The 241921-nt window shown below is 40.1% G+C and overlaps 1 protein-coding gene across 3 annotated transcripts; it reads left to right on the top strand.

The window, feature by feature from the left end:
- Positions 1–4708: 4708 nt before the first annotated feature.
- Positions 4709–151505, top strand: TTC7B (tetratricopeptide repeat domain 7B). Of its 3 annotated transcripts, XM_086612887.1 has the most exons (23): positions 4709–4829; positions 25544–25698; positions 27146–27314; positions 40080–40210; positions 41948–42069; positions 57947–58025; positions 60206–60378; positions 65909–65972; positions 71074–71211; positions 76490–76573; positions 77789–77893; positions 79198–79315; positions 79514–79571; positions 84860–84932; positions 86223–86384; positions 86779–86780; positions 99256–99372; positions 103195–103292; positions 106804–106968; positions 108768–108818; positions 114526–114666; positions 120088–120290; positions 150898–151505. In XM_086612887.1, the coding sequence occupies exons 1-23, from the start codon at positions 4709–4711 to the stop codon at positions 151117–151119; spliced, it is 2751 nt and encodes a 916-aa protein (XP_086469013.1). In that variant the 3' UTR covers positions 151120–151505. The 3 variants fall into 3 exon arrangements, with proteins under 3 accessions (XP_086469013.1, XP_086469014.1, XP_086469015.1); XM_086612888.1 differs by lacking the exon at positions 106804–106968; XM_086612889.1 differs by lacking the exons at positions 106804–106968; positions 108768–108818.
- The last annotated feature ends 90416 nt before the right edge of the window (positions 151506–241921 follow it).

The raw sequence follows: 241921 nt of genomic DNA, 5'->3' as shown, positions 1-241921 counted from the left end.
TGTAACTATTTTAAGAAAATCTGCTAACCTAAGTACAAAACCTCAAGATGTTGAAATACTTTGATAAAGCATACTTTACTTCTTGTATGACTGTATTCCTTGCTATAAGGCAGGGGTGGCAGGTTTTATGATGTGTATGTCATCAAAATGTTGATTTTGCAGATGCTGTCCAGTTTCACTTTACTTCCCTTTAAATTGCATTTTGATACTCTCAAAAAGGAACCAAGTGACACTGTCAAATTATTTTCTCCAGCAATTTTCCTATGGTCTGTCTTAAATGTTATAGAGATTACTGTCTTCAGTAGGAATGGAGAACTCTGTAGTTACCTCATTTTGCTGACAATGTTATGCTAACTAAAAAAAAAAGACTTAGATTCCAGTAAAATTTTTGCTTCTATAATGCTAGAGTTATGCTCTTTACTATAGAGAAATTACTTCTCACATTAATGCATTTTTGCCTGAAAGTTTTTGCACTTCACGCTTAAGAAAATGGCAGACGGCAGTAGGAGTTGAGTATGGTTGCTTTAAAATATGAATAATATTTGAATTGCATCTCTGGTCACTTGCAAGAGAATACATTTAACATCTTAATAGACATTAAAATGTTGATTTGAATTGAAAGATAAGAAATTGGCCAGAGTAATAGGTAAACTTGCATATTAAACACTTTTTCTGTAAATGTTGAAACAACACTTGCCATCGAGCATTGATAGTCTTTGACACAAATTGGATGTTAAGCTTTGACTAATCTATTCTCTCAAGGGCCTCCATACCAGTGAGCTGATTTCAGTCAAGCTGTCATAAAAATAATAAAAATATTGTTCTATACTTGTTTTTTGTGTTTTTGTGGTGGTGGTTGGGTTTTTTTTAGAATAAAGGAAAGCTAGAACAAAGGTGAGGTTTGGTTCCTCCCCTGCCACTTCATCAGTGAATATTATTTGCCTAAGAAGTCAGAAACAGTCTAGAATACAACCCAGTGATCTCGTAAGTTTGCTTGCATTTTTTTTTTGCTCCTGTGAGTTCCTGGCGTTGTATTTGAATATGCTGCCTTTAAAAATGCAAATACTTTTTGAATTGGGTTTTCTGATTCATTGTTATAGAATGTTTACTGTCTTAGTAAAGATTAAAATGTTACTTTAAGTCAGTTTATATTCTCTATAACTTTTACATTTTTACCAGTGTAAACCTACATCACTTCTGTTTCTCAAAGTTCTGCATGGAGTACTAGTGCAGAAAACTTCTTTATTGGGTTTTCAGGTTACCAGAAGTATGGGACTGCCATATCAATGTATTCCTTTGTACTGAAAGTTCCTGTTTCTTCATACCAAGCTCATGAAATTGCACTGAACAATTCATTATTTTTCTTATTGCCCTGTGTTTGGGGAGATTGGAGTGGGAGAGGTGGCATAAGGCAAAGTGGTTGACCCATACATCTTAATTTTCCCACATTTTAATATTGCATCCTTTTGAGAAACCAACTGTCTATCTTCCAGCTAGCCAGCTACCTCACCTTACAAGCAGCCTTCCTATTTCTAGTAAAGTGCATGTGTGCTTCAGTCTCTGCTAACAGTTTACTAAATAGTCCATTTCTAGAAACCAACACTTTGTTTCAGTTTGAAAAAATAAGTGGCAATTGACAAAATATGCAGGATCAGACTTCTTTTCTGTAACACTTTTATGCTCTTCATTCCAGATCTGTTATTGTATATGATTGAGTCATCTACAATGGAATCTTCACAGAGCAGTCTAAGGTATATGAAAGTTTCATTAATATTAAAGCTGATTTCCTAACTGTTCCAATGCATTTCAAAATATACTAATTCCTTTTGCATAGATATCTCACTTCATAAATAGTAGCTGTTGAGATAATAAGCCTGATGAACCGTTATGTAAATATTTTAATACTATTCTTTTGCTGGTAGCGTTTACTGAAATGATGTGATCAGTGCTAACAAAATGTGTTAAAATTGTTCTGAATAAATATGAATAATCTTCATAAGCAAATTAACTCTTTTCAAAAGTTGAAACTTTGGTTTTCATAGTTTTTATGTTGAAAAGAACTAGTAGTTATGGTATCAAAGATTTTGACTTTTCATTCCTTTCCTGCCTCATTTTTAATTTAATCATCTTCTCTCTCCAGTAAAACACTGTACTATCATCAGTTTAATGTTCTCTGGATCTTCTGGAACCTCATGTAAGCAAAAAATGCTCCATCACTTATTTCTCATTTTGCTTTTGTTACAGTATTAAAACTTCCTTCCACTCCTGCAGTACACCATTGTATTTCTTAAACACTTTTATGTTCTGCTACTGTTTATATTTCACCTTCTAAAATCCAAAGTATACTTTGTTTGAAACCAGACTGTAACCTGAAAGTACTGTAACAGCAACTTGATAAAAAGGCAGGTTACGGTATCTGATTTTTGTGCTATTATGCTTTCAGTAGCACTGGGAATGAAAAGTAAGCTAGTTGAAACACTGAGAAAGACATCTGATGCCTGTCATGGAGTTACGATAGCTATGATGATCTAAGGCTAGAAGCGCAAAGCAAGGTTTGTAGGAAGTGGTTATTTATTACATTGAGGGTACAGCTGAGGGACACATGGACAAGCTTTTAGTCACACAAGCTTGGGTTCGTTCCTGATCAAGTAATGATTTGATGGCAATTGTTGATTTCCTGTCTTTAAAAAGATGCATCCTTTTCCTGATCTTTCAGTTGATGACCAAAACAAAGCAACATCTCAGAAAGTGCCTGTCCCTGGTATGTTTGACACACACAAACTAAAAAATTGTTTAGAAATTCTGTTATGTGGATGATGATTCTACCAATGCCTACAGGCATGTCATGTTTACATTTGGGGAATAAAATACATTGTTCTTAACAGTTATGAAACTTGTCTCAGGCTGAGTTTGCCCAAATTTTACGCCTGAGTTTTTGATCTCGACATTTCTAAAGACTAAAATGCACTAGATTCAGAGAAGTGCAATGTGTGTAACAGCAGTAATAGCATCCATCCTGCATTTTGAATCTTCAAACTAGCAGACAGATAGTCATCCTCACAAACTCAATCAAATATCTCTTTGCCTCACTGATTTCTCCTTTCTGAAGATAAGGAGTATGAATTGTACAAGTTGTACAAGTAACGCGAGGATGTAGAGCAAGACATTTAAATTATTTAAATTTGCATTTTGTCTAATGTAGCAGATTACACTGCATCTGTACAAAACCTGTTCTTTCTGTCAATGGGCCGTATCCTTATTTTGGGAAAACTAAATACCAATTTGTGCGATTTTGCTTCAATGCAATCTTAGTTGTTTTACTATGTTTTTTCAGTGAAAAATCAGTCATGGTAGTTGTTTTCTGAGTTTGTGGAACTGGTGTGTCACATACATGTGACATAGCATTTGACAAAGATAGGTAATATTTATTGGAGTTGTTTCAGCTTGTGTTTTTATTCCATCTGAATGTTGGAAATGCATTTATAGGGAATAATATATGTATAGTGCAGATCTTTGTTACATACATGCTGCTCAACCTTCTGCTGTTTAACTGAGGAGCAGGTGAGTACTGAGATGGCATGCCATGCTGAGGTCAACCTTTCTATCTTGACAAGATCATACAATCATGGAATGGTTTGGATTGGAAGGGACCTTAAAGATCATCTAGTTCCAACCCCCTTGCCACCAGCAGGGACACCTTCCCCTAGATCAGGTTGCTCAAAGCTTCATCCAGCCTGGCCTTGAACACCTCCAGGGATGGGGCATCCACAACATCTCTGGGCAACCTGTTCCAGTACCTCACCACCCTCATTGTAAAAAATTTCTTCCTTGTATCTCATCTAAATCTCCCCTCTTTCAGTTTAAAGCCATTGCCCCTTGTCCTATCACTACACGCCCTTGTCAAAAGCCCCTCTTCAGCTTTCTTACAGGCCCCTTTTAGGTACTGGAAGGCTGCTGTAAGGTCACCCTGGATGTGCAAGATTGTGCAAGATGTGCGAGAGTATTGGTTAAACGAGACGGCAGAGAAAGCGTGCTGAGGCGGGTGGGTGGAGAAGACAAAAAGGAGATTGTCTTTAAACGGATTGAAAACCCTTGAGCGAGTGCGGATGAAAGGGGGGGGGGGAGGGAGAGGCGAACGTTAATGGACAGAAACTAATTTTGTATTATATGTTGTGTAAATGGAAAAGCACAGCAGACAGGGCAATAGCGTATTTTTATCATTAGCCTAGGGAAGAACGAGAGTAGATTAATTTTCCATTTTATTTTTCTTCCCATCTGTAATTGGGCAAATCGTTTCAAAGGAGCAGTTCCTGCCGCCGGAGCCCGGCTGTACGGCTCTGCTGCCAGCGGCACCCTCGGCAGCGCGGGTCTCGGATCCCTCCCTCTCCCCTTCCAGGCGGGGCATTCGCAGCAGCTCCCCGGCCCTTCCCGGGCGGGAGGCGGGCTCGGCCGCTCCTGAAGCCGCGCCCCCCGGACCCGGCCCGGCCCCGCCCCGCGCTGCCCCACCGCTGCCCGGCAGGTGGCGCCGCTCCCGCCGCTCGGCCGCCAGCGCGGCGCGGGCCGCAGCCTCCAAGTTCCGCCGCTCCAGCCGCTGCCGCCGTCGCCGCCCAGGCGCCCGGTGCCGCCGCCGTCCCTTCCCCGCCGCCCCGAACCCTTCCCCCGCCGGGGCTCATCGGCCTGGCCCGGCCCGGCCCAGCCCGGCCAGGCCATGGCCACCAAGAAGGCGGGCTCGCGGCTGGAGACGGAGATCGAGCGATGCCGCTCGGAGTGCCAGTGGGAGCGGATCCCCGAGCTCGTCAAGCAGCTCTCGGCCAAGCTCATCGCTAACGGTGCGGGGCCGGGCGGCGCAGGGCGGGAGGCGGCAGGCCGCGGCAGAGGGCCCCTCGGGGCTCCCCGGCGCCGGGCCCGGCAGGTGCAGCCAGGCGGGCCGGCGTGGGGGGCCTGCGGGCCGCCCCGCGGTGCCCGGGCAGGCGGCGAGGCGTGGGGTTCGCTGGAGGGGCGGGCAGCGGCTCGGGGCGGCCCGGCCTGCGCGGCCCCGCGGAGCGGGGGCCCCGAGGAGGGCGGTGGGCAGGCGGGTGGCGCCGAGGGCCTGACCCCGGCGTGCGGGCGGTGAGCCGGGGGCGCGGCCCCTGCTCGGGCACCCCTCTGGAGCACGGGGGTGGCCGCGTCTCGTCTCGCTTGTAGCCTGGCCCTGTGGATTTACGTGCAGAGCTGCCGAGCAGTCTGGTGGTTTATCCCGCGTGTTGTAATTCTTCAGGCGGGCACGCTGGTAGCGTGCGTGAAGCCCTGAATGTCCTCTGCCTTCTGTGCGCAAAGGCTTCTGTCCTTTTGCTTAAACACATGCCTCAGCCATATAGTGCAGCTTCATTTATTTGCTTATAACAACGATGAGTGGTTTGCTTGGTCTCTTATTTCTTGAATCACAAACTTTTAAACGTTTGGCTAAAACAGGTGAAAAGCCACGCTTCATTCTGTGGTATGGAAGTGCCTAACCAACAAGGGAAATGCAGGGAAGTTCTTCTCTTTGGTGTGGATTCCTGGTTTGGTTTCATTCTGCCTGTGAGAAAAGACATGGGGATAGTGTCTACCTCTCTGGCCTCATTCATCTGCTTGAGGTGGAGCTGGAGGTGTTTTTAGAGAGAAATCAAGTCTGCAGAGACAGAACTCGGGGTGAATTCAGAGGCGTAAGTAAACACAGAGACAGGATGAGGCGTAAGGTTGAAGTGACTGAGAGTATATTGTGAAGGCAGCAATAGCTTTGCACATTTAGGCAGAGAAGAAAACGGAATGATTCAGGTCTATAGAAATACAAATAAAAGAGGAGAAACCTGAATCAAAGTAAAGAGAAGAGAGAGAATTTAAGAACAGATGGATGGGTAGCAGATAACCTTACGTGTGTTGGCCTTAAAAATAACTGAGTGATGATCCTGAAACACACTGGTATTATACTAACTAAAAATAAACACAAGTGAAAAGGTGGAAGGTATTATGTTTAGTTTAAGGGTATGTTTCATTGAATTATAGACTATGGACTAGTTAGAGATCAGTTCGAGCATAGGCAAATGTTTTTTGACTGTCTGGTTGAGAAGAACGATGTTCATAGTTTTAAGACGTGCTAAGGTATTTCATATAGGTGGAGAGAGGTAGGCAGAAAATGTTACTGACAGTTTGGCTGGGTACTTTTTACCTAGTTAGAGCCTATCAAGAGAAAATTATGCAATCTGCATAGCTTTACACTTCACCGATTTTCCTATTATGGTATCTTCTAGACGATCTACCAGTTGAAATACAAATTATTGGAGCGTTTCCTGTTCTTTAGAACATGGGAAAGTATCATATGTAGATTTTTGTCTCTTTCTGACAGCACAGGAATGATTAAATCAGTGTCCGTGGCTTCCAAGTTCTAGCTAACTGAGAACATCAGCAGTCAGTAAGCTAAGTGATTGTAAGGGACTCTCCTTTTGTAGTGGAGTAACACAGGAAGAGAGTAATTTATTTAATAAAACACATGCCCCTGCTGTTGATAGTGTCTTAAACTGTAAGTTTGTGTTCTAGTTCTTGGTGTACCTAACAGGTTGCAAGCCAAGGTTATCAGCTAGTGACACTGTGAAGGAGAGGCGGTGCCTTTGTTTCACCTGTGATGACAGATATGAACTGAAAGGCGCTCTGATGCATATCCCTGCATCGGAGCCAGTTAATCTGAAGCAGTTAATTTAAGAAGACATGCTCAGAACTTCACTGCTTCCTTCTACAGTAATGTTCAGCTTTACAAATCAGCAAGGGAATGGATAACAAAAGTTCTGTTTTTTGGCTAAATGTGGAACAGTATGTCATAGGAATGATTTAAAAGCATGAGGGAGGAAAAAGAAGGGGGAAGATCTTCATTCTGTCCATATATTGGTGTGTAGGTAATTGGCTCTGACTCTTGAATGCTGGAGCAGTTTGACTGAGGATATCAACATTGCTAGAAACAGGGTTTGTTGCTCTTTGAACACAAATGGGAAAGGATACTTTGGAGAAGTCCTCTTGTAATCTCTTCTATCTTGCACTGTTGCAAAATAGTAGACTGTTACTTCACCAGGGCTTAATTATACCTCCTGTTTGGAAATGGGGATTAGAGAACTTGATAGAAATTTTAATAGGCTGGATTATTATTTGAGATGTCTTGCATTGACATAGTATTTCCTGTTATCGAGTTCCGATCCCTTGAAGCTTAAAATCCAAATTAGATGAAGAAAGATACAGCAATAACAACTCCCAGGGTGAAGGTTTGTGTGGATGCATAAGGCGATAATATATACTTCTGGAGAAGTGCAGTATTGTGAGTGGGCTTGATTATTGTGGTGTTTATTCTGTTTTGTTCTGCTGATGGATCCTATCTACTCCCTCATAGAATTAGGAGTCTGTAAAAAAAAACTGACAGTGAATCAAATATTAATGACAGTTTATGTAGGATTTTGCATGTACAAAAATGGCACTTACTAGAACTAATTTCTGTAGCTGATGGATTGTATTTGAAAGGCTTTGTGAGCTTATTAAGCTTTAAGATAAAGAGGGAAGAGACACGTTGGTCACTGCCTTTGCTGTTCTATAAGTAATAGCCACAATTTGGATCATGGAAAAATGTGTGCTCTGTGTCAAGCCTGTGATTCGCATTGTTTTTCACAAGGGACAGATATATGAAAGAAGGGTATTTAACCTAACTCAGAATTGTTAGGCACTTACCCAGTTTGTATTACGTTTCTCTCCTTCAGAACCAGGACTTGGCAGCAGCAATAAGATTCATGCCATGTAACACAAATCTCTGTTTGAGCTCTTGCTCCATCAACACTCCCATAAAAGAATGGGTCAAAACTGTTACGTGTGGGTGTGGTGGGTTAGCCTTGGCCAACCGCAAGTGCCCACCCAGCTGCTCAGTCTTCCTTAGTGGGGCAGGGGCAGAAAACAGGATGAGAAGACTCATAGCTTGAGATAAAGACAGAGAGATCGCTTACTAATTACTGTCGTGGGCAAAGCAGGCTGGACTTGGCGAAAACTAATTTAACTTGTTGCCAGTTAAAATAGATTCAGACAGTAAGAAACAGAAAGACGGGCATGGACGCAACTCTTTTCCTCCCCTGTTTCCCAGGCTCAAATTCACTCCTGTGCCTCTCCCCGCATGGCGCAGGGGGCAGAGGGGTTACAGTCGGTGCAAGATGGTTTCTTTCAGCTGCTTCTTCGTTCTCACATTATTCCTCTGTTCTGGCATGGGCTCTCCACTGGCTGCAGTCCTTCAGGAGAAAAATCTGCTCTGGCACAGGCTCTCCATGTGCCGCAGTTGCTTCAGGGCATATCCACCTGCTCCAGCTTGGGTCCTTCCCAGGCTGCGGTGGTGGCTATCTGCCCTGGCACCTGGAGCACCTCCTCCCCCTCTTTCTCTGACCTTGGTGTTCCCTCTGCTGTTTTTCACTCCTTTTGTTCCCTCCTCCTCTCTGTGACATTTTCTGCCCTTTCTTAAATACGCTTTCCCAGAGGTGCTGCCAGCTTGGCTGAGGGGCTCAGCTGGGTCCTGTTGTGGGTCTGTAGGAGCCAGCTGGGCCTGGGACAGGGCAGCCTCTGACCTCTTCCCACAAGGGCACCCCTGCAGCCCCCCCACTGCCTGCACCTTGCTGTTTACACCCAGTACAGCAGGATTTACAGAAACTGTAGCAGCTGGCATAGAAATCATCGTGCTACTCTGAGGTTTACAGAGATGTGGTCCTTGGCTAGTCTGTAGGCTGTTTGGTTGCAAGAAAGGTGCCGTCCTCAAGTGTTCACATCCTGAGTATTGCTTGTCAAGTGGAAGTGAGACAAACCCCAGGTTGTTAGAAGTAAAATCTTAAAGCAGTTTTCACTAGTGAAGCTTTGCGAGTGTTCCCAACTAGCTTAACTAACTGAAAAAGGTTCCTTCTAAGAAAATGATCTGAAGAAATTTTGAGTCCGTTTGTTGAATTTTGTCTAACATTGCAAATGAACAGCATGGTGGTGCATTACGCTTGTGAGAGTTACCAAGGCTCCAAGTACAAAATTACTTGCTCACGGATTATTGGAAGAGGTAAAATAGTAAGTGTTGAATATCTGAAATTAATAAGAATGTGTTTTAAGGTGCACTCAGAATTGGGAAACATTGATTATAGGATTCTTTTCTATTTTAAGCTAGTCTGAATGGGCTACTTTATTTAATAAAGGCCTTAATCTGTAGGAGAACCATGTAAAGCTTGGTTGGCATCAAAAACACAGTGGTATGAATGAAATGCAGCATGCCATAAGAGGGAGGCTTTCTCTAAGATAACAGTTTAGTGTAGCAGTCCCCAAAATAACTAGTGAGGACCACAACACTTTGATGTTAATGATCACATATATTTGAAATCCTCGTTATTTTTTTTTAATTAAAAGCTTTGTTTTTTTAAGAGATCCGTAAAGTTGCTCTTCTCAAATATTGAAAAATAAGACTTATGAAATACCAGTGGTGATTCTTTTCAGTGAGTTTATCATAACATGTTGGTCTTAACAGATGACTCATGTATTTTATTGACATGTTCAGGTTTATGAGGATTGTGTTTTAAAACCTCTCTGCAACAGTTTTAATGAGACTATCATGTCATTCATAGCTTTGGAAATTGGGATTCTTAGGGTGCCTGGAATTTTGTGGTGTTTGAGTGATAATTTTGGAAGGTAGCAATCACATTTCAAAGCCGATTGCAAGTCCCTCATGAATTTTTGATCGAACAGTAGCATCTCAAAGGAAGCGGCTACAATGAACGTCAGTATGAAGGTTGTGTCTGCTCAGAGCATTCTCAGGACGTCAGTGCTCTAATGATTTCTTTCCTTCCTTTGGAAACACAGTGAGGAAACCTGAGGTCAGTTCAGTGACAAGCTGAATAAAGGATCTATGAATTTCCATGGGTATTTCCGGCCATTCATTGTTGCTGCAATTGGAATGTGACCTTGCTCAAGTTCAGTGAGATGTATGGCTCTGTCTGGAAAAGCACTGAGGAGGCAAATTTTTATAGTTCAAATGAGGTAGAATGATGTAGTTCTGTAGAAACCTTAGCTGGTGTGAAATATTGCATTACAGTGGGGAAAGAATGCATGCCCTGGAAGTTTGTGGATCTATATACTACCAAGAGCATTGTGACATTGTCAAGAAAATAGAACATTACCTACAGGTAGATATCAAGTTTGCTGGTGGAAATACACCAGCCCTTCAACACACTGCTTGCTAACCTATTTATTTTTTTGCTAGTATTACTAACCCATTCCTGTTTGGTGGTGTGTTGTTTTGTGTGTGATCTTTGCTCTGCCTGCCTTTCCTCTCAACACCTTGTTTCTATAGTTTCTTATTGCATCTTTCCTCACATTTAGCCTTGCAGAATAAGGGAGCAGAGAGGAGTTAGGAGCAGAGTAGCAAAACCAAAGGATCAGGAAGTATTTTATGTATCTTTTTTGTTTGTTTGTTTGTCACTTTCTATGCTACTTCTTTATCTGGATATAAGTAGGAGGTAAAAATAGAAACATCTTATCAGTTTTCATTTGTTTTGCTCCCTTGTGAAATACAAGACCTCAGATGTATGGTTGAAGCTTATCCTTAGAGTAAACCAGGGATTTCTAAACCTCTTAGGACTCATGCCCTACTTAGAAGGCATTTATCAAATTTGCTTGGTTTTCATACATGCAGCTTGTAATGCCCTTTATGTATGCAAGGCTTTCCAAAGAGATCTACATCTCTACAAGAAGAGTTTGCAGACCGTGATGTGACATACCTTTTTGCATTTCCACGAAAGTGGAAATGAAGCGCTCTCTTCATTTGTTATCTTTTTTGTTTTCCTTCTGTTGTGTTCACTGTCAGATTTACAGAACAAATGTACTAAGGACACACGCTTTTCTGAATGAAAACCAAAGACGGTGACAGTACTAAGATTTGTTTTCTTATTTTTGACTGACAGCTTTGTTTCTTCAAATAGCCAGGGGTGTTACAACAGTGTAAGTGATGATGTAGATCTGCTGCTTGCATTCCAACTGACTTATCATCTGCAAGAAAATGCTAGTGTAGTCAGTATGATTTCACAAGTAGACATACTGGTCTAACGCCTTGCTGCTATTGTGTGGAGGAGCTCATTCTTCCTACCTTTACTCAAGCTGCTCCTTCTTTATGCAGTTTCTCCCAGTTACGTGTTCCTGGTCTCTCCCTCGTGCTGATGAACACGAGGGGTGGGACTTACTGTGCTGGGCCAGCAGAGAACTCTATGCTCCTCTTTCTGGCATTTGTTTCTGCTGGCTTACTGAACTTATTTGCATCCCACAGGGTCTGAAGAGTAGTATAACAGCTGGTGGAGAATGAATAGTGACAGCAGCCAGTGAAGGGCAAAAGCGAGGGAAATTTTCTCTCCTCCCACTGTGAGGAAGCATTTAGTTGGTCTGAGTGGAATGTACTAAGTGCTTCTGGGTATTTGGAGCTTAGAGCTGCTTACATTTATAAGGATACTGCCATATATTACAAATGGAATTATTTTAGACATTAAACATCTCATATTAGTGTTGGGTTCGTTGCACTCTGTTTCTTTGTTTAAAATCATAGAATTGTTTAGGTTGGAAAAGACCTTTAAGACTATTAAATCCAATTGTTAACCTAGCACTGCCAAGTCCACTGCTAAACTGCGTCCCTAAGTGCCATATCTACATGTCTTTTAAATACCTCCAGGGATGGTGACTCAACCACTTCCCTGGGCAGCATCTTCCTATGCTTGACAACCCTGTTGGTGAAGTTGTAAGAAGAAATAGTATCCTGAAATACCAGTGTGTGTATACAGGTATATGTCTGTATTATAGCTGCTCTAGGTTCCTTTAACCAAACTTAAAGGGTTAAAAGTTAGCATTAACTTTTCTGTAGGGAAATAAGTTCATTAGCATAAACTCAGGACCATTGAGTTTGAATTTCGTTTGAATTTGATTTGCATGGTAGTAAAGACTATGGCAAGAAGGTCCTTGATCATGCCAAATGTGGGCCATTCCCCCTCCCTGAAAATCTGTCTTGTAAATAATCAGATTTTAGAATTTGATGGTTTAATTCTCTGCAGTTTTCTCTGCGCTGAACACAGTTTAATTGGCGATCTGATAAAGAGTGACTGAAAACAATAACTTTGTAAAAAGCAAAGTGGTAGGATGCTGAGATAAATGGGAGGGAGTGAGGATGTCTGGCTGATAGTGCTGTGTTTGTCGGTAGCAAGACCTTTAGTCATTGGAGAGCGTTTGATCTCTGCTCTGGAGGAAGAGTGCTGAATCTGTGCATTTCCCTGGTGTCAGCAAATGTGTGGCAGAATGCATAGTGGCAGTTATTAGTAAGCTGCTCTGATCAGAGGCGTTATCAGTTGCTCTGTTGCTTCAGGAGATGTTACTTGAGTTTCTGCAAGTTCCCACCCAGCTGATGGTCTGTGTGTGATTGATATGATTCCACTCAAAACATGTATGCATAAACAGAAATCCTTTACTGTAATCTCACATTATCTTCAAGAGAAAGGAATGCATGAAAGGTGGTGGGTTTTTTTAATGTAGTTGTAAAGTAATTTTAAATCTTTTTACAGATTTTCCTACAGCTTTATAGTGTGTATGCTGTTTTTCCCCAACAGGATCTGGGTTCATTCAGTTCACAGAGTAGACCGGCCTCTGGAGATGGAGCCATAAATCTCAAGGCCAGAATCAAATATTTTGTAAAATCATTCATTCTGTCTTTAGAATTATCTTGATCACTGCCTGTGGAATTATAAGAAATTTGTAATACTGTAGTAGGAAGAAAGCTGCACTTAAGCACTCTGTAACTAAGTTTGTCACCCATATTAGTATTTTGTAGGGATGCCGTATTAACAATGATTAATCAACAACTCAAGTTTTGATACAGCTGCTCTACAGCTGATGTTTCTGATGTGTAACATGTAAAGGGCGATAAAGCAAAGGAAGGACTTTGAAACGTGTGCTTGTATTGTCTGGAGAAAAAGAGAGGATCAGGATCTGGCCCTAGCAGATATTTAGGAGTTGTTTCTTTGATAATGAAAGTAGATCCCAAATGTTTAATCTCTACTCAAAGAAAAGAGGAAATAAAAGAGGACTGGTGTTAGAGTATTTGTCAAATGCTGCTCTTCCTCTGTGAAGTTCCCTGTTTAAGTGTTTAATCTGAAATTGTGTATTGTTGTTCTGTTTTGGTTACTTCCTTGGCAATATGAATTAGAGCTTCCCTTTTATTAGAATAAAGGAGTAGTCTTTTCAGCCTTGAGCTTGCTAGGTGCTGCAGCTCTGGTGCAGATGGCTCCTTGGGGAACTGACACCTATTAAGTAGTTATGTATCATCACAAGGTGGATGGTGTTGCCAGGTTTCACTGAAGACTTATCCTTCGTCTTCCCAAAAGGAGGCCTAAACTGTGCTGCTTTCACAAACAGTGGGTGGGAAACCAGTTTTAGCTCTAGATAAATCCTGAATGTAGCTCATCTAGGCCCAGTAACTTGTTTTATCTCCATAAAACTTTTGGAAATGCAACCAAGGTGTGAAAACACCAACAGCTTCCAGGCCCTCTCCTATTTTTAATAGTTAATTATGTGAACAAGTTGTTGCTTGTCTTTCAAGTGTGCCTTATTTCAAATTCAGGTTTGCTTGGGCTCAGCTTCCAGCCACGCTTCTGTTTTTCTTTTTACCATTTAATTAGTCTCTTTGCCTTAATGGAGAGAAAACACTGTGCCTTAATCAAGGCTCTAATGGGATTGCTTTAGAGCTGAGTTTAAGGAGAGGCAGAAGTAGGGGACCTACTGCTTTTAGAACAGCTGATAGACCTATATTCTATTTCTTGGTTTTACATTGCATTTGACTGAATGGGCCAAGTTTAATTCAAACATAAGTTTATCGATAATCTAGATAATAGATCGTAGCTGTCCGGCTTGATTACTTACTGTACTGATGGTCTTAACATTTCACAAAATTTGAGAGCTTGAGTATTAAAAAAAAAAAGCCATAAAACCAATATAATTTGAAACAATTACTGCCGTTTTCTGTTATTCTTAATATGTGCCCTCATAAAATAAATTTCTGTATTAATGGTACTTTGGAAGTAAATTTGCATATGCATAAATAGTCTAGAAAGCCTGTTTTTCTTCAAAGTGAGTTTTGGCTGTCAAGCAGGAAAATTGCCTAGATTCTGCATCGCTGCACAGTAAAAGGGTGCCATGCCCTCTGTGCGCTGAAGAGGCAGAGGAGTGAATGACCGTGTATAATTAAAGATGTTAATAAGTAGAATTAAGTTTCTTTGAGCAGCTGACTCTGTATATTCTACTTCTGGTTTTACATGTGTATCATCTGCATCAGTCTGCAGCCTTTGAGCTAGTGGTGCCTGTTGGTCTGCACATGTTCTCTAGCTATTCCTCTGCTGTCCCCAGAGACCTGACTGGACAAGATCCTGGGCAACCTGCTCTAGTTGATCTTGCTTGGAGCAGGGGTCTTGGACTAGATGATCTCCAGAAGTCCTTCCTCCAACCTCAGCCATCCTGTGATGCTGTGAATTCTTGCTACTCAGGAGTCAGTGATGGAATCATAAGTGACATCCATTTTTCTTTTCTTTAATGTAAATCTTTTATAAATCATTTTAATTTAAGTAACTTCTAGTCAGAGTTACTTGGATGAATAGTTGGAGACTTCTGCTAATATTCCTGTTTAGGTACAGCTGTTGCTCTTAATGACTCTTACATTCATCATGAACAAAGCAAATGTATTTGTTATGTGTATGGTCAACTTGTTCCCAGTTAGAAAACACGTTTCATGCTGTTTCTACTAGATGAATATGAAATCAGCTCTGAATCCAGGATTTCTAAAGCCTTCTCTGGAAGAAACTTTCTTTTCAAAATGACCTTCTTAATAAATGTTCTGTGGGATGCTATAGGATTTTTCTTCTCTTCAGCTTTCTTTGCAGAAACTTTACTCTGGAGTTTTTGTCTGGGTACTGTATGGAACAATTGATGCGTTTTAGATCCTTCTTGCTCCATCCTATTCCTGGATAAAAATTCTCCAGTTTTTTTTTTTTTTTTAGATTTAGGCATAACGATAATCTAACATGTTTTAGGAAGTCTGAGGAAAAGTCCTCTCAAAATAATGCAACATGCATCTCTTCAGGTACTGTGAACCTTCAGTTTTACCTTCAGAGAGAGTACAAGTTTTAGGGATTGATGAGGAAGAGTTTAATTTCTCGCTCCCAAGTTAGTTTCCCTCAGGGAAGATTTGAGACTTGCCTTGTAATATCTGTTCTGGTGCTTCAATTTGCTGGAATCCTGCATGTCAACTTATGGTCCCATTGGAACACTGGAAATCTCATACTCTTCCTCTTTACCCCTTAACCCTTTCCTTCCTTGCTTTTTAATATTTTTTTTTATTTTTAGTCCTGAGTTAAGACTTGAGTTTTTAATTTATTTCTCTCTCTGGAATCCAGTCCAGGGCAGGTGAAGCAGCAGTGTCTTCTGTTCTTACAACTCCATGCTTCATCTAATTGTTCTCACCTCATCCAGTATCTTTGTTTGGAACTAACGATAACTATGATCTTTTGATTTCAGTGCATTCGGACAATTGTGCTTTTTAAGAGTCTGAAATATGTTACCTGAAATACTGAAAATCTTGGTGGAGAGTGGGTGGACAGATCCAGCATGCTTCTAGATTTGTTATCTGCTTGCAAGGAAAGATTAAAGTTTGTTTGGCCAGTCACCTCGGATTCTGTAGCTAGTTAGCTCTATATTTCCTATTCCTAAATACTTCCTATTCAAAATCAGATCCTCAGGGCTTGCGTCTGAGGTTGAGCCTCTTTACTTAAATCTTTGTGGTAGGAGATTTTGTCCTAATTCTGCACATTTTTCTTGCAGCTGTATAATTCAGAAAAGAGTGGAAGGAAATACTAAAAATACTTTTTTAATCCATGCCATTTGGCATATAAGGAAGAAAACACTGGTTTTCCCCATACTCTTTCTGCCTTTAGATATTGACCTGTTGAGGCTCCATAATGTGTAACTATCTCTGTTAGCACAGGATCACGGATGTTTGTGGCAGTGTACCGCAGCAGTATGACATGGATGTTTCATTGCAGAGGAAAATATTGGAGCCTTGATAGCAGGAACAAGGTTGTTGATGATTGTTGCCACAGAGGTGATAGCAACTGTGTTACCTACCTGAGGGATGTGTTTGCATTGTACTTTTCAAGTATTTCCTTGTGATGTTAAGAATACAACTGAAATAGATAATTATCAGGCCCTTTTAAAAATATTACATTTTCTGAATTAATATTAGGAACACTTGAGAAACCACATAGATAGTAGTTGTGGCCTAGATAACCTTCAGTGTTTCGCTTTGGTTTTTATCCAAGACTGTTGAACCACCATGGGAAAAGTAATACTTTAATGAAGCAGCTATTTGGTACCTCACAGAACAACAGGTAGCAGGTTCATTAGTTATGTTGAGAACACTTAAATCATTCACTCCGAATGTGTTGTGGTGTGCTCTGCAATTGAATGAACTTTTAAAAGTCACCTCTTGGAGCCGGATTCCGAAGGCCAGAGACACAGCTCCTAATCTGTATTCAGTTAGGGCTTTTATTCTTTTTTTGAGCTGTGTGCAGTGTTGCCATTCTTTTTCTCCCCTTCTCCCTAAACATACTTTAAAAAAGGAATTTAGAGCTAGATATTCCTGTGACCTAGCCTGCTAACAGCCCCAGGGTTCTTCGACAAATGCATGGAGGTTGTGGTAGCATTCATCAGAAAATTGATTATTTTGTGTTTTAGCATGTGATTCAGGGGATGATTCAAGATGGACTATGTTTTTAAGCTGATAGTAATAAGTATTCTTCATCATTCTTGACCCAGGATAAATGAAGATTAATCCTCTGGTTTAATTCTCTGATTTTCTGTGAGTAACTGCTTTGGATCCTGATAGTGTGGTAACAATTCTACTTCAAAAAGCGGATGTTAAAAATCAAGTAGCAAAGCAGCTGTCATATTTTTAGACACTGTTTTACGAAGACATGTCATCATGTGCAGTTTTCCCCCCACACTGTATTTATGACAGCTTTATTCTCATTTTGAAGATGGTTAGGGCTGATCCATATTGCAAAGAGGGGTAGCTATGTCTGCACAAGGTTATTCTCAAGGCATTTTGTATGAGTGTGTCTAAGCTTTCTCTAAGCTGAAAGAAAACAGCTTACATGCGTAGAAGTGTCTGGGTTTCTTTGCTTTTGCTTTCAGAGCTAACAGAAATGGGTATTTCGCCTAAAGCGTCCTTCAGTTTGTCTTTCAGTTCCAAGGTGCTCAGACTTGTTTTTGATTATAGGCAGAAGACATCCTATTAGGCAGGTGGATTATTTCAGTGATACTGTGATGTTGCAGAAACAGATGGGCAAGATAGGCTGTCCTCCAATTAGGAGTGGTTCTACAATGTAGTTGTGATATCAGTCATCAAATATCCCCTTACTCTACTAAGTAATTGTTGATGACCTTTTCAGCGGAGGAATGGATGAGTAAGAGGGAGTCTTTCCTTTGATGAAGGATTTTATGTCGATCCATAACTATCTCAATTTTCTGAAAGTGGGAAACTGGTTTTCATGGTATTGGGACTGTTTACTAACAGGTTATTTTTCTTCTGAAACATCTATTTAGACAAATTGAAAGAACGCTAGACCTCTAGGTATCTGAAAACTTTATGCAGTTTAATTCTGTCTTTATAAAATGTCTCACAGAAGAGTATAATCTGGATCACTCATACTATGCTGGAAGAAAAAGAAAAGCAATTTCTTCTCAAACATTATTTCAGGATGTCTTAAGGGATAGCTAAAACTGATTAAAAACTCTGCTAGAGCTATGGTTTCATAAATGGTTTCTTTAAGAAATGTTTACGTAATTGGAATTTTGTTATAAGCACCACTGAGGCTCGATCCTGCTGGCACAGAATGGTTGGCATGCCTTGAGCCAATGCTTTGTTAATAAAGCACTCTCTCAGTCATAATTTGATTTAAAACTTGTTGCCAATGTCTGGCCCTGACCGGCTGATTTGGCAGGTGAGTGACTCGGTAAATAAGAAAATCCTGCTTTGCCGTAACTTTTATGGTTTGTGTTCTGTGACTTCTTGTCTTCTGATCTTGGTCATCAGCAGCTGAGCGAGTGCAGCACTTCCATGGTGAAAGCCAGTCTGACAGTAACTGTTTCTCTTACGGTGCTGCGCTGTGACCGTCCCTAGCTGGTGCATAGATGGTTAACTTCTCTAACTTGCATCAATGTTGGGAACAAAATAATCTGTTGTATACGCTACTTTGATTCTCATCTTAAGGTGTCTGGATAGTTTCAGAGTATGTGCCAAGCATGAACTTAAGGCTTTGTTTGCTTGTGTCCTGTCTTTAGAAATGATATCATATTTTTTCAAGTCATCGTCAGAGAGAAAAAACTTATCTGGGATTGGAGGGGGGAGGATGAGAGAGAGGAGAGAGAGATACTAAATTTAATTTTTCAGAGACGATGACTTGTTTCTCTCTTACTTTCCCCAGTGTGAGAAATTCTGCTGTGTACAAGAGAGGAATGATCTCACAGACTTTCTGCAGAGTGCTAGATGTGTGTCTATGCCCGTCTTGTTCTACTGTGACCCTACAAATGGGCAACAATTGGAGCTTTGAGAGCTGGTTTTCCTCTTTCTGTGGTGCAACTGTTGAGCAACTGGAGCATGGAGGGGAGCATGGCTACGCTCTACTCTTGCATGTGCCAGTGCTGTTCTTTGGTTACAGGCAAAATGATTGTTTTCCCCTTTAGTAATAGGGATGGTTTCCACACTTCTTTTTAAGAATCCTCGTGCCTCAGGGGAATGCCTTTTCACACAGAATAGTGCAAGCTTTATTTTCTTTTTCCTTACTGCCTAACCTGTTCTTCAAGATAGACACTAATCTATTGTAACCATCCAAACTAATTGTTTCACATGCTTCCATGGCAATTTTGCAGTTTATATAAATAAAACATCTCTGGCAGCTGGTGCACAGTCTAGCTGTGTTTTTTACCTGTCTCTCCATAAAGATAGATCTACTGTATTTAACTTAAAAGAAATACTTGTTACAGGAGTGTGGGCCAGAAGAATTTTTGAGACCTGCATAAAGGAATGCATATGAGAGGGAAGGCATGTGTGATACTTTCTTCTTTGGCACATTTGAAGTTCTGCTATTTGAAGTATTGAAGAATGTTAATGATAGACCTCACTCTTTTCGTTGCAAACAGCCTTGGTGATATTTCAGCTCCTGAACTAAAGCACAGGATTTAGAGTGTCATTTGGAATCCTTGCTATGTTTGACATTCATGTTTCCTCAAGCCTCTTTGGAAATGAGGTTTACTTAGCAAAGCATTAAACTGAATAAAACAAAAGAGGAATGTTGCTTGTTAAATTAAATACTTTGGTTTTGATAAGTATGGATCAGGGAGGGAAGATCTACTGACACATCCCATAAAACTTAGTGTTTGACATACTTTTACCTGTTTTTAAGGTACCACCACTTAGCTTTAAAAATACAATTAGCAAAATTAATCTTTATTGTTCATCTGCCAAGTAGGACATTACTATGCTGACCTCAAGTGTTATTTTCAAGGCCCGCTTTTTTTTGATCACCTTTTTAAGGAGGCTCATAAGCAAAAATCATGTACTCGGAACACTCTCTGGAGTCTTCTGAATATTATTAGTAAAATGCCTGTGCTGAAAGGACCCCTTAGTGGCCTATTCTTTGCAAGGCAAATAATTGCATCCTGCAAATATGTTTTGAGGTACAATTTTGTGAGTTTGGAGTGAGCCTTTGATCTCTCAGACATTTTTAAACAGCACATGTTAAACTCTTTACACTAAAGACTAACCTGTCTTGTGCTGGTGTACAAAACCATCTGTCTTTTCTGTGCATGCAGTTTAAACTCTTTGATTTCGAGAGAGATGGAACAGTTGCAGAAAGTGCAGTTCTACAGAATGCTGTGTTAAAGCTGTCTTTGAGCAGGGTAAGGTTGGTTGTAATATCTGACTTTACTATTTGTTCATAATAGTACTGTGACTATGCTAATGAAATATGGAATTTGGAATAAGGCTGTAACAAAGGGGATTTGGTCTGAAAGACCAGATTTAGATTTGGTCAGTTTAATGTCTTGTTCAGTTTGCAGCTTGAAACTGAAGCTATGCAAGCTGTTGATTTTTATCAATTACGCTAAGATTTCTGTTTGAAGGAAAAGAAAGAACATGCAGGAAATAAACTGTAATAAAATAGATGCTGAGTATCCTTAAAGATAAAAAAAATTTCATTTTAGCATGTTGCTTCACTTGGAAAATTTGCTTTATTGCAGCAAGTGACAGTTGTCTGTACCATTTATACTTCTTAGTATATGTATCAGTGCTTGAAGAAAATCTGTTGATATTGATGGAAAATTACTCCATTTGATGGAGAGGTCTCGTGAAGTGAAGTATTATGCCCTGACAGAGGATGACTGCGTTGGGCAAAAGTGGCATGTGCAAGTCGCTGATACCCAGGTGGGTTCTATCAGAGTGCTGAAAGAGCTGACCAATGTCATTGCAAGGACACTGTCATTTTTTAAAGATCTTGGTGATTGAAAGTGATTTCTGGTGACTGGAAAAAAGCAAATGTGGCCATTTGCAAGAAAGACAAGAAGGAGGATCCAGGGACTGCAGGTTGATCAGCCTAACCTCAAGCCTTGGGAAGATTAGGAAGCATGTCCTGGAAACTGGTTGGAAGGATAAGGAGGTGACTGAGATCAGTCAACATGGATTTATCAAGAACTAACCAATCAGATAGCTTTTGATGAGAAGTGACTGACTGTAGGGATAAAGTGGGAAGAGTGGATATTGTTGGCTTCAACTTTGTCTAGACTTTGGACACAGTTCCCTATAGTATATCTTGTAGTTCAATTGAAAAGACGGGTGTTAGGTGGAAAACTGGCTGGACTCAGAGGTTTGATGACAGGTTAAAAAGAAAAAAAAAAAAATCCAGTCTGTGACATATTAGAAGTGGGGCCTCTCAGGGGCTGGTACTGCAGTCAATACTGTGTACTATTTTTCTTGGTGATGTAGACACTGAGAATGCACCCTCAGTGGTTTTGTGGATGATAAAAAATTGGAGGGGAGTATGTGACTGCTATTTAGAGAGATCTCAACAGGCTGCAGAAAGAGACTAATGGCAAAACCCATGAAGTTCAGCAGATGCAAATGCCAGGGTCCTGTACTTGAGAGAGGATAAAGAATAACTGTAACAGTATAGTCTGGGGATCAACTGGCTAAAAAGCAGCTTTGCGGAAAATGATCTGAAGGTCCTGGTGAATGAGAAGGGGAGTGTGAGTTGGCAGCAAGCCCTTGCAGCAATGAAGACCAACTGCACACTGCCCGGTATGAACAAGAATGTAGTCATCAGTTTGAGAGAAATTATTATTCCCTATGGTTTGTCACTTGTGAGACAGTGTCTGGAATATTGTATCTAGGTTTGGGCTCCCCAGCATGAGAAGGATATTGCTATAGTAGAGTTAGTCCCATGCAGGGTTGCCAAGATGATAAGGAGACGAAAGCATGTGACTGAAGAGAACCAGCTGAGACCTGTGTTTGTTAAATCTCAGAAAGGGAAGGCTAAGCCGGGATCTTACTGCTGCCATCCCGCACCCCCCTTGAGTATGAAGGTGGCTGCTTTTCAGAAATGCCCAGTGAGAGTATCAGAAGCAATGGACAAAAATTGCAGAAAGGGAAATGTTGAATGGGTAGCAAGGAAACACTTTCCACAATGAGAACAGTCGAATGTTGGAAAAGATTATCTGGAGGGGTTTTGTAATCTGTGGAAATGCTCAAAACTCAGCTGAGTGTGATCCTGAGTTGCCCTAATGCTGAAGAATATTTCTTATTTCTTTTGCTTCACTTAGTACATTGAAATACCTTTTATTTTTCGTTTTTGCTGAACAGACTTCAATGAAAGAGTAGCAAAATTAGTGTAAACTCCTTCAAAAATTCCTGGAATTATACCAATAACATTGTGAATGTATGGGTACTGGGTCCTCCTCTACTCTTATTTCATAGAATGGATTGGGTTGGAAGGGACCTCAAAGATCGCCTAGTTCCAACTCCCCTGCCATGGGTAGGGACACCTTCTGCTAGACCAGGTTGTTCCAGGTTGACCAGGTTCCACAACTCCTCTGGGCAACCTGTTCCAGTGCCTCACCACCCTCATTGTAAAAAATTTCTCCCTTATATCCAATCTAAATCTGCCCTCTTTCAGTTTAAATCCATTGCCCCTTGTCCTATCACTACATACCCTTGTAAACAAGTCCCTCTCCAGCCTTCCTGTAGGACCCTTTTAGGTAGTGGAAGACCGCTGTAAGGTCACCCCGGAGCCTTCTCTTCTCCAGGCTGAACAACCGCAACTCTCTCAGTCTGTCTTCATAGCAGAGGTGCTCCAGCCCTCAGATCATCTTTGTGGCCCTCCTCTGGACCCACTCCAGCAGCTCCATGTCCTTCTTGTGTTGGGGGCCCCGGAGCTGAATCCTCAGAGGATTTAAAATTTCAACTATAATATATTAGAAGAAACTTCAAATGATAGGAGTTTTGAGAGCCTATGAAATTAAAAATGGCGATTGTGCAAATTTCAGATGAGTGGTGGCTAGAACGATGAGTGGGGTTCAATAAAAGGGGAGGTTTCTAGCCAACTCTCTTGCTTTTCTTCAGAGGGCAAAGTGTAGTTGTTTGCCTTTGGCCAACCTCAACCCAGTCTTCAGTCAGGTTCCGAGCCTGCCAGAGTCCCGGCCTGTGGCCGTGGGTGGGAGGCAGTCTGGGATCTCTTGCTTGGCCCTTTCCTAAGAGAGTGCAGATGGCCATGACTCTCAGAGCTGGTGGCTGCTGCTGCTACAAGGTGGTAGAGCAGTGGAGACTGCGGACAAAGGATTTCAAAGCCTGGTGTTTGTCCCTCCAGCTGGTTATGCTGAGAGCATCTACTACCCCTTTCCCTGCTTTCTACTGTACTCTGATATAATGTATGAGTAAAACTCATGCTGTGGTAAAGAATTATTTTCGAAACACAGGAAAGACTCTGTAAGCCATATTAAGTCATAGATGTGCCCAGTCCTAATAGACTAAATGCTAAAGTCCCCTTTAACTCACTTATTTCCTGCTGCAGCTAACAATGGGTTTCTTGTGCATTACCAAAATAATTCTCATTTACTGTAGAAGCTTCTTGTTTTAGTTCTGTTCAGAAACGTTACATTTCCAGTACGCAAGGCAATTAGCTAACCCTCAATGCAGCAGACGCTAAGCTGTATCTAAAATACTGCAGCGTACAAACTTTGAGCCTTTATATTTGTCAGAACTGAAGTTTAACTTCTCTTTGTTTTGTTGATCTGTACATCAGATGTTTGAGATGAAAACATTTCAGTCAAACTTTATAAACTGTTCGACTTCTTTGTTAAGGGATACACAAATGGTATGATGGACTTACTGGTGCATGTCAAACTCCACCATTTGCCATATGATCATTGAAGAGGTAAATACAAGCATTTTTTTTGTTGGCAATTAGTGGGTAATAAGATTTCATTGTTATACTGTGGCTGTATTATTGAGTGGTAGTAACTTATTTTTTTCAACTGGGAATCGTATGCCTTAAATATGTATTTGAAAGATGCCGAGTGTCATTATTTTTTCAAATGTCTTTAAAGTAGTGGTGCACCAGGGAGATAACTTTGTTTTTCCCTTCCTTATCTTTCAAGGAACCAATGTTTTGTGCTTGCAAGGATGAGATAAATTGGAGGGGGATAAATTGAGCAGAATGTGCACAGTTCAGGCAAAACAAAACGCATGTGGAGAGGCATAAAGGTGCTCTTCAAAGAAGGAAGTGCATGTAGAAAGTGGCCCTTCAGGTTATTTGGTGCTGTGTGATCTAGAGATGAGATGAGTATAGCTGAAGTATCAGGAGAAACTTTGGTGGGAAAGGAATGGAAATGTTACTGCAGATTTGAGATTGATGAATTTGACAACTGTGATCTGAAAGCCAGAAAATTAAGCAGGCTGGTAACCAGACTGCATCTGTGGTGTGGCTTGTCTTCGTCTGGATGCTGAGATCTTTCCCTTCTGCAGTAGTGTTTAAACAGTAAAATATGAGTGAATGGTAGTTGAGAACAAATAAATGTCCAGTTTACCACGGATATCTTTCCCAGAACACCAAATAAAAAACATAAATGGAAAAATAAGCACTCCCTTGATGCTTTTGCTATTTGTCTGGTCTCTTAAACTCTCTCTTGAAGAAATGGTGGTTTGAGAATCAGCCGTTAGCTGGAGGTTTTAAGGAAGAAAATTTCTAGGTTTTTGTCTTTCAACTTGATACAATATATTACAGGACAGCACTGGTCCTTATAGCTTACTGTATAATGGTATTGTTCATGGGTCGTATGCTAGTCCAACTGACATGAGACTGAAATTAAATGCATCAGCATTATCTCGCCTTTTATACTTCCTGAGGGAAAGCTTTTCCTCTACAGTAACACTGAGTTCTGCATGTCCTGGTCTTTCTGTCCATTCATATAACCTCTAAGGACAATGCTAAAGGTTATAGGGCAGTGAGTGCTTTTCTGACTTAGCTTTTTGCCTTTCCTCTTTTTAAAATGTTTTATTTATTATTAGTTCAAATTTGAGTTATTCAGACGTCATTTGCAAGGCATGACCTGGTCTTTTCAAGTCCCAGATAGTGAGGTGATGACTTCTAGAGCTCTCCTCTCAATAGAGGAACTACTCAACATAGTAGTTTCAGTAAAAGAGTTTAGTGGTCCTGGATAAGGGCAAGGTGGAGGATGACTAGTTTCTTGAATTTCAGCAAATGTGGAGCTGCAGCTTTGCTGAACAACCTGGTATTATGTTCTACCTTCGTGTCTGAGAAGTGGTGTCATGCCTAAGACATGGGGAGAATGATGAGAAATGGACTTCCATGCTGAAGACTTGGGATGGCTGGAGCCTTAACAAGGCCTGAGTGATATCTGCATTTTTACAGCTGAGATACAGATGGTGATCAAGGACATCCTGAGGGACATGTAGCTCAAAACTAGTTGCATAAATCAATCCAATGTCTCTCAGTATTCATATTTGAAACTACAGTAGGCATTTTGTGAAACATACCTTTTTTTTTTGTGAAGTGAATATCAGAAATGTATCTCATCATGTTCAGAAAGCTACATAAAGCTTTTGAATCAAATGTTGCTTTTTAAAGGGGGAGGGGAGAATAATGACTTCAGGTTAATGTTCTGATTCATTATAGCTTAGAACACAGGAAGATTGATTGTACAATGAATCAGGTAGGTAAAAGATAAATCGAAAAGTAAAACGAAGTACCACATGACTTGTGTTAAATCTGAATACTTGACTGTGTGTGTTTTATTTAGTTTGTATTTAAAATTCAAGCAACGGCTGCCTCCACTGAAATGTTAGTGAAGTAAAATGATTTCTAATATTTAATGTGTTTGCTTTTATTTACAGATGACATGGCAGAACTTCTTCTTGGGGAGTCCAAACTAGAACAATTTTTGAAGGAAAATGCTCTTAAACAGAGTAGTAGTCCACGAGGCCCCCGGCCAAAGCTGACTGAGGTCAGGAAACATCTCACAGCAGCACTTGACAGGGGAAACCTAAAGGTATGTAAGTCAGTCTGAGCAAGCATTAGAAAAGCTGACATTGAATAGAGTACTCTGCTGATCATGGAAAAGAATGTGGAAAGTGCTTGTGTGGTGCTTTATTATCATTGCTATTCCCAGAACATCATCAGCACTGTGCTGCATCATGGCTTTTTGATTCTTCGTGGATTTTTGTTCAGATAAATTTCTCAAATGTTCTTTCATTAGAAGAATTAAGAAAACTCTCATTGACTTCTGGGATGCTTAAGTGAAGTACTTACAACCTGTTTTGTGGAAGTTTTTCTTGGAGCATGTAACTGTATTGTTCTTTGTAGTGCATTAAATAGAAATGTTAGAAAAATGCAAAATACTTCTCAAATTTCTGTAATAGTCTCGTAAGTATTCAGGAAAGATTCCTTAAGTTATGTTTGCAGGGGCGTAAAGTGAGATTGATACTTGAGAGTGATTTTTTTTTTTTTTTGTCATAACCTTTTCATAGAATCATAGAATGGTTAGGGTTGGAAGGGACCTCAAAGATCATCTAGTTCCAACCCCCCTGCCATGGGCAGAGACACCCTTCACTACACCAGGTTGCCCAAAGCCTCATCCAACTTAGCCTTGAACACTTCCAGGGATGGGGCATCTACAACTTCTCTGGGCAAACCTGTTCCAGTGCCTCACCACCCTCATTGTAAAAAATTTCTTCCTTAGATCTAATCGAAATCTCTTCTCTTTCAGTTTAAAGCCATTGCCCCTTGTCCTATCACTGCATGCCCTTTTGATGTCCTTAACCATTCTGACCTGTTCTTCCTCAACTATTACTGTTGCTACTACATCAGCTTATCTTTTCTGTACTCAATGTCCGTCTTTTGAGAGATCAAAAGAACCTTGTTTTACAGTCGTCTGTAAGGTTTTGTTTCATGTGATTTCTGGGAGTATTAATTTCTCTTCCTTTTCTTTCTTCATTCTTCCATGAATCCTTTTTTTCAAGACATTTATTCTGCCCTGATACTTTGAAATTGTGCGAATTAAATATATAGACTGTGCAACATAAATCATTAAGTTTTGATGCTATGTTATTTTCAGCTATGCTTGCGGTGTTAGAAAAAAACCATTGGAGGGGTTGTAATGATAGGCTGCCTTTGAATAGTTTTGTCACCTGGCAAAGCTGGATCCTCACTGAGAGGTGTTTCTGGTGCATCTGTAAATAAATATGTGAATATATAAAATGATTGCTAATGCTTTTCAGTAGCTTGGTGGAGTGAGATTTTGTGGATTCACCCCCTACTGCAAGCTTCCTGAATATTACATGAAGGCAGAAGTTTTTTTGGTTTGTTGCTCCGTTACAAGAAATATCCTCAGGGTTTCTACAGTGTATATATATGCATAAAACAGACCAAATAATTATCAGAAAGAATTTGGTGTGTTTTCTCAGGAAAAAACACTTTCTTATTCCTCTTCCTTCTAGCCAGAATTCTTACAAGAAGCTAACCTAATTATGGCCAAGTTAAACTATGTGGAATGTGATTACAAAGAAGCTCTGAACATATATGCCAGAGTTGGAGTTGATGATTTGCAGCTAGTTGCAGTGCCACCGTATAGGCTACGGATGATTGCTGAAGCATATTCTACTAAAGGTAAGATTGTTCTTTCCAGTATAATAATGTGGAAATAGTTTAATTCACATCTTCTCCAAAGTTAAAGAGATTTTTGGAGTGCATATCATCAACACAGTGGTGGAGTACCACATTTGTAGATAAGGCTTGGCTCCTTTAAATTATTTAGAGTTTCTGCTAGGTTGACAAGACTATTACCTTAATTAATATTCTCACTGTGCTGTTACCCAATCAAATTTTTGTTGATGTATTTATTTAGAAGTCTTTCAATATGTCAATGTCACAATAACTGTGGCTAGATACTAAAAGTATATGACTACTGCTGAAAGTTAAGAGTTACAAAAGTAGTGCAGTTTTGCAGTTACTGTGGATAGAATTGGAGAACCTTAATTCACCATGATGCCTTTTTCTGAATATTAAAATGCTCAACCTAAGCTAAATTGCTTAACTAAATTGCTACTTAATTGAAAAAAATAGTAATAACATGATAAAATCACTTAAAGCAGTGCATTTCTTGCACAGTTTTATTTTTGAACTTTTCCTACCTGAATATATTTAAAAAAAATCCAGAAGGTGAAGTTAATTTAAAAAAAATAAATATTTTTTTTTTTACTGTCTAGTGAAAGTTGCAATGCTGGCCTCATGTCTTAAGGTGGCAGTGCCACTTCAGTTTAGAAAACTCATTAAATAGGCTGTAAGCTGGGTCAGTGTGTTGAGGAAAGCGGCAGTTTGTATGCTGTAGGTTTATTAGAATTTACTGGTGTCTAAATGTTTGCTTTAGTCTGCTGTGTTTAAGCTTGGGTTTGATATGCATATATGCTTTTTGTTATGGCAGGAGGAGTGTCAAAGTCAACAAGCACAATTTAGGAGAGACTTTGATAGCATTCACTGACAGCTGGTCAAGGGTTGTTTCTAACATTAGTTTTGGAAGGGAGTGACTGTTTTCCACCAACATGGTCCTCTAGTAAATGTTAGACAAGCCCGAATCGTTCTCTATAGAGATGTCAAGGAAATAGAGGACTAACTGGTAGCAGAGACAAGAGAATGCTTCCTAAATCTGGACAATATTTGGATTAAAGTGCGAAGGGAGTACATGGGAAGTTCTTATATAAAGAATATATATCTGAACCAGGCAGATATAAATCTGCCTGGTTCTCCCATACAGCATCTTTGTGGGGTTTTTGGCAATGTCTGTTATGGTAGACTTCCTCTCAGCTTTGTGGTTTTTTGGTTGTGTTTTTTGTTTTGGTTTGGTTTTTAAATCTATGAGGATGTCTGTTGAATTTGTTGTGCTCTTTCCATGAAAATGCAATCTTGGACTTGATCGACTTTAAGTACCTGAATTTGTTTATATCTCCAAGGAATACCAGTAATTTAATTGAATCTTTTGCCAGAGCTTAACTCTGTTTTATTTGACCTCATAAGGATCTATAACAGTTGAAGCATAAAGGCATCGATTTTGCAGAAAGGATTAGTGTTATTAATTTTACTTAATCTAAAAATAGTTTATTAGAAAATAATAAAATATATGTCCTTATGTCCTTTCTGCCCTGGAATGTCTTGTGGGTTCAGCTTATCTAAAAAAAACCAAACAAGAAAACCTAGAGAGAGAGAGAAGAAAACCAGCCTGTCTTCTGCCAGACATCGTGGGTTTTTTTGTTTCTGATTTCAAATTTTATACTTAAACATTGAAATCTGTCATATCAAGCCTAATCTAATCTTGATCAGACTTCATTAGTTTGGTCACTTCTACTGGGTGGCTGGATAGCAGTTTACCTGAGAAAACTAATGTTTTGGGGTTTTTTTGTTCTGTTGATGTTCAGGTTTTTGTAGTGGGGTTTTTTGCTACTATGTTTCCATTTTCAATGGAAGATGAATAAAACTTAATATCTCTTCTTCCTATGGTAGCAGGTTGCAAGAATATTGTCTTCTGTGTGTTCTAGAATGAGATAGAAGTCAAAGAGCAGTCTTAAATTTAGTATTCCAAGTCTAGATAAGTTTAGTAGCATATATTTCTACTCAGTAGTGTATAGTTAATTCTCCTCTTCCCCCCTTCCCTTGGAATTTCTTCTTTCTCCTTGTAAGAGTGGACTGTGTAAAACTTTTTGGTCTGAATTCAGAGTCTCTTCAGAGGTGATTGAGGCTTGTAGGTATTACCCAGCTAAATACAAGTTATTCTTACATGGATTTTGTGCTTCACTAGGATTTGTATTTCTGCTTGTATGTTCAAGGATAGCCTGATTATATAAACATAAAGCTCTTCCAAGTATTTTATTTCTTTGGCAGCCATGAACATAGCACCGTGTTACTAAGCAGTGAGGGACTGTCTGTGCTGCCTGTTTGCAAGCATCAGCCCGGCCGCACTGTTCATTGCAGCAACCTGCACAAAGGCAGTTTGATACCTGTTTTGTTTGCTCTATTTCAATCCAGTTTGAGGCAAATCTAGTTCCAGTGCATTTACAGTCTTGCATCCTATTGTGCATTGGTCTGTTACTGGTGTACTTACCTCTGACAAAGGCATAGGGTAGATAACTAATGATAGTTTCTAATTGCCTTAAAATTTTTTTCCTTATTTAAGGGAAGACCATCTCCAAGTGCTTACCTTCTCACTCTTGAGGTTTCATTCTGTAACCTCAGAGGTGATAGATTGAGTGAGAGTGAGATGCTTGAGTTGACATGTTTCTTCTTCTACACTTGTTGCAGGGTACTTAAATTAGCATGTTACGCTGTAACCCTAGACAGTTAACAGCTCACAGCAAGCCCTTAGAAATGACCTGCTTTCCGTATGCCCCATCTTACTGTTGCTTGTGGAAGATAGAATGTACGTCTTTCTGTTCTTTGCAGCAAAGGAGGATTCAGCATGTGTGTATGGGTGCAATGAGGTGCAAAAATGGGTCCAAGGTTGGGTTCAAGCTAAATTTTACTGGCGTTTTTAGTACTGACGGCTAGAAAGAAGGGGAGGAGGAACAGCAGTAGTGACAATTGTGGGGAGAGGAAATGGGATTGGAACATGACAGAGGAAGTGAGATCCTTAAATGCTTGCTCAACTGTGGAGGGCGTGTGTGTGTGTATTTGTGTGTGTGTATGTGTGTGTATACGCACATATATAAATATAGGTATGTATATATATTTATGTTGTTAGAAAGTAACATGTGACAAAAATTGAGAGGAATGTTCTTACTGCTTCTTCAGACTCTCCACACTGTGTCTGAATGCATTATCTATCAAGTTGGTTGTTTGTCAATCTCACTGCAAAATCTGCATTAAATTCATTACAGTAGTCCAGAACATGAAATTTACTGTCTTTGCACCCCTGCAGTCTTCAACTTGGAATAATTCTGTCATTAAACCAAAGAACTAAAGCCGTCTGCTGCCTGCAGTGTGCTCACAAAGAGGAACCTCAAATTTTTTTAGGTGAATGAATTAAATGCGTATATATCTGTAAAAGAATGCTTCTTTTAAGTCTCTGCTGCTGCTCATAGATTTAGTTGAGGACAGTATATTTAGAAGAACATAAGCATAATATGGAATGATAATAAGTCAAGCAAAGGATTCAAAGGTTTTCAAATCCAGCAAGGAAGAGTAAATGATTTTTATTCTTTTCTTGGAAATGTCTAGTTAGTGAAATGCCGCTTCAAATCTTCCAAAGAAAGTTTCTCAATAGATGTGTCAAAATGCAACATTGTAAAATTTCAACAAAATTCTGAGAAAAACCCTATCAAATTATCTTTGAAATCTTTTCTGATTCCTTTATATGCAGCTCTTTGCCAGTCTGTGATGTGTGGGGAATCACAGGGCCTCAGTGCCCAAGCAGTGCTGGAAAGTGGTTCTTGTCTGTCACTCCTCCTAGGGAAAATGTTTAAAATTGTTAGTGTTGTGATAAAGGAGCTGCTGTATTTCATCAGATCAAAAAGCTCATGGGCAGTTATTTGTAATGGTGACTGTCATGGGTTAGGCCACTCCGGCAACTAAACCCTACACTAATCCCTACCCACCCCAGGGATGAGGGTGAGAATCAAAGAGGAAAAAAAAGAAGAGAGACCCGTGGGTTGAGATAAGAACAATATACTACTACCGCTACCAATATATATATGGATATGTACAAGGATAAACATATACAAATGAGTGATGTACAGTGTAATTGCTCACCATCCCTTGACCAAGGCCCATCTCATTCCAAAGCTGCAATCCCGAAATGGATAAAACTCGATACCGTGATCCCGGATGAACAGGAAGGGCGGGGGGTGGGGGCGGGGGAGAAGAGAGAAAGAGAGCACCCCGAGAGTCCGAAAGTGCGAGTACCGGAAGGCCAAAAGCCCTTCTTTCTGGCTGACCCTCACTTTTATACTGGGCATGACGCTGCATGATATGGAATACTAATTGGCCAGTTCGGCCCTCAATCTTAAATTCAGGTACAAATCGTAGGGAGAGTTGTGGCCCCCTTGTCCCAGCTATGCCTCCCTCCTTATCCTGTTGTGCTCCCGCACACTGGCAAGAACACAGCAGCTGAAAAGTCCTTGAGACCTCAGTGCCAACTACAAACATCAGTGCGCTATCAGCGTTCTTTTCAGAGCGAGCCTTTGAGTAAAACCAAAACACGAAGCTCTTCTAGCTGCTAAAAAGAAGAGCTAACTCTGTCCCAGCTAAAACCAGGACAGTTGTTGCTCACCGACTTGGGCTGCGGCTCCAAGGATGTCGTTGCATCTTCTGCAGCCGGGAGGAAATGGCCTGCCTTTTGTAGGCAGGGTCTAAACCTTAGTTAATTAGTTACAAGCCAGCCGGGTAATAATAATTGGATGCCATAATTCCCCCTTTTTGTTTTACAGTTTTTTGTTTTCAAGAAGGCTATACAGTGAGCAGAGACTCAGTTCATTCATTCCAACTCCAGCTCGCTTCCCTCTTTTGGGGTTGTGGCTTTACCTTCTTTACCAAAGGACTCTCGCTCCGGCGAGGGAGTCAGGGTCGCGGTCTTCAGGGTCTCTCATGTTCGTATCACGGCAGGGTCACCAGTTGTTGCTCACCGACCTGGGCTGCGGCTCCAAGGATGTCGTTGCATCTTCCACAGCCAGGAGGAAATGGCCCGCCTTTTGTAGGCAGGGTCTAAACCTTAGTTAATTAGTTAATTACATTCAATTCAATTCAAGCCAACTGGGTAATAATAATTGGATGCCATAGACAGTGACCAAAAAAAGTGCTTTGGAAAGACATTCAAGGAATAGCACAAGTTGTTTGGTAGCCACCGCTAGTACTGATATCTTATGATTTGTCTTAATTAGAAGATGCAAGAGTGATCTGATGAAAAGTTATCTGCTGCTATGTCCATCAAACAACAGAGTGTACTAGCCGTGTGAATACGCATGAGGGAGAGCCTCAGAAACTTGATTAGCATAGGTCAGGACTCAGCACTGTTTAGGTATCTCCCATGCAGAAGTTGTGAGGAGGTAACTACAACACAGTACCCTGAATGTAGTGCAATTCTGGTATTTTCATGCCTTTCTTCACCGTGTCCTCAAATTCACAGTTTTAAAATGGAGGTGTAGTGGAGGGCAATCTTCTTTTATGTGGTTAACTTCGTGGACAGGCATACTTTTTTGACTTTACACTGATTATTTTTGTGTGTGTGTGCGTACCCATAGAATCCAGTTCTGGATTAGATCTAGTGTTTTCTTTACTTTAAGGAAAAAGCTGATTTTGATGCTGTACATCTGAATAATGACTCTCTATGTGTATGTAGAAGGTGTTGTGTGGGATAGTTGAACTATTAATAAAATCATAATTTTGATATTAAATACAGAATTTTCTTCGATTCAAAGACTTACTTGAAGAAATTGAATAAGGTAGTTTTTAAATGTCATATAAAACATGGAAATGAAAAGATGGAGCCTTTCAAATCAATGAGCCACTTAGTACTTGCAAAAGCATGAGAATACTTATTTGGATCTGTTGTTTAGTGTTTTTTCCCCCTGTCTGCTTGTAATTACACTTAACATGAAAGCCAAGGAGAAGCATCCAATAAAACAGTTTTCTATAGCGAAGTGTCTATGGTTGGAAGTACCAGCTTATTTCAAAAGGATGTGATGAGGGAAAGAGAAATGGGCATAGAAGGGAGGACATTGTTGAGAGATAAGCAGGTTCCGATGACTGTTGTGGCAAAGTGTTTGCCTGAAAGCAAGTGTATGAATGTTGCTGGAGCCAGCTCCCTGAAGCTGTTGCCTTTCCTTCTTTGTAGTAGCATTTAAGAGAGTAAATCATAGGAGTGGGTCATACCTTTAATATGAAGTTTTAAAAAGCAGTACAGAAAAAAGCAGATTTGTTTCCTTTTGCCACAAATGTAGCTTAAACATCGGTATCTGTTATTAGAGCTGTCACACGCAGCAAGGGCAAAGCTAAGAAATGAGACTGGACAGGGGCAGGAGGAGTGAAGGACAGTCTTGAGACTGTGGTGGCAAGTCTGGGCTCAAAGTAAAATGTAGAGGGGTTTTGCACATTTCTGGCTCTATTACATATTTGATATTTAAGTATCTGCTTAGGAATAGCTACCTTCTGATAAGTAGAGCAGGTTTCCTTCTTATAAGCGGTTAATTTTTGTATCTTTAGTATCCATTTGTTTATTTTCTTTACTAGCTCAGTTTAATTCACAATGCTCAATTCTGAGACTGAGGAAAATCTTTATTTATGTAGAACTGAAATAAGACAAGTTATGAATCCATACAGAAGTAATTAAAGACTGTGTATGTATGATTTTTTTCAAGTTAGGCTTGTGTATTTAGCTCCAACTTTTCCTACTCCCTTCTCTTACAAAACCAAACAGAAAAAAAATCTGTATATGCTGTTACCATATAGAAGTGTATATTTAGAATCTGTTTTAATAATGGCTGAAGCTAATATTCTCCTAGGGATATGGCCTCTGGGAACAGGGCAATTAAGTTTCTGCAAATTCTCAGCAGTATATGAATGAGGTAATATACTGGAAAGCACACATAGGCATTATTCAAATACTGTGCATGGCAGTATCTCCTATGTTTCTAAGCAATTTTTGTTTGCTTATGGAAGCAGAGATGAGATGCATGCACAGTGGGATGTCGAGGTGTTAATTTGGGGAGGTGCAACTTGTCAGTAACTAGGAATGAAGCTTATTGAAATCTCAGGTAACATGATTCTGATACTGCTGCATAAGTCAAAAGACATGATTGAAAAATGAATTTATAGTACAAAATTGGTTACAAATTACGTTACAAATTAGTGAATCTTTCTACAAACACTTATAGGTGAACGTAGCAATTTACAGGTCTGACATTTCTTAAAGTCTGCAAATGTGTAAACTTGATTTTAGTAAATAAATTGTGTTTATATTTACTGTAGTGTAATGGATTAGGAGACTACTGCAGGTGTCTATCAAGATGGCTGTGTGGTATTGCAGTAACAAGTTCTTGTTAAGTATGTGAGGGATGTTGTATGTAAGTTAGACTGTGACACTACGGGATTGTAGCCTTATTGCTGCGGGCCGTTTTACGTCTCGTATTGCCTGTTCAAATAACTGTGTTTATATTTAGATGATGTATGTTGAGTAAGGTGAGACTGTCTTTACTGCTGCTGACCCATATTCAAATTTAATGTTGCATTTACCAAGTTAAATGATTGGCTATTAATTAGTTCTATTTACAGAAACATGGAAATACTCATTAGGTTCAGTGGAAGTGTCAGGTGCATGCGAGTTGCTGTTTTGCACTTCCTGAAAGATGCTGCGCTTAACTTTAATCATATACGATTGTAATGAGATCTTGTGCACTGCTAGCTGGTGCCAGCAGACACTAAGCAGCTCTTCATGGAAGAATGCTAAATGAAAGCTGTTTCGGTAATTATGGGGGGGATCTCTAGCCTCATTAGGCAATGGGTCAAGAATTCAACTTCCTTAAGTTCCCTCCTCCTATATGGCTGTGCAAGTGTTGTAGCCCCTCAGCAAGCAGTTTGCAGACCACAGCTAGAAAGCCTGTGCCATAGGTACTTCAAACTTTGTTTAAAGCTTGTCTTTTCCCTGTCTATTTCTGTGACTTCTGCCCTGCTGGAGCAGGGACTAGGGGGGGACCCAGGGGTTTGTCCTGCTTTCCTCAGTGCTGCTCTTAGCTCCGATATTTGAAATCCTAACACTGAATGAAAATAATTTACTTCTTATTAAAATAGATTTCTGTAGGACTTGAGCATTTTGACGCTGCGTTTTTCTTGTTCTTAGTTTCTTGTAAATCTTTAGAATTTCTTCAGAATCTTGCCTTTGGCAGAGCAAGGAGAAGGAGAAAATGTTGGACCAAAATTAAAGTTAGTGATTCTAGCCTTTTTTTCTCATGCCACAGGAAGAACCGGTGTCACAGTGGAGCCTGATCTTTTTTCCTCAGAGGTGCTTGTAGGAGCATTCCTGACAACTTACAGCAAAACAGTACAAATTACATAGTTAAACTGCCTCCTTTCTCCTGAGCGAACAGCTTCCTTGATGACCACTCCATATACTGGTGTGTAGCTCTTCTGCTTTGGGGAGGGTTTGTCAGGGAGAGATTCACTCACTCCAGGATCTGCAACAACTATCAGTCCTTTTCCCAGCTTTTATCTCTAGTTTGAACTTTTTCAGCCCCTCTACAAGGTGCTTGTCTGTCAAAGGACTGTTCCGTAAAGCAAGAATTGACTGGCATGTGGTTCTTAAGAAACAAACGCATATGTGAAAATACTGATCTCTTCTGTTTAAAAATATTGCCAAAGTCTATTTTGTATTCTTAAGAAAATACAAAGATTTGAATGTCATTACATTTAGAGGAAAAGTGTGACCAATTTTTTCACAACAGTTATGTCAGATGGTACTACAAGAAATCTCAATATATTGTTAACAGTTTTATTTACTGCTTGGATTAATAAGTAGGTGTTCACTTCAGAGAAGAGATGTACGTTCTTGTGTTTTTTTTCTTGTCTCTTTAACTTCAGGAAACTTCAAGATGCTTAGAAACACTATTGTAACTATAGCATTAGGAAAGCTGTAGTAATGAAATGACATTGCAGTATGGGCATATGTGATAAAATGCTGTCTTCAACTTGGGAAAGTTGTGCTTATGTTGCCCTGGGTGTCGTCTAAAGAAATAAATTGTGCTTCTCTTAGATTGTCTGAAGAAATAGGCAATTCCTACTATGACAGTGTATGAGCAGTAACTGTGAAAGTAAGAGGTAGTTCATTATAAATATATTTCCCTACTCTTTTTTCTTACTTTTCTTCCTTTCTTTTATAATAATTACTTTATAAGTACTGGTAGGGAATTGAAGAGGAAAAGAATTTCATGCTTTGCTTCTAAAAAAATTCTCTACAATCAAGTCACAATCTTTGTTTGTGAAGTTCTAGAAATAAGGCCTTCCCTTAAGTGAGATTAACAGTGTTTGTTCTAAGCTCAGAAATAAACTGTGGGAGTTCCTTGATAGCAGTAGCTCAGATTGTTTCAGTTCCTCTTTTAAAAATAATAATAAGTGATCGCCATAGTCTATGTAATTGTTTGTTCTAAATATGTAAGTTAAATGTGAAGTGTCTTTAAAAGGAGATTAAAGGAGGATATTTTTGTGTTTGCTGCATTTGGAACACTTACCAGTGTTGCTTTGTATATCATATAGGGAAGCATAAGTGCCGTATACTCAAAACAGTATATGGATTTCATGTGTCTGTTTAAGGAAAACAGGAAGCAAACCCAGAAATCTTTCTCTAGTGATGCAATTCCTTCTCTCTTGCAAAAGCATGCCTATTTACTTAGGTATAAAATAGTCTTTCACTTGTTTTCTGCTGTCCTTTGACTTGTCTACTAAAACAGTAGATAAACCATGGGGTCCATTATTATTTGTGGTCTCTAAAATCTGTACAGACAAAGGTGCTGTCTGGCATCATAGAAAATTCTCAGGTATTCAATGCAGTAAATGTGATAGACTTTTCTCAGCCTTGTGTTTTTGGGAGTTTTTTTAATGGTCTTATTAGTGGTCTGGGTGGTAGGAGTACTTGGTAAAGATCTGAACTGTGCTGTGGATTCCCTTTTGACCTTAAGAGTTTACTCTATGTAATGAAATGGGAGTGTTAGTTAATCAGTTTTCCTAGAGAACTTACAAGTCTGCTTTTTGGGGTTTGGTGTTTTTTTGTTTTTTTTTTTTTTCCCAGAGTGACTTGTATAAAAATGATTGGTTATCTAAGAATAAGCAAATCTATTATATGAGGACTTCTTAAAAATTGTTAGTTTTACTTGTTCTTGCTGAGGAGTCCTGGTTTTTGGATAGTGGTCAATGTATGCATATGTGATGGTAGGGCTGGTCTGCTGTTGTATTTGTAAAAAATGAAATAATTTACTTAGCATAACCTTGGCCACTGATTTGAGACCATAGACACAAAAATGCCACATGGAATAAGTGATAAAACTGTCTACTGTTTGCTTTCTTAATCTTTTACAAAATACGAATAATTTATAAAGTTTTTGAAGATTTATAGAAAACCTTTGCAAGTTATCATGTAAGTTAAATATCAGGTATACTATTTTCTTGTCCAAATACTGTTTGTTGCTGTTCTGCTCTTTTGACAAGCAATTTTAGAGTTACTTTGCAAACGTAAGCTTAACCAGTACGGAGTAGTATTCATTTCACTGCTTCTCACTTTCTTTTCCCTCAGGAGTCATCTTGCTTGATATCGGGACTAGATATGTATGAGATAAGTGTCTTCCCAAAATAGAACTGACCCAGTTTGTTGGAAGCTTTTACCTGAAGGTGATTTTGACTGGAAGAGCTTAAACTTAAAAGCTATGAATATCAAAGCCAACTTGTGATACCAATTGACATGATATTCTTAAACATGGAATAAAACAAATAACCAATAAAATTAAACAGACAGATAGCTATGACCTTTACAACAAATGCAACAATATTTAGTGGCAGTAACATGTACTACTTTTCTGAATATCTCAACGCAGTTTATAAACAGTTAAAGAAATTCCTGCCCTTTTGAGGTAGAATGACAGAGATTCCTGCCTGGCAGCTGTGGGAACAAGCTCAAAGGGGAGAACTGACCTGTCTGAATATATGCAAAAGTCTTCAGTAGATAACTTAGGGCGATATGTATTTCTTTGAAATTCATGTGTTTCGCAATTCTGTATGTTACCACTTGCTTGTTCTTTTTTCAAGGGCTTTATATAATAATCTCTATTTTAATTAACATTTTATCATCTCTCGGTATTCTTAAAGAAGTGGGTAGTGTATTATGTGATGGTTATTGCTGTGTTGCTATTTATCTCTATTTAAATAATACTTTTATGTATTTTAATACATTATTTCTTAAACTCCATCTGTATTTGAGAAAAATTATGGTAGTAGTCTGGAGGGACGCTGATTTTAATCAGTTACAGAAATGGTAATTTATTCAGAGTTTTTCTTCTAGTTGATATGTTTTAATTTTTAATACAATATTGAATTGTAATTGTTGCTTTTGTCATCAAAACAAATAAAGTGTCCAAACCATCCTGATAAGTGGTCATTTCAGGATAGTTCTCCAAATGAAATTCCTGCTCCAAGGCATTGCATGCTTAAAATATACCTACTTTCCTGGGTTGTAATAAGCATACCAGGAAAAATACAGTGAATGCTAGTTGTATAATAAAGTCACTCTAACAAATACTATTATATACTTCATCAAAGAACACTTAGAATTTTGTACTTCCCTTTTGCGTTACTTAAAGTTTCTGGCAGAGAACTGAGGTGCCTTCATATCTTAAAGAAAATTCTCAGCTAAAATGAGAGAATGTTCTTAGAGTGAGTTTTTCAGATTAAAAAGATTATAGTTGTGTCCAGGAAGTATAAAAATAGAAATAATAAATCCAAGTCAAATCTACAAATAGCCAGTTGAGTAATATGTTTCATGTATTGGAGGATTATTGTTGGGCACTAGCTGTTCATGTCATGGGAGAGGAGGGGTGGGGAGGAGTGATCCGCTTACCAACTATCTAGTACTTTCAGTCATTTGACATTTTTGTTACAGTTCATTTATTGTATTTTATGGTCACTTATAAGTAAATAACTGTAATAGAAATAAATATTTAATATTTTAATATTTTAAATAAATATATTTACTTATATTTACCTATAAGTAAATAACTGTAATAGAAGTGGCTTGTGTAGGAGATAGCATTGATTAGTAAGAGTTGTTGGACAAGCAAAGACTTTTTCTTCCTTCAAAGCACCAGATAATCTATTTGATCGATAAGTCCTGAGAGGAAAAGATTTCTGTGCCTTGATGAGTGAGCTACCTCCTACCAAATTTAAATACAAAAATTGCACATCCTAACCCTTTATTTTTTGAAAATGTGTTTGTTTTTATAGGTACTTCTGCCTTGCACAGTTGCTAAGTTTAGTATTGCCTTGACTGCCTTTCTTCACCCTGCTTTGGTTTCTATGATCACTCCAGAAAAATGAAGATGCGTTCAGTAATTTAAAACTGGTGTAGAAGGACACTAGGCACTTTTGTAGTAGACTGTCATAATATCTTTTAAATCAAAATTACATTCAAAAAATTACTGCGTCTGGTTTTATAATTATTAAGGAGGAGTCACTGTTATTTATATATTTATTAGTGTCTATATCAGAGGATCATACTTTGATAAGTTTTTGGTACTATTTTATTTTCTTTATTTTTTCTCCTGACTAAAGGGGCTTAGGTTGGAATATTTTTTAGGTATAGCATTATATGACATTAGTTTTTAATGCTTCATTTGAACATTTTTTATTTTTTCCTAGGTCTCTGCCTTGAGAAGTTGCCAATTTCTTCTTCCGCTAGCAACCTCCATGTGGACCGTGAACAAGAAATTGTTACGTGCTACGAGAAGGCTGGGGATATTGCTCTTCTGTACCTTCAGGACATAGAAAGGGTAAGCTGGGATGATTTGCTTAACGGAGGAATTGCGTGGCACATCTTTCATTGACATGATGTTACCAGCATTTTGTTGACTCAACTAAAAGATACCTAGTGTTTGTTTTCTTGGGGCTTCAATGCACACTTACAACTGAGCAATAAATTAATGTGCCTTAATGCCTTTATAAAACTACTTGAAGGTAAAATTCTGAAATAACATTGTACCTGTGAGCGAGACACTTGACATATCAGCGGGGTGTCCAGAATAGTAACTGGAAGTGTGTTTGCTTCAGCTAATAGGCACAATCCTGGGACAATCATCAGATATGATAGCCAAGTACACATATGTTTTTATCTGAAGTCCATTCATCTGAATGAATAGTTCTATAAATAGGATCAGGACAATGTTCTCGGACTTGATAGCCCGTTTGTCATTTTATCTCATTAATAAGTTACTCACTGTATGTATGAAACTATAGTTACTGTTAAAATCTGAGGTACTGGATATGTAGCAGACCTGGTTTTCATTGATGAAAGCTGATATATCTGAGGTTCTTAATGTTAGACAAAATATAACCTACAAACAGCTCTGCAGAATATTAGGCAAGTTACTGTGGGGTTTTCTTTCACCCCTGTTTTATAAGTTGCAGGTTATGAATTATGGAAAGTTAGGCTCAAGTGTAACACTTGATGATTTAAAAGCTTCAGGCTTTATCTGAATTTGAAGGGATACATAGGCTCTTTTATTTCCTCCCCTTGTTTTCATTTACACTATTAACCTTGTCTTCTGTTTCTTACCACTTAGCAGAAACCTTTCAAGTGTTATAAGTACCTTCTTTTTTTTTTTTAAAGAAAAGAAAATTTGTGCTACCTTTTGTTGCTAGGAGTTACACACTACTGCATTTTATTTAGATTTTGAGATGTCTGGACAAAACACAATGCACTTGAGGCTCTATTCTTTGGCTTGTCAGTACTATTAGAATGAAACAAGCCAGCAATATCAATCTGATCCTCTTTTTCAGACCTGTTGCTTGCAAGCCTCAGGCCTGTCATTTGACAGTTGTCTTTGAAGGGATTATTAGATACAGCTAGGGTCATACAAGCGAAAAGAAGGGGAAAGAAAACTTTGATGTGATGGGGGAAAGAAGAAGAATTTGCACTTTTTTAAATACAGGCACATCTTTGTTTTCTGAGGTTTTTTTTGCTTTGAGTTGTTTGTTTAGTTATTGTCTTTTAGTGGCTGGTAGACTGTGTGGTGAACATGAATGCAAATGAAAACTGATAGCTCTCCATGTTGAGAGAGAATGTTTAATGTTGATATAATACAAATGAAGTTATTTCTAAATTGTTTTTTGGAAATCACTCTGGAAATAACTTTCGATCTCACTGCTTTCCTGACCTAACAGGGCTTTAAATTCTGAATACCTGTTACTGAATAAGGTTGCAAATATGCTTTTTCATATATTTCTCTTTTGTATGCCATTATTCACAAAAATTTCTGAAGAAGTATTAAAAAATTTTTCTTAGTGGCATTTCTGCTTGGTGGAGAAATCGCCTTTAAGGGTATAGCCAAGAGCAAAAGTATTTGTATTTAGGTGGAAATGGAGGCAAGGATAGATATATTCTGCTAGCTACCACCTACAAATGAAAAAGATTTCTCCAACATTAAGTATTGGCTTCTGTGTAAAAGTCCTCAAAACTTCATTTTTTTTTTTCTAAATACATTTTTTTCCTTTTTCTTTCGTTCCCTTAGGTAATTAATGCCAATATACAAAACAGAAGCCCTAAGCCAGGGCCCACTGCACATGAACAAGAACTTGGTTTTTTCCTGGAAACAGGACTTCAAAGAGCACATGTTTTGTATTTCAAGAACGGGTAAGACTTGATTCTCCTTTTTTTGTGTTTGCTTTTTCATTTAGGTTTTGTATTTGTGATCTAACTGGGCATCATCATTTTTAGCAATTGAGGATTGTAGAATCATGAGACCTCTTTATTAATAAAGTAGTAACGTTTTGATTGAAATAGTAAGGCTGCCCATATTGTATTTATTTGTATCTTGTAAAATTGTTTAATCAAAGTATATTAAACAGAAAGCATTTAATGTTTTTACTTATTAAGGGTGAGAACTTAAAATACCTTTAACTATTGGTGATTTCTTTTACTTTATTACTAGACACTGTTTAAAGTGATTGACGACATATTGAAACTTTTGATTTTTATAATTTTGATTTTGTAATTTTTTTCCAAATCTCTTCAGTTATCACTTATTTTAACATTATGCTGCAGGATAAATGTGCATGAAGATCAACAGTATGTATACAATCTCCATTGTACCTGCTCTGTAGATCCTTTTAGATTCTGCATGGGAGATCCTTTATAATTTATTTTAAATAAGGCTTCCATTAAAAGCCTAAAAATATCACAGAAAATGAAATAAAGAGTACAACTTCCCATTTTTTAGAGCTTCAAAACTTGGCACAAATGGTTTTTAAGTACATTTCTGACATTTGTTGTTGAAATCACGTAGTTTAAAAAATTGTTTGCAAGGCTTCTTGTTTCACTCGGAAAATGTGGTTTGATTGAAATATTGCAACTCTTGTTAGGACCATTTTTGTACCAAAAGTGTTTCTTGTTCTTTCAAATATATAAACAGGAGATGAATGGAAATCATGCAGTGTCTGTAAAGAGTTCGAGATTTTAATGTACTGATGGTAGGGTGACAAAAGGCTATCCAAGTTTTCAAACCATTCAGGGATTTCAGCATGGAAATGATCGCTAAGCTTTTGATATCTCATTCTTTAAAGTTATGAAGTAGTGCTGCAATAACACATGATCTGAGAGGTACATTTTGGTTCTTATTTTGTCGTTCAGTTGCAGAAGGAATGGGATGTTCTGAAAGTGTTGGGGTGTTTTTCATTTACCAGAGCTAAAAATAAAATTTCTGTTTTCATGCATGCACAAAAGACAAATAAAATATACATATTGAAAGAATCCCAGTAGCAATCGTGGTAAAGAATAAGCCAAACATTTTACATTTTGAAGAATTTTGATTGAAGGCCAGGAATGGAAATGATCCTTTTAATCTGCCATGTTGTGCCTAAAAGCAATCAGCAATAGACATAGCAGTTAAGATTAATTAAGAAAGCAAGAAACAACCCCACAAAAAAGTTAAGTAACATCCAGCCCATAGAAGTGTTTTTCCTGGACTGTATCTGTTGGCCTGGTGTGAACTTTGAAAAGTTGATTGTATTCCACGTACACTTTAGTCCTTCGTAGTGAAGCTGTTGCCGTTCTTGTTACCTCCTACGTAAGCATATTAGCTTTTTGCAGCCTTTAGTACAATGGTCACTTGCAGTTGACGAGCTACTTAAATATTATATGTTTACTTTTAAATTTGTGCTTCTGATTTCATTGGCCAGTCTTACTTTTTCTTTGTGGTACGAGAGGAAGCAAGGTGTTAGGAAAAATAGCTCTGTGCTAGTCTTTATTTTACATAATCCTGCCATTATATCCTTTAGTTTCCTTTCTTAATTTAGAGCCAATCCAAATTCTTTTGAGATTTCCTAATATGGTCATTGTTCCAGGCTGCTAGTTATGTTACTGCTTTTATGGGTCCCTTTTTTTTTTTTCTGTTTTTTAACTTGAGTTTACCAGAGCTGAACAGAACTTTAAATATATACTTTTATAATAGTGACACATGTATAGCATGCTTTTTAATACATTTATTTTGAGGAAGCTTTGCTTGGTTTTTAAAGTTATCTCTCCTAATGTTATGTTTATAGAGATTAGATTCAAGATCTTTCCATTAAACTTTGCAACATACTTCAAGTTTGAATTTAATCTAAAATTGTAAAGATTACATGGACATTGTCCAGGAGAGGAAATGTATATATTTTTAATATATGTGGTTTAGAAACTAAAATATTTCTTTTAAATGAATGTTCTTTGCAATTGGAGCTGTAGATGTTAAAAGGACAGGAAATCACCAGAGCTTAACTGCTTGTGAGTGATGGTGGAGGAAAAGAGGAAAAGTGTGCCTGGTTTTTTTTTACAGGCAGGCTAAATCTGCTATTCATATTGCAATGCAGTGGAATCTCATATTTGTGTGTGTCCATGAAGTGAGGCTGACACTCAGAAGAGTTGGATATGAAATAAAAGTTCCTTTGACCAAACTATAACTTGGCATTGGTTTGAGAAAGTTCAAATGTTATCCTGTTGCCAGCTTAGTGGCTATAGTAATCTATGTGTTAGAGGATGCTTAAACATCTCAGTAGATGTTTATAGATAAATGATAAGGATTTTTTTGTGGGTTTTTTAAACTTCAATTCCACTTTGGTAAGTACTAATAACATCTCTCAATCTGCTGGAGAACTGAATTTAGAATCATAGAATCATAGAATGGTTCGGGTTGGAAGGGACCTCAAAGATCATCTAGTTCCAACCCTCCTGCCATGGGCAGGGAAACCCTCCACTACACCAGGTTGCTCAAAGTCTCCTCCAACCTGGCCTTGAACACTTCCAGGGATGGGGCATCTACAGCTTCTCTGGGCAATCTGTTCCAGTGCCTCACCACCCTCTGAGTGAAAAATTTCTTCCTTAGATCTAATCGAAATCTTCCCTCTTTGAGTTTAAAGCCATTGCCCCTTGTCCTATCACTACACACCCTTGTAAAAAGTCCCTCTCCAGCTTTCCTGTAGGACCGCTTTAGGTACTGGAAGGCTACAATAAGATCACCCTGGAGCCTTCTCTTCTCCAGGCTGAACAGCCCCAACTCTCTCAGCCTGTCTTCATAGCAGAGGTGCTCCAGCCCTCGGATCGTCTTTGAGGCCCTTCTCTGGACTCGCTCCAGCAGTTCCATGTCCTTCTTGTGCTGGGGACTCCAGAGCTGAATGCAGTATTCCAGGTGGAGTCTGATGAGAGCAGAGTAGAGGGGGAGAATCACCTCCCTCAACCTGCTGGCCACGCTTCCTTTGATACAGCCCAGAATACGGTTGGCTTTCTGGGCTGCAAGTGCACATTGCCGACTCATGTTGAGCTTCTTATCGACCAGCACTCCCAAGTCCTTTTCTTCAGGGCTGCTCTCAATCCATTCTCTGCCCAGCCTGTACTTGTGCTTCAGATTGTCCCAGCCCACATGCAGGACCTTGCACTTTGCCTTATTGAACTTCATGAGGTTCACATGGGCCCACCTCTCCAGCCTGTCAAGGTCCCTCTGGATGGCATCCCTTCCCTCCAGCGTGTCCACAACACCACACAGATTGATGTCATCTGCAAACTTGCTGAGGGTGCACTTGATCCCACTGTCCATGTCTCCAACAAAGATGTTAAATAGCACTGGTCCCAGTACTGACCCCTGAGGAACACCACTCGTCATTGGCCTCCACGTGGACTTTGAACCGTGGACCACAACTCTTTTGAGTGCGACCATCCAGCCAATTCCTTATCCACCTTATCCATCAAAACCACATCTTTCCAGTTGAGAGACAAGGATGTCGTGTGGGACAGTATCAAATGCTTTAGATAAGTCCAGGTAGATGATGTCAGTTGCTCTTCCCCTATCCATCGGTGCTGTAGCCTCATCTTAGAAGGTCACCAAATTAGTCAGGCAGGATTTGCCCTTAGTGAAGCCATGTTGGCTGTCACCAATTACCTCCTTATTTTCCATGTGCCTTAGCATAGTCGCCAGGAGGATCTGCTCCATGATCTTGCCGGGCACAGAGGTGAGACTGACGAGCCTGTAGTTCCTTGAGTCTTCTTTTTTTCCCTTTTTAAAGATGGGGGCTATGTTTCCCCTTTTCCGGTCAGTGGGAACTTCACCAGACTGCCACGACTTCTGAAATACGATGGATAGTGGCTTAGCAACTTCATCTGCCAGTTCCCTCAGGACCTGTGGATGCACCTCATCAGGTCTCATGGACTTGTGTACCTTCAGGTTCTTTAGATGGTCTCGGACCTGATCTTCTCCTACAGTGGGCGGTTCTTCATTCTTCCAGTCCCTGCCTTTGCCTTCTGTGACTTGGGCTGTGCAGCTGAAGCTAATTTGTCTGAAGTCTTTTTGCTCTGGAGTGGCTTTTTGTTGTATATCTAGGGATCAGTTGGCTAATCACTGCTTTTAATTACACTTCTTCCACTAGAAGTAGAATCATCATTTTTGTGCATGTGTCAGTTGCAAACTAGAAAATAAATAGGATAACTTTTATACTAACTGGAAGAAGCATATATGCTGGAAAAGCATAATTTTAGCAGTAACGTAGGGCGTATTGTTGTCTACTCAGAATGCCAGTTGATCCACTTTGAATTTCTCCTTTGTTCACTAACTGTACAAAGATTTTCTTTTAAGTCAAGAAGCCAAGTTTTTGTAGAGGATTAAGTGACTGTTTCAGGTGTGTGTTATCTTGTATGAAAAACTAGAAAGTGTTTGAAACCTAACTGCTAAGTGCTGGCGTTTTGAAAATACATGAAAAAGCCATTATCTTAAAAAGGAAAAAAAAAAAATGAGTGGCATTAGCCTGAACTGAAGAATGTTATTTTAGTGCTCTGTTAAGACACTAATATGAAATTAATGTTTTCTTTCAAAATGTGCAGAATTTTAGTAAAGAATCAAACTACATGCCCATTTTTCACTTGGGGAGCAGAGGAGTATTTCAGCTTGGAAATGAGTAACAAAGAAGTTGAGGAAGCTGTTCTAAAACTTTACTTAAAGTTTATGGGATTTTTAAAAAATATTCTGAAATACATAACTTTAAACGTCTTTCAGCCTGATTGTGCAGCTTCCATTTAGTCTAGTAGTTGCTTTGTAATTTCAGTTCCAGGAGTTTGAAGTCCTGATGTTGTTCCAAGAAAAGCTATGAGCACAGGAACTTTGACATTAGTACTTTAATATAGCTATTTTCAAGTAAAATGCCCCTGAGAGAGAAAGGACAGTAGTTTATTTACCCAGTAAGTCTTCTCTCCTAGTATTTGCTTTGTATTCATCTTATGAGATAAACAAGGCAAACTTAAATTGTAAATGTTTTTTATTTTTGAGATAGTAATATTCAGAAATATACTGGAAGTGTATGCTTTTAAAGCAAAAGAGCTTTCTGGTTGAAGTCTAAAATCAGGTGACCGTCATGTGAAAACCAGACTTTCAGAGGTCTTTTTTTGTGGCTTTTCTTGGATTTCACACCCTCTCCAATGATACTGCTCTGTATGAGCCCAGGATCCAGACTGCAGTTTGGTCTAATCTCCATCATGGTTCATATGCTGAATCAAAGCCTGAGGTACCTGGGCCAGATCTGTACTCCTCATGGTGCCATTACTTGTGCAGGCACGGCTGTAATGATACAAGACCTTCCCAGTCTTCTCCATGAAGTTGTTTCTCAGAGACTGGCTTTTTCTTAACAGAAAGTTAACCCCTCCAAACCAAAGCAAAAAAACCTCAACCATTTTTTTTGCATATAACTGATTTTTGTTGGCTTCTGAAATGTATGACAGGCACAACAGAAAGAAATCCTCCTTAGAGTTACTCAGGTATAGACTTGTCTATGTAGAAGTTGTTTCTTCTATTTTGCTTTTCCACGGTAGCATAAATAGGAATATGCGGTAGCATAAATAGGAACGTAGCTCTCATGTTACTAAGTGCGGGACAGTGAATGGAAGCCAATCCGTAAGTGCTTCTGTTGCACATATATACCTATACAGTGCTCACAGCTGGAAATTTTGCAGTGATGAAATCTGTAAGAGAAGGATTTATGTAAATGCTTGATATAAATGTACATCAAGACGCTGTATGAGCAGCTGTTCTCTGTGTTAGAATACAGCACTAGCTACCCATCGCTCTTAATCTGTTGAGATCTCATTGCATATCTTACATCAGTCTCAAAACATTTTGGTCATTAAGTAAAGAATAGAAAGTGAGATGAAATCAAAAAACACTGAAATCCTGTTAAGTAAGGATATAAGTTCTTTATATGTGAGATATCACTGCTGTGTTGGAAATTAAACTGGAAATTACTTCTGTTGCAGTTTTCAAATCATCTTGTCCTGGAGATAAATGCTTTCATGTTTGTCTAGTTAGGAAACTAAGGCAGAATATATTCAAGAGAGACAAAAAAATCACAGTTTTGTGATTGCTAACAAGAAAGAGTTTTCAAAGGATATTTCAATATCTGTCATATCAGATTCTTTCCTCATCCTTATTTAAGATACTGTTCTTACTCTGTTAATTTTCATTGAAAAAACAGAATATGTTTGAATATGAGGGGAAATTGTTATTCCCTTGGATACTCAGATAAAATCATCTGTCAAGAATGCTTTCACTTTCCATCCTTGTTCTGTGTTTACTGCTCAGAATTGTGTCTTAAATTCAAGAGTTTAAAATAAGATTCCATTGTGAAGTTATAGGTAGAAGATCTGGCCGTTTTACGTGGAGGACTAAGGTGGCTATAAACATGAAGAAATGACTTTTATTCAAAATCAACTTTTGTAATAATTAGTTATACAAAGCACACTGAAAGAGTAATTTTAGTATCTGAGTTGGTTTTGAATTTTGATAATTTTAATGATTTTAATAATTTGTAATTGGAATTCTGACTCTAGCTCACTTTTTCCAAGAAGATACTTAACGATTTTTAGTCCATGTACTACAAAGTCTTGCTGACTGTGGCTGTTGCTCTCATTCGCAAACATCAAATTCAAGGTTTCAGTTTTATGTTGTGATGTGCTGGGGAGCAAACAACGGTATTGGCGTTGTAAATTGGGGAGGGAATACTTAGTGCACGTCCCTTGCTCCCCTTGCAAATGCTTGGTTTACTGCTCTATTTAATGTTCTTGTTTTCATTCCTTCTCTGGTTTTGATAGTGTTCTGAAGGTATCACATGGCATGACGATGCCAGAAGTTTGTGTGTGTGGTTGTGGTTTTTTTTTCTTCTTTTTGTTACTTCACTTGCGTCTTGTGAGATCAGGATTCATACAGGATCATACAGGTTGAAAGGGACTCTGAGGGGCCATCTGGCCCAAACCCCTACTCAAAACATGGCCAGTGTAGGTGTAGAGCAGCTTGCTCAGGGCCTTGGCCAGTTGTTCTGCATGTCACCAAAGATCAAGGTTCAAATTCTGATGAAGTTTGGGGCTTAGGTGTTTTGTGAACACTATTCAAGAGATATGTCCTCTGAATATGAGCTGTAGTAACCTACAACTAATTAAGTCTTCAGAGTATCTTTCTGTTAATACTGGTTTTTCTCTAAAGGATAGTTAGTTGCTGTACCTGGATGATAGTTATTTTCACCAAGAGAAAGATTTTGCTCTACAAATGTAGCATTTAGCCATTTCTGTTAAAACTTTTAGTAGTAGTTTAACATGGAGCTTTTCAGTATTTGGAATTACTGGTTTCTAATTAGATCGGTTCTTTTTTCATATTGAAATCATGTTTTTGAACTGATGAAAAATGATGGAAGCTTTTGCAGCTTTACCTGCAAAATGTTAATTGACCCTGTTAACTTCAAAATAAGGAAATTAGCAAGTAGAAGGACTAATTGTTTCTAGATTTCTTTATGATAGTAGTATAAAGTGATTTGCTGAGCATTAAGGTAAGTTTTCTAAGGAAAGAGTGCATGTATTTTAGTCACAGTGGTGATAAAGGGAATTGGCTCTTAGAAGAATTAGGAGACTAATTATGTAAAGAGCTTTTTTTATTTAAAAAAAAAAGTCTAGTATTAAAGGACAGTCCATCTTTGCTTTAAATGGTAGTAAGTATTCATAAGCTATTTTTGCAAAGAGTTACTGAATTACGTTATGTGACTCTTCAACACTGTCCTCTTAAGCTGCAGGCAGTGCTGTATCAATCAAATTCTACCAACATGTTTATATTCAAAAATCAGTGAACAGAAGACTGGTACAGTGCTAAGAGAAGCTGAATGCTGTGCAGGTGTTTGAGTCTGTGTGTGTCTGGTTTCATTTATTACTGACATTAAAGGCATTTGAAAAGTCATCAATTCTTTCAAAGTGTCCATTACTGAAATTATTTCCTTCTTATTGACCAAACAATTTACAAAATTGTTTCTAATTTTTGAAGATAAAAAGCAGTATTAGACTGACCATTATTAACCTCTGTGAATACCTTGGAGACATAATATGTGTTACAGATATGCTAGTCCTCAGCCGAAGCTTGAAAGGCAGGTGAGCTTTACTTTTATGTATTCAGATGAATGCTGAAAAATTGCCCTTCCCACGTTCCGATTTCCACATTGTTTCCTTTTGAGATAGGTAACTGCCAGGATAATGTGTAACCCACTGTATGCTTGTAATTTATTTTTTTCGTTGTTGACATGCAGGCATTTTGGTGTTTATACTTGAAATAGTTTTGTTTGCGTTTGGTACACCTCTTAGATCTGACCTTTTCTGCCTCCCAAATTCTCCTTCCAGTGCTGGCCCACTGTCCCAAATGACCTTTTTCTGAATTCCCCTTTGATACAGTGTATTTTAAGCACCAGAAGGTGAAAGTAACACTTCCTTCTCTGGAGGTACAGTGATGCCCTTGTGCATTTTATTGCTCTCCTGTGCATAAACATAGTGCGTATACAGAAATAATTTTGACAAAGTTTTTGTGCCTTTTATTTACCAAATCCCCACCTTACTGCAGTGTGGATATTTTAAAAGAGAGTTCCTTTGAAGACAAGTTGCTCCTCAGAGATTACATTCAAACAGACGTGTGTCTGGTAAACAACTCAGCAGTGAAGTAATCTCATTTACTTCACTGTGATATTTTTATAAGACTATTGGCAGGGTGTTTTACAGAGGTGGTGTTATGTTCTCCTTCATGAAAGAAGTGTTGCTGTAAGCCTCATGCTTAGGAATGCTGCACGAATTCTTACCCACAATGAATGAACAGAGGAGGCGTATCAAGAAACGGGATACTGGTAAATATATCCTTGTATGTTTTGAAGTATTTGCACAGGCTTTTCTTTCCAGAAAGTGTTGTCCCTGTTTGTAGATACAACTCACACTTGTGTATTCTCTGTAGTGTGAATTTGGAGAGTTTTGGCTGTCTTTCCTTGCCTTTCCCCAAGTTAACGCATTCAATTGCATTGAACACTGTTCTGTGATTAATTTGGAGAGTATAAAAATAAAAGACAGCTTAGTAGGCATTTTCAGAATGCCATTGTGTGCAAAACACGGAAGGACATCTTGTCCTTCATTCTACTTTGTTTTAGTATAACAGCCTGATAGCAAATACAAGAGTTGGCAATGAAAGGACAAAACTCAATTAACTGTACTGATGAATAAATGGCATATAAACAACTTAAAGTAGTGGAAAACTGTGTGTTCTTCTGATTTTAACATCTCTAGCTAACCAGAAGCAGTAGCTTCAAAACGAAACGTCTCCAGGGGTTACCAAGAGAGTTAGAAAATCAACAGAGGTTTGATAACCTCTTGTTTTGGTTTGGTTTTTTTGTCGTCTTTTTTGTTTCTCTTCTTCCTCCCTGATTCATTCTCACTATATTTTTCACACTTGACATATTGCTGTTTTCACACTGCTGTCCAATATATTATTCTTTGGCTTTCATGTTGGACAGGCATACAGTGACAGTGAATCCCCTCTTCACAACTCAGTGTAATTCTTCATAGGTGTTGCCCCTAGTTCATTGCAAAGATGGCTCTATGTTCCTCTCACCATTTCTCCTCTTTGGTGTCACCACTGGGAGGGCTGAGCCCCACACAATGCTCAGAGTTTGGCCTTGTTTGTTGTTGCTCAGCACTGTCTCTGATTAAATATTTGATCTGTCACTTCAGATTGGCTTTTTGGGTTCTATCAAATGTTACACTTCTGTTGATGCATCCCAGCTGTTTTGTTGCTGCTTAAATCTTATCTTATCAGAGTATACTTCCTTTATGGTTTCTGCTGCTGATTTCTGACCTTTGAATCTTTAAGACAGATTGTAAAACCATGCCCGTGTTGGTCACTCTGCTAAAGTTCTGCATGCTTTTATCATGCTTGATATTAAACTTAGTGGCCTCCTAGGTCTTCAGATTGGTATTCTAAACAAAATCACTGTTGGTGCTGCACATTCTTCCTTCTAGTTCTGTAGGAGTTTTTATATTTTCTTATAAATATAAATAAAATGGCTCTATAAACTTTAGAGACCAAGCATATTGACTAATGTGTAATGCAACATTAAATATTTACCAGAGTAAATTCCATTGACTTTATTCCCTCTGTTAACTTATTTCCTTAGTAAAACTTTCTGCTATGTTTAGCACTTTTTTCTTGTGAATTCAAGAATGGGCTTTTTTTGTTCATGATTTCTTTGGCACCTTCTCAATCCACCTGCATTTCTTCCTCTAACTAGATCTCTGCTGGAAAGGAGAAACTTGTGAAATAGTAGGAGATAAAGGGCAAGACTTCTAATACAGTCTCCAGTAGCTGGAGAGGTCCTTTTGTGAATCCTGTCTTTGCGCCTTAATAATTGAATCTGGTGCTTCTTTTATACCCATATATTACATGTATATAGTGTGTTGTATATATACGCTTATATGAAACAACATTCAGAGGAGGAGTTGAGGTGGTGGTGTCAAGAGTAGTAGTAAACAAAACATGTAGCGTCCTAATGGTGTAAAGTGGAGTTAACCTGCTCTCAGCTTCCCCATACCTACACTCCTGGCATGCATTTTTCTTGTTTGCTTTTTGCTGGTTCAGATAGTTGTTAGGCTCTTCTGCGGAAGAAGAGAATTCTTCATTTTGGTCTCCAAAACAGCAGAAAACAAACAGCAAAGAAGTGATAGCTTTCCGTCATTTTAGTGAGACAAATTTATTCACTGGAAGGTGTGATAATGGCTGGTATAGTTGTGAGAAAAGAGATAGGACTGTGCAAGTGAGAGTAGGAAGAGGGGGGAGAATGTGACCTTCCTCATTCACTAGTGAACCATTAGGTAAACTTAGTTACCAATGGAACTACGGTGTAGGCAGTAGGTGTTCTCATTTTAAATGCATGAATGCAAGATTTGCTGCTCGATTGGACTGTTTCAAATACTTAGGCTGGTGTAGCTGTAATGGCACACTGAAGTTGTTTCATTTGTAAGCCAAACATCAGTCAAGAACCTTCAAGCATCAATCAAGCATGATCTTCTGTAGTGAATTTGAGATAAGTGGGATTTTTCTTTCTGCATGCGTTAACAATGGGTAAAACAAGAAGTTATCAGGATGCCTTTTTAGTAGTTTAGATTCTGGCAGGAAATAAAGGATTTTCTATATGTAATTCAGAAAGTAATACCTGGTGGTAATCAATGTTTTGTGGAAATTATACAGTATTGTGAGAATATTCAATGTATAAGTATGAAAGGAAAACAGAACTGTCTGAAGTTGCAACTGTGTTGCCTTTTGGAGATAGATATCTAAACCTTACCAGGATGTTTGCTTGAGGTGACTTGGTTTGCATTAGATCCATCATTTTTCTAATTCTGGATAAATTATGCTTTCCCCCCTCCCCTCTTTAAACCTGAGGGAACACAGACACAGGCATTGGTCACAACCATCTTAAGCATCATCAGTTGTGCATAAGACTTAGCATTGTCCATTTGGTCAGACCTTTAATAAAGTCATTGCAGAAAGCCATAGAACTTCAGTCCTTCTATTTTTTTTTTTTTAATTTTCGTTTGACTCGTCTTTGTAGAAGCATATAAAGCATATGCTCTAGTATGGTAAATGGTATACCTCAGTGTTAGGATGTTCTGTTACTGCTAAAAAGTTAATCTCTTGATTTGTCACATTTCTTGTTTTTTGCTTATATAGTAACTTGATTTAATGTAAAATAATTTCAGATCTTAATACTCTTAATTGACTGAAAGTTGTTAGCTAGATTTTATGGATTTAAATCATTGTTATGGGTTTTTTGTAAACATGTCAGTCATACCAAAGTTACTGAAATGCTGGATGTGAAGCTTCTTGGGACCACTAGTCCACTAGTGCCAAAGCACTGTGTTATCTGATGCCAGACATGGTTTTTAAAACCATGAGACTTCTTAGTAGTTATGGTGACAAATATGTTTGTGTCAAAAGTTTGCTACTGCTGGCCTACATGCTTATATTCAGGTCTTCTGATCCTGCATTGAAAGTTTCTCCTTACTGTCTCTTATTTTTCTTCCTGCACTTTCCTTGCATCATATCTGCAGTTATTGATCTCTCTCTCTGTTTAGGAGTGAGCACTTCTGCATAGATGCAGTTAAACTATTTTCGTTATTCTAAACAGAAATGCTGCCTGAAGTTTTGAAAGGGAGCAGAAAAGTTGATCTTGCATCAGAACAATTAATTAGGTTCTAACGTAAATTGTTGGAGTTTAGCGTGCAAATACATAGACACAAGGATGCAAATTAGCCCTAAGGGCACCAATCTGTAAAGACTTTCAGTGCTAGATTGTACCTTTAAATCCTGGTTTTCAGTCTTTAGCTGGTATAGTGCTACTTAAAGAGACAAAGTAATTTTTTTTCTTGAAGATTTAAAGCAGCAAACATTTTAATTAGTCTTTAAAAACTAGGAAGATGCAATTCAAAGGGCTTGACTCCATGTTCTGATGGGAGGCAGTTGTATAAACACACATGTGCATAACTAGCAGTGTCTGTCTATGGGCTGTCTTTGTCTTATCTGAAATTTCTGAAAATGTGTCAGCTCTAAGTGCGTGTTAATGTATCTTAAAATTCCTTGTTTGGAGAATGGAAGGGATCTCAAAGTCATTTACAGACACTGTGGGACGTTGTTCTCTAAGTTAACCTGCCCTTTTGCTCTGGCACTCGATCAGCACAGGCGGAACTGCTAACATGAAGGCACATTGTAGTGAAAAGCAGGTAAAAGTTGTGTTCTTCCTAGGCTAGGCAGGAAAAGTATGTGCCAGAATAACCGCCATCCTCGTCTTCCCAATGTTACAAAGTGTTAACAAATACAGGAAATGTACTTTCCTAAAAGCAGTGCAGCATGGAGGTCTACCATATTGTTCATGGTATATTTTGCTTCATTACTTGTCCCTCAAAGCATTTAACTCAATTTTTGGGTGATTTAGATTGTAGTTTTGAAGTGACTTCATGTAGAAGATGCTCGCCAAATCTGTATTGTGTTTGTGTTCTCTTGTGCAGTGGATCAATGTTAAATGCTTTATGAAGCAAAAACTAATTCTGTATTTTAAGTTTTGAGGTTTTTTTCTTGTACAATCTTAACTGCTTTTTCCATGGTACAGTAGAACTTCAGTCACAAGTTTCAGTCCCTTGCAGATGCTTATAAAAATGCAATAAGTAAACTAATAACAACCTGCCATAAGTTCTTAAGGACTTTTAAAACTTGCATACTTTTTTATAGAGTGTTTTTTTTGTTCTTGTAACACATCAAAAGACATAGACTTCATATGGAAAAAACCTCTAATTCCTAATTTTCATAAAGATTAAATTATTGTGATTTTGAAGTTCTACTACGTAGTATATGTTTTATCTGTACTGGGAAATTAGTGTTTCAAGCTGACAAATCCTTGCTCTTTTTTGACAATTTTGCAGGGAACGTTTCAGGGTTTTGGCAAGTCTGTGTTTTTTAAATCTTGTTATGAGGACACATCTGTGACTTTGCAATAAAGTTCTTGAGAGAAAGCTCCATTCATGGGAAATATGCACTTAGAGCAGAGGACCTTAAAGCTGGATTCCAGTGGTCTGGTTTTGGGCTTTCTAAAATATTTGGCATGTGGTATTACTGAATGGTATGTGTTTTGGCTTTCCAAAGGTGCTGCAGGTATAGAATCATAGAATGGTTAGGGTTGGAAGGGCCTCAAAGATCATCTAGATCTAGATCACTTAGGTATCTAGCTTCCATTGAGTTCAGAGGTTTTCTTAAAATTTGGCCTACTGACTTTCTCTGATTACTTCATTAGTATGAAGTTGGTATAATATTCATTAGCTATTAAGAGGCCTGCCTGTGCAAAATATATAAATAAATCTGTTTTTCATGCAGTTATTTCCATGTTAGATGTATACACAAGATTAATTTTCTTTAATGTGTATAAAACTGATTACTCTATGATCAAGCTCTGCTGTGACGTGGACTTTTTACAAACTATCATTAATTCTTATGTGACTCATGATTATTTCTTTTTTTACCCACTGGTGGCTCACTTCGACATAACTTTCAGCCTGTTCATACAGGTTCGTTATTTGGAAATGCTACTTTTTAAATGAGCTTTTATGTCAAACTATTTGAGAAGATGAACTTGTGCTAGTGCCTATGCTGGAGACCAAAGTTTCTAAAATATACTGAGAATACTTATTGTATAAAACAGAAAAGAGGTGACCTCTATCATCTGAACTGAAGAGTAAATAAATGAGAAGGTCTCTAGAAAAAGTGATAAGAGTTCTACAGTTCTATAGCAAGATCTCTTACATCAAATGCTCTGGGTTCAGTTATTCTGCAACTAAGTTTAAATAAAGTATCTGTGTAAAAATGCTGGCTTTTTTTGAATTTGTACAAAGTTGCAGTTCAAAAAATCAGTATTTTAAATATATTTGTAAATAAAGATGTCAGAGTAAGGAAGGCAATTTCAACATCAGCTTTATAATGCAGTGCAATAGTGCTTTTACTTACGAAAAATCTTATCAATATGTAATATTTTGTTTCTCTTTTGAGTCTGTATTAGGTAAATGTTATGCTACTTGCACGTAAAATCACATCTTAGATAATACAACTATATGACATAACAGCAATGATTTAACACAAAACTTGCTTTTGATCAAATCATTTGTTTGGCAACTAAACTTCAAATAGTGAAATGGCTGTCCTCTGTTATGTGTTGAGGTTGCAGTATTCAGTGGTTCAGCTCAGCCAAAAGCCAGCCCAGTCCTTAACCAGTCCAAAGACAAACTGTATTAATATAAAATATATTCTTAATTGCTTTTAAGTGCAATTAAAAAACCCAGATAGCTCAGATAACTGATAGAGAGATGAGAAAAAGGGAACGCTGTAAGACCATTCAAAATAATCTATTGTTTGAGAAGAAAGTTCATCTGCTGAAAGCATTAGTATGAGTGATGCCTCCTCTCTGAGGCTCTGGAATCTCTTTGCAAGAGCTGTTTAGGCAGCAGAAATGGAAGAAGGGTAGATGAAGAAATTTAAGTTGTAGAAGCCACACCAAAAGCTAGCTGGAGTCAAGAGCTGAACACTGGTCCCCTAGTCCTCTTCTGGCCACACAGTGGGCCTTGCTGTGTTTGTGCTCTTTCCTCTCTGAAAAGGAGTTTAAAATTTTATCTTATTTTCACTGAGGGCTGCAAGTTTTGCTCCTTTTTTTTATTCCCTTATTTATTGTGTCAAGAGGCAGCTAAAATTGAATGTTTGGGGTTTTTTTTTTTTTTTCAAAATTTATTCTTTAAAGCCTGACATAATAGAAAATTAAACCATCGTAGTAGCAAGGACCAACTTCAATTTTGTTTTTTTCCCTTTTGGGGTGATCACTTCTTACAGTTTTCCTTGCTTTCCTCTTAAACTATCTACTGATCATGAAAATGTTTCTTTTTTCAATAAACTGGCAGAGATGTTGTTATAGTAATCAGTGGTGGAGTTCCCAGATGACTATATATCTCTCTTTCTATATAAATATATATAGAAAGATAAATATATGGATCTCACAGAAAGGTGATGATGATATGCAGGAAAAAAAATTATAGCATGGATTTTAACAACTTTATCGAGTAATATATTAAGATGTTACTATATCCAAGTTGGAATACTGTCAAATTCTATGTTTATATACAGGAACTTGACGAGAGGAGTTGGTAGATTTAGAGAGTTACTAAGAGCTGTTGAAACAAGAACCACACAAAATCTGCGAATGGTAAGTTATATTAAACCACATTCCTATTGCAGCATTTATATTTTAGTAGGCAAGTTAAACATAAATATAGTGGATGAGTTAGCAACAAATAATCAGATAACACAACGTATTGATCAGGATCTGTTCTCCATCACTGTATAAGGTTACATTTCCTGGCTTAAGTGAATGATTACAATAAGAAGGAATGTTTGATGCCCAGTTTCTCCCCTATTTCTCTTTCCTGTTTGTTGTTACGATTAAAACTTGATTGTTCTCTGATTGACTGTACTTTCAACCTTAATCATAATTGCCCTAATTATGCTTTACGATAGTTTCATAACAGTAGCGTTTCATGTTTTTGTAATGTAATGGGAGTGAGGACAGAGTACAGCGTCTTTGTGTGTCCTATCAAGTTGAAAGTTATAATTTCTTTTTTTTTGTGATAAAGCCTCTTAAAGGAAAACAATAAAAGCAAAATCATGAAGACTTGTTATTTATATTTTGAGAAAATAAACCTTTGCTGAAAGTAATGTATCCTTTTTGCATTTTTTATATAATAAAAGGCCAAGGCTTATATCTTTTACTCTAATGTAATGATTTTCAAAGTGTCCAAGATTATTTTCCTAATACTATGCCTTTAAAACTTCCAAAGTAGTAATAAGGAAAGTAATTCGTTTCTTGATTCATTTAATAGCTGATTCCTAGTAAGGATATTAGAATTATTAAATAATAAACTTTCAATGGAGAAGGATAATAATGCGAACTTTAATAGAATATGATGGGCTTCTTACGGTATAGGAATTGAGGTGGAAGATGCAGATCGTATGATGCTGTTTGTGGCTTAAACATTACACATCTGTTGCTGGGAAATGTTCCTGGGAAATGCTGCCAAGTCTGATGCAAATGTAGGTCTTGCCTTCATGCTGCTGCCCTGGTACTAATCTCTGAGTTTTCATCGTCGTGATATATAGTCATGCAGCTTGTATGCATATATATTAAACATGAAAGAGGAGATTAACCTTTCTATGGAAAGGTTATGGATTATAGGATGACTTCAAAGCTTTAAATTAATATTATTTACTTAAATAATATTTATATAAGTATTTCTACATTTAAATATATAGTGCCAAGAACAGTTGGATAAAATAAACTTTTCATGCGGATCTACAATGTCATTTCACTCTTGCTGAGCCTTATCAACAGTGGCAAACACCAGCACCTTTAAGTACAAGTTTTCAGGAGCCCCAGTCAGAGGAGGTTGGAACTATAACTGTTTGTGGTGGGTTGACCTTGGCTGGCTGCCAGATGCCCACCCAGCTGCTCTCTCACTCCACTTCCTTCACACGACTGGGAGAAAATAAGAGAAAAGCTTAGGGGTCGAGGTAAAGACAGGGAATTTGCTTACCAGTTACTGTCATGGGCAAAACAGACTTGACTTGGAGGAAATTAACTTACTTTATTCTCAATTAAAAGAAAGTGGGACGGTGAGAAACAAAGAAAAAAACTGAAACACCTTCCCTCCCACCCCTTTCCCCAAGTTCAACTTCAGTCCTGCATTCCTGAGTCTTCTACCTGTTCTCCCTACCCTCCCACTCCCTGAATGGTGCATGGGGAGTAGGGGGTTGTGGTGAGTCCATAACAGTTCCTCTCTGCTGCTCCTTACTCCTCACACTTTTCCCCTGCTCCAGCATGGGGTCCCTCCCATGGGCTGCAGTTCCTTCAGGGAATATCAGCATGCTCCACTGTGGTCCTCTCAGCAGGCTGCAGTGTAGACATCTGCTCCGCTGTAATTCTCTCCACAGATCACAGGGAAGTATCTGCTCCACTGTGGTCTTTCCATGGAAACATCTGCTCGAGGCCTGGAGAGGTGGTAGAGGTTACTGAGCACAAGATACCTGAAAATATACCTACTTTGCTCCACTTTTAGGAGCAACAATTGGTATGGCTGATACTTCAGAAGTATCTGGATTTAACTGATAAAAATGAAAAATTGTTTATTGTTGTTTATCTTTTCTTTGTGTTCAGAGACTTGAACTGGGTACTTGTACCTTTCAAACAGCTGTATGCATGTTTTTTTGGATGTTTTAAAATAACAGAAAACGTATTCTACATCACTAGTCTTCATTAGAAATAACCCAAGCATTTTTGAAGAGTTCGTATTCGGCTTTTCTAAGGAAAATATTTATCTATCACTTTTACAGACAATAGCAAGACAACTGGCTGAAATTTTGTTACGAGGCATGTGCGAACAGAGTTATTGGAATCCACTGGAAGATCCTCCTCACCAATCACCTCTAGATGATCCACTTAGAAAAGGTTCAAATACTAAGAATTACACGCTCAGTAGAAGACCGCGGGTATACACTGGAGAAAAGTATGGCTGAGTTTATACCTCTCATTTCTATAATTGCAATTGTTACCCGGTGCACTGGGTAATTTAGTTTGTATTTTTTAAAATGTAGAAGGAATTGGGCGATGTGAATGGTAGTGTTTCCCATGCTCTGTGTGTGTGTGTATATATATATATATATGTTCTCTGAAGAGAACTAGGGAAGCAACATGCTTCTCCGAGCAGAAGTTCGTACTGTATGCACAAGACCTTTTGTTCTCAATTCTCAAAAATATTTTTTTTTTTGTTCCATGCTGGAATATATGGTAGAGTCAATATCTCTTATTACAGCTGGGATACAAAAGAAAACATGAACTCGGTGGCGAATCTGAGATGGCACATTTTAAAAGTTGTATGCTGTTTCTAGACCTCTATTCTGCTTAATCATAGAAAGGAAAGAATTAGCAATATGGAGATTCAAATTAATCTCTGAAACATTATAAAAACCCAAATCTAGCAATTTATCTAGGACTTTCAACAGTAGTTTGTTTCCCAAGGCAGCTACCTTTTAGTCATCGTAGGTTAGTTTTGGCATTTCTTTATGATGCCACATTTTTGTAGAGTTTTATTCTGTCACTGGTTCAGATAAGTGCTATGCTATGGATCATTTTTGTGTAGCATATCCCATGGTTAAATCTAGAGTAGCTTTGGTGTGTATCCTTTTCCTCTTGAAAATGTGTGGCTTTTTTCAAAACTGATCACCATTAGTATTAAATGTAGATAGCCATTTCCTTGAATTTGAACTTAAAAGTTAATAGCTTGTTGTTTGTTTATATCTGATCAAATGAAAAATGATTTCTAAGATACAGTTGATTTCCTTGGACACACTCTGACAGTGCCAAGAAGATATATTGACTAAATTTTGCACTTTATTACAGTTCTTGGGTGTAACTTACTGCCTGAAAGTAATGTGCTTGTGTCAGAGCATGCTGGTGAAATCTTAACTGTTTGGTGCTGTCTCTTTTAATTTATTTTTTTATGTCACTGATACTAAGTTTGATCTGGTGAAACTTTGTTGCATTCTTGCTTTACATAATCTGCAACCTTTTCGCTGCTCTACTTGTATTCTACACATAAGTCCTTGTGGGATCCTGTATGTGTTTATTTAATGCAGTCAACAACTGTTGCTTGCTTATTTTGATACAGGCTAGAAAGCACTATGAGCCAGAGAACTGAGAAGTACATTGTAACAGTGGAGATAATGATCTAGGGACGACTGTGATTCGCTGTTGTAGGACAGTGCTACATAATGCAGATAGAGAAGATTGAAATTCCATTTAAACTGCAGAAAAAAAAACATTACAGAAGAGGTTGTGGAGTCTGGAGAATATCACTGGAGATATTCAAAATCCAACTAGACAATGGTCCTGAGCAACCTTCCAGCCAACCCTGCTCGAGTGGAGGGGCTGTACTAGACGATCACCAGACACCCCCTCTAACCAGAACTATTCTGTGTCATCAGTGCAATCTGAAAATCTCTTTTGAGGAGACTGTTGTCTGTTCCATATGAAATTTTTGATGCTTTTTCTCTGAAGAATTTATTATTAATTTATATTTTGTCCAGCTGGATTAAAACCTAGGTGTTGTGAGTTTTTTAATTCCAGTCTCGTCGGACTATGTCTAGGATGTGAAGTCATTAAAAAGCAGTCTCTTGAGCTTTGAGAAAAGAGGCAAGTGTAGAGTTGAACATTCAGTTTGCCAAAACAACTACCATGTTTCTCTGCAAGTACATAGTTAACAAACTGTACATGCAGGCAACCTTTTTGGTAAAAAGGAAATAACTGGTTTGTGTGGTGATCGCTGCACTTAAAAAGTATGCATTTATTTCCCAAACACTCTCTTACGCAGAGTCACACATTTTCTATATTCAAACTACTTGGTTTCACACAGCAAATCCTAAGGAACGATCTGTTCCTCTCTCACCATAGGTATGCCTTATTAGTTAATATGAAAGTTTTTTCCATAATGTGACCTTATGTGCAAAGGAGTCCGTTTCTACTGTAGATTGCTCATAGAAGTAGTCCTACCTTAAATTCTGAAGAGATGTTGTGTTTTAGTGTTCACAGTATCTTTATCTTATAACATAAAATACTGCGATACTGCAGGCATTTGAGTTGTTTAGCTGCATTTATTGCAGATTTCCGTTTATGAATACTTTATACAGCAGCGAGCCCACATAATTATGGTGTCATTATTACTAGCAAGTAGAATGGCCTTTGTCTTCGAAGATTTCTAGCAATTCTCCTTCCTTGATCCAGAATACTTATAGCAGAGTTCTCAGACTCAGTCTTTCAAAGTTATGTTCTTCATTCTCAACTCGTCCTTTCATAGAAACATGCCTCCTGGCAAAAGTGAGGCTTTGTTCAGTGTAGTTTTCTTGTGCAAGTGAGGAGTTCCATGATTCCAACAGAGCATGTAATTAAGTCCTTTCTTTCGTCACATTAGAGTGATTAATACCAGATCAGATAAAACATGTCTAGCCAAGTATCTCATCTCCAGCAGTGATTGAAAGTAAACTTAAGACAATGAATAACAAGACAGACATGTAAGAAACTTCTTCCTAGGTATCCATCTGACCACCAACTATGAGTCTGAGATATACTATTTTTTTCTAAAGATGTTGCCTTATATATTAAGTAACTGCATAGTGTTCTTCTGAGGATGATGAATGTGATTTGACTAATGCAATTTATGATTTTGTAGATCTCTGTTACTACCTTTTCAGTTTTTCTCAATCCTCAGTTGAAGAACCATTAAACTTCTTGGTTTGCCTTTGGTTGGTAACTGTTTCATGCTTTCAGTTGCCTCTTTTGCGCTGCCCTGTTACCTTGGAATTACTTATATGCCTGCATCTGTCAGGAGACACAGAAAATGGCTGAGTGCAGTCAACTAAATTGATCTTTTTGCATACATAAGTAAAAGAAATTTCCCAGTAATTTCTGCATGAAGAGAATCTTCACTGTTTGAGACAAATATCAACGTATTTACCAAAATATATTCAAAGTTGTAGGAGAAAATAACGTTTGCTTTCATTTTGAAAAGTAACTTTTTAGTAGTTTTCTTTAGGGCAACTTCCCTTTTTTCTCTGAGAAAGTAATTTCTCCAGCAACTATTTTCAATCTTTATTCTGCTTTCTGGGAACCATTGCCAGTAGTTCAGGTTAAACCTACTACTTCCAGGGTGCTAAATTCTGCACTGAAGATGGATAAGTAAATGGGGAACACTCTGATGCTTCCCGTTTACTCCTCATTCCCTGTCCAGAGTGGTTCTTATTCACGAGTAACTGTGTTTTGAATTTCTTTCTTATGTAAAAATAGCAATGTCTTCTAAGGTTTAGAATACTCTTCAAAATTTGGTGAGCAACTTACATTGATTAAAAAATAAAAATCCAACAACAAAACAACTGCCCTCAGGTCTTAGCTGCTGTATATTACCACGATATGTTCGCAATGTTGCTTTCAAACTGCTTGGAGTTCAGATGTGGTTCAGTTTCCTTTTCCTTTCAGGCGTTTAATGACTGCTTAAATTTCTAGTGCATTTTAAAAAACCCAAAAGATGTTTTAATCTCAGACAAGTTTTGTTTCCCATCTGTAATTTTTGTAGTTTAAGTACCTTTGGGACTATAGGAATTGATTATTAGCAACAAGAAATTATTTTCTACATTTAAACAGTTAATTGTGAAACTATTGGTCTGAATGTCCAAGTGGAGGCCAGTGACGAGTGGTGTTCCTGAGGAGTCAGTACTGGGGCCAGTGCTATTTAACGTCTTTGTTGGAGACATGGACAGTGGGATCGAGTGCACCCTCAGCAAGTTTGTAGATGACACCAAGCTGTGTGGTGTTGTGGACACGCTGGAGGGAAGGGATGCCATCCAGAGAGACCTCGACAGGCTGGAGAGGTGGGCCTGTGAGAACCTCATGAAGTTCAACAGGGCCAAGTGCAAGGTCCTGCAAGTGGGTCAGGGCAATCCCAAGCACAAGTACAGGCTGGGCAGAGAATGGATTGAGAGCAGCCCTGAGGAAAAGGCCTTGGGAGTGCTGGTGGATGAGAAGCTCAACATGAGCCGGCAATGTGCACTGGCAGCCCAGAAAGCCAACCGTATCCTGGGCTGCATCAAAGGAAGCATGGCCAGCAGGTTGAGGGAGGTGATTCTGCCCCTCTACTCAGGTCTCCTGAGACCCCACCTGGAATACTGCATTCAGCTCTGGAATCCCCACCACAAGAAGGACATGGAACTGCTGGAGCGAGTCCAGAGGAGGGCCACGAAGATGATCTGAGGGCTGGAACACCTCTGCTATGAAGACAGGCTGAGAGAGTTGGGGCTGTTCAGCCTGGAGAAGAGAAGGCTCCAGGGTGATCTTATTGCAGCCTTCTAGTATTTAAAGGGGGCCTACAGGAAAGCTGGAGGGGGGACTTTTTACAAGGGCATATAGCGATAGGACAAGGGGCAATGGCTTTAAATTGAAAGAGGGGAGATTTAGATTAGATCTAAGGAAGAAATTTTTTACTCTGAGGGCAGTGAGGCACTGGAACAGGTTGCCCAGAGAAGTTGTAGATGCCCCATCCCTGAAAGTGTTCAGGGCCAGGTTGGATGCGGCTTTGGGCAACTTGGTGTAGTGGAGGGTTTCCCTGCCCATGGCAGGGGGGTTGGAACTAGATGATCTTTGAGGTCCCTTCCAACCCTAACCATTCTATGAATGATCAGGAAATGTACTTGTGCTAATTCAGAAACAGTTTAGTGGAAGAAATTTGAGGAGTTAACACAGCCAGTGGTTGGGGTTTTTTTGTGTGTGTGTGAGAGAAAGAATGAATGAAATCCTACCAGCCATGTACCCAGTGCGGATTACTGTTGTCTGTCCAGCAGCATAGAAAAGTATTCAGAAAGCATCCAGTGTTCAGAGAACGTCTGCAAACTGGTCTTATGCAAAATTTCAGCATTAAGTCATAAGGAAGTGTACTTCATTAAAAACAAATATTATAACTACTTGGAAGGAACAGTGGTTATGGCAAGCAGGCAGAGGTTGCCATGGCTCTATTTAAAAACATTCACAGCTTGTGAATGCACCAGGAAAATGATTCTCAAGCATATCTGATGAAAGACTAATAGATGCCTAAAATACAGAGGTTATCTTGTTCTTATGAGTTTCTTGTGGCCGATCTTTAAATCAGTGATATAGATTCAGCTCGGATAGATTAGGTGTCAGAGGCTAGTTAAACTACGGGTACAGTTTTTACACTTGTCAAATTACATGTAATTTTAGGATATTTGAATGTGTTCAACTCTGACAGCTGTGATGGTTTTGTTCTCTCACTGTGTTTGGCCAGTTTCTCTGAAATGCAAATTTAGAGCATTGCAAAGAAATGCATTTTAACTAATCATTTTTTCTATGCAAGTTACTCTCTGTTCTCTTTTCTGGAAATCTTCCAATTTTTGCAGTACTCTTATTACTTTTAGGAGCAGCTTCTACTAATATATTATGTTCTGCTTAAATAATTAAATTCTCATTTTCAACAGCATCTTTTGTCCTCAAGAAAACACAGAAGAAGCCTTACTGTTGCTGCTTATTAGTGAATCTATGGTAGGTAAAATAGAGTGAATGTGTGTGTGCTGTGTGTGTTTTGTTGTTTGTTTTTTTTTTAATGAAAATAGAAATTTTTTTAATCATGCCTTTATGACTTGTGTTTCATTTTCTGTTAGGAAAGCAGGCAGTTACTTCTGAAACTCAAGCTTCTGTTCCTCTGAGCCAATGAGATGAGGTCTTCAAGTGTTATGAATAGGAGTTTTTCTCCTTTAGAGTGTCTGAACTCTAGCCTCCTCCTAACCATAGGCAGGTGAACACAAAGCCAGGTCTTTCATTTGGCATCAGTTGTCAGTATGAACCACTGTTACACCAGCTGGTTACCGTTCAGACTCAAAATGTAAGTTACTTTTGTTGTAAAAAACAAATTGAAGACTATTAGATGATCATAATAAATATAGCCGAAAAGTATTTTATGTTGTGCATTAAACCTCAGGTGTCACCCAAATTTGTAAATTATTTTTAAGGATACTGGCATTTGGCCTTTGCTACTGGATTATTATTTTAATGTCCTCATTTCCTCAGTTTGTAATTCCTTTCAGTGGCCTACTTGTGCCTTTTATCAGCCCCATATATTTTCCTCTGGTATGATTTTACTAGTCATCTATCAATTGATAGATTGACATTCTAATACCGGGTCAGTTATATGTTCTCAAATAGCAGAAGTGAAAAGGTGAAGCTGGAATTTTCACTATTTTTCTAAATAAGTGGAACCTCTAGCATCTGAGGCATCATATAGTAGTCTGTCTCACAGCTTTCATGCTCTGGTATAGTTTCTGTTTTGATAGAGTTAAATAGGATCAGAACATTTTAGTGAATGTTCTCCTATTTGAACTATTATAAAATGGCAAACAAGTTACATTGTAGTGTGAACTACTTTCTTCATTCCTAGTGATCTGCCTTGCAATGTTCATGACAGAATCTGTCACCACAAAACTAGACTAAGCAAACATGTCCATATATCATATGCTGGTTTTGCTGCAATGTAAACTGTCCACTGACAGGGGCTGCCTGTGCCTCTATAAGGTGCCTGAGCAGCTTCTGGGGATATATAGAATTCTGATGTGAGCTGTGGTCATGGTGTGAAGTGAAAGCAGTCCCAGTTCTGCAGGATTTGACTACTGATTACTGTAATTGCGTGTGTACTTCCTTGCATATAAGCATTAAGAAGCAAAAAAAAACCAAATTAAAAGTACTGCCCTGTTCAGTCTCGTTTCAGGTTACTTACACCTTTTCCTTTGTGAATTGGATCTGCCTAATTATATCAAATGCTTGTCACTGTAGAGCATATTCCCTTAGCAAGCTTTCAGTATTGTTTTTCTTCACAAGAAGTTGCAGGTTATCTGAGGCAAAAGAGTCTGTTGCAGGGGAGTATAAAATCTTTCATATGATTGACTTACTTCGGCTAAGTCATTTGTTCAGAGTCGTTTTGGAGGGGGCAAAGGGGAAGATTGTAGTGATGAATATTTTTATGCTCAAACTTAGCTTTCTGGTAGTTGAGAGCTGTTACTTCACGTTCAGTGCATGCTAACTTTCTAGCTGTAGTATTTATGAAGTAGCATGTGATTTATGATTTTGAAAATGGTATTTGGGAAAGAAATAAGAGCAGTTACAGAAGACAGTGTAATCATTGGTGTTTTGAGATGGTATTGTGTTACTAAAGTAGTATGATCCCTTCCTTCCATTGTCTGTGAATTAGTAAAAACACAGATAAGGTGTCAAGACTTATGTCCTTCAAGAACTTATTCAAATAAATGTTGGAAAACAGAATGAAAATCTGACGTATAAGTAGCATTTTGTGTAAGTAAAAGTAATCAAATCACTGTGTATATACGAGCCCTAAATGATACTGCTGGTTTCAGGGAAGTAGTGCACTCTAACATCATAACTTTCTCTTACTTAAATTAGATCTAGTGCAACATATATCCAGAAAATTGAATCTTGCTAGTGGATTGCAGTGCTACTTTGTGTGACCTTGAGTTCCCTTAATTTCCAAATTCAGAAAAGATGCTTTGATTAAGATTTAAATTGTAGTATTTATGAAAGAAATGCTCTGGGAAAGATAGTGCTGGGCTTTTCAAGTGTTCTAATTCTCTTATAGGGTTCAAACTAGACTACAAAATGACTCTTTTAGCCACATGACTGCTGCTACAGTGTATTGTCAGGCTTAATGAGGGAAGTCAGCTGCAACTCTGCCATCATTCTTACTGTAAGACATCCTTGTGTTCTAGCTGTTACAGTTGCAAAGTATAGACCAACCTTTCCTTATCCAGGCAGGAATGGGTAGAAAGGTGGGATCTGAAGGACTGACATCTTCACATTACAGTGCGTGTACATGTTGCTGCATATTGGTTGAGCTGTAGTAACAGTCACAGAATAATTGAGGTCAGAACTGATGTCTGGAAGTTATTCTGTCCAACCCCCCTGCTCAATCAGGGCCACCTAGAGCAGGCTGCATCTGTGTTGAGATGGCTTTTGAATATCTACAAGGAGGGAGATTCCACAACTTTGCTGGGCAACCTGTGCCGGTGCTCAGTCACCCTCACAGTAATAAAAGTGTTTCCTGATGTTGAGGGAATCTCCTGTGTTTCAGTTTGTGCCCACTGCCTGTGATACTGTCACTGAGCAGCACTGAAAACAGCCTGACTCCCCCTTCTTTGTGGCCTCGCTTAAGGTATTTTTACATATTGATAAGGGTCCTCCCCAAGCATTCTCTTCTCCAGGCTGAAAAGTCCCAGCTCTCTCAGCCTTTGCTTGTAGAAGAGATACTCCAGTCCCTTATTCATCCTAGTGGTCATTTGTTGGACTGTCTCCAGTAGCTCCATATCTCTCTTGTACTAATGAGCCCAGAATTAGAACCAGTGCTGCAGGTGTGGCCTTAGCAGTGCTGAATAGAGGGGGAAGATTGCCTCCCTCGACCTGCTGGAAACACTCCTGCTCATGCAGCCAGGGATGCCACAAGCTGTCTTTCCAGCAAGGCCACATTGTTGGCTGCTATTCAACTTGGTGCCTGCTAGGACCCCCAGGTCCTTTTCTGCCAAGCTGTTTTCCATCAGGGTAGCCCCAGCATTTACTGGTGCATGGGGTTGTTCCCCCCCAGGTGCAGGACTTTGCACTTCCAAGTCTTTGTTGAAGCCTTTGATGAGGTTCCTGTCAGCCCATTTCTCCAGCATGTTGAGATCCCTCTGGATGGCAGCACAGCCCTTTGGCATATCAGTTTTTCCTCCTAGTTCTGTATCATCAGCAAACTTCCTGAGGGTATGCTCTGCCCCATCATGCAGATCATTAATGAAGGTTTGAACAGTATCGGACTCAGGATCTGTCTCTGGGGTACAGTGCTAGTTACTGGCCTCCAACTTCATTTCCCTGATCACCGCCTCCTTATGTGTTATTCTTTGCTAATGGTAAAATGGCTGAGCATATCCTTTCTTCCAGTGTGAGTGAACTAAGTTACACTCTTCACATTTGCCTCGGGCTTAAAGTGTGTATAGGGTAAGTGTGGCCAGCTGACACATTGCAGTTTAACTAATCATCATTTTATTGTGTCTGAGACCATGGCAGTTCTGAAACACTGAGCACTTAAGTTTGTACATACATTCTGTCTTGTTATTTATGTTCAAATATAGAAGATATCTTTAATACTTACAAAGCATCCTCTCGTAGGATACTGCTTTGGCATTGTCACTCATTTTTTCACAAGAAGTGCTAGTTCATAGATTGTTCTGTACTTGCAAGAAATTGAGTCAGAGTGTGATTAAATGTCGGGAAGAAGCTCTTGAAGCTGACTAAATATTTATGAAGCGTAGAAAGAAAAAGCCAAAAACTTCTTGATCAAAAGAAAGCAAAAATGTCTGTTTTGGGGTGGGCGTGCAGGGGTGTGTGTTTTCAAACCAAGCTGTGGATTATTCAGTTGGTAATTCCTGAAATGTCTGTGCATTTTACGCTCCATGTTTCTCTTTGAAAATTTCTTTCAATATTTAATTATTCTATTTTAAACATTGAGTATGTTTAGAGCTTAAAATCTTATCCTTTTAAAGCAGAGAAACAATTTATTATCCCTTAATGTGTGTCTTTCCTTGCCTATGAAAAAGAGGGAAGTGAGCTGACCATTAAAATTTAGTGTATTTAAGTAAATGTATTAAGGGGGCAATGCTCTGTGTAATTAAAAAAAAAAAAAAAGAGAGAGAGGAGTCAGACAGAGAAAGATTGTTCACTTCTGACTTCAAACTACCGGATATACTAGCATCATTTGTACCAATGGGAATACTAAATATCAATAAATCTAGAAAAAGATAAGATATCGAGATGAGGTATTTTCAGAGGCTTGATGGTATAGTGGGAGAAGTACTGAGTAGTTCAATAGAGGCAGCCTTAGCTACCAGGAGACCTGAATTTTATCCTTTGCTCTTTAAAAAAATTTCTTTGTGAACATGGTCAATTATTTTAATCTAGTTCTAGGTCAGCTTTCTTCCTTCTTGAGAGGAAGAGTTTAATTAAGGAATTAGGTTTGCAACGTGCCTTTCACAAAATGGGATTGAAAGTACAAAGCCTTACTGCAAACATGGTCCTGTTCCAAACCCTTGCTCAGAAACAGGGACAGTTTTCACTTCTTGCTAGTAACTCCTGAAGGTGGTTGTGTGGTTGTCATGGGCATGTTACCACTCACAAGTGAGCGGATAGTGTTGCAATGTTATGAAGAGTAAAAAAATTGATTGCCTTATTTTACAAAAGCTGGAATAGAGGATTTCAAGATCCTTCTAGTATGTTTTACTAGCATACAGAAAATAAAATAAGAGAGGAATATACATTATTAAAATTCTAAAAAAGTATTTGATTTCTGAGAAGTCTTCAATGATTTTAAATACATTACCTATGTAATTAGAATAAAGTAATTAAAAATACATTCATATAGAAACATAAATTTTACCCCTAATGTATAAAATTTGTGATTCTTGCTATTTGTAAATTAGTAGCAGATACTATCTGTATCACCTGTATCAACTGCTGACTGTCAGTCTGAATAGAACAGTAGTTACTTGAGCAAAAATACAGATTGGATTACAATGGCTGACTTTGTTTCTTTTTTCATGGTATGTTTCAGGCTAACCGTGATGCTGTACTGAGCAGAATACCAGAACACAAAAATGATCGTATTATCAGTTTGCAAAGTGCATCTGTAGTCTACGATTTACTTACTATAGCCTTGGGAAGAAGAGGCCAATATGAAATGCTCTCAGAGGTTTGTTGATAATAGTGAATATTCAAGTGTGTCTTTGTTTGTTAATTCTATTAATCATATTAATTGTGGTAGTACTTAAGGGCTAAACAATTAAAGAGCACTGTCATTCTGACTACTGTATAAATACAACAGGTAGTTTCCACCCCCAAAAATTTACTATCTAAATTTATGCAAATGTCTTGAGGTGATCAAGCACAGAAATTGTGAAAAAGGTGTGGTAAATATTTAATGGAACAGAAATTCACATGATTTTTATTCACGGAGGCATGGATCTGCTTAAAAGGATACACATTAAATGGAAACAGCAGGAAGGAATGGCAAAAGATCAAAGCTGTTGTGGATTTAAATGATAGATATAAATATCTAGAAAAAGAATTTGTGATGTTTTATTTCGAAAGAAAAATTTCTTTTACACCTCATAATATTTGGAGTGCTCCAGAGTCCTTGTAGTTCGTAAAATGGCTTTGAAGTTAATAAAACAGAAATGTATTACTTTTCCAGGTCTGTAGGAAAGTGTGTTCTCTATCTCAAATGTCTCGTGTTTGATTATGCAACTTGAATGTGTTTTGTTAGATTGTGGCGACTTAAATTCTTCAGGAAACTTTTGAGTATCATTAACAGTTTCATACCTGAGAAACAACTACAGTACTTCGGGCAGAGCAGATCTTTCTGCTGCTCAAAACAGTGCTCACCCAGCAGCAGGGTACTGTTGCTGACCATGATTAGTTATTGGTATCCAGAAGGAATACTTTAGCATGTGTGGTAGGAAGGCATATCCAGGGATTGATTTACTGAGAAATGGTTTCTCTCCACCATAATAGAGGACTTTTAAGTTAAAAATGAAAAAATAGCTCCAGTTCTTCTCTGGTATATGTTGATAGTCACCCTTTAATCTACATCTCCTGTGATATTAAGCTCTAAATTCGGGTATTCTTCTTCTTGAAAGTACTTCATAGCTGCAAGTTGTGCATACAAGTCTGTTTTAATCAGTACAATAGAAAGTCTTTCACCAAAACTAAGGAGAGTGAAAGCTCATACAGGACTGTCATCCTACAACATAATCTAATCAGGAATATTTCCATTTACTTGCCACTATAGACACTTTTGCCTTTGTGGAGTTTTAGGTGATTGCACCAAGGCTGCAAGAGATGATTCTCCATATATTTTAGTCTAGAACTTTTTGAAGGATAAATATTGACACATATTTAAAAAAAAAAACAGAACAAACAAAACTAAACCAAACCAAAATATAAAAAACCCACATACAAAAAAAAAAAAAGAATTGAAAAGGTGACTCTGATTTCTTTTTTTCTTTAAGCATCTGGCAACCTTTCCTTTTACATACTTGCCTAGCAACTAGGCAAGCGTAGTGTAGCCTTGGGTTCCGGTTCTGATTCTTTTGTTTTGCTTGTTATGTCGTGGTAGTTTGGGGTCTTTTCTAGTTTTTTGGGGTTTTTTTTAGACATTAAACACATTTTATCCATTTATTAAAAATAATTTATCCTTTTTATTAATGGAACATCACAAGATCCTTAGATTCCTCCGCTATCTCATTTGAGACACCTTGCATAGTATTTGAGTCACAATAGATTCAACTTCTTGTTTGCAATTCTTCCTGCCTTTCTTAATAGAAAAATTTTTTGGCTTCACCAGGAAAGCTAGCAGTGTCTCTGTACTTAGCCATGTGTCTTGAAGTCTAGGATGTTACCCAGAAGGATAGGAGGAATGTTTTATAGTCCCCTCACATAGAGAAGAGCGTAGAGCTTGCTTCCCTCACTGCTTGTGTGATTGGTTTAGCTCCTGTAGCTGGCGGATGAGTACCACTCCCTGTTCCTTTTTCTTCTGTATTTTGAGCACAGTCGAGTGTTCTAACGCGTGGAAGATGTTTTAACTTGACTTAGACCATTGGTTTCAGTGGCTTTTAGAAGTTGCTTGTGCTGCTGGTGATCTTGGTTACAGACAAAAGCAGAATTGTGAGTATCTGGAAAGTTAAAGAGCCTCCATGTTTGACCAGCTGCTTAGTTGAGGGTTTTTAGCCACTGCCTTGGGCTTTGACACCTGAAGTCTGCATAAGGCTGGTTTTAAGGTCTTTTCTTCTTTTTTTTTATTCTAGGTCTAGCATCTTTGTAGTTATATTCCATAAAAAATTGTATGTATATTCTTTTGAAATATTCTCTTTGAAAAATAGAAAATAATTCTTATGTGTTTGAAAAATAACTTTCAATACAGAATAATTAAAATGTATTTATTATATGTCCATGAAGTATCTATTTTGAACATGAAAAAAATAATCTTATGAAGACTCAGTATAATAGACTACTTATTTTAGCATACACATACTCTAGATACACAGTTGCAGCAGGATCTTATCAGGAAATGGTTAGACCATCTCGTTTGTTCCAGTTCTCGTCATCCAAAGCACAGGGGAAGACATAGACTTTAAGAAACTCTTACAGTTTAGTGAGTGGTTAGAGGATATCTGTCCTCAAATCCTGCGGCTTATAGTCTGAAACTTTTATAACTGAAAGTATTACAATAGAAACAAATTCAGAAGTGTAAAAACATTCTCTTCAGTTATGTAATAGGCATATTTTTTTTTGACTTGCTTCATTCGCTGTGAGCTAATTACGATTGCTCTAGTGGAGCTGTTGTAGCTTCAAGTCAGAAAATACCATTATTCTAATGGTGGAAATGGTATTCACCTGCCAGTTCCAACATCTTATTACCATCTCCTGGTTTAGCTATAGCTGATATAGTTAGTTGTGATATAAGAATATTAAATGATCAAAAATGTGTCTCATCCCTGTTAAACTGTTCTAATGCTGAGTCATGTTTTTAACTGAAAAGGTCTCATTTCTTTGTGGAGTTTGTATACAATGGGCTTTCAATTTCATACAGCTTCTTCAACTAGACCAAAAGACTTTCTACTGTCATAATTCTTTCCTAAACAAAAATACTCTGACTGTCATCAAGTTGGTTTTTAAACTTTGTAGGATATGACATATTAAGCTTATCAATGTCCTACTAGGAGAGATGTTTTCCAGACCAGAAATTTTCCTATGTAGTCATCTTTCCACTCTCCAACTTCAGGCATATTCTTTTCAGGAGGCCATAGTGCTAAGCAACAAAATTCAGTAACATGTTCAACATTACCTGTCCATATAGTCATTTGTGATTATTCACAAGGCAATATCAACAGTTCCATTTCTACCTTTCGGGAGAGCGATTGTGCTGAATGTGTTTTCAGTTAGTTAAGTCAGTTGCCATTATCCTGAACGTTATCTCAACTTGCAGTTTTCCAGGGTACTATTGCTTGTTATGTGTTTCTTATTGATTTCTTGATGGAGCCTGTCACTCTTTGAAATTACTTGTTGCTTGGTTCAGAAGAATGCAGTTTGAGGTGTTCATGTCATGTACAGGTCACATACACGTACATATGCACATATATCCCTTACCTCTCCACATGCTAACCACCAATTTTGTGATATAAAAAAAAATAAAATCATGTTAACTTGTCACATTTCATACTGAATGAAGCCAAGTAAATAGAACTTGAAGTCAAAGAAAAAGAAGAGTAAGTAGATCATTAGTACACTGAAATTCAAGCCTTTGAGAATAATCGGCAATTTTGTCCTGTGTCTCTATAAGTGAAAAATTATAAAAACATGAAGTATCAAATTCTGCAACGTCTTTATTTTCTGCCAGCTAAAATGAGCAATTTTTAATTAAGCAAGGTGTAGAAAATAAGATTTTTATTTTTCTAATTATGAACAAGTACCTCTATATAATTAATGCACGAGAAGAAAGTATGATTAGGCAGCCCAAGAAGTTATAAACGTATTTTGACTTTAAGTTCTACGTTTACATGAACCACTTCTTTATGTGGATCTGGGATTTACATAGCTGCTGTAGGTCAGAGTTCTGGAAGAAGAGCTGAAATTACTTATATGTAAAACACTGGTATCAAAACAAGTAGAGTGAGTCGTATTTGAAAAGATAAATGTGAATTCATTCTTCATTCAGAGGCACTTCGTTTAGCACCATAGTTGTATTAATCAGTGGTGAGAGAAAGAGGGATTTAGCAACTAATAGGAAAATAAATAGGATAAAATAAATAAGAAATAAATAAATAATAGGAAAATAAATTCTGTGGTGGTTTTTCTAACAGATGTTTAATTAACTTACTACACATACAATCTGATGATAAACTTTTAACAACAGTATTAGAATTTGTTTTTAGAAACTTCAATCCTTTATGATAGTTAATAAAAATTCTGTTTAATAATAGTCTTGATACTGGACATTGTGTAGTAGGAAAAATTGTAGCATACATTACTTATGTGTAGCAAATAATGCATTCCTTGCATTTGTTTTTTTTATTCTCTAGTGCTGTTCTTTACTTCAGGTTCTGTTAAAGTGTGGGAAGATGCAACACACCTGGCTGTGCTTTCTGTAATGTTAAGGCTGAGTTTCAATGTGAAAAATAATTCATGGTATCGCACTTTAGCTATACACTATAGCTATCAGAGCAGAAAACCGGCTTCATGTAGTTGGACTCTGCAGACTAGAAAGTTAATTGCTAAATCAGTTTAATCCAGAAAAGTGTTGCATCTTTCGACTCTCTGGAGCTGGCCTGATTAGTAAAACTGAGCATAGCAAAATGAAATAATTCTTACTGACAACAGCAGATATGAAACTTTCAAAATTAGCATGTAATGCTAATTTAATATATTTAATCTCAGTGTATTAATAATGAATTTCCTTTTGGCATTCAGTTAAGTTGAAAATCTCAGCAGAATATTGAGTGTGAAGTTAAAATTCTTAAAAATAGAAATAATAGTGTCAGGTGAACTTGTATCACTACCCCCCACCACCTTTTAAGTGGTACTGATAAGTACTTGTAGTGCTATTGCTTGTTAAGTATTCAGAATTTAGGAAGAGTGTGTGTACAATTCCCCTTTTCACTTAAGACTTATCTCCTGCCTTTTGCAGCTGGTACCTTCAGTAAGCTGGTGGTTATCATTCCTTCTTTCAGATTAAATCGGACATACCAGCAGGAGTATTTAAACAAACATAATAAATGGGAAATCAGTTTTCTGTTCAATTCTTTCTTTCCATATAGAATCTGGCAACTGTTTTTACTTAATGTATTTGAATGATTAAATTTTTTTATTACATATGGTTTAGGTATGAATCTATAAGAGAATTTTTATACTAGTCTATCTTCTTAAGAATTGGAGAATATGCCTTTAAATTACGATTTTCCCTCCAAAATTAGTGTTTAGAAAGAGCCATGAAGTTTGCATTTGAAGAGTTCCATCTCTGGTATCAGTTTGCATTGTCCTTGATGGCAGCAGGAAAAGTAAGTCTTAATTTTCTGATGTAATTCTTCTATTGATGACTTTTGATAACAATATTTGGCACTTCTGTAATTTTCATCTGTAGTGTTTTCGAAAATAATTCTAATCCTTAAATCACCAAACTGTGCTTCTGAATTTATGCCTAGTGCTGTACAAAGAATGTTGTTATTTCAATAGTTTCTAACTTAGGAAGACTGAAAGGTGATGATAAGAGCTGTCTTGCCAACAAGCTGAAGCTAAGCTAATTGAATGTAAGTAGGGAATTATATGAGATCATGTTATCCAGTAACAACTTGTTTAGGTGCTGTTTTGATGAATGAATTTTACACTTAGGTACAAATTAACGCTGATTCATGATGCACTTTTTTTTTTGCTTTGGCAATTTCTGACTGTCTTTAATATTACTGTCTTTGAGAGTGTGTATTCTGTGCAATTAAAGTGAGACAGATTTGGTTTTTTTGTAATTGTATACCTAAGAACTTATGTTATCGGATGCAATCTTTTTTCCATTCTTTTTGTGTTTCTCTCATGTTACAGAAAATAAATCACCATTATATCATGTAAATAATACTAGTTTTCTAAAAGATCATTCTCTATGGGGGGAGTTTGTTTATATGCAGTATGGGGGAAAGGAATGATTTGTATTTTCTGTAGAAAATATTTTTAGAAGCACATTGGTTTTGGAAAGGCTTCAATCTTCTTCCCATTCTCTGTTTACTTTGTGTTCTAAACTGTGATTGGGTAGCGGCAAATGAATTTAAAAAAGAGGAGCAGTACCAGTCTGTTGTACAATCTTATGTCAGAGCTATTCCTGAGTGCTGTCGTAACTCCCAAAGAACACTAAAACACTGCTTAATCTGAGGACTCTGTCCTGTTCCTGCTCTTTCATTTACTTGGCTCAAATGCTGTGAACTTACAGTTCTGGCAAAGTTTTAAATAAATCTCAAAACTGTTTCCTGAATCCTGTACCATTGGAATTACATTCTGGGCAAATGTTTCACTGGGGGCACTTAATAATAGTTCATCGGGGTTAAATAATAGCAGCAGTGCCTAAAGGTTTGTGTTTCACTTGCTTGAGGATTATGACAAATTGTCAACAAAATGTTTAGTAATGTCTCCTTCACATGGGAAAAAAAGTTAATGATGGAAAAAGAATCTTCTATCTGTGAAACATATTTACAGTTTTAGTAATTTCAATGGAAAATGTTTTTTAACAGTCTGCTCGAGCTGTTAAAGTCTTGAAGGAATGTATACGTTTGAAACCAGATGATGCAACTATTCCACTCCTTGCTGCAAAGCTCTGTATGGGATCTCTCCACTGGGTAAGCTTTGCCACTCTTCATCTTTTCAGCGAGAGCGGTGCTAAAATGCAGCAAAATCTTGGTTTAGGGATGTAGCAAATACTTCTGCACAGTGACTACATGCACTTGGTCATCTCTAAAAATACAGCGCAGATACATGTATGCACAAGTACATCCCTGTTTGGCTAATTTAAAATATTTGACAGCAATGGTTATATTTATGAAGGTAGCATGTTTTGATACTGATCTAAGACATAGCTAAAAATGTGTTAGAAATTGAAACGTTGTTGGCATACAGAGATTCAAAACGCAACTTAGACTTCTGTTTCCTCTGTACAAATCTCTTGTATTCAAGAGACTCTTCTGGTGATACCATGTTTGCAGGCAGCTGGGATCTATGAATTCCAAGTGGGGACAGTGTCTTTTTTTAAAAAGTGTTACTTGAGTTGTGTTTTACATAATCTTGAAATTGGTGTATCTGTACTAAAAACATTAAGGTGATCAAAGATCATCGTGTGGTTTTCAAGATACACGTGCAATTTTTAGAAGAATGAGTGTATTTTAAAGAGGAGGGAAAGGTCAAAATCAGAAATTTAAAAAATAGTGTAGTAGCAAAACCATAACTTGTTGAGGCTGACAAAAATACAGTCTTAATTATTAACGTAGATCCTAGTTCTGTGAATTGTTCCCTATGGATTGACTCCGTACGGAGTAGCTTACTGTACTTAGCATGCCATACTAGCACTGGAATGGATTCAAATGTAATTTTTTTTCTTTCTACGTTGTTAAATAGCGTGCTAGCATGGGTGTGCAGTTAAACCTTGATCTGTTACATATTTCTCTAGTTATGAGTTCGCACACATTCAGCAATACTGTATGTGATGTAGAGTGCTGCATGACTATACTTCTTTTTGCAGGAGTGGAGCCATAGTTGTTGTAAGAGATTTTCCTAAAGAAATGTGGCAAGAACTGTATTTATGAAATGCAAAAGTGGTAGATGGCATATATGGACCAGAATTTTTAAAAAAAAAAAAAAAAAAAGACAGACAGGAAAAAGGCAAACCACAGTAGTTTAGAATCATCTGTGTGTTATGTGCCAGAGTTTCTCTCAACTGTAGGAATGGGTGCTTCAGCTTAAAGTCTGTGGTCTTTACTCAGTATTTAGCAGGAAAACTAACTTTAATGAAAAATGAAATGAAAAAACCGATCATGGCTGAGATTTCAACAGACTTACTGTGCATAATACACATACTGTACATACTTCTCATTATAATGTAAGATTTAGCTAGTTTTAGATTTACATGGATGTTTTATAATATTTTCAGTTGGAAGAAGCTGAAAGATTTGCCAAAACAGTTGTTGATCTTGGGGACAAAACATCAGAGTTCAAAGCAAAAGGCTACTTGGCACTGGGATTGACTTACAGTCTGCAGGCTACTGATGGTAAGATAAGAATAAACAATCACATCTGGAAATTCCCATGTTGCCTATAAAAGAATACCTAACGGAACACTAGACTTAAAATTAAAGCTTCTGTGTGCAACCAGTTTTTTTCAGTCAATGTATTAAAACTTCTTCAATGAGCATGCGGAATGAAATCTCTTGATCTTGCGTATTACTGATTAAATATATCCTTTTTAGCATCTTTGCGAGGGATGCAAGAGGTCTTGCAGAGAAAGGCTCTTCTTGCGTTTCAGAGGTGAGTGGGTGTTAATATTTTCATTTCATTCTTTTACATGTAGTGAAAAGCTTTTATTATGTGTTAAAAAGAGGGACTTGTAAAAGATTGTATAATGAGAATTTCACCTCTGGGAATCTCCCTTCATGAGTACAGAGTGCATTTCTTTAGCATTTACTTCATTTTCTGCCAGAAATAGCTGAATTGATTTCTAAGGAATTCCTTTTATTCATTTTAAAGACATTGGTGGTGGTGTTTCATATAAAATATTTGGCTCAAAGGAGTGTTTCTAATCTAGAAGAGAAAAACGGTATGATGCAGGCTTTCAAGTCACGGTTCAATGTGGGTGTTTCTAGAAGAGCTGGTCGCTGATCAGACTGTGTGGAGCAGGCGTTTGCAGCTATCTCTGAAGAGGCAGAGCAATAATTGAAGCCCTGGTGCTGTGGATGAGGAGTGCAATGCAGGTAGTAGGGTACTAAGCTAGGGGGAAAGAAAAAAATTGTACCTGGAGATGTAACAGTGTAGGCAGTGACAACAACCAATGCCCTGTCCTCCATGTGCCTTACTTGTAGTGCTGTTGGGGATAGCAGGAGTTCATTCTCAAGGGTTTGACTCTGCAAACGAAAGTGACAACAGGTGGATGAGAAACATCTCTACTCTAGTTATAGAAGAAACAAATCTTTATGGCAAAGCTGGCAGAATCATAAGTGCTGCAGCATCTAAGTATGTCTCTCTATGTCTCTCATGTTTATGTACCCTTGAAACCCCTACTTTGATGAGATAGGCCTAAACGCTTCAGGGAAGCTGATTCGTGCATTAATGTGCATACAAAGTCTCAGATTTTTGTTGGTGATTTTCTGTCTGAGGGAACAGGGTTGAAGTGTTTTGCAAATACTGGAGTGAGGCTGGTGTGTATTGATCCTTCCTTTTTTCTGGCTTGTCCTAACTATTCCTCTGTATGTAATATGTTTTAGCACATCTTTGCTCTTCCAGTTCTTTAATGGTTTTAATAGTTATTATTACCTTCAGCATTCTTTCTCCATGTTGAAACTGAACTTGCTGCCTCCTTGCTTTATACTTCAGTTCCTCACCATCCCTCTTACTGCTGATTACTCCTCACTGTTACAAAATTACTGTGTGGTGTGTTTAACCCAGCTGCTCGCTCACCTTCCCCCACTCCCTGGGGAATGGGGAAGAGAATAAAAGGGGAAAACGGAAAGAGATTCGTGAGCCAAGATAAGAACAATATAATAATATAAAATAACAATAATGATGATAATATATTAATATATATAATGGTTATAATATATAATGGTAATCTAATATAATGGTAATTTAATATATAAATAATAATATATAATATATAATGGTAATCTATACAAACAAGCGATGCACAGTGTAATTGCTCGCCACTCGGTGGCAAACACCCATCCTGTCCTGGCAAGCAATCCCGAAACAGATAAGTCCCAATACTGCAATCTCAGATGAGTGAGAGGCCTGAAATGAGAGCAAGGGAGAGAACTAGGAGAGAATATCCCAAAAGAGAGAGAACAAATGAACTCCCAACTTCCTGGTCAACCTTCATCTATATACTGGGCATGACACTGTGTGATATGGAATATTCCATTGCCCAATTTGGCCGTCAATCCTAAATCTAAGTTCAAGTCATACGGGGAGTTGTCGGCCCTCTGTCCCAGCTGTGCTCCCCCACCGCCTGCTGTGCACCTGCACACTGGCAAGAATACGGGAAGCTGAAAAGTCCCTGGATATCTCAGCATCAGCTATAACAACCAGTGCACTATCATAGTCTTCTCATAACAAGTCCCATTCTAAATCCAAAACACAGAGCTATTCTAGCTGCTGAAAAGAAAAACTAACTCTGTCCTAGCCAAAACCAGGACACTGTACTAACCATTTAACACCATTTCTACCCATTCACTACTTTTGAGGTTCTAATAATGAATTGCTTTCTTCTGCTGATTCTTTGAAACAGTAAGGGATGAAATGAACTGTACCTGAAGCTAATCCATACCAGTTCAGCACTTGTACCTTCCAGTTTAGTACAGCAATTCCCAAAATTCTGAGTTGTTCCCTGCTATCAATCTGTCTGGAAAATTTCCATTTTCTGAGAGTTGAGGTTTTGACCACTCATAAATATGAAGATGCTTTTAGAAGTAGCATACTGCTATTATGGTAATTTTATCAGATTGCTGTAGAGAAGATTGAGTGGTTGATTTAAGAGAATAAGCAATACACAGTAGGTTAGGAGTACTATTTTTTCAGACAATATTCAACTTCTTATTGCTACAAATTACTCTTTCACACTCTCTATTCAAATGTTGTTGTTTGGTTGTCTGTATATTGTCTTTCACCCAGGAACTTTTCTGTTTCATTCTCTACAGCTGAACAAGTCTCTTGATACCTTCTTAAGTGTTCCATTTCAAAGACTTCCTAGCAGCAATAGTGCCAGCTGAAATCTGAAAACATATCTAGCACCTCTTCAGTGAACTATTACAGATGTCCTTTAGCTTATAGTTGAGTGGAACTTCAGTTTTGTAGTGATGTAGAGCTTTGAAATATTTGTGCTGACTAGCAGAATATAAATTTATACACACTCTTGGGAACATGAGGATTATTGCATCGACTTTCCATGCATCTTTCTGATGCTTTGGATTTTCTTTTTTTTTTTTTTTTTCTTTTTTAATTTCCAATAGATTCAACCTCTTAGAACCAATGTTTTATATTTTTAAGTGCATATTCCAGGGTATTGATGTGAAGTTATATATCATCCTTTCTGCTGGCCTTTCTCAGAATGAACTTGTACATAGGCTTTTAATTAAAGTATCTTTGGATAATGTGGCAGGGTATATGTTTTGAAAACTCTAGTGAATGGCTAATATTGCTGTTAGTGCTGTTGCTGATATGAGTAGCTCAAACTCCTCACAGAATCTTGAGTTGAATGGTTTGGCTCTTGAAAAGAACAGTTTCTGCATCTTAAAAATCCCATAGCTACCTTCTAAGAGGAGGGAAAAAGTATGTTTTGAGGGTGATTGTTCTGCACATTAACATGTTTCCCCACTTGTGTTCATAGAGAATCTCACGCCTGGTAGATCAGCTGTACTGGAAACACACTTCAATATGGTTGATAATGTTGCTGGTTCCTTGTGTTGATAACATAGGTATAGGAAGTTACCGAAAATTTGTTACCACAGAGAGTGTGTTATGCCCAGCGTACCAGAGTCATGCCCACTTTCTCTTCTCACATCTAAAATAAATGTTTTCCGAAGGTGGAAGTTGAAATTCTCCATTCACCTACTACAGTTTTTAAAGCGAGCAGCTGTACTGTCTCAGTATTTTGAGTGCCAAGTGTTTTTAGTTTGATTTTTTGTGGATTTTTTTAGTCGCTTACCTAGAGGACCAATTCCTGAATAAATAGAGTCCTGAAGAATACGGTTATGTTTTGATGCTGCTTATGCCAGATTTCAAGGGCTATCAGTTTGTAGATGGTGGCTATTTGAGAAGGTGCCTTGTTGCCATTTTCACACAGTGCTGAGGGAGTGTTTGTTTTACTAACTTTTTTTGTTATTATTTTGGAAGACTTTCAGTGCTTTTCCTGTTGTTGGTTGTGATTTAAAGTTTCACAAAACTCCCCAATGGTGATAGATAGTAACAGCTATATTCTTTCACTAGCTGAAGCTTAGGTGCCTGAACAGTACTCTATAAGTTAAAATCTCTTGTTCTTACTTAGTCTTGCTTATTTGTGAACTTAAATTTGAAAAAAAAAGACTGGTCCTGGACCCTGTTAGGCTTTATATTTGATTCTAATCTCCAATTTAGAGGTACAGCTATAATATGAAGCTGCCCCTTAGTAACTTAAACTTCTTTGATATGTATTGGGTGTAGTTGCTCAACTAGTGGAGCTGTCTCTTTGGACTCAGGAAGACAGAAATGCACAAGTCGGAAGCAGAAGGTTCCCTTTGTGGTTGTAATGGCTTAAAGGTCAATTTTTTTCCTCCCGCCCAATAGAGACAACTCATTAGATGTTCTGAAGATGATTATTACACATCCTATTTCTAAACGAACCTCCTTTAAAAGAGTGCAACAAATAAAAAAAAATAGTTCTAGGCTTGCTGCCCAGTATTTACTACACATCATTTTGGTGTACAGACATACATTTTTTTTGTCTTTATGCTCAAGCATCCCCCTCCAAAAAAAAAAAAACCCTATCTTGCAGCAAAAAGATTGTATTGCGGAGGAAGATAGTAGAGTGTATTACAAGAACATCTTCTGTAGGATGTCAAAATGAATAAGACACAGTGTGTGCATTTGACCAAAACATTTAAAATAAACAAAATTTAAAAAAAAAGGTGGAAAAAAGTTATTTCTGTGTTTTAGTAATTGGAGTTACTTGCGACAGCAGTAGTTATAAATATTTTGAGGGTGAATAATCACAAAACACTGCTGCTATTGGGCAGCTCAACATTTTTGTGGACAAAAAGATCGTCAGCATAAACTTCATCTGAATTTCAGACAAAGGTTCATGATGAGTCAGATCTTATGCTGCATTTTACTGTAATGCTATGATAAAGAAGCTGTCCAGCCTGGATTTCTTTTACATTGCTATGTAGCAAGATGTTCTGCTAACTTAGTCTCAAAGTAACTCAAAGCCAAGCAGAGACTGGCCTCCTAGGAGGCTTGGTATGCCAGACTGAAGATGTGCTTCAACTTTGAGAGTCGGAAGAATGAAGAAAACTCTGATCTACTTTGCTGCTACTCTACCTCTTTGAGTTCTGTGCTTCAGAACAATCCTGGTCAGGGTCAGTGTGATTGCTTGGGTACTTCTCGTGCACATAATTCTTCTCTTTGAAGGCATGTTGTTTTGGGCGATTTTTTGTAGGTTTTTTTTTTCTTTTTTTTTTTTTGTAAGAAAATTCTACTTAAGGAATTATATCCGTTCTTAGACAATTGCTTCTAGTGTTGTTTAGGAGTATATTTTAATTGTAGAATCAGTTTGTATTGCTCATTTTTAAGATTTATACTGAAGTTACATAATTAGTTTATATTTAAAATGACTCTTTAATGGCCCAAAGTGCTTCCTTTAGGTCAAGGATGATTGGGAAGTATGAGAAAAGTCATGAACATCACTGGAAAGTAGTGGAATGAACACGACATATCAGAACATGAGCATACATGTAGTGAAGAGATCTGAATATGGATACGTGAATATATACGCACTCATGTGTATGTCTAATCTGTATTAACAGGGGGAAAAGTCACTGGTTTTTTGTTTTTGTCTCTTTGTTTTTAAGGGCTCACAGTTTGTCTCCAACGGATCATCTGGCAGCATTTTACTTGGCACTGCAGCTTGCCATATCCAGACAGGTTAGTTGTGTTTTAAAAGTGCAGCCTCACAGTGTCATATGAAGATTAGAATTTGAATTTGTGATGGACACCGATGAAGATTCTCATTGAAGACTTGTTTTCGTTGTGCATATATGCATATATATGGAAAAAAAACAAACACAAACCAAAATATTCTCAAATAATTCTCTCCAAACACTTTTCAGTCTTGTACACTTCTCCAGAGTTCTTGACCACAGTACTTCTAGCTAGGATCAGAAATAGGACACAAGTCATTCAATTTCTTTAGTTTCAGCATTTATGTGCTGGATGGGCAGGAAAAGAAGTCAGTTTTTACCCTGTTTTTACCTGTTAGTGTTAATCTCTGCTCAGACTGGTTACTTGGAGAGTGGGACTCTTGAATCTAGTCTATAATGATCTTGACAGTGCTTAATCTTGAGTATCTACTAGTATCTGTGCCTTTTCTGATACTTGTAGGAGGTTTGGTTATTGTGAACAAATTACCAAAATGTGTTTAAGAAAACTGGAAAATATTTTTAAAGCCATAAGAGATCAGAGCTCAGTCCAACTTGTACAGCTGTTATATTTAAGGGATTTAGAATTCTACGGTATATCACATGATTGGATAATGTGAAGCTGCTTTGTATGGTCATGTAAGCCTCTTCCTGTGTCATGTTTATTTTAGGAAGTAGTTTTGAGCACAGTAGTTTACATAATCTAGGTGACTCCTTTGCATTACTAAGAGTAGCAGAGACATTGGACTATGTCACATTAAAGTGGAATGGATTGTCACTTTAATAGCATAAAATAATTTTCAGTAGCAAGTATTACTTGTACTACAGAATTCCCAAACTTCTCATGTTGCTTAATTAATTCCTGGTTTAACAGTGTGTTTATTTTAGAGCAAAAAACACATGAACTGAGGAGGTCATGAAATTCCACATCAAGAAAAATTACTGTTGCAGTCTAGTTGTACATTTTAGTTAATGTATTTACAATAAAATATTTTCAAATCGTATTGAAATCCAACCAATACTTGAAAAAATAGTAAGTGACTATTTCAAAGGGCTGAAGGGAACTGTTTTATTAAAAGTGTATCTTATTTTCCGGGGTTAATACATTATTTGATCTGTTACTGTTCCTGTAAAGCATCAGGTCATTTTAAACTTCTGCGTAGTGTCTTACAGGAATCTATAGACTTTACATGGTATCCAGGTGAATATTTTGAAAATTTTATGGATGTGCAATCAAGTAATAGGCAATACTTCTAATAGTGCTGCTTTCTTGTTCTGCCTTTTTTTTTTTTAACAGCTACCAGAAGCTTTGGGTTATGTTCGTCAGGCCTCCTGCAACTACAAGGAGATGATGCCAAACTCTCTTCATCTCCTTTGCCATCCTGTATCAGCCCAGAAACACTATCATGATGCTTTGAATATCATTGACATGGCCTTGAGTGAATATCCAGAAACTTATGTGAGTGAATGTCGTGTTTGCTTTCTACACAAAGTATTTCTGAAGTTGCAGTTCTCTTATTGTAATTCGAGAACAAGGATCATCAGTAAAATGTTTAAAATTACCTCTGTGAGGATTCGAAAGGTGTTTATGGTTTTTCAAACATGGTTCATGACTTTTCCATACTGTTTATAACCGCATCTTGTGGTTAAACTTGTCGCATGAGTTGTTTAAAAAGTACTGATCTTCTATCAATGTATGTATGTATATTACTCATATGGGTCATAATAGTCCATTCAGATTGTAGTACTGTTGTATAATACACACACCATGGTGATACCAGTGTGCTATGTCCAACCTACTGGTACCGATCAAGGAATTGAGAGGATACCTTGGCAGTCGGAATCATCATCAGATGTGGCAACAATTGCTGAAGATCCAAGGTGAAACACAGCTGTGTGCATATCTAGCAGTTTTTTAGAGTCTTGTTTTTAGTGCTATCAAGTTACTTCTGATCCCAGAGAAATCAAGGATATGACTGAGATTCCTTGTGTGCTCTCTGCAATTGCTAGTGACAGCCCGCCCGATACATCTGGTCAGTAATATAAATTTGCCTTGATTTCTTATGTAACTGGGTAATTTTTGCAAGGATTTATCAGCAAAAACTTCAAGGTGCAATCTGTCTTGCACGCTGTATCTGATGCTATTGAAATGATTGACAGCTGTATGTACATATTGTAAAATATATACCACATATACTTAGTGTATCATTGATTCCACTTTCTATTCTGCAACTTCTGTAAACAATATAATCTCACAGTACTTCCTAGCAGACTGAGAAGACATCCTCTTGTGTGCCTCTACGTCTTGCTCATTTTTTGATTATAATAACATTGATTATTCGCCTATGGTACTTTATTGGCTTTTTTTAAGCACTTCAGATATCATGAAGTTTTATGTTTTATCTTTCATTTGTGTCTGCCATCCCAGTAAGCTGAATAGTACAAGAGTTGCTTGCTATTCTCTATATTTCTGTTAGATTCTATTACCTCAGCCTTGTGCAAAATGATACTTTGGTGGCTTTACAGCATATACATCTCTGTACTTGGAACAATATTACAGTAAAACATAGGCTTGTGATTTCTGTTAGTTTCTCATGTCTTTTAGTTATTCTTATATGCATACTTCTGTATACTGCATTGCTACACTGAGTGCTGTCCTGCCCTGTTCACAGCTATATGTTCTTTTTGTTTTGGCTTTTCTTTGAAAAAAATCTAAATTTCAGAAGTTTGTGATACTACAGCCTTGTAAAATGCCAGAGGTTGCCAGGAATTATAGAATACACTGTGAGTCATGCTGAGAAGTGGATACTTTCAGCAATCTTCTCTTGCAGTCAGTAAATATGTGCCTGTCAGTTTTTAACCTTGAAATCTCATGCGTTCCCTACAATTCAGTTCCATATTTGAGGCATCTAGCAAGCATACCTTCATATCTTAAATTAGCATAACCTTCCTGCACTAGAAAGCTAGAAAGTTGCTGAGCAAATGTGGCCAATCACGTAATTATATTGCTCCGTGCACCTCTAGGTTAGGTGGAAAGAAAAGTCCTCAGAGCCAAAGAATTCTATCCACTCATTATCTAACAGAGTGGAAGGAATGAGCAAAACATCACGTTTTGCTGTTAGCAGCAAGGTATAGCATTTCTTTGAATAGTTTTGATTATTCTTCCCTTGTTTGTTGTATTGACACCACTAATATGCAATCTCTCTGAGACCTTAAGCGGTATAGGAAAAAAACTATGGTGAAATAGAAAGCTCTAAAAATGAAAATAGGTATGTAGTAATGATTTCCAGAAATAATCAAAATGCCGGATATTTACTGAATACAGCACTATCAGTTTCAAACTTTTGTAAGCTTAAATGCAGCTGAGTTGTACCACTCTACTTATAAACAAGTAGCGTGTGTTTCAGAGCACTACAACAATCCTGCCTTTTAAATGCTAGCTAACCTCTGAAGCCTCCTGAATCTGAGTGCTTTGATCAGGACAAAAAGATCTCTAGATAAAAGATTACTGAACAGATTAAGATTACTGCAAAGATTATGAATACCCTGCTCTGGCGAGATAGTGGGAGTAGGTACCAGCACCGAAAAATCTGAATAGTTAATCTCAGTCAGGTCCTACTGAATTCGAATTCATCTAACGTTACACTGTGTTTTCCCCACCTTTCATTGGGTAAATTGTCACTGTAGTAGGAAGTGCAAGTTGAGTTCTTCTCAAACTAGACCATCAAACCATGTGGGAGACTGGGTGTGAGGATCCATTTCTCCTCTTGAAACAGAAGCAGGGACGTGCTGCCCTGAATGCAAAGAGAGTAGGTGGGAAGAAGCCACAATATATTCTAAATTACTAGAGTACTTAACTGTGAGGGAGGCTTGAGATCTTAGTTGCTTGGATTTTCCTTGAATTTTATTTATTTTAATCCAATGATTGCTCACTCTGAATGTATAAGCAGCCCCAGAGCTGTGCATTGCAGTCTGAAGGTGTATTCAAGGTGATGTAAAGTAATAGTGGTTGCGTTGCATTGGTTCCTATTGAGCTTGTGTATCTTGTGCAATATATATAGTGTACTTATATGTGCCATTACCTGAGGAGTCTTATTTAGAAACTCCTTTCCATGACTCTTTCCTGTCTTTTTATCTGCTTGTTAGGAGGAATCTGTATCTTATTGGTCTTTTGAGTGATATGAAATCTTGAAACAACACTTTCATCTGTTTCTACTTTATGGTTAGTCAAAAGTAGATTTTCAGTCAAGGGAGACAGGTTTCTTAACAAAATGCTAGTGATATTGTTTTCTTAATCTTAGCAATTTGGAGTTCCCTTGTTATTTTGAGTGTTGGAGCACTTAAAGATGCGTATAGTGCCTGAAATTAGTGTAATTAGGCAAAATAAAAAATAAATATTAATTGTTAATTTTCTGCTGAAAATTGAAGTGCAGTGGAGAGCCGCTGACAAGCTTTTAAAGCAGCAGAAGTATGGAACAGCAGATGGGTTATTTGAGGAGCACGAGCATGTTATTTTAATGTTAAGTACACTCAAAAAGGAAAGACATATGGTAACAGGTTTGAAGACAACTGAAGACTAAGTTCACAGTTTAAACATTTACATTTGTTGAAGTGTGATGGAAATTTTTTTTCTTCCAAGAATATTTCACAGAAGCATCAGGCCAATATGTCACTCCTCTGAAAACTGTTAAATCCTTTCCTTCCTGACCCTCAAGGACTCTTTTGAGCTACAATAGATTTCCCAGAGTCTTAGAACCTTTTAATAATCCCTCTCAGTTCATTAACAAACTTGTTTCCTACTGGAAGTGGTCTGAGTGGGCGGAACAGAAAAGCTGGTTGGTACATGCAGTGCGTGATGATACATACACTGATGTTTTGTGGGATAGGGGTGTATTTATCAATCAAAGGGAATAGACTACACTGTTGTTTTCCCAAGGTGGATTGTAGTTGCACTACAGTGTGTGGTGCTGGTTAAACCTGCACGTTTTTTTTTTCCTTGATAAATAGAGCACTGGGAATTATTTGAGGAAAGGGCAGTAATATATGATCGGACAAGAAGTAGTGATCTACTGGGCTTGCCAGAATCATGTCCTTCAGATTGGTGTGTGCATTCTTGTCAGCATTTGACAACATGCTTTTTCAAATCCATACCATTTTGATCCTATCTTCGGAGTTAAATGAATTTGTTCTCAGGAATGATTTTTCTGTAAGTCATGAAAGACAGTATCAGTTGCTTGTGTTTTTTCTTTTTATGCTGGGTTTGTCTCCCCCCCACACTCGCCTTTAGTTGTTATGTGCTTTTGCAGAATGGTCCATTAAAAAATATGTTGTTGATAGGTAGATATTACTTTATATAACAAATTGTTCATTGGCCTCAGGGTTTTATCCCTGAATTATATTTGCTAGGCTGTAGATTCTTTGAAACTTGATTGAAAGAGTCCCAGTTTGGGTCATGAGCTGGCTGCCGCAGGGAATTCGAGGAAGGAAAACAGAAAGTTTTCAAGTATAACTAATGTGTTCTGGCTTTAGTCAGAAACTATCTTCATTATAGTTTACAGAATTACATTTTCTTAAGGACATTGAGTTCATAAGATGGAATACAGTATAAATAAACTGCACCAAAAGTCACAAGACTGACTGCTGCTTTTCCTTGCAGAGAAGCAATGCTACTGCTTTGTGAACAAATATCTGAGGAATAATATTTCGAAGAGTGCAGCGGAAGCCATCTGTGCACACCAAGGATACCTATTCATGGTTTCCATAAAATTGTTTATTTGGAGGCTTGAGGGCTTTTTTTTGTTGCATCTTTTGCTTGTTTGAGAGTCAGGCTTCAGATAGCAATCTGAACTGCCTGTTTTTTACTACTTCTATGTTTCTGTATGTATATGGGCTTCTCACTGCTGGAGGTCTGTGCAACCAAAGTTGGAGGAGATCACCCTTATGATTAATACTGACACTACAGAAGTCTGTCCCTTTTCCTGAATCACTTGGGACAGGTTTCACATCTTTTGAGTATGCTTGGTGTTTGTATGCGAAACAGTTTAGGAGACATTTTTTATTAAGTTAAATGATTTTTTCTGTGTTAATTTCCAAAATTGAATTTGGTTGGTTGACCTCCTGTTGCTGGTGTTGGACATTCAATGATTCAGTCAATTGGATTTCCTGAAGGAACAGAATTGATAGGAGCAGATGAAAAAATAATCTAAGTAGACATTGCTGATAGTTGTGTTCGGTAACATCTTCTCAATAATTGTGTCTTGTTAGCTTGCAAATACGACTTGGATAATTGAGATTCATTCCTGACTGTTGGCACTTTGAACAAAAATTAGAAGCAGATGTGATTAATTTGGAAAGAGGAAACTGGCTTCAGGATAAGGCGAGAGAAATTGATTGGGTAGCAATGTCACAGGAATTAAAAAAAATCACCAGGAAATAAGATTAATTTGTTCAATCATGCAAAAAGTTATTTCAAGGTACTTACAAATGATGATTTTTCATGTTTTGTAATGAATGATTTAAATTTATAACTTTCCTGATAATAAAACTTCCCTTGAATGCTCCAAATGGAGTAGACTGACTCTGCAAGGGTTCACTTTGCAATTGCAGCAGACACCTCTATGAATTTCTTTCTGAGCTTTGGTTATCATGGTGGTAGAAATGATGCACCTAAAATCACTGAATGTGTTAGTAAATCCTTTATAAAACTATATGTATTTCATATTCTATCTAGTTTCATGTTGTCATTCTCCCTCTAGGTTGAATTTTTGCAGTTGTGTCATTTTGTGTTTTGATGATCATGCAGATGTTTTGGAGTTGACTAATGTGAAGCTCTAAGCTTTCTACAGCAAACATTAAAGGGACAGCTGTCAAAACTGGATACTCAAATTAATAGAGTTTAAAGCCAGGAGGATCAATTTTTAAAACCCCCGCTCTTCCACATATCAGAAGTTGCTAAATTTGCTTTAGTTTTTCTATTGATGTAGGTTTAGCTAAAACATACATTCCAGAAGATGTCCAGGCTTGATAGGAACACATCAAAAACTGGAGAAACCATTGCAGCATGTGGTAACTTGTTTCAGTGCTTCAGCTGCACTCTTCATTAAGACTGTGTTTTTGTTCTTAATTTGAATTGATCCCTGGTTTGTTTCCAGCCATTGGTTTTTATATCATTCTTTACTAAGCAGTCTGTAATACTGGTGAATTCATACTCTGATGGTACCTTCTGTAATGAGGTCACCTCCAAATGTCCTTTCTGATAAGAACATCACTGTTCTTGCTGATAGCAGGGCACGTTCTCTAGCCTTTCAGTTATCTTGCTGCACTGTTGAAGTGTAGCCAGTTTTCATGTAAACGAGAACTGCATAAAATATTTCAGTATCATTTATCACTGCTTTACACAGAGAATCACCTGCATTGTGTCTGTTGGACAGGATTGTGTTAATTATTTTGAGAGTAATTGCTTTGTTGGGGGTTATATTCAATTACCTCTTTGCTGGCATTCTTACTTGCTTCTTGGTCAGTTATTTTTATGATGTGGTTCTGCAGTAGAGTGCAAAGGCTCTATTGGTTCCTATAGCTATATGCTGGGTTTTTAAAAAGAAATCCAGCTTGAGACCTATTAAACCGTCCTGCTGAACAGATTGTTTGGAAAGTTTCCTACTGTGCTGTTATAAGGATCTTTTCATAAGGAGAGTGTATTACACATAAATTAGAGTCCTGTTGTATTTAAGTGAAACTCCTGAGTGAAGGGTCTTAAAGCAGTCCGCCCTACCTCCTCCTTTTAAAAGAAGCTACAGGCTTGCAGACAGTAAACTGTTGTCAAATTCTGGACTGTGAATGAAGTAAATGCTGGGAACTCTAGGATTTTCTTTTCATTTTAACCTTTTTCTTCTAAACCATTTATTTATGAGTAATTGCAACAAGATTGTCAGAAGGGCACTTGCCAATGGTATGTACTAAGAGAAACTGAATTTGCTAAGGTTTGCCTTCCTTCTACTTCTTCATTTCTTTTATGTTTCCTGTAACAGTCATCAGAAGTTTTTCCTATGTACGTAATTCTTGAGTGCAAGAAGTGACTTGCTAACACTTTATTTAGGCAAGGTGAATAGATCTAGGTTCTTTCAAATCACTGACATTGAATAATATTTGTTCAAAATTTATTTTATACATTCAGTGTGCTGCTTTCCTGCTTTAATTACTCCGGGGGCCTCTGTCAGCCTGATTTAATTTAGAGGAGCAATTGATACTATGACAGTTTGTTACAGAAATGAGATGCAACTGTATGAAGTATGCGTGTGAATGTAAGTTTTACATCAACATAGTTATTTTTTCCTGTAAATTCAGATCATATGTAAAGAAGCCGACGTTATCTGCTAAAAAAAAAAAAAATTCAGACTTCAATGTCTTTCTATAGTGTTACATTCTGCATCACCCTTTTTGTGAAATTTTTTTTTTTTTTTTAAATACAGGATCATTGTCAGACTAGTCTTAAGATTTCACAAGTTTAGACTTGATGAGATTTTTTTGTGATTTTTTTTTTTTTTTAACATAATGCCTAGGTTTAAAACCAGAACAACTTATTTTGAATTTTCCTAGCATTCCAGGATTTGAAGTTGTGGAATATATTAAATGGGCACTTAAATGCGAAACTAAAATGAAATATATGACTCTACACAGAACTAGTAGTTGTCATCTTTCTTTTATGCTCTAATACAGTAACAGGCTATCTATCTGAGTGATTATATATAAAGTTTATTCTTGTATTTAAGCTATTAGAGAAATTAATGTTGTCCGGTGAGACCAAGCTATGTTTGACACTTTCTGCATGGTTCTTGTTTGTTGATTGTTACCTGGACTCCCAGTATATTAATTACTTTCCTACCATCTCTTAGTAGTTGATTATTGTGTAAAATACTGTTAGCTGAAGTTAGAAATGCAAACTGTTAAATTAATTTAGAAGGTTCTCTTAAGACTTAATAAGTTTACTCAAGGAAACATAAATAAGACAGATTTTATTTTGGAGATTCACAAATTCTTAACTATGTTACAAATTACACCGGTTGGCTAGGACAGAAAGCTTCAGATCGTGATTTAATGGTTTAGTTTGTACTGATTAGGAAATAGGGCACTACCAAGAACCTCAGAAGTCACAAGGCTTCATTGTTACAGTTGTCCTGTCTGTAATACTTTTCATGAACTTGTCAGCTTTATTTTAAGAAGTTACTTTATTTGCTCCACCTCTTCTGCAGTCTATCCAAAACAAACTGTGAGGAAGCAGTCTTTTCTACAATTTCATTTATTATCTTGAGATCTAATTTCCACTCTTAATGTTTTAATAGTCTGTATGACCTTATATATACTCATTTTTGTGCATACACTATCCTCTAGATAACTGTTCTTTTCCCTTCATGGTACTGTCTCATCTTTATTTATAGATAGAATTTATCTCTCTTCTTGGCTTTTTTTTTTGCTAAACTGACTAAATGAAGTCTTTTTCATACTCTTCAGCTGATCAGTCTCACAGCCTTTCTCTGCAGCTGCTCCACTTTGAAATTTCTCTTGTGTGTGTGTTATAATGAGAATTCTGGATAACATTCCAGATGTGGTCTCTTTGGAATACTGTACAATGATACTGTCTCTTCCTCTCTTCCTCTAACAAGTACGTTCCAGAATTGCGCTGCCCTCTTCACAGCTGTCTCAACTTGATGAACCTGGCTGTTAGGCAGCTCTGGTTTGGAATAACTGTTACACAGGTTGTTTGGTACAATCTCTTTTTTAAACGTGAGACTATAACCCATTTTTCCATTAACAAGGTTAGCTAATACTCCTTTCATTTTTGTATGCTATTTTGTATACATTTTTGCATGTTAATATTGTATGTATTTGTGTCTTCTCTTTTGAAAAAAACATTGGTAATATAGCTGCTGTTCCCCAGTCATTACAGAAGTGATATTTTCTTTAAAGTTTTTACTGTAGAAAGGACAATCTTATGTGTCACTGTTTCTATAATTCTGAGAAATAGATTATTTTTGACTGCATTAACTTTAATCATTTTTAAAGTGTTCCTGTTCTCCATTTGTCATTGTTTTCATATCTGAGACAGCAGAGATAAGGATTATGGTGGAATTTGGAGGTTCATTCCTGAATGTCCTTAGTCTTCATCCCATTAGCCCTGTTTAGTATACACATTTTCTTTTTTTCCTAATTAGGTACAAAAAAGCCTTTAAAGACTGTAACTTTTTTTGTATAATAACATGTTCAGGTATAGATGAACTTTACTTTTGACTGTGTACCTAAGATGCAACTCCCTGTGCTGATTTTTCTTTCTCTTCTCTGCTCTCTCTGTCCCTTGCTATTCTTGACAGGATCCCTGCATGTTTCTGATGTCTTATTTGCACAATGTTATCAATGATTGGATTGTCAAATATCGAGTTTTACCCCTTCAACTTGAGATGCAGATCCTTAAATGTTCTAGCGTCTTTGTGGTAAATGCCAGGCTTCTGCTGTATCTCGGATGTCTTTGCTAACCTTTGCTATCAAATTATTTGTCTGTATGCCACTGAAATTCAAAGACCTAGTTATGAACCCATTTGAGATTTTTCATTCTCTGTTTAAATAAAAATCCAGTAATATATGGATAAGGTTACCAGCAGCTGTTTTATAATGTCCTCATTAGTTAGTGAGAACAGTCTTGAAGTAATGGAGTCATTAGCTGCTTCAGTAGCTATTTCATAAATTTATCAGCTATTAGCTCTAAGAATAACTAAGCCTTTCCACTTAAGAGTTTGATTTGTTCTCCATTTTTGTCTCGGTAATTAGTCTCCTAAAATGATACAATTCAGTTTATTTTTATCTAATGCTAAAGATCTGCATCCATATCAAACTCTGATGCTGGAACAAGTGCCCCATTAGGCTAATGTCTTTAACAGAACCTGTTTTACCTACTTTCCTTCCCCAAAGGATTTGACCGAAACAGATTTCTCTTTTTGTTATCTGTTATATTTATTCCAGTTCAACGTGTCGCTGACACACATTGTTCTACTCTTCATTTCTATTTTGAATATTGTCAATTGCTCAGCACTTGCATTCTTAGTCACGAGTGCCATCCCACCATGCCTTGGTTACTCTGTCATGTTCTGTTCTGCACTGTGTGTCAGTAATTTAAACCTCTGACTCTTACAAACAGACATGACCAGATAATTCATGATGCTCATAAAATGTACAGCTTGATTTTCATTATCTTATCTCTTGGTAGTTTTTATCCATTCTTCACCATTTTTAATAGTCTATTAAAAACAGGTGTGAAAATATCCCTGTGAAGTTTAAAATTCTCTGTGTCAGTAGTGCAGGCTGCTTTCCAGAAGAATTGTTTCCACAGATGCTTGAAGCCAACCTTTCAGAAAATCCTTTTTCAGATGATCTACCTCATGGTTTCTAAAACCTTCTTGATAATACTTGTCCTTGAGCTGCTCGTTTATCTTGTTATCAGCTCGTATCTCCAGCCATATTTCAGAGGAACTTGGAAAAATTAATTTGGGAGACCTGTTTGTCACATAGTGTGCCTCCTGCCCATTGCCTCTTTCCTCTTTCTTCTCCCATTTGTTAAGTAAACGTTTAGTTGGCAGGTTTTCATTTTGTTATTAACATCCCATCTCAGTTTTCTGAAGTGTTTTAGTTATTTTGTGATTTATAGTCAAAGTATTTCTTGGACCCAGGGAAACTGCTCTGTGTGGCTTTATAAATGCAACCTTTCCTATTGAAAAGGTTATTTTTGGTTTAGTGTGGATGATCCCACACCAGTGTACTTTTTCCCCCATTAGATAGAATTGCCTAGCCTTTCTTTATTAGAATTTTGAATATCTTTCTATCATACTTTGTTTATTGTTTGTATTTTGGGAAACATGCAACCATCCAATCCCCTTGATTGTCATATTGCATAAGAAACGGATAATGTTGCATGTGGGCCCAGTGCATCCAAAAGCATCAAACTCTGATACATTGCTTTAATTCTTACATGTATGTGTGTTCTGCTTTCTTGCCCTTGAATCCTGCACTAGTAGTCCAGGTTATTTCATTTTTGTTGCACATACTCCTGATATTTTTGTGCTTCTGTTTGAGTTATTTCTTAATAATCAAATCCCATCCCTTTCTATCTCCTGCTCAGTATTTCTTTTAGCTCTCGCATGCTGAATCTTAGTGATTGACTGACCCTGTGCCTTCTCTGCTACAGAATTCCTGAAAGTCTTAGATGCTTGGAGGCCTTTAATGTAAATTCAGTCTATCTCTAAACTGTACATAATAAGGTATATATTATGATTATCTTCTTTCTAGAATGACTTGTAAATTCCGTGCTGCTGAATTTATTATGTTCCATAACTTTATGATCACGACTGTTAAAAAATTGAACTTATCTTCAAACCGTAAATATTACTCTTCTCTTTTTACATACAGACAAACAGGGAAGGGATTGTATGAGGTAGATTCCTGTGATTTTGGGTTTGAGTTTTTATGCCTAGGTCTTGTTGTTTGGGCGGGGTGTGTGTATACATGTGTTAAGGGTAGAATAGATGTAGTAGTGAGAGGGGAAGTGGATGCTATTTGTCATTTGTCCTTCTCTTGAGTAAAATGATGGACAGACCTGGACAGTTTTTCTTCCAGTGATACAGTCACAGTTAAATAAATATCTAGAGAGGACCACTCTGCCAAATCAAATATGACTTTAAAGTATCTATATAGTTCCCTGTATTTTCAAGCCCAATTTACTGATAGGAAGAAAGCTAAACTAGTATAACTGATTACTCTGTTCTGCATTCCTACAAGGCATCAGATGAGACTCCATATGACCTTATTTACCTTGCTTATCCACAGGTGATCATTCTCTTAAACTAACTCAGTGACCTGCCTTTTGTTTCCTCCTCAGTCCCACCAACATACACATGGTACAATTAAGGTAGTGTGATTCATTTTCAGATTTACGTGCTGGGTAGTTTCTGCAAAGGATGCTCAGTACAACACGAAAGCTTTGTAAGCTACTGTAACTTGCTGAGACACTTGATGTCACTTCTTATTCTTGAGAAAACCCTCTGGCAGTTTGCAGTTACTATTAGCAGCCTTGAAGTTCATATTTGGGATAAGAAAGTTCTGAGCTTTCACACATGCCCACCCTCTACACCCTTCTCAGTCTTCCCACGCAAACCATATGACCAATCATACAAATTTTTCACTTAAGATGATTAAGGTTGCACTGAAATAAAATGCCAAATTACACCTGGGTTTAAAAACAGAAAGTAGGCTAACAGTTTTATATGCATATTCCCCTCCTGCTTTGTGCTCTTTAATTTGCAATTTACTAAAAATTGTATTTAAATTAGTGTTTTTTCCATTGTATTATCCGTTCCCAGATGCTGTGACTCCTATAAATGCACATGCCAATCCATTAGCTCCTTTATTGTCATGTTGCATTTATATTCTTTAATTATCCAGGAAAGTGTCTAAGTTAATCTCTGTGGAGAACCTTCTACTGGTAACATGGAATGTAAGAGGAATATGCAGTCGTCATCTTGTGAGACCATGCACTTTATTTGTCTTGCTGCCATTAGAAACATCAACTTTGAAATCAGAATTAGTTTGTAGTGGCTTTCAGCAAACATGTTTGCTGCATATTTAGTCAATGATGTGCTTTCTTCAGGTTCTCACTTGTAAATGTCCAAAGTGTTCAAAATTCAAGTCAAACATCAATTTTAGTGCCTGCTGATGGCAACATAACGTAGAGTGGAACTACACTTTCTTGTTGACCTTACCAATGCTGACTACCTCCCATGGATCTATCTAGTCTAGTGGTATCTTTTTCAGTATAACATAGCCCCTTCCATTTCCTGTAATAGAAGTTGATAAGAGTGGGTTTTTTTTCCGTGACTTACATGTTAGATAACTATCATCTGAACCTTTCTCATAAAAGTAGTAAAGATTTTGTTTAACGAAGACGTCTCTTTTCTCCTCAATATATGAAGTACTGTTTTTGGTGGTCCTGCTAATTCACTAAGCTATATTGTCTTGTCTAACTTTTTTTAAAGAAATCTGTCAACTATTGTTTCTCTCCAGTTGGAAAGGCCATCTGATGTTAGATATTTGACTATTGCAATTACTTCATGATACAATTATTGAAATTAACACTGTTCTTTTATGTTATATATATATATCTATATATATATGTTGTATTTATATAGTTATGTTTTCTCCAGTTTGGAATGGTGTTAGCTATCTTTAAAAATGTTTTGCTTGAATTGGAATCTCTTTCCTTTCTCTTTTAATTTCCTTTTGCTTTTCACTAGATTGCTGTTTACGAAAGTCAAATTGGAATCCCTGTGCAGAGGTCCAGATGAAGCACTCCTTACCTGTAAACACATGCTCCAGATTTGGAAATCCTGCTACAATCTCACTAACCCAAGGTAAGATGCTGTAGAATTCTAGGCTGCTCAGTACCTTGCTCAGTAGCCTTTCAGGCCAATATTAGGTCAGCAGTCCTGCTTTTACTTGGTCTGGTGTTTCATATGAACAAACTAATCCTCTGGGAATCTGGAGAGTGAAGTGTAAAGATACCAGTTGATGAACATTGAGAAACTACACAGAGTTCTGTGAAGTAAGGTATGCTAAAGCTGATAAAGTCTGCAGTGGTGAGGACTGATTACAGAGTTTAAGACAGACAGCCATTCTGCTTCATGGGGCTCAATGTACTGGTATTGTTTGGGTTTTTTTCACTGATCTGGTTTATAGAGCCTTTTATATTGGCTAGTGGAGAGATTTCTGTAGTGGAAATTTAGTTCAAGGACTTTCGCTAAATAAAATAAAGGATGACTTGGTTAAGACTACAGAAACATCAGAGGTCACAGGGATAAATGCGATGTGCTTGCAAAGTCAGCGTGGATTTTTCTTAAAGGGGAGCCTTGCTTGTGAACCTATTTAAGTTCTTCAAAGGCATTAGCAAGAATTTGAATAAGTTGATATAGTCCTATTTAGGTTTCCAAAATGCTTCTGCGAAGGTCCTTTGCCATATATGTTTAGAGAAGCTGTGAAAAAAACGTGAAGATCACTTTGCAGAAATCCATATTGGTGCTATGCAACAGGTTTATCAAGTACCTGGAGAAAAGGACAAGCAGAATTTCCTGCTATCTGGTTGTTTGAAGGGTTGACAGTTTCTAGAGAAGAGATGCAGCAGCAGAAGAGTTTTGTACCAGGTGGCATCAGATACCTGTATAGCAGTACGATGAACATCACCTGCTCAGCTTTTGCTCTTACTTCGATCTCTGTTACCTAAACACGTGCGCATCTTTAAGAAGATTGAGACAGTTGGCCTAATGGCCAAAGAGGGAAAATTGCTTCTCTCCTTAGCGAGCGAGTGAGCAATTCAGAGCAGGGGAGTTGGGAGGGTGTGGCAGGAAAAGCCAGGGAAAGGACCCGAGTCAGTCACAGTGCAACTTTTCACCTTCCATCTCTGCTGTTACATCCCCTACACAGATCAGGGCTCTAGTCATGGCTTGTTGTTACTTTTTTGTTGTTGTGCCAAGAGCTGCTGTGCCGTGTTAGATACACGTTAAGGACTGCTTCCTTCAGACATCAGCAGTGGCTGTGAAAACTCACTCTTGGCTGCATCAGCTTCAAACAGCAACGTTTGCTGACTCTCCTGTCGCTGTTCTCCTTCAAGAACATCTAAGTGGAAAAATTAACGAAGACTGCCTTGCATCTGATAGTTTCTACTGCTTTTCTATCTTGACATTTAAAGCTTTTCTTGAAGTTCTGGTTTATGGTAACAAATTAAAATTAAACTAGGAATAGAATGGACAGGAGCTATGGGTGATGTGTCATGATGAAGTGTCATGATGGAAGGAGACAGGTTTCATAAATCATGCGTTCAGAGTTATATCAAACAGTGAATATGGGTACCAAGCTGTAACCTTAATTTGGATGGTCCTTGTGAAATTTAAGGGCTGAATACCTGCATATTGTGAAGGTATTCACTTCATTACAGTGACCCAGACCTATCTGACTGAGATAAGTTATCATTCAGACCTGGAATGTGACTGGGAAGTTCTATTCACCCAACTGCACTCCAGATGTACTGAAGAATGATGATACAGGATTGTTGTGAAAACTTAAATTTTCCAACCTCTGTAATTTTAACACATGCTTCATTTTATTGAAAAGCATCATTTGAAAATTATGTCTGCCAGTAATAAAAGGTCTTGAAATAATTTTAGAATGTTATTTTTTTTGAAGATTTATATATCCTTTATGCTTATTTGAAACATCTTCTTCTGTTCCGAAAACTAATTTTGATGTATCATTTTCCCAGTGAGATAAGACCTCACTTTTTTGATAAGCTATGTTTTATATTAAATATTTCTTCTTACAGTTAATCAGATTTTGTGGAGTAAACTTGGGTTCAGTGTGCTCAATAAACTTTTAATATTGAAAATAAATTATGTGTAACTAGATACACCACACAAAGTAAGGGCTAGATGCAACACTGTGCCTTACGTTTTTACGCTGATTTAGAACAATTTTCTTTTGTCTTTAATTGACATACAAACATTTTCCTCGTGAGATGATTAATATGAATTTAAAACTTTTGTAGTGCAAAGCTTGGAAGGTTTATATGTTTATCTTCAGCCTTCTGCTTGAAGTTCATTAGAAAATAGTTCAATTCACTTCCAGTTCTTAGTTTTCCTAAGGAAAATGAACAGACCACAGTGCCAGTGCTATGCTTAGAAGATACTTATGCTAATCCTCGTCAGCAACATTTGTCATGTCATTGCTTGTGGATTGAGGAAGTAATTAATGGAGTGGTTACCAGAAAATATGCACCAACTGATGTAACAACTATAGCTGATAGTGTGTGTCCCAGAAAGTTCCCTTCTGTTTCCTGTGGATTTCTATAATGGCATCATTTTGTAAGGAAATCAGTCCTGCAATAATGTTAGGGTAATGCAAAATGTAATTTATACCATTTTAGTAACAACTGTACAAAGAAAGGAAGTTGTTTCACTGGGTTTTGAAGTGTGCAACTACAAAGAGTTGCTGAAAGGCTTCTTGCTCTTCTCTCAGTTGAAATTCAGAAGGAGAGGATTTTAAAATTAAGGCAAATGGAAAGATGTACAGAATTCCAGTCTTGCAGTTCAGATTAAAGTATTTCAGGCTTTACTTTAAGCTTTACTTTTCTTTAGTGAAAATCACACAAAAGTTTGCACTCTGCCAAGTTGGGCTAAGAGCCCAATTGCTCTAAAGCTTAATTATTTTTAAGTTTGTGGGGTTATTAGTTATTTTAATTCCCTAATTGATAGTGAATAGTGCTAGACTTAAAATCTTAAAAATGAAACTACTGTATTAACCATATAATGTTAAAGAAGGAGTGCCCATATGTGCTTCCTCGCACTTTTCTGTCAGTGTTTCTCAATATTCACCTCATCTTCAGAAGGAGCCCTTAGTTCTTCAGTCCCTGTTCTTCTGCTGAATCTTTAATAGTAGTTCCAGGAGCAATTAGTCTTCCAGCAAGTATGTCAACAAGAAGCCTGAGGGACAGATGCTGAGTGACAACTGAAGTAGAAATTAAGTGCATTTGTCCACAGGAGCAACCAGTGAAAACCACTGCTACTGCCCAGGCTCCTGAGGTGTTGGAAGTGTTCAAAATATTCCTACTGTGCGCTTAGGATCAAATTCAACATTAGATAGTTAATAGGGGGGTGTGTGTGTATCCTTAAAAAAAAAAAAAAGCCAAGAAAAAACCCCAAAACTCTAGAGATTGAAGTGATGCCTTTTTATGTGAAATGTAGTTATGGCATCTTTATAACATCTTTACCTAAAATTAGAGTCCTGATTTTAGTATTTCTCTTCAGTCTGGGAAAAGTGTGGGTTTTGAAACTTACATCTGCCATCTCAGCTTCCTATGAGAGCTATACCTCATATTATATAAAAGTTTAAGGTACAATAAATCCTTTCTGTAAATCAAACTAGAAACTTGTGTTGTCTTCATGGTTGTGTTAATGATGAAAACAGAATTGCTGAAATAAGTGTGGATTTAGTTTTGCTCAGCTAAATTCTGTTTTAATGCAGCTGGCTTAATGCACTGTGAGTGGTTAGTACTGCTTGGTACTAAATTTGTTCACAGCAAGAACTTTTATAGCAAGAACCTTTGTGGGAGGAGGGCAGCATGCAACTTGTATCTCAGTATATAATTTTATATTTTAATAGCTTACAATTTCTATACTTCATTACAGTGATTCTGGACGTGGGAGCAGCCTGTTAGACAGAGCTATTGCTGATAGACGACAGCTTAATACAATTACGTTACCAGATTTCAGTGATCCTGAAACAGGTAAGAACTGCATTTGAACAATAAAATATGTAAAATGATTGGACCATAGCTAGATTTTGCATTAGGTGGGGTTTTTTTATTTTGCAAAATGAAGTCATATTTTCATTGTAGGTGGAAATAGACATTGTGTGATACAAGATTTTAAAAATTATTTTATTTATGAAGTACTTGCTGACCATGTTCTCTGTAAATTAAAGTATCTGTAGGATGGATTTTGCAGAGCTTAATTGTATTTTCTTATGCAAGGGCTAAAAATCAGTACGCTGAACTAGCCTATTTGCCAAAGTCCTATGCTTTTTTGTCTATTTAATATTTGCACAGATTTTCTTTTTAAAAGGTAAATCAGAAAATTTTTGGAAAACTTTTAATCTCGAAAAACCCAAAGACATCATTTGCTAATTAAATTCATTAAAATGTCTAATATATTATATTTATATTGAAATATAATTACGTGGATGGATTGACTTACTGTAGACATAGCTTTGCCATTATAAGTAAATTTTTTTATTACAAATCATATATACTGTGATATTTTGATATACATATCAAAAACTGTGATGCACAGATGCACTACATAAAAGCTGAGGTTGCTACATGTCAGTATATATTAACAATATGTAATTTGCGTATTTTAATATATCCAGTTATCACAATGCAAATTGATATGCCTTAAAAGTCATATAACTAAAAAGCATGTGAGCCAAACATTCTGTGAAAATCGCAGAAGGAATTACCATGATGATGCTAGTTCCAAAATCCTTTACAGTATGTTGCATGCATTTTAGATATGGAGAGTTTTCTGTTTCCTGGGTTTTTATCTCAAATCTATTGCATGCTTTTCCTGAACCCTTTCAGATGTGAATTTTTACTTCATCACACTTTGACAACAAACGCTTATGGGAAAGTTGCCAGCCTATGAAATAGAATACACTGACCCATAAATTAAGATACATTGAAATGTGTAACGTATGTCTTTGTTAAATATCAGAATTATGCAGTAGAGAAAAATCCAATTTAGACACTTAACTTTTGAAAATTAAAGTTGGATCAAATGTTCACTCAATTTTGAAATCATGTAAGTAAACAAAAAGTGTTCTGTGCTTGCTATAGTGGCAAACAGTTTTGATTATAAAGATCAAGTCACTTGATTTCAAAGAATTGCAATATAATATGGTCTGAACTATGACATAATTTAGCTTACTGCTCCTAATGTGGAATTTTCTGTCGTCTTGTATTTGAATAATTAAAATGTATAAGATATAAGTCTGTATAACTCTAGCTCATTGTTTCATTATAAGGATATAACTAGATTTTAAAGACTTCATGTACATATATAAATAGACAGATAATTTATTTTATGCCTTCAAAAAAGTGCTTGGTGCAGGGGGTGTGCTGTGGGAGGTTTTTTGTGGTTAGCTGTGGGGTTTTGCTTATTTTTCCCCTATGGGGACACGAAGATCTTCATCTACACCTTCGGGGTGTCCTATTTTATATCTGCCACACTTCAAGGCATAATGAATTGATGCTTTTTAAAGACTGCCTATTTTCAATGCTTTTAAGTAAAGATGAGCCCTCCAAAACAGTGAGCTTTTCAGGAAGCTTGCCCCAGATTCAAATCCTGCAGCCAATATCTTGATTGGAAAACAGGATCTATACATATGTCCTGATTTTTCTAGAAGTTCCAATTTGGCTTTTTTTCTGAATCTCAGCTGTGTTGTTAGAGCTTATCTCTACTGTCAAGGAGGACAAGATGGGAAATTAAAAATATAGGATCCCTTTTTGACTATTTTTTTTATAAAAGGTAATTGTGGAGGATGGATTGGAGGGACCTCTTATTTTTTCTGTTGGTTTTTTTTTTTTTCCTTTTTTTGGTGGGGGGCGGAGATTAGGGTTGGTTTTTGGTTTGTTTTTTTTTTAATTGCTAATTTTAGCAGATGAAACCTTGTTAACAATACCAATTCACAAATTCTGGTAAGTACTAGAGCTTGTTACCTACTTATCTATCCAGTATACGTATAAAAAGCTCCATATCCAAGTTTTGTCCAAAATTCTTCAGCCAGAAAATTATATTAAAAAAATTGCAGAAATTAAAGTTTCATGGTACTATAAATTAAAGAAGTCAAGTTTGTCAAAGTGTTTGAGTGAGAAAACTTTAAGCAGACTGTCAAAAACATTGTTCACAAAAGTTAGATGGTTGAAACAATAGATGGTCGAGATATTAGACCTTATAGGCGAAAGAGCTCGTGCAAATTCTGTGGATCCCCAGTTTAGTAAAACGCAGAGGGAATTTGACATTTAAATAAATAAGCAAATATTAAAATAGGAGTATGCAGGGAAAGGTATTGTGGAAAATGCTCTTAGGACAGAAGTGTTTGCTTCCCTCCTCTTATGCTGTATAAGGCTACCATGTGTATGCATTCATGTGTGTGTATGCACATGAAGATTAAAAGTTTCCCCTCTCCTAATTTTGCTTGCCAGTATGATGATGATCTCCTTTGCCTGTCTAGACTGAGTTGGCCAATGTGAGTACTAAGAACGAGAGCTAAAATTCAAATGTGAGTCTTATGTACTTGCAATTTGAACTTTAAAATCTTAAAAAAAAAAAAAAAAAAGAAAAAAAAGAAAAACATCTAACTGTAATGGTTTAAAACATTCTTTTTCTTAGATTAATCAGAAGTTGAAAAAAAAAAAGAGTCTTAAAAACCAGTCTATATAGAGCTCTTACCAATCCCATAATCAGAAATGATTAAATGATTCAAGTTTAAATTTGTGTAACCTTTGAAGTGTAGAGAAGAGCATATTGTGGATTTCCTACAAGCCTAGACTGTCAATTCTAGTGCCCTAATCAATAACTGTGGCAAATGTACTTCAAGTTTGCCTTCTATTTCAACTAGTTTGCCATGAGTGTCATGCACCTGTATTTTTATGTATTGATGAACGAAATAAATATGGAGGGGAAAAAAAAAGTTTTGATGAATCGATCGCTGAAGTAAAATTTCACAAGCAGGCAGGCAGGCATGGTATTCATATCCAAAGATAGATATGCATAGGCAAATCACTTGAGATTCAGTTGGCTGTTTTGGTTAAGGTAAATTGTACTCAATCTTTTTAAAAACAGATTATTTGATTTGTTGTGTATTGGCTGTAGTCCACTGAGTTTATTATAGGAAGAAATAATAGTAGCCGAGTTTTAAACTTTGATCTTTATTTCCCCTTAATATATTTTACAAATTTATGCATTAGAACATAGTGCAAAAATCTTTGATTTTTTTTTCCCCCTAATGTAGTTTAGTATGGAAGGAGAGTACATATGAGTACAGGGTGGTTTTTTTTTTTAATGTTGCTTTCAGAAGAAATTATATTTACTTATGTAGAAGCCATTTCCATCTACTGAATGGTGAAATAAATGCTTTGCATTTTTTGGCATCCATGAGTCCATTAAACCCTGTTGGATCTTTTTTTCTTTCCCACCCCCCCACACCCTCACCATTCTCTTTGTTTCGCTTTTTAGCCTCTGATACTTCCTCATCTTCTCTCTCAAGAACAGAGTCTCCTCTCCAACTGTTTGTATCTTCTCATCTTCCTCATCCTCATCCTAAACCAGATACTTTGTCTGGCCCCATGCAGCCTCTCCATACTGTGACCAAGTTCCTGAGCCCTGTACAACCTTCTCGCTGTAAATTGGCTTTCTATTCCTGATGGGCATGTTAGTTTGTGCTGTATTTTTCTGATAATCTTCATAACTGATAAACCATGTTTAAACAGTTGAAGTTTCAACAGTGTCAGTGAAAGCTAGCCTTCCAGATGCTTTTCATTACATACTGAATGGGTTTTAAGAGCTTCATCAGAACAGACTGTTTTATTGGTCCCAAAAGAGGTTAAGTTACAGATATAGTTAATACTCTGTTCTCATGACTTACAGAAAATTATAACTGTTTAGTAAAAGAGGTCATTGGCCACTTTGCAGTGTTTACTGCTGTAAATTACTTCCATTGCGGGCATCTTTTGCCTAACAAGACTGTCCTTTCCACAGAAATTCCTTCTTATCTGTTCAGATTTTATGACTTCATTTTAGCTAATTGCATCCAAAACCTTCCCTGAAAATTCACATGAAGGAAAAAACTGCCTGAATATCAGTGTGTATTTTTCTGTTGCAGGTAGGGCATATTTGAATGATTCAGAGGTAGTAGAGCAGTGAAAATCAGTATTACTCTCTTTCAAGTCAAGAGCCGTTCTGTTCATTGAAATGATGCCAGTTGAAACATGCTGCAAGATCAGTCCCCATGTTGTTTGAGTGCAAACTGTACAGTAATGCTGCTAGAGTAGTTCAGGTGGCAGGGTAAAATCAACATAGTTTTCCAGCCATTTCTTTTTAACTCCTTTTCGTTTCTGTTAAATTGTCCTTCGCTCACAGCTTTATGCATAGCGGTTTTTGACACTGCGTTTACTGTAATCCAGTCTTAAATTCATTTTTGACACCTAGCCTTTTACTGGCGTCATGTCAAAAATACTAATTCCTGACAAAATGTAGAAAATAAATCTTTGAATATTGGCAAAATTCTCTTGGTGAGAATCTTTGTTTGAATATCAGCAAAATAGCTGATATAAGACTGGAGTTTTGAAAACACTAGCTCATATGTAAATCTGTAACTGGAGATTAAGGAAAATGCTTCCTTTAAACTCCAGGAAATCTGTGTCTACAGTAGTTTAACTAGTTGAAGTCCGACTTTCTTCTTGAAGCATTTAAATAGCTGATTGATTGCTATTACAGGTTTAGGTGTTCTTGAGTTGAACTTGCTCAGATCTGCTCTATGAATGGTACATCCCAGTTAGTATTAAATTACTTATTCTTCGCAGAACTACAAGTTAATAAGAACTCACTCAAGAATGAAGGCAAACTGAAAGAATGCAGAAGCCCAAGCGTGGGTTTTATTACGTAAAGCCCAAATTTTCCATTTCCAAGCTACTGTATCCTCAGGGAAAGGAGCTTCTGCCATACGCATGAGAAGTAGTAGAACCATGAAACTAAAAACAGATATTGGAGTCCTTTGTATAGTGTAAATAATTAAAATTAAAACTCTCCATCTTTGAGTAAGTAGAGGTCTACCTAGATGCTTATAACATGTATAGTTACCAGGGCTGAAAATCTCATGTTCTATATCTTGCTCAGTTCGTGGTTTTTTTTCCCTAGTGAAAGACACAAAGGCACTTTGTATTATTGACTTGACTTCCGATATCTGTTGAACAGGAACATGATTTTAGAGGTGTAGCGAAGATTCTTATGAAAATATTTATTTTAAATAGTAATCCTCTTATTTTATTTTTTTGTCTTTTGAAACCCTGTAAACTTGATTTACAGTTTGAAGATTATCAGAAATCCTCTGGCTTTCTTGGGAGTTCTTGGTTTATATATTTATTGATTTTAAATTTTTTTTTCTCTTTCGGATTTTAATTTGTGGTTTGATCTGTTCAAAGGCAATCCATCAGATGCTTACTTTCATGGTTTTTACTCCCTTTTTTCAGTTTGTAAGTAGTATTCACTGTGCAGTTCTATTCATTTCTTAAGGACTTAAATCACCATTTCCTTTACCATGAAACGTACATGTTTTGTCCGTCAGTAGTGGAATTTTGATAGCATGTAAAGCAAGGCTGATGCTCTTTGCCCATTCAGTCACCCCAAGGGCTATAATCTTACACTATCTGAATGCACTCAACTAACACTTGCATTTAATAATTAAAGAGGCAGTATTCATTTCTAGAGGACTGCAAACAAAGATATATTGGCAAGGTCTTGTGTAACATAATGGCCAGCTGCCACTATGTTGTATTAGAGAAGATTTTATGCTGCTGCTGTTCCTAAGGAGTACGTTGGTCCAGAATGCAACATTGCAACTGCTGTCATGAGTCATAATAAACTACTACTTCCTCTTGTGGTACAAATTTTGCTTCTATAATAAATCTCTGAAGAGTACACTTTAAAGTAATAAAATGATGAAAATAAGCTAATAGCAAATGAATAGTATAGATCAATAAAAATAACTACTGTTTTAACCAGGGTGTGAAATAATGTTCTTTTTCTCTAACCAATTACATTATAAAGCTCTGTGTTTAACCTTGAAGAGTAATTTATGGGAATTTTTTTTTCATTGATTACTTGACTTTTTCATAGATTTTTATGAGCTAGTACAGGAGACCAGTTTGGTGGAGAAGGTAAAAGTAAGAAAATTCATAAACTGGCATATTTGACAGTGATTAAGCACGGAAAATCTTTTTCAGAGAGCTTAGAAGATGCTCTATGAATGATATTATGCATACCTGACTACGAATATCACCGTGCGTAACTTTGTACCAGAAGATAAGCTAGCTTTGTAATTTGTGATTGTGAAAGGTGTCTCAGACACTTAATGAATGTTACAGGAAAAAATGTTATTATCAAATACATCACTTCAGTGATGCGTTAGTCCTGCAGAAGGTACTGCCTCTTTGTGTCATGCTTTTGCTTTTTTAGCACAGAGTTCTTTGTATGTCACACCACTAATGTTCTTACTGCCAGCTTTGTGTGCACGTAAAGTTGAAAGTCATGGGATTTTTCCTCTTTTCTCCTGCACGAGCATTTACTGTTAAAGCATTTTTTTCTTAATGTAAATGTTGAAACATTGAAAACATAATGAATGTAAAACTGTTTAGTAATATTCTCTTTTATGGCATAAAAAGAAATCCTGTTACAGTGTTTTTGTCAGTTGATAAGAACATGTTTCATGAAGGATGACAGTCCATTCTTTTACTCATTTTCAGAAGGAAAATCAGATGTACATAGCAGTGATTTTATTTTTCTCCAAGCCTGCATGCCAGCTAAGTGCTGAGAAAGTCCATGTCTGTCTTAGTTCATGTCCATTAGGCTACATTGTGAAGAATTTACTGGGAAATGACCAAGGGAAACACAGAAGTCATAACATGCTTATTTACACAGGATGACTTATAAATCGTATTTAAAAGATGGATTTCATGTAGACTGTCCTGTAATATTTATCTTAAGAAAAGCCTGAAGAGAATAAATTGAGCACTTTGTTGTTCACAGAAGTTGAACTGTAGGTGTGACTTAGAAAAGAAAGGTTTCTGTGAGATGACTTAACTTCTTGGTTAAATTGTATTTGTGCAAGGCTGTTGACAGGTTTTCTATTTGAGATTGAATTGAAACATTGATATAACCATGATTGTTCCAGATACTATGTTAGTACGGTGAGTAGAAACTCTGTAAATTACATTCTGGACAAATGTCATTATTGGAAACTCGAGTGGGAGGTTATACCTTTTTGGTTTAGAAATATTTTGTCATGATTAAGACCTTCTGTCACACTTTGCAGTGTGCAATGTGATTGTGATTCCGGATGTTAATCAATAAGTAACTTAAGTAGTGAATTCTAGATCTTGCAAAGACAGTCCCTGTTTTGCACTTGGCCTTTCTTGTATAAACAAGCTTCAGAACAAAACTAAACAAATGAAAGTGAGTAGCCAGGATGCGTTTTGATGATATATTACTTTTCCAGACCTCATGCTTTTATATTTCAAAATAAATACTCTTTGCTACTTGTGATATTTCGAGGGAATTGTCTCTTGATTCTTAAGTGTCACGCTATAACAGCAGGTCTAGAAGTTACCTGGGAAGAGCAAGGATATTTGTGTGTGGGAAAGATATGGTAAAATTTTAAACCAGAAATTACTGCTACTCTATGTGAACGTTTGAAGAAAGCTGCAACTGAATGAATTGTAATACTGAATGCGAGGGTATTTTTGTGTTTGGCCGAGGGTACCAAATATAGACCAAAGAAAGAAGAATACAGATAAGGCTGGGAAGAGAGAGTAGAGCTTATGACAAAACCAACAGGGAGCCACCCAGTGAGTAACTGGCCACATAGGATCTGTGAGGCCTCGAGCAGATGGATCTGTGAGGCCTCGAGCAGGCTTTAAGATCCACTCTTTGTCCTCAGTTTCTCACAAACCATGATGTATCTTTACCAGTTGTAGTTGAAATTACTGTACACTTTACAATTGTAGTGTGGCTATAAAGATCTGAATCTAGGGGACCCTCTGGGTTAAAACAAGGAACAAATAGTTCAGATAAGTTAGTTCGAATAAGAAAAGGGTTGACTAAAGTTTGGAGGAAGGTTAGAAAAAGCTTTTTGATACACAGGATGTTTAAATGATCTTGTTGTCTGCAAAATGGGAGCTTATTAATTGTACTTCAATAGAAGGAGCCAGAAATGAGTCAGATGACAGCCAATTGTGGCAATGCTAAAGCAGCATTTAGAGATTTATGGGTTAGAGCTGTACCTGAAAGTTGCCTGATTAGGCAGTGTCAAAAGACTACTGTTGTGGTTTTTGTTTTGGTTTTGTTGGGGGTTTTTTTTGGTTGGTTGGTTTTGGGTTTTTGTTGTTGTTTTTTTTTAAAAAAAAAGAAAAAGAAAAGAAATAATAGAAAAGATCTAAAAGTGTGGTAAAGGATACAGTGGCTGTGCTGATTAGATATGGAAGGCTATGCTAGAGGTCATCCCTCCTCCTTTTGGAAACTATATAGCCCTGAGCTTGATAGCTCTTTCAATAGCCACTGCAAGGAGGGCTTTTAAAGAAACAAAACCAAACAAATAAAGCCCAATCAATGCTCATGTGCTGTTTTGCAGTATCATTAAGTTCTCTACATTTTAAATAAGAATGAAGCATGAAGGGATTTCAAAGGCTGGGATTTCCAAACAGCCCTGCAGAAGATAACAAGAAGTTTCTTTGTATGCTGCTTAACATTGGTCTTAAAACTTAAACCGCAAGAATCTGCTTATTTGAGATGTCATTTAGAGGCAGCTTATATTTAGTTGATTATGTTGAATAATTGCCAATCTGAGTTTCTAAAACAGTTAAGTTACTTGGTCCACATTGAGTTTTAGATTGTTAATATTCATAATTAATTTAGAATACTTTTTATGTCACTTGTATTAATTTAGTGCGAGATAGGAGGTAACAATTTTCTAGTAGTTTGATTGAAGTAAGGACACTTGAAGACTATTACTTTGCATATGTGTGTGTTTTCTTCGGAGAACTAACTGCTGCAATGTGTTGAGAGACCTTTTTCCTAAACAGGAAATAGAAGGAATTTGGATAATGGCACTTTGAAAAAAATTTCTAGAAATAATTTCTTTTTTAAGTTTTCTCTTTTTTCTAACACTCAGAATAAAGCTCCAGATAGGAGTTAATTACCCTAGGAAGCACTCACTATCTTCTCCATTTTAACTTTTAATATAGGTGGCACTGCAACTCATAAGAATTTTATCACAGTGTAGTTCTTTTTTTATCAAGAAATTGATGTACAAAAAGTTTTAATAATATATTACCATATGGTTGAGTACTAGAGGCTTAAAATCTAGCAGCATGCTTTCTATACGAAATTACTTGTGGCCTGGCTAGCAGCCAGAGTCCTTGCTTTAAATAACAGAAAGTATGGGCCCTTCTTAATACTAAATTGAATACTTGCTTTTCAGAGGAAGGGACTAGATAATATCCTTAGTGTCAGTGAATCACACCTTTTCTTTGCAAATTCTTCTGGAGAGATGAGGAGGCTCTTTCACTCTTAGTCCCTGGAAGGCTGACAAGTGACAGGCTGCAGTGAGGTGCGTGTACAGAAACGGATGTCAAACAAGAAAAGGATTACTGGTGACTAGTGCTTATTTATGGTACCTTTGCTGGTATTTTTCATGGAATACACTCCACATGCTTCTTGCTTAGATTTCCCTTTTATATTTCTTCAGAAGCTAAGCCTTAAAGATAAGACACACAGACTTTAGCGAATGTTTAACTCTGCAGGCTGGAGTTTGAGTTGTTTCATCAGCCAGTAAAGGAAAGCAAACTCCATGGCCTGTTTCAGATCTTCAGGGCAATTCCTTGTTCATAATGACATATGAAATACTAATTATGTCCTGTACTGCTTTTCCCTTGTTTCTGTCAGTTAAGGGAAACGTGATGCACACTTTCAGGCAAACTTCTTCCCACTGATCTGTGTACTAGGAATTTCTTCTGCTTTTCTGGTTTGCTGATTTATCTTGTCACACTTAAGAATGTATGTTTTCTGTGGCAAACCTCTTCTTGTTACAATTCTTAGAAAACCTGTAATATTGAGAGCGAAGGTTTCTTTTATTTCTTAACTGCTAGTGATGAGAATGAGCTTGTGGGGTGAAGTTCAACCTGTAGAGGATTCCATTCTTTGGTATTGAATGGTACCTGCCATTGTTGACCATTACAGATATGCCGATAGGCTTAGAAGATATTTCACTATCATTAGTTATTAGTCAGACCTAGTCAGTCGGAGATTTTGTACTTTGTAGTTATAAACCAGCTAGAGATACGCTGAAGCTTAGATGACAAGAAGTAGTGTAGCTTAAAATATTCACGGTCTTGATATGAAAAAAAATACATCGTGACTAAATACTCTGTCAGTAACTGGCTATCCAAAGTACAGTTGCCATTAGAAATTCTCTAATCATAGAACCTTTTTTATTTTTTTTTTTAATTTTTTTTTGAAAAGGGTAGTATTTGCCAATGAGATTCTAATCTCACTTGTAAATGCTTCATTTTGGGAGAAGTATCCTTTACATAGTATACCTTAGGAATGTTCTTTATGCAAGGGACTTTTTGTCATAAGGTGTTTTAACTCAGCATTCTTGATTAGCTAAGGTTTACATTCAGTGCAGTTTAATTGTGTATTTGTGATCAGGTGTGTTGTGATCATCTTGTATATTTTAGTTCTTTTTTGTACTGTTATTAGTCTCAAAATAGTCCTCTAATTGCACTCTGTGGAAAGACATAGCAATTACTAACATCAAAGTGCATGCAGTACCTGAAGATTACAGTGTACGATACCATCACAAATATGGTTTTGGAGCCTACGTTGCCAGAAAAGACGTGTCGAGTTTAATAGAAAGTATTCATAATAGCAACCCAAAAATTGTCAGGTATGGTTACCAATGTTCAGTCTGTTTTTTATATGGTCTTTCAGACCAGTATTAAAGCTTTCATAACAAGGAAAATTAACCTGACAGTTCAAAAAACTTCTCCAAAATGGTACATGTAAATTAAATCTTGAGTTTGAGATAAAACCTTTTATGAAAAGGGTTACGATTAAATGTTTCATGCGACGTGTATGGCCTTCATTCTTTCTATGATGGTGATTTTTGTTTTATTACTTCTACAGGTTCAGTCCATGCTACATCAATAGCAGCTTCCAGGGTGGAGCAAGCACTGTCTGAGGTTGCTTCATCTCTGCAAAGCAGTGCCCCTAAACAAGGTCCCCTGCATCCTTGGATGACTCTGGCTCAAATATGGCTTCACGCAGGTACTACAAAAGTAAAATTCTTTCTTGTTCTTTCCCCTCCCTTTTCTTGCTAGCCTAAGGACTTGCAAAAATCTGTTGGTTTCATTCAAAATCTGTTATCGCTTATCAGATCAAACTTCTTCCAGATGTGTGTGGCACTGAAGCAAGTAAAAGAAATAAAAGCACATTAAGTTGCTTGGTGTGGAGATCATTTATGTAAGATAAAGGAGTAGCTTTATATGCAGCCATTATCAGTGGAGTCATATCTTCTGTAGAACGAAGGTAACACACTCTCCTTATCCGTGAAGAATTTAGATTCTGAAGTACTTTGAGTATCTTAGTATTTGGAAATTTAGATGCCTTAATTCCATTGGCTGGAAGATGATTTTGTAAGATTATTAATAGAGTTCCTGCGACTAGAAAATCTTTATCATTGAAAATAACTAACTGCATATGTGGAAAAAAAAGGATTCACAACATTATTCAGACTTGCCATACACATTGGTGGTCGGCTGCTGCAATCTGCTGCACAGTCCACTTTCTACTCTTAAATATCGGTCTCAGCAAGTGTGGTCTGTAGGGCCATAGTCTGGATTCCCAGCAGGGGGAGCATGGATAGGAAGTAGGAGAGAGTTGGGTTGGAGAATGAACTAAAGTGCTAAAGATGCAGGGGAAGGACACACCAAAACATGAAGAGTGCTTTGACTCTTTGTGTATGGGGAACAATGAAAGAAAAAAACAAGAGATGAGAGGTTCTGTCTGCCTTCAGAGAAGGTACCGCAGCCTCAAGTCTACTTCTTCTCCACTTTAGAATGATCCTTTTCTTGATACTTCATGCTGGTGATCTGTGCTGTATTTCAGAGTGTTTAGGTATACTGCTGTTCAGCTACTTGTCCTGCTACAGTAAATGCCCTGAGCCTTGAGAAAGATTTTATTTATTTATTTATTTATTTATTTAATCATTTATTTACTGTAGGAACATTTAGAACAAAGTTTTCTCCCAGAAGCACAATACAAAGCAGGTATTCTGGAATGTATCTTCATCAGTATATATGGGTTACTTGCATAGAAGACAGTGATAAAATTACTTAACGCCTTACAGCACGTTCTTTAAATAAAAGTGAAGATTTACCATTGGGAAATTGCTTCCGTTTTGAGATTCATGCCACATTTAACTTTTTGACTCCCTGTATGATTTTGCAGTGTTTTACTTCTTAGTGGAAGGGGAAAAAAAATCTTTAACAAGCTTTAAATCTTAAAATACAAAAATTGTGAATTATTCTTCCTGTTAGATTATAAACACATGGAAAATTTGTGTAAATAAGTTCTAATACATGCAAAACTGAGTGGAATATATTTACCCAAACTAATACAGACGATATGAAAAAGAGAGAAAATGTTTGTTCTTATGGATATACAGCATCATTCCAGCTCTCATTAGTATAAATGAGCATGGCATTCAGTCCGAAAGTTGATTTTGCACACAGTAACTAGCTTTTAATTTTTCATCTTGTGTTTATTAATGGACTATTTTAGCCTTTCATTTCAGCGTAAAGGTGGAAAAACAGGCTTATTTTGAATGTGAAACAAAATGACTTTTGCAATTAGTACGCTCTCCAGTAACTCACTGTTAAAAACCAGACCTGTCCTAAATAGTTAATGGTCCTTTGAGAAATGTGTCAAGACTGAACTCAATATTGCTATGCAGTTTGATTGGCAAATAGATTGATTTCTGAATAAAATGCAAGAGAAAGCGTTGGAAGGCTTTGAGCCAGAAGGCATTCTTGGCGTTCTCTAGGTGGAGACATTGAGAAGAAAGAGCACATCAGACTTGGCACCTGGTATCTCTTGCAACTGCTGCTTCTCTCTGAGATTTTCCTCCGGAGTCTGCTGGCACTACAGACAGCTTGTCAGTTTTCCACAACTGATTTATTTGAATTTGCCATGTTGGTTTTTTAACATTTTAATTCATTTTGAAGTCATTATCTCAGAATGAACTGCTCTCCTTCAGTTTCAGAAATTTCTTGAATGAACTTTCATGTTTAGCACTTCACCACAAGCTCAACTTTCTATTCATTCTTTCATAGTTTTCCAAAAAGCCTGCAGTATGTTCTGTTGGGGTCGCATAACTTCTGGTAGAGCAAATAAGGTATTTTTAAAAGAACTCTGTAATAATAAGGAATTATATTGTTTAAATTTAATACTGTTAGGAAGATCTGTTAATAACTGTCAAGTTTCTCTGCTGCATTTAGTAAGCAGGACAGCAAGATTTAGTATCTCTTAAGTAACATAAGACATTTATAAGCGATATTGCAGCCTCTGCTGGCTGGTGTTAAAAGCCATTGCTACCATACATACTCGTTTCCCCTCAAGGAATACAGAATTTCAACTGCAGGATGTTAAATTAGCCAATCTCCGCTTATTTTTCACTATAGAATTATTGTGATAGCAGATAATCATCTACTTAAGTAATTTTTAGTTTCTGCCTATTATTTGCTAATAATTATAGCTTTGACTTAGTACCTTTTACAGTCTGTGTAAATTCTATTTTTCCTAATTGTCTTTTTTCAAAGCAACTTGGGAGTGTGTATTTAAAACTGTTTCAAGTCTGACGATGCTGGAGAAGATCCGAGGGCTGGAACACCTCTGCTATGAAGACAGGCTGAGAGAGTTGAGGCTGTTCAGCCTGGAGAAGAGAAGGCTCTGGGGTGATCTTATAGCAGCTTTCCAGTACCTCAAGGGGGCCTACAGGAAAGCTGGAGAGGGACTTTTTACAAGGGCATGTGGTGATAGGACAAGGGGCAATGGCTTTAAACTGAAAGAGGGCAGATTTAGGTTAGATATAAGGAAGAAATTTTTCACTCAGATGGTGGTGAGGCACTGGAACAGGTTGCCCAGAGGAGTTGTAGATGCCCCATCCCTGGAAGTGTTCACGGCCAGGTTGGATGAGGCCTCCACACACTACCTGGTGTAGTGGAGGTTGTCCCTGCCCATGGCAGGGGGGTTGGAACTAGATGATCTTTCAGGTCGCTTCCAGCTCTAACCATTCTATGATTCTATGATAAGAGACAATAAAACCAGGAGAGCTCAAATGGTTAGCATTTAACTATGTAATGTATTTTTTGCTCAGTAAAGCCTTGTTTCTCACGTAGTGGTATTGAAAAACACTCAAGAATAAAGTACTCAAAGCTTTTCCAACATACTTTAGGTGTTTTTTTAAAAAAAAACCCTGAACCTCTCAGTACAATTCACACTTTATGCTGTATGTCCAGCTCTCAAGTTATGGCTACAATTTGCTTTTTGGATTCTACCAAGTTAGTAAAAATCTAGAAAAATTTAATTTCTCCCAAATTTGGAGTTTGAGTTCGAAATTTTATCCCTTCATTATCTTCCAGCTTTGCTATTCTTCAGTTATACAGTACCATCTCTGACTAGGTGAGGTGGTTCTTTTAGGGATGAGGTGGGGGGAAGTGTTGCTAGGTCTGCAGTTTCATGTGTTAGTTCTTCATGTGAATGAGACTTTTTTCTATCAAAAGCATTTCGTTAGTTTCTAAAACTATGCTACATTAATCCATACATCCACATGGACATACTATTTATGTTAGGTAGAATGTGTTCGGTGAAATCACTGAGTCAACTGAGGAGCAAAATAATGCTCTTCTGGTAAAAAAACATCTGTTCTCCCATCAATGGGATCTGGCCCTAGAGGAAGAAAAGAATTTCCTCTAGCAACTCTACAAAAATTAGTCTAAAAAAAAAGGAAAATGAGTAGGACCTTTAAATTGTGCTTAATCATCAACTGCTACTGAAAGTCCAGTTTTTGTTAGTCATTGTTATAAATTGATTTTGATGAAAATAATTATGAATATTCATAGCAGGTATCACCTGTAAATTAAGGTTTATACACTCTGCTGTACTGAAGTTGACTAGTTAGGGATACTATTAAGTCTGTTTGATGCAGTTATCTCAGAATAATGCTCCTTTAAAGGCACCCAAACATCAGTCCTATTCGGAGTTTTAGGCGTAATCCCAAATCCTCTGCTGTAGTGCGAGATCCTGATCTGACAGCCTTTAAACCAAGATGGGTGGCCTGTCCTGTACAGTCAGAACCATGTCTTGAACATCAATAGATCACTTTGCTGTTTTGATGAAGCATTTTGATTTAAACCTTAATCTATAAGATTCTTATACTGTGTGATACAATAGAATGCAGTTATAGAATCATAGAATGGTTGGGGTTGGAAGGGACCTTAAACATCATCTAGTTCAAACCCCCCTGCCATGGGCAGGGACACCCCCCCCACTACACCAGGTTGCTCAAAGCTTCATCCAACCTGGCCTTGAACACTGCCAGGGATGGGGCATCTACAACTCTTGTATGTGTGATACAACAGAATGCAGTTATACAATTACTTTGAGGCTCAGTTTTTCTAGGATCTATACCAACATAAAAGAAATAGATAACTCATCCCAGAACCTTTAATATCTTTTTCTTGCATTTGGTATCTCTTTATTCCTCTCTTCTCCCACTTTTTCGGCAAGAGATTAAGATAATGCAGCAGGGTAGTGAAATGGCAGAGTTGAAGAGTGTGGTAAGAGCTATCGAAGGCAAATACTTCTATTGTTAGTTATTAATCACTTACTGAACAAACTTTTTTTTTCCCTGTAGTCAATCTGATTTAGACAGGTGTGTGTCAGGGTACTCAGCTGCCTTCATCAGGAGTGATTTATCTGAAATTAAATATATCCGCTGGTTTGTTGGGTTTTTTTAAGCTACAGAGTTAAATGTTCTTACCTTCTGGAGTGTGTCTTGGAAATATGAACAAATTTTGTTGAATCAGAATGGTATTAAGCATTTCACATGTTCTCCTAACTTAACTAGGAAACTTTTTTTATCAAATAACGTTATATTTCCTTTAAAATGCTCTGATGTAGGAAACTTAGAACCAGGCTTAATATTTAGTGATTGGTGACTGGAGCAATTGCTACTGCTTCCTTAACGGCTGGCATGTAACCTTCAGAAAACCCCATAATTAGTTGTATTCTTTTACCTACTGTAAGGATCTCTGTGTGCTGTTTTGTGTTGGGTTTTCTGTTCTTAAACAGTACTGGAATACTGGTGTGCTAACATCTTAAAAATAAAACCAAAATGAAAAAAAAAAAAACCATTTCTGTTAAAAATAACAAACTATAAAGAGTTTTCTGGTGTTGAAAATAGCCATTTAGAGGTTTCAACTCATATTACATTGAGAAAAGCAACTTTCCTAGCAGAATAATTAATTTAAAATAATTTATGTAATTATTTCTCTTGAACTGCAGAATATTTTGAGGAAAATCGCCTTTGCTTAGCATGACACTGTTTGCAAATACAGCATGTGACAACATCTCATCATGATATGATGAAGCAAGAATCATTCATTGATCCTCACATTCCTTCCACAGCTGAAGTCTACATAGGAATTGGGAAACCAGCTGAGGCCACAGCGTGTACCCAGGAAGCAGCTAATCTCTTTCCAATGTCGCACTATGTTCTCTACATGAGAGGTCAGGTGGCTGAACTTCGTGGAAATATCGATGAAGCCAAACGCTGGTATGAAGAGGCCTTATCTATTAGTCCTACCCATGTGAAAAGCATGCAGAGGCTGGTAAGTCTTGAGTCCATGTTCATAAGTACTTTCGTCTCATCTTAGGATACTGTATTGTGAAATCTTAACATGGTGTGGGTAAGCCCTAGCTTAGGAGTTTTGAATCCATATTCTTATTAGCCAAATAGCTTTGGAAACAATCTTTTTCTGGCTTTTTATTCTCTATTCTTGTGTGTTGGGACATAAAAAAGATCTGCAGGCAATAACACTATTTCAGTCCTAGCAGAGACTGCAGAAAAGAAATAATTTGCATCTGCCTAATATTCAGTGCTGGTGGGAAATGAAGGTGGCTCGTGGCAAGAGAAGAGTTGGATACTGTAGTCTAGAGGAAACACCTGTCATTCTGCTATCTAATTACAAACTAAAAATTGAATTCTACATGTTGATTGATTTACCTTCATGCTGTGTGATTTTTTGGATTTTTGAAAGGCAGAGAATCAGTCTTGCCCTCAAAGGAATGTGTAGCTTTAAGTACAAAGGTGCCTTCCACAGCATAAATGTGTAAGTTTGTTTATATACTGCATATATACATACATGTATACATGTATACAACCTATGCTTACTATATTAGGAAAATTACTTTCTTTTTTTAATCCAGTTTTCTTCCAGATAGAGCAGAGTAGAACAGCTGCAGTCAGCTTCTTACCCAGTCTTTTTATTCAGAAGTAGAAGCTGGTTTCTGCCTAGGTGCTTATGAATTATTCAGAGAAATTTCTTGTGCATCCCTGAGAGGAACATATGAGACAAAAGATCAGATAGGAATGCAGCACAGGGTAAGTTTTTTGTTTCACCTTTTCAGCATTTCAAGATATTTGAGCCTACTGACAAATGCCAAAAGGTTCCTTTTTCTGAAGAAGCAGGCAGTTGACCTAAGCAGTGCAGCTCAGTGAAAATTATGTTTTTCTAGGTATCTTTTTGCCCCTCCTCTGATTCCACCTTTGAATAAATAGTTTGTAAACACACAGTGCTCAGAATGACTGAGCAATTTGCTGCCTTAAGAGGCACGTGAAATGAAAAATACGGTGCTTCCAATCCAAGTTCCCTTTTTATGAGCTTTTCAATTTGAGCACAAACTGGAGGATAACTATTCATTTCATTCGATTGGTCGGTCCTTTTTAAGCATTCTTATAATTTAAAATTCTGTTTTTAAAAGCTTTCTCTGTTAGTCTAGAGCTTTTCTGTACTACAGTGTTGTTTTGAATAGATGCTGAGAGACATATGCTGCTGAAATACAAATATTAAAGATGTATGCTATAAAAACATTTGTCTATATAGTTCCATGTGGGGAAAAAGTACAAGATTCTGTATCCTTCTTGATCTTTTGACTATGACAAAAAGTATGTTGAGGAGGAAGTTTGCAGTGTTTACTCTTGCCTGTGTGTATAGATGAATATCTGTACATTTCAACACTTTGTTTGTGTATATTTACCTATTTATTAGAAAGAGATAGGATCTCAGTAGCAGGGGAACCATAGCAACAGCACTGTGGAGGTACTAGCCTCTATAACAACAACTGAAACATTAACTTAATATTTGTATTCACAATTCTAAGATGACAATCAGTTAATGAACCAGAGTTCTGTGAAAAAATACCTTATTTTCTGTGATTAATTTGATATTTTCAAATTATTTGATATGGCTTTCTAGCAATGCTTAGAAAGCAGTATAAAATGCTACTGTTTCAACCTAACAGTTACCTTAGAGCTTAGATTTATTTAATAAGCTCTGTTGAATTTCTTTTTTGGGTCAAATACCGAGTATAGATCATAATAACTTTATATATAAAATGCAACAAAAAGGAAATAAGATTTAAGGATGGCACAAGTTCTAGCATGTAGCACATGTATCTAGCCCTACCTCTCCAAGTAAAATTAGTTGGTTTTGAAGAACTAATAGTTGAACCTGAAATCAGTTTTGAAGGATTTTTTTTCTTTTAATTAAAATTTTAGAATGAGTGACATCTGCCACTCAGTAAAATTTCCTGATGCTAGTGGTTTAGAAATCTGGATCTTTGATTTGAGATATTATTTGTAGCTGTCCAGAGAAGAACAAAATCTAAATAAGGTGTTTGTTTATATTTGTATGTACGAGAATGGTTTATTGGAAATAGGCAAGATTTCTGCTTTTGTAATTCATCCTTTTAATGATGAAACATCACTCTGGTAAGAAGGATGAAAAATGGAACTTGAAGCTTTACTATTTTCAGTACAACTTTTTGGCCGTAACTCTCTTTAAGTACTTATTCCGGAATCTGATTTACTGTTTCTATACAGAAGCCAACCTTATTAATCTAAATTACTGAAGAATGTGTGAAGAAAGACAAGGAAGTTTATTCTTGTGGCTTGAGACTGATGTGCTTCCTCCTGTGAGTTGCGGCATGTCTTGTACTTTGGAGTTTCTGTGTAAAGACTTGTCCCAAGTGCAGACTCCATGTTCTGTTAATGTGACCATGAAGACATGCTCTTTGCAGAAGTCTAATGTGTTATCTGAATGCAGTTACCTTTTATTGGCTAATAAGAGCTATTAAAAGACCATGTCTAAAATTAGGGTTTTCTAAAGGAACAAGTTGTTATGCTGCTGTGTCCAAGGTCTTCACTGATTTACTCCTGTTTTAAAGATTTACTAAAGTGAAAAACAGGAGGACTTGATGATGGTGTGAAAATTGGAGCAGTGAAGAGTGATGGAAGAGATCTGTTCACCAACAAAATGATAATGATAAATGGGAGGGTTTGGAGGGAGAGGTTAGCTCTTGCTATATTTGCCTTAGTAACGAAATGCCTAAGACAATGTGACACCAATGGTGGCGGCTTGATCCACAAATAAATGGCAATTTGTTTAGCCGTGTCCTGCTTAATTAAACTTTTTTTGGAAATGGAAGTGATTGGGATATACTGTTAACATTACCTAAGAGATGAGATTCTGAGAGATCTGGCTTCAGGGGGCAGTGGGTTTGTGTTTGTGCTCACTGCTAGCTCAGTCCCTTCTAAATGTTGGGGTTTTAATTAATTAAATCCACTGAACAGCAAAACTAGTTCTTTCAAAGAGAAATGCTGTTAAAATTCTCTTCAATTGCTTGTGCGACTAAATTATTCCTCATACAGTTAATGTTCAAATCTATACATTAGTTCACTGTAATCTGTTAAGCAATTCTCATTTTAAGATCTGCCTTATTCTCAGGTGCTGTTTTTTGCTATTTGTTGCCAACTGAAATTTTCTCCAAGCCAGGGGTTATACCAGCTTGCTTTTTGGCTAGCTCTGACTGCTCACAGGATGTCAAGAGTGAAGCGGTAACATGTCAGTATCGTGAAGTGTACTTCACAGAGTGCAGCAGCAACGCTTTTTAACAAATACAGTGTGCTTTCTGGGTTTTGAGGGTTGTGTAGAGCACTCGGGAAAACAACACGCGCTTGTGTTCTAAAGGTTTGAAATACTTCAGTTTGTGTTTTGTATTTCAAATCACTTTTTATCACCCAATTAAATCTAAAATTGTCTTTAATTACTGAATTGAAAAACGATGATTTGCACTCGAATTGAATGTCATATATACTTGGCTGTCACCTGCCTGGTTTTGACCAGAATGGATTTATTTGAACAATTTTCTCCTTTCTCCCTACCCTTTATCATCACCTCCGGATTTCTGCATTACTGCTGCCTTCCTGCTTTTGTCATTGTTTTCCTCCCCTGTGAAAAAAGAATAAACAGTCTTTTATCTCCTGCAGTCAGAGTGCTGTTGTGGAAAGTAGCCCTTACTGCTGACGTCTGAGAAGTCCTGAAATGGGCCATCATTCAGTAATGCCTGAAATGTCAGTGACTAGTTCAACCCATTGTCCAAGAAACAAATCTGTGTATTCTCTCTCAGGCTGAAAGTTTCTCAGCTTCTTTCTAAATGTAGCTTTGACTTTAAATAGTTTTTTCCAGCATCTGTATATCATTATAATCCTAGAAGACTATAGTATTTGTTGAATATTAAGTAATTCATCATAGCACTTGCCAGTTAATCCTGTTAGTAGCTTAGCTTCTAAGAGTAGAAAACTAAAACAGAAAAGGAGAAATTACTTATTCAAAATTACTCATGTAGAAATTAGTTTTCAAAAAGCATTATCTTAAAGAATTGCAATCTCCACTCCACACTGATAGATACCTGTTAAAGTTTCCTATAATTATGCAGAACTAAGATCTCTTAAGGCTTAGATTAACTATGTACACTTTACCTCTCAGTTATAAATATATTTTCATTTATTTTAACTATGTTGAATTCTCTTCTTTTTTTAACCCGAAGACACTGCCAGAAAGCAGCCTGGCAGTACGTATGGGTAGTGTATGCTTATGAGTCTGTCAAGGATGTTGAGCTGACTGAAGGAAAGGACAAGCAGAGAAAACTTTAGAAACGTGAATTCAGACCCTGTTTGAAGGGGTCAGGGGAGTAAAAGAAGAGAAAGACTAGACAGTCGCCCAAACTAACTTTTTTCCTTCAGTGAAGCAACATTTTCTGGTATTCTTCCTTTTATACCAAGGACCTCATCTGGTGAATGTTCACTAACTCATTTGATTTTCATTGTCAGGCCGCCAGACTGTAAAAGTTGTTGGTTTAGGCCACGTGGGCTGGTCCTGAGCACATTGTGCTGGTTCTCGTGGGTGGTTTGCGTTGTAACTCATTACCGTAGGGCTCAATGGTAATGCCAAGCCTGAGTGCTCGTTTGACTCGCTCTCCAAGTGCATCCTTATGCACATGGTGATTGAAGAAGAATGGAGAAATAACAGTAATTGGTTTTGTTAGATTTGTTAGTAAAATATTGTGGATTTACCCTTTGGAAGCTTCAAGGTTATTATGTAGAAATAAGAGAGAGCATAACATACTTTCAGCCAGAACCGCACTGCTCCTTACAGAAGGTGTTTTACTGTGATTTGACCACTGTCAGGTCTAAGTATTTCAAGTAGTCACATTCTGCACTCTGAGAAAACAATGCCAGTTCTACTTGGATTTTAACCTGGAACACACCCATTAAGTTCAAGTGACTCAAGGACCATTTCAATACTCTTTAAATTTTTCACCTGCCACGTGGCAATCCACAGGCTATATTCTTTTCTGCTTTGAAAATATTATTTTCCATTCATCAGTGCTTAATGCAATAAAAAGTGCATAACACCAACTTGCATAGTCATTAGCTTTTGAAATATAACAAACTGATTCAAGGTGAATGATTGAGAAAGTTTGTGCTTTCTCTTTTTGTTTCAAAGTTATCGCCTTTTATTTTTTGTGTTACTGAGCTCAAATACAGCAGTTAACCATTTCATACTGATTCATATCTTAAAGATTACCATTGGTGGAAGATCAGTAGAATTTAATTTCTGGATGCTTTATCTGAGGTTTTACAGTACTCTTTTAAAGAAGATCTGTTTTATTCAATATTTCACAAAAATAATTGCTACAAATTTGAGTTTAAGCTAGAAATTTAGTTGCTCTTTTGGAAACAAAGTGTCTATGAGAATTTACGGCACTAATTTTGTTTAAAATTTTCCCATTTACTCAGGCAGGACTGTCTGTGCTGATCTCTGAGAACTATTGCTCTGAGAGTGTATTTTAGGCCTGATGAAACATAGGTCTTGTTTCATAAAATACTTTCTTTTCCTATAACCCTGAATTTACTTCAGATGGCTTAAAGCAGCTGTAGCAGGAGCAGATCTTTTAACAAGAAAATACCTCCACTCTTGGATGCTTTTCACCACCTGGGAGTGAGCTCTGTAAGGACTCTTCAACAGATTTCAACTTGTCTGTGCTGTCCTCAGCTGACAGGTATTACAAGAGGAAGACTGCAACTGGGCTTAAATTAGTTGTTTGGTTTAGACCATCTGTGAGTATCTGAAGATACAAAGGTAATCTGATTTTGTGCAACATGCACTGTTGTAGAACCCAATGGAACTGGAGTAAGATGGAGAATGTAAGCCATTGGGGTGTAGCATTTGTTGGGAATCCAGCAGCAATGGTTAAGGCAGCTTTCTGTAACTTGTTATTAAGTGGGTTTTAGATTTTTTTTCATTTATTTGTTATGTTTTCTTTCTTTTCTTTTTTCTTTTTTTTTTTTTTACATAGAGATTTTTGCCTGGTATCCTCTGCTTCAGCTTTCTGTTTTTGTCTGTTTTCATGTTATCTGTGTGATAGATTTTTCCACAGTTTATCAATTCAGTCTCAGCTTACCAGAAACCATTTTATCACTTCTATTTGTTCCCATTTTAAAAAGGAAAATTAATTAGTGATAGGTGCTGGCAGAAGGAAGGGATGCTTTGGCTAGAGTTACTCCTCTTTATTTGGCAGGTTACGAATCATTCCAGTGTTTTTATTGTATTGTGTGTAACTGATAAAATTCCATCCATCAGATAATTCATCACAATTCACTGTTGCAGCAAGTCAGTCTACAGTGTGCAGTATTACTCCAAAGTTGCTTCTCTTTGCTTGGAAGATCTTAAGAATCTTTGTTTTCAATTTTCAGAATACGGGTAGTGTTCATCTCAAGCTTTGATTCACGTGTTATAGCATGAAGTATTTGAACTGGATTCTGTTATCAAAACTGGGCTGTTATGAATTTGTTTCGCATACAGCAAGTACAGATTAAATATCATAATTTGGTAGGTAGTAACCAAGTATCGTTTCAAGTTCGAGGACTAAAATCCAAAGATCTCAATGGCCCACTCTGGATCAGGGCTTTGATTTTGCTAGATATCATAACAAAGCACCTGAGGAGGGATTCCCTGCCCTACACTGTTCATTTCAAGTAATTGACAGGCAAAGAGCTGGGGAACAAGAGTAGGATCACATACTGTTAGTGTAATGCAGTATTTCAGCTGCATGTGTAAGATATTTCCTCTTGCCCAGAGAGGTTGTGGAGTCTCGCATCTTTGGAGATGTTAAAAATTTCACAGGACACAGCCCGTGGCAACCCAGTCTAGGTGACTCTACTTCCAGTTTGGATGTGGACAATCTCCAGAGGTCCTTTCCTACCTCAGTCATCCTGCGATTCTAGGAAAGCAAGCAGGACAAGCTTTGTAGATAGAGGTAGCAATTTCTGTGAGACAACATGATAGGAACACTTGTTTGTGCATAAAATCTTGTTACAGTCTTCCTGTTATTCAAGACTTTATTTTTACCAGTGGTAAAAATCTATAAGCATGTATTTTGTTCTTTCTTCCCTCATTTCCATGGTATGTTACCCATAGCAGTCATGGAAGGTGCAAGAGATTAATACCTTTCTCAACTGTATTCACTCATCTTACATACACGCATGTATAATATACATAGATGTGTATGTATAGATATATTCTCTCCTACAAACCTACTGTAATATTTTGGATACATCTTACTGTCTTGGTACTGTGAAAGTGAGGTGCTGCCAAACCATGCGCCATGCAACCTAGTTGTTAACTCGTCATTGTCTTGCAGGCATTGCAGTACCCTGCAGTTCCGTAAAATTAACTGGCTATCACAGAGTGGGCTGTAATGATGCGTTTCTGGTTGTTGTGAGTCTGATATTTTTATATGCTTGATTTGGCTGGTTTTTTAATACTTGAGCTTCTTACTTTTTTTCTTTTTAAAGCATGCAGATATAATGTAACAACAACTGTAAGAATGGCCAGTTTGTGGAAAAATATTTCCAATCATGCTCCTTATGCAGCCTACTTTGCAAAATGATTGGGGAATGTCCATACAAAAGTGCCAGTAGCAAAACACTGCAACTGCAAAGCCTTGGTTGGAATCTGTATAGATCAAGTTTTTACATTTTTATCTCTCTTGGTGGTTCTCTCATGGGAGGTTCAACAAGACCTTAATGATGTGCGTTGAGGCTTCTAAAGACAAAGATGGTTTTAATGCTATTTAAAGAACACAAAATATTTATGACTCTTTACAGTTATTTACATGGAAAGTATCTCCTTGTTTCATAGTACTAAGTAGAGATGATGAACAGACCAGCAAGCTAGTAAAAGCATCTGATCACAGCATAATGAAAAATTTACTTTTTCAGGCTATTTTTCTAGAGGTTAGAAAGGGCAATTCCTATTAAAAGTCTTTCTAGAGTTCTTCCATCTCCTTAAGTGTTTTGCCCTCTAAAGGACTGACTACATCAAAATCATTATCACTTGGGGTTCGTTGATATCCAAAGTAATCTTTGCCTTTTCCTCTATGCCTTTTGCTGGGTAACTGGCCATCTAAAAGAGGATGGATGGAAAAAAAAATACAGATTTTTACTAGTGGAAAAGTACTAACAAGCAAGACTAATGTAACAGAATGAAAATGTCAGTAGTCTTAGTCCCAGTAATTCAGGATGTGGCCAGGAGGCCTCATGTCAGTAAAGTGCTAATAGTTGCTCTAGATGTTTAAGTTCTCCTTGTTTAAAAAAAGGAATAAAATGGAAAGGAGAGAGGTCTGGAAGAAATTGAAAATGTGTGCTATTCCCTACTATCCTCTGTAGTGTCTTACATCCCTTTTCATGGATACTTGCTGGTGCATTTTTGCATGGATCTCAAAAATACAATTTCTATTTTGCTCTGTGTAATTGCCTTTCAATATGAGAATTGCTTTGCAGAACTCTTTTTAAAATAGGTCATTCTGCTGAAGTATGCACTGAACTAATTATGATTATTTTGCTTCCCTGGGCATTTTTGTGCTCATTGAATTTATTAAAGTATTACTTTATAGCAGGAGCTGAGAACTTAGACAGCAATCAAAGCTACGTGGCACTCAGTATGCATGCCTGTCTTTCCTGTAGTCTCTAAGGGATTTTGTTTGTAGCCAACATCTGGCACATAATCATTTATAATTGAATTTCATATAATTAATGAAGAAATATTTTTAAGGGTTTATTTTGAGGCAAATATAAAGAATGTGAAAAAGGCTGGAGAGAGCAGCCATTCTCAACTTTAAACACAAGGGAATTTCTTTTTCCTTTTCCTGAGAAAGGTCCTGTTGTAGAATTCTGTAGGTAGTTTTGTAGGTAAGAACTCATTCAGTACAGGAAAACATTTGAGATGTGAAGTCATCTATATATGTGTCTTTTGGTATTTTTCTTGTACTGCACAACTTGCGTACTGGTGAAATGTAACTAAATGCTACCATCAACAGCAACTGAATGAGACAAACCATTCTGAGTGGCTCAGGAGGGGTTGTTAGTAAAGGTATGTGAGAAACTTGCAGCACTGTAGCCAAGTGTCTGAGTCCCAGCTCTTTAGCAGTCTCTCTTATAGTAGCGTATTGTTATAAAATTGCACAGGAGTTGTCAGTGCATGGATTTTGCTATAAATCTCTTGCAGTCCTCAGGTGCATTTCTGGTGCGCTGAAGAAATTGCCTTTTGCTTTTTGCTTTACATCTGTCACTGAGGGGCTTGACTTGCTTTGGCATGAGTTGTTTCCTGACACAGCAGACTGCTTTTGAGAGGACCAGAAGTTACCTAATCAATTATGATTCCTTTTTTCTGACTAGGAACTATAAACAACTCGTTCTTCAAAATTGTGCTTTATCTTATCCTCATCAAGCAGAAAGTGCCCTGCCTTAATGCAGAGCTCAAGATCTGGAAGCAACTATCCCTCAGGAAATTGCTTTTGCCAGGTTATGTCAAACAGCTGCATTCCCAGATAGTTGTCTACTCTGGTACAGAGTTTTTTCTGCAAATCTCCATTTCTGGAACGATCTTTTTCTGCCTCTTTATCTCTCCAACTGATCTCATTTAAATTTTATTTGAGACCTCTTTTCCATTGCTGAGCTTTACTTCCTGCTAGCCAGTATTGTCCTTAGCAGTCCTTCCTCTGCTCTTGAGTCTACAGTTTAAAGACGAGTTGAACCCTGCATTTGGGAAGGATTCAACCAACTTACTATGAATGAAGAGCATAATATAATTTCTCTGAGATTAGTTTTCTTTAGACATAGACTGTATTTTCTGGTAACTGATTTTAGATGGAGTTAAAGAATTGGCCTTTAAGGTTAGTTCCAGGCTATTTTTTATGTCAGGATATTTTTTTTAAAACTAACACAAAAAGCAATTATTTCAGTGAGCTTTAACACATGGGAAAATCTGAAGTGTGTTTTTTTTCAATGAGTAACAACAAATGGTATGATGAAAGTCACATGCAGCTACTATTGTCCAGAAAGCTGCTGTGTCTCAATTTCTCAGTCAGGAGAGGAGACATGCTGTTTGGCCACCTTGCGTACTGCATCTCACTAAAAAAAGGCCAGTGTTTTCTCTGAGTAAAACTGACTGCTGTCCATTGAGAACTAGAGTTGAGGAAGAGGAGATGAGAATGGTCTCTTAAGTAAAACCATTATGGCCGAAGCTGTGGACTGCAGGAGCTCTTTACTAAAAGCCTGGTTATGTACCATAATTTAATTGCAATCAAGTTTCATCGGCACTCTTGATACCTATGTGTTAAGACAATAAATTAAACTAAGATATGGCCTGAGGCCAAACCTTGAATCTGCTCACCGTCATCCATCCCTATTGGATGGATGGACTAATGGAAACTAGTTCTTAACTTGTTTATATATTCTTCTGCTGCTCTATGCCATCTCTATTTTGATTTTTTTTTCCTATATCCAGCTATATTGAAACTTTACTGAAATCCAGACAAGTTAGTTCTACAACTTTTTTTCTTTTTTTTTTTTTTTTCTTCCCCCCACCCCTGGAATTAACCTATCTAATCAAATGCTATACAGGCTAGGTTAGTGTCTCACCAGCGATAAACGCATCCTGTGTTTTATTCCACTTTTCCCTATTACTGCAGTGTTAATCATTCCTTTCTTCAACATATGTTCTAAGGCCTTGCATGTAATTTAAGAAAACTGAAATAATAATTTTCTTTCTGAATACAAACAGTACATTACTTTTTGGTAGTAAAAATGCTTCCACTATTAACCTGCTAGCCAGTTTTTTATTTCTTTTACTTCTCTTTTCTGTCCTTTTCTAGGATGGAGATAATCCAGTTCTCTCAACTTGGTTATCTGGATCTCTTTGGTTTTGGTTTTACATTGGCTCAGAAAAGAAAATTCCTTCTTTCACTTTGAAAATCTGGATGCCTTTCTAAACTGATTTTCTGCTGAGCATAAAGAATTTTTTCATGCTGTTGTTATGATACGGTATGGTATTAACATCAACACTAAAGTTAGGAGCCAGTGTCTTGATAGACTGGTATTGATGCTCTACATTTGGCATTGTGGTAACAATAGTCTTGAGTTTCTATTTGTGTTGACTTAATTGGGTAATGATTGAAAAGTCTGGTCAACACTGCAGGCTCACTGAAGCCATAGTAAGATGACTGTGTTTAATCTGGATACCAGGTACACCTATATCAGAGGATATGTTGCACATTTTATTTGCTTGAGCCAGTTATCTGTGTGTAAAAGCACAAGGATCAATGTTTTCTAAAATGACACTCTTCCCAGTACTCTGCCATCTGCAAGTACACGTACCCACCGTGTGTTTAATCCACGTTTACTCTACATGAAACATAGTAAATGCAGATTTAGAGGTGTTAACACTTTTACTGCCACTTCTGTCATGGTAAGCTACTTGGCTAAACTGACATGAGTGGAAAAATACGTCGTGAGTGAGACTTAGTAACGCTAAACGTGAAGTCAGAAAGCTGTTTCGGGCTTTCATCACTTTTTCAGTCAGCAGTGCAGTGTTGATGTGCGTCTTTTTAATTCTGATATTAATATGCATGGACTTTATTCTGTTCCGGCAAGATCATGGAATAGATTCTCCTGGCAACTATGCTAAGGCACATGGAAAATAAGGAGGTGATTGGTGACAGCCAACATGGCTTCACTAGGGGCAAATCCTGCCTGACTAATTTGGTGACCTTCTATGATGAGGTTACAGCATTGACAGATAAGGGAAGAGCAACTGACATCGTCTACCTGGACTTGTCCACAGCATTTGATACTGTCCCACACGACATTCTTGTCTCTAAACTGGAAAGAAATGGTTTTGATGAATGGGCCACTCAGTGGATAAGGAATTGTCTGGATGGTCAAACTAAAAGAGTTGTGGTCAACAGTTCAATATCCAAGTGGAAGCCAGTGATGAGTGGTGTTCCTCAGGGGTCAGTACTGGGGCCAGTGCTATTTAACATCTTTGTTGGCGACATGGACAGTGGGATCGAGTGCACCCTCAGCAAGTTTGCAGATGACACCAAGCTGTGTGGTGTTGTGGACACGCTGGAGGAAAGGGATGCCATCCAGAGGGACCTTGACAGGCTGGAGAGGTGGGCCTGTGAGAACCTCATGAAGTTCAACAAGGCCAAGAGCAAGGTCCTGCACGTGGGTCGGGGCAATCTCAAGCACAAGTACAGGCTGGGCAGAGAATGGATTGAGAGTAACCCTGAGGAAAAGGACTTGGGTGTGCTGGTGGATGAGAAGCTAACCATGAGCCGGCAATGCGCGCTGGCAGCCCATAAAGCCAACCGTATCGTGGGCTACATCCAAAGTGTGGCCAGCAGGTCGAGGGAGGTGATTCTCCCCCTCTACTCTCCTCTCATCAGACCCCACCTGGAATACTGTGTTCAGCTCTGGAGTCCGCAACACAAAAAGGACATGGAACTGCTGGAGCAGGTCCAGAGGAGGGCCACGAAGATGATCCGAGGGCTGGAACACCTCTGTTGTGAAGACAGGCTGAGAGAGTTGGGGCTGTTCAGCCTGGAGAAGGCTCTGGGGTGATCTTATTGCAGCCTTCCAGTACTTAAAGGGGGCCTACAGGAAAGCTGGAGAGGGACTTTTTACAAGGGCATGTAGTGACAGGAAAAGGGGCAATGGCTTCAAACTGAAAGAGGGCAGATTTAGATTAGATCTAAGGAAGAAATTATTCACTCAGAGGGTGGTGAGGCAGTGGAACAGGTTGCCCAGAGATGTTGTGGATGCCCCATCCCTGGAAGTGTTCAAGGCCAGGTTGGATGAGGCTTTGGGCAACCTGGTGTAGTGGAGGGTGTCCCTGCCCATGGCAGGGTGGTTGGAACTAGATGATCTTTGAGGTCCCTTCCAACCCTAACCATTCTACAATTCCGTGACTTTATAGAGAGCAAAAAGATGAACTTCTTTGTTTCAGCAGTTAATCACATGTATGAATCTAGTCTGTAGGTTTTGTTAAAACACTGACTTTGTAAGTAACTCTTAGCATTTGAAAAAAAATACTATGAGTTTGTGTGTCTTTTTTTAACCTCTGTACTGTACGTTTTTACACTATTGAACTAGTAGCTGATTTAAATCTTGAATTCAATATTTGATATTTGGTCATATAGCTGCATTTTTAGTTTCAGCTCTTTATATTTTTAAGCATGAATATTTAACCATCTGAGCAAGTTAAGAGGAATAAAAAGTAACTGGCTAAGTTGAGCAGCTGCAGATAGTGTAGTAACTAAGACGGTTGGTATGGCAGATAGTAAGACGGTGACTGAAATCTCTTTTACTCTTTTTCTAAATTGAAAGTCTAGATATTTAAAAAAGGTTATGGTGTTTGTTTTTGTAACAACTTCAAGTGGTCAACATGTTAAGTTTCAAATACGTTTTGCCCTGAAGAATGTATTATTTATTCCCAGTCAAAAAATGGGGAAACTGAGGCTGCAACTTACCTTGCTTTAAATATAATACAAGCCTCCTGATTTCCCATTCTGAGCATCACATTCATGGGACTCACATTTAATTCCTGTGCTTATTCTTTCCAGTGCCCTTGCACTCTGAAGAAAATAATTTTCCCCATGGGCTTCTCCAATGTATCAGTCAATCTTGATAGGGCAGCAGCATCAATATTCCCACTGCCTGCTGAAGGGAGCCTGTGGGGTGTCTTTTGTGGGTTTTGACTTACAAATGATTGGCAGACTTTAGGAGGTTTTCCCTTATGATATTTAAATTTAGTACTGTCAGTGGTGGACCTCCTTTTAAAATGTAGGTGATTAGAACAGCTCAGTCATTTATCAGTGAAAATTATCTTTTTGATAGTTATTGCCTTTGCAGCAGTTGAAGTGAAGGGATATGTAGCAGCTCCTTGACTGCCATTTCAGCTCAGCCAAGTAAAATGAGGCACTTGTCTCAAATTAACTGCAGAACTTTCAATACTTTTAAATAATAAATCAGTTCGTTTACCTACATCTCTTGTTGTTCCACCTACCTTCCTTTCTGGAAGATTTTTGTCAAAGTTGTCTTGGATTTGCTCAATGAATATAATATTTCCCAAGTCATTGCAGCTGAGATGGTTGGTGAAGGAGATGGCCGTCTGGATAGCAGACTGTTTTGGAGGTATCTGTGGCATCAGTACTTTGTTTCTGTGATTCCTTTTTGATCTGGTTTTGAGAGCTCAGTTAAACTTAGCACTGTATTATGGTAATGTACTTCAATAGGTAATAAAGGTAAACTGCTTCCATAGATCTTTGTTTCTTATGTTATTACTCGCTAGAAAGTTCAAATTCAAGAGAAGCTAGCTTCAAACCAGCACTAAATATGAAGTCTGTGGATATAGAGATCTGAAGGAAAAAGGATTGCTGCTTTCATTATAATGGATTGTTAGCTTTTCTCAGATGTTCTGTTCAGGTCTATGCTTTGATGCATCCTCCTGTCCTACAAATTAGACTCCTACCTGGGTTTGAACAAAAAAGAACCAAGTCTTGATTTATGTCCTTGGGGGAAGTTGAAGGCTTTATAGCCCGTAACATGAATTGGTGAGCACCTGTATAATTCTTGCGTATTTACTCACATGTAGCATGAGTCAGATTTGGAGAGCTAATGTCATAAATTTCCTTTTGCTGTTATGTTGTTTGTGTGCTCATGTAATTACCATTATATGCAATAAGTATAGTTTTGAGTAAGACTTCTCCAGCCAGCTTTTTCCTGAAGAAGGATAATATACCCTAGGGAAGGAGATCAGTTTAAGATGTGAAAAACTATAGCTCTGTGCTCCCACTCTGTGATTAGTGGGAGGCAAACGAGAGAGAGCAGTTTAATACCTTGAAGTTTGTCAGAATGGTTGTAAATATTTATTATTGTCCAGATGTTGAGGTTTAATGTAGTTTTGTACTAAGATGCACTTACTGGAGTCTTGGGGAAACCAAAAAGCTCTGTACATAACAATATGTTACAGCTTCTTTCAGCTAATCTCTGACCTGAAACGTGTGTAGTTTATACATATGTGGCTTTTTTACACAAATCCGAGACATCCTGCATTATAATAGATGCTGCTGTGGTGCTTCAAGGAAGTTGACTTTCAAGAAGTAGCCCTTACATTGAATTTAAAGATGCTTTTAGAAACAGCTTTTCTTTCCTAAGTACTGGCATAGAACTGAAAGGAAAAGAAGTATTAGCAAAACATTGAGATGTTAAAATGGAGCGCTCATACTCAAGAGCCACATATCTTCACATAAAGCATTTGACCTAGAAGAAATCTTCAGTCTTTTAGTACTGCTCAGATGAACCGAGCAAAGCAATTCATTAGCAAAGCACTTGGCAGAAATACGAAAACACGAGCATTGTCCACACTGTTAAAAGGTAAGCGCTGTGAGGAAGGGCACTCCCCGAAACACTTGAGCAGTACAGCATGGTTTTGTTGGAACATTAGGATGCAGACATTTGATTATTTCAATTTTTTTTTCTAAATACTTTGATGAAAAATACCGAAGTTTTTAAATGCTTCCCTCTTATCCCAGGAAAGTTATGAATGTTTCTTTCATGTTAGTATCGGAAATTAACATTTGAGTTGAATTTTTTTCTGGGTTTTAATTCATTTATTAGTCTTTTTAATCAGTGGTGCTGGTGAAAGGATTTGTTGCAGCTCAGTGTGTTCAATCTCCCCCAACTGCTACTGGTACACTGTTTATATCCCACAGATTGAACTTGCTGTATCCCTAGGAAGTCAGGCTTACTAAATAATTAGTGTGTGTGTGTTTTTCAGCTTTGCCTTCATGACTTTAAATTCTTTAGCCAGTTTCATCTGGGCAGAAGAGGGAATGATGTAAAAAAAGAATAATTTAGGCTTGTGCAAGTATTACAAAAAAGAGGCAGGAGGAAAGACGACCGAGGCTGTTTCATGATTTCCAATTTTTATTTGATATCAGCAAGGACACATGAGAGTGAGCGATGGTAAATTCTCTGCTGCAGGGATATAAGACGCAGTCCTTAGAAAGCCAAACCAGGCTTCATTACAGTCAGTGCTCATGGAGATAGCTGTTAAATGTTAACATTTTAAAGTTATTCCAGAACATAACATAACATGTTCTGCTACGTTAGGTTAGTTGGCTATATGACTTGATAGTGTAACATATTTAGACAAAATAGTGAATTGTGCTGTAAAGACCTTATCAGTAAAGGGCTATGGAAATAAAAACTAAAAAAAAAAAAAAACTAAAAAAACGAAAACAAAACCAAAAAAAAAAAAGCTAAAAAACACCCATGCAGATTCAAAATTTCTTCTGTACCATACACAGTGTGAAAATGGCTTCAGAGCTCTAAATCTACATGGACAAAGGTTGTGTTAGGTAGCACTTTGGAAAAATGCTTGCCTTTTATCAGAGGTGATCTGACCTACTAAAAGAGAGGACTGTTTCTGCCTGGTTTCTGAATTAAAATTTCTCTGCCTGTAGGTGGTTTTTGCTACCTTAAAATAAGTAACTTAAAATAAAGACATATCTTTAAAAGTATATTCTCTCATTTAAAAACAAACCCATTTGTTTTGTAAATGAGGACGAATAATAAATTAAGACAGATGTCAAGTGGTTACAAACGTTCAAAGATGTGCAAGCGAACCTCTACCAGCTGCAGAGCCATTTCAATTTCCAATTTTTTCATGGTTCTTGTTACAGTTGATCCTGACAGCTGCCAATAACTTCTTTGGGATTCTGTCTGGTTTGTAATTTATGACCATTTGAAAAAGTGATAGCCACAATGACATCAGAACAGATGGTATTACAAGGGTCAGGGACCCAAAGACTTACCAGAGGGCTATGAAATGCTATGAGACAAATGCATTCTGTGATGGTGCTTTGTCATGTTAATTGAACGCCTAGCCAGAAGCTGGTAGGTTACAGTTGCCAGAAATAACTGTTCTTGGTATCAGGTCTAAAACAGTACGAAGCGCTGTCAGATCTATTAAAGTAATTGGCGCGTCATACTTAATTTCCTTTAAAATTGTGATTTGATAGTGTGAGCAGCTGGTGATCTTTGTTGAAAATCAATGATGTAGCTTTAGCCTGGGCATCCAAAGTCATCTCATTTGCTGCAGAATCAAAGACTAAGCTTCCTAAAATTGGAGGAAGTTTTATTAGTAGGTGCAGTCTTTCTGCCACATGCATTGCATTCGATTTAATGTAACATTTGTATCTGAATATTTTTGCCAAAGATAAAATCCATGGATGTTTAGCACAATAGCTGGTAGGAAATGTTTGTATCTCACCCCGCACTCAGGAGCTGCCTTAAGTTCCAGAATTCCCACCTTTCCCACCAAACCCATGCCGTTGCTCTAGTTTTTATCCTTGAAATGGAAGCTGCCACTCTGAATCTCAGCTCTTCACTCAGCGAGCATTAACTTCCCAGTTTGCGTATTCTGATCAAATCCTAGCTTCGTGTGGGAGTGCCTTTTCTGCCATTCTTCTGTTCTTCCTGCCAACTGTGCTCCAGTGAACTAGAAAAGTGACTCAAATGGACAAGATTCCGACACTCTGGAAAGGAGGATTCAAGTCTATTTCAGCTGCCTGTCAGCTGACAATAGTAAATCAAAGAAAAGGACTGAGGGAGAAACAGCATTTGGAATTACACTTTCTCTGCAGATTCCAACCTTGTGCAATAATTTATTATACAGTTTGGAAAATGGATTTCAAGAGCCACAAACCAACCGCAGCGTATGATTTAACATGCTGTGTCAATCAGTGCAATGATGGATCACCACTTATAAAAAGTTTAGAGTCACGTTAAACTCCTGTTTTGCCTCAATCGTTAATGAGGATGTGATACTTATCATGAATGGCAAAGGTAAAATTAGTAGTGGAAACCAAAGTACAGAAATTGTGGCCACTACTTGCTGGTGGAAGTGTGAAGGAGTTGGCCAGAATTCTGGAAGAGCTAAATCATTAGTCCGGTAATATTTAGTGAAACCTAACTTAACAAAAGATTGTAGGATAGTTAATATATTACCTCTACTTGGGAAGAGCAGTTGCAGGGGAAAGCCATGAATTTGATTAGAAGTGAGACTTGAAGACCCTTCAGAAAAAGAAATATGATGACTTTCACAAATATAAAATAGAAGAGCAAGACTGAGTGTGGAAATGACTGACAAGGACAAAGAGCTGGGGTACTAGTTGATCTGAGCTACATCTCTATAGACCTACATCTCATGATGTTCTACATCATGTTGTCCCAGTTATCAATGTCATCATCTTGTCAACAGTGTAGCCTCACCATTAATTTTGTAAGCCTACAGATTTCTCGTTCCCTTATGGAAGGTGGTGCTGTTCATGTTCCACTGATTGCTTCATGTCCCCAAAATATGGAGACTGCCATGCCCAGTAAAACCAGTTGAGGCTAACCAATGGGGCAAGTGTATCCTCAGTGTGAACTAAAGCATAGTTTTCACTTAGGGTTTCCTGTGTGAAAGGAAACTGGCCCTGTGATTATCCTCTAATCCCAAGTAGTGCGGCTGGATGACAACGCTGGCCTGTAGCTTTGCATCAGTGTTGTCCTTATACACGGGGAGCACTGAGGTGACTGAACTGTAGCACTAGAAAGTCTCTGGAGCGTTTCCTGGGAGAAGTAGGAAGCTTTAACAGTAATATGTGCTCCTTGTAAACATGAGAGGAATATGCATAAACAAAATAAGGCTGGATGACATTGGCACTGCAATAAATGAAAACAAACTGGCTAGAGAAAAATTTGGGAAGAAGATTTGAAGAGGATTCCTAGCACTTACAGTCTAAGCACTGTGGACCATGAAATCCTGTGCTAAGGTTGTTGGTAACAACAGGGAAGCAAAATGAAGAACCTAAGAGGGCTCTTCTGATCTGATGTTAATTAAACTGAAAATACCTTAAATTAGGCATGTTTTAAGTAAAAAAAAAAAAAAAATAACAATAATCTGCAAAAAGATAGTTGTGAGAAAACCCAATAGGCTTATATGGCATTAAATTATAAAAGATAGGTGATTCTTCGGTTACGTTTACCTGTTCGCTTCCAGATCAGTATTAGCAAAAGCTGATTTCTCGAGGTATGTTAGTGTTATTTCTAGCTTTTAAAAAATAAATTTTAATGGTTTTTTTTTCCCAAAAGTACTACTGTTTGGGTTTCTCTCTTTAATTGTCCAAAGCTCTTTTCTGTAGTTTTCAGTATATTTGACTTCTTCAGGTTTTGTGAAAGGTAAGTCAGTATACAAATAAGTGTTCCATTTTATTTTTCTGAAAGTGCTATAAGCCCTTTCTTTGCCAATGGTTAGGGTTTGGCTTTTCTGATCTCTACCTGATGGTGCACAGATGGGTGAGTGTATGCCTTACCTTCACACTGAAAATCGCCTTCCCTTGAAGATGGGTCTGCTGGCAGTTCTACCAGACTGACAGGTTAGCGGTGTACCTGCAACTTCTGCCTTCCATTTAAGAACCTAGGGGGAGAAATGGTGGTGCATTCCCTCTCATGCCAGGAGGTTTTTGCAAACTGCCCTGAAGGTGGCTCTTCCCATTGTAGTGCGTGGAGCCTGACGAGCAGATGGCAGTTCACATCTGCTTTGGAGGAAGGAAATGATCTGTTTCCTGGAGATGCTACTAAAAATATATTTATTAATACTATATTAAAAATAACCTCTTTTTCTTAGAGGTTACTGTAATGCCAGTGTGGTATGTGCTACTGTGGTGTTATAACACTTTTGAAACAGTGAATTTAGCCATAGTTATAACATATGTATGTTCATACTTCTGTATCCAAAAGTCTCTTTGGCTAAGGGCAAAAGGAATAAAAATATGAATAAAGTGCTTTAATCTTTGAATTTCTATTTTATTTTAGTAATGAAAGGACTGGTCATCTTTTATCTTATACTGCAGTTCTGACTCTGAATATTTAATACAGCATTTGTCAGAATATTTGAGGCAAATGCACATGCATAAATGCAAAAAAGGTACTTCAGAAGACCATCATTCACTTCTGGTTCCTTTTCCGTAGTTTCAAAAGTTCAGGCAACTAAGTGCTAGTTTCTGAAGTATTGAGCACACGCAAGTATGGACTACAAGTGCTAGGTTTCAGAATAGTGACAATCTAGCTAAAGATCTCCAAAGTACTCATTTTGAACACTGACGAGTCTATTAATGATAAATTTTAACCACAGAACCTAGTACTGGATCTGCAGCTCTGATTTTTTTTTCTGATACACAAGCTATTCCCCTGACTTCAGATTGATTTCTTCAGTAGTACATTTGATCAATTTTTCTAATTACCATTTTCAGAAGCCACATACCACCGGTATATTCATTGTGATTTTATAGAACAACTGTCGTTAATGAAAAACAGCTTCTTAAAAAGCCAGTGCTTGAGAGTAGCCTGAAGGAGAAGGACTTGGGAGTGCTGGTTGATGAGAAACTCAACATGAGCTGGCAATGTGCGATGTGTGCTTACAGCCCAGAAGGCCAACCATATCGTGGGCTACATCCAAAGAAGCATGACCAGCAGGTCGAGGGAGGTGATTCTGCACCTCTAGTCTGCTCTCATGATTAACCTGGAATACCGCATTCAGCTCTGGAGTCCTCAACACAAGAAGGATATGGAGCTGCTGGAGCAGGTCCAGAGGAGGGCCATGAAGATGATCCGAGGGCTGGAGCATCTCTGCTATGAAGACAGGCTGAGAGAGTTGGGGTTGTTCAGCCTGGAGAACAGAAGGCTCCAGGGATACCTTTTAGCAGTCTTCCAGTACCTAAAGGAGGCCTGCAAGAAAGCTGTAGAGGGACTTTGTTGCAAAGGTGTGTAGTGATAGGACAAGGGGCAATGTTGATATACAGCCACGGATTAGAGTGATAAAATAGTAGGATTTCAGTAGTGCAATTTGGTATTGTAACTAGATCATGCACTTGTATCTATAAAATGTCTTCATAGAGGAAAAGGGGTGAGGGTATGAATGACAATATACAAGAATATACTGAATTAAGGAAATTACTATGAGCCCATTTCATAAACGGCACTGCCTGTAGCTGTGATCTCCAGCACCAGTTTTCCTTATGGGTGCATGTACGTGAAGGAAGCTATACATCTAGGAAATCCCCTTTTCTTATTTGTGGGATAGGTGAGAAGACACTGATGTGGCTTCAGTGCTGGGAAGGAGGATAGAGAAGATACAGTGCTGCTGAGCTTCCGGATGGAGGGAGGTGGTCGAGGCAAATCACCTACGCTTCAGTGTTGCTTCATGGTGTCATACCTGGGAGGAAACGTAAAACATTTGCACTAGATGACAAGTACTCCAAACTCAGGACTGGACATAATTCTGAGAACGAGGGTTGTACTTAATTATTCCACGATGTTACTGGTGATGCAGTACTTGCCAGAGCTGTAGCCGTCTGACTTCTGAAGGGAGAATCGTTGTGGTTTTACTGTGTTGGTAGATACAGCATATGAAATAAGACCCTCAGTACAATTTTTAGATGGAGTTAAAAAATCAGATAATCTCCGCAGTCACGAGCTGTTTCACTCTATCAGTAAGGTGTTTTATTTGTTTCCAGTGTGCTTGCTATGTTCCTATTAGTTCTCGCAATATAGCATGGTTTTATAAGCTGATATGACGTTCATACAAAGTGTAAATCAAAATTACAGCAGACTGTTGCAAGATTATGCTGTCTTATCGGGAGAAGTAGTTTCCCAAGAGCTTCCATCTTGGTGGACAGCTACGATCAGCAATTTTAGAAAATGAACTTCAGTTTTGAACCTTTCTGCATTATCGGCTGTGAACAGTAGAGAACTAAAAGGCAAGCACAGCCCTGTTGGAAGGGGTCACTCATTTTCAAGGGAGTTATAAATACACAGATGCCCTAACAACCACACACGTTTGTTGTTTCACGCCAGGGATGTAAAGTTCAGTGAGTAACAAAGCCAAAGTTGTTGTTTTAAAAATCTGTTGCCAAGCAGTAGGTGTTCTCCTAGCAACAAGTGTTTTGCAGCAGGGGAAGCAATTGGAGACCTTTCGGGGGTATGTTATCATTGGGGGAAGGGGAAGGAAGTAACAAACGGGTTGGGAGCTTGCTTCAGCGCTGACACCGACCACAGGGTGTGCTGGGGATGGAGCAAGACAGGTGAGGGACACGTAGAACAGACAATGTTTCAAGATAGGCAATGAACAAAAACGTTGGCTGCAGGTTCACGTTTGTTCATCAGTTGCTTTGGTTTGGTTTAGTGAGTGATCTGCTGTAGGTATTATTAGCTGGTTGTCCTCATTTAAAAAAAAAAATCCATGCTGAGCTGCTAGAAAGTTTAATTTTGAGCATGTTTGAAGAAACATACTTTTTATTGTTCAAAAGAATTGCCTCATTAGAGAAAACGAGATAAGTGGTTTTGTATTCCGCGTTTTGGAAACAAATTACGTATATGTTGCAGTTTCTTTTCCGATTCAAAAAATCATGTATTTATTTTACAGAAAATAGTCTTTACTTGTAAGCAGTGGTGGTAAATCCAGTTGGTTTTTAGCCTTGTAATATGGGTACCCTTCAAATCCCTGCATTAATATGCATCTCGGTCATTGCAGACATAGAACTATTCTACTCGTCACTTTTCTGATGGAATGGCTGATGTCGAACTGATGTGCCATGTCACAGTTTTTTCGTGCTTGCAGGAAATAGTTACTTACAATAACTAAACATGCAATTGGTCTTGGTATATTCCTTCAAAAGAAGCAGTTAGTAAATTTTTTCTTCTGCAAAGTCATACTTCCGTCGGATGGGTGTGTTTAGTACAAATTCATCAGCTAAAAAGAAGATAGGAGAGCGCATATAAATAATGTGCTATTTCACTCTACGTAAGTGTAAAATACATGGAATCAAAAAGAAACCTTTATATTGATTATAGAATACATTTAAAACGTATTTATATCACAGAGGATTGGAAATATCAGCTGCAGAATTTTACTTATGTTTCCATATATCATGACAAATTCTTCTAGTTTTCCTCGCTAACACTTCTTCTGTTTCATTATTATAGCATAACACTGTCAAGTCTCTGGTAAACCTTCAAGTTTGATAGATTTGTTTGAAAATAGCAGCCACCTTAACACATGCAAAATAGGCTGAAAAAGCAGCATGTAACAAGGGGCAGTTATATGATGCTAAAATTACAATGCATATGGATTTGCAATGCCTACATTGCATATTAAGTTTTGTAACTGTTTATGATCATAATCCTTGGTTTTCAACTTTTTTAGATAAGATGGGATGTTTCTGTCGTGTCTTTCTGTATACCATGGTTGAAAGTTGACTGTCTCTTAGGCACGCTGGGACTTGTTTAAAAAAAAAAAAAAATCGAACTGGGAAAATTACTGGGGAGTTGGAAGTGGTGAGTTCTTTGGGCCATTTATTGTAACTTTAAAAAAAAAAAAAAATCATTATTTTCAGCATCTGTATAGCTCTATGTCTGATTCTACATTTGCAGCAGCTAGCTTACTGGGTTTCAGCAGGTCATCAGCAAATCAAGCAAGTAGTATTTCCATGGTTCTTCTGTCTCCCTGCTCTGATCATTAATTACAAAGTCAGTCTATTTTTGATTTTCATATGCTTATAATGTTTTCTTATAGCCGTTGGTTTTGCAAAGGAAACTTTTAGCTCTGAGGGGTATTTTTTAGGTAAATAAGGTCTGCGTCATATAAATTTAGAAGCTGTTTAACAAACAAGTCATGTAATAGACTTACTAGGTAAAAATTAATATCTTATCTGCTACAACTAAAGTTTTTGTAGTTGAGTCTTATTGCAGGTCAACAGGCTGTGATTCTTAAACATAGTGAGCATCTCTGATGCTTTTTTGCTTGTTAGGTCGGCCATGTTTCTTCTCATACTCTCCATTTCTCCCAGTTAGCAGTTTCCATCTCTGCAGAGTTACAAGAGAGTTCAGTGTTGAGAGTTCAGCATCCTCTCTGAAGAAGGCAAGAGTGCAAATGGACTCATGGTCAAAGTTCCTATTATAATTTTTCCACTTCAAAATAAATTTCACAGCTTTTGAGAACACCTCCCACCTGTGAGCTATATCTTTCTTGGAGAAAATGAAATTGTTCTTTTTGATATCAAATGAGCAAAGGTAAAAATCTCAAGTAGTGCTTCTGTTGAGATTGAGAACTTTATTTTCTGAGAGGGATGGAGAAGTAGTCAGATGGTTAAACCTTTAGAAAACATCCAGCTCTCTTTAGCAGAAATTTTTAGGCATGTTGAAGAAACCACAATGATCTTTGTAGTTTTACCTTTTTTTTTTTTTTTCTTTTTTGGTGGATGTACAATGGGTGATAATTACAACTTTAATTTTTTTAAAGTTAGTTCTATGGAAAAAATTTGCATATTAGCCTCTCATTTGCCTAAAAGCAAATTAAAAAAATGTGATCTTACTAGACTACTCTAAATGGCTCTTTTAAATCATGTTTTCAAAATCAGAAATTAGTTATGTAAGTAGTTTTCCATTTCTGTCCCGTGTCTGTTTTTCTAGATGTGTGTTTTCAGTTGACTTTTTGGTTAATCGTTATGACAGGTTAATTTGTAAAGAGCGAAAGCCCATTTGAAGAAAAAAAGATACTTTTGTCTAGGATACAAATAGATACCTAATGACATACTGAAAGTTGTCGAGATGGAGTAAGGATTTAGGTCCTGTTTAAGTGAATGCTGATAAAACATCTTGTCTTATATGCATTGGAAAATTGCATTATGCATCTTTCTATGCTCAAAATACTGTGACCATGTTGTGGAGTGTTGATTTGTTGTTGATTTTTTTTTGTTTGTTAAAAAAAAATGGCCTTATGGATTTGAAGATTTCAGAATCAATTCATTTTGTCCTACTAGTTTTCTTCTTTCAGAAATAAGCTGGATACCTGCCATAATTTTGCTTTTTAATCTTTGTATCTGTTGGACATTTCTCTGCACCTGTTTCTTCAGTGTAACATAAGGAATCAAGAGAAAATTCTTCTTACAACAGAAGCATCAAGTAGTCATGTTATATAGACACAAAAATATTATTACTGACTTTTCTCTCGGTGCAGTTGAGGGGGAATCTGATATTGGAACAGGACTAGTGGAAGGTCCCTGAGCCCTCTAGACAAGTCTTCTCCTAACCATCAGAGCATGCAAGCTCTTCCTGTAGGACTCTGTCTTATGCTGTTTTGCACCCTGCTACTGTGAGTAGAAGACTGTTCCAAGATCTCTCTTCTCCAATTGCCAGGAATGTTTTCACCTTTTTTTGTTAAACTTACTCGCAGCCAATTTATACACGTGTTCTTGTGCCAACATTATTCCCTAACTAAAATAGTTTTTCTCTATTCTGTTCTCTCTGCTGTTTTGATAGCAAGTAACTTCATCTCCTGTCAGCTTTTGATTTGCTAGGTTAAACAAACCAAGTCTGTTAGTCTACCTTTGTAAATTAAGATTTTATTGATTGTCTCAGTAGTCATTTTCTGTTCCCGTTCGAGTTTGAATGACCTTTGTTGAAAAGGGGGATCTGCACAAGGTACCAGAGAAGGCCCTGCTATAGCTATGTACAGCACAGCTGCTAAAATCTGTTCTCTTTCTCTCTACTGGAAATCTCTGCTGATGTCACTTGGGTGTTCCTCTTTCACACTGGCACCTTTTCACAATGTCACCCTGTGTTTGCCTGATATATCCAAATCCATCTCACAAGCTGCTTGGTTCACAGGCTTCCACCATATTGCAGAACTTCTGTGTTACTGTTGTGTTGTTTTCCACTTTGTTTTACTGACCTCTGCCATGTTTCTGTTATTCCAGTTCTCATGATCAGACTGTTGCTTTCTATATCGTATCCTCCAAACTTTTTGTTATCTAATTGTATCATCACTTTCATAATTCTTGTGATGTGTCATTAATTAAAGCACTAAGCATAATTAGTCCCAAGGCAGTATCCAAAATACAGAAGATATAATCCCCATTCCTTAATGTATGCAAGATAAGTAAAAATGAAGGTTATTCAGCCAAACATTTTGGATGATACATTAAGATATTTCTGTCTATTCAGATTCAGTAACTGTTCTTCTGGACTGTATTCATGTAGGTATCTAGGAAATATTGGGTAATAAATAACAAATGACTTCTGTTTTGACAACAGTGCTAAGGGCCTTCAATCAAGGGTTGGGCCCTGTTTGATTGAGTGTCGTAGAAACAAGCCTTGGATAGATACTTTGGCAAAATAAGCAAACAATAGAAGTTTTGTATGTGGAGCAGTATAAAATGAAGTATATGGATGACGATGGAAGGAGTAAACACATGTTAAAATCATTGACTAACTAGAGGGAGACTGTGACTCCAGATCAAATGAAGAAAGAATCAACAAGATCTTGAAAATAACCTGTGGCTGAGAAGAAAATTAGAACCACTTTTTCCACCTTTTTATCAATTCCTAGAGAGTTTTCATAGAATGGTTTGTGTTGGAAGAGACTTTAAAGATCACCTAGTTCCAAACCCCCTGCCATGGGCAGGGACACCTTCCACTATACCACATTGCTCAAAGCCTCATCCAACCTGGCCTTGAACACTTCCAGGGATGGGGCATCCACAGCTTCTCTGCGCAACCTGCACCAATACCTCACAAACCTCAGAGTGAAGAATTTCTTTCTTATATCTAATCTAAATCTCCCCTCTTTCAGTTTAAAGCCATTGCCCCTGTCCTATCACCACACACTCTTGTCAAAAGTCCCTCTCCAGCTTTCTTGTAGATCCCCTTTAGGTACTGGAAGACTGCTAAAAGGTCTTCCCGGAGCCTTCTGTTCTCCAGGCTGAACAAGCCCAACTCTCTCAGCCTGTCTTCACAGGCGAGGTGCTCCAGCCCTCGGATCATCTTCATGGCCCTGTTCTGTTGTGATGTGAAGTTTGTATAGAACTTTGTTTCTAGTGACTACAGGACCTCCTTGTCGCAGGCAGCACACAGTAATACTCTTTTTTTAGAAAGCCAGCCCCTGTAAGATTTTGAAATTGAAAAGTCCCTGTTACTCCCAGCTCTGAGCCCCGACAGTGGCCTGGGCACTATAAAAGACTGTTGACCTTTCCTAGAGCAGAGAGCATCTGAACTCCACAAATCTGAGAGTGCTGTTGATTATTCAAAGTGACTGGTATAAATATCAATGAATCGGAGACAGGAAGCACTGCTTTCACTTCTTGCAATGATGGCACAAAAAAGTCTCTTTCTTTCTTCAGAGATTCCCTTAACTTTCTGCCTGTGCCATTTCTGCTTAGATTTTTCACTTGGAGTTTTCTGAGTTACAAAATCAACCTCTGCAATGTAGAACTGGCTAGAAGAAAAATAAGATTTGCTTAGAGTGTTTACAACATAAAAAATGTCCTGAACAGACGGATGCAGGAAGCCTTAACGCACTTAGGGGAGATCAGTGGTTTGTCAAAACAAAAACTAATGAAACAAAAAAAAAACACACACACAAAAAAAAAAAAAAAAAGAAAAAAAAAACCCACAAAAAAACCCCACAAAACCCCACAAACCATGACCCCAAAGAAGTGTAAAATTCTCAGCAAACCAAACATGGGGAAAAAGTAATAAAAAAATTTCTAAAATTAAAAAGCCCACACACGTTAGTAGAGGCTTTTATAACTGTGTTAGAAGCAAATGTCATAAATCTATCAGTCTTCCGTGTGAAAGAGCTAGTGAAAGAGATGCAATAGCAGGAAGGGTCCTGCTTTCTCCTAGCAGGATGCCAACAGTTGTCTTAGACACCTCTGTGAAGTACTGCAGCGTTTTAAAATGTACAAAGAACAAATAGATTGCCTTAGATTTGTGTCATTCCTTAGGAATTCCTTACTGATTGCATCATTTTTTGTAGAATGAGTGTTTTCCTACTAATATTTCATATTATTTACTCAAATATTTTTTTTAATTCATTCAGGTTCCAAAATCCCTATCTTTTTTTTAAAAAAAAAGAGTTTATGTGCCTGTTTATAAAGAGGGTATAAGGAGAAGACATTCTGCTTAGGTTTTAAACTAACATGCCAAGTCTGAAGGTGAGCCATGTATCACTTAGGTACCCCTCTGTGTTTCTGCAGAGTTGATGTGTTGTTCAAGCGCCATCTCCAGCCATAAGCAAGAGACTTAACATTATTCTGCAGATAAATGTTGTCTGTACATCTGCTGAGAAATAGGTAAAGGCCAGAACTGGTAGATTTGAGGTTTTGGTTCCAGTTAGGAAGCAAAGGAAAATATGCAGTGAAGGACTAGGATAATTCGTATTGGTTTCTGGGAAATCTTAGAGGAGTTTTGGTTTGGGTTTTTTTTTAGATTTTGTTGGTTTTAGTGGTTTGTTTTCTGTTTGTTTGTTTGGATTTTTTTCCCCAAAAAGGCTTAGTACAGAGAGTAAACATAAGCTGACAGCTGGTAAACTGGAGGTCACTTTTCTTGCATGGGTGATGGTTTGAAGGATGTTGCTGTGTGATAGGCATGGCCGCTTCTTTTCCCTGTGGTCTGTACTATAATGCTTGATAGAGCAAAGTCAGGCAAGGACCACAAACAATTTGAAACGTTCTGTGCTGCAGAATTTTAATGAAGTCATACGGGAAGGAGATCTACAAAATGGACACTGACAAGACATGCCATCTAACCATCATTCTGAGAGAGTTAACAAATCAGAGGGTATTATGTCTTCTTTCTCTAGATCACTTGTTTGAGCTCAGCCCACAGCTATAGTGACCAAATGCCACCATCCTTTTGATGATCTGTGTGAATTGAGTCTAATTTTCTCTCCATCCGTTTTTTGAAAGCAAAGCTTGTTGCCCCAGTGCTGCTGCCCAATGCAGGAGTCTTCATACCGTCCCAGCCTGAGACACGAGTGAAAAACTGACTATTGGGAAAATCTCCATCTAAAAAGCTGCGACCTCAAAGGCATGAGAGTACAGAATGCAACCTAATTGCCTATGCAAGAGTGGTTCCTTCACTAGTGCTAAATAGTTTATGTTCTTAGAAAAATATAACAGCAGGCAAACAGCTAGTATTTGCCCACCTGGAAAATCTGAGCTACTCTTTTTTCCATACAGAATAGGGCAGATGTGACATAACGTGTTTCCCTTCCCGTCAACAGGTTTATATCTGCAAAATTTGGTTGTTTCCTTTGGTCTTGGAAAGAACAGTTTGATCCTTAGCAAGTGTGGAAAATAGTCTGGCATATTTGGGAAAAAAAGTATTACCAACATTGAAAGAACTCACATGTTTAATTAGTATAAAATGTACAAATCTGCACAGAGAAAAAAAAGGAAGATTTTTTTTTTTTAGTTGATTAGAGAATCTTGTCTCAAAAATTAGCAATGCTTTGATTTTACTAAGCTTAGGTGCACGCAGCCAAACCACCTATATATGTTCCATCTCCTTGCTTCTTTTTTTTTTTTCATAGTTTCATGCCTGATACCTACCAGTCACAATCATTTTCCTGCAGGAAAAAGAGGCTGATCCTGAGAGTTATCTGATTTTTGGATTGGAAGTACTGTTCACTTGCTCTGGAAATGCTGACTCACTTGACAGCTCAAAAAAAAATCCAGAACTAGAAAGGCGCTCTAGCACCTTTATGTGAGAACATCTGCTAGGCTGATAGAAATTAGCCTTCATTGCAGTTCTTTATTTATTTATCTTGATGATACTGTACAGCACTGTTTATGTTGTTCTTCAGAGCATGGTCTGCTGTGTAGCTCTGTAGGATGGAGTTAGCAGTCTGCCCATGCGGAAAGCCAGCCTGATGGGCAGAATTCCAGAAATGTTTGGTGGATAATTCAGGGGTTGCGTAGAATTTCGGTACTTTCTGATCATCGACCCTTAGGTCGATAAGGATTTGAGGGACAGATGTACAGAGAGAAATAAAAGAACTTGCGGTCCAAGGAGTGGGGCCTGGGAGGGAAGAAGTCACAGGGAATCTGTAAGCGTGTAATCAGGACAACCCTCTGGAAAACAAAGATTTGTGGTCCATATGCATTTTGCAACACTGAATCACAAGGTTAAAATGCGTAACATCGTTAGGATTATTATAATCTGAGAATAAAGCTCCTTTACTGGGTCATTCCATGACTTTTCTGGCACAGGAATATAGCGGAATGTGATGAATGGAGATTTCCACTGCCTCATTCAGCCCATATCCTAGTGTGTTTAGACATCCTCTTGAAGCATGTGGTGTTGAATTGGATCCCGTTCCATAGAGGAAGACGAAGAAGCTGTGTCTAGGAAGCTCCTGAGGAAGTCACCTGCCTGCTAGATCTTTATACACTACTGGTGCAATATTCATATTGTTTTGGTTTGGTTTTTTGCTGGGTTTTTTTGAAAGAAAAGTGTTATATAGTCTATAACACTTTCAACACAAGCTAGCAACGCTTTATTTCACTCTTGCAACATATCACTTGAGCTTCAGGAAAGTCCTACTGTCCAATCTGAAACATTTTTCCTTTGTTTTCTTGCAGGCTCTGATACTTCACCAACTCGGACGCTATAGCTTGGCGGAGAAGATTCTCAGAGATGCCGTCCAGGTGAACTCCACGGCCCATGAGGTCTGGAACGGCCTGGGAGAGGTGCTGCAGGCTCAAGGCAATGATGATGCCGCAACCGAATGCTTCCTGACGGCGCTGGAGCTTGAAGCCAGCAGTCCCATCGTCCCTTTCACCATCATTCCCAGAGTCCTTTGAGAGGGCATTTTGATCAACCGATTTTGGTCTGACTTCTGGGTGAGGAAACCCAGTGTATCAGGTTGTCTGGTAACTGGTTAGTTTGAAAAACTTTAGAGCTACAGGTTACAAACTCCAGTCTTTTGCAGGAAAGTGGCCAAAACAGTGACGTGATGCAATATGTTAATGTTAGACTGAGAGAACAAAATGGCTAGCCAGAACCAAATCACTCGTATCGCCTACGTTTTTGCCCTGGTAGTTTTAAAACATTGTTATATTGTTCAAGAATGATGTGCCATATTTTGTTAGTGATACTTGAGTGTTACATAAAATTATAATGGAATCAACTACCAAACATAGAATAATATATTCAAGTTAAAATTCAGTGGCAGAGCAGACTATTTTTAACAAAGCTGTTAATAAAACTGTTCTCTTCTTGCCTCTCAACCTCTTTTGGCCCAAAGTCAAAATGTGAATTTTCTGTTTCCATCTCTCTTTTAGTCCAGGTCAGAACAACAGTTGAGTTTTTGGTTTTAGTTCTTAATAACTGTGATGTGTGGCTAACTGTTATCTCTATTTAGAACAAAGGCTGAGTACAAGAATATTTGTATTTTACCAATGTATGCCTGTTACAAAAAATATATTAGTTATTTAAGTTTAACTTTTTTATGTGAATTCAGAGTTTATTTATCAATGGAAATATGTAAAAAGAAGCCTCAAATGGAATATTTACCGACATTCCTTATACATGACCCACACTTGGCTAAATGGGAAGATTATGTTAATAATAAAACAGTTTTTAAATGGAACCTTTTCTGTGTCCTGGTTAAGAGCCCAGGGGGAAATAGATGGCTTGTCAACACATTTAAATGATGTGGGGCCTGTGGCTGGCTGGCCTCAAAGATGAACAACATCAAAATTAAATGCCCTGAGGCCAGTCTAGAGGAAAGAAGCTACTATACTCTTTGGCAATGGTGGTGTTATCTCAGATTTCAGGTTTCCTTAAATCTTCATTACTTCTCCTTTTTTATTCCTTCCACTCCAGCTCTCAATGAATCCAGATTACTCTGCCTCTGCATAATACATGGACATTCACGTATACCTTGGCAGTGCTTGGGAAGAACATGTTAAATATTTACACACTATTCTTCAGAATTCTTTACCTGTCATCTTAGTTCTTTCTCAACATCTCCTGCACTTTGCATCTCTTGAAGGAGAAGTTGGCTTGTGATGTATTGCTGCCATATTGGTAGTAATAGAGCCAAATGTTCTGTAGGCAAATACTTGCCAGAGTTTCTCTGACATAAATGGAAGAGAGTTATTCATCGCAGGGAATATTAAGGGGATGTGAGCTGGGGTAGTCTGGTATCTGCTCATTTACGACTTTGGGCTTGTATGTAGCCTGGGAAGATTTTGATGTTCCCTGTTAGTGCTGGGTGCTACTTGATATTTGCCTGATTTGTCACAAGAGTCATAGAATGGTTTGGTTGGAAGAGACCTTAAACATCATCTAGTTCCAAACCCCCTGCCATGGGCAGGGACACCTTCCACTACACCAGGTTGCTCAAAGCCTCATCCAACCTGGCCTTGAACACTTCCAGGGATGAGGCATCTACAACTCCTCTGGGCAACCTTTTCCAGTGCTTCACAAACCTCAGAGGGAAGAATTTCTTCCTTATATCTAATCAAAATCTTCCTCTTTCAGTTTAAATCCGTTGCCCTTTGTCCTAGCACTACACACTCTTGTAAAAAGTCCCTCTCCAGCTTTCTTGGAGGCCCCCCTTAGGTACTGGAAGTCTGCTAGAAGGTCTCCTCAGAGCTGCACAACCCCAGCTGCACAACCCCAACTCTCTCAGCCTGTCTTCATAGGAGAGGTGCTCCAGCCCTTGGATGATCTTTGTGGCCCTCCTCTGGACCTGCTCCAACAGCTCCATGTCCTTCTTATGTTGGAGACCCCAGAGGTGAACACAATACGTGAGATGAGGTATGACAAGAGCAGAGTGGAGAGGCAGAATAAATAACCTCCTTCCCTCGACCTACTGGCCACACTTCTGATGTACGCCAGGATATGGTTGGCTTTCTGGGCTGCAAGTGCACATTGCTGGTTCATGCTGAGCTTCTCATCAGCCAGCTCTGCCAAGTCCTTCTCCCCAGGGCTGCTCTCAATCCATTCTCCACTCAGCTTGCATTTGTGCTTGAGATTGCCCCAACCCATGTGCAGGACCTTGCACTTGGCCTTGTTGAACTTCATTAGGTTTTCACGGGTCCATCTCTTCAAGTCTGTCAAGGTCCCTCTGGATTACATCCCTTCCCTCCAGCATGTCGACCACACCACACAGTTTGGTGTCATCTGCTAACTTGCTGAGGGTGCATTCAGTCCTACTGTCCATGTCTCTGACAAAGATTTTAAACAGCACTGGCCCCAATACCAGCCCCTGAGGAACGCCACTTGTCACTGGTCTCCACTTGGATATTGAGCCATTGACCACAACTCTGAGTGCAGCCATCCATCCAATTCCTTATCCACTGAATGGTCCAGCCATCAAATCCATGTCTCTCCAGTTTGGAGACAAGGATGTTGTGCTTTGGACAAGTCCAGGTAGATGACATCAGTTGCTCTTCTCTTATCCACCAATGCTATAACCTTGTTGTAGAAGGCCACCAAATTACTCAGGCACAATTTGCCCTTAGTGAAGCCATGTTGGCTGTCACCAATTGCCCCCTTATTTTCCATGTGCCTTAGCATAGTTTCCAGCAGGATCTGCTCCATGATCTTGCTGGGCACAGAGGTGAGATGACTGGCCTGTAGCTCCCCGGGTCTTCCTTTTTTTCCTTTTTTAAAAATTGGGACTATGTTTCCTCTTTTCCAGTCGGTGGAAACATCACTGGACTGCCACGACTTCTCAAGTGTGATGGATAGTGGTTTAGCAACTTTATCCACCAGTTCCCTCAGGACCAACGGATGCATCTCATCAGGTCCCATGGACTTGTGCACCTTCAGCTTCCTTAGATGGTCTCAAACCTGATCTTCTCCTACAGCGGGCGGTTCTTCATTCACCCAGTCCCTGCCTTTGCTTTCTGCAACTCGGGCTGTGAAGTTAGAATTCTTGCCAGTGAAGACTGAGGCAAACAAGTCATTGAGTACCTCAGCCTTCTTCATATCCTGGCTAACTAGGTCTCCTGTTTCCTTCCAGAGAGGGCCCACATTTTCCCTAGTCCTCCTTTATCACCGACATGCCCATTGATGTTTTAATTTGTGCCTTTGATGTCCCTGGCCAGATTTAATTCTATTAGGGCTTTAGCTTTCCTAACCCGGATCCCTGGTTGCTCAGACAATTTCTCAGCATTCCTCTCAGGCTACCTGTCCTTGCTTCCACCCTCGGTAGGCTTCCTTTCTGTGTTTGAGTTGGTCCAGGAGCTCCTTGTCCATCCATGCAGGCCTCCTGGTGTTTTTGCCCAACTTCCTCTTTGTTGGGATGCACTGCTCCTGAGCTTGGAGGAGGTGATCCTTGAATATTAACCAGCTTTCTTGGGCCCCTCTTCCCTCCAGGGCTTCATCCCATGGTATTCTAACAAGCAGATTCCTGAAGAGGCCAAAATCTGCTCTCCTGCAGACCAGCTTGCTGTGCTCCCTCTTTGCTGCCCTAAGGATCTTGAACCAGTGTTGTATAAAGGTCCAGCAGGCAGATAACTTCCTCAAGAGCTTCCTAAACACAATGTGAGCAAAAGATAAATTCTGCTATTACAGAGTTTTCCTGTTCTCCACTTTCATCTGAAGGTCTCTTGAGAAAGACCACCAGTCTCAGATCTAGCTGCAAACTGCCTCATTAGAAAAGCCTTGTCAGTATAATAAAAGGTCAATAAATATTGTGAAGGAGCACACCTGTGAAAGGTATTACAAATTCAAGTAACTAAACTGGGATAGCAGAAAGGCTCGGGAGGAACTGAATTAAACAAATAAAGGTTTTGCAGGATCTTTTGGTGCACCAGGTATCATAGAGTGGGTGCTAAAAGACAGCAGGGCCAGAGCATGTATTGTGAGCTGGGACTAGAAAAAAGAGAACAGTTGGCAAATAGAAAAGAGAAAAAAGCTGCCAAGGAAGAAAGTAGGAAGAAAACTTGCGAAATAGGCACTTTAAAAGGAGAAGGCAAACTTTGATGTTTTTGCAGTGAGCAAGATGACACAATTTCTACTGGCTTTTAAATAGATTTGAAAACACTATCTCTTACAGCCTTTTGGTCCGTTTTACAGAGAACAAATGATCTAAGCACTCAGCAGATACAATTTGAAAGTAGCCTGAGCCAAAAAGGCACGTGAAATGCCAGTGGGGAAAAAAGAGAGGCAAGAATGAAGAGTTCCCCCAAGTTTAAGTCTTCTGCCATTTGGAGATCCTCACTGGAGTGCGCAGAGCCTGTGTCACAGCGAGGATCCTCCGTCCATTTGAGGTTAAGTGCACCACTTTCTGGTAAGGAACAAAGGAAAACATTTGCCGTTATTTTTTCTGCGTCATCTGCTATCTTCTGCTAAACACTTTAGAACTGCTTCTTGTTTAATTTAAAGTCTTGGCCTCTTTTGATAAACTCCCAAAGTGGAATGGTTAGCACTCTCTCATCTTTTATTAGTGGAGAAGTTGTCACTGCTGTTGTGTATATCAGGTGAACCTGAATATCTGTTTCATTTTTCTTACGCTGGAATCAGTTTCACTGTAAATCCACAAGCTTCTACCTCATGGGAATAGCCTCGGTTACCTATTTTTAAAAATGGATTATCACTGTAAGACTGTACATTCAGGAATTTTCAGGGAGAAGTGGAAATACTTGCAGCATATGAATTAAACAGCAACACCTGCTTAAACATAGTTTCCAACTTAGAAAAAAGTTACTAGATTTTACAGCTGTAGTTTTTTTGTTGTTGTTGAGTAAGAAGGCCGAGAATATTTTTATATCTGTTTTAGTTGATATACAGAAAGATCTGCCTCGCGCAATCTGCTCTCAGACCGCTCTGGTATCTCAGTCACAGGAGCGAAGCAAGCGATGCCAGTGTGAACAGCCGGTGCCGGGGAAGTATTCCCCTTGGTGCCAGTGGGTCAGTGTCATCTGCATCAGGGTTGCTCTTGAACTTTGTGGCTGACCAAATCTCCACATGGATACACAGATCTATGTGTGCTCTTGCTCCCTCAGCCTGTGTCAGAAATAAGAGCTGTTCAGATGGATGGTGAGATAAACCAGCTGAAAACTAAGCCAACTCCTTGCTCCCTTGCCCCAGGGTTTTACTAAGCGTTGAGTAGAAGCCTAGTAAAGGTTTCAGGTAGTTCTTTCGTCTGATTTACTTCGCCTCCATACAGCAGCCTATGCTTGCACTAGCTTAAGATGGTTATTAAATTGCATTGTCGAATACACTTCTCATCCATAAGACTGGAATAGCAGGTTTCAGAGGAGACTTCCCTTACTCTGCAGTGTGCTTGTGCTACTCGAAACAATACATGTTTGGCATGTTAAGCATGTGCTAGAGTGTAACAACAATCTCTGCTGCACGTGATAAAAGGTGTGACTCCGCAGTGCTTACAATAAGAAAACTTATCGTTCAAGTAGTTAAAGTTCATCTCTAATTTTGGTGCAGATAACCATTTTTACTCCAGGAATCATTATGGGGTTTTTGTGGGTTTTTTTTTTGCTTTTGTGATTGATAGAAAACCCCAGGAACAAGAGAACTCATCCATGCAGAACTAATCCAACTGTATCTTTGAAAACTTTTGTCATTAATTGTATGCATTTTAAACATCAAAGGCTATTTTTAAAAATGCTATAATTTTCCTTGAAAATCTATTTTTTCCTGACTAGACTGTTCTACTCTGGAATGATAGTGTAAGCCTGGGTATATCAGAGTTCCAGATTTACCTCACTAATTCTTTGTTTGTTCAGTTGTCAGTTAAAATGACATTTTTCTTAACCGTCAGTCTGGCAATCATCCTCTCTCTCCTCTAGCATCAAGTTAAAAACCTTGTATGCTAAAATATGCTTTCAGCAAGTACACTTCTCCAGCATTTCATCTATTTAACCTCATCATCTCCAAACTACCTTCTCTGATCCCACCGGCGGGCTACGCTGAAATGTGTTGCACTTCCACGTGCATCTATATCATCATGAAAAATTAGCTGGTGAGAATCCTGCTTGTGGACAATAGGGAAGATAATGAATGTTCAGCTTTTGGCCTGTGTGGTTGTCAGCCCTCATTATGTGAAGCTCGATGGGAGTCTCTCAGACTTGCAAAGCCAGCAAGTGGGCTTGAAGAGATGGGACACTGAAGTTAAACCTAAAGAGAATCAGAAAGAAATGCTACGCCAGACTTTTTTGGGAGGAAGAGTGTGTGTGCGGGGTGTTGGTCAGGCTTCGTTCTTCCACGTTTCAGGGTCTCATGGTCCTGTAACACTGGTTTGCCACCACCTTGACCACCTGGCCTTTCTAGTTCCCAGTTTAAAGCACCTTTCTAGCCCAAGTGCCTAGTCTCTCTAATTATTATTGCAAAGAAAGAAAACTGTACCTTTTAATTTCTAAATCCTTTGAAAAGATCTAACCACTTCTGTCTGACCCCTGTTATGTGCCCAGTCATGGGATGCACAAGCACTAGACAGCACTGTACTGTCATTCTTATCATAGAATCATAGAATGGTTTGGGTTGGAAGGGACCTTAAAGATCATCTAGTTCCAACCACCCTGCCATCGGCAGGAACACCTTCCACTAGATCAGGTTGCTCAAAGCCTCATCCAGCCTGGCCTTGAACACCTCCCCTGGAATGATTTTGCCCGACATTTTCAGAGTACAACAAATGACAGATATGATCTTTTGGATGCAGCCTGTAAGGCACAGCAGGAGCACAAAGCAAAGCTCCCAAGGGTAGGAGGGAGAGTCCTTTTGCCTTTCTAAATATGCTTTCACTTAGAAAATTTATTTGGAGGAACTGAGTGTAAAAACCTATTTTGGACATTAAAAGGTCAATGAAATGTGTCATTGTTGAGCTGAATTCTTTTCCTTTGTGTCTTTAAATGAGGCGGGCATCTCTGTAGGATAAATTACCCTTCTCTGCTTCATCCAGATATAAATCTCTACAGCCTGCTCCCCCTGTCCGCATCGGAGTAGCGTGACTAGCTCTTGGCTCCCTCTCTGCCTCTAAAATTGCCTCCCCAAGGAAATTACAGTCTTCAGTATGAAATTACTGAAGGTGCCCCGTCTATCTGGCTTGGAAAAATTAGTCAGCAGACATAAGACATAATAAGGTGGTGATAATATTTGTTGGTCATTACCACAGTGACATGACTTTAAAAAAGTGTGGAGTCAGTGCTTTTCTGTTTGTTTCTGTAGCTGAGCCCCCTCCTCTGCGAGGACGGTGAAGCTAGAGCTCCCTCCGATTGGTACAGCTGAGGAACAGGCATCTGCTGAGCATGTGTGCCCTCGGGCTTGCCACCAAAGAAAAAATGGACTTGCTTACAATTTTTTTAATTGTAATTTTTTCTACAAACACACATTCATGTGCTCACAGGTTACAGAAAGACAGGTTACAGGTGCATTTTACGCTTATAACAGAAAGTTTTGAGAGGACTCCAAGTTCCTCTGCGAGTTCACTTCAGCTCCTATAAAGCTGGCTCTTCTATAAACAGGCTTTACTTTTCCAGTAGAAAGTTGGCAGTGCCAAAAAAGGAAATTCTGACCCCAATTTTAACTTCCAAGGTGTGCCAGATGTATATCAAATAATGAACCTGAGACATTATTATTCGTGCAGGTTTTCCCAGGATTGTTGTTTTCCAAACAGCCCTGACTACTAATGTAGGACTGGAGGGGGCAACAGAGGCCATAAAACACAACAAGTTGCGTCCCTTTCGATTGCCTCGCAAGAATAGCTCTTTATCTGGAGTGAAATAGCAATCTTCTGACTGAACAATTTATTTTTTTAAGGGTTCCTTCCAGAAGGGTTGGATTTTTTTCTTTCTTCTTTTTAATCTTGCAAGCAAGCGCTTAGGATAACAAACTCCTGGGTGTTGGAACGGGAACTCTGCAACCTGCAGGGCAGGTCCTATGACCGAAACACGGACGTACACGCTCTTAAGCCACAATCGCGTCTTCCCACACGTGTGCTTCAGGAATAAGTTCTGCTTGCTTGCTGATCCCATTGCCCTGCTTCCATAGTACTTCCTCAGGCTGGTGGCCAGCCTGCAGGAAGCCAGGTTGCTAGAGCAGGTGCTGCTGCTCACCGCCCGTGCCTCCCCGGACAGGAGTCGCATGGGGCGGCAGCACCGCATGAAGCAGTAAATCACAACACACCTGTTTGCGAACAATTGCTTCATGATGTGTACTGAGTCAGCCAGCATTGGCGTCTCAGAGATTAAAAATAAAAAAGGGAGTAGGCACAACTCCTCTGGCTTATGAAAAGCCCCAGAGAGGGCCCACCAGCAGATGCAAACAAACCTTTGTACACTTTCCGTCATCTACTATCAGAGAACACTGGCATGCTCTTCATCATCTGTTTTGGGTTAGAAGCTTAACCTGAAGGATCAGGTACTGCAAGGCTGAGCTTCAGCAACAGAAAGGGTTAACCTAAACACGTCTTGGATGCCAGGTTATGGTGCAATTTCATCTCACGCCTGACCCAAACCAAGGGCAGCTGCTGTTGGAAAGGAGACCTTGTCCCTGCATTTGGTTTGCTCCTGTTGTGTTACGTCTGGTGAGCGTGAGGCTACACGGTGAGCCAGAGCAGCTCACTGTGCTCATGGACTTTACTTTTGAGGCTTTTTTTTTACTGCAAAGGAGGCAGTGGGAGTGGGGAGGCAATGCGAGCCCCTTTCAGAAATAACCAGCAGTTAGGTAGGTTGGATTATGCCTCTTGAGAACCTGCACTGCTGTTTCTCTCACTGTTTTCATCAAAACAAAGGCTGAAGTAGGGTGGCAGAGCACAAGTTAGTTGCTCTGGCAGTTCCCAGCTGAGTCTCACCCACAGGTACTCACAAGGCAGTTGTCCAGTCTGGCTGCAGAGCACCACGCTTGCCCTGAGAAACACAATAGGAAAGAGCATGGTAGGTTCCTGTTCCCAGCTGAGATACCTTTGCTGTGAATAGTAGCCTGAGGTATTATGCTGCTGATGTCTCTTGTTACATTATAATTTGAAAAATAGAGACTAGATGATAATAGAGATGCTCAGGAAAGTTAAAATGTGTTCATTACAACTGTGATGCTGATAATCTGTAAGATAAAAATATACTACATGCTTATGTGGATGTTCTTGTTCGGAAATAATGTGGACTTTTCTCACTGTAGCTTACAGACGAGCCACGAGAATTCCTAAGTTGGTGTCTAGCAGTATCCTAGACCCATAGCTCCTGGCCCTGTTAGGAGTGCCAGAGGAAAAGAGGCACAGATCATATAGATCACACTGAGAAGACTCAAAACAACTCTCTTGGCCAACATACTTCATTGCGTATCAGCCTCACCCTGTGATTCTTATCTGGGACCTTGATTCCCTGTCTGTAGACAATTTGAAGAGGAAATGATGCTATTGCACAACTATTTCCTTTTCTGGCCCCAAAATGGACTTAATTTGTGATTCTTGGCCATTATCATCACTAAACATTCGGTGCTGAGCATTGTGGGTTGCAGTTTTTTCATCATTCTCTCTCTGTAGCCCAAATTAAGCCAATAGTAACAGAGGGCTCTGGCACACGATGGACTGACTGTCGAAGCAGTCCAGCTGTGCTCATGAGATACCTGTGTCAGCATCTAGCCTCCGCAGACATTTCTAGTAAGATTTTCACTGGGCGTGATATACTGCAGTATTTGGGATGCAGTCTTAGCTACATTTAGAGAGCAAGGTCACCCATGGATCTTACTCTTGTTTGAAAGAGAAGAAACCTGTGCCAATCCTTGCCTATGCTAGAGGTGTTCTCCAGGTGATAATCCTGGTGCACAACAAGCCTGCACTGTTGTAACACCCAGAGATCTAACAGCAATAGGACAGGCTTGTGGTATGGCTATACGAACACGGCAAGCAAGAGCTTTGCCTGAGCAGCCTCACTTTGTTTGGAAAATGCGCCGCTGAATGCACTTACTCAGCCAGCAGCTAAATGCCTGAAAGGCTGCAGCATTTCTAGATGAGAAAATAATACATTTTCAGAAGTATTCAGTGTCAACTCAAGTCCATTCCCACTAATTTAGCAGGGACAGTCATAAGAGAGCTAACAAGTGCTCCTGGGGCTGACACATGCTCCAGGAAAGCTGGACTTTCCACCATCTTGGAGGAGGTTTGCATCAGCTTTTTTGTAAGCAGTTCAAAAGGAGACATAGCTTCTACCTCCTTTTTATTCTGCTCCCCACTACATGTATATCAATGCTCTTCTCATGTTCTGATGCTTCAGCCTCCCTTCTGTGCCGAGAGTAACGTGGATCCGTGACAAGCGCTGCCTGCGCCCTGTTCTCTGTCCTAGATTTCCTGTTTCACTGGGAGATGCCAAACAATACGCTCCAGCGGTTTTTGTGTCCTGATTCCTAGAAGAAAGCATCCTCCAGAGAGCAGCTCGCTTGGCCTGAGACGCTCAGGCACAGTGGCAGCTGCAGCCGACGTGAAGTGGGGGTGGTATAAATAGCTTGTGAGAAGAAAGGCAGAAAAAATTCCATGGTATGGAGCCATGGTCTGAGTGGCAGCATTTGGGTGAGCTTGGTTCTACAATAAGCTTTGGTTTAGCCAACATCGGAGTTACATTGGTTGGTCTCAAAATTGCCAGTTTGCCTCATTTGGTAAAATTCAGGTTTTCTGAATCTTTGGCAGAAATTTTACTGTGGTATCAGTGACTGTGAGTTTTAGAGCTTTATCTTAGTCACTGACTTACAGAAAAGAAAGCAGCATACGTGTTCTGCAAGTCGGGGACTGTGCTCTCGCCATTCTTCACTCGCCAGGCTACTGGCGAGGGCCTTCCTCTGCACACCGTGTAGCCTTTGTGAACGCTGTCTTCCTCCTCACAGGACAGCTAGCTTCCAAAGGGGGGGTGCTTTCTCCTGAATTCCCCTCGTTACCCTGCTGATTGCCTGCCTTCCTCTGTACTGCGCAACCCGCGGGTCCAAACGCGCCCAGCCCAGCCCAGGCAGACCTGAACTGTCCTGTTGACTGGGCAGAGGCTGTAACGTCTGGGCTGCTGCAGCCCGGCCAGAGGCTCGCAGGAAGCTGGCCAGGGACACCACAGCCGTGCCGTGTGCTGGTGCTGCTGCACTGGTGCCCCGTGTTAGGCGCAGTCTGGGCACGTTGGCACACAGGGGCTGCAGCAAAGCCGTGCTGAAGCCTTAGGGGTAGGAAGCAGATGCCTAACAGGCCCAGCCTGAGCACCTCCGGCTGTCTGCCGTGCTCAATTCATATGGCACACGAGCTTCTCAGCTGACCAGGAGGTGATGGGGAGTTTTAGTGCTTGGAGCCTGCTGACTCCTGGAAGTGCAGGTTGCTCTCCTGAGTCGTTGCTGGTGTTCCTGGTGCATCTCGCTGTGTGGCACTGCTGGTGCCCATGTTAACTCCAGATTACCATCTGGGGGAGATGAGGATTTGTTAACTAAACCCTCAGTGCTGGGGGGCAGTGGAAATGGCACTGAGGTTCGCAGTCGGCCTGGAGCAAATCCGCAGGCTGGCAGATTTGAGGGGTTTCGCCAGTTAATGCTGGATATGGCCATTGGTAACCCTCATCCATCGCCCCAGCATGGAAATGGCAGCAAACGCTTGGCTGAGGCCTCACTTGCGCCCACAAAGGGAGGTACCTGCTGAGCTGAGCCACCTCACTCAGCGCAGTCAGTTCCCTGCTCCAGAGCCAGAGGTGGACAAGCTGCTGGAGCATTGCAACCTGCTGGTAGCCACAGCTGGTGACAACTTGTGACTGTCACTGCTCTGTACACATCACTATGAGATAGATGCACAGCATTCATAACAAAAACTCATGCTGAGACCATCCCTTAGCCACAAGTCTCTTATAGTCCTCTTACTGGTGCAATGACTGAATATTGGACACCTTCTCTACCACCAGCGCTGCAAAGTGGTACCTAGCAAAGCAGTCCCACACCATGAACCTGCAGTGAGGTGCTGCACCAGGAATACTGATTAATGTGAGCTTACCCTGCTGTTGTGGAAGACTTTTCTGGATATCGCTCTCTACATACGTGTATCCTTCAATGATTTTCTGCAAGACATATCTATGTCTTTCTTGGTTGGCATGGCTTGGCTGCTGGCCAACCCCTGCCGTGGAAAAGCAAGCCTGGTAATCTTGAGGAGCACAATAACTAGTCAGCATCCTCAAGAAACCAGTGTGACACAGTGAAGCCATTCGACCTCCTAGACCTGAGGAATAAAATACCCACAAATAAATGTAACTTCAGGCATGAGTAAACAGCTCAGCTTTTGTCCAGGTCTTAGCTGAAAGCTCCAGCAACACCGGCACACTGGGTAAAGGCTATGCAAGTTATGATGGTTCCAGTAACTGTCTTCTGATAGTTACTGATGTGCTCAAGTCTGCAGCATCCTAAAAGAGCAACACCACAATGTTATTCTCCTCTAGCAAGATCAAGAAAAGTCTTCACCCATGAGATGCCACAAGCATCCAGATTTATGTATTGACTGCATGCTTCAGGTTCCTTAGCACTGTTTATTCTGACACTACAGGCCTCCAGCACTTAGTAGAGGTGAAATTACAAGCCAGGAAGCCTGAGTGAATACAAAAGAAAAAATCACAAATATGATATTTCAACTTTGTCAACTATTTCTTGCACATGTACAAACTCCCATTTCACTGCTATTAGCAGAGCACTCAGGCCCCTACTTGCTAGGTATTTACTTTTTTCTCAGCTCTGACTAGAAGCTGTATAGGATAAGAGGACACTAGCAACCACATTTGACCGCCTTCATACATCCATGAACAACGATCTGAGGGAGCTAATGCACAGTAACCAGGCTAACGTACCCATGTGCTCACTGCAGCGTGCTGGCCATGGAGAGAGGCTTTCTGGCAATCACTGAGCAAGGAACTTGCAAGAAGTGCATTAAGCCACCTTCTAGAATAAAAGCTAAAATTTCCTTAGCCTCCTAGAGCGCAAGTGTGACGCAGCTGATGAACTGTAAATTCACCATCTAGCTTGCTAGTGAAAAGCCTCCCAAACCGGAGATCAGAGTAATCAGCCCTTCTAGTACATGGATTGAGATTCCAGAAGCCTGTGAGGGAGCTCTGCCACTTGCACAGAGCGTGCTGAGGTGTGTTACTGATAGCCACCCAGCATTTCAAGCAGCGGCTGCCGAGCGGCAGACGCTTTCTGGGATGGCTGACATGAAAGGAGGCCCTGAATATGCATGTTGCCCTCTCTGCTGACAGCTGAGTCTCTGATGTAGTGAAATTCAGAACATCTGCCAAAGGAACAAGCCTTCCTGAATAAATTAGCATGCACCAGGGATATAAGCCTGGACCCTTTGACCAGGAGACCAACAAGAGGACGTGGGGGCATCCATGCCTCACTTCCCAAGTCTACAGAAGGCTGGTGAAAGTCAAAACCATATCACAAGCAGGAAGCATGGAGGGGAACCCCATGAGCCTTGCTCATGTACAGGTCTTTTGTGGCAGCCTGGGACTTTTCATGGCAATTCCCAGGTGAGCATAGGAAGTAAAAAACACCTCCAAGCTGAAGGAAGGAAGAAAAGGAAGAAAGGAAAAGCTGTGTGGTGGTTTCCATCAACCTAGGCTGGAAAATATAATTCCTCCTGCATGTCACTGAAAGCCCACAGGTATTAGCAGGCAAACTGCTGGGAGCACAGCCCAGCTTCTCCGCGTGCCGTCACTTGCTGATGCCACCCTCCTCTGCATCACTGGAGGACGGGAATAACAGAGAAGCAAACTCCCCCATATCCAAGGTCAGCACCAAGGAGCTGAGCAATTCCTCCTTGGCCCCATGCATGATCAGCAGAAGCCCTGATGCACAGACTTACGGCATTTCTAGAGGGTGCAAGCAGGATCAGCACAGACATATCTGCCTCTTTTTCAGCCTCTCCTCTGAAGTCGGAAATATGATGCTGAGAGACCTCGGGGTATTGCATCCCTTCTGTCCATTGTGGGGCAGCACTGCCTTTTCCTTGCTGAAGCAATGTTGCGGGGTCCTCTGAGCAACAGGCTCTGCAGACCTTCCAGGGAAACAGACCATTCCTGGAGGTTTGCATCTTCCTTTGCAGAATTTATCGTCCAGGCTACAGCTGGGTTCGCAGCCCTGGCTGGGTGGCTGCCTTCGTTGGCTTGATGGGAACACACACAACCAGGGAGAGGAGGACACTCGCTAAATTTTAATCACATTTTGGCTGCCAGTGCCAAGGCCAGGGAAATGCTTGTTTACTTGATTAGGAACAAGATGTGTTACATACACATAGTCTCGTCAGCAATTAGTGCCTGAGCATGGCAGACAATAACCTCCTGGTTGAATGCAATGCAAATCTCTTGGCTATGACCTTCTGGCGTGACTTTACCTCCAGGACCCTGATATTCCCAGAGCTTGCATGAGGGATGGCATCTCAGCTGGATTCCTGGTTTGAGCAGGAAAAAGAAAATGTACCAGGGAGCTAACAAGCCCTTAGCACTAAATGCAGCTAGAAGAAAGAGGGAGCCTACGTGCATCAGGTGTAACTGCGTTTAGTGAGGGATCGGTTTAGCTCTCCAGGAGCAACTCAGTGGGAGTCAGTGAGCCACAGTGGTTCAGAGGAAAACAGAATCGAGTTCTTCGTGTCTGCGCAGTAAGGCACAGGGGAGAGACCTGAGGCAGCCACAGGCTGGGGTTAAAGCTCTGTTCCCCTTCCAGGGGAGGCTGGACGTCAAACAGAGGTGGGAGCTCAGCGGAAGCCTCCAGATGGCTCTTTGCAGAGCTCAGGCTGCAGCTTGCAGGTGGCTCAGGCCAGAGAACGGAGCAGTGCTTAATGGGGCTGGAAAGGGACCCGGTCTCAGGCGATGTTTTCACCTGGCCTGACTGCACCACGGGCAAACCCTCAGCGACGAGACTCCTGCTGCCAAATCTCCAACAGATCAGTGAGGATCCTTGCAAATGATAGAGTGCAACCTCTCTTATGGGAGGGTTTGGAAATGGAAAGCACCTTTACACTGCATCCCAATTCATTAATTTCTGAGCAGTTACACAGCCTATGACCCCAGCTGCAGAGCCACGCATGTGTTGAGTCTCCATCCTGCTCTCTCCCTCTCTGCATGTCTCTCTAACATTAGAGGAGCAAGTGCTTCAGCTTTTACTTGAAAAATCTTTAATGTAACCATCTAAAACCAGCCTTCCTTAACGATGCTGCCTGTTTAGGTATCTTTTGCAGCTCATCATGTCACAAGAAATGCAGCACATTTGGGTTTTTTTATACTGCAAGAACTGGCAACACCCTCTGCTTCCTAAATCTTCCAAAGTAAGTTGCATGCATCTCCAGATAACTTGCAGACAAGCTAAAAATAGGAAAAGCCAACCTCTGAATTTAATTTTTTGCTCTTCATTTTTTCTTGGACGTACTCCCTGTGTTGAGCGGTTGCACTTCCCGTTAGGTCAGGCACTAGACAATAGTTTTCCAAGAGCCTGGAAATGAGAGAAACCCATAAAACAATTCCACATCCAGCAGCACAGAGCTACTGGCACTCACTGAAAGGTCTGCCCTGGAAGTGGCCTGGGTTGTCTCTCTCCTGTCTGCCTTCTTTATACTGATATTTCTTTTCCAAAAAATCTTCCCAAGCTGCCTGTTTTATCTGCTCCTGCTACTTACTGAGCCTCCCTGGTTTTCTCAGGCTGCGCATCCCTCAGTGTCTTGCTCCCACTCACTGCTGAGATTAATGCTGTGTAATATTCCAGAGCTATCACATTCTGTTACTTGGAGCTCATCTCGTTCTTTCTTAAAAATCAGATTTAAATTTAAAAAACACTCAATTGAAAGCCTGTATATCTAAGTGGATACACAGGTGTAGGAGCAAGTAGTGGTTAGGGGTTTATTGAAGGGGAGGCCATGTCAGACAAAATGGGTAGTCTTTTTGATATGAAAAGGGTTTTCTACTTGATTTAGATTCAGGTGTGCAACTTGTATGAGCTAACGCTCCCTAGCACGCAGTGAAAAGCCTGCCTAATTTGGAGCTTCTGAGTGCTTTGGATTGCCCTCCACAGGTTTCCTGACCAGGTCAGCAACAAGGCAGGGATGGCACCAGCCCAAAGTCTGAGGGATGTTAGGAGGAGGAGCGAAGGAGCCATCCTGTTTCGTGGACATGCTGTTGGTGATTCGCAATCGGCTCAGGACAAGTCTGGCTGCAGACCAGTGGTGCCGTGATTCACTCCCTCGGGCTGGGAGCCAGGTAGGAAACAGCCAGGAAATCAAATTCTCGCACTTCTCAGGACACAGGCAGGAGGTGAGTTGGAAACCAGGCAAATCTTGCTAGTGAATAACTGCAGAGTCAACTGCAGAGTTTCTTGGCCCATCTGTCTCCAGCACCGGCAGGGCCACGTCAGAAGATGGGCACTCTGCTCATGTATGTTCCCAAAGGGACTGGCCTTGCCCTTGCCATGCCCCACAAATGGACCGGCCACCACCTCTCTCTGCCCAACCCAAGGGCCAGCGCCAGAGCACAGCAGCTGACTTCACCACAGAGGGATGGAGGAGGCACTTTCTACCCACACTTGCACTTCCCTTCGAAACAGATGTTGCTTCTTTGCCTTTCAATGGAATAAATGCCATGAAGCACTACAATGGTAGTTAAAAATGTACTTGCATACTACGTCATCGAAGAGTGGGCTAATAAGGTAATGATGACTAACAACTCCAGTGTTTCAAATCGGGAGAACTGAATTCCCTGAAAGAGCAAATTAGGTGGCGTGTTGCTGACAACTCCTACAACAGGAGCCCAGTCGGGTACATGGCAGACAGGTCTCCTGACCCACAGAGCAAAATGTCGATTTATGTGGTATGCAACAATGTTTTTCCTCCTAAAAAGGGCAGTCTCTGTGGGCTAGAGCTGATGAAATCTGCTCTGCTTCATACCTTTTGTGGGCAAAGCTTGGCTGGACAAAGCATCTCTTCTATGTCTTTCTGGAGAAAGAATAAACCACCTTATTCCTGCATGTATTGAACTCAGCTGCCAGCCATTTTCAGTTTGTTGCAATAAAGTGAGAGCTTCTAAACTCTGGCTGGCTGGCGTAAGAGTCCAACAGCAATGAGGTCAAAAAGGAGAGAAGCGTTCTGCGCTTTGAAGAGAGCTGGGATATCTGCCAAGATCAAGCACAATTTTTTCTCTAGCCAGTGAAGGGACACAGAAGCTTTTCCAGACGTTGTTGTCCAATTCAGAGCAGTTCGGCCAAAAGCAATATTCTGGAGGAATCCACTCTGGGCTGAATTTGGATTTTATTTTTAGTCAGATGATCTGTCCTCATTGCAAGGAGAAAAATACCATACAATCTATGTTCAGGCATCCACAAAAATACTGCTTTGAGACATACTGCAGTCAAAGCGACCCCTCCACCAACTCTCCTTCACATTGGAGCACAGCCATGGTGCCTATTATCAATTTGTATGGTGTCCAAGCCACTCCAGGGTATGAAACCATCAATGTCCTGTCAGTGGGGCTCACTCCCTGGAACCCTTTGCCCAAGCCTGGCTCCTGCAGAAGGTCACTATTCTGCCACGAAGGCTTCGGGTCAGGGGGAGTGTCCTGGTTTCAGCTAGGACAGAGTTAGTTTTTGGTTTTAGCAGCTAGAAGAGCTCTGGATTTTGGATTTAGCATGGGATTTGTTATGAGAAGAACATTGATAGCACACTGATGTTTATAGTTGGTGCTGAGACAGCAAGGACTTTTCAGCCTGCCAGGTTCTTGCCAGTGTGCAGGAGCACAACAGGCTGGCAGAGAGCACAGCTTGGACAAAGGGCCCACAACTCCCTTTGTGATTTGAATTTAGACTTAAGATTGAGGGCCAAATCGGCCAATGGAGTGAGGATTCCATATCATGCAACATCATGCCCAGTATATAGATGAGGGTTGACCAGGAAGTTAGGGAATTCTTTTCTGAGGGCTCTCTCGGACTCTCGGTCTCTTGGAGTTCTCTCTCTCTCTCTTTTCAGGCCTCTTACTCTTCTGGGATTGCACTGTCAAGACTTCTCTATTTTGAGATCGCTTGCCAGGACGAGACAGGTGATGGTCACTGAGTGGTGAGCAATTATACTGTGCATCACTGTTTGTATATGTTATTATCATGTATTTTATATATATATATCCATATGTTATTAGTAGTATTATTTTGTCACTATTACTTTCAATTTTATATTATTATTATTAAATTATTCTTATCTTAACTCACAAACCTCTTTCCCTTTTCCCCTTTAATTCCCTTCCCCATTCCCCAGGGATGGGAGAGGGTGAGCAAGTAGCCACCTGGCGTTTGGTGGCAGCAAGCAGCGGGCCTTGGCCTCTGCTGTCATGGTCCAGGTGCCCAGCCTGACCTTCTCCCTGGCTTCAGACTTCTCTGCAGAAACACTTCCTTCTCATTATGGTGAGCAGTTTTACAGCAAGGCATCGCCACCTATTACACACTGTAGTCCCTTTTGCTGCGTGCCTGTGATTAACTTCTCCATAGTGGTGAAAATAAAGAATGGGCTCGTAGAAACTGCAGGAGGAAACCAGAAACACGTCTCAGTATTCTATGTGAAGTCTTCTGGAACATGTCACATCATCCCAATCAAGTCTACAAACCCAGGGCTCCCTGGTGTCCAGGGATTTACCCTAAGGCAGCATGACATCCTGTCACAGTTTCCACTCCGTTTCCACCTGCATCCACAAATGCCATCCTACTCCTTCCTCCCCGCTGCCCTCGGTCCCTTGTTCAAGAGTCACTAGACCTGAGCTCAGGCATCTCGAGATAGTGTTAGGAAAACCATCTGACAGCTGAGAGCGATGCATGGCTGCCCAGAGCTGCCCTGGAAGGGCGGTACTTTAGGCCAGCTTGGTGTCATTGAGCGACGTAATGAGGTCTCCTCAGAAATGCAGTTTCAAAACAGATCACCTGGGTTGGCAGACGAGCTGTCCTCTGGTCCCCTGCTCAGGGAAAATCTGGGCACAACAGCAGTGCACTACTTAAAACTACGGTAAAACCTGGTCTGAGATTTCTGTCTTTTATATGTTTTCTAGATACTAGCTTTCTGATTGCTTTCTGTTTATAGAAGGTTCTAGCAGATGCAGACAACACAGGGAATGGCAAACCTTTCACAAGCCCCTTGCAGAGGCATCCAGCTGACAGACGCAGAGTAGCCATTGCCTGTGCTCGGTGATGCTCAGTGGCAGCTCTCTGTGCCCACTGCTCTCAGAGATACTGTGTCCCGCTCGGCAGACTGGACCACATAGAAATAAACAAAAGACAAGGTTGCAGAAGGACTACAAGTGTCCTCCGGACTTTTTGCCCAGAACTTGCGTTACACCTAATTCTTCAGCATGCAAAAGATATATAGTTTATCATAATTTTATTTTTGCTTAAAAAAAAAAGAATTTGGAGCCTCCTTTTTCATTAGTCATACATTAACTGTAGATACAGGCATCCGCAGACAATAGTAGTCTTTCTACTTTTCTATTGCAATGCAATAGAATAATATAAAGATTTAGCTAGGAGGAGAGTTTGACTTCTCCATGTAAAAGCTGTCACAGTGAAAATGAAAATGAATCCAGCAAACGGCACAGCCGAACAAACCCCCACTGCCTCAGTTGCAGCGGGGAGAGTTGCTGTGCCGTGACGGCACTTGGGCACTGGTGCCGGTGTGCAGGCAAGCTGCTGGGAGCAGCCACCATGAGCCCAGAGGAGGCACCGCTGTCGTGTGTGCAGCAACGAGCTGCCAGTATTTGCCAGAGCTGCTCCATTTTCCACAGCTGCCTATTGCCCACTGTGCCTGAGAGGCTGGAGCACCAGGGCCATCAGCCCTGCCATGTGTGGGGCTCAGCAGGAGGGGAGGCACAAGGTCATCTAAGTAAGAATGAAAATCTGCAGCTGGTGTTATGGAAGCTCTCTGCTAGCCTTGGATAAATTCAGCCTGCAAACGCAGGAAGCAAAAACCCTGTTTTGTTCCCTCTTCCCATCAGTTTAGAGAGGCAGAGGTATTTCAGCATGTATAAAAATTAACATTGTTTTAAATTGTTAAAAAAATATGTGAGGTAAGTAATCATATGAAACTCATTCCTTATTATTACCTACATACTTCTGGAAGGCACCAGTTTAATGGAAGACTGCAGACAGCTTTGGAAACCCTGACTAAAGGGTGACATACAGGGAATTGGATCTGGCAGCCAAAAGCGCTCAGAGAGGGCACTGACATGTCCAAGGTGATGAAGACATACGTTTCCAAAGTGGGGATCTCCCAGATGTGCAGGTCTCCTCTAAATCAGCCAGAAAGCTCCCCCTCCTGTCTTTCTACCCCACCTCAGCAGGGTAGTGCAGGCACCAACAGTGTTTTTGTTATTATCAGGACAGCTAAGACCTTTCTCCTTGTTCATGGTCTCTCCTTAGCCAGACATGGCATCCAAGCTGCAGAGGCCCTCTCTCTGCCAGCACAGTGGCAATCGCTGCTGGAAACTCCTCTGGCAGAGCTCCTGGTGCAACTCCAGTGACACATGTGGAGTCACATCCTCCCTGCGGCTTGCGAGCCAGCACTACCTTCCACCGTACCTTATCACCCCTGCCTTTCCTTCCTCTGTGCGCCAAAGGGAGGAAGCACTGCCTCGGGCACTGCTTACAAAGCACGCACGCATCCAGCTATGCCAAGATGACAGTATCCTCAGCCATTTCCTCCTTGGTAAGCTGGCCCAAGAATTAGCCCACTTCTTCATGCGGCTCTTTGCCACATCCCTCCATGACATCGTTTACAGGAAGAGGCCTGAACTTTCCCCATTTGCAAAATGGGATTAAATCATAGTTGCTTTGTGTTATGCATCAATTTAATAAGCAGTAAACATTCAGCTTACAGCAAATCCAACAATAACTGCAGCTGACAAAGCACTTTGGTGGAGCGGGCTTTGCTCAGGCATGGTGACCCAGCAGGATGAGGTTCTGAGGGCAGGGCACGGCCGCCGAGAGCTCTGCAGCACCCTCCGGGCCCTCTGCCCAGCCTCCCGCAGCTGGAGGCACCTTGTTTCTCACCTTTCTGCAGTCATGAGGCACACAGTAAGGGACAGGCATGACGTCAACTGTAGCCAAGGGTTCGCAAAAAATCTTAGTGATACCCCACCATATCACCAAAGGAGGCAGCTGGTGGAGTTTGGGAGAGGCAGTTTTTGGGAGCGTTTCATGGGCTCCTGAGGGAGCTGGAGCAGGTTTCACTCCCCAGGCAGCTCGGTGACAGAAAGGCAGGAGGGAAAGGATTGTCAAGCTCTTATGGAAAGAGGCAGGAAGGAAGTAGGAGTGCTACTTCCTACTCAGGATAGTGAGACTTGACCCCGGCTCAATTTCCCTATGACTCAAATGATATTTCTTAAAGCAACCCTCCTTCCAACGACTTAAAAAATAGCAACAGCTGAAGCATAGGAGATTGCTGACTAATGCTGTGCTAGAGGATACATCTTTCTCTTGAGAATAAGTTACAAGCACCAGTTTTTGGATGAGCTAGACAGGACTGCCAGGGTTACCCTGTGACAGCTGGCCTACAGTGCAGACTGCTTTCAAAAATGTAGAAAAGATGACTAAACAGGGCAACTTCAATAAAACTGTTCTACAACTGCATTACAATCTACATACATGTGATTTCTAACGAATCGACATTTTCAGTGGCAAAATTTCTGGAGTCCTCAGATGAAAAGGGCATGAAAACTACCAGCAGAGACCACCTTCCCTGAATCAACCCCACTTGAAGATGGGCACATCATTTGGAAAAACATCCCGTCCTGAAGCTAAGTGCCCAGTGACCACAACCTTTGGCAAGCCATGGCAAGGAGAGGTTTTCCCCACCATGAAAAATCTGGGCTTTACTTCCAGGCTGAATTTGTTGAGACGGACCTTCCCTCGTTTGCTGTTGCTGTGATCTCACCTGCCACGCTGAGGACTCCTGCAATGACATGTTCCTGATGGGAGTATCTGTAGACAGAAAGCTTGATTGAATCCTGTGGACAGAGCTCCCGCAGCCAGGCAGGGCTTTCACTCCATTTGCCAAATAGACATTTCACATTGTGCCCATCCTACTGATCAGTCTTAGCTGCATCAGTAAGCAGATCTTACTGAGCAGTCAGATCAGTCTTACCTGTATCACTAGGCAGATCTTCTCCTTCTTCTTCACCAGCCCCGACTTTTATATCGCCCGCAAATGTGATCAATGCAGGATTCGTGCTGTTGCCCTTCAGACTCTTGATAAAAGCCATTAAAGATGTGGGATCAAGGAACAGCCTCTGCAGGCAGGTGCAAACCAACCAGAAAAAGAGGTACATGCTTACACAAGCACACACACGAACAGAGCTGAGTCACAGTTAAGGCAGGAGACAAGACAGGATTAACACTGCGATTGCCTGCACGACCCCACTGGAAGCCGGCCTGCAGAAACAATTCCCCAGTTACGGTTACATGGGAGCTCTGGCAGTGAGTCACCTTCCAAGTCACCAAACGTGCTCCACTTTTTGAATTATATATCATTCTGGGGTTTTTAATCAAAACATTGTGTTTTCCCAAAGAAAATGACTGGATGAAAATGAAATTTAAACACGTAAATATTTTTCCCTTTACCCACCACACTTACAATCTCAACAAAGACGTCTCCAGTTAGTTTGATAATGATGATTGGCATTTGCTAGCCTCCTCTCCCTTCTATTTTTACTAAAGAATCCAATTCAGCTATTCCATAATTTTGCCTAGGCTCGAAGATCATTAATGGACATCTCACTTATACTTTTCCAATATTAGTAAAACCATCATCTTTCTTCCACTTTTCCGACATTTCACTCCTCACAACACTGCAAATCAACATCTTCAGTAGTTCCTGCTCAAAACCTTTTTGAGTTACTTTTGGACAAAAAACTATTTCCTTGTTGTCATGCAACATTTGCATCTTCATCTAGCTTTCTCCATAGTGCTTGCCCTGACCAGGAACTCTGTTGATTATTGGGCTGGTACCATCGATATAACCAGTTTCATCCCGAAATATGTTTAACAAAACTTCCTTGAAGAAATGCCTTATTTTGCTTTACTTGGGTCTTATGGTTCAAACCGGTTTCTCTCTCTTAGATTTACCTATTTTCCACCATTTTGCTGTTACAGGATACATCTATTAAACACATTTCAGCTGTTGCAGGAGACTCCAGGTGCCATCTGCGCATTGGTGAGGTGCCCCTTTGCCAAGCAGTGCCCATCCAGCACCTCAGAGGAGGTCAACAGGTAGGGGAGATGCTTGCCCTGGGGTCATGCCAGGAAAGGGAGAAACCCAGGGTAAGAAAGTGTCAGGCTGACTCAGCAACCCTCCATGGCAAACACTCTTCTGGTTAAAAAGAAGCAGATCTCTCTGGGGAGAGCAAATTAGCAACCAGTATCTGACACTGTTTGTCTTCCTCCTGATGGATGAGCCATTTTTTCCTCTCTTTCAGAGTAATACTTGGCTGTACTTTCCTTTTAGTGAGCTTTTGAACCAAAGCCCAAAATGGATCAAAGCCATCGGAGGGAGGGATAGGGGATACATGACCCAAACCTTTGCCTTTTTTCGTTCTTTCTTTACAAATGGAAGTTGCACCTTTCATTACTGAGGTTAATGTCAACAAAAGGGCTCGGTGTTTTGCTTCTGGAGCGGAGGGTGACCTGTCTGCCAGTTTGCCGTGATGGACGTCAAGCAGGAGGCTGCTACTGCCTCCCTCCTGGGAGAGCCCTCTGGAGAGGGGCAGAGAAAGGGTGGCGGCTGCTGCTGGGCAGCACTTGCCGTTTTGAGCAAATGCATCTCCACTTGAACAAACACAGCAGCTCCAGGGGGAAAAGCAGGAAGAAGATTAATGGGTGATTTTCTACTCCTTGTGTGACACGAGGGCCCTAGTCTCAAGGCGGTGAGAAATTGCAGCTGTCAAGAGAGACAGGAGCAAGGCAGGGTAGGCAGGAGATTATGTCACATCTCCCTTCTTCCTTCCCTGTGTCCCTGAAGTATGATTAGCGAAAGTCCACCACTCCCAGCAGAGACCTTTGAAATCGCTGGATGGGGAGCTCCCCCACCGCCAGGAGCTCTTGCTGCTCTGACAGCCCAGTACAGAGCACAGGCCTGGAAAGGGGAAATAAATAGTCCTGCACCGTTACGGCCATCAGGGCTTGGCTGTGCTTTTTGATTTATTTTTCTCCTTTTTCAAAAGAAAGCTTTGCCAGGAGTCTGGAAACTTGCGCTTGCCTACATGTGCCTGCCATAAAAGGGAGCTGAGCACAATTAGGATGCTGATGAAGCTGGCAAAGGACAGGAGAGACAAAAACCCATATCATCCAGCAGAAGTAGAAACAGTAATAGCTGTAAAGAGCCCACAGAGGTCCCCCGTCCCTCCACTGAGAGACTTGCGGCTGCTGAAGAATGGGGGGACAGTGTGGGCGCTGTGGCACGGAGCCAGGGTAGAGGCACAGCCCCCTGGCTTGGCAAGGATGGAGGGACACCCAAGGGCTCTCCAGCTGAGCTACTGGCGCTCTGCCGGCTGCCCTGTGCCAGCATGTAGGGCGACCGGGGATAGAATCATAGAATCATAGAATGGTTAGGGTTGGAAGGGACCTCAAAGATCATCTAGTTCCAACGCCCCTGCCATGGGCAGGGAAATCCTCCACTACACCAGGTTGCCCAAAGCCTCATCCAACCTGGCCTTGAACACTGCCAGGGATGGGGCATCCACAACTTCTCTGGGAAACCTGTTCCAGTACCTCACCACCCTCAATGTAAAGAATTTCTTTCTTATATCTAACCTAAATCTGCCCTCTTTCAGTTTAAATCTGTTGCCCCTTGTCCTATCACTACACACCTTTGTAAAAAGTCCCTCTCCAGCTTTCCTGTAGGCCCTGTAGGATGATGGGCTGCTGCTGGATGGGATGAGAGGTCGACAGAGGCTGTGTGTGATGAGGAGCAACGAGCACTGCGAGTGGCTGCTGGGTGGGTAACAGGGCAACTGTCAGCCCCCAGCCGCCACACAGCATTCGCTTGGCATTCAGATGGGAGAAAGGCCGTTTCTAGCACGGTGGGAGCCAAGCATCCTTTCATCAGGCTTGTTGTGGTTTTTGGACTGAGGGTCGAGACAAGAACCGAGAGGGAACACCCACCAACCATGGTCCCAGGCAAAACATGACTCAGGCTTTCTTCTTAAAACAAAACAATTTATTAACAGTTACTAAACAGGAGACATAAGGGAACAAAACCAGTTAGTTGAGAGGAGAAAGAGAAAACAAGGCCAGATCTTAAAACAACACCTCCCCACCCCCTATTTCCTTCCGTTCCTGGCTCTACCTCCCCCCCGGCGGCGCAGGGGGACAGGGAATGGGGGAGTGCAGGTCAGTTCATCCATGATGTTAACTGACGCTCCTTTCTTAAAGGAGGAGGAGTCTTTACACCATTTTTCCCTTGATTCGGTGGATCCCCTACTCACGAGGAAAAAAGTCCCCAAACATTTCCAGCGTAAGTCCTGCCCGCAGGATTGCAAATCCTTCCCCAAGGATTGCACCAGTTCGGGCTTTACCAGTCTCGGCCTCTTAGGGAGCTGCTGCCACTCGTGTCAGCGTGGGCCGTCCCACGGACTCCAGATGCCTCCACGACCTTGTCGTGCATTCCATGCCCCATTATTAACAGTACCTGGTCGCGCATCCCCTGCTCCACGACCTCTCCTGGGCTCAGGCATCTCTTCCCCGACGTGGGTTTCTCCACGGGCCATGAGTGGGTCTCTGCTCCGCCGAGTACACCCTGGCTGCAGGGGGGCTGCCTGCCATCTTCATACCGATTTGCAAGGGAAAACTTCAGCTCCAGTACACCTCCTTCTGCTCCATCTTGACTGACCTGGTCATTGTGGTTGTCTTCTCTTAGCTCTTAATCCTCTCTGGGGGAGCTCGGCCCGGCGGGCACCCCAGGAGCAGGCCGCTTCCTGAGCCCCCCATGTGGCTCCGCTGGTGCCATCTTGAGCACGTGGCACTGGCCCAGCCCAGGCAGCCGCCCGGCCGGGAGCGAGGGCAGCGCCCTCCTCCCCTCTCCTCACTCCTGAGCAAAAAAAGACCTTTTCCCCGTCCCTTTATCTCAACTTAAATAGGGCAATTCGCAGAGGCGACAATTTGGCTCAACCCCCCGAGGGGGATGGGACTCAGATCTGGTGGCACAGGGAGCAAATCCCCTCCCCTGCCACCAGAACACCCCCACACACATCAAACTATCACAGGCTTCAGCAGTTTTTGCTCGCAGTCGATATTTCTCCTGCTCTCTGAAAGCATCTCCAACATAGAGTGCCAGCAGCGCTCGGAGCAGCGTGCTGAGGGCCATCCTGCTCCCAAATTGTAGGAGGGAAATACCACTGATACAACTCAGGCTTCTGTTTCCCGGAGACCTCTCACAAGAGGTGATTGCCCTTCACCAAGTACATTTTGTGTATTAGGCTCCAAGTGTGACTGAGCAAGAACAGCCTGTGGCTGCTGGCAGGCCCTCGGTACGCTGCCCAGCTTGTCCCAGGCTTACAACACCTCTGTTACACAGACCCGCTCGTGGCATACTCCAGATGGCAACTCAGGACGAGGGGATTAGCTGTATGGAGCTCACTCCTACAGAAAATGAAGACGCTGCCAGGCTTATTTGTCGATGATTGTGTGCAGAGCTCTGGAACTTGCACGCTTTGTTCTCCCTGTTTCCTACCTTTCAAATGCCTCTTCCCAGCAGAAGACAACCACCATGCCTTGCTCAGTTTCTGTGCTCCTGTTGGAGGGGGCAGGGAGATGCATAGATTCATGTACATAATTCTCTTCCTCTTCATTTAGTTTTCTTTTTCTTAGGGTAAAATAAGAACCATTTGAGCTGGAAGCATAGAGCTGCTTCTTATTTGCAAATCTCTTCCCTCTACCCCAAAATACAGCAATTTAAAGCATTTTTTAAAAAAAAAAAAACATTAAACCCTTATATCTGTCCTCCTCAAACATTAGCTATGCCAAGTATCTAAATACAAAAGAAACATAATGAGGTTCCATAAGATTCAGAGTGTGAAACACACCCAAGAGAAGCCCAGCGCACACTAATGGGCATTCCCCGGAGTTTCTGACTCATGGCTGTGTTTGGTACTATTCCTGTAGGGCAAACAGCAAGAGGAGGAAGAAAGCCACTAGCAGAGGTGTCTGCAATCTGACTGCAGAAGTCAGTAATGCCAGAAGACTGGAGGGCGACTAATGAAGCATCTCATTTCAGAAATGACAAGGGGACACTCCAGGGAAGTGCAGAAGTGACCTACATAGAGCAGAAAGATACAACAGAAAGGCCTGGAGAGGTGAGGACAGCAAGGAGAAGGCAGAGGAACTGTCAGGGCAACACAAGAAGACACTATCTGTGTAAAATAGGATGCAACGAAGCAAAGGAAAACATCTTTTCTACTGTGAGATAAACAGGCAGGATGCACTCTGAGCTGTGCTAATAGCTGATGTTTTGGTTCTTTCATGTTAAAAAATATTAATAAATATGGATCTATGTTGGAAATTCAGGTCAACCACAATGAAAAAACACAGACATTTTGTGCAAACCAAAATGTGGGGATATTTTTTTTATCAATTCAAAGAAATACAAAAATGACCCAGAATGTTTTGTTTGAGCCTTCAAAACAGTAAGGTGAATTTCTAAATAGAGTATTGCTTCAAATGAAAAGAATATTTGAAAGAATCTCAGCAAAATACTTCTATGTTTTGAAAGGCTTTTCAGGATTCCTCTCCACTGAAGGAATTTAGTAAAATTGAGATTTGCTTACAAAATGTGCTGGTTTACCTTATTCTAAATATTTCAGGGGAAAAAAAAATGAAAAAAATGAATTCAGCTGCAGCCAGCAGCTGTTTCTGAAGTAGACATGCCTATTGCAGGTCTTAAAGCAAAACAAAAGTATCTTGTCTCAGTCGAGTTAATTATTGCGGAAAAAAAACCCTCACCTATTTCTTAGCAAAGACCACATCTGAAGATGTGATACTGTTTCCTGAGGAATAGAGAAAAGTGGAGGGAGATCTCATTGTGGCAGACTAAGCACTCACCCTGTTGTAGTATGACCACTGCCCCGGCTTGAATGTGGGGCAAGTGAGTTAAGGTGGGAGAAAGCACGTCGCTTCCACTATGAAATAGCAAGTCCTAAAAAAGGGGGAGCCACAGATGGTAAAGTCTTAAATTACCATGGTCAGCTTTGCTGGAGAGGAGTGTTTCTAGTCCCCTTAGATGGAGTCCATCTGCAGCAGATTCACAGAAGGTCACGTCTGCCAGTCCTGCCTGACTCCCAAGCCTACTCGTCTAGTCAGCGCAGCTGACGGGTGAAAGAGTGGAGCTGGTTGAAAATATTTGATATGGCTCTAGACAGGCAGACTGATCTGCAAACTCAAAGCACAGGAGAGACTGAGAGCTATTGCAATGGATTACAAATGAGCTTGGAAACACAGACACGAGGCACAAGGAAGGAACGTGGCTGGAGCTGGGTGGGTGAGTATCCTGATGAGCTTTCCAAACCTCTCTGCCCCTGCCAGCATCTGTTCCATTAATAATTTGCTCTGTCAGTTGATACCATTTTGCAAACCCAAGTAACTCTGCACACTCAGCAACGAGGTATTCCTGCAGCTCTCGGGATATGTACTCACACATACTTCTGAAGTGGGACTGTACACCAAGTTTGATTTTGAATGTAAGCATTGTGCCACGCTGGGGCACAGCAGCTCCTTGGGGAACACCTGCAGAAGCCCAGCATCAGCCCTTGCAAGCCCTGTCACTTACCCAGATTTGTTTCTCGCTCCGGCAGTGTACTGCCCGTCGCCTGGCCGCAGGTGCCTGGCACTGCTGACAGCTGCCGTACCCTGGACCGCAGGTTACTACGCTCAGCTCACTGACAGCAGAGTGGGGTTACAGCAAGTCCAGCTGAGCACTCAGTAAGATCTTCTATGCTCCTAAGCAAGAAACAGGATCCAGGCTCCCTAATCTGCGTTACTGCTGGATCGCAACTTGGTCACCACAAGCCAGGGCTTCTTAACTCATTGCCTGCCTGGGGCTGAGCGTCGTTTATGAACAGAGGCCCTGAGAGTAAGAAAACCCTCCCCGTGAAGGGCAGGCTGGCCTCTGCCAAGCTCGGGGTCTGGCCAGTGCTGGGAGCGAGATCTCTTGGAGGCAGCTGCTCCCTTCAGGCCTCTAGATAATGCTGAGCTCAGCAAACCTGCTCTTCAGTAAGCACCAGGGAAAATGCGTAAGAGCATGCTCATGATGTGGAAGTCTGGGATGCAGCTGCAGCTCCTAAAAAAGCCCATGAGCTGTGATACTATCAGCCTGGTTCAGACTTGTTTGAATTACCTTACCCTTCTTGCTGCTGCAGACACTGTGGCTTCCCACTTCCTTCTCTCCCTGCAAAGGGTCACTGAATTTATCCTGGGCAGGAGCATCAGAAAAGCTCCATTTGTCCTTTGCATAGCTCTTCTCCTCTTTCTTGCCCGTCTCCCCCTTTGTTCTACCTCTCCCTTTGCCAGACAGGTCTCTCCTTTCTGAAACCACATTTATTTGGCATGAATGGAGCTGGGGAAGGCAGGGGACTGGGAGAGGTGCTGAATCGGAGGTCTCAACTGTTGCATAAAGCAATAAAGGGAGATGCGATTTTAGGAATGTGGAGACTGGTAAAATCTCAGTTGGTGGGTAGGCCAGCAGCAATAGGGAATCTAAGAAAATTTTCTTTTCACTGGTTAGAAATCCCTGCAGTACAATTACAAAACACATGAGTGCAGAGAGAAATCACACTGAAACGTGAACCACATGGTTCATCTGTGGCACTGTGCAGAAATCACAGCAAGACCTTTGTTACAATAGCGAAGTGTGAATCATGGGTGTGTTTCACTGAAGACTTCGTGCAGTCATTGCCCTGAATTTGTGTCCAAGCTCTCAGGACTGTAACATCTACAGACATGTTTAATGCTGTGGATGGTAAGACAAAAAGGTGACTATAGGTCTGTCTACCATCTATTCTTTACAGTCTCTAGCAGTTGTCAGGAGAGGATGTTCAGGAAAGAACAAAGTGAGGTGCGGACAGAGCAATCCCTCTGTGGCAACAGCCTCCCAGCTTCAGTAGTGAGCAGTTTGGGAACTTTCTGAGCTGGAGGCTTCTGTCAGGTTTTGATATCTGATAGGCTCTGACGACCTACCCTTCCTGAAGTTGTCTAATCACTTTCTGAACTTTCGCCCTCCACAACAGTTCATAGCAATCAGTCTCGTGGTTGTAATATTGGAACTATTGTGTGGGGATGGATTGTATGGGGAAAACAGATTTCATTTTGGTTTGTACCTGCCAATGGATAACATCATAAACTAACTTGTATTGCTAAGGTTAGTGAATAGTTTTTTCCCACTCGCTTTCTCCATGACATCTGTGATATCAAATCTATCAACTCCACCCAAGTCATGTCTCTTTTAAAAAAAAAGAACTGGAGGCTGTTTCATTCTCCATGCAGAGAGCTGTTCCCCAGGTATCATCACCCTTGTTAGTGCGCCTCTGAGTCCCATGATTCCCCTTGCTGAGTTGCAGCTGGAAGAGATGCTACTCCAGACACCAGCAACCTGTGGATTTATACAGTGGTGTATTAGTGTTTTGTTCTTGAGTCCTTCTCTACATACATCTGTGCATATTTTGACAGCTGCTGTGCTGCAATTTCAGAGGAATATCCACTGTGACCCGAAGATCTCTTTCCTGAGTTGTGCTCATTAATCTAAAGATCATCACTGTCCATGTAAGGCTAAGATTATTGTTACAGAATACAATCCTCTTAAACTATCTGATGTTAATCTCTTTTACCATGCAAGGTAAATGTTCCTATTGACAAGCTGACATGAGAAAACGATTCTTAAAGGTAATAGCTAGAAAATTTGGTATGAAATCCCTCTTTGCCATGGGAATGGCATTCTTAAACAGAACATGGTAAATCTTGGAAGCAGGCTCTTTCTTTAACCTTCTCTTTTATGGGAATTTCTAATACATGCAAGTTCTTTCTCTTCTATCAGCTCCATATCGAAGTGCAGCTTATGCTGATGACTGAAAGTCATCACCGATGGTTGTGAAATGAGTTGGTATTTTTAGTCCATTTCAAAACTCCCATTAGTTCTGCTGAGGCATGTGCTGAAATCCTCAAAAACCCAAGAATTGAATTGTCAGAGAGAAGAAATTGCTCCTGCTACCCTAAAGTTAAATCTCTGAAAGAAGGAACATTGAGGGTGGGAGACTACATACCTGCTACATCTGTGGCTTTTGTCTCTGAGGATAAAGGGAGAAGACCATCTAGTTGCTACACCTTTCCACAGACTTGCTGTTCACCAAAAACCATGAAGAGTGGACCTGAGGTCCCTGAGGGCCTTACAGATGCTCCTAGACACCAGCTACTCATATTTTGTCAAAGCCACGGTCTGGTTCAGAAATTATGGTTTTTCTTTGAAAATTCAAGCCATCATATTCAGAAGTAATAATACTAAGCTCACATTTTCCTCTCCCCTTCTGTCTCAGCAGGAATAATATAATCTTAATTGGTTTGCAAATTGCAGACATCTCCCCTATACCTACTCTAGCTTCTTAGCTCTGTTTTTCATACTGAAACTCTTCTGGAGAAGAGACAGCGGGGGTGGGGGGGGCTTGTTTCCCCAGAAGAAAAATAAAAAACTGCTGCCCGTTGCATAGTAGTTTAAACAAAAGAACCCTACTGTGGACGTTTTCTTCTGTAGTGCAGAGCAGTTTGGAAAGCTGTGTAATGTGTCTTGACAGCAGTACAAATCGCTAAAGGTCAAGGGCTTGGGGATTAACCACATCCCCAAACAACAGGCTGATACAGAAAGGGCAGGACCATGAGGGTTCGGCTTTAGAATGAAAGGTTTTGAATAGAGCTGATGAAAATGGGTTTGGAAATGGGGGACTACCAGCTCTCACCCTTCCAGCACTCAGGCAGGCTAACAAGATCACAGTGCAGACGCAAATACGGTGCTCTCTCCGTTCTTTTTTAATGCAGTCAACATCTGGTTATGGGGGCCATACTCCCGCGATATCTTTTGCCTTTCTTCCCAGATTACTTTAGCTGCAGATATTCCATTCGGCTTCAGATTTCCAGAGATCTTTACCATTTCTAAAGCCAGATCAGGTTAAGAGATGAGAGGTCCCACTCAAAATCAGCATTCATCCACAGTGAGAGGCAAGCTACTTGATTCATCATTGTCCATAAATAAAATGGTAATAAAGAATGTTTCCCCTCTCTCAGAAATAGTTAGGTTTGATTCTTGCAGAATTTCTCACAGTTACAGTGTTATAATGTACAAAGCATTATAAACCAAACACCTCAGGTTGACAATTAAGGTCTGCTTCTGATATGTTATGGAAAATGACTGCTGTACGGATAGTCTTGCCAGTGGAAATTCCCACGGTTGGCTGGACTGAGGCAGATGATATGGCACACAAAATACTATCAACTTGGTGGATAAGGGAAGAGCAACTGACATCATCTACCTGGACTTGTCCAAAGCATTTCACAGTGTCCCACATGACATCCTTGTCTCTAAATTGGACAGAAATGGATTTGACAGGTGGACCACTCAGTGGTTAAGGAATTGGCTGGATGGTCGCCACTCAAGGAGTTGTGGTCAGCAGTTCGATGTCTAAATGGAGGTCAGTGATCAGTGGTGTTCCTCAGGGGTCAGTACTGGGGCCAGTACTATTCAACATCTTTATTGGCAACGTGGACAGTGGGATCGAGTGCACCCTCAGCCAGTTTGCTGACACAAAGCTGTGTGGTGTTGTGGACACACTGGAGGGAAGGGATGACATCCAGAGGGACCTTGACAGGCTGGAGAGGTGGGCCTGTGAGAACCTCATGAAGTTCAACAAGGCCACGTGCAATGTCCTGCACATGGGTCGGGCCATGCCAAGCACAAGCACAGGCTGGGCGGAGAATGGATTGAGAGCAGCCCTGAGGAGAAGGACTTAGGGGTGCTGGTGGATGAGAAGCTCAACATGAGCCGGCAATGTGCACTTGCAGCCCAGAAAGCTGACCATATCCTGGGTTGCATCCACAGAAGTGTGGCTCTGCTCAATCCGGGTCAGCTACTGCAGGTTGTCCAGGACCGTGTCCAGTTGGGTTTTGAATGTCTCCACAGATGGAGGATCCAAACCTCTCTGAGCAATCTGTGCCAGTGTTTACCACTCTCACAGTAAAAAACGGTTTCTTGAGTTCAGAACATTTCATGCATTTCCATGTGAGCCCATTGACTCTTGTCCTGTCAGCGGGCATTACTGAAAAGAGTCTGGATCTTTGTCTTCTTTCCTTTCCATCAGGTATTTATACACACTGATAAGATTCCCCATGAGCTTTCTCCAGGCTAAACATGAGTTTAGTGAAGTCTTTGTATTTTAAAATCTGATCTAAAAGCATTAAGTCACTCCTTTAAAATAAGCTGTGGGACTGGAAAACTTGTAGCTTCAAATATTTTATCCCTTGAGAAGTATACGAAGTATTGCTTACATATCGCATTAACACTTAGGAGAGTATCGAAAGGTTCTTTCACTTCAACTTTGTGATTGTAGCATGTGTCAACTACATTGTCTGAGTTTCCGTGGCATGCATGCAGAGCAGACACAAAACACCTCAGTTCAAACCTTTCCTCTTCTACACAAAGAGGAAACATCAGAGATTATTTCGTATATTAGAGATCAACTGAGAGGAGTCTGCACCAGAAAAGCCTATTGAAATTACTTTTCCCCTCCTATCAATGGAAGTATTTTTCCCTGGAATCAGCAGTGATGACATTATCAAGTATCAGCGGAGCGTGGAAAGGACAATGAAGCTTTCAGAGAACATCTTCTTTTAGCTGTACTCACTGGGTAATGAATAAGTTAGCGTTCTTTGCCAAAGGGCAGAGCATTTTTTGCAGCTCTCATTTCAGTAATTCTGCTATGATACTTGTGCTCATTTTTCAAAAAAAGCAAGACAGGTAAAGATACTATAGGCTACATAAGCCTGATAAGCACATTGACAGGAAAGATGTCACTGAATGCCACTATTTCTTAGTAGCCTGGCTCCATGAAAGAATTATTTTGTAGGATTTTTGTTCACTCATTATGTACTAAATTACATTAAATTATCACAGTAGTGCCTCGTAATTACAGTTATTATGACAAACACTAAACAAATGAGTAAAGGAGTGACCTCTCTCATTTGAAAATAGGCAACATAAGTCTCTCACCAGTGCCAGCTTTCTGAATATGCAGCATTAGTGTCAACTTTCATTTGGGATTTGCAATTGGAAGGACTTCTTCAATTAGCTTTTTAAAGGCCTACTGCTTAGTGAAGGTCTCCCCTGTTTAGCTTAGACAGGAATGCATAAAACTGTTCCCACTGGCTGTCAGTCATTTCTCCTTCCACTTTCCAGGTGGCCTCCCCTTGCCTACACAGTCCATGGCACAGCATTTCACAAGCCTCCTGGAGCCACCTCTGAGAATTTGTATTTTAAAAGCCATATTAAAGTTAATATTAAACATATTAAATATATTTATATTTAATATTAAATATAAGTCCAAAATTAAACTATATCCAAAATTTAAAGCTAGGACTATTCTGGATTTTTAATTAAATTCATGGTTTACTTTTGATTCCAATAAATAATAGAAATCCAGATTAGAATTAAACTCATATTTGCCTACAATTCAGTTCTTACACCTTCACCTTTACCCAAAATACCTTATACATGAGTTTGTCAAAAAACAGGATGCTAACTTAGACAAATTTCAAATATAATTTATTGTGGGAATTTTTATGTTCCTCTGTTCCTTCAAAAATCTGTCAGCAAGGTTCTCCATTCCATACCCAATCCACAGAAGAGCTAACAAGTCACACTTACTATAACAAATCAAGGAGGAACTAGTCATCATTTCTGTGCAGCTTCTAACATGGGCTTGCCAGACACACACACAAAGCACATTACATTTCTATTCTATTCAATGACCATTAGTAACACAATGTGTAGCTTACTGGCAGATTTGTTTCAGGGAATTGTGAAATTCCAGTGAATGCGTATTGTTCCTATTGCTAAGATAAGGTTTGCTCATGTGGTAGTTACTAGCACTAATAAAAAGAATGACTGTATATGCACGAGACACATGGATATTCAAGTACTCATTATTTCAAACACCCAAATACATGCACTGAAATGGCAGTTATTATATATCCATTTAGTGCAGGCATAGAAATGCTGTTATTTGATTGATGAGTCATCATTAACAATCAATTTGAACTGCAGCTATCCAGATAGTGATTACTGACTGACTAAGAAGTTAACCTGGAAGAAATGGACTCAGCACAAGTGAAAAAAGATGAACTAAACTCATCAGATGACATTTCTTAGGGAAGATTTTGCAGAAAGAATCAACTAGATAAAAATCAGGCTGGATTGAATGATATGCTCAGAAATAATACATACCATACATGGAAGGGCTATTTTGTACATCAGCCGGGCTTTTTGAGAATCAAAATGGGATGTCATGTTATAGCTACTTTGAGATTTTGAAATCCATTAACCAAATCCTTTCAGCAAATATCCTATACCCTATACCCATCTAATTCCAGAGAATAGAACTATTTGTATTCTTTAACAAACTGTACTACAACAGTAACTTCCAGTTACAGGGTAGCTTTTGTCTCAGTGCTTTATAATTGATACGCATATAGGTGTGATTTCATCCATTCTTAAAAGGCAGCTCCCTTTGAGCTGAATACTTTGGCTGTCCAGACAGCACGAATGTTGAGGCTGTGAAGCAAGTCTGGCATTTAACAGTATACATCGGAATTTGATGAAGATTGAAGACTAAAGGTACAGTATAGAGAGCTTAAATAGAAAGCCAGCTGCTTATGCTCTTAGAGAGGAATGACTGCGCTTGCATTTTGTTTTTAATCTACTTCATTATTTATCAAAGAGATAGCAACTCTTGAATGGCACCGCCCATTAAAACATGTTGAATTGAATCAAAGGAAAGAGGATCCAATACCGTTTCCCTCAGTGTCTGATCTACCCATTCATGACTCTTTTAGCTACAGATCTGACTAATTTTGTTTAATTTGTCAAGATGAGAGCCCTAATCTAATGCCTCCGATCCATTTTGATCTATTATTAACAGAAAGGAGAAACCTTCTTCTTCTCTGTCCCCTTCCTCTGTACAATATTAAAGATATCTTGTGGCCACATTCTTCAAGTCGTAAGTATCTGTGATATTCTATTTGTTTGCAGAAAGATCCAACTGAAGCATAATAAATATGGAGTAACCTGGACCTGAGCAAAAGACTATAGCAGGGGAATAGCCAGGGTAGGTGGTAGAGTTCCTAGGACAATCTAGCGTGGAAGGTTTAGTATCTACTGTTTATCAGTCTGCTGAGCTATGTACATTTTATCATCCTCATACAAGCCCAGCTGGTACGTGTTAAAAATACATCCCTATGGCATTAAGGTATTTTGTCCTTTTATAGGACTGAAAGGAAATTAAACTTGTAAACAACAGCTAAATCCAACAGTATGCTTCACTGTTATCCTGTAAGGTGGTATACTATACTCCTTCTGTACATGCACATAGTTTTTCAGCTTGCTTATCTTACAGGTAGTGCCTGGCTGCACTGAACTTGGCACACCGAACCATTTCTCCTTCCAGAGATAGTCTCTGTAATTTCCCACTCAGAGTAAGTAATACATTTAAAGAAATGTTATTCTTGTAATAAAAGATGCTACTGAAAACACACCTGATATTTCATTATCATAATCATGATGAGATGACCCAGTCATAACCCCCCGCCTAAACTCCTCCTGAGTCATCACTTTCTTAATTGGTTTCATCTACTCCAGTGCTGTTATCAACAACTTTTATGAAGCATGGGTCAGAGTTACCATGTCACTCAATACCATATTGCTACTTTATCTTGATCTAAACATGTATAGTGCTCATCCTTCATAGCCTCATTGGTCTACCTACCTATTTCCAGGTCATAACCAGATTACTTCAACATGTTGTATTGCATACCTTCTTTGAGACAGGAGTCCCAGGTAGCTATTCTTCTAACAGTCACCTGGAATGTGACTGTGTATGTAAGGCCTGTTCTCAATCATTTATAATTTGCTCTTCCTGGTTAGGAGAATATTGTGAGTTAGAAAAATCCTCCCAAACCTATCTTTGTCTACATCAATTTATTTGCTCACTTTAGGGAAATAAGGAGCTCCAAAACATTTTAGAGCAGTTCTTTTTCTAGTTCCTCTGGTGTTTTTTTGCTGATAATAAATCTCAGCCCATCCTGCTTACGATCAGGTTTTTTCTAAATTCTTCCTTTCAGCACCCACACTTCAGTCCTGGGTAAGGACAGCATGCACTACATTTGTCCATATGTAGTAACTTATTGTCAAACAACTATTTGCTAAGAATGACTCATCACTAATCTCATAATGAAAGTGGTTCATTGCTTGAAACATGGCCAGGAATGTATTTTTTGTAATTCATTCTGCAAAGTCCCCAGAAGACACTACAGCAGCCAAGAGGCAGGTCTGTTGGTACTCAGATAGCTGCAGAGACTTCACAAGGGGAAGCCTGCTCTCTCATGCAGCAGTAGCAACCCCATTAAGCGACACAACAGGCTGTGTGGTCTCTGAATTTGTGTGCTGGCAAAGCAACAGCCTCCAAAGGGGTAACCTGGAAGTACTGCAAGGCAGCTTTGTTAACGATGTCAAGGTCTAACTGTGCTGGAGTGCTTGGGTTACTGCTCAAGACCAGAGGTGATTCACTGCCAGGCAGAGTTGACGCATGCCACAGAGTGAAAAAAAGGAACTCACAGGTATCTTTGTACCCTGTTCTGCTGATAAAGGTCACAGCCCCTTTGTGTCATTTGCTACCTTTCAGAAGATTTGTCTGCTCCAATTTCCTAGCCATTAGCCCAATCAGTAGATATTTTAGGATAACAGAACTCATTTCAGCTTACTGGAGAAAGATAAACTTCTTTGCACCAGGGGCCTTCAAAGCAAATGATGCAGAATAGGAACAGTCCATTTCCAGTCATTTGAGAAACTTATAACTAGTAGAGCTGTGCAGTCAAGGCCAACTGGAAGCTCGGGAAGTGAAAAGTGAAGACATTGTCTGAAAGCAATGCACTGACAACTTGTCAGCTGAAGCATGTTAATGTGTCTGTGCTTGTTGACTGACTGATGTTTTCATAGCAGAAATGACTGACAGAGTTGACACTGTCCACAGCTACAGGCTTCACTCCCACGACATCACTTTCAAAAGCTTTAACTGCTATCGAAACCACTTTCTCTGTTCCCTTGAAGAAGACACTGATCTACATTTAGCTAACAGGTTTTAGGCTACTGCTACACTGCATGCAGGGTTGTTTGGGCTTTTTTTAATCAGTAGTTTAAAATTTGCTAGCTTGGAAATTCCTTGTCATTCTCATAAATAGAATCAACACATGAACCAAGAAAACACCATAAAAAAAAAAAAAAAAAACAACAACAAACCAAAAAACAACCAGCAACAAACCACAACAAAAAAAAAAAAATCCCTTGAGAATTAGTCTCTTGGATAAATTTTAATCCAGTTCCCTGGTAAAGGTCCAAAGCATGTTGAAGGGAACCTCCTCTACTCACATATAAATGGTAGGTGAATTACACAGTAATGGGTATATTCAAGGTTTGAAAACCATCTGTTCTGGAACATCCCTATCTACAGCAAAACACACAGAGAATACTATCACAGTTTAAGGTAGGAAATTAAGAAAAGAAAGAAAAAGCTTTTTTCACAATTAAAACTGGTAAGGAGAGTGGGCAGGAAAACAAAAGAATGTCACTCTTCAAACTGTATGGGACACCAGGCCTGTTGATTTTTTAGGTGGGAACACACAAAGCCAGAACCTTGGCAGGTACAAGCAGTCAGCACTGTGTGTGTGTGTGTGCATGGCGTTTTAAATATCGCATCCCAAAGATAGCAGGCTCCTACAGCACCAGGTCCTACGAACACCATACCTGACAGTCAAGTAGGGCAAACTCAAAGTACAACTGCCCTTCTTTCTCCAGTGCTGTTCTCACACCCCTCTCTGCTTTTCCCCTTGGATTTCATTATAATTGTGCAAACTGGAGGTTAAAAGCTCTCACACACTGCAGGAGAGATTTAAATTCCTTCACTGTATAAGTGGCAGCAGGGGTGCTGAGAGACGGAACTGGCAGCTTGGGCAGCCATGGACAGGACAACTGGTGAATTAGGAGAAGCAGGCTGGGTCACTGAGGGCTGAGGGTTTGGGGAGGGAGAGGTTTACTTCAACAGGAGGAGGCCTGGCCTCATCCTGTGCCACCCCTACTTCTTTAATTTCTTGTTACACAGATCTGCTCACCTTTGATCTTGCATGAAATGCAGGGGCAGCTTTGGGAATCCTAGGACAGTCATTGGGCAGGATCAGAGGACACAGAGGGATATTCAGCCCCTGCAAATCCCAACTGGCCTGTGGAGGAAACATGGGCTTTGACACTAGGGAGAGGGGACTACTCCACGTCTATAAATATTTAGGATTTCTCACCAGTTCTTGTCTCTTCATTCCACAGGTCTTTTTCCTCCAGCGTTCACGTAGCTTACACTCTGTTGGATCAATTATCAAGGAGTGGCCTTTCTGCAGGTTCAGTGTTTTAACAGCTCTGAAATGTTAGTCACCATTTTATCAGTGTAAAAACGTTCTCAAGACAATCCTTTTAAGAGAACTGTCACTCAATACACTCTCTAGTAATTCTCCCTGTTGCAGCAAGTCAGAAGATTAAATAAAACCTTCCATTCATGTTACTCATCTCACCTTGTTCTGTACCTGGGATTGGAGTGAGTCTGAGGAGACATTTCCCAGTTGTAAGGTGCTGTGTTTACATTGCAACAGTTCAGTAAATCTGTTCAGCTTCCAGTAAGAAAGCCTTTGTTTGTGACTCTCTTACAACACTCTGAATAATACTCAAAGCACTCTGCAGAGGGTTTTTTTTAAGATTCAGTTCTAATTTAATTGATGCCATTGTAAATCAGGAATAGCTCCACTAAGTTACTTTAATGTAAGATCTAGTTCACATTTACATGCAGTAGTGATGGGAGCCTTATGAGTACTTAGGTAGAGAAGATAAAACACACTTACGACAAGTCCTGCAGAAATACGGTAATTTGCTTATTGGAGATGCTGATGCCCATGTCATCCTGACTAAATTGAGTAGTCCAGATTAGATTCTAGCCTCCTTGAAATCTCTACAGATATTGCCATCAACACAACTGACTCAGGATTTCACAGAATACATATTTACTAGGGACTGCTTGCTAAGAGAATTTGTGTATATTTTAAATCATTCTGCAGTGGTGAACAATTAATACCCAGAAAAGTTTCAGTATGTCTTTCTACAAAGAAGCCAAGTCAGCAGCCTACTGGATTTGAAGATGCTGCTCAAACGTGAATAATCTCTTGTTGCAACAGCATTCCCTGTGCCTGCAGCAGAGTTGTCCACACTCCCTGTCCCTTAATTGCTTCTGTGGTTTCTTTACTGTGCAAAAGAGTTTACTATTAATAATGGCACTGAAAATGAGAGTTGCAGATACCATATCTGTCTATACCAGAAGCAGCTGCTCTCAGAGTGGAAGGCAGAGATGGAAAGAAAGTCATGAGATCCTGCACTGTCCCGCAGAATATGGATGCCAAGAAAGAATTTTTATCCAAGACAGTTCTTCAGAGAAGCATGAGAAAGTCAATGAATAGGAACACTTGAGAGAGACAAGACAAAACATTAACTCAAGCCAAATCTCCAGTAAATACTCACATTTATAACCGCCACTTATGCATATCCGCTTTCTCTGCCATAGAGGTAATATGTGAGTGAGAGGAGAGCTAAACTGCATGACTGTGCAGAGGCAAGCCTTAATAGTCCCGGTTCAGATGAGCTTCATCTTCTGAAACTGAGGAGGGAATTCTTCCTTGAATGAGCAATCTTTTATTATTAGCCCCTCTCAAGTAGGCCATTGATAGCTAGCTTGGATCCTTCAGGTCCAAAATTAATGTCTAAAGCTTCGTGTTGCTCTGTAAAGTTAAACGCACACTGAAAACGCAGCAAAAACTCCAGCAAAAGAGTAAAAATCATTGACTGTCTTTTTATAGGACTGGAGAGTGCAGTTGTATAGAGTCTGTGTGTGATCCAAGGAGACTACCATGCTGCCTTGTAACTGAGGAATCCTTCACTAGGGTTTTATCTTGTTATGAGGCAGCTTTTAATCAGCATTTGTGTCTCATTCAGGGCACTGCCTTTCTGGTATGCTATATTATACTCAGCAATGTGATGGTCTCTTTGGAGCAGCTCACTGCCTTAAAATATATTCTTTCAAGATAACCAGTAGTTTTGCTTCCGCTTGTGGCTCAAACGAAAAACTAACTATTTCTAAAAAACAAATATTATATATTGTGTTTAATGGGATGGGAGACTAATTACATGCGAGAAAACAGAAACGACAACCTGTCATAGAAATCTCTTTACTGTTATCAGAAACGACAGAACATCACAAACTATTAGTCAACTTTCAGTGTGACAGTTCAATAGTGGGTAAATGGTGAGGAATATGCCAGAGTTGGCTCACCCTGACAAACTAGACTGTTCAGGTACTGAATGAGATGAGTGACTGAGGTGTGCATGTGTGGGAGGGCGGTTTTCCAGCTGCAGCAAGAACATGAAACAATTTGAATATCGACAAGAAAAATAGCAAGTGAGGTTGCCTTTTAGTTTAACAGGATATTGTGATTATAAAATTACCAAAATATTTTTGCCTCTCAGACCACAAGATATCACAGTATTAAAATGGAATATACATATTTCTTCACACAGAGGTGTCATTTAAGTTATTGTTCCTTATTAAATACTCCAAATCACAATCATCAAAATTAAACATCCTATTTACTTTCAATGCTTGTAGATCATGAGTTCCACAGGACACAGGTTTGGGTACATTTTAGAGTTACCTTAACAAATTTAGCTGTATATACTGCTTACTTGCTCACTTTGTTCTGTTCTGTTTTTTGTTATGTCTAAAACACAAAAACTACATTGTTCACTTCCACTTCCTCATTCTTGTTTGTTACTGTACAGTTATCCTTCAAGCTGACAATACTTCAGACATTAAAAACCCCCACAAAACCAGATTTTATCATTGTCCATCTAGAGGGAAACTGGGGACAACCTGAAGTGTTTTATACTTCCCAGGCCCCTCCTGCTTTGTATGCTGTGGTCCTGTCCTTTGCAGGTCCAGGACAAGGGCAGATTGCTGAGACAGCAAGGCTCTTTGGGACATAGTGACCTGCCCTCGTAATGCTACAAACAGTGGCAATGAACAGGTTTCCGAGCAGGAAATGTGCATTTGGTTTGCAACTTAAAGATTCTTAATAAAGTCTGAATGATTAAAACATTTCCACCCTCCCTAAGGTAAATATTTTACAATTTAAAAACTCTATCAAAGCAAAATTGGAAACCCAGAAGAGAAAGAAACAAAGAGAGTCTATGAAGGAGCTTGGTTTATGTGCCCCATGTGATTAAACTAAGTCAAAAACTCTGCAGGGAACAGTAACTGACATAACTGTGTTTTTTAATTATTAGATACACCAAGATATTGACTGCATGAGCCTCAGATGTACTCAGCTTGCCCTGGCTGTTTGGAGTTCACTGCTACTTAACTTGCAGATTCTGTGAGAAAAATGAGGTGTTTCTTCTGAAGCAGGTGATAAAGCTCTGGTAAATTTAGATCATTCTGTACATAAGGTGAGAGCAAACTCAAGAGAAAAAAAGGAGCAAAGTATAACACTAAATTTGGCCGAGTTCTGCAATGGGAGCTGTTCTGCCATGGGGAACTCAGCACAGCAGTAGAGACGCATATTTTACCCCAGGTAAATAATAGCCAGTATCTAAAAATTTAAAAAGTTATGATTCAGACTCAAGTAATGATTGCCTCCAAATCACTGGAGTTATGCTGGTTTTATGTGGTTATATTTTGGGCAGGATATGTCTTCTGAATTCCTTGCTCAGATCCCTCATGCCCTTACCTATCTGTCCATCCAGTAATTTAACAGGTATCAACTTCCAGCTGTGCAGATCCCTCAGATCCCAACTCAGCCATGCCCAGACCTTGACTCTTGCTCAGGTCCCCCTCTGCCTCATGCAAGAAGTACCAAGGGCTTCCTTGCTGTGTTGCCCAGCCAAGTAAGGGCTCACTCTGCAAACACATCCATGGCATCCATCCCTAGGAAAATGAGTATATGGCACAGTGAACCTGGAATCACAGAAATACCTCTCAAACAATTCATGTATTTTAGGTGATCCACGCTAAAATGGAAGTGTTATGTTTCAGACCTGAAATTCACTGTCCAAGCTTATCAGCTAAACACCACTTTGGAGGCAGCACTAATCCCATGGGGAAGTGCGATGAGAGGATGAAAATAAGCACACATTGTCCTATTCCTTGGCAATTCTTCTGTAGAAGCCAAATCCTCACCTGATCCTACATAGGAAACAGATCAGCCAGTGATGTGACAACTGATCTCAGGTAGTTGGAAGAAATAACCCATGGCTAGTGTAAATGATCACAAGAGATACAAAACAAATTTTAGTAGTAGTCTAAACATGAACTGACATATCTGCTTGTTATTTCACGCCCTCTCACGGAAGTGACTCTGACAATTATAACACTAAAAAAGCATCTATAACACAGTGAGACCAAGGATGTTCAAACATAAGGCCAGAACAGCAGGATCCCACCGCCCAAAATTCTCTTTGCTATAGAGGGAATACCATGAACACGTATGTCCTACAGTTCAGAGACAGTAGCAACATCTGAGAAGCATAATGCAGTGAGTTAAGCCAAAGAACCTTCTTTTTCCTTGAACTTCCTTTTTGTCTTAATTTGCTTAATTTTTCTCTTATTCTGCCATCTGACTTTGCTAGAATTCTGGCCAAATTCCAGTCAAATAATTCCCTTTTGTATATCTGATTTATTCTGCTAGAAACTGAAACATCTGCAGACTTCCACCTGACAGAAACCTACATTTCTGAGAATGTATCTCAGAAGGATATCATAAGAAAATTATATTGCTAAAGAAGACAAGCATCAGAAAAAAAGGATAGCTTTTATTTCACAATGTATGCAATTATTCTTTTTCTAAGCTTAAATGTATTTAGTTTATGTGGTATTGATTACTGTTATCATAGGACCAATGATCTTCTTTCCTACTTTACGGTTTTATTTTAGTGGCTCTCAATCTACAAGTAGTGCATAAACCTACAGTAAATTACTTGGAACTGGTCTACTGAGTCCATGTTAAACAACAAGAACATAATGACCTCTGTCAAAAGCCTTGGCTAAGGTGAACGCTATCAAACAGGAATTGCAAAGTTTGGTACCGATTGGTGGGCCAAAAAATCCAGAGAGTTTTGTATCAGTAAAATTCTGGCAGCTTCAATATTATAAATATGTAAATCAATGCTCTTGATTTATGCTGGAATAATGAAAAATTAATCACATCTCTAATTTATCACCTGAAGAAAGGAGAAATATACCAGCTTGGAATTCACAGTTCACTATATTCTGAATCAGAAAAGTCTTTAGAGTAATCCAGTCTAAAGCAATACCAAACCTTAGTGCAGCGTTACAAAAGAGAAAGCATCCCTACATTGCAGACCAGATGTTATTCCAGAATTGCCTCCCTGTTGAAGCACAACTTGCTTTGTTATTGCAAGGTCACTCATGTATGTGGCTGCTGGTATACAGAGATCTTTCAGAAAAAAATTAACAAGAAAAATTAAAACTATGGCTATACTAATTCTGCAAAAGCAAGTAAAGGGATTGCACAGGCTGCAAACGAGTAGTTTATATCCAGTTGCCTGTAGCCAAAGTGTTGGAGCAGATCACTGTTAGTGCTATGTCCTCCCTGTGGTGAGATTAATTTCCTTCTGACAACTGAAAGCTTCCTAGTCATATGAGCATTGCAAGGCCAACAATAAGGGGTGCAGGATCACTGGCACTCCAAGGTGTCCTGCATTTCACCTAAAGAGCCCCCATCTCTGCAGAAGGCACTTTCCTGCACGTGGCTAAGGAGCTGCTGGGAGCTCCATGGGGACCCCTTCAGCTCGGGGCTGCCTCCCCACCCAGAACTGCTGTGCTGGGAACCCAGCTTCTCCTACGCCTGTTGCACAGCCAGCGGCAGTGGAAAGAATCAAATGCCGCCTCGGATTGAATGGTGAATGTCGGACTGGTGTTTTTTTCCAATATTAAGATTCCCCCTACATAAGCTGCCTTCTTGATTCTCTGGTTCATATCTATGTTTGGATTACTTCCTCAAACAGGTTCTGCAAGGGTTTTCTAGAAAAAAAAAACATGTATATATGTATATACATGTACATGTATATTATACACAATTACAGTATGTGGAGCAGAGCTGACATGCACCCACACATTGGCCGCTCCCTTCAGACACTGTTGCCAAGAAAACAGCCCAAAACGGGGCCTGTTTCCCCATCACCATGGCAACATCGGGTGGGAAGCAGCATTTCCTACAGAGCATCGCACTGCACCTCTGTGAGATACTGTCAGGCCGTGGCAATCTGCAGCCAGGAGCAGTGCTCATTGTGTGCTGCCCAGGAGCAGCCGTCACCCCTCGACCTCCTGCAGCTGCCCTGCTGTGCCAGCTGCTGCCACAACTTCTCCTGGGGTCCCGCAGGCAGATTACTCAGTGCAGGGCTGGAGGAAAGTGTGGCAGCTGCCTGTGAAGGCTGGTGGGGATGGAGAGGATGGATGGTGGGAGCCCAAGCGGTGACTAATTTTTCATTTATTCCAGCATAAATCCTGCTTGCACCTGCCTTCAACCCAACCCAACTCAATGGGCTTTGTGATGCGAGGAACAGTTTCCCTGAAAAAAAACCCCAACCAAACCTAAAATCCCAACGTTTTGGCAAGCTTGTGACCCTATACCATGCCTAGAGGCTAAGCAAGACTTAACTTTCTCTGAAATAATTGATTTCCTCGCTGCAACTCTGGCAGCTAAGACTAACGCGTTTTAAACAGTATGTAGGTTCACTCAAGTTATTTTTTACTTCCTCCTCTTACTTCTGAGTAACATCTGACCACAGTAATGCAAATTTAAAATCTTATGTTATATTTGTTTTGAAGCATGTGCACAAGTCTAAAACCTGGGTAAATTATGAATAAAAGCTCATCCACTCTCTATTATACCAACCCACTTCTGTATCCTTGAGAGTCTGATGACTACTGTAACAGCATAAGACTGAAACTCAGTGTGACTAGGTATAAACACCTTTTTTAAAATTTGGATGTTTCTTCCTTGTGTGAACATGTCTGGGTGTGAATGGTCTGGTATTAGTGGGCAAAATGAGCAGTGAAGTGAGAAAATGCATTCTCACAGCTACCTTAGGCGTCACTGCAGAGAAAGCCTTCATAATACAAGGTGTGGTCTATAGAAAAATGGCCAAGCCATCCAATGCCTAAATATAAATTACCTGCTCAAAGCAAACTAGCAGTAACCCACTACATGTTCCTGTCAGTCGCCTCTCAGACCTTGTTAGTTGTCAGCTCAGCTCTCGTTCAGACACAGGGAATCCACCTAGGAAAGACATGCTATGGATTGCCAACTGCTGGAAAAAAAACGGCAAGAGGTTGCACTGGAAAATTTGGCACCAGGGAACTCAACTGCAGAACACAGATCTAAAGGATTTCACTTTGCAGAATATTTTGTTTCTTTTCTCAGGTATCTATATTTATTCCTTATTTCATGAAAGTCATTACATCATTTTCTTGCCTGTCCTTCTCCATGCTCTCCCATCTCTTTCAACAAGGTCCTTCAGCATGCTCTCTACTCCTCTGCAGCCCAGGCTTTTGCCTCCCCTGGGGTTCTTACCCACATCCTACTCTATTTACACCAGCAACTACTCTCTCCTCAAACACAACTTTGCAAGCATTATCTGGAACAACTCTTTTGTTAGAGGGGGAGAACACAACTGTGATCTTTGCTTTACTGCTCAAAACTAACAGAGTAGTTCTATGGCACAAAAACTAAGAAAGCTTGATTTCCTAAGGATTTGTGCCTCATGGTTGCTGCTTCTCATGCCTAACAGGCACAAAATCTGAGCAAAGCTGGCTCCAATTGCAGGAAAATTGCGTGTATCAAGAATAGTGTGACCAGCAGGAGCAGGGAAGTGATCCTGCCCCTGTACTCGGCACTGGTGAGGCCGCACCTGGAATATTGTGTCCAGTTTTGGGCCCCTCGCTTTAAGAGAGATATTGAGCTCCTGGAGCGAGTCCAAAGAAGGGCGACTAAACTGGTCAAGGGGCTGGAAAATAAAACTTATGAGGAGCGGCTGAGGGAGTTGGGGCTGTTTAGCCTGGAGAAGAGGAGGCTGAGGGGAGACCTGATTACAGCCTATAAATACTTGAGAAAAGATGGTGGGGAGGTAGGGGAAGGACTCTTTACATTAGTGATGGGTGATAGAACAAGAGGAATGGGCATAAGCTTAGTCAGGGGAGATTCAGGTTGGATGTTAGGAAGTATTTCTTCTCTGAAAGGGTTGTCAGCCACTGGAATAGGCTGCCCAGGGAGGTGGTTGAGTCCCCATCCCTGGATGTGTTTAAGAATAGGGTGGATGATCTACTTGAGGATATGGTTTAATGGGGATTAGGGATGGTTGGACTCGATGATCTCTAAGGTCTTTTCCAACCTAGAAATCTATGAATCTATGAATCTATGAATCTATGAAATTCATGGTTGCTTTTTCCTGTGTGAATTCTCTGCTGTATAAAATCGGGGGGCTTCACAATGCGATCCTTCTTCTCAGTGGAGACATTATCAGTGTCCCCTCTACATGCATGACAAATCATGTGGGGAATTCACAATGTTTAAATTCAACATGTCAACCATGTCATGCTGGCTGCAGTTGAACATAGATCAAAAAGCTAGAAATGTGAATTAAAAGACAGTCACGTACCTGTCTCAACCTTCTTTTACTTAGGAAATGCAGCTGACAACTAAGTTTGTCAACTTGCCTAATGTGTCCTGTAATAGCGAAAGCAAAGCTTATATCAGAGTTTGATTAAAGGGTTGCAGTAATGGCATTCTTGTGCTGAACTTCAGCGATGCCAGTATTGTTATCTTCCCACCATAACTTGAGCTATATTGTTCCCAACTATTGTCGATATCCTTCAGAAAAAGATACAAAAGTGTGGTTTGTAATAGCACAAAGGGCATCAAAATCACCACAATAATTTTCTGGTTGCAATGGTCTGCTCTCAATTCCTAATGTTATGTTGATCCTGAAATTGACGGAGAGAGGAATTAATCATTAACTGGGCTCTTTACAGGTCACGTAGTTTATAATGAAATCTGAATCATAAAGTTTATCATAAAATCTGACAAATAAAATTAGCATTTTTATGTTATTTCCTAGGTTCTGAGCCTTCAGTTTTTAGCCTTCCTTTTTCATTTTTTTTTCCTCCATGATTATGAAAGCTAAATCTTTGTCTTAAAAAAGACAAGATTCACCAACACTGAGTTCCCAGAAACTTCATGGATGGTTTTGCCTAGTACATCTGAAAAAGTCATCCTCTTAGTTGTCTAAATATAGCAGAAGGCTCAAGAATTAGGAAGTGTTTTTTCTAAGCAAAGATGCTTTAGCCATTTCTGGAAACTGACTTCCTATAAACTATGCCTTGGCAACCAAATTAATTTTCAGCTTCTTTCTCAAGCTGAGAAAGCTAAGAACTGATTCTTTAGTCATTTTCAGAAACCTAACTTTTAAAAATTTCATCTTTGGCTTGATATTAGAGAAGATTTAGTCTCACAAATCAAGAGATTCTGGCTTCAGTGAGTCCTAGTCATTCCCTGCCCCTGCCACTTACAGCTGTATTTCTGTGCTTCTGTTTGAGAGGACTCTTCTTCCTCATATGTTAAAGTTCATGGCTTGCCAGATACGGAAGTTCAGGATGCAAGAGTCAGAAGTCAGAAGAAGTCAGAGCCATTCTTTCATTGCAAGAGGTTTTTACACCTTTTGTTTTAGATATAAATGACAACGAAACCTAACCAAGGGCCACTGACAACTGTATCTCACCAACACATCTGCGCTGTAAATGCCAAATCTATATATAGAGATTTTTTCCTTAAGCTAAGGATTGCTTGCCTTTTTTTTAAAAAAAACAGTAAAACATTGAAATGCTAGATCTCAACTCTTGGCATTAGATAAAAGTCCAATACGGTTAACTGTCAAACATATTTTAATGGCAGACAAACCACAGTTTCTTCAGTGAATAATGCCTCTTTCCTGATCTTTATCCCAGTCCATCATCTTTCAATTATTTTGATGAGAGAATAAAAGAGTCAAAACAAAATATTTATAGGCAGGGTACTGTCTGGTAACAGCTGCTGTCCGCTCCTCGAGCAGAGGAACAATTCTGGCATGCAGTTAGGTGCTCATTTGCCCATTATGACTTACACAAGGCTCATCACAGAAACCACACTTAACCAAGAATCACAAAATTTATAAAGGCCAATAAGATTATTAGAGCTATTTAATCTTGTCTCCTGACTAACACAGTTGATGCGATTCCATCCAGGTTGTTGCATTTAGGTTAGTAGCCCGTGACTGCATGATGTTAAAAAAACATCCAGTTTATTACAGGGTATGTCTTCATCAAGCACGTTTACCATGACTACTTCTTTCCTAATTCTTCCCAAAAATCACAGATGCCAAACGGGGTTCTTGTTTGGTGCTGTGCTCAGAACAAATTGCCCTGCTGTTCGGATCTCTTTCTTTGTATGCTGCGGTTAGGCTTTTTGCCTTATGCCCCTTGTAGGAAACCACATTTAATTGGCTATCAGTGATAACTCCCAAGGGCCTTTTAATAATCAGAGTTCAGGTTTCAGTCCTTCTTCTTCTAATCATAGCCTTGCATTTAAAATCAAAGGCAAAAAATATGAGAGCAGATGCAGATTATATCCCGTCTGCTCGCACCTTCTTCAGATGCATAGGGATTAAAGGTAACACCTTGCACTCCATTAAAAGTCCACATTTGGCTAAGATACAAAAATAATCAGTTAAACATGTTAAATGTCTTTTCTTGTATAAAAAAGACTTCCAGTCTTGATCAGTGTAATATTGAGAAGCATTGATAACATACAGTGGTTAGAATAACACAGGCCGACTCGATATTGGAGAGAATATCAGAAGTCTACTAAATTTTGTTGCTTGAGTGCAAGAGCACAGAACCTTAAATGGGTTTAACTATAAGGCATCAAGCTGTCACCTCACTTTCAAGTAACTGTATCCTTTCAGAGGTCACAGTGGAAAGAATATTTTGTAGAATTATAGAATCATAGAATGGTTTGAGTTGGAAGGAAGCTTAAAGATCGCCTAGTTCTAACCCCCCTGCCATGGGCAGGGACACCTTCCACCAGATCAGGTTGCTCAAAGCCTCATCCAACCTGGCCTTGAACACTTCCAGGTATGGAGCATCCACAGCTTCTCTGGGCAACCTGTTCCAATGCCTTGCCATGCTCAGAGGGAAGAATTTCTTCCTTCTATCTAATCTAAATCTGCCCTCTTTCAGTTTAAATCTATTACCCCTTGTCCTATCACTACACATTTTTGTAAAAAGTCCCTCTCCAGCTTTCCTGTAGGCCTCCTTTAGGTACTGGAAGACTGCTAGAAGGTCTCCTCAGAGCCTTCTCTTCTCCAGGCTGAACAGCCCCAACTCTCTCAGCCTGTCTTCATAGCAGAGGTGCTCCAGCCCTCGGATCATCTTCATGGCCCTTCTCTGGACCTGCTCCAATAGCTCCATGTCCTTCCTATGCTGGGGGCCCCAGAGCTGAATGCAGTATTCTGGGTGGGGGTCTCACGAGAGCAGAGTAGAGGGGCAGAATCACCTCCCTCAACCTGCTGGCCACGCTTCTTTTGATGCAGCCCAGGATACAGTTGGCTTTCTGGGCTGCAAGCGCACATTGCCAGCTTATGTTGAGCTACTCAATATTTACCATGTTTGAAAGGGGGAATTATTGTAACAGAGATTTGCTGCAATGGGGATCATGCAAGCAGGTCAGTCCAGCAGGTCTTACAAAGGAAACAGTACACTTGCATTTGTATCAAATAGGCTCCTTCTTGTATAATTGACTAAAGTTGAATTAAAGCCACCACTGGTGACGGGAGTGCCATCGCTGTGGCATTACAATGTTCCAACATCCATGGGTCATGTGGCAGCCCCTGGTGACAGATGGACTGGTGCAGCAGTCTGCTGCATTGGCTCCAGTCTTTCCTGCATACCGGGCATGAGCAAACAAAGCTGGTAATATTGAAGTTTCACTCCCCTTCCCTCCTCCTTCCTCCCCTCTGCTACAGAGCCCTGATAACCAGAACTCGGGCCAAAGGAAAGACATCTGTATTCAGCAGCAACAAGGACAAACCTTTTCTCTTTTTGCTGACACAGAGCGTGACCAAGAACAGCAGTGAGCTTAAGAAAAATCCCCATGAAAGTTGCATAGATGCAAGCAGAAAAATGAAGAGCATTTTCCATCTAGCATGCATTCAGCTCCTCAAGGAGCATAACACCACACTGATGCGTTGTCAAGAGTGTGGCAACTCCTCTGCGGAGATACTCGAGTGAGCTGAATCAGTAAGTTTTATTTAACTGTCAGCCTTTCCTAAGGCACTGTATCAAAGTCAAGATATGAGGCTTCAGCCTCATCTGACTCTCGACAAATACTGGCTGTTGGGTTACTTCAGGCAGGGAGAACTTGAACCAGGGTTTTGGAGAAGCACTAACAAAATTAGTAGAGTATCATATCCACAGTGTCTGATTTTCAGAAAGAGCTGAGCCCATCCTAAGAAAGTGAAGCGTCTCCACGGAGCTGGGCAGGAACAATAAATGACAGCAACTTTGCATTTTTTCTGTCTGGAGGTTTATGTGCTGGCAACTGAATTCTCAGTAATTTAATTTGGTCTTTGAGGCCAGAATATGAACTCACTTTGATTACTCAGTCAAAACTTGTTTTCTGAGCAACTCATTGAGACTCCGTGTCTCAAAACAAAATACAGAATAGTGATAGTGCTCCATATAGCCAGGTTATCCTGCTGAAAGGCAGAAAAATAGTCTGCGCTGTCCCATCAGCACTTGAATCTATTTCTAGTGATTTATTTATAAGTGAAAAGGCAGGAAAATTGTGCTCCTAGCTCCATTCAAAAATACCAATCAGCTATAAATGTTCCCAGCTTTCCATCAAGGGATTTTTTTTCCTCTCCTTCCAACTGCTCTGCAGTTAGTGCTATCTTGTACTGTCTCTCTCTAGATATATCCATTGCAAGGGTACGTTGTCGACAACAAAGAAAGTAAACACTCTAACAGGCTGTTCTCCACCCCTTTCCTCTACTAGGAGAGAAATGCTGGTTATAGATGGGTTAATTATTACATTCAATATTACCCTTCTGGGAAGCAATGACAGGTTACTCTCCAGACTGTTATTGCAGATAAACCCTTAGGGCTCTTCCACTTACCCTACAGCTAGATGTCCTGAGTGGCTCCCTCCTGAGCAGCCTTTCTGAAGAAATTTTCCAAGCATAACTTCCTTCACTTTGGTAAAATCCTTTTCTTGCTAATTGGGAAGGTTTTGTGTTTAGTTTAGTTTGTTTTCTCTGTTTGGTTGTTCTATGCCTCTGAATTGTTGGCCTGCTACAGCCAGTGCCATTTTTTGAGACTAGATTCACATAACGCTTTGCAAAACACAAACCTTATTCTTCTGAAAATTGTTCTTGCTCACTTGTTATTTCTCTGCAAGCAAAAAATAAAGTAATTCATACCACAAATCTTCAATTTTTTTATATACATGAGACACATGTTAATCTCACCATGTTCCAACATCTAGACATGGATAACCTGCCTACCTCAAAGGATTTTTGAGGCAGAGTGTAATCATATGCATTACCACCATTAAAATCCATTTAACTTAAACTGTCTCCAGCCCCTCCAAGTAGGTCTGTATCATAACTAAGTCATTCAGACAGTACTTTCTTGCCTTTTGTTCCACCTTCATAAGTGATCTCTGGGAGACGGTTTTGGAGAAGGGGAAAAAACCTAACAATCTAAAACAATTTAAAGCTGCCATCTATTGATCTACTACAAGTTTAGTAGAATTTTCCTTAAGACTGACCCAGACCTACCTGATCATATATATAATAATTTATTACTACTAATAAAATGTTTTTCTTACTTTTACCTCTAAGCAGGTATTGGGCATACATGCTTGCTTCATTTTAACTTGCAAGGTGCAGGACAGCAAAAAGAGCCCCTACACCTTAAATTACTACATTTCGGTAACATTGAACTCCCAAGGGTTACGAATTGCACACACCTTGCCAACAAGCAGGGCCTGAGACCCTGCAGTCCTTGGGCTAGACGCGTTCCAGCGCTGGTTCCCCCAGGAGAGATGGGAAGCCACCGGGTTCTGCGGCTGCTTAGGGCTTGTGCCGCGCCGTACTGTGAGCAGGTCCGGCCTCGGCAACCTGCCGAAAGCTGCTGCCGCCCGGCCGCGCAAACAGGTGACAGCGTTTCCGTGGGTAAAGCACCTCACACAACCAGCCCTGCCACAGGGAAACGCGGCCCCGTCCCTGGTGTTGAGGCTCGGCGTGAGCCACCGGCATGCCGATCTCCTCCGCCTGTGCCGGCAGATCATGGGCGTGAGCCACCGGCATGCCGATCTCCTCCGCCTGTGCCGGCAGATCATGGGCCGGCTGGGTCCTATGTAATACTGGAGTGATCCTGTCGCGAATCTGGCTCTGGGTCACAATTGGAAGCCGCAGTTTCTCCCGGGAAGGAAGCTGTCCTCACCTCCCGTGTTCCCCACACCCTGCTCAGGGCACCGCAGCGTGCCCGGGGCAGGGTCCCCGCAGCCCGAGGGAGAAGGCGGGTGATGCGGGCCCGCCCAGCAGCGGCTCCCCAGAGGTGCCTCGTTCCCTCTGCCGGCAGAGGGAGGCAGGCAGGGAGGGAGGGAGGGAGGACGCCCGGCAGAGCTGGGGTAGGTGGGGGACAGAGGCCGCGGCAGGTCTCCTCCGCTGCTGCTGCCGCTGCCTGCGCTGAGTCACTGCGCTCCCACCCCTGCACCGACACGTTTCTTAAATAGATGACTAGGAGTATGTGATTTCCATATTGATGAGCCTCCCTAACGGCGCCTGCCTCAGCTCCTCTTTCCCCTCACGTTAGCAGCAGGCTCGCATGAAATGAAGTATTAAAACCTGTACTAAAAGCACCTGAGGAAGGGCTGCCTCCTCTGCCTTAAGCAAACACACAGGGCAGCGAGGCAAAGACTCAGCCGTCTGCCCCGCACCCTTCCCAAAGGGTCCTCTGCCATGCTGCACGGCTGGCAGAAGCAAGGCACTGCTTCCCAGGTGTTTTGAGGTGGATCAGAAATGCTTTTCCTCCTTCCTCTGTTTGCTTTTTCAGCCCAGCTCCTCTGACGGTCCCTCAGGTCACAGGGCAGACAGCTGCTGCAGAGAGACCCCACAGCCATGGCCACCAACCTCTCACTCCAGCCCCACCAACCCCTCTGGCTTGGTGCCTTGGCTTAATCTCCCCGTCTTCTTTTTTTTTTCTTTTTTTTTTTTCTTTTTTCTTTTTTTTTTTTTTTTAGATAGATCAGTTAAATATCAGCTTTTTAACACCTACCAGTTTTTTGCCACGACAAGAATTATCATGCTTTTTGGTTGCATGCTGTCCAAGGAAACTGGGTTTTACAGATCCCTGTTTGGTTGCAAAGGACATCCACAAAATCCACAATCACAGTAAGATTTAATAAAAAGGCTGTTTTCTCTGTTTTCTTGCACAAAAAGCTTCTGCATGCTCCTGGCTTTCTGCCATAGGTAACTATTAATTTGAGTTTTTCCACTGCTTACAGTACATATTCTTGCTTACAGAAATCAAATCCTCACTCATGTTTTCCCTTTGGCTACTGCTTTGGGCAATCTCAGCTGCTTAAATCATCTTGTTCAACAAAGGGGCTTTGATGCCAAATGTCAGACAAATGAGAAGGCAGACAACAATATTTTAAAAATACTCAGGTTCTTGTGGATATGAAGTAACATCAAGAAGAATTTCAAGGAGAAAATTATTAGAGAGGAGTCTTGTTCATGCATGTAGAAAGCTCAAACATTTTGGTGGGACACAGAGGTCAGGTGGAAGGTCTTCATGTCCTGCTAGAGCAGGCAAAATTATTAAAGAAAGTTTTCTGGTGTGGTTTTGACAGTTATGAATAGGAAATGCTCTTCTGTGAATATTCTGTATCATTTAATTAAAATGAGCTATTTTTGTAAATATTTTGACCATGAACCTTTTTCTTAAATATTCATTGACAATGGGAGGAAAGGCATGAGCAGAATTTATGGAAATTCATTTAAAATCTGAATGTCTATGCTTGAGAATTTTTTATTATATTCATTACCTATTTGTTATATATTTTTCATTTCTAATGTTGAATTGGTTACCTAAGGATAGAAATAGATGTACAGCCACTCGCACCACATAACAATTGTTCAGTTATGACTAACTAATTATGCATGTTACACGAGATCCCTCTAAATTTTTTCTTTAGCAAGTTTGCATCGGTCACAATTTGAAAACCATTGGAAATCTAGCCAAACAGTGGCAGATTCTACCATAGGTCTGGTCCCAGTGTACCTTTCTAAAGGTACCTGTGGACCAGAGCTGAGTAACTAAGAGACAAGAACAATCCCTGCTGTGCCTCCAAGACTGATGCTTTATGAGGCCCAGCAAAGATGGCAGGGATGAAAGGAAAAACACTAAGAGCAGAAAATGCTCTGTAGTGTGTGCTTCTCTGGAGTCTGTGGGCTGATTTGGGCTGTGGAAACTACTCTGATGTATGCCAGTGGCTCTTCTGGTCCCTGATATAGCTTGAAAACCTCAGGCACAATGATGCCTTAAACTTCCCTGAAATCCCTAGGCAATGCAATGATTACCCTAAAGCTTCTTCGCCCCTGGAGATAAAGCATGGTCCCAGCTCAAAAGTCTTGTTTTACAGTGCTGGAATAATGCTTAAAAGAACTAAGCAGAAATCCCAGGGCATCTGAGCAGATCTTAGAGGACTCAGGCATCAAGTTAGGACAAAGACAAAGCTTTCCGATCTTCTCACTCTATTAAACCACACTCTTTCAGAGCCTGAAATAGCAGAGCAATGCCTAAGGGTACAACAGTGAGGCCTCTACTGGGATTATAATGCATCAGTTATTTCATTATTTCTAAAAATATTTAAAAGACGACGAAACTCAGCATAGCTTGGTATAGAAGAGGGAAAAAAGAATGAAAAGATGAAAGGTTTATATTTGTACTTTTATCTTGTATTTCTATATTAAGTGTGTCAGTATTCATATTGTCTATATTTCTCTAAGTTCATTATCCAGAGACTATTATTTAGGTACCAGTATAGTACATTGGACATCACAGGACTATTTAAGCCTGGTTGCATGTGCTTCAGACCTGGGTTTGCAGGAAGCATAGTCCAAGGATGCTGCTGTGAGCAAGGCCACAGGGTGTTAGCATTGCATTAGCAGTAATAGCAGCAGCCAAAGGGACAGCAGCAGCCAAAGGCATAGGCAGCAGCCAAAGGGAGCCCATCTTGGCCTGTGTTCATTTACTTCATTTCCAGAAAAGACTTTTCATACAGAACAAGAATTCAAAACCAAAACTGATAGACTCTGGTAAAATCCAGCACCAGAAGGAGGACTTCACCTGAGAATATCTGCCTCGTTGAACTTCTGTCTGTTGGTTTCTTTACCTTGTAAAGGGATAGTAATATGTGCTTCTCCCAGTGCCTGATGAGGTGGCCAAAGCCATTAGAGACTGATGTGTGTCTGAGAGAGGTGCCTTGGCAGGGCAAGGTGTGCTGCAGTGCTGCAGACCTGCAGACCACTCCCGCCCTCGTAACGGCGCCAGCACCTACACATGGGATGGGAACCGATCAGGAGGCAGTGCCTGTAGCGTTAGTGCCACTTTAATTCCCTGTAGACTGTGGCCACTCCTGGTCCCATTCCCATATCGCGAGTAGTTGTCCTTCCCTGCAGCAAGCAGTTGTGCAGCCAGGCTCTGTGCTTTAGCTTCTCTGCATGGAAAGAAAAGAACACGGCATGGCAAGAATGAGAGGTTGAACTCAGTGCGATGCCTCACATCTTCTGGAGGGCAAGTAGTGGCATTATCTGTAATGCCAGAGGTAGATTTTTCATCCTGAAAGGACAGAGAAGATGAATTATATTCTGATAGGAATGACAAAAATATCCAAGACTCTATTAGACAGGATTAAGAACATTTTAAAGGGCAATTAATTCCCATGTTTTCAGTCTAGGCTAAATGTTAAGTAGGAGCAGAAAAAAAACTCCCCTCTTTGCAGATTATTCTGTAGGCATTCAATACATTTTCCTATGGCTTCCCCTAGGGAATCGATCTTTGAATGGGGATAGTCCCAGAAGCAGCGTACTGGCTAACACTGGCTCTGCTGGAGGATGAAAATCCTTATTCCTAAAACCAAAGGGGGTTTCATTATTTATCTACTATTTCTGTCTGTATTGTACTGTTCAAACCACACAGTTCACCAGGCTGGTGAGCACGCATTCACATTGGTTACTACTTAAAGCCCTTCAATACCCAAGGATGAACTGACCACATTTACCAAGGTTAAATGGGTCTGACTGCTATCGGTCATCTGTTTCCAACATGGTACAGGATTGTAAAAAAGGCAGAAAGTGAATTTTTATGTATTGCAGAACCTCAGCTATATATACGTATTTTCAGGCTCAGTAGAGCTTCTCACAGATGGACACAAACAGGAAGAAACACACAGAAATGTCAAGTAGCTTGAACTCAGTTCCTGCCTTGCACATCTGCAGCTCTACGGACAAAAGAGACTGAACTCTGAGCCTGTTTCTGGGTCTGCATCTCTGGCTCTCCTGTAACCTACAGCCTGTGACAGCAGCATCTGGATGCTGAAGGGGTACCTCAGAGCTCTCTAGAAATTGAAGCATCCAAAATGTGTAGTCACTTTTGAAGATCTTGGCACGGGAGGAATTAGGAATACAGCAAGACATAAATATAGGTAAGGAATAGAGACTGGGAGACTCGGCTGCTGTACAGAAAGCTTCTGGTTCTGAACTGGAAGGTCCTTTTCTATCAAGATACTCTCCAAAACAAGTGTGGTTAGGACAACTTGCTACATCCTCAATAAGGTTATACAGAACACTTTTAGTCAGCTCCCTGCTTATTTCAGTGTTCGTCTGATTAAACATACCAAATAATGTCATCTAAGACCCATGCTTTATCAATACCTTAAATGCATATTGCCCACAGTACCACATTGAGTAGTTTACGAGCTTTTATATTCTTATTCTAACAAAAATCTTCTAAGGGAAAGATGTCTTTTAGTAATGTACAGTGGCTAATTAACATATCAAAGGTCATTCAACTCTGTTGCTGGCCAGGAGCATTTTGAGCATCCAAGCATCTTTTCCAGAAAAGCATATAGCTTCCTAAGCTATGCAAAAAACAGATTTTGAAAATGTAATAATCTGCAAATGCCTCCAGTTGCTGTTCTCTTTCAGTAGTAATCAAAGCAGGTAAAAGAGAAGAAAAATCCCTTCAGCCAACTTTCCACAAAACCTGTTTTAGGAAAAAGAACTATCCAAAGGAAAATGAGACCTATGCAACTTCTAGAAGCTTCTGGAAGCTATGGTTGTGTGCTTACATTATGTGTTGCTATAGTAATGCCCCTTTCCCATTCAAAATTCATCTTGTGCTGAGATCCACAGAACAATAATGGGCTTTGTGAATGCTAACCCTTTGTCTTTCCATTTTAGAAATAATCAGACAGCCCAATGCCAGACAAACTGTACCTGTCATCCTACTAAGAACATACTGAAGAAAAAGAGAAGTTATTTCCTTCACAAACACAGTATTTGAAAACTAGGGATTTTTAGCAAGAGGAGGCAATACCCAAAGACCAGATGCCACATACTGGCTCACTCTACCCAGCCAGTCTTTCAGATCACTTTCCGTTTCTGGATAATGCAACATACATCCTATGACAGGGATACAATGATAGACACTCCAAATCTCTATATCTGCCTGGAACTGGCAGCATGTTCTTACTCATGCTTGCCTGCATAATGCGTTGCTGTAATGGTGTCAGTGAGCACTGCAATAAATGGCAGAAATACCTTCTACTTTGCTGAGCTGCTCTGAGCTGACAAGGAAAAAGGTGTCTCCCCAGACCAGCGTGGAGTCATATGTAGCCAGATTTTCTGGCTGCAGGATCTCCACTATCACTTTGGTCCTGTTGCAGGCACTTCTATACTCTATTTTCATTATTTAGGCCCTGCCTGGCAACTGTGGTTGGCTCTAAGGCCTTTTGACTGATGAGGATCCCCACTGAGGGGCTTTGTGCAGGCACAGTGTGCTTCCCCTCATGATGTGCACTTCCCAGTGTGGTGAGATGTGGTGCTGGGCTTAGTGCTAACGTGTGTGCCGTCCTTACACAGCAGAGGTGGGGATGAGGTACAAAAGGATCTTACTAAGTTTTGTGTCGTTCTGGTGAGGATGGACTCCACCATTCCCAAAGCAAGATGTCCCTGGTGGGTAAATATGCAGGTTTAAGCTCACAACAGAAAACCATACCTTGAAGAAGTACTGGATAATTAGTAACTGGAAGGTTGTAGACCTCGTATACTTTCTGTCTAAAAAACCTTAACCTTTTGGGTTCCTTCTGTCTATGGATAAGTTTAGCCTGAATCTCTTGTGAACAGCTTGTATCAACAGGGAGCCTGGCATGAAGTGCTAAGAGAAGTATTTATATCACTTAGTGGCACTATGCATACTCTGTCCGTGCACTTTGAAGCTGTCATGTTAGCTACAGGATGTACCATGTCCCTTCTACTGCTTCTGAAAGGCTCTGGCCGATGCTTGAATTCACAAGGATTACATTATTAATGTTATTCTTAGATTTTCCTCAGTGGGATACCCAGTGTTTCCACTAATCCCATCATTGACAAAAAGCTGAAAATCAGGGCTAATTTTCTCATGGAGATGCCAGGAAGAAATGGCTACTGCTGATGGAGGCCATGGACAGACTTGTCAGTCCTTAGTTCTGGAGTATTTCAGACCTTCCAGCCCATGAGGGCTCACAGGTGGAGTCAAGCCCCAGCAGAACCCACCTTCTTCAGAGAAAAACTTATATAACTTAAGTTTCTCTTCGCTACAAATATTTCCTTGTCACCCTGACCGCAGCACACTGATGTCACCTTCCACTGAGAGACTGTCACTTCTCTGCTGAAGAGCGTGAACTTTTTTATCAGTGAAGAGCAGGCCATGCTGTGGCTTGGGGCAGGATATGATACTGGAGGTGGGTGAAACTACTATAGGTGGATTATTAACACTTTGAAATGTGACCTGTACACCAAAACCAACCATTAGACTTGGAAAATTGCTTTGCATATTTAATATCCTTGGGTGGTCATGACCTCAGTTGTGGCTTTCATAGGTTATAAGGCTTTACTGCTGCCCAAACGTCCCTTACAACATCAGATATTTGATGGTAATTGTAAGCTCAGACTCTACTACTTACCTACAACTCAGTCTTTCAAAGCACTGTTCCCATGCAGCAAAGCACATCTTCAACTTCAAGCAGATGAATAGGAATGAAAGAATCTGGTATTACAATGTTTTACTTAAAGTCAATGGATCTGGTTTTGTATGGAATGCAAGAATCCATTTACTGAGTCTTTACTCCATCATGGATCTCTTACTGGTTTTGCCTCTTCCTTGTAGGTTCTTCCTACAAGCCATTTGCCTTGTAATTCTACCTGTTGTTGATAATAAAGTCCAGATAGCACAGTCAAATATTTCAGGATCTTTCTGTGTTTAACAATCCTACTTTATGACAAGGGCACTTTACTAAATTAAGAAAAAAAAAAAGAAAAAATGCTGTCAAAACCTCTTAATAACTGGATATGTCCCTTTCAACATTTTTTCTTTCTACTTGTCAGCTGGAAAGGATAAAATATGGCAGGGTTTTTTATTTGACACACAATAGGCTCTGAGTGACTTGTTATGTAAATTACATTTCATTTAAGTTCAGCTTTAGAGTAAAGAAAGACTAAGTAACTATTTAAATGAAGAAAGAAATTTACAGGCTTATGGGAAATACTACTCAATGAATAAGACCCCCTAGCAAAGTATAGTATGGTGAAATGGGTGACCAGAAAGTCAATTTATGTCATGTATTTGTAATTGAAAACCACCAAATTCGGAGTACAATAGAAAAAAAATCTCCTCTTGAAAAATAAAGCCTCAGATCACCTAGCCCAATCACAATAAATTAAGCTATAAGCTTTAGAAATATCTCTGAGTGTGTCATAAGGCTATGTTTCTAATAGGTTGTTGAGACAGGCTTTTTCTGAAAAATCTTTCATGAACCTGCTGCACAAGCCCTTTTCAAAATAAGAAAGTCTACTTCCCTGAGGACATAGGCATTAGACAGCACTGCAAAACTGCACATTGAGCTCAGCATTATCCACAGCCCACTGACACATTCCCCCCCACCCCAATCTCCCTTCATGTTTGCTTCTTTGTGCCGCCTTAATGCTCTCCACAGGACGTCTGTGCTGACAGTGAAGGATGACGGGAGGCAGGAGAAGGCAGAGTGCAGTGCATGCCCCAAGTTTGCTGTTATTTCCACCAGAGGCTCATGTAATGTTTACTGCCAGGGTAGGGCTGTGTATGTGGGGCTCTACCATGTAAAGTAGACAAGACTCTTGGTAAGAGCAACTGACAAAGATCTAGCTTCATTAATCATAATGCATTGGTGTCAATGGTAAGACTCTTCCTGACCTCAGTGGAGCCAAGATTTCAATCCAGACAGTCTAAGCCTGATCAAAGCAAGTCTACATGAGACAATGCTTAAATCATCAGCAGAGACTGGCTGACTATGAATCCATCTTAAGGAGATGAAAGAAATGGTGAACATTTTTGGGTCAATGCCTGTAAAGGCAAGGGTTCTGTCTTGTGCTCTGTCACACTGGGAATTCATGAATTTCCACTCAATCCTGCAAAATGAATCATTGTGTGGCATTAGGTAACCTAATACTGTATCTAACTGCCATCTAATACAAGTTTTTCACCCATAGAGTCGGAATAGTCAAATCTGAGCACATCATTTACTGCTCTGAGAATTAACAACACGGCTTAAGCCATCTCTGGTGTAGGTGAAGGGCTATGCTGGACTTCCTCAATCCGTGTCTTTAGTCAGTATGCTGCTGTTGAGATTCGAGTTCTGCAGGAGATACAGCTATAACGTACCTGTGGATTTCAATTGGTAGAGAAAGCAGCTGTGCACATAGCCAATATTGGAACAGAATTCAGGCAATGCTATGTTAATATTGTCAGCTAATCTGGTCTTCACTTGGCGGTTAATAAGAAGTCATGCTGGAAAGCTACACTTTCACTACCATTGACTTTCAGACTCGTTTCTTTCTGGTTCATTTTGCCAGCATAGTCTAAATGTTTGAGACTGTGTATGCAGGCAGGAACTGCAGCTGAGAAAAATATTAAAAACACTTTGACGAGCCCTGACTCATTATTAACATTTTTTATACATAATTATCAAAAGTGAAAGAAGACTAGAAGCTAAAGTTACGGATTTAGTATTAACACACCAGGTACAAATTTTTACACTATAATGGTCCATGGTCCACTGAAGTGAAAGCTTTAATAGTGTTCAGTTGAAGCCCTAAATTATATATTTTCTGCTCTTTAAAATGGACACTTACTGCTCAAAAACAGGCAACGTTCTGGTCTTCCCATCTGTTTTTGTTTATCAATGAAGCCCTCCCCTTTGATAGTTTAGGAATGACTGTGAATTCCACAGTCATTTTCCTTGTCTTTTTTTTTTTTTTGTCTAAAAGAGATATTTAATCTGGCATAAAATAGACGGACTCAGTTGCTCTCAGTTACATACTAGCATAAATTCTTCATACCTCACTGAAGCCCAGGCCTAGTTTCTCCTGCATTTATGGCAGTGTGATTTCACTGATATTAGTGGTGATCTCTCCTGAGCTGCTGCAGTCACCAAAAGCCCTGCAGGCTCAGGTACCACATGTGAAGAAGGGTTTCTCTCTGATCTAAATCAAATGCAGACCAAGATTAGCACCACTGACAGCAGCTAGGTTATATATGCACGACGACATCCCAGTCAGTCACTCCAGTCTACACCGTACCCATAACAATACAGCTCTGTCAATTATATTCCAGTAATGTATTATTAAAATAATTTCTATAGTATACAAAGCACGAATGAAAACAGTATGATGTGTGAGGGAATAAAACTGTTAAAGATTTACATTAGCTGAATATTATAATGAATAATCTTGATTCTAGAAAATGATGGAAAGATCTATTTTTTCCCCCAGAGCTTTAAGCCCTCCATCTTACTCCTCTTTTGTCAACAGCATTGAAAAAGTGAGTGAATACCTAGAAGTAGGTCACGATTGCTAATATCCAAGGATACCATGTTTCTGTGGTTACCTTAGCGCTCTCTCCCTTTCTCCCCCTCTCTCCCTCTCTGGAACCAAAGCACAGCCCCCGTACTGCCACTCCACACCCGTGCCGCAACACCCACTTCAAAACGGCTGCTCCCGATTTACGCCCACGTTACCCACACAGGGTCCTCACCACAGCTCCGGGCTCGGATCTGAACCTGTGATGCCCGTGCAAAGACAGCCGGGAGCTACGGGGTGCTGGGGCCAGGTGCCACACCGTGTCCGTCAGGCTGTCTGTCCCCGCCACACTGTATCAGCACCTTCCCGGCTGACGGACACGATGTTGTGGTAGAGCTGCCGGAGACCGGCACCCCGGGACCCACGACCCAGCCACATCTGATGGTGTGCTGGGCGGAAATAGGTGGGCTGGCAAGTCCAAGGACAACCCCTCGCCCCACAGCAGCACTCGGAGTCAATCAGAAAAATTAGGCGCGATTCTGTGATGTCTCTGCAGCCCTGTTGCCCTCGCGTGTGGCTGAAGGGGACGTTTCTCTTGCATGCGTTCCAGCCAGGGTGAAATAAAATAGACTGAGGCCGCGGACGCCGAAACATAGAGGCAAAGCTTGAGGCATAAACACAAAGCAAATCACACCGTGGCAGCTGTGTACAAAACAGGCCGGCTGTGCATTTGAAAGTGTGAGAAAGGAGCAGGCTGTGCACAGAAAGACAGGCTTCTGAGATGTGACAGTTTTAGCACTGATTCATCATGGGGTAAATTTGCCACAAGTGGGGCTGGGCCGGAGTGTTTAAAGGGCACTGCATCGATTCACGTTTGGGCAGGCTTCGTACTAGGTTTTGGTTGGATAGGATGTTCTTGCTCCTTTTCATTTTGACGGGATCAGTGGGGTGGTAGAAGTTGCTAAGCCAAACAGCCTGGCAGCTGCAGTTCATTTTCAGCAGTCCTGTAAAGTACTGTGGCTATTAAACTCGCCGGTTCTAAATTTGGGACACATTTGCCCTTATTTGGTGTTGACGCCAAGGTTCAAGCCAACCAGCTCCCTTGTTGGACTACTCAGGGAGAGCCCACAGCAAAGGGAGATGGACTGGTCCAGATGAACTCATTTGCAGCGTTTGGATTAGAGCTCCTGCTGGTACATAGCAGCACGGCCCAGCAACGGGTGGTTTAGGGCCATATGACTCAAAGCGAATGAGTTACTGAATCCAGTTATGACTGCAGACTTCATGTAATACTTGTTTAATCCAGAAGAGTCCAGACGTTATCTACTCTACACCAAGCAGTTCCCAGCACCCTACCAGCCAGGCTCTGCCAGCACTTGCAAAGAACCGTATGTCAATTTTAACCATTTTAGGTACCTGCTGAGTGCCAGATTTAAGCAACTTTCCACTTTGTCAAATTAACACTTCTTTTCTACGCAACTTTCACCCAACTCGTATAACCTTCATATCTCCCTTCGTCTTGCTGTCAGCCCAAGAAAATACCCTTGGAAGCTGGTCTTGATTGTAACTGAGACTGTAAGTGTTTTAACTTTTAATCACAGTTATTTAGCATGTGCATTGGATGATCTCCAGGATTTGAGCCCTGGGTGCTAGCTGCTATGCAGATGTGTACAGATCCATCAGCTTTATACCTAAAAGCTGGTAAAGAAGGAAGTGATCAGATAAAGTGGATATAGTAAAAAGCTTTGAGCTCTTGTGGATACATAGGCTGTTCATAGAGTTTTAGGCAAAAAAAAAGACCACCAGATTATATCACAAACTGTTAATTTTCACCCAATATCATCTGCACTGAATTAAAAAAAAAAAAAAAAGGTGTGTTTGACTGAAGCTTTCAGAAAGGAGTTCAGTCCTGATCTGGTACATCCAGAGATGGAGAATTTGGCACTTAAAGTTTGCTCTAGCCAGAAATCATTCCTACTGTTAAAAAACAAATTATGCCTAATTTTTCATTTAAATTTGTCTGGTTAGCTTCAGTTTGCAAGTATCGTTTCTTATTATGCTTTTCTCCACTAAATTAAAGAGTTCTTTAATACCTGGTATTTTCTCACCATGAAGGTGCTTACGCTGTAATCAAGTCACTTCTCAATCTTCTTTTTGATAAGCTTAACAGGTTAAGCATTCTGGGTTTCTTACTAGGAAGTATTATCTCAAATGATAATTCTAATTTTCTCAAAGCCTTTTTGGACCTCTTTTCTGCAGCCTCACCATTTTTTCAACATTCTCCTGAAAATGTGGACACTCGAGCATTATCCAGTGCTAGAATGTCCACGAGCAGTGGGCTAGAACTTCCACTAGAAGTGGGCTAGAACTTCTACTAGATGTGTCACCAATGCCGTTTATAAAGGAAAAATCACTTTACTGCAAGTTATTATTCCCCTCTCTACTCATCCAAGAATCACATTTAGCCCTGCTTTTACATTAACATCTGTCAGCTAATGAGTTGCCAATCCAATTCTTTAAGGAGTTTTATTTTCATGTTGTCCAGATATATGAATTTGAAATGATAGCTAAGTCACACACACTGTTTGACACACCCAGCTCCTGGAAGTCAAGTAGCCACTTCAAGGGTTCAGTTTTCCATCCATATGACTCCATCCATATGACTATAAAATACAAGAATGCAATTGTACATGCCTGTCCATCTGTCCCTTCTCAGGTCATAGAGTTGACTTTCCCACCATGCCCCAGAATATCCCAGATCTGTGCTTTCTGACCTTGAACATACAATCTTCAGTGCCAATGCAGCTTTTCAGTTTGCATGTTTCTGGCATTACACTCAATCTCTGCATCTTAACCAAGATTTCCAGCGAGGAGGCCACAGGCTGCCCTTTTTCAAAGCATGGGATAATCCTCTGAGCACAGGAGGACACGGTGAGCAGGGAAGGAGGCACCTTTCAGACAGAGAACCACTATGAGAGAATGGGAGAGAGGGTCAAAATGTGCAGCAGCAGCAGCCAAAACAGGCAGGAGACATGCAGGCAGAGAGCAGCTGCTGTGCTGGCTGCCTTTTTGAGCAAACTCTCCTTTTTTCCCACCATCAGCCTCTGTTCTTCAAGCTTGTCACTTAATGTTTTACCTTTTCCTTCACCCTACTTTCTCCTACAATACCCTTTGTCCTACCGCTTTTTATTCCCTGTCAGCTCATTCCCACTTAAACTCATCCTCCCCTGCCAAAGCTCTTCATGGAAACAGCATTTCTCCTGCTGCTTTCACATTCCTCTTTTGGCTCCTGTGTGTCACTTCCTTGTCCCTTGTCCACTTCCTCCAGGAAATTTGAACATCTCTGGGGCGGGGACCACCCGGAGTTGTGCCCTCATGTCCCTCATGCAACTGGGCCTCTGTGCTTGTTAATATTAATTTAGCTGCTATCCTAATAAATGTGACTAATCGCAATAGCACTGTGATGTCTAGTAGGAGAGACTGATGAAGTAATTGTGTGGCGGGGATGAACAGCCGGGCTGATGGCGAAGCAGAGCAGGCATTAGCTGTGCCAGCCTTACATAACATTGCAGGCTGAGTGAGAAGCACCCAGAAGGAACTCACTTCTTATCTCACCCCTTCCTCCCCCTTTATTCCAAAAAAAAAAAAAAGACAAATTTCCTTCACCGGTTGCCACATACCTGGGTGCAGGTCCCGTGGCTCGTGGCAGGACGGGAGGGAGAGTCGCCACTCTGCACCGGCTCAGGACTTGCTCCAACTCTGATCCCACACAGTTTGCTGGGCACAGAGTCAGGTGTCACTGTTAAAAAATGGTTCTCTGCCTTCTGACTCATGATGGCTTTTTTCCCATCTTGCAGTGGATGTGAAATAGAATTTGAGTTTCAGTGTATGGCTGGGGGTGCCTTTCTTCTCTCATTAATTAATTATAACCCTAGCCTGGTACTGATGCTTATGTCGCTTTAGATGGCTGATATCTACTAACCACCTTTCTGAAAGATTACAAAAGAGCCATGAAAATGAGAATGGGGAGGTGGATGGATGGAAGGACGAATGAGGAATGCCTCTATTACAAGGAGTGAGCACAGAAAGCTTGGATTAGGGTGAACAGCTGGTGCGGATTCAGTAATCAACTGCTCTGAAAGAAAAGCCTATTTTTTCTCATCTCATGGCATTAGAGAACAGGATACCAGAGCTGCCAACCTTACAATTGAAATCTGCCCACACAGAATAGCAAATTCCCCTTGGCTTGCATTTAAATGCTCCTGGCTCATTATAACTCCATACAGCCTTTAATACATACATGTGGTCTGCATATTATCCTGCAAACAGAGCACTGCACTGCTTCTCTCAGCATGTCTCTGCCTTCATTTCGACACCACAGGGAGGGATGGGGCGGGGGGAGAGAAAGGAGGACAGGGAGCTTATCGAGTTTACAGCTGCTGCTGCGAATATTGGTTTGATTCTCGCTGCTGGTCAGGATTCATTCCCACAACAGGCAGCAGGTCGGGGCGGAGAGCATTGGTTTAACAGGCTTAGGAGGTCGTTCTCTGGAACAGTTCCTTGGGAATAACACGCCTGCAGAGGAGCCAGCTGGCAGCTGGGAGCCATCTCGGTGTGCTGTGGTGTGAGGAGGGGCTGCGACATCTTCAGCTCTCAGTATCCATGGGGGAATGATGGAGCCAGTACATAAGTCTCCATATGAAAAATGAGGAGGCTTGTTGGCTGTTGATTTTCCCAGGTATTTTGGTGATGCTAAACATGGCAGGGTTACTAAGACTTTCTCCAACCCTATCAGCAGGAGCAGCAGCAGCTATAATTCACTCTTCTTCTCCTTCCCGACAGCATGCCTCCATCTTGGCCTGGGGACCCAGCCCTGGGGAGCCAAGATAAAGCCTTTCTCTTTGTCCACGAGTTGCCTGATCCCTCTTTTCGGGCTGCAGACCTGCCCAGGTGCCCTGGGACAGGCTGTGATTTACAGAGCAAAAGTCTACCTGAACGTGATGGTGACAAATGGGACAGCAAACAGCTGCGAAGTGGGGACTTTTTTCTCTTCTTTCTGCCAGATGTGAATAAGAGGTTAAAGGCTCGGTACAGCACACTTGATCCCATCAGCCAGTCAGTCTCTTCGCTTTTCAGTTAAAGCAGTGGAAATGTTTTGGTTTTAATGCTCTCTTTATGTCTGAAGATCGGGATAACAACAGTGACCAGAACTCCCGCTACCAAGCAATTTTGATCCATAATAGGGTACCGAATATTCATAGAATCATAGAATCATAGAATGGTTAGGGCTGGAAGGGACCTTCAAAGGTCATCTAGTCCAACCCCCCTGCAAGGAACAGGGATATCTCCAACTAGATCAGGTTGCTCAGGGCCTTGTCCAACCTGGCCTTGAACGTCTCCAGGGATGGAGCATCCACCACCTCTCTGGGCAACCTGTTCCAGTGTTCTACCACTCTCATAGTAAAAAATTTTTTCCTAATATCCAACCTGAACCTACCTCCCTCTATTTTAAAAAATAGAGAGAGTCCAAATTCTCTCTATTTTTCAGAAAAAAAAAAAATTCAGAGAGAGTCCAAAAGCTCGGGCTGCAGGTTTGCAGCCAAATGCCCTATTAACAGTCATGTCATACTCCTGCTTATTCAGTGGCCTGTTTTTTAAGGGAAAACACGGCTTGACCCTGCTGCCCCAAATGCAAGAAGAATGGAAAGGGCTACATGAAAATGTGTCAGCTTGGGTCCCTCCTGTGCTTCTTGCAGAAAGGAAAGGAAGATATTAATGCAGATGATTTTGTTACATAAATACATGTTGTATCAGGGCCATTTTTAGCATTTGTGGGGGTGTGAAGAACTTCTCCAAGCTGCGTATCTATTTCATAGGATTCAGCTGAACTGAGGAAAAGGACAGAGAATTTTAAGGTAAACTATCAAGATACATTTTATTTAAGCCCACGCAACTCTGTACAGGGCTCCGCATGACAGAAAAAAGATTTTGCTAGCGCCTCTCTGGCCTTAGTAGTGCTTTTTAATGCTTTGTAACAGAAAGACCTCTTAATATAATTGGATGAAATTAAGGACAAATTCGTCATCAAATTTCAAATAATATGTCTGCCATTTGGCTTCAGAGAGTTTCAGTTTCTTTAAATTCCAAAGGGCTGCAACATTCAATTAAAACAGAATTTTAAAATCAAGAAATCTAATTTTTAGTTTAGTCTCAAAGGTATCTAGACTTCAAATAGATAAATTTCTAGTCAAGAAGGAGTCCATTTTTGAATGAAAAAATCTGGAGGTAATTTAACAAATCAAGGTCATAACATGCAGAACTTCTCTTCATTTCTGAGCAGGTTTATATCATCTCTTCCACTTTAACCTCATGCCTCATCCATCCCTGGGAAGGGAGCATGGCTCACTTCACCCTCCCAACATCTCCATCCATACAGAAGGCAAAGAACAAACTACAGTCATCAGCACAGCCGTGCCAGCTGGGGACATGTTACACCTACCCTAAAAATGGGCCTAGGTTCAGCTGTGGGTGTAGGCTGGAGGGTGGCTGGGACTGGCATAAGCAAAACTGGATTTTGTTCTCCTTCCAAACTGAAAGTGTCCATCAACTGGAGCAGCAAGGAGGTCCTCTGAGCATTTGTGCCTGTAAATATTTCAAAAAAACACATCTTTTCTTATTATCTCCATGGCCATCTCCATGGGCTGGCTGCCCATGGTTTCTCTTTTTGGAGCAGGAAATCAAGATCTTTGGGATACGCACCTTGAGACAAACAGTAAAATTAATTTGCAGTAATAATGCATTCAACATGAAAAAAATGAAATAAGGGAAGTCTTGTCATTAAGAACACTTGAACTGGGTTCAAAATAAAATATACACTAGAAATAGGCATCCTGTACCAACTATGAGGACAGCTGGATGGAGACAATAATGCAGAGACAGGCCTTTTCTACCTTTTGTTTCTATTAGAAACATAGTTTCTCTGAGACATTTGTTTACTCTAACTACTTGCCACACACCACCACCACAAAAGCACTTTTCAGTGCATGACAGCTGAGACTTAAGAGAAGTTTGCAAAGCCCAAACCTCACCAAACAAGTCACAGTGCCAGCAAGTTAAAAATTAACAGGACCTGTAAACAATAAAAGCAGCAAAACCATCCTCTTAGACTGTTGCTCTGCATTATAGAAAGTAAGGAAAACATAGAAAGGAGGCAAAATGCGGTTAAATGCCTTCAGCATGTGGCTGGGAAGCAGGAATAGATCAACATGGGATTTTGTGAGCATTTATCTGAATTCAGTATCTGTAGCAGCAGTCCCAGCTCAGATACAACACTCCCGGGCCAGCTGGGAGCTACTACTGCAGACACAGTAGTACCCCCTGGCACCAGGCACCTCACCAAAGCATCCTTCTGCAGTCACAGGAGTAACAGAGGCATTTCTGAAGGGTGAATCAACACAGCTAAAATTGTATGTAACTGTGGAAATGCCTATTCTCTTCCACCTAACTAAGATGCTTAAGTTGGAGGCTTTGAAGTTCTTCTGTCTCTCTCTGAGTAAGAAAGAGAAATAGGGCACTCCAGGAGGTGGTTTTGGCTTTATTCCTATTGTTATTTTTCCTGGCAGCTAAAGCAATGTAATCAGACATTTCCATCTTCTCTTCTCCCCACCCACACCATTACAGGTAGGTAGTTGACAGCGAAGCAATACAGTGCACTGGGTCGGTGACCCTGTCTCGGTTAAAAGAAACCCTGCCAGAAAACCCAACCAACCAACCAGCCAAATAAAACCCACAGATATTAGATAAACCTAATCAGTTTAGTGGAGGAAACAAGCAGTGCCCTGATAGTGGGAACATTTGTTCTCCAGAGACATAAATCATCCTCATGGGTTTACATTAAGAATACAGAGGTGCCCAGCAGGTACTGAACCCATTCTGCAGAGCCTTTTCTAAGGCATTGTGAAAGTTTAATGAGTTGCATGAACAAACACAAAAGGGAAAACCTGAAAACAGGTAAGTCACAAATTCATAGTGAATCTAAGTGAAGTACGACTTTCACTCTTCTTCCCTCGTCTCATTCTTACAGGCAGAGAGAAAAAAAGATGATTTTACTTTGTTATCTTCGCTTTTTTTCAACAGACACAATGGACAGTATTTTGTTACTGTAAACCTACAGCCAACAGAGAATACATTTGTCCTAATGTGCTGCTTTGTTCACAGCACTGTACAAAAATCACATTATAAGGACACAGACATAGTATCTATTTAATCATTGTAATACATTAGATATCTACTAGATGATGTTTCAGTATACCCACACAGGAGTTTAGAACTGAGTTTCCTTAATTAATGTCTTCCTCTTTATTCTCATGTGTCCATACTAGATGGTCACCCTAAACGTTAATATTAATGTATAAACATACATCATGGGTTTTTGCTGTACACAGTTGTATGCACACATCTTTGCCTGCTCAAACAGGACCTACAGCCAGGCTGTATTTTATAAATATTGCCTAACTGGATTTGATAAATGCTCCCTTTAAAATCTTTCCTCTATAACATTAAAAGTCAATGCCCCGATTTTAAGTTGCCCTTTGAAAGAGAGCCAGTATTCAGATGGATATTGACTCTGGGCCTGCTGGTTGTTCTACAGCAGTGTTTGGAAGGCTGCTGTTCTAATGAATGTGCTAACATTTGATACACACACTAACAAAATCAATAGCACTATTTTTAAAAAAGCATGTGGCTTTACTAAGTACACTGTCACTACCCCGTCGTGCAGTTTACTAGAAACCTCCCTATATGACTAAATTGGTGCATCTGGCTCATTTCTCTACTTGCTTGCCAGAATGCATAATACCAGACTTCAAGGACATTCAAAGTCAACCTCTGCAGCAGAAAAAACTGTGCTTATTTAGGTTTGAAGTATATGTGGTGGCCAGGACCTGAAACTTCCATGCAAATGTCTGTTTTTCCTGATTTCTGCCCTGCTGTTGGCATAGAAGAGACCTAGGGGACCTAACACAGCTTTTCACATCAGAAATTCCTGCTTCTGTGGTTTCTGAATGAATCGAGTGACTATAGGCAGAGAACAAAATGTGTCAGTGTTGAATAAATTAATCCCTGCTCTCTTGCTGCTTGTCTTTAGTAGGCACATACATCAAGAGGTTCTTGAATCTAAGCCTTAGATCTGCTGCAGTCCATCTAAGTCACCATGGTTTCCAAGCAGCTACTGAAAATATCCAATCCATGTGAGCGAACAGGCTAGAAACCTGTTAAGGGAGAGGAAGATGTGTAAGAGGCAAACCCAAATGAAATCCAAACACAGTGTATATTCAAGCACATCTAGTCACATTGACTTGATTCCAGCTCTGAAAATGTGTCTTGTCCTTAAGGAACTGATTCAACGCCATAGTATGTGGGCATATACTTGAGACAGAGACTAAATATAGCATTAAAGAAGTCAACAGTTAAGGCAAGATAGAAGATCAAACAGGTAACACTAAGATTATGTTCAAGTATGTCTTCCTTCTCTGAACAGTTTCATAATTTAGGATTATAGAAATATGTGAATCAATCAAAACTAGTTATTTCCTTCATTTGAATCTTCAGTGCTAGCTAGTTGCCAAAACATGGAGTCATGAAGATCAGAAGGAACAGAAATTTCTTCGTATGCATTTGTATATGCCTGTAGCAGCCACAGACTGGCTGAAAAAGAAGCAAAGAAGTTACATAAATTTTAAGTGAAAAAAGTTTCCTTTTTCTTCTAGTTCGAGCAAGCATTGGCCATGATAGGAAAATTATGACTTTATTTATTCTTTTTTTTAAACTTTACCGTATCCCATTTCAACACTAAGGCTCCAAAAGAAAACATAATACTGGAAAGTTCATACAGCACGTGTCTATCCTTCCAAAGTCCTGTAGAACTGATGCAGAAAAGATAGAGCATTCTGATCAGAGATTTGGAGGATATTCACTAACTGAAAAGTTTGGTAATTCAAAGTCTTTGAAAGGATATTTTTTCACACAATGAGTAATTAGACAGGGAAATTCATTGTCACAGGCTGTTATCTAAGTGGAGAATAGAATCAAAGTGTACATTCAAAGGGAGACTGGACATTGTCATGGATTAAAAGTACATAATAAGCATAAACCCAAAGAATTTTGGAGTGAATATGAATTGAGTTCCATGTAATATCTCACCATGGGGGATTAGCAATGGACTTTTCTTGGTGGCAGATTAGCACCATTGGTCTTCTGTGCTGCTTCTTGCCTTGTCGTCCTAAATTCCTGGTGGGTGTCCCTGCCAGAAAAAATACCAGGCTAGCTGGGTTGCAGTCACCGATTCATTGCAGCAAACTCCTACCTCTTCAAAACACTCCTCTTTCTTTTGAGAAAGGGATAACTAAGAAAACACAAACAGTTTTCACGACTAGGTCTTGTTTCTCTTACAAGGAGCACCAAGAGGCTCCGGGTTATATTGCTCTCCAGGCTGCCTACAGCAGCACAGAAACAGGCAGGGCACGCAAGCGAGCCTGTGCCAAAGCTGCACCGGTGCCTGTGGCACAGGCAGCCACACGCACCCAACCTGCCGGCAGCCAGCAGCTAGCAGGAACGGGCTTCAAGGCAAATTATACTGGTCTTGTGGGCATCTTGGACCACACTTTTGTGAAAGCCTGGGCTGCAATCTCCTGCCTTGCTACCAGCAGCAGTGAGCTAACAGCTGTGATGGTGATGCCCACTGCTGCAGCAGTCGGCTCTGGCCTGCTGTGATCCTACATATCTAAATGTCATTATCTCCATTTTAAAAAGACACTTAAGATAAAAAAGAAATGAACCGAATTATCCAATTTATCTGTATATTGAATGAGGAACTGATCCCAGTGTTCTTGAGCTCCAACGAACTGCTTTAACCCTACCTTCCCTCCTACAGAGGCACTGTAAAATTAGACCAAAGTGGCCTCTATGCATCTATAAATGTCTGATACTGGCAATGCAGAGAAGAAAAAGACTATTCTGCCCGACACGCATAACCAGTATCATGTAAACAGGAAAGAGTGGGTAGGCAATCTCCGCTGCAGGCCTTTCTAATGAAACTGTACTTGTGAAACTAAAATCCAATAAGGAATAGGCAGGAGAACACAGGAAACCATCTACAGATCCATGGCTCATTCTGAACCCACATTATTCAGACTGAAACAGTAATCTCATACAAGAGGTCCAGAAGCCGGTGGCTGAAAAGGCACAACACGCTGATGCCATGTGAATGACAGCCAACTGAATGGCTGGGCACTCAGGTTTTGAGGTAGCATTGACCATGTCTGGAGAAGACCCCAGAAGGTGAGGGGAAGCCTGCAAAGGCAGAGCAGCCATGAACATGATGGCAGGATGGAGCAATGAGGTCTGCAGACAAACATATCTATAGCATCACTCAGCTCACCGAGCTACCACAAGCATTTGCTGAATTCTTCCCCGCATTCTTCTGTCTCGTATTATTTAATCTACCTCAGTAAATACAGCCCTTCACCAAAAAGTCAAACTATTACAGACTGTTCTGTGGCCTGGGCATCACGTCAGGGTGTCTAGCACACAGATATTAGGTTAGCTTCTGGGCAAGTATTCATCAGGTCTAACCTGATAGAAAACCAGCTATTTTTTCTCTTCAGCTGACATGCCTTTCCACATATAAGTAATATAAATGTGCACATTTCTGTGCAGATCAGTAAACAATGTCACTTTACACCCAGAACATGGGCTCTGCTGACTTCTCAAGCTCCTTCCACTCCTCAGGCAGTTCATTCAATCATGATTCATTTTAAGCAGATGATTTCCACCATGCTGGACAATTTCTTCCTTCTTTGTTACACAATCTCTCCAACTACAGAGGGTATTTTGGCACCACGCAAAATTTTGATATGTGCATAGATACATCCTGCAGGTTGTAGTGATACCTCTGGATTACAATAATCAAGGACGTTCCATAAAAGGGAAGAACTTCATTACTTATAGGCTCAGATTTTTACGAGAAGTACATCACAGCTGATAAGTGTTTCTCTAAGATTTGATGCTTTACCCATTGCTGCAAGAGAACTAGTAATACCAGAAGGCGTTAATACATCTTACCCAAAATCATAGACCTGATTAAAGCACTAAGAACATTTCCTTCAGGCTCAGTTAAGACACTTGGTAGGATGAAACACCTTATAAAAGTAACAGCCATCCAATGCAATGGGCCAGTCTCTGGGCCTGATAATGGGCTGATAATGGGCTTGATAAACCGCCGCAAGTTCAATGTGTGTGTATGTGAGGGAAAAAACAGCAAACCCTGCCCAAACAGCAATGGGCAAAGTTGCAAGAATAGCCCTGAGGAGGAGTCAGCAGGAAGCTCTATGGGCACAAAATACAGGCAGATTTGGGGCATGAAAACAGCCCGGGTATTGCTTATTTCTATTGCAGTAGATGAACAAGATTCTGTGTTCATTAGCTGTAAATAATATGTTTTTGCTTAAGATTAAACCTCATCACAAGCTTCCGAAGTAAAAAAGAAAAAAACCCACAACAAACAAAGCAAACAAACTGTGAAGGCTCTGAATATTTGTTAGCCATTCAGAGAGATCATGGTGCCCAAAGGACACCTTGTCACATCCTCCTGCCTCTGTTAGGGGCACTTCCAGCTGGCAGTCCTTTCATCCAGTACCTGATGGTGAAACAGGTACCGGTGTAGGATACTGACCTGTTGTTAGGTTCTGTGGGAGTGACAGAGCGTGGGCTGTGTTAGAGCGGGCAGGAAGATGGTACGCATCTTGTGCTGCAGTTCTGATTGTGGAATCTAAAATCCACAGGAAAAAAGAAAGGCCCAGAGTTTCCTGTAGATGAGACGTTTTAATTTGCACAAACGTAAGTGACACACACTTTGGAAGTTTCCACTCTATATTCTGCTTTCATCTGAATGAGTATTCACTTATTTGTCTAACAAGTGAAAAGTCACAGAACTGATCAAGAGGAGGAAACCGCAGTAGTTCTAATATTTCCCTTCACTCAGTTAATATTGTATTTAGATGGGTATGTATGTAGGTGCATATCATCTCTAATTGCTGGATTTCACTAAAAGGAGCTAAATTCATCATTGTGGCAATTAAAGAAAGCTCCAGCAGGATCACACCCAAGCTGAACTAAGCCACAGGGCTCCTTAAATCTGTTCACAAACTGTGAACAAGACATGGATGCTGTTGCTTCTCAGCAGCCTGATCCCATCTGACTTCTGGTTCTTCAGGCTTGACTGGTCTCTGGCCATCTCCTGTGACTTTGGACATACCCACTTTGGCCTGGTGAAAAAGGTGAATAGCTTTCTGCCAGTCTGAAATGGCTGAGCACCAGCGCTGGTTAGTACTGGAGCTGTTTGAGGGAGGAGACAGGTCCCATGGCCAGGGTGGGAGGAAGAGCATGACCATGGCAAATAGCTGATATATGGCTGAGGTCCTTGTGGAATTACAGCCTGTAACTGTGAAAAGCAATAGTTTTCTTTCATGAAATGAAGGTACTAATGCCAGCTAATAAAGCTGTGGCAAATTTGCAGGTGGTTGCCCGTGACCTAAACATCTGCTGCAATAGCGCAATAGGAGAAAAAAGTGACTTGGTCTATCTAGCATCTGATTTACTTGTTCTTGTATTAACTGATCAACTTCTTGCAAGACATGCTTATTTTTTGCAGACCATCATATTGTGAAAACCAAGCAATTCTTCTGCAACTGTAAAATACAGTAATTGCAAGTGGACACCGGTGCAAATGAAGCAGCCAATGCCAGGAAGCATTATACCTACCTCCTGCCAAAGAGCCCCTCTTTGTATTTGTTGTGTGTTAAAACAAGCTGTTCTCTGCAACCTGAATTTCAGAGCCTAGAAATGCTGGATTGAATTATACACTGATGGTGACACTGTTATGGCACAGGAAGCCTGATGTTGTTCTGCTTCACCTCAGACCAGCCCTGCCCAGCATGGAAGGACTGGTCTCCAAAAGTGATGGGTACTCACAGCTACCAGCAACCTCAGGGCACCATGTCCTCCCACAGCCCCTACTCTCATGCCCCGAGGGTCAGCCCCACGCTGGCTCTGCCTGTGCTCTTCAATAGGCCCATTTAGATGTACCAGAACCGGATTTGCCCTTGCCTTGTTCTGCTGAATGAATGTGACAGCAACAGAGAAAACAGAATCTTCTGGCCTGTCATCCAAGTAGAAAAAAGTGATAGGAAAAAAGAGAAGGAGAAAGAAGGGTAACAGAGAAAGTCAAAATGAAAGCAAACAGAGGAGAGAGAGAGGTTCAAAATATATCTCCCAGGTCTTTGGCCCGTGTTCCTCACTATCACAGCAACTGTGTCATGTAAATCTACTTAAGCTCAACCCCACACTTGTTTGACTCCTTCTGAATCCCCCTACTCCCATTGGAAAGCTATTTTGGAATCCCACTCTTCTAAGGGCTAGAAGCCTTTTAATTTCCAGCCTAATTTTATTCATGGCCATATGTTCACCTGTTCTTGTGCCAGCCTTGTACCATACCTTAAATAGTTCTCCCTGGATGAGGTTAACCTCTCAGTTCTGGTTTCATGCTTAGCTTAAGCTGACTCTATGTGTGAGCTTCTGCCAAACAGGCATTCCCTCACCTCTCTCCAGCTGGTGGCGTGGGCATATCTTGCTTCTTTGCTCTTGACAGTGATGTTGTCACACTCCCTCCTCCATACCACGTTAGTGCTCATGCTCTTGCTGACCTCATGGTCAGCCAGTCTTGGAAAACTCATCTATCTGGAAATTAACTCAGAAGAGATGCCTGATCCCACAGTTATCCAGGCATAAGCACTGGGCCAAGCGAAGTGTCAAGACTATGCAGCACAGGCAGAGAGGTGTCAAAAAACTGTGCTAACAGCCTGGACATCAATCGGTTTAAACTAATTGTGAAGCCACATCCAGAGGGAGCAAGACTTCACTCTTACCCTTTCACATTGCCAGGTAATAAGTCACAGTTCTAATTTCTTCTTGTCAGGTAGGTTGTCCATCGTCCAGATATCCAGATACCTCTGCAATTGTTTCTGCTCAAGTTAATGCCTGTGGAGCAGGGGATGACCAGACCTGTTCTAGAGACCTCACCAGTGCCCTCTTCAATGGCATTCATACTTCTCTTTCTAGGTTAGAAAAACCTTATCTGGCGTGTCCTAAGACTGCAAGGTTTTCTCTGTTGAGAAAGAGAATGAAAAGGTCTGAAAGATCCAGTGAGGTGGGCAGAGAAAGAGGACACAGCTGTTACCTGGGATGAAAGAAGAGCCTAGAAGTTTCTGTCAGTCCTGGGGCTTCATGTGCTGAACCCTGCCCTAACACGCTCTTAGCACCTTTGCCTTCCCCAGAGAAGTTCCTACGTAACTAAAAACCTTTCCTTCGGTAGTGGTGCGAGCATCCCAGTGCCAGCGAGGAAGAAGAGACGATGCTGACGAACCAGGCAATGCCAGTGCCTTAGCTAGTGGTTTCCTCACATCAGACAGATGCTTCGTCATTAAGTGCAAGAACCATCTAACCATGTACACTTGCAGTCAGGCATATGTTTAAGCGTGTTGTTGACATAAAGCCTACAAGTCCCTTCAGATGATATTTTGTAAAATGCAAGAGATAAACAAGTGAAACAGATCTCAGAAGTCCAACCACTTTTTAAAGGATTTTAGGTTTTAAACTCTGATGGGCTATCTGGTCCTTGTTGTCTGGTCCATTATCACCCTCTCCCAAGCCCATAGTGATATAGCATGAGTGACAGCTCTCCCTGGGTACTTTGTTTTCAGGAAGGATGTAAAATTGCCAGAGTACCTCTGAGAATTCAACACTGAATCACTTCACACCTGATGACAAATATGTGTGCAGACGGGATGGATGTTCCCTGGTCAGAAAGGCATCCCTCTGGCTAGCAGCTGAATCATATAAACTCTGTTGCAGCTTTGACGCAGGACCCTGATCCCAGGAGCTAGAAGACAGGGCCTGCTTGAGGCCGTAGACTGGCAGGACAATGAATCTGCAGCCTCTATTGCAGAAGCTTCATCTGGATCACATCAATCATGCCTTACACCACAACCACTTCCTCCCTTCTCTCTCACAACCCTGCCTGGTACAGGGCAGCGAGTCGAGGGCCTCTGTCAGAAAGGGGTGGGCAAGTGCTGGGTGGGACCATTCTATGATTCTATGACTGTCGTAAAGAGACCCAAACTCCCTAGTGTGTGCTCTGATGGCTGGATAGACCTATACAGCCAGTTTACTGATCGCCCACAGACCACCTGGGCTTCATGCGTGTCTCATATGAGTGACACCTCAGCCATCTGCACGCACGCAACGAAGCTGCTCTGCGTCTGTCTGCAAACACCAGTTAGTCTTCTGGGGTTTCTGGACATCCTACTCTGGATGGAAGAAGAGGTCTTATCCCACTGAGGTTTTGCCCTTTGGAATATTGGCAAATATTCCCCTTTAACTACTTTTGCTTGGTTACAGAAATAACTATTTCATGAATAAAAATGAGGAAATAAGTAGGAAATTAATAAGAGTTACTTTTGATACTGTTTTAGAAAACCCTACAAATACAAAAATGACCTAATCCTAAGATTAAAGCCATATTAGAGGACTGTAGGGATATATAATTGCTCTGCTGTCTGGATTATCTGATGGAGTAACACTCAGAAGTACTGCTTGCCAACTGCATACGTAAACCTGGTTTATCACATCCTCAACAAAGTAGATTATGTTTTTGCCGTGCCCTTATCCACATGTTCAATCAACGGGACTGCATTACCTTCCTCGGTGACCTTCATACTGCACTTCCAAATTAAACAGTCGGGCATTACTCCCCAGCTCCAGCTAAGGTAATTGGCTGCGGTGCGAGTAGTGAGACCTGGGACAGAGCTTCGTGGTGGCGTCAAGGTTGGTTATCTCAGAAGAGAGAGGAAAAAGCCCAGCAAAGGAGACCTTCACCTTGAACCTGCCGTGCGTCACCAAGAAGACTCAGCTGCTCTGAGCACTTCGTGTTGAACCGTGGTCCTGCCAAGAGTGGCATCAGGCACTAGAGAGAAAGGGAAACCAAACAGCAGAGTTTCCCCAGTGCTGCTCTAATTAAGTAGTTAATTAGGTGTGAGCTGAGATGGATGTGTTGCTGTAGACTGTGGGTTTGAGGTCCTGGTTCTAGTCAGAACAAGGGCAAAGGTACAGATTTAGTCTCAGTTGGAATGAAGCTGGAAAATTATGATTTGATCTAGCAAGATTTTCTCCAGTGCTGAAGGACTCTACCAGTTTTTCAGGTCATATGAACCTGTGTTATAGCAACCTGTCTCCTTGATCTCATTTGGCATTTCAAACACTGTCAAATATGAGGGACTTCTGTCTTCTGAGTTTTAATCCACCTGCCTTTGGCAGCCTGTGGCTTCCCCAAGGCAGACTTCAGTTGCAGGAGAGACCCTCTCACTGACCTTTCTTGCTTACCTGACTCCTGAAAAAACAACAAAGGGAAAATATTCTCTATTTTACAATATTTCATCATGCATCAAAGAAAAGAGATATATATTTTAACTGAGCCAAAAATGTTTAAAGTTCACAATTATCAATAACTATCTTAAGACAGAAATCCCCAGATATTTTAAAACTCTAACCATATCGTCCCAGCTGTGTCATCCGTAGAGAATATGATATGGCTATGTAAAGCTGCTATGATTGCTAAGTGTATTCAATTATCTCGGCTAGTTTTGTCCCCCTCTCCCATACTCTCCATTCATCTCAACAATCACTAAATATTTTAAGCTTGTTAAGTAAGTTCACGCATGCATTACAAATACCCACTTTGGGGGAAAAATATGGCTATTTTACCCACCTCAATGTATGGACATGAACGTACCACTAATCTGCATAAAGCTGTGAGACATTGTCCCTTTTCCTCTTACCCTCTCCGTTCAGGAAAAAAAAAACACCAAACTTTGGAAAACAGTGTTTTTGGTCATGCAAACGCAGGGGTTTCTATAGGGAGCCCATGGAACAATGTACGCATTCGCCATGCGTAGTGGGCTTCCATTGTCTCATCTTCCCACACATAATAGAGGCTTTGCCAGTGGGGAGGCTAAATGGGGAACAAATGGATGGACAGTAAAGATGATGTCGGCAGAAAGTGCAAGAACCTCTTTCTTCTTCTGTTTCTTTCAAAGGCTTGTGCATAGTAATTCCTCTCCATTGTGGTATACGTAGAGTGTACATTCATGACATGCTTGCTAAAGAAGTGCTGGCTGTCATCAGCAGAGAGGCCTGTGTAAGTGCCTTTATTCCACCAGCCCCTTGGGGTTCAGGCAGTATGGCATCCATGAGTTGGGAGCAAAACACCAACTCTTATGTTAATGAAGATTACAGTGAAGAATGGAGGGGATGAAAGCCCGGCTGCTCGCCCACTGACAGCGATTCAGGGGATTTTCCCTTACAACACCCGGAGTTCTCAACTATGGCTAAGTTTCATCAGAACTTTCCTTGCAAACCGTTCCAGAGGTTTCACAACCGGGCTGGAAAAATTTACGTGGAGATAAACCCTTCATGTCAGGCCCCAAATAAATGTAAAAAAGGGCTGTTATTTTTCGCTGAAAGACCCAGAGATGAAACTAGTAATGCACTGCAAATATACGTACAAAAAGCTATATAGTTAGAGACTGAGCTGGTACACATTCAAAGAATTGCAGAGAAGTCACATTAAGTTAATTTACCCCAGATGGTAAATTAGATTGTGAAAATTAATAGATCTTTTTTCTAGCACTTTTAAGTCACTTATACAATCTGAAGAAAAAGAATTACTTTCTGGTAAATTCTGTGGGATGACTCAAGAAGTCTATAGAGAGGTGATCAGTTCCCATTCACTTCCAGAGGGCTTTTCCCCCAAGGATTTGAAGTGGCAATCAGCAGCGATGGTAGTTCTTCCATCTCTTCCTCCACCAGTCTCTTCCACAAAATGCAAGCTGTGAGTTTTAAAACACTCCTATGGCTGCAAGTGGAGAAATAAAAGACACTGCTGAAGTATCATTTTTCAGACCATTCATCAGTCCTCAGCATATTTTTGGTCTGAGAAAAAAAAAACGTAACTACATTCTTTTTTCTCCTGTCCTTTTGTTTTCATAACACTTGATAACAAGATCCATTCCAAGTGCTCGTACCAAGAATTCCTTGAAAACTATAAAAGGCATCTTCCTATTTATGAAGTTGGGCACCAGTAGTGAGGTGCGCTGGTTTTAACCTGTGTGTCCTCACTGGCTCCACCCTGGGCTAATAGAGATGGTGCATCTTTACTGATGGAGGACACAGTGGTGGCCCTGTACAGAGCACGCTCTCAGCCTTCGCCTTTAAAGGCATGGATCTGAAAACTAGTTTTGCCATGGAGACACCAAAGATCACAGAGGGGCTGGGATAGCTCTTTCCTCATGCAGGCTGGCCCCTCTGAGGAAGAAGGAAGACTGTGGGAAAGCTGACAGCACTGCCAACATGCTACCTACTGTGAGCATTAAACCTGTCTTAAACAGAGGAAATTAATACCAAGCATCTCATTTAAATGGCATCCCGTTTGGGACAAAAGCCAGGAAATATAAACTTTGGTTTGCTCTGCTCATCACTCACATGACTGTGCCTTTTGTTTTTCAGCATGATGAGCGGCAAGGATAGAAAATCAGCCCCAGCTCTGAATTTCCTGGCTTTTGTCAGTTGATGTCACACCCATAACATTATTCAAACGGGAGGTTTTGTATGTAACAGATAAATGTCGACAAAGCTCTGTCTAATGCCTTTTAGGTTGCTAGGAAACCTGGCTCTGTAGCCACCACAGAGATATCTCCAGCTAGGGGCTTAGATAAGCTCTGACTTGTTTTGATTAGGTGAGCTTTGTTGCAGAGAAGACAGCAGCATGCTTGACATCATGAAAATATGACCTGCTACAAAAACAATGGCACAAAGATCGTTTATTACTCATGGTCGCATCCATGGGAGGACACTAAGAATACCTTTCTAGCCCACCAGATCACTTTCCCCCAGAAAAATTCACACCACCTAATGAAGGTCTCACATGGTCCCCTAGGACTTGGGGCTGCTGCTGCTAACACCTCTGTGTTAAATGGTACTGTAGTGTATTAGCCTGGTTTAATTTCATGTTTCAGGAGAACTGCAGTATTTGTGGTCTAGTGGGCAGAACAGGTAACTGAGAATTAAATTACCTGAGTTGTTCTCTCAGCTCTGCAATTTAATGATTGTGCTTAGAAAATAGGCCTGAATGAGTTATACCTGTGACAGATATTTATGCAACTCTGTTAATGGAGGCGACAAAGGGACATGAGCCTTTCCACCATCGTTCATGGTAACCTGAGGTCTGCTCAGGGGTGCTGAGGCTCTTCTCCCTTCACACCCAGCCCATCTCTGCCTGCTTACGCTACGCTGATGCCCTGCCCTTGCCTACAACATGCCCAGCAGGCACTTGGTGAATCGGTGGAAATGCCGTACCCTTGTGATAACTGGTTTCTGTCCTTTACCTCCTTACTGATAGGAAGTTTACCTCTTGGTCTACCCTTCTGCAAGCACCTTTTTGTCCTGTCCATAGTACATATGATGAACAGGTTATCCCTTCCTCTCTGCAGCAAGCTTTTATAGATTTGAAAACAGTTATCCTTTCTCTAAACAGTCAACATTTCTCTAAACAAAACAACCTAAACTTTCTCAGTATTTCCTCATAAAGCATATTTTCCTGAACCTCTTTAACTCCATGGTGTATTGCCTGTGAATGCATGACAGATTTCCTACAAGCTATAGACAAAACCAACAATATCTGGGGGAAAGCACCAGTCTGGCCACAGGCTTAGTCACGCTGTACCTGTGAGCTATGCAGTTTCTGTCCAGGTTACTGGTGATAGCTTGGGATCATGTAATCTACCCTTTAGTCAGGAAGGGATCAGGCAGCCATGTCTGATGATGTATAGGACTGCCAAAGAGTAGTTGTGTCCAGCTGGAGCAGTCGAAGCTACACGACAGAGACCCTGGGTTCGTGCTGGGGTGTAAGCAGACTCAGGACTTTCCGTTTGGTCTAAATTTACATTTACATTTAATAAAGTGCACAGCTCAGTGAGACACCCTCGTGTGACAGATGCAAGTCACACCAGTCAGAAGAGACAACCCAGCTGAATTGCTAATGGAGTTTAAAAAGTCTCTCCCTAAATTCACGCCCAATTAGATTAAAAGTTTCATTCACGCAGAAAGTGTAATCAGCCCATAATCATAGCATTGTTAAAGAAATATGTGCTCATCAATCTATCTCAGATAAAGCTATTACAGGAGTTAAAATGTGATCCGAAGGGTGAGAACAATCAGGCTCTTTCCAGCTAATTGGGAAAGCAAGTTTCAGAATAACGAGTTCGGCACTGAGAGCACTGCAGCTGAAATGTTTCAGTTGAGAGAGCTCAGTACAAACAGGTACTTTCCAAACCATTCAGTATATAGGTTAATATTAACATTAGGCATTGCACATTTAACTCAACAGCCTAGGAAGCAATGTTCTGGTATGCTTCTCTGCACCCATGGGTTTGCCTTGGGTTTGTGTACTGTGTTCAAACACACCGTTAGGTACTGGGACCCTGCTATGGAGGAGACAAAAAGCCTGTTTAAATTGTCTCTGTAGTTCACATCTGGAGCAAGCCTTGGTCCTCTGAATGCCCTGTAAGATTTGGCCTGTGTCCCTTGTGAGCACATGAACCGTGACCACACTCTGGGAACAAACCTAGCATCCAACCAGCCTCTAGTGCCCTCTGCAATTGGGAGTGAACGTCTCCACACCTCCCCAGCACCGGAGTCAGGAAACGGCCTATGCACAGCAGAGGACCACATCAGCGTCCTCCTCATAAGGTGACCAAGCCAAATAAATGAGTGCAGAGGCTGTTGCAAAAAAAACAGCGCCTGCTTCTGCTGCCATTGCTTCCTCAGCACACAATGTCAGAGTCCCACCACAGAAAACCTCATGTGTTGGGGTGCAGGCAGGACCAGCTCAAACCAGGGCTACGGATGGCTACACACAGATGCCTGTTAGAGCTGATTTTGTCCAGATGGTGTTTGTGCACTACTCTTGCCCCAATTATGTGTCTGGCTCTTAGCTGCCAGCCAAGCTGTGACATATCTAGTTGTTATATGGAAGTGCTCTCAGGGCCTGGATGTCACTGTTGGCAAACAAGGACGGGAGGCTGCTGGTGGAAAAGGCTGCTTGCATGTGTGTGTAGCCCCTAAACAGGGCCTACAAGAAAGCTGGAGATGGACTTTTTACAAGGGTGTGTAGTGATAGGACAAGGGGCAATGGCTTTAAATTGAAGGAGGGGAGATTTAAATTAGATAGAAGGAAGAAATTTTTTACAATGAGAGTGGTAAGGCACTGGAACAGGTTGCCCAGAGGAGTTGTGGATGCCCCATTCCTGGAAGTGTTCAAGGCCAGATTGGATAAGGCTTTGAGCAACCTGATCTAGTGGAAGGTGTCCCTGCCACGGCTGGGGGTTTAGAATCAGATAATCTTTGAAGTCTCTTCCAACCCAAACCATTCTATGATTCTATGAGTCTGTTTTGTCCTGGTCCTTGAGCTGCCCATCTCTGCTGAAGAATGCTCAAATCACTCAGTATATCTTTCCTAAACATAGCTGAACTTAAACATAACTTTTTACTCTCATTCCTCCAGTAAATGTGACATAGGCAAGACTCCTACCAGAGCTAGGGGCAATGCCAGAGGCATGGCCTCATGCGTGAGGCCCCTCCACTTGTCCTGAGCATGGCAATAAGTCTGGAAGGGGTGAATGAATGGCCCAAGATTCTCACCTGTCTCAAGGCCTGTCAGGATCCTAGACCTCTCAGACTCAGCATGACACTCAAGTCCCAGGTGACAGTGCAGCACAGAGCATACCGTTACAGCACATCAGTCCAAAACTGGTGTACTCATGATAGAAGTATGTATGTCAAGTTGCACCAGTACGATGGTTGGCATCACAGCTCTTTACACGTGCAGCCTTTGTTTTGATGACTGAAGTCAAATCACTTACTGCTGCAGGCCAAACCCGCAGCATCAACTGGCCTCAGCCAGTTCATGGCATGTGGACATCCTGAAAGTCCTCAATACAGAAGTCCTGAATATCTTTTTGCACCTGACAAACTTTAAGTTTTTTTAACCACAAGGTTCACTATAAAATCTCACATTGTCAAATAATGAAAGGATTGATTTAGAGCTCCCCAGCTTTGTACTTTTCATGTCAACTAGGAGACTTGTGAGCACATCTGAGTGACATTTATGTGCATGAGTATAAGCCTATGGACACTGGGGAACACTCTTGGGAAGAGGGAGTGAACGTGCCCAGGTCTGTGTAGGTGGCATCTGTGGTGTGTAGATCCTTGAGAACAACCCTCCCAAATACACCCAAGTTTCTTCACAGAGGTAGCTATGCTTCGGATAGGAGCTGGGCTGACATGGTTGCATGTAGATGACTGGGAGACAACGGCCAAGTAGCAAATCCAAGTACAAATAGACTGTGCCAATGCACCCGTTATCATGGATCATGTTCCTGGGGTCTGAGATACACAAGTACAATTTTTCCAGCTGTAGTCTGCACAGAAGCAGTTTTGGCAACTCCATGCGTGCTCTTACAACTCTACAAATAGGTATTCAGAAACATCCCAGATTCACTTGTCTACCTCATGAAAGAAGAGAGGTGCCAGTCAGGCTCCAATCAATTTCTTCAATTGACTAATGACATTTTCTTTGGCTTTAAACTCCACTGGTTTGCATATCTTACACTGGAAAACTGGCACTCTGTACTGACCGGAAGCAGTGGAAATGAGTTATTGATCTATGTATCATCCGTATACTGATGGCATCTCAACCCAATACTGATGGCATCTCAACCCAATTCCTTATAGGCTCTGGTTCCATCAGCAGGTGAGCTGACTTAGCTATGCATTGCTGCCAAGCAGTGGTCTCGCAATCCAGCCACACACTGAACAGATATACTGACAACAAATATTCTAGGACATATTAAGCAATTTCCCTCCCAATTTCCCAGTCCCAAAAAGGACCCCTCACAACTCATTCTTTTTATATGAAAGCCCACAGTGAAAACAACAAAATCTTAAGCTCAGTGTTACAACAGTCTCTGCCATAGTTAAAAGGACCAAAGTGAACAACTGACTGTATTTAGTTTGTCATATATCATCATCCAAAACAATGCAAACTCCTTGGATTCACAGAAATATAGAAAATCAGAGTTTTCTATGTACTCTCAGATGCATTTCCCAGCCTATTTACCAATCACCTCACCTAAAGAGCTCAGACAGCAGAAAGGTCTGTTGTCAAAAAGATCTCAACATTAAGAGGTGATGTACCATGCCCATTGATTCAGCTCTTCCTTCCCTGACTTGAGTGTTATAAACATGGTTCAGTAACAGGCCAGATACCTTCTGGACAGTTTCCACAGACCTTAAAGACAGTATCTGACAGAGTAAATGGCTGAAGTCAGTGAAGAGTTTGCCTGATTTAGAAATGGAGCTCTCCTCAGGGATGCCAGCCAGACCTGCCTGCTATTACTTCTGACATGAGGCTGAACTTTTTAATGAGATTAATGATCCATGGGTCACAGTGATCAGTGATTGATGAGGTTCTCAGCAAAATCAATTTACTGTTTCTTTCTACTAAGGGTTGCTGCCACTCTAGTGCATCCCAAACCGGGTTACAATTAAGATGATGTAGTTTGATCCGGTTTTCCCTGACCAGATACTTCAATTCAGTGCCTACAGTTTGTTGAATACAGTTTTCTGATAACCCCAAGGGAGCCTAATGATAGCAGTGCATTAACCCACTGACGCTAATCTACAGGATTGGGTATCAGGATACGCAAACGAATTAAATTTGATCTTGTTTTCAAAAGATATCATAAGCTGTCCCTTGAGCTTTGTGTGCTTTTGGACATGATTTGATACATTAACATTTAATTTCTGCCAGGTGTGTTTCACCTTCCTCTGAGGTAAAGCGCTTACAGTGTGACACAGGTCTTGTGCCTCCCTCCTTGTTCTGCTTATAAGAAATACACGATTCAGTTTCTCTCTCCTCTTCCTTCCCCCACTGCTTTCCTCCCACAATGTTTTGAAAATCTGACAGTAATGTGAAAAAAAGTTGTTGTAGGGCTCTGTTTTCCCTCAGTGACTCCTGCATCACATTTGATACCTTGATGTGCCAGCACAGTTGAGAGCTGAACAGCAAGACTGTTTTTTTACTGCTGTTCTTCACCTTGGACCTTGTTCTTCATTGCCCTTGGACAGCTGTTTTACCTTGACTCAAACATAAGAACAACTAAGAGGAGATTTTTATGAGTCCTGGACTTGTGCTGATCCTGTCACCTGCTGAGACAGGATTTGGGGATATTAGTCAGCCCAGTGCAAATATTTGCCCCATGCAGACCCTCAGGACAGTTCATAGCTTTGCAGCTCAACACACTATTTGATTTATGGAGTTCAAAGTGACCTGGGACATAAACACTGCCAGTGCACCCTCAGCAAGTTTGCAGATGACACCAAGTTGTGTGGTGGTGTGGACACGCTGGAGGGAAGGGATACCATCCAGAGGGACCTTGACAGGCTGGAGAGGTGAGCCTGTGAGAACCTCATGAAGTTCAACAAGGCCAAGTGCAAGGTCCTGCACGTGGGTCGGGGCAATCCCAAGCACAAGCACAGGCTGGGCGGAGAATGGATTGAGAGCAGCCCTGAGGAAAAGGACTTGGGAGTGCTGGTGGATGAGAATCTCAACATGAGCTGGCAATGTGCACTGGCAGCCCAGAAAGCCAACCATATCCTGGGCTGCATCAAAAGGAGTGTGGCCAGCAGATCGAGGGAGGTGATTCTGCCCCTCTACTCTGCTCTCGTGAGACCCCACCTGGAATACTGCGCTCAGCTCTGGAGTCCGCAACACAAGGACATGGAGCTGCTGGAGCGGGTCCAGAGGAGGGCCACAAAGATGATCAGAGGGCTGGAGCACCTCTGCTATGAAGACAGGCTGAGAAAGTTGGGGCTGTTCAGCCTGGAGAAGAGAAGGCTCTGGGGTGATCTTATAGCAGCCTTCCAGTACTTAAAGGGGTCCTACAGGAAAGCTGGAGAGGGACTTTTTACAAAGGCATGTAGTGATACGACAAGGGGCAATGGCTTTAAATGGAAAGAGAGGAGATTTCGATTAGATCTAAGGAAGAAATTTTTCACTCTGAGGGTGGTGAGGCACTGGAACAGGTTACGCAGAGAAGTTGTAGATGCCCCATCCCTGGAGGTGTTCAAGGCCAGGTTGGATGAGGCTTTGGGCAACCTGATGTAGTGGAGGGTTTCCCTGCCCATGGCAGGGGGATTGGAACTAGATAATTGTAGTCTCTTCCAACCCTAACCGTTCTATGACTCTATGACCACTAACCTTCATTATATCAGAAGCCAAATAATTTAATCCAGTAAATTCTGCCTCAAACTCATATCTTGTGGTTGAGCTAGAGAATATTTTTTCAAAAGCTGCTTGAAACTCAATTTAGAGATTTTGTTTTAATGAGGTATCCCACTGAGCTCACTGTGTCCCTGTAACCCTCCTCGTGTGCAGCGCCGTGTCTGATGTGCTCACTACTCCATTCTTACAGCAGAGTTTTGCTTAAAATGCTGCTGATTTTTGATAGAGCAGCATTATTTAGTGAGGGTTGCCAATGCATTTTGCTTTGCTTAAGTCATGGTTTTATGATGTAAATTAGACAGATAATACTGTCCATAAACCGTACTGCATGATCAGATGGCAGCATAAGCTTAGTGAGATAGAGATTTCCTTTTAATTAAAACTGCAACACTTCTGTGTGGTGGATTAACACTGAAAGGGTCACTGGAGGAAGTGAATTAAAGAAGGATTTGAATGATGAAAAAGTGGCCATTTTTGAGCAATTTAATAGCGTTAACAACTGTGTCACTTCCCAATGTTTTCCTTGCAGGAC

The sequence above is a fragment of the Tauraco erythrolophus genome, chromosome 6, assembly GCF_009769465.1.
Source record: "Tauraco erythrolophus isolate bTauEry1 chromosome 6, bTauEry1.pri, whole genome shotgun sequence".
Classification (NCBI taxonomy): domain Eukaryota; kingdom Metazoa; phylum Chordata; class Aves; order Musophagiformes; family Musophagidae; genus Tauraco; species Tauraco erythrolophus.
Note: the sequence above shows the minus strand (reverse complement) of the source record. Positions and strands in the feature narration are given on the sequence as shown.

What these genes read in the sequence shown, in the direction of transcription:
- TTC7B (XM_086612887.1), top strand. Translation starts at nt 4,709, where the DNA reads ATGGCCACCAAGAAGGCGGGCTCGCGGCTGGAGACGGAGATCGAGCGA. An exon ending in TGCTTATTAGTGAATCTATG is followed by an intron (nt 65,973 to 71,073) that starts GTAGGTAAAATA and finishes GGTATGTTTCAG; the next exon opens with GCTAACCGTGATGCTGTACT. An exon ending in AGCTTGCCATATCCAGACAG is followed by an intron (nt 84,933 to 86,222) that starts GTTAGTTGTGTT and finishes TTTTTTTAACAG; the next exon opens with CTACCAGAAGCTTTGGGTTA.